This window comes from Bos grunniens, chromosome 14, assembly GCF_055505025.1.
Source record: "Bos grunniens cultivar Pamir isolate PY7600 chromosome 14, Bosgru_T2T1.0, whole genome shotgun sequence".
Taxonomy (NCBI): domain Eukaryota; kingdom Metazoa; phylum Chordata; class Mammalia; order Artiodactyla; family Bovidae; genus Bos; species Bos grunniens.
Genome location: NC_141178.1, coordinates 52,104,825 through 52,393,182, shown reverse-complemented (window position 1 = coordinate 52,393,182; position 288,358 = coordinate 52,104,825). Strand labels below are relative to the sequence as shown.

Genomic DNA, 288,358 nt, shown 5'->3' with positions numbered 1-288,358 from the left:
GAGATCAGTCCTGGGTGTTCTTTGGAAGGAATGATGCTAAAGCTGAAATTCCAGTACTTTGGCCACCTCATGTGAAGAGTTGACTCATTGGAAAAGACTCTGATGCTGGGAGGGATTGGGGACAGGAGGAGAAAGGGACGACAGAGGATGAGATGGCTGGATGGCATCACCGACTCGACGGATGTGAGTTTGAGTGAACTCCGGGAGTTGGTGGTGGACAGGGAGGCCTGGCGTGCTGCAATTCATGGGGTCCCAAAGAGTCAGACACGACTGAGTGACTGAACTGAACTGAGGCAATAATTGGAGCTTCCCTGGTGGCTAGACGATAAAGAATACACCTGCAATTTGGGAGACCCAGGTTCAATCCCTGGGTCTAGAAGATTCCCTGGAGAAGGGAATGGCTACTATTCCTGTATTCTTGCCTGGTTGCAAAGAATCGGACATGACTGAGTGACTAACACTTTCACAGGCAGTAATTACTATAAAAAATACATTATAAATATCCTCTGTTAAGGCAATGATCCCTTTAAAAATGAGTTATTAATATACACTGTTAGCATTATTTCTACCACCTAATACTAAAATTTAGGGGGGGGGAGTAAAATCTACTGTCTAAAAAGATAATATCCATGGCATTTTAGCCTAAGGTCCAGTTCCAGTTCCTCCAAACATACATGCCATTGGGAAATGACTCCAAGACACAGAGCAGGAATTAACCTGAGGGGACCTCCCTGGCGGCCCAGTGGTTAAGACTTTACCTCCAGTGCAGGGGGTGAGGGTTCGATCCCTGGTGAGGGAGCTAAGATCCCACATGCCTCCTGGCCAAGAAACAAAAAAAACCATAAAACAGAGGCAATATTGTAACATATTCAATCCAGATTATTAAAATGGTCCACATAAAAAAAATCTTAAAAAAAAAAAAAAAAAGAATTAACTTGTGGTCTTAGACAGTGGGAATTCAGAGCCTGAGCTCTCTGAGCACCTTCCCCCAACATCTGCAAACACCAGCTATCTCAAAGCCAAGGGCTTGAACCTCCGGGAGGACCTGTGAACTTCCTGGTGGTGTGACAATGCCGTAGAGTTAGGAATACCCACCAGAAGTACCCAAAGCCTGATTTCTACTCTGTGAATGAGGAGTAGGATAACTACAGAACTGTTCCCCCTCCATAAAACCTGGAGGAGGGAAACATGAGTGCAGGAAAGGAGGAAACAGTATTGTGATGTGTCCTTTATAATAACAAATATATATTTGGTCTTCATCTCCTTCCTGGCAAAAGAAAGTCAAAGTGTTAGTCGCTCAGTCATGTCTGACTCTTTGCAACCCCATGGATTGTAATCCTTTCCTTCTCCAGGGTATCTTCCCCACTCAGCAATCAAACCTGAGTCTCCTGCATTGCAGGCAGATTCTTTATCTTCTGAGTTACCAGGAAAGCCCCCTTCCTGGTAAAGAGCTCCTAAAACTCTTGGAATTTCCTGAGTGATCAGTGTGACTTTTGTTACATTAATGAGATGACTTTGGGGCTGCACCTAAGGATGGGGGCTGGTTGCCAAGGGAACCAACCGGGTAAGGGACTGGTGGTTGAATCTGTTGCCAATGGCCAGTGATTTCATCAATGACATATTCAATGACCTATATAGTGAAGCTTCCATAAAAACCCAGAAGGACAGGGTTTGGAGAGCTTCCATGTTGGTGAACATGTGGAGATGCTGGGACAGACACATGAAGGTTGCACCCTCTCCCCACACCTGGAGCTGTGCACCTCTGCCATCTGACTGCTCCTGAGCTGTATATTCTTTTTCACTTATTTATTTATTTGTATTTTTGGCCACACTGGGTCTTTGTTGCTGCACGTGAGCTTTTCTCTGGTTGTAGCCAGTGGAGGCTACTCTAGTTGTGGGTCCTAGGCATCTCACTGCAGTGGCTTGTCTTGTTGTGAAGCAGGGGCTCTAGGGCGTGCAGGCTTCAGTAGCTTCGGCTCTGGAACACAGGCTCAGCAATTGTGGTACACAGGCTTAGTTGCCTCACAGCTTGTGGGATCTTCCCAGACCAGGAATCTGTGTCCCCTGCCTTGGCAGGCAGATTCTTAACCACTGGACCACCTGGGAAGCCCCTGTATATTAATTTATATTAATATTAAGTATTTGTATTTCTACACTCACTGCCAGAAGAGCACCTTTCAGCAGGTTGGGGCTCTGTGCACAATAACGACAGTAAAAAGAGGGGAAGTAGGATAGTAATATCTGCTCTTAGTTGGGTATCTGTTTACCTTTGGTAGATGGTTGTGTGAGAAGAAAAGGGTGTTGACTGACAGATCATAGCTTCTGAGTCAGGCCCTGGCCTCTGAAATGCTATTTCTCCTTTAGGTTTTCTAGAATCTTCTTTTGGGCCTTCAAGATATAAAGTTAGATTGACCAGAAGGAGAGCCTGGGGTTACTAAATTAAGCAGAGAAAAAAAAGACACCCTATTAAATTAAAATTTCAGATTAACAAAACAAGCAATTGGGGATGAAGTAAGTCAGACAAAGAAGGAGAAATATATGACATCCCTTATATGTGGAATCTAAAAAGCAGTGATACAAATGAACTTACTTACAAAACAGAAAGAGATTCACAAACTTAGAAAATGAACTCATGGTTGCCAGGGGGAAGAGGTAGTTAAGGACTCTGGGAAAGTCATGTACACACTGCTGTATTCAAAATGGAGAACCAAGGCCCTATTGCACAACACATGGAACTCTACCCAGTGTTATGTGCCAGCCCAGATGGGAGGGGGCTTTGGGGGAGAATAGACACAGGTATGTGTATGGCTGAGTCCCTTCGCTGTTCACCTGAAACTACCACAACATTGTTAACTGACTATATTCCAATACAAAATAAAAAGTTGGAAGTTGGAAGAAAAAAAAAAAAAAGCAATTGGGACATACCAGTATTACAAATATATCCATTGTTTATCTGAAATTCAAATTTCTAATGGGCATCAGGAATTGTATACAGCAACCCTAATCTTTCCCTTCCCCAAGGCGAAAAAAAATTGACATCTCCACTAGAGAGAAAGGAAACTGGTAATTCCTTTTCAACATAAAGCTAATATTTCTAAATTATTAATATAAAATAGCATAGGAAATACACTGAGTAACAAGCTTTCCAAATATTATGGGGAGAAAAAGTAAGGCAAATTACATTACGGTTGTAATTACAGAGAAAATTGAACGTCAGGGAAAATGATTCAGTTCAGTAGTCTGGATACTTAGTAAGCACCACTGCATACAGGCACCACGCCTGCCACCAGGAAGACAGAGAACAGGCTCATCGTCTAGGCCTGGGGTCTCCAACCTCCAAAACCTAACACCTGATTATCTGAGGTGGAGCTGGTGGAATAATAATAACATGCACAATAAATGTAATGCATTTGAATCATCCTGAAATCATCTCCCTGCAAAGGTCCATGAAAAATTGTCTTCCACGAAGCCAAAAAGATTGGGGACCGCTGGTGTAGAGGGAGGAGGTGGTACACAGGTGGTGTAGGCAGGAATCCAGAGGACACACAGACCTCATGCCTCTCTTCTGCCTCCCACAGAACCTGGTCTCATCCCTCAGCAGGTGTGTGTATCAGGTGAAGAGATTTATTTTAAACAAACAGACCAGAAGTGTCTGCACTAGCTCTTGGTTAACTTTAAAACCTACACAATATCTGTTAAATGTGTTAGTTGCTCAGTCATGTCTGACTCTTTGCAACCCCTCGGACTGTAGCCCGCCAGGCTCCTCTGTCCATGGGATTCTCCAGGCAAGAATACTGGAGTGGATTGCCACACCCTCCTCCAGGGGATCTTCCCGACCCAGGAATTGAACCTGAGACTCTTATGTCTTCTGCATTGGCAGGCAGGTTATTTACCGCTAGAGCCACCTGGGAAGCCACAGATAGAGGGTAGAAATTGACATAAATCACTGAAGCTAGTTATTTACTGCCAAGAATCCTTCTTTCCTTTACTTGTTACTTTAAAAGAATAAGCAGGGAGGGGGAGAGAGAATCAAGCAGAGATTCAGTCTCTGGGAGAAAAGGGTAAAATTACATCAAAGTAATGGAGTACTTGTTCATGCTCCTCTCACTTCCCTTTCTTCAGATCCTCCTTTACTTAGGACATCCTCCTCTCAAGACGTCCTTGATGTCACGTTGGGAAAATCCTGCCTTGTCTCCCCAGTAACCATCCATGTTCCTCTATATACGTAAGTATGGGCTGATCCCATCTAGAAATAGGAAAACTGGACAATTTATGGATTAGGACAGTGGATTAGGACAATTCCACTAAAATGTAAATGATTAATAGTTTTTAATCTTCTGAACCCACCCAGCAACATTTTTCTGTTTTAACAAAATTGATGACATTTTAGGCATCAATACAGAGATACTTTTTGTCATTAAGAACTTCTTTCTCTGCTCCCCGCCATCAGTTCTAATAGCAAATTCTTTATTTTATTTTTTTGACCACAGCATGAGGGATCTTAGATCCCCGACCAGGGATCGCACCCATGCCCCCTGCACTGGGAGCAGGAAGTCTTAGCTACTGGACCAGCAGGGAAGTTCCAGGATGGACAGTTTTTATAATACATACAGGCCAGTCCCTAATTCATTACTCTTTGTTTTTATAAAATACTCATCTGCCTTTTGCCCCTTCGTATTCAAAACTTCCCAACTTTTCTAAACTATATGATTGCAGAAAATATTTATGTTTTATGCCTAAGACTCCTCATCTTTGGCTTAACCTATTTTGTTCTGTTGAGCTGAATCATATAAGCTCCCATATCAAACTAATCTACATCTAAAGTAAGCCTATCACTGAACTTTCTAGTTTTGTGAGCAGTATGTTATTAATACCTCTATCCTTATTCAGTTTAAATCTATCATTTTCAATAAAAGAACGTGATACAATTAGTATACTTAGGAATATCTGAGACAATAACTGAGGCATGATGCTCTGAAAAGGGGACAGAGAACCAGAAGGATTCTTAAAACTCAAAACTATGATTTAAATAAAAATTTTACAGAGACCTAGAAGAGAAAGTTGAAAAAAATTGCAGTGTAAACCAAAAAGGTGAAGCAGTGGAAAATATGAGAAAAAAGTTGGAGAATGCAAACTAAACTAAGTCCGATGGTAGCCAAAGAGGAATTCAGGGAGCAAGGGAGAAAGAGCCAACTAAAGTAAGAAAAATTTTAGAGTTAAAAAGACATAAGTCATGGGAATTCCCTGGGAGTCCAGTGGTTAGGACACTGCATGGCACCCAGGTTCAATTCCCAGTCAGGGAACTAAGACCCCACACATAGCCAAAAAAAAAAAAGAGAGAGAGAGAGAGACATAAGTCTTCAGGCTGAAAGCCATGCTATGATAAATAAAAAGAAATTTATACCAGGATATATCCTTATCGAGTTGCAAAATTCTAAGGAAAAGGTGAAGATCCTAAAGATTCTAGTGGGTAAAAACAGGTTCCCTACAAAAGAATAGAATTCAAAGTAATATTAGATTTCTCAACAGGGTACCTGAATAAGGTAAGACAATATCTTAAAAATTGAAAGGAAAAAATTGGTATGGATCTGTATTATTCAGTAATGGGCATCCAGACCAAGGCAGTAAGATTTTTTAAAGATAAGAAGTGGAAGGAAAAAGATAAGGCTGATTATTCACAGGTGATTTAATCTTCAAATCAGTCAACTCTTAAAAATAATAAGAGAATTGAGCACAGCTCTTAGATAAAAGATAAATTTATCAATAGTGTTATTCTACACTCACCGGGTGACTCAGCGGTAAAGAATCCATCTGCAATACAGGGAAGTCGGGCGAGAGACCCAGGTTTGATCCCTGGGTCAGGAAAATTCCCTGGAGAAAGGAAATAGCAACCAATTCCAGTATTCTTGCCTAGAAAATCCCAATCCATGGGATCAAAAAAGAGTCAGACACGACTGAGGGACTCCAGAACAACAACAACACTCACCAATTAGAAAATATAATTGAAAGTAAGATACCATTCAGAGCAGCAGAATCAAGCATAAGAAAAAATTTAAAGTTTTATATAGAGATGCAATGACTCCTTTGACACACACCCTTATGAAAAAAACAAAAACCAAACCATAGAATCTGAAAACAATGAGACTAGCCCAGAGTACAGTGAAAAGAAATTTCAAACAGGGAGGGAGCTCAGCTCAGTGCTCTGGGACCTAGGGAGGTGGGGTGAGAGGGAGGAGATATAGGTATACTTACTGCTGATTCACACTGTTGTACAGCAAAAGCTAACACAACACTGTACAGCAATTATCTTCCAATTAAAATGTTTAGAAATAGCAGCCATGTGGCTAGACCAAGACATTAAAATGTGTTAAGAAGTTGATCACAAAGAGTCAGACACGAGCGACTGAGCACACCCGCAGATGCAACAGAGAAGCAGAAGCCAAAGCAACAAGACAGAAGCTTTCCCAAGATCAGAGTTGTCTGAAGACCAAAAGGGCAACCTAGGAAGAGCTACACTGATGAACACAGAAGCAACTGGGTGACAGAAGGAACTATATTAAAAGAAAAAAAAAACAACCTTCAACTCTGAGACTGTAATCAATGTAATGTTTCTCTTTTTTTAGTATCTATTTATTTGGCTGTGCCAGGTCTTTAGTTGCAGCACATGGGATCTGAACTCTTGCAGCATGTGGGATCTAGTTCGCTGACCTGGGATGGAACTTGGACCCCCTTCATTGGGAGCTCAGAGTCTTAGGCAGTTGACCACCAAGGAAGTCCCTCAATGAGATGTTACACATTGAGAGGATGTTGCCTCCAAAGTTTATGCTGGGAAAGCAGACACTCAGGGGATGTTTTTGATCCAATATTTGACCCACTGTGGACAGTGGATATGATCCAAGCTGCCACATAGTGTCAGACAAAACAGAAGAGGACTGAGTTAGCCTAGTGAGTCTTTCAGGGCCCTCAGATCAACCTGGTGCCAAGGCCCAAATAGAGTTAACCATCTAGAGAATGATGTTTTTACTCCAGCTTCTTTATGGATTGTAAGCCTGTCACATTTCACTTGTTTCATGAGCACCATCTACAAGCCACACTAAAAATTAATTAGTGAAACAGGACGGTCACTGTGATTACAGGACACAGAATCTAGAATCAGGAATGTAATGTTCACCACAGAACTGTCTGGTGAGGCCACAGAGACAGGAGGAGTGCCTGACCATGAGAGGATGATGAATCAGTTTCCTGAGCCACTCTTCCATGGTGAGCCCACAGGAAGAGAGGACTGTGATGCAAGGCCCCATCACAGTCAGCACAGCTCTAGTCCACGTGATCAAACTGTAGAATCAGGGGTGGAGGCCAAGCTGATACATCAATCAGAAATGAAGCAGCTGCAGCTTCCCTGGCAGTCCAGTGATTAGGACTGTCAATGCCAGGGCCCAGGGTTCAATCCCTGCTCGGGGAACTAAGGGATCATCATTATTAGGTTCTGCTCTAAACTGAATCCCACCACAATAAACTGTACTATATGATGATAACACAAAAGAAAGCTGGTCTCAAATTTAAGGGAAAATTCTCAAGAGAAATTTAGAATACACTCCAACATATTAGACAGAAAAGACACCTTCATCAATTGAAAAACAAATATCTTCTTACTAGAAGTATAAAACTACTTTCTGACTCAACAGAGTACTCACAGTTATTTCAGTGCTCAAATCACTTTACTGTATTGTACAGCAGGGCTACCACCACCAAAAACATCTTCTTGGCATAGTTTTAGGTTTCACCTTAAGGATCTAGATCTTTATATATATATAAAATCTTGCCTGGCCCCATCTCTTTGAGAAAGATAAGCTTCATCTAAATTATTTCATCTGATTGATGATTATCATTTATAACTTTAATGCTACTTCTACCTCGGGTATTCCTTTGGAAAAGGTGTATGGATTCATTACATATTCTAATGTATTATCTACAGATTATAAGATCAAGTCAAGCATTTTATCTGCTGATACTTAAGTTGACCTGTCTTTATACTTAGAAATGTCTCTTAATAGTAGGCTTCCCTGGTGGTTCAGATGGTAAAGAATCTGCCTGTAATGCAGGAGACTCAGGTTCAATCCCTGGACTGGGACGATCCCCCTGGAGAAGGAAAATGGCAACCCACTCCAATATTCTTGCCTGAAGAATTCCATGAACAAAGGAGCCTACCAGGCTACATTCCATGGGGTTGCAGAGTCGAACACAACTGAGGGATTATCACTCACTCACATGTACAATTTTATTTATTTTTGGCTGTGCAGGCTTTCTTAGTTGTGGCGAGCGAGGGCTCCTCTCTAGTTGCCGTGCACAGGCTTCTCATTGCAGTGGCGTCTCTTGTTCTCCATTCTCTAGGTGCACAGGCTTCAGCAGTTGTGGTGCATGGGCTTAGTTGCTTCACAGCACGTGGGAGCTTCCCACACCAGGGATCCAACCTGTGTCCCCCAAGCAGATTGTTAACCACTGGACCACCAGGGAGGTCCCAGGAGTCTAGATCTTTAGAGCTGTGATTCTCAAACTTCAGTGTGCATGTGTCAGACCTCTTGGAGAACTGGTTAAAACCCTCATTGCTGGACCTCAGCCTTAGCTTCTAACTCAGTAGCTATGACTGAGGGAGGAGGGGGTCTAAGAATTTGCACTGCTAACAGTTTGCACTGATGTCAGGGCTGCTGATATGGGAATCACATATGAGAAACACTGCCTTGGGCATCATTTTCTAGCTCAGAGAATCCAGTGCACCCAATCCAGCCTGTCATTTCTTTGTAAAAATAGTCTTATGGTGACGCAGCCTCATTCATTTTCTTGTGGTCTGTAGCTGCTTTCTTGGTACAACTGCAGGATCAAGTAGTTGCAACAGACTTTAAGGCCTTCAAAGCCTTTTTTGGTCTTTTACAAAAAATTTACTATTCGGTGCTTTATAGAAAAAAAAAAAAAAAGCTCTGGTGTAATGTATCATCGTCTAACCCTAGTCAACCACCACATCATGTACTGGACCGGACAGAGGACAATCCTATCAAGATGTTGTCGTGACTCGGACTTATTTCACTAAAGATGCAATTTGATAAAATTGTATAATAATCTCAACTTTGTGTGGGTCATTTACAACTCCATATAAACCAAAGAAAGGGCTTTCCCAGGTGGCTCAGTGGTAAAGAATCCACCTGCCAGTACAAAAGACACAGGGGACCCAGGTTTGAACCCTGGGTTGGGTATATCCCTTAGAGGAGGAAATGGCAACTCACCCCAGTATTCTTGCCTGGGAAATCCCATGGACAGAGGAGCCTGGCAGGCTACAGTCCGTGGGGTTGCAAAAGAGTCAGACACAACTGAGCATGCGTGCACACATAAACTAAAGATATTTGCTCAAAACCCTGCTTTATATTCAGGTCATTATTTTAATTCCTTGAATGAAAAGACTTTTTAAAAAGGTCTCCATATACGTTGGAAGATAAAGAACTGTTGCAAATATGTTATCCAGTAACAGGAAAATTGGAAAGGTAACAGCATTTATGATGGAGTTGTATCTCGTGCACAGATATATACACAAGAAAAAAACCTCATGGAGTCAGAATTATGCTTGGAAATCAAAGTCACCTTTAAAAGATACAGTACACAACATTTACAGACCATGTTGGAGGCAGACTCAATGTGTCCAACACAGCCAATTTTCCCTTCAGTGTTCAAACAGATGGCTCATTCTTTGGGTGAGCACCAGATGAAGTAGTTGGCTTGCATATGAGGCCATCTTGTGTAAAAAATACTTATCTTTAAACACTAGAATCACACTCTGCACCGTGAGAAGCTCACACTATAAGACACAAAGAATCTATGACCAATTTAGGGAGTTGTGGATTACTGTCTCCCGTTGAACCCTTAGTCTCGGGAGTATGAAGAGAAATGGTAGGCACAAGCGACTGCATGACTTCAGTTCTCAACCTGTCTCTCTCTCTGGCCCAGTACATACAGTTGGATGTATAAAACTTGAATGTGCCTCTGATGGGACTCCCCTGTGTTCGTGAAGACACTGATGCTATAATAAAGGGCTCACAGTGGTGCTTCATATCCCATTCTTGGGACCAGATTCTGGTATTGCTCTGCTCAGATTACAAGTAAGAAATATGCCCAGGTAAACCTAAAGGAAAATGGATTATTTTTAAGCTCTATCAGCATTACTAATGGTACTAGTATGCTGACACCTTGTCACCTGTTATGTCAGGGCTTTTTAGCTTTGAATAACCCAAGCTGAAAGCTGACTGGGTCATTTCATCACCATCAACCACCTCTGATCCCTGAAGTTATTGTTGTTGTTCAGTCACTAAGTCGTGTCTGACTCTTCACGACCCCATGGACTGCAATACGCCAGGCTTCCCTTCCTTTACCATCTTCTGGAGTTTGCTCTAACTCACGTCCATTGAGTTGGTGATACTATCTAACCATCTCATCTTCTGTCACCCTCTCCTCTTCTTGCCCTCAATCTTTCCCAGCATCAGGGTCTTTTCCAATGAGTTGGCTCTTCACATCAGGTGGCCAAAGTTTTGGAGCTGCAGCTTCAGCATCAGTCCTTCCAGTGAATACTCAGGGTTGCATTAATGGTTCTCACCTCGGGACTTTGCTGAGCAGTGGAAGATGTTTAGCATCCCTGGCTCCAGCACACTAAGTGCCAGCGTGTGCATGCTTAGTCGTGTCTGACTCTGCAAACCCATGGACTGTAGCCCACCAGTCTCCTCTGTCCATAGGATTCTCCAGGCAAGAATACTGGAGTGGGTTGCCAGGTTCTCCCCCAGGGGATCGTCCCAACCTATGGATCAAACGCCCGTCTCCTATGTCTCCTTGCATCGGCAAGCAGATTCTTTACCACTGAGCCACCTGGGAAGCCCCTAAGTGGCAACAGTTCATTCCATTACTAAGACCACAACAAAGTGTGGGCATTAATCACGAACATGCCCCCAAGTATTCTGAAAACCCTAAACCACTCTGCTCTTTCCCTCCCAAGAACCACTATGATGGATGTTACAGCAGCCCTGGACCAAGCTGGCAAAGTAGCCAGTTCTTTGGAAGAGGTTTTTAGAAGACTAGATGTATTCAAGGTAAGATATAGCTAAGAAATTTTTCTATAACTCATAATTTGACTTGCTGACTTCTTCACTATTGAGCTGGCTTAATTTTGGAGTAATACATCCCTGTGATACTGAATAGGCATAACGAGTATTTTTTATTCCTGTAGATAATTGTGTTCATTTAAGTTAAAGAAGGGTTCTGAGTCAGAACTCAAAATTCAAGAATTATACCTTTCTCTCTTCCTCTGCCCCCCATACCACCCCCAATCACCACACAAGACTTGGACTTCTTCTTAACTTGAAAGAATAAAAATATAATGGAAAATCAGGGTACCTCTATTTATAAACTTCATGTATCATATGAATTTTTTTTTTAAAAAGAAAATCAGATTTACTAAACCGTTAAATTAATTCCTCATAGCTCAGGTGGTAAAGAAACTGCCTGCAATACAGGAAACCCAGGTTCAATTCCTGGGTTGGGAAGATCCCCTAGAGAAGGAAATGGCCACTCACTCCAGTATTCTTGCCTGGAGAGCCTCATGGACAGAGGAGCCTGGCAGGCTACATTCCATGGGGTCACAAGAGTCGGACACGGTTTAGCGACTAAACCACCACCATTGATTTTATAGAGCACATTTATATGTTAGTTTTAGATGCACTTTTGGAAAATTGTTATGCATGCACATCTCACAAATATATTACACTGCAGAGCCCTGGTACAATTATTAAGAACTACAAACCAGAAAATCTTAACTGAATAAGACTGCATGGAGGCAACTATTAAAACACAGGTGAATCTGAAACCTAAAAAGTAGGTGGAGAATCAATCTGCTTTCATCCTTTCTCTTGAATAGTTCATCTGCCAAAAAAGAGGGAGGTAAAAGTTTATAAGAAAACTTTCAAATCTTCAGTTGAAACTGAAACCACCCCTTAGCACACAGGCATAGAATCTTTGTTTTATACAAAACTGTATTGAAAATAATCCAGAATATCCATTACATTTGTGTACTTGATAGTTACAAGTTATAATGTACATTATAGACCCCTGAATCTACAATATGCACATAAACTGGCAATATTTACTTTAATAATGAGATTGCTTCTGTAGAGCAAATGACACAATAAATGTTCAACTATTTTGAATGGGGGCTATTTCTATTTTATAGTCTTCATATGTCTTCATTGTTTTGAAAATGTAGACAACTGAAATTAAACAGTCAATACCATTCCTCTGCAGTAAGTACTAATAGATGTTACACATGAACCCACTTATAAAAACACACTATGCTTTCCTTAGAAACAGGTAAAGAAAAATAACAGCCATAGCTTGCTAAAAAGTCATGTAAAATAGCTGCCTTTATATTGATGACATTTTTGCTTCTAGAGTTGTGAATTAATATTTTTAATTTGCAGAATTTATAAATATACAGGAAGTGTGTGACACCCATTAACCAAGACTCACAAACCAACATAATAGAAGTTTATATAATTATAGAAGCTCTGATTTATAACATGTGCCAAATAACAATTCAAGCTTATTACAACTATCAAAAGCTTTTTTCATCCTAAAACATTTATGCTTTTGAATAGGTGCTAGCTCTAAAATGTTTATGTCCATTTTAAATATTCAACTGATTAATTATAAACCTTCTCCCCAGCAGAACCTTGAGAAAATTTTGAATTATATTCTTACCCTTTTAATATCTTTTTACTTGGATCATGCCCTAGATTCTAGCTATCTGGAGAATCCAAACATTTGAGGGTATATGTGTTGTCGAAATACTTCAAAAGAGGTAATGTTATTGGGGGCTCAAATAAAAAAGAATTTTAAGGTTAAAAAACTTGAAGTCTATAAAGAATATTAAAAAAACATTAAAAATAAGCCCAAGGGCAAAATGAGTACACTAAAACCATACAAAACTAATTAATAAAACTGCAAAGATACTCAACAATCAAGTTTTGTATTGGGCTGGCCAAAAAGTTCATTCAGGCTTTTCCATTGCATCTTCCGGAGAAACCCAAACAAAGTTTTTGGCCAAGCCTATATATAAGCTTTTGCTCAGAACTTCAATTTAAGCAGTTTCTAAACCAGTTGGTTGGAGGAAAGGGGTTTTCCTGAACTGAGAAATAAGTAACAGTTCTCACAAGACCTTTAGATCTTGAAAGTACAAGAATTAAGTCATGGTCTTCAATCTTGGCTGTATATTATTAGCATCAGCCTAAAGTTGTTAAAAAACACCCACGCCCTTACCCCATCCCCAGAGACTGGTTCAAGTGTCTCAGGTGGGGACAGACAGGGTTGAGACTCACTAAACTGGATGCAAGGATCAAATGAAAGGATCAGAGAAAGCAGATGGTAATCTGGGAGTCTGATGATCTTCCATGGAAATAAACTCATCCATGCTAACATAAGAAACATGAGTGACTAGAAGATTGAGACTGAGCACAGTCTCATTCTGGTTAATTTTTTACTATTGTATTTTTTATTGGTATATGTGTGTGTGCGTGCGCTCAGTTGTGTCTGACTCTTTGCAACCCCGTGGACTGTAGTCTGCCAGGCTCTTCTGTCCATGGGATAACTGGCGTGTAACTGCCTTCATTCTGGTTAATCTTAAATATCTTAAATATCCTTAAGATAAAACTAATTCAACTTGCCACCTTAGTCCACTAGGAATTTAAGCATAGGAATGTAAGAAATTTCCTAACAGGCCAACCTAGCAAGTCTCTGTTCAGCCTTAGAGACTTTAGTTCATCTATCAGAGGCCAGTCCTTCCACTCCACTCTGGATTACTACTCACTTCTCATTCTACATGAAATGTCTCTTTTCTATATCTTCTCTCTCAAATCCATCCCACTAACATTTAAACATCTCAGTTTCTCCTATCCTAAAACACATATCCCTAGATCCTTCATCAACATCTTCACCCACAACCCTATTCTTCCAGCATCTCCTTGCTCAGTGTCCGACAAGCCCATCAGTGCAGCTACTAAGGGTGCTGGAAGTCTCCCCTCAAAAGGAATCACCAAGTCCTTCTGTGATAATGCATTAAAGAACCTCTCTGTGTCACCTCTCTCCATGCCCACTGCTACTTACCCGAGTGCAAGCCACCATCTTCCCTCACTGCAACTGTAATAATACCCTTAAAATCTGGTCTCCTTGGAGCCATTCTTCTCCCAGGCCCATTCTCCACATTGTGGCCTAGGTAACCTCACCTTAGGCAAATTATCAAACTTGTGCTTCAGTTCTTTTCACATGTAAAGTCCACTTTTAACAGACCTCATAGAATTGTTAAGATTGAATGAATACCAAACAAAAGCAATTATTAATACCAACGGTGAAGCTTAATAAATGGTAGCTATCTTAAATTTGTGTGTTTAGTCAGTCATGACTCTTTGCGACCCCATGGACTGTAACCCACCAGGCTCCTCTGTCCATGGGATTTCCCAGGCAAGAAGACTGGAGTAGGTTGCAATTTCCGGCTCCAGGGGATCTTCCCGACCCAAGTATCAAACCCGAGACTCTTGTGTCTCCTGCATTGGCAGGTGGATTCTTTACCACTGTACCATGTGGGAAGCCATTTTTAGTTTATTAATGTACAAATACTTAAAAGCAACTAAACTACTTGCATTATGAGAGGAAAGAATACTCAGAAACTAAATCAAAGGGCCTGCAAAGTCTTGTTTTATCTGGCCTCCACCAATAACATTTCGGTCTCAATTTAAGATTCAACATCTCCACTGAGTTTCACCAACCAGAAACACTACACATAAAGAGGAAAGTATCTTTTTGTCCCCCCTAATATTAAGGTTATATTTCTAACATAACTTATGGAGGTGACAAACCATCTGTTTTGCTCTGACAACACTAAGGAATGGTATGTATGCTTAGTCACTCAGTCGTGTCCAACTCTTTGCAACCCCCTGGACTGTAGCCTGCCAGGCTCCTCTGTCCATAGGGATTCTCCAGGCAAGAATACTGGAGTGGGTTGCCATGCCCTCCTCCAGGGGATCTTGCCCAATCCAGGGATCAAAGCCAGGTCTCCTGCATTTCAAGCAGACTCTTTACTGAGTGAGGGAACAGTATACTGAAGGGAAAAAGCTGGTCTATCTCTTCCTGTATCATAACTTGGTGATCAGGATCTTATTTCGTGAATTAAGGTGAAAACACTAATTTCAAGTACACTTGCTACTTACTACCCAATCACAGAGCAAGAAAAAATTCCTGTGTGTGTGTGTGTGTGTACATGCGCGTGCTTAGTTGCCCAGTCATGTCTGACTCTCTGCAACCCCATGGACTGTAGCCCTCCAGGCTCCTCTGCCAGTGGGGATTTTCCAGGCAAGAATATTGATTGGAGTGGGTTGCCATGCCCTCCTCCAAGGGATCTTCCCAACCCATGGATCAAACCCAGGTCTCCCACATTGCAGGCAGATTATTTACCATCTGAGCCACCAGGGAAGACCCCTTCTAAGTACGTCTTGCTTTAATTCCATGTGTTAAGAGAATCTAATTTGAAAAATAAACAAACCAACCTATGACTAGAGGAACTTGATACGTTAAAAAATAGGAAACTTTGTTTTACAAAGCTTTATTTTTACATACAAATTTCCTTAAAGCAGTACACTTTTCCTCTGAGTTTCTGTACTGCTGCTGCTTCTGTAGTGAGAGGTAATAATTCTTTTTCCCATAAAATGTATCTCCTAAAAATGAATCCTGCCTTCTAGATCAACTCTTTCAGTCTGCCGTAGGGGTTTCACTCTATTTTTTATTCATTGGTGATGTTAGGATGACTGAGTTTCCATGTATCACCTCTTCTTCCATCTTCTTTCATTTCCTACTGTCATTTTAAATTCATTATATGCCACTTTCTTACCTACCAGTCTTCTATTGTCTTTATCTTAAGCTAAAATTTTCCTTTTTCCACCAATTACAAGATTCCTTTTTCTACTGAAAGTATAACTGGAATATTAGTTTGCAGACTACACATTGAGAATTATTTTTAATGTGCCCTAATAAACTATCGTCCCACCCGGAATATTGAAACATGAGAAAATGGGTACTTATACCACTTACATTTTCACATTGGAAGTCCTTGTCAGAAGAGAATCAATTAGAAAAGAACCTCAGGAAACAGGCTGGCACAGAAGCCAGTGGTAATGAGGAGGCACAGAGCTAAGCGTCAGTGTGGGCTTGGTTTAAGAAGGAGGCAGAGCAAGAGGAAGCATGAGCTTTGACAGTGATCTGTGCTAAGAGACACTCAAGTCACTGGGCTCGAGGCTGGAGGAGGGTATGGATTGGAACAGCGGGAGAAGAGAGGGCTCAGCAGGGGCCCCAATATACAGACTGCCCATGAGAGGCGGAGCCCGGGAGCCAGGCCACCCGGTCTAGTCCCAGCTTCACTGATTACAAGTTCTGTGACCCGGGACTAATGAGTTATTAGTTTACAACTAAAACTAAGACTCAGTTTCTGTCTCATTTTCACCCATCTATAACATGGAGACATAACTACCTGCCTCATACATGTTAAGGATTAAATGAGCAAATATCTGTAAAGCACTGAGTGCAGTGTCTGGCACAGGACTAGTTTCTGTGAAACTGACTGCATGCCTACCGTGAGCTCAGTTCTAAGAGGGATAAAAATTCTCAGACTGTACATTAGATAGAGACAGCAAAGGAGAGGGGAGTCTCAGGTGATGATAAAGGGAGACTGAGAAGGTATCCACACAAAGGGACATGGAGACAAGAGGTGAGTTCTTCAAGGGACAACATTTAGACAAAAACAGCTGAGGATTTAGCCTCAAAAAAAAAAAAAAAAAGTCACATAAAGTGTGATCAGAAAGGTATAGTGTTGAGAGGAGAATCAAAAGGAAGGGAATATATGTATACTTATAGCTGATTCACTTTGTTGAAACACAACATTGAAAAGCAATTATCCTCCAATTTTTAAAAAGCTAGAAATGTTTAAAAAATTTTTTAAATGTATGATGTTTCACTTGAGAATCAAGGACAAGAAAAGAATCATGTTAACCTGGTGCCTCAGCAATAAAGAATCTGCCTGCAATGCAGGAGACACAGGTTCAATCCCTGGGTTGGGAAGATCCGCTAGGGAAGGAAATAGCTACCCACTCCAGTTTTTTTGTCTGGGAAATCCCACAGACAGAGGAGCCTGGTGGGCTATAGTCCATGGGGTAGCAAAGAGTTGGACATGACTTACTGACTAAACAACAAGAATTTCATCTTATACTTGTATCACTATTATATTTAACATTCTTCTAGAATAATTCTGTAAGAATACAAAAATCAAGATACGTTAATTTTAACTTCATTCAACAAAGCATTACACTCCTCTCCCGATTAAAAATTAAAAACCAAATAACAAAATAAAATGAAGAAATGTGCCTAACATTAATCTGTCAGAAGCAACAGCCAGAAAAGAAAAAAATACAGCCTGACATTTTTCCTGTTTGCCCAATGAGTTAAACAGTACCTTCCATTTAGTTTTACTGATTTGAAAAGTTCTTTGTTCATTCTTAAATAAATATTTGAGCACTAAATACTAGCCAGGTACCGCTATGGACATTCTTGGTTCTCAAAGGGGAGAGACACTGGTACATACCATTTTAATCTAATGTGACACACGCTACAATGCATATATGACAGGAGCACTGATCCAAATGCAGGGAAAGGCAGGTGTGCTGCTGAAAAGGAGATGAATGGAAGATGCCCGGGAATTAGTCAGGTAACACACCTGCAGAGTGCTAGGAGAAGGTGCCAGGCATTGTGAATACAAACAGGCTTTGGAGTAATCAGTAATGCTTATACCACACGAATGCAACATCCATTCAATTTTATCACCTTTTATTATTTTACAATATATTTCCAAAAAATGCCATTACAGTTGCCTTAACTGCTCTATAAGACCTGGAATCAAAGAACACTGGGAATTAGAACACACACATCAAGCTGTAATACCTACTTGTGCTGAACCATTACTACCGAAGGGATGTTGTTTCTTAAATAAGCAGATGTGTGGCAATGCAAAATAAAATACAAACTGGTTAGAACAGTAAACTTTGTTTCAATGGCTATAGAAAGGAGGTGGTTTTGTTGTTTTGTTTTGTTTTGTTTTGAACACATCTGGTCTGGCAGCAAGATGTAATATGCATTTAGAGCAACACATGCCCTGAAAGCTTATATGTTCAGTTGTGTGCATCACCTGAACTCAGAGCCCAGATGAAAAGAGTAATCACTCTCCACACCCTCAGCACCGCTCCCTCCATAAGGTCACAATATCCCTAAACTCAAGATTCTTGGTGGTGAACTATTTTACAATTTTTTCTCCAGTGACACTGGACGCTTTTAGTTTTTTCTCTGAAAGAGAAGCAATGAAAATGCAAGGACACCCTCCAGGGTCCAATTTTCACACCACATTCTCCAAGTAATAAAATAGCAGCTCTATAACGTGGACGAAAAAAAGTTTCAGTTTCCTCCTATTCCTCCTTCAGTTTTTAATCATTTAGCATTAAAATTTATCTGGAGTCAGTGGGTTTTCCCAAAGAAAATTTTTAGTTGCCAAGTATTTTCAGAAATTTATTAAAGCGTTACATATATGTAATTAGCTCTTATCTACCAAAAATATATATATGTATATATATTTGTATTTATTTATCTTATCTTCACTGAAGTGCTGTTTTTTTTTTTTTTTCCTGGCTGAACATAAGAACCTAGTGGACAGACAAATGCTGGCTTTATTTCTTTATAAGCAGTAACTGGAGTCTTTTCATTCAATAGAAACTACGTGTTCATAATAAGCTCACAAAAGGCAATATAAGGACACACCTACTGAACAGGCATCTGCCAAACAAGTTTTAAGTTGGACTCTACCAAGTAGCACTATGGCATTATAGGCATTCCATTTTTCTTTTTTCAAGTCTGTCAGTTCTTCGCTAATTTTTTCCCCCTAGGAGGGGATAGTGTGTAATCACAAAGTAAGGCCTAGAAACCATTCATAGTCACTCCCAATATTAGGGTGGACATCATTCTCAAGAGCTGATATAAACCAGACTGAACAGGAAGTACTCAACTAGAACCACATTTGGTCCCAAATAGTCTCCACTAACACTTTGCTGATACACATGTTCCCTTGACTGATTTTGTGTTAACCTTTAAAAACTTCTAACAAGTAAGACTGCAAAGTTTTCAGAGTTGTAGTCTTAGGGGGACTGCTACGTTCCAAAGAATACGTTTTGATTCACAAAATGTCATTGGTAACGTCTTGTCCATAAACATGGTTGGCAAAATTAAAAAAAGGCACAAAAGGGGAGTAACGAGAAATGCTTTCCACTTTCAGTGAAGAGTACCAAAGCAAGTATCTTTCAAGAGAAAAGGCAGAGAAAAGTGTTCAGTACTTCATGCACAACTTGAGCTAAAAAGAAAAAAAAATTCTCTTCTAGGTCCTGAAGCTTGAGAAAACGAGTTTTCCTAATCACGTGCTTCGTGTCAAATAAAATGTAAAGCTGCACAAATACATGTTTGGTTTAACAGTGGACCCTTTTTTTTTTTAAAGAAGTGAGGCAATTAAACAAAGGACAATAAAACCAAAATACCTTCATCAACAAAGCAATTCCACCTGTCGCCTCTGTCCCTTTTACCACTTAGCGGGGTAAAATGTCCAGTAGAATGTAAAATGCAGCATTCTCAATCATGGGATCTAGAAACTTTTCATGATAACTTATTGCAAATTGCACTTGACAGTTCACCACGACGATGGAAAACTGGCCCCTTGTTCGCTTATACAGTCCTTAAGCCCCAAAGGGAAGTCACCAGTAGAATGACCTGGATAAAAAGTTTGCAGCTGTGCTCAGCCAGCTAGCTCCACCCTCCGGGTGGGAGCCCACCCGGGACACCGCCTTGTCCTGCTCCTTCGTGGGACTCTCATCCTCAGGCAGGTAGTCAGGCAGCTCCGTGTTCTGTTCTACCTCCACAGGCGTGTCCTGGAATGGGACCAGCATCTGATACAGAGAACACATGAAGAGTTATTACAAAATCGACCTAACTGATGGAAGTGCATGTCACACACTGTAAGTCAACTTTACTTCTCACTCTCATCACCATATTCTCAGAGGATACATTCCTTTAAAAAGTATCTTCTTCTTGTCTGAAGGTAAGTCCAATTAAAGAGCACTATGTAGGCACAGAAGGAAGAACTGCAAATGAAAATCCTCACGCTTTTCTCCTGAGGCTCCAGGAATAAATATTCAACTTCTGTGGTGTCTGAGATGGTAAAGAATCTGCCTGCAGTGCAGGAGATGCAGGAGACTCGGGTTCGATCCCTGGGTTGGGAAAATCCCCTGGAAAAGGGAATGCCTACCCACTCCAGTATTCCTTCCTGGAGAATCCCATGGACAGAGGAGCCTGGGGGGCTATACAGTTCATGGGGTTGCAAAGAGTCAGACACGACTGAGTGATTAACACTTCTGTCAATTTCAAGATGACAAAAACAAGTATCTGGCTGCAGTGGGCCCCTAAAGGGTCAATGAACCTCCTTTTTTTGGGAACTCAAGTGAACTAAAGAATCTTTTCCCTTATCACAAAGCTAGTGAAAAGTAGCAAGAGGCAAAGATTTTCACTGTATATACTTGCCCAATGATGGGACTGGATCTTAATGTTCTTAGATTGGCAAAATCAATTAAGTTTAGAAAGTATTTAAAAACCAATGCAAAAAAATAAATAAAAAATAAAAACCAATGCAAAGAAACCACACATCCTTTCCTTCCACATACAATCATCAAGACACCTCCACTGACATCAAGAATAGTCTGAAATCTACAAAATATCTCTCCATATTTCTAGAAGTATTAACTGTGAACCAAGAAACACCAAGATAATCTGACTCTGCCACATTCCTACATGCTCAGCAGCCATTTGTCTAGAAATACTAGCCATCTGCCAGCCCCAAGGAATAGTCGAGAAAGAGTCAAGCAGAAAGCAAACTAAACAGAGCTTTTACCTCTTCTCCACTTTCACTCTTCACAACTTGCTGAGCCTTCATAACCTTGGTTGATGCTATTGCTGATGCCAAAGCCTAGGCCAGAATAAAAAGACAACACTTTTGAACATGGATGTGTTTACCCATAACCTCAAGCGTATTTAGCCATTTGAGATACCAACCTCTGCTTTAAGATCTGAACGGATTCGCACCACACATCTCTGAACAGCCATTTGAAAAGTAAAGCTAATAACGCCTTTAATTTTTAACAAGGCCTCTTCACACAGGTTTCTCCGGGACTGAAAAAGTAAAGGCAAACTGTTATTAAAATGTGCAAAATAATGAATGGCAATAAACCAAACAATAAACTATTAACTCTGGGGGGAAAGGAAGGAACAGGGAAAGTAAACATCCCTATTTCAATTCTACAGTCGCATATTTGAAGGCACATATAGGGTGGTATTTTAGTTAAGTTTAGGAAAACTTGAGGGTCTTTGCAGAAGGGGTAGACATGGGCCTTAACAGAAGGAAATTTGAAAAATTCAGAAATATATGGAAATTAAACTCCTAAATAACCAATGGGTCAAACAAGTAATCACCAAATAAATTAGGAAATACTTTCAGATCAGTAATATGAAACACCACATACCAAATCTGACGGGATGCAGAGACAGTAGTAGTGCCTAGAGGGAAATTTATAGCTATAATAATGACATTAAAATAAAACAAAATCGCAAACCAATTACTTAATATTCCATTCTAGGAAACAAGAGAAGAGCAAATTAAACCCAAAGCAAACAGAGGAAAGAAATATAAAGATTAGAGTAGGGGAAAAAAGAGAGAATGGGAGGGGAGAGAGAGAAAAATCAATGAAATCACAAGTTGGTTCTTCAGAAAGAGCAACAAAGCTTGATAAAACTTTAGCTAGACTGACCAAGAAAAGAAAGAAGACTCAAATTACTAAAAACAGGAATAAAAGAGGATAAATTATGACCAACTTTACCAAAAAAAGGATATGTAAACACTATGAACAACTGTATGCCTAACACATTAGATAACCTCAACAAAACGATAGATTCCTTAAAAATCTAAAAAAAAAACCTGTAAAGTGACAAGAAAATATGAATGGACTACAGAACAATTAAAGAGACTGAATTTATAATCAGAACATTTTCCACAAAGAAAAGCCCAGAACCACATGGCTTTACTGGTGAATTCTACCAAATGTTTAAAGATCAACACCAACCCTTCACAACCAGACATTTCCCAACTCATTTTATGAAGCCAGGATAACACTGATACCAAAACCAGACAAAGACAGCACATAGGAAAAAAAAAAGACTACAAACCAATATCCTCTATGAAATCAGATGCAAAATACCTCAACAAAACACCAGCAACCTGATTCTAGAACCATATTAAAGATTTTGCACCATGACCAAATAGGAACTTCATTCAATTAGGAATGAAGAGTGTTGGTTCAATATACAAAAATAAACCTGATATAATAATACATGATATTAACAGAACTCAAAAATAGAAAGACAAATTTTTTTTAAAAATTGGGCAGAGAATGAACATTTTTCCAAAAGAGAAAATCTATGATAAAGATGCACACAATAAACACTAAACACTACTTAGTGGTATAGTCAACCACTAAAAACAGCGAATAGGCACACGAAAAGATAGCACCATTGTTATTAGGGAAATGCAAATCAAAAGCACAATAAAATACCACTTCACACCCTTTGGAATAGCTTTTTTTTAACAATGGAAAATAAATGTTGGCAAGGATGTGGAGAAACTGGATTGCTCATACATTGCTGATGAGAGAGTGTAAAATGGAGCAGCCATCGTGGAAAACAGTCTGGCAGTTGCTCAAAAAGCTAAACATAAAGCTCCCATATTATCCAGCAATTCTACCCTTAGGAACATACCCAAGAGAATTGAAAACATTTATTGACACAAAAACTCGTACATGAACGTTCACAGCAGAATTATTCACAAAGACAAAAGGTGGAAATAAGCCAAATTTCCATCAATTGATGAATTAATAAACAAAATGCCATATACCCTTACAATGCAATATTATAAAGAGGAATGATGCACTGACACGATACAACAGGGATGAACCCTGACGACATCACGCTAACAGAAAGCGTGACATGAAAGGCCACATCCTGTATCATTCCACTTACATGAAATGTCCAGGAGAGGAAAATCCATAGACACAGAAGTAGATCAGTGGTTACCAGGGGCCAGGAGGAGTGAGTGCTAACGGCAATAATCAGGCTTCCTAGGTGGCACTAGTGGTAAAGAACCTGCCTGCCAATGTAGGAGACCGAAGAGACATCGGTTCAATCCCTGGGTCGGGAAGATCCCCTGGAGGAGGGCATGGCAACTCACTCCAGTATTCTTGTCTGGAGAATCCCACGGACAGAGGAGCTGGCAGGCTACAGTCCAAAGGGGTGCAAACAGTTGGATACGACTGAGGTGACTGAAGCGATTAACACACACACAAACACACATCAATAATCATATGAATGGTGAATGACCCCAGCACTCCTGATCAAAGGTAGAAATTTTTAGAATTAAAATTTAAAAAGCAAGGTCCAACTACAGAGTGCCTGTCCATGTGAAAAATAGACACAAATAGAAGATACACACTACAATTCAACCTTGAGCACCTAATATTAAAAGCCGACAAGGTAGAAAGAGTTGAGAAAAATCAACAGTGTACAACTACTATACAGTACTTTAAAAAACTGTATAACTAGTATTACTTTTTCCTTAAACGTCTGGTATTAATAGAATTCACCAATGAAGACATTGAGACCAGAATGTCTTTATAGGAAGGTTTTTAACTGCAAAGTCAATTTCTTTGATAGACACAGAGCTATTCATTTAGGTTATCCATCTCTTTTTAAGTGAGCTTTGGCAATCCGTCTTTCAAGAAATCTTCCTGTTTCATCTGTATTATCAAATTTATTGACAAAGTTATTCAAAATATTCACTTATTTTCCTTTCAATGTCTATATTAAAGGATCTATAGCAATGTTCCTTCACTTCTGACATTGATAAATTTGTGACCTCTCTTATTCATGATAAGAAATGAGGTTTATCAATTTAATTGATCATGTCTAAGATCAGCTTTTGGTTTCACCAATTTTTCTCTGTGGTTTTCCACTTCACTGATTTCTGCTTTTTTTGTTTCTTCTGCTTACTGTGGATTTACTTTGCTCTTTTTCTAGCTTCTTAAGGTAGAAGCTTCAGTCACTGAGGCCTTTTCCTTTTTGTATATAATATTCATCTGGTGCTAATGATTTCCTTTCTAAACTCTGCTTTAGCTGCTTCCCTCAAATTCTGACACTGCATTTGCATTTTTATTTAGTTCAAAATACTTCCAAGTTTCTCCTTTCATTTATTCATTGATCCATGGATTATTTTAGAAACATGTTAAATTTCTAAAATATTTGGGGGATTTTCCAGATATCTTCCTGTGATTGATTTCTAACTTGCTTTTCGTTGTGAGCAAGGAATATACTTTGCTTGGTTCTAATTCTTTTAAGACTTGTTTTAGGGGACACAATATGAACTGTTTTCATCACTGTTTCATGTGCACATGAAAAGAAGAAATACTATCTTGCTGCTGAGTAGGGTTTTCTATAAATATCAATTAGGTTAAGTTGGTTGTTAGAGCTGAGTCTTCTATGTTCCTAAATGCATTCATCTCACACACTAGTAAAGTAATGCTCAAAATTCTCCAAGCCAGGCTCCAGCAATACGTGAACTGTGAACTTCCAGATGTTCAAGCTGGTTTTAGAAAAGGCAGAGGAACCAGAGATAAAATTGCCAACATCCACTGGATCATGGAAAAACCAAGAGTTCCAGAAAAACATCTATTTCTGCTTTATTGACTATGCCAAAGACTTTCACTGTGTGGATCACAATAAACTGTAGAAAATTCTGAAAGAGATGGGAATACCAGACCACCTGACCTGCCTCTTGAGAAACCTATATGCAGGTCAGGAAGCAACAGTTAGAACTGGACATGGAACAGACTGGTTCCAAATAGGAAAAGGAGAACATCAAGGCTGTATACTGTCACCCTGCTTATTTAACTTATATGCAGAGTACATCATGAGAAACACTGGGCTGGATGAAGCACAAGCTGGAATCAAGGTTGCCGGGAGAAGTATCAATAACCTCAGATATGCAGATGACACCACCCTTATGGCAGAAAGTGAAGAGGAACTCAAAAGCCTCTTGATGAAAGTGAAAGAGGAGACTGAAAAAGTTGGCTTAAAGCTCAACATTCAGAAAACTAAGATCACGGCATCTGGTCCCATCACTTCATGGCAAATAGATGGGGAAACAGAGGAAACAGTGGAAACAGTGTCAGACTTTATTTTTTTGGGCTCCAAAATCACTGCAGATGGTGACTGCAGTCATGAAATTAAAAGACGTTTACTCCTTGGAAGGAAGGTTATGTCCAACCTAGATAGCATATTGAAAAACAGAAACATTACTTTGCCAACAAAGGTCCGTCTAGTCAAGGCTATGGTTTTTCCTGTGGTCATGTATGGATATGAGAGTTGGACTGTGAAGAAAGCTGAGCGCCGAAGAATTGATGCTTTTGAACTGTGGTGTTGGAGAAGACTCTTGAGAGTCCCTTGGACTGCAAGGAGATCCAACCAGTCCATTCTAAAGGAGATCAGCCCTAGGTGTTATTTGGAAGGAAATGATGCTACAGCTGAAACGCCAGCACTTTGGCCACCTCATGAGAAGAGTTGACTCACTGGAAAAGACTCTGATGCTGGGAGGGATTGGGGGCAGGAGGAGAAGGGGACGACAGAGGATGAGATGGCTGGATGGCATCACTGACTCGATGGACATGAGTCTGAGTGAACTCTGGGAGTTGGTGATGGACAGGGAGGCCTGGCGTGCTGTCACCGGGTCACAAAGAGTCAGACACGACTGAGCAACTGAACTGAATGTTCCTAATGATTCTCTGTATACTTGTTTTATTCATTGGGGGAGTAGTATTCAAATCTCCAGCTCTAGTTGGAGCTTGGTTATTTCTCCTTGCATTTTTGTCAGTTTTTGCTTCACGTATTTTGAAGTCATATTCTTAGGGTATACATATTTGATTAATTGACCCCTTAAGCATAAAATGCCCCTCATTTTCAGAATAAAATACTGGTATTGGGACTTATTCTTGAAGATTGTTAGCAGGTGATACTGAGGTAACCAGTTAACATGAGTTCTCTCTCCCATGTTATGAATCATGTGTTTATACAATTCTTACCGTATCATCAAGACCATCTATATGCAAAACCACTGTTTTGGCACGTTTGTTTGTAGTTCCCAGAAAAAACTGAGCTTTCCTTCGACGTGAATTCATTTCATTGAAACTATCCCCATCTGCCATATTGGAAGATTGAAGAATGTCATAGATTTCAGAGGCTAGCAGTTTTGTTTCCCCTGGAGTTGTAGACCTTGAAAAGAAACATGTAAATTGGCAAAGTAGTCTTGTCACTTCTACTGATTCTGTAATTTTATTCCTTAACTTTGCAAAACCCTGTTTTCTTCATTCTGATGCTTTGTTCAATCTGAAAGAAATACTGGTGAATCCCAGAATAATCAGTAATGCAGAAAAAGCATCTAGTCTATAATAGTCTTCTAGTTTCAATTTAAACCCATGGTTCATCAATATTTAAAACTCATCACTACAGTGGTATAAAAGCACATTTAAAGAAATCATTAATTAAATAGGAAATCAACTAAAAAAAATCAGGATATAACATGTCCCTGGATTAACACTAACATTCAACACTCAGTTTAACTTCCAAAAAAATATAACACATAAAAATTCAAAAGGAAAAAGCAAAATAGGAGAGGATCATTTATATTAGTTATTTCAATACAGGGATTGTGAGTAAAAACAAACACCATTTCTCAATTTACGTTTTTATGTACCTTTTACAAAGCAAGTACGTATCGTTAAACCACAACTCAGGCAATAGTTTTCATAAAATTTTCAATCCTACTATGGTTCCTCACATAAATGCCTAGTGCCGTTCTGTCCAACAAAACTTTTGACATTGATAGAAATGTCCACTCACCACTTGTGGTTACTGAGGACTTGAAATGTGGCAAGCAAAACTAAACAATTTTATTTACTTTTAATTAAATAGCCACACATTGCAAGTGGTTACCGTAACTGGAAGCACAGGTTTAATGGTTCTTATTAGTTTAATTGAATAAACAATAAGTACACATAACTAAGAAAATAATCCTCATTTCACCTATACCTGGGCAATTACGGGGTCTTCCCTTGTGGCTCAGCTGGTGAAGAATCCACCTGTAATGCAGGAGACCTGGGTTCGATCCCTGGGTTGGGAAGATCCCCTGGAGAAGGGAAAGGCTACCCACTTCAGTATTATGGCTTGGAGAATTCCATGGACTATATATAGACCATGGGGTCACAAAGACTCGGACACAACTGAGCAACTTTCATTTCACTTGACTTCAAACCCTGTAACATGCATCCCAAGGATTTTACAATCTGTCCCCTTTCAGCTTTACCAACATCAGCCAGAAAAGCTTCACCTTGACTGTATCCTTGAAGGCTCAGCTCAACCACAGTCTTCTTTGTGAAGCCTCTTCACCCGAACACCCATATTCATTCCTCTGCATTCAAAGTACTATGCTTGTATTTAACACTACTGATCAAAATTTTCCATTTCTCTTCAAGAATAGGGATATATTCTCTCCATCCCTTCCACAGAGCCTAACAAAATTCTGCATAATCTATTTGTTTACTGGATGAGCGGGAATACTTCATCCCTGATATTCAGACTGTACACACTCCAGCTACACAGACCATCAACTCCTGGGGTGCTTCTCTGGCAGTTTTCTGGGCCCCCAACTTACCATACCAAGGGTTTTTCTGGGCTACTGTTGACCACAGAGATCAATTACCTTGAATGATTTTGGCTTTGTATTCCAGGAAACTATCAAAAGGACTATTTTTTTAGGACATGTCTCAGGACTTTTTTTAGGAGATGTCTCAGCACTTTTCTGATAGCTGTTTCACAGGTCACTGCAGTTGTGAGGTATTCTGAATACCAGCCAACCAGAAGTTGTAAAAAGTACAAGGACATGGGTAAGAAGCACCATGAATTAAAAAAATTTTTTAAAAAGTCTTTCCTCTGTACTATGAATACTGTTTTTAACACATTTACATCAAATAAAAGAATCATCATGACATGTAATAGATTATCTAATGATGTTTCTCATAAAACTTTTTAAACACACACTATTCTAGAACTTTTTTATGTGCTTCCTAACCAACCAGTAGTGACCAAACCTTTAAAAGACTAATATCAAATTATTATCTTTCTGTTCTGCAGAATAGGAACTAGAACTAGATAGCACTAGTTCTTAAACAAATGGGTCTACTAACCCCTTTGAGAAGCTGATATAAAATAAATACTCCCACCACCACTATTTTTAACTTCCTTTATTTCACAGTTCCAAGTTTCATCATTTTCATACAGTAATAAATTCCTTTCTGGAAGATTTTTCAATTCCTATCTACTTAAAAGCAAAAGATTTTAAAAGAATAATATGGTAAAATCCACATGATGGTCTCACTTTGTTTTAAAGCATGTTAAAAGTATACCTCATAGGACTAATTTTATTGCTGCGCTTCCTATAAAACAGTTATATAGACTGTTTCTTCAGACACAGTCTCAAGAGACACAGTTTAAGAGACACTCTTAAAACAGAGTAAAATTTTGTCTTAGGCAAAATGAACTCTGCAAAAGTACATAAGCAAAAATGAAGTAAAAATTAAGTTACTTCTTGATCTGGGCAGTATATAAAGTATCACAAATATCTATATGTATGTTGCTGTTCAATAAATTATAAATAATTTCCTTTTTTCCCCTTATTTTTAAAAAATGCTTTTAAAACCAGAAAGAAGTCAAGATCATCTACAGATTTGGAAGTAAGTAATTTAGTCTTTAAAAAAAAATTACTATTCAAATACTATGATTTAAAACATTCAAGTACAAGAAGTCTAGATTTATGTGGTACATTTGGCCATAAATGTAAGAAAGACTGTATAATTAAACAAGTATTAATTGCCATAATCTTTTAGACAAGTGAAAACTGAAAGAGCTGATTAATGCCCTGGGTTTAGTTCTTCAGTCTTTAAAATCTGACATCCAAGAAAAAGACCATCTTGAAAAACTCTTCAAATAATTGGAATTCTGCTCTCAGTAATCTACTATTCCATAATGAAATATACTGATCCTTCACCACTTTTTCTAAACAGTTATCTATATTGAAAACACTCAAAATGTTACTCATAAAACACTGAAAGGTGAACTCTGATCTCTATTATATATCAAAAATAATGTTCATTTTGGATATATTTCCTTATTGATCATAAACAGCAATTCAGATGATTTGATGCTGCAAATAACATTTTATATTACCTATAAAAGCCAGATAAGACTTTCATACACTTCATGAAAGCAATGAAAATACTATTTCAGTATTAGAAGGCTTGCTATCATCTTTGGAAAAACTTCACAACTTTTCCTTTAGGAGTTGGTTTTACTGTTTTTTTCCTGGGTTGCTCACTAAGAAAAAGTGTTCTTGTAATATTCATGCAACTCAGAAAACCATCCTCTATCTTATTTCGATGCAGAAACAATCCTAAATTAAGGCTTCTAAGAAGAAAGTCAACAGCTCTGTTTATTAACAATGAAGTCCAAAGGCAGGAAAACTACGACCCTAAGGCAACAGCCCATCATTTATGTATCATCTCTGGCTGTTTTGACTCACAAGGGCAGAGGTGAGTACCTCAACACAGACTGTGAGCCCAACGAAGCCTAAAATAACCACTATCTGGTTTGTTTTTCTTTTTTTAGGAAAAATTTGCCAACCTCTGTTCTATACAAGTAACATAAAAATCAAGGCAAAATGCAATAGCATTTTCAAAAATCACAAGAAAACAAAAAGTGAACCATGAATCTCGTTCAACTGTCCTGTTCAATTTTTTTTAATTGATTTTTTTTTTTAATTTTTTATTCCTTTATTTCTCATGTGTTCCCCATTCTGAACCCTTCTCCCTCCTCCCTCCCCATTTAATTGATTTTTTAAATCATATTAAAAAAAGAAAGAAAACAAAAGAAAAAGCATAAAGAAATGAAGCATATATATTTTTCATCCAAGATTTTAGCAAAATTTTAGCTAAAATTTTAGCAAAAAAAAACAAAAAAATATGATTTTTTTAATCATATTAAAAAAAGAAAGAAAACAAAAGAAAAAGCATAAAGAAATGAAGCATATATTTTTCATCCAAGATTTTAGCAAGGACAGTCCACCATTACTATGGCACTGTTTCAAAATCTAGAATTTTAGGAAGTTCTCCAGATGAAATGAGATACTATGAAGTTGAAATGCCACATTTTATTAAAGTGACTTACTTATAGCATATTTCATGTGAGATATTCACACATGCTTTTATAAAATGCATCTTCTATCAGAAGAAGTATTACTCCTGAAATACTAATTAACAAATGTTTTAAACGGAATTTAGATGTTCCCCTAAACTGATATTCTGAAAATTTTCTTCACAGAGATTCAGGGTTAAAAATAAAATGTAAAAATGATTTTTTAATTAAAAAAATAAAAATAAAATGTAAACAAGTTCTAACCACTAACAATTGAGCTTTCATTTATGGAGAATTAAAATTAGAACACAATACCAGATTCATTTTGAGTGACAGAGAACTTAAAATTCTCTTCACAACTGAAGAACTGAACACAACAATGACTGAAGTCAATCCAACTGCTGATCTCTAAGCACCAAAGTGACCTAAACACAAGTCAAACCTGCTTTTGAGTAACATGTTAAAATCTCCACAAAATTCTGTAGCAAAATATAATTTGGTGATTAAAGGACAGAAATTATAAGATGCATAATTTTCTCTATTTTATAAAACATTCCTCCCTGATTCTCATGGTAAGAACAACCTCTACTCTCCCCACCTTCTTCTGATTTCTGGTTTTTACTTTGATCACTTAAGAGAGGATTCCTCTTCAGTCAATTATGAAGTAGCAGCTTGCCACAAAAGATCTCTATTCTGCAGGGTCTTACTGGGATATGAGGAGATCCTTCTGCAGCTTCCTGAGTTGCACAGATTCACAGAATCACAGCTCAATCTCCTCCTAACTCAGTATTGCTCAACAGAGAGAAACTGATCTGAATTCCACCCTGACTGCCTGGATGTCACAGAGCAGCCACATCACTGAAAACAATTAGGATATCTATATTATATGTGTTCCTGTGCTATGGCTCACCAAGATGATCTAGGTAAGAATGGGAGAGTGAGCTTCCCTGGTGGTCCAGTGGTTAAGAATCCACCTGCCAATGTAAGGGACACAGTTTCAATCCCTGCTCTGAATAGATTCCACATGCCTCGGAGCAACCAGCCCCACAAGCCCATGACTGCAACTACTGAGGCTCCGATGCCTAGAGCTGGTGCTCCACAGTGAGAAGCCTGCACACACCACAACTAGGGAAAGCCTGGGACAGAAATAATTATGTATATATAAAACTTACCCTGCTCTATATGATAAAACCTTTTCATTTTGATTTCTTAAGAATATTTAACACAAGTACCCAAAAGAAAAAAGTAAATGAGAAAATAAAAAGCCAGAGCAATTCAATTTCTTTAAAAAAAGAGAAAATCATGTCCAAGCCATGAGATAGTTTACAACACAGTGAAACATGCTGAACCAAAACCTGATTCTAATACTTCACAGCCTTACATGCTGACAGGCCAAAACACACAGTTTTATCAGCCTTCTGATAACATTCACTGATAAACTTCTAAAATGATTATTTCAGTAAACAGAGGTGACTTTTAAAAAGCTTTAAAGTGAAGTGAAGTCGCTCAGTCGTGTCCGACTCTTTGCGACTCCATGGACTGTAGCCCACCAGGCTCCTCCATCCATGGAATTTTCTAGGCAAGAGTACTAGAGTGGGTTGCCATTTCCTTCTCCAAAAGGCAACCTTCAAATCTGTGATCTCCACTGGCCAAAGGAGCTGAAAAACATATATAAAAATTATTACATTGTATTTCCACTTTTGAGGGGAAGAGGACCAAATTATAATGGAGTATGCAATGAATGTGCCTTCATTTTACTACTGAAGGAGCCAGCAAGGATCACCACCCTGTCCAAAAAAGTATACTTTATTTGTATTAAAAATAGAAGCTTTTTGAAAGCTTGTAGCAACCATGAAGACACACCTTGGATCTCCCTTTAAGGAACCTGCCCTTCGGCTGTACGAAGCAGAGTGGTAGAGCCGCCAGTAACAGTGGCCCTGAGATCTGGCACACCACACAATCCAAGGCCTGATCCCTCCCGGGGAGACCCAAGCAATGGGCGCACTAGGGCCTGGCCAGTTCTGCCCAGTGCAAGACTCATCTACAGGGTGACCCTGGCTTTGCACCTCCCTCCAGAGTTTTCTGTCAGATCTGCACTGCAGTCTGACACTCTCCTTGTCCCATTCAGTTTCCTCTTCACTTCCCTTTAACAGAGGTCAGGTCTGTGTTGTAGTCTAAAGAAAGCAGTCCGATCCTTCTTCATTCCCTTCTATCTTTACAGACCCTATCTCATAGTAAGCTCTTCCAGTTCTAACTCCATCTCAAGATCTCCCTCCCAGATGATTTGTTGTTGTTTAGTCGCTCAATCATATCTGACTCTGCCACTCCATGGACTGCAGCACACTTCCCTGTCCTTCATCAGCTCCCGAAGTTTGCGCAAACTCACATCCACTCAGTTGATGATGCCATCCAACCATCTCATTCTCTGTCGCCCGCTTCTCCTCCCAGAAGATACTGCAAGGTAACGACCTGAGCTGACACAACTCTTCTCCTATAAAGACACTAGTAGGGACTTCCCTGGTGGTCCAGCGGCTAAGACTCAGCACTCCCAGATACTGATCCCCGGCCAGGGAACTAGATCCCATTTTTCTGCAAGTAAGAGTTCATTAAAGATCCTGCAGGCCACAAACTAAGTCTCGATGAAGCCAAATAAATGTTTATAAAAAATATATACACTAATAGTCTCCCTACTATGTTACAGATGGATCTCTCATTTACATATACACACATACATATATATGTATCACAACCTTAGCCAACCAAGCTAAGAAACTGTTATAGGTTAAATCTATGGTGCCTCTAAAATTTGCTCTAAAATTCAAATTTGAAGTATATTTTAATAAACAGAAATTTTCATTTCTTACATTTTTAAAATTTGTACCATGTATTTTCAGCTTCAATAAACAAACCTGTTAAAAGAATACACAATCTTAAGTTCATTATGTGAATAAAATAATCGTACAGAAGCATTCGTATTACACTTAATCCTTTCACTGTTTCACAAAGAGTATGCCAGTTAAAAATAATTAATTATATGGCATTAAAGCCCACTAGGAACAAGAATAATGCAACCTCGTATTTTATATAACACTTTAGAATTTACAGAGCATTTCTACACAGATATCCCACTGAATCCTCAAGCACTCTGACCTCAAATCAAGGGCAATGATTAATAAAATTAATCCCAGTCAATATTTTCTAATATTTATTTCTAACTGATCACCTGGATTAAAAAAAAAAAACCCTTCAGGTTCTAACTTGTCATTATCAAAGATCAAGGGGCCTATCAGTGTAGCTCGATTAAAAACAAAACTATTAATAAAATAAAATTTATCTAGAAGCCAAGAACACTAAGAAAAAAAATAGTTTCTTGGAAGTCAGTTTGGAAGATTCGCCACAGATATAATTTAATAGTCTTTGGGAATTATAGATATTTTGTGAGCATTACAGAAATTTTGTGAACGCTCAAGCCAAAGAAATTGCAAATTTTCAAAGCCAGTAAATTAAATGGTTACCTACTATATCTTAAAGACGATCATGTCTTAGGTAAGATCAAGATACAAAGTAAACTAAGATAAAGCCTCAGAAAACATAGTTTTTTTGCTTTCAGACACAGTAGAAGTATCAGAACACTTCAATTTCTATCCTTTTACAAGGAAATCGGTGAGGCCTGAGAACCGGACATCCCCAGAGGCAACACAGCTGAAGGCCTACAGATAGAAAACTTGACCTCTCTGTAATTTTCTTACCCATAAAATTTATCTAACACACTTCAAATAGCAAAATAAGATGATGAATATGAAAATCTTTGTAAGATGAAAGGTATACTTAAAAAAACACCCATTTGCTAAAATTCAAATTAAATGGCTCTGAGAATTCTCTGGAGGTCCAGTGGCTAAGACTCCACACCCCAGTGCAGGGGGCTGGGGTTCAATCCCTAGTCAGGAAACTAGATCTCATATGCTGCAAACAAGAGCATTCACATTATCACAACTGAAGAGTTTACATGCTACAACTAAGACCTGGTACAGCTAATTAAGTTAAAAAAAAGATTTAATGGTTCTCAATCTCTAAGAGACCTCTCAATGATGCTAAGGAAAATCTCACCTAAAGCCCCTTCAGTCATGATACAGATCAAGGTTCTTTTGAGTAAGACTTAGATGGAGTAACAGAAGAATTATGTACTATAACACTGCATATTTTCAAATATTTTCAAATGTCACTGTGTTGCTCTACTAGCAAATCAATAAATATTTCACAAAACCTCATACAAGGTAGGATTTTCTCTTCTTAGAAGAAACAATATTCATAAGCACAATGTGTTATCAACATTTTAAATAAAATCTAAGCATTTTCATAAGGACTACTGTTAATATCCATGTTTAAGAATAAACAGAACACTGCCCATCAGAACAGTTTTTGACATATAACCCACATAACCTACAAAGCTATGCCTTCATTTTAGAATACCAATTTCAGTAAAATAACACGATCCACTTCTCTACCCCCCTAGGAGACACTACCTACTGTACTTACTTCTGTATAACATTTTGCAAGCTTAACATCATTCCCAGCTCTCCTTTCATCTTTTCTCGGTTGGCACGGCACTCTGCCAAGTATCGAAGAGCCTACAGCAAAAACAGGAATAAGTTAATTCACATGTCCGGACAATTTAAAGTGAAACCCTGTGCTCACTGACTGCAAGAGGAAAGAAAGTGAAAAATAGGTTTTTGTTTTTAGAAGCAATTGGTTTTGAAGTGTTTGGAAACTCTTCTTTAAATGTGATCATCAGAGCAGTCCTCTAGGGGAAAAAAAATAATTCTGAGCTGACAGAGCTGAATCTGCTCTTAGAAACAAAAGTTCCCAACTTATCTTTAAGGTCAAAATCAGGATGTTCCGGTTTTATTTTCACTTCATCCTAACAAAGATACAAGGAACTAAATTCCATTAATTAATTTCAGAAAGCAGTCCCAGTAGCCATCATTTCTCTAGGTGCTTTTTACATATTAATTAAAAGAAACTACCAAGAGGGACAAAACATACAACCCCCTTTATGGAATGGGTGGTTTCTAGCTTTATAATTCACTTTTAAAATGTCTTTTTTTTTTTTTTTCTGCTTTTAACTGAAAAGCCAAACATGAACTCACTCTCACAGATTTCTATTTTGTGAATTTCACTTTTCTAGGATGCTTCTCTCTTAAGATTTGAAGTACATTTTTGCACATTTCCTTCAAGTGCTGATTCTTGGGGGACTGGGCTGTTCTACAGACCTCCTCCTCTCTCATCATGTGCTGCAGAGTTCAGTACCTGAGTCGCAGGGGAATACCTCTGTGGACTACACCATCCAAAAGGGCCCTGTCACTCCACTGACCTTCACATTTCCTACCGGTCCTCTCCACAACATCTCCAAAGTGCCTGGTCATCACCAGGAATGGTACCATCCGTGAAATCACAAGCCCAGCAACCTGGCTCTGACTGCAATCTCCCATCTTTCCTATAACTCCTTTTACCTGGATTTTTACTTGCACTAGGGGAGGGGAGCCCAGTGAAAGCCGGTGGTCTTGCCCAGTTAGGCAGGCAGAGAGCAGAGTTGGGGAGGTTAGGGTAGAACAATATAATTTAAAAATATACCTTTGGTCTTTATCTAGTTCCTGGCACAGAGCTCCTAAAAGCCTTGGAATTTTCCAACAGGAGTTTGAGGAGATCCTTAGACCACACTTGGTTGAGTTTATGTGGAAGAAGTAAGGGAAGCTGGGGCCCCTTGATGGCCTCAGGCTGGGACTAGTCACTAGAAAGACCAAATGACTAGAGGGTGGCAGTTTTCAGCCCCACCCACCAACCTGGGCTTCCCAGGTGGTACTAGTGGTAAAGAACCCGCCTGCCAATGCAGGAGGCATAAGAGACACGGGATTGATCCCTAGATCAGGAAGATCTCCTGGAGAAGGGCATGGCAACCCATTCCAGTATTCTTGCCTGGAGAATCCCATGGACAGAGGAGCCTGGTGGGCTATAGTCTATAGTTGTGTCACACAACTGAGGCGACTTAGCACACACACAATGATCTGGGAGGTAGGGGGAGGATGGAAATTGAGCTCTATAAAAAGTCCTGAAAAAGGAGATTCAGAGTTTCTGATTTGGTAAATACATCCACCTGGCAAGGTGGTGTGCCCGACTCTACAGGGACAGCAGTTCTGGCACTCCCCTCCAGACCCTGCTACTGGAGAGGAGCCCCCACCTGCTGCAACTAGAGAAAGTCCATGCTCAGCAAAGAAAGACCAGTGCAGCCAAAAGCTGATTTTAAAAAATGGGAAAACTTGAAAAAAAAAAAAAAAGAATGAAGTATTGACACATAGTACAATGTGGATGAACCCTGAAAACATTATGCTCAGTGAAAGAAACAAGTCACAAAGACCACATATTATATGATTCTATTTATATAGAAAATATATACGCACTTTTGCCAGAGACATCTGCAAATAGAAAACAACAGAAAGTCGTGGCTGTTTAGGGAAAGGGCGTAGGGGCTGAGGAACAATAGAGAAAGAGTAGAGCTTCTTTCCAACAAGATGAAAACATTCTAGAATTAATTGTGGTGATGGCTGCAACTACGAATACACTAAAACCCACCACACTGTACACTCTAAGTAGGTAAATTGCAAGGTCTGTGATTTAATCTTAAAGTTGTTACAAAACAAAAACAAAACATAAGTGCCTCTTTGAGTATCTTTCTGTATTGATATAATCCTTAAGATTTCTTCCTCTTCCTTGAAAAAAGGAAGTTGCAGAACATTCCATGCAGGTACTATGCTACCATTTGTGCCCAGAGTAAAACCAATATTGTATCTTACCATTTGTATAAGAGGACTATACACATTCATGTTTGCACATACAGAAATATAGTCACACTAGTATCTGCTCTACACTTTTAACTTCTTACCATGTCATCTGCTATTTTTCCAAATTTTCTTTAACTGCAAAATTATATACTGAGAGTAAAATTACTGTAGGCAACTTACGAGCAAAGCTGAGTGGACAACAGGGGGGTTGGGATGGTCCATAAATAAAATAAGGCCGGGCAGACATCCCTGATCCTGGACAATGGCTCGTCGGTTTAAAGGATCTGCGGCTAGGTCTCGGAGCTGGTTAACTACAGAGAGAGCATCAGGTTCCTCATTCATGGTGGAGGACGACGAATTCATCTTCTATGCCATACACGTGGACAAAAATCTTCTGAAGTTCTGTAGAAATGGTTGGAAAAATCATTTCCAGGCTACTGAGCTGTTTTACATCATTTATTAAACCATGAGAATCACAACACCTTCAGAAAGAAATAGATGTATCTAAACCATACAAAAAACTTAAGAACTAGAAATTCCACAGTCTGGGAACCGTCAAATGAACATAAGACAGGCTAACTTTAAAAAAGTTATTTATATGTGCACAATGTTTAAAGAACATATATCATCTTCATGATTCCAATAAATTCTTTTTTAGCAATATATATTTTAACATCAAAGTCACAATAAAATCTTTACAGTTCAAGTTTATAACCCTTGCTAACTTCTCAAGGAGCACCGAAGAACTGATGCTTTCAAACTCTGGTGCTGGAGAAGACTCTTGAGAGTCCCTTGGACTGCAAGGAGATCAAACCAGTCAACCCTAAAGAAAATCAACCTGAATATTCACTGCAAGGACAGCTGCTGATGCTAAAGCTCCAATACTTTGGCCACCTGATGTGAAGAGCCGATTCATTGGAAAAGACCCTGATGCTGGCAAAGACTGGGAGCAAGAGAAGAAGGCGACAGCAGATGACCCAGTTGGATGGCATCACCAACTCAATGGACATGAATTTCAGCTAACTCAGAGAGATAGTTGCAGACAGAGGAGCCTGCTGCTGCTGCTGCTAAGTCACTTCAGTCGTGTCCGACTCTGTGCAACCCCATAGACGGCAGCCCACCAGGCTCCCCCGTCCCTGGGATTCTCCAGGCAAGAACACTGGAGTGGGTTGCCATTTCCTTCTCCAATGCATGAAAGTGAAAAGTGAAAGTCAAGTCGCTTAGTCATGTCCAACTATTCGGGACCCCACGGACTGCAGCCTACAAGGCTCCTCCGCCCATGGGATTTTCCAGGCCCTGGCATGCTGCAGTCCATGGGGTCACAAAGAGTCAGACAAAACAGCAACTGAAAACACTTCGCAAAGTGTAACACTGCCAGTGTTTTCTTCCTCTAGGATACTACTGGAGCCTAAGTGTCTCAGGGAAAAGCTGCTAGCTGACAGCTTGTTTTCTAATTCATCTGTGAACAAAACCAAGCTTACTAAGATTACAGCAGATAAAATCCTCTAAGGAAAGAAGAGAGTCAAAGAAGGTCATAAACACAGAAACCAAGAAGGGTACCTTGCCCTGTGCCTCACAACAGTGCCATTTGGGAGATCAGAGTCAAAGTGAAAGTCGCTCAGTCGTGTCCAACTCTTTTCGACCCCATAGACTGTAGCCTGCCAGGCTCCTCCATCCATGGGATTCTCCAGGCAAGAATACTGGAATGGGTTGCCATTTCCTTCTCCAGGGGATCTTCCCAGCCCAAGTTTTGAACCCTGGGCTCCTGCATTGCAGGCAGATTCTTTACCAGCTGAGCCCCAAGGGAAGCCCTGGGAGATTAGGGTGAATCTGAACCAAATCCAAGCACAACTGTCCATCCCTGGGTGGACCATTCTAAGAAAAATGAAACAGAATCTGAGGTGAGGTCATTCATTTGATAGATAAGGAAATAGTCTCCGAGAATTTAAATAATTTGCCCCAGGTGACAAAAGCTACTTATAGAACTGAGCTAAAATCTTATCTCGGCTTGATGAAAACCAAGCTGGAATCAGGACTGCCTGGAGAAATATCAATAACCTCAGATATGCAGATGGTACCATATTAATGGCAGAGAGCAAAGAGGAACTAAAAGAGCTTCTTGATGAAGGTGAAAGAAGAGAGTGAAAAAGCTGGCTTAAAACATTCAAAAACTAAGATCATGCCATCCAGTCCCAACATTTCATGGCAAACAGATAGGGAAACAATGGAAACAGAGACACACTTTATTTTCTTGGGCTCCAAATTCACTGTGGACAGTGACTGCAGCCATGAAATTAAGACTCTTGCTCCTTGGGAGAAAATCTATAACAAATCAAGACAGTGTATTAAAAAACAGAGACATCACTTGGTCAACAAAGGCACATCTAGTCAAAGCTATCGTTTTTCCAGTAGTCATGTAGGGATGTGAAAACTGAACCATAAAGTAGGCTAAGCGCCAAAGAATTGATGCTTTCGAACTATGGCACTAGAGAAGACTCTCAAGAGTCCCTTGGACAACATGGAGATCAAACCAGTCAATCCTAAGGAAAATCAATCCTGAATGTTCAATGGAAGCACTGTTGCTGAAGCTGAAACTCCTATAGTTTGGCCACCAAGAGCCAAATCACTGCAAAAGTCCCTGATGCTGGGAAAGACTGAAGGCAGGAAGAGAAGGGGGTGACAGAGGATGAGATGGTTGGATAGTATCACTGACTCAAAGGACACGAGTTTGAGCAAACTCTGGGAGATAGTGAAGGACAGGCAAGCCTGGTGTGCTGCAGTCCATGGGGTCAGAGTCGGACATGACTGAGCAACTGAACAATAACTATCTCCTAAACTGGTCAGGTCTTTCCACTTCCCATACATTCCTTTGAAACCCAGCATACCTTTTTTTTCCCCACAAAAGTAAACAAGATTTCTAGGTAACGTAACATGATAAACATACAAGCCAAAATACAATATATCAAGGAATAATCTTCACAGATCCAGAAAGTTAAAAATAGGAATTTCCATTAACCAAATTACACAGTATATTTCTTATTAGGAGGAATATAAAGGTGTAAATACTTACCACAAATTAATGAGTTAGTTTAATGCTAATTCCAAAAACAATGCCAGTGGAGGAGGTGGGCTGGGAACAAAATTATTCTATAACTCCAGAAAGCCTACTAAAGTTATTTGGGGACCGGGGAGGGTGGGAAGAGGGAAAGTAATAAACAGCCATAGCCTTCGAAAGTATTGAAATACACAAAGATATAGAGTAAAGCCATAGCAGGGGCTGGAGGGGCGGTGGTCAAGAGATATTGCTCCCAAGAAAGCTGTTTATACACCCAATTGAAGGTTCTATGTGAGTCAATACCCAGGCTCCACCCATTGTTAAATGTGATTTTAGGCTGATCACTTAAACTCTTTGTCTCAGTTTCTTCATATGTAAAATGAAAATTAATCACAACAGCTCTTAAATGCTATATTGTCCAAGTGAAATAACAGTACACACTAAAAGGCTCAGAGTACTCAAGCACACTCTAAATGCTCAACAAAAATAATGGTTTTAAGTTACAATGAGTCAAAAATCAATTTTAAAAAATACAGTTATTCAAAAAATAGTACTGGCATAACTTCTAAGCAACTTTAAACCAGTGCTAAGGATCTTTAACTCTTAACATATTTTAAAATATCATACCCCAGAAAAAAATTTGAGAAGGTAAATTTCTGAAGCTTGCAAGCAGATGCAAAATATAAGACTCGGAGAAAACAAGGCCTTAACAGGATAGTACTTGGCAGATAGTTTTCTCAAAATGAAAATACAGTTACTTCAACAATTTAAAAAATAATTTCTTTTTTTTTTAAAGCTATAGACTGAATACACATAAGATTAAAGAGTTTGCCTCTTAGGTGCTTCTATTATCAACAGCATGAACATCCCTGTTTACAAATCAGCTTAGGAATGAGCTTTATGTGCTGTCACCAGCACAAACCGCATCCAAAAACCAAAACTGCAGAACCAACCATTGGACCAAAGGTCCAGGAATCACATTTAAGAACCAAATATGCTGGGTGATGGCCTTTGGTGTACAACACTGGCCTTGGAACCTGAACCCTCCATTCTCATCTAAAGAGTACTTAGAGAACCACTCGGTGGGAATGATTCAGTTTCAGTGAGCCTCCCCTGTTCCTTTGAGATGAACAAAAAAATCAGAAGAGTTAAGACTTTCAACCATATCAGTCCACTGATAAAGAGATGGCAAAAATTAGGATCTGCCCAGGAAAAGGTAGGAAATGGCACAAGGCATACCTTTTCCTTTCCCTCATTTTGTTCAATTAGGACAAACAAATCATCATAAGACAATGAATGCACCCCAAACTTTAACAAGCACTCTGATCCCCATGTTTAAAAAAGCCAATTCAGTAGGTGGGGTGAGGCCTGAGATCCGTATTTCTCCCAGGTCAGTTCTATCCTTCTAGTCAGGGAACCACACACACACACACACACAAAAACAGGAATTAGGTGATAATGTGAAGCACCTGTAGCTAGGCAGCTGCCTGAAAGACTGTCTTTTCTTTCAGCCAAGGTGTACCACTCAACTCGACGATGTATTTGACTCTCATATGCAAAGTTAAATATAAATACACAGAACTGTGGAAGAAACACACCCACACCCTAAATCCACATTCAGCTAAGTTTGTTTGTTTTTTAATAACCTAGACATTGACATCAGATCTGGCTTTGCCTGTTACCACCTAACTAACTATTCGAGAGGCTGGGTTACTACCTTTGAGCCTCAGCTTCCTCTCATAATAATCCTGAGTGGTCGTCAGGTTCAAAGAGAATAAGAACTTCGCATGGTGATGAGTACCAGCAATTACCAAACAAGAATAATATTTGATTCTGTGGGGATTCTATAAGGTCAAGTGTTAGGGTACACACACGAAAGGAGCTGCTTGTATGCACAAGTGCCCCCAAGAACAGCTTTTTAAATACAGAGAAATGAACACTGGGCTTGCCTGAATGAAGCCGAACACAACCACTTCCTTCTTTCTGCCCCTAATAGACGAGCGTGGGCACAAAACTAATGCAAAGTTCCCAAAGAATTACCTGGAGAGATGAAGTGACGAAGACACCCATTAATGCTGCTACGGTCAAATAGTCATAATAATTAAACTAGGGTTTGTAAAAATTGGCATGCAAACGGAGAGGAAGTGAACAAAGCTATCATTTTCACTGGGAAAGTGTCGTGGGAGCACGACACTTTACAGAACCTGAAGGGACGCACTGCTGGGTCCTGACTGATGTGAAGGTGGGCAGAGCACCCCCGCCCCGGAAGATTCGCCGCCTGGGTGCAGGGGCCCGCATTCTGCGGCCTTCCCGGCCCCACCGCTTTGTCTGCCTTCCCCAGACACTACATACCACTCCAGCGCTCTAGGAATCCACGGCCTGCCGCACCATTAGGGCCACATCGACGATGAGGTAGGGGAACCCAGAGGCGCGTGACAGGGTCAGCGACGACAAACGACCAAGCTGACTTCTGAAGCCTAGAAGCGAGGACGCTGGCGGGGAAAGGCTCTACGGGCTCTCCCTCATGACCCAACCACCTCCGCCAGTTCTGCCTTCCCATTGGCTGAGGCCATTCCAAAGCGAGGATAAAATATCCAATCAGAAACTGTCTTCTTAGACTAAAGCGTTCATTGGTGACCAAGGGAAATATCCAAAGTGTTAAACCGGAGGATCCAATGAGAACCCGGAAAGAGTGAATTGGCCCAAACGACTCTCCGTCTATTAAGCGCTAAGCCAAGAAACATTCCCCAGGAGAAACCCTCGCAGTTTCCTGACTACAATCCCCAGAGTTCCGGCGCTTGAGGAACCTCTCCGCCCCTTCCTTCAGCAATTCAAATTGAGCTTTACTTCTCAAACTATTCATTCATCTCCAATAAAGCAGTTTTGTAATACTTCATTCGCTTCTGTGGGTCTTAATTCGAATCTTTTCAAATGTTTTTGTTTTTGCCTAAGAACATTTGCACTATCTTCTTAGCGCGAGGGTTGCAAAGGACAGGGTTTTTTTGTTTTAAATGGAAGCTTCTTTTTGGAACGATTTTTTTGGGGGGTGGGCGGTGGCGGTGGTAAGGAAAAAGAGACAAATGATGAGATAATTTTCTCCAATTCTTGAGGAATTATTTTTCTAAACTTTTTCCTATTTAGTTTATCAAAGTAACGATTTAAATACTTGTTTAATTCATGGCGATCACTGACATTTTTGTCTAGATATAGATTTTATATTTTTAAATATTTCTCTAAGCATAATTTAAATTCCACAGGCCAGTCTGAATATAATGATTGCATTGCACTCAATAACTTCATTGAATAAATTCTGAATTCTCATTCACAGTTTCATTCTGCCACGTACTAAATATATTAAAGTTCAAAGGAATTTGACAGGCTGCTAATGGAGAAAGGATGAGTGAAAATAAATATCCCAAGCTGTAGTCTCTGCTAACGCCTCCAAAATTTAATTCGTGTATACGTAAATTTAAAAGCAAAATAGAGACTTCTGCTCAAATTTTTTTGCCTTCTCTTATCTTTGGTTAGGGCCTCCCAGATGGCACTAGTGGTAAAGAACCTGCCTGCCAATGCAGGAGACATAAAAGATGCAAGTTCGATCCCTGGGTGGGAAAGATCTCCTGGAGGAGGGCATGGCAATCCACCCCAGTAGTCCTGCCTGGAGAATCCAATAGACAAAGGAGCCCGGTGGGCTACAGTCCATAGGATTCCAAAGAGTCAGATACAACTGAAGCAACTAACACGCATGCACGTGTCCTTGGTTATACTTTTCTTCCTCCTAATTAATTTGAGCAAAAGGAGCAAGGTTGAGTAGAAAAGGTCTCTTTCACACCATTTTACCTATATCAAAAATACAAAAACATGTTTGGCTGGTTTCTGCTTCCCAAAGTCACAAGAGGGAGTGGTTGCTGCTGCTGCTGCTGCTGCTGCTAAGTCGCTTCAGTCGTGTCCGACTCTGTGCGACCCCATAGACGGCAGCCCACCAGGCTCCCCCGTCCCTGGGATTCTCCAGGCAAGAACACTGGAGTGGCTTGCCATTTCCTTCTGCAATGCATGAAAGTGAAAAGTGAAAGTGAAGTCGCTCAGTCGTGTCCGACTCTTAGCGACCCCATGGACTGCAGCCTACCAGGCTCCTCCGTCCGTGGGATTTTCCAGGCAAGAGTACTGGAGTGGGGTGGTAGTAAGTAAATGTTATGTTGTTGTGCTCAGTGGTGTCTGACTCTTTGCGGCCCCATGGACCGTAATCTGCCAGGCATCTCTACCCACAGAATTTTCCAGGCAAGAATATTGGAATGGGTTGCCATTTCCTAGTCCAGGGGATCTTCCCAACCAGGGATTGAACCCAAGTATCTTATGTCTCCTGCACTGGCAGCAGGCTCTTTACCACTAGCGCCACCTGGGAAGCCCCAGTAAGTGAATACTGAGTCTAAAATAAAAAGGAAACAAAAAATGATGTATAATGTCAGGTGGTGGAAGCACCAGCCTCATTTGTAACAATCAGCCAGACCAATTAACAGCTAGAACGGAAAAAGAAATAGGGGGGAAAGGAATTGTAAATGTAGAAAGATGTGAGAAACATATGTCCAAACAGCAGTCAGATTAAACATAGCCCACTGATTGAGTAGATGAAATTTCATTCGGTATTGTTATTAAAAACAATAACCCATGAAAATAAACTTGCTATTTTTGCTAGATTAATTGGCATATTTGAAAGGGAAAAGACATCTGGGGTATTCCCAATTAGTAATTGATAACAGGTTTTTAGCACCGTCCAGAATAAAATGTTTAATAGAGTCTTTAACTGAATTTAAATCATACTTCTGATTTCATAGTATCGAAAAGACCAATTCTTCCTAGCAAACTGCCATTACGGAGAGTAGGTGACTGACGTTAAAAGGCAGGGAATGTATTCACAAAAAACGATTACTAGTTTCATAAGCACCTATAATCCTATAAGCCACAGGAATGTCTTTTGAGATTTTAAGAATTTATGTCCCCATGCTAAAAATGAACTCAACACCAGTGAAGTTATAATACCTGCCATTGTGAGTCATAGCTTGTGTTTAACTTCAGATGTCTTGCCACAGGACACAGCCGGAATGTCAGGTTTCTCAATGGCTGTGTTGCCTAAGACATGAATCACACAATGGCAGTTTTATTCATTCGATTCATTAACAACCATTTTGGAACACATACAACATGCCGGAGACAATCTAAGCAATGGATTCAAAGATGAGGACAATCACTCCTCTCAAAGAGCTCAAGGTCGAATGCAGTGGTTTCCAAAACGTTTTGATCAAGCACTATTTTTTTTTTAGCACATAGCTCTGATATATGTATATGATTTATTTATAAATTCTATATACACACTATCAAACTACTATATAAGACTTAAAAACATGTCAAAATAGAAAAGTTTAAAGGATGATAAATAAATAGAAGCACTGAAATATAAATTGTATGAACATAAAAGAGTTAGCCATATATTATTTACCAAAGAATTAAATTCCAGATGGATTTAAAACTCAAATGTAAAAAATGAAATATTAAAAATCCTTTAGGAAAATCTTGGAGACTACAATGAACAAGTAGGGGGAGACCTTAAACAAGAATGGAAATCAAGAAGTTTACAAGAAGAATAAAAAATGGACATATTTGACTTGTTTTTAAAAACTTTTTTGTATGGAAAAAAGATATATAAGCAAGGTCAATAGGTAAGAGATTTGGGAGTAACTTGGTGAGCAAATAGAGAGTAATATTCAAAAACTGATTACCAATTGTCAAGAAGGGCATTAACAACCCTATTGAAATTGGGTGTCAGGGAAGGATAAATTGGAAGATTGGGACTGACACATAAACACTACTATATATAAAATAGATAACTAATAATGACATAATGTACAGCACAGGAAACCACTCAATACTCTGTAACGACCTACATGGGCAAAGAATCTGAAAAAGAAGGAATTATGTATAACTGATTTGTTCTGCTGCACACCTAAAACCAACACAACATTGTAAATCAACTATCCTCCAATAAAAAAATGTTTTAAAGAAACTGGGTAAAGAATGTAAATTAGTATTTAATCAGAAAATCCATGTGGCCAATAAACATAAAAAGTCATTGAAATCCACTTTTAATAAGGGAAAGGAAATTAATTTAACAATGATAATAATCACTTGATGCTGATCAGACTAGCAAAAATCAAAATGACACAAAGTTGCTGATGGAGATAATGGATAAGAGGACTCTCCGATATTGTTGTGAAAATGTAAGTTATCACAGCCTTTTAGAACTCAATCTAGAAAAATCTGTTATAAAAAATAATACATATTTTCAGAATTCCCTGGCAGTCCAGGGGTAAGGACTCTGCACTTACACTGCAGCGGGGCCTGGTCAGGAAACTTGCGTCCTACAAACCGAATGGTACAGCCAAAAATAATAATACAGTTGGCTTAAAGCTCAACATTCAGAAAACGAAGATCATGGCATCCGGTCCCATCACTTCATGGGAAATAGATGGGGAAACAGTGGAAACAGTGTCAGACTTTATTTTTGGGGGCTCCAAAATCACGGCAGATGGTGACTGCAGCCATGAAATTAAAAGACACTTACTCCTTGGAAGGAAAGTTATGACCAACCTAGATAGCATATTGAAAAGCAGAGACATTACTTTGCCAACAAAGGTCCATCTAGTCAAGGCTATGGTTTTTCCTGTGGTCATGTATGGATGTGAGAGTTGGACTGTGAAGAAGGCTGAGCGCCGAAGAATTGATGCTTTTGAACTGTGGTGTTGGAGATGACTCCTGAGAGTCCCTTGGACTGCAAGGAGATCCAACCAATCCATTCTGAAGGAGATCAGCCCTGGGATTTCTTTGGAGGGAATGATGCTGAAGCTGAAACTCCAGTACTTTGGCCACCTCACGGGAAGAGTTGACTCATTGGAAAAGACTCTGATGCTGGGAGGGATTGGGGGCAGGAGGAGAAGGGGACAACAGCGGATGAGATGGCTGGATGGCATCACTGACTTGATGGACGTGAATCTGAGTGAACTCCAGGAGTTGGTGATGGACAGGGAGGCCTGGCGTGCTGCAATTCATGGGGTCGCAAAGAGTCGGACACGACTGAGTGACTGAACTGAACTGAAATGAACTTTACTGGGGGCAGGTGTTAAGTATAGTTTTATATATAACGTGACAAATTTGCAGTAAGTAAAATCATATTGTAATAAAGTGGAGGAGAAGGGAGCAACAGAGCATGAGATGGTTGAATGGCATCACCAACTCAATGGACATGAGTTTGAGCAAACTTCAGGAGATGGTGAAGGACAGGGAAGCCTGGCATGCTGCAGTCCTTGGGGTCGTAAAGAGTCAAACACGACCGAGCAACTGAACAACCACAAAGAAAAATCTATGTGTTGGACTGCACATGTGAACATAATACAACATTGTAAATCAACTATACTCCAATAAAAATTTTTAAAAACTAAAAATCAGTTTAAGTTCCTGGAAAAAAAATATATATGTTTTAGGTTAAAAGGCACAGGGGTATTTAGCAGTTCCAAGGAACTACTTTTTTAAGTATGAGAGCAACAAACTGGAGGTCACCAAACTCTCTGAGGACATATAAGAGGCTGGAGGCTGGTGGGGCAACCAGTGAGCCCCACTGAGTGGCTCAGTGTCTGTACAACCTCATTCAAAAAAGCTACAAGATGCCAAGTGGTTCAGACAAATCTGAGTTTGACCACGTGCTGGCTGTATGATTTTGTACTCCTCACCTTGCTGCTGAGAGCCTCAGTCTCTTCTAAAAAACAGAGGTCATGGCACCTGCTTTCCAAAATTGCTATTGTAATCAGATAAAATAGTATAAGTGAATGCATCAGTGCATCTAGACCAGTATCTAGAAGACATTCCATAAACGTACATTTAGTCCCATGTCTCTCTTTAAAAATATACTATATAGAAAAGATCTAATAAAAGCTAATTTATGGTCAAAAAATTCAGGAGTGCTTGTTTTGAGGGGGAGGTTGGTTTGTTGTTTTTGTTTTGTTTTGGCTACGGCCTGTGGCATGCAGATTCCCCATTGGATCAAGGATCAAATCCACGTCCCCAGCACTGGAAGCACAGAGTAAGCCACTGAACCACCTGAGAAGTCCCAGGAGTACTTGAATACTGGGGAGAAAAAACAAAAAGAAACATCATCAGTCACTTTTGGAGAATTTGAAAAAACCAAATCATTTTTCTGAAAACTACATTATATAGATAATTAAAACAAGCATTAAATCAAGCCAAGCATTAAACCTGCCTTTCTGAAACGTGCTACACTTCAGGGTAACAAAATAGCTGAAGCGCGATAATTAGTCTGAAAACTGGTAGATATTAAGAAACAAGCATCAATCTGCCTTTCTTTACAAACATGCCTTAAGGTAACCAATTAGTTAATAAATGAAATGGGATAATAACACATCATCATTGTTGTTTAGTTGCTAAGTTGTGTCCAACTCTTTTACAACCCCGTAGACTCTCACCTCGGAGAAGGCAATGGCACCCCACTCCAGTACTCTTGCCTGGAAAATCCCATGGATGGAGGAGCCTGGTAGGCTGCAGTCCAGGGGGTCCCTAAGAGTCGGACACAACTGAGCGACTTCACTTTCACTTTTCACTTTCATGCATTGCAGAAGGAAATGGCAAGCCACTCCAGTGTTCTTGCCTGGAGAATCCCAGGGACAGGGGAGCCTGGTGGGCTGCCGTCTATGGGGTCCCACAGAGTCGGACACAACTGAAGTGACTTAGCAGTAGCAGTAGCAGCAGACTCTCACCTGTCAGGCTTTTCTGTCCACCGGATTTCCCCGGCAAGAATACTGCAGTGAGTTGACATTTTCTTCTCCAGGTGATCTTCACGACCCGGGAATCAAACCCATGGCTCCTAGGCTCCTATATTACAGGTGGATTCTTTACCACTGAGCCATGTGGGAAGCAGTCATCACCCTTTTGCAAACTATAATGACATCATGGATCCAGGCAGTGGTAATCAATAGCTGTTAATGTTTCAAAAAAGAAGCACATGAACATTATGTAGCTTCTGATGCAAGTGTACATGGCCACAAATGAAGTATTCTGGCCAAAAAAAAAATGAACCTGAATCAAATCAAGCCTTTGTATCTAATCAGCAGTTTACAGAAAATAAAAGGAGATAGATGTGTGTGTTAGTCGCCTAGTCATGTCCAACTCTTTTTGACTGCATGGACTGTAGCTCTCCAGACTCCTCTGCCCACAGGATTTTCCAGGCAAGAATACTAGAGTGGATTGCCATTTCCTTCTCCAGGGCTTCTTCCTGATCCAGTCATTGAACCGATGTCTTCTCCATTGCAGGCAGATTCTTTACCATTGAGCCACTTGGGAAGCCTCGATAATAGTATAGATATGTTTTTAAAAAGACACTTGCTCAGTGCTTTCAATGCCAGGGGCCTGGCTCTATCCCTTTTCGGGGTACTAAGATTCCATAAGCCACATGGTGTGACCAAAAATATAAATAAATAACAAAAATAAATAAAAATAAAATAAAGACTCCTTATCATTTAGTGATATTCACAGAAATATTTATGGTTAAAATGACATGGCTGAGATTAGCTTCAAAAGAATCAAAGAGTTTGCTTGTATCAGGCCTTGTGATTCATTCTCTGGCATCACCTCCAAAAAAGAAAAAAGAATCAAAGAGGCCAGGAAAGAGTATAAATGAAACCAATAGGAGTGGGAAGCTGTGTGGTAAATATTTGAGGATTCATTGTACTATGCTTTTTACTTTTGTGCACGTTCAACATTTTCCATAATTACAATTTTTAAAACAAAGCATGATTTAAATACATAAAAAAAGAGCTCTGTGGGTCAGTGTCTATCCCAAATCTGGTTTAGAGAAAGGAATATCACAATTACAGTCTCTGGAAGGCAGTGACTTTTTGATCTATTTGGATACACATCTTTTAGGACATACCATACATCAGATGGGTTTGTACACTGATCTGAGAAAAATAAAATAGTTTCAAGGCTCAGAACAACCAAATATATCCAAAAATATATGATTAAATCAGAATAGCTCAGTAATTCTTCCTTGGGCACCATGGTAAAATACATTCGTTTGTACTGAGATTTACACGATGGAAGCTGTTTTAAACATTATTCTCCATTAACAATATCTGCCTTTTATGGTAACCAGAGCCTTGAAGCTAAGAGTACTGAACTATCTGGCATTAATCTGCAACTTTTAACTCTTCCCTCTTGTGAGATAATGCTATCCCATCAATTATCCTTAGGCAGCTGTCCTGTAGCTGCACTTCTCCTAAGCACATCCAGCTGCCCTTTATAAGTGTTCCTATCATGGGTACTTCACTGCCTTACCCAGTAGTCTTTTACCAGCTAGGTTTTCTTCGATTCTAAAGTCAGGAACTCTTGAGGCCCATTTCAGTGTGATATATTTTTTATAGACAGGCAATCAGAGCTGTCAAAAAAGGAAAACTAGAGAAAGGGTCTTGTTTATTTATGTATGTATTTTTGGCTGCACAGGGTCTTCATTGCTGCATGAAGGCTTGCTCTAATTGCAGTAAGTGAGGGCTACTCTTTAGCTGCAGCACGTGGGCTTCTCATGTCGGTGGCTTATTTAGTCGCAGAGTGAGGGCTCCAGGCATGCAGGCTCTGTAGTTGTGACACATGGGTTTAGTTGCTCCACGGCAAGTGAGATCTTCCCAGATCAGTGATCCAACTGGTGTTTCTGGCATTGCAAGGTGGATTCTTCATCCCTAGACCACCAGAGAAGCCCTGCCCTTAGTATTTTACAAACGTTACACAATTAGTCCTCAGGACTACCCTTTGAAGGTGACTCTTTTCCCCACTGTCAAGAAATTGAGACCCACTGAGGCTGGCTGGCTTGTCCAACGCTGCATAGCTGGTAGTGGCAGGAGCATATTTGAATATAGGTCTGTCTGACTTAGAAGCCCATAGTCTTTCTATCAATACAACAGAATTCTGCCTTACCATCAACCAATATGAATGCATAGGAACCTAACTTGTTGTTAAATCTCTACATGGAAACTGGCCCACAACTGGCCTTGGTCATCTTTTTATTCCCTAACATACACTTAATAAGGATAAATCTCCTTGCCTTAATAATGGCATTATAATCCTTTAATTTCCTGTTAAGAATCTGGAGGCATGTAAAGGTCAAGGTATTTTTTCAAGGCTGCACATTGGGTAAGAATGAACTCTTTTTTTTTTTCTCCTCTATTCAATAAATATTTCAACTAGCAGATGAAATTTCAGTTATTCTGGATTCTGCCAAGAAAGCAAAGCCATTTGTTTGAGTCAAGAATTCCAGGATTAGATAGACTAAAAAGAGAAGTCTATTTTCTTCTAAAATCCCCAAATGGATTGCCCTGTAACCTTCTACAGTTTTAAACTTAGTTATACAGAGCAATCACATAAGAATCTGGAAAGGAGCTTGGGTATATGCATTTTTAAACAAATTCCTGGGAATTCCCTGGCAGTCCGGTATTACTAACTGTCCAAACTTCCACAGCGGGTGGCATGGGTTTGATCTCTGGTCTGAGAACTAAAATCCCATGCGCCAAAAAAAAAAAAAAAAAAAAAAAATTCCACAGTGAAATTTAAGAACCACTGATCTTATGGACTGGAAGAAACACAAGCTGGAATCAAGATTGGCGGGAGAAATATCAATAACCTCAGATATGCAGATGATACCACCCTTATGGCAGAAAGTGAAGAGGAACTAAAAAGCCTCTTGATGAAAGTGAAAGTGGAGAGTGAAAAAGTTGGCTTAAAGCTCAACATTCAGAAAACGAAGATCATGGCATCTGGTCCCATCACTTCATGGGAAATAGATGGGGAAACAGTGGAAACAGTGTCAGACTTTATTTTTCTGGGCTCCAAAATCACTGCAGATGGTGACTGCAGCCATGAAATTAAAAGACGCCTACTCCTTGGAAGGAAAGTTATGACCAACCTAGATAGCATATTGAAAAGCAGAGACATTACTTTGCCAACAAAGGTCCATCTAGTCAAGGCTATGGTTTTTCCTGTGGTCATGTATGGATGTGAGAGTTGGACTGTGAAGAAGGCTGAGCGCCGAAGAATTGATGCTTTTGAACTGTGGTGTTGGAGATGACTCCTGAGAGTCCCTTGGACTGCAAGGAGATCCAACCAATCCATTCTGAAGGAGATCAGCCCTGGGATTTCTTTGGAGGGAATGATGCTGAAGCTGAAACTCCAGTACTTTGGCCACCTCATGGGAAGAGTTGACTCATTGGAAAAGACTCTGATGCTGGGAGGGATTGGGTACAAGAGGTGAAGGGGCCGACAGAGGATGAGATGGCTGGATGGCAACACCGACTTGATGGATGTGAGTTTAAGTGAACTCCGGGATATGGTGATGGACAGGGAGGCCTGGCGTGCTGCGATTCATGGGGTCGCAAAGAGTCAGACACGACTGAGCGACTGAACTGAACTGAACTGATCTTATGAAGAGTCAGAAATTATATTAGTTATCTATTGCTTTCTAACAAATTACTCAAAACATAGCAACTTAACACAATAATCATTTATCTTGTAGTTTCTATGCATGAAGAACCCATGTGTGGCTGAGCTGGATGTTTCTGGCTCAGGGTTTCTCATGAAGCTGCAATCAAGGTGTCAGTGGGGCTGCAGTCATATCAAGGCTCAAGGTGGAGAGGATCTTTTTCCAAGATCTCTCATGTGGCTGTTAGAGGATTCAGTTTCCTACAGGCTGATGTACAGGTGGTCAGAGGCCTTCCTCAGTTTCTTGCCACGTGGACCTCTTCATAGAGCAGCTCACATTATGGCAGCTGGTTTCTCAGAGTGACCAAAGGAGAGATCAAGAGAGAGCAAGCAAGTCACAGTCCTTTTGTAACCTAATCTTGGAAGGGATATCATATCACTCTTGCTGTAGTCTATTCATTAGAAGGAAGTCACTAGGTCCAACCCCACACTCAAGGAGAGGAAATGACACAACAGCATGAATACCAGACAGGAATCTATGGGGGCCAACTTAGAGGTTGCCTATCACAGAGAGGTAAACAAAGAATTAAAAAATAAGGCAGTAATATATGTCCACTAAGAGAAGCCAGTATCAGTGATACCTCGGGGCAACAAGTACATCCAGTATCTAGATTTTGGTTCCTAAATACCATTCCAGGACTCCTTGAAGAAAGGGAGAAATGGCAACTCTAATGCTGGGGTGGGAAAAATACAAGATCAGCCTGGAGCTTCTTGTAGTTCAAGAAAAAAGATGATGAAAAAAAAAAAAAGATGATGATCAAAAAACAAAAAGGACACATGAGCCAACCCCAAAGGTTCCAATGGTCAAGATGGAAAAATTTGAACAACAAAATTTGCCGAGGTCCAGCCCTGGCTGATCCAGGGTATTCGAAGCGGGGACGGCGTCAGCGAGGATCAGAATACAATAGCTTCAATTAGATATTAATTAGAGATGTAAAGAGTAATAGAATGAGGATAGCTCAGTAGGAAAATTCAGTGGAGAAAAGAGGCTGAGTAGCCTGGTTTACGCGGGAGACCAATAAAACTTCAAGACAAGAAGCTTGCACCACTTACGTAGGCTGCAGGCGTCCTTCCGTTCTCCCGAAGGAGAGGAGACACTGAGGCCTCCCCGGTCGGATCTTAGAAGCCCAGGCATAATTAGTAAGCATGGTGGGTTCCGCGCTCCAGATGGAGACTCAGCCAGAGTGAGAGAGCGAGCGACATGGGGAGACCAAGTTTCGGTGAACAAGGCCCGCACTTTATTTTCCAAAGTAGTTTTTATACCTTAAGTTGTGCATAGAGGATAATGGGGGAAGGGGTAGAGTCATGCAAGGACAGCAGTTCCTGATCCTAATCGAAGCCAGACTTTCAAACTTATCATATGCAAAAGTTCAGGTGATTTACATCATCTTCTGGCCAGGAGGCCTGTTAACATTTTAAGAAACTTATTTTTCTCTAAAGGTGATTATTCCAAAGTCAGGAGCCACCCTCCAAAAGCATTAGATAAAGTTGCATTCCTATAGGGCAAAGGTGTGGTGGGCTCAATCAAGAAAAGAATTAACTCAAGGGTCCAAGGTTACAAACATTAAAGCTACTACTTACACCAATTATATTAATCAATACACTGCAAGGGACACAGCAGGTAAGGGATATGGAGACTTAGCAGCAAACATTGGCCCAACAAGTGAAAAACCCTTCACCAATACAATTTCTAATCAATCTTTTAACTGCTCAAAGGAATCTGTATTTAGACAGTTTAGAACATCTCATGCCTCTCACATTTGGGAGGCTCTGAGCAATCACATGTGGCCGGAAGAACCTATTCAGGCAGGCTAGAGGACTTCCAAAGGAGTTTGTAGGTTGAAACACTATCACACCCAGGAACTTTATTAACTGGAGCTATAAGTTAACTCTTTTTTCAGAGAGAGGTAGTGGGGGACAGGCCCCCCCGCCCCGTAAAGTCAGAGGTGTAGGTGAGAGCACAAAGCAGAAAGTAGGCAGACTCTGGTTTTGGGGGTAGATGCTCGAGGATTTCCAGGGGGACTCCTGAGGCTCGATCCCGCCTTTGCGTACGTCAAGCCTCCTTCCTCATGACCTTTGCCACGGGCGGAGTACCTCACTCTGGCCCCCAACAAAAATTAAAATCATAATATAAAATATAAACTGAAGTATAAAATAAATATATACATGCATATTTATAATAAATGATTGGATGTAAATAAGTGGGGGAAGGAGGAAGAGATGAATCTTCTTTACAGAAAAATTTCCAATAACATAATTCCCGATAATATTCTACTCCAGGAGGTGGAGCTTAATCTCCTACTCTCCTTCAGTGTGGGTTGGATTTTGTGACTTACTTCCAGACAATACGGGAAGGTGGCGGGGGGTGGGGGTGGGGGGGGTGGAATGCTACTTTACAGTGTTGACACTAGCAAATACTACTTCGGTCTAGGTGGTCAGGGTTAATTTAACATCAGCATAATTAAGTCATCATGGACCCCTCATATGATATGATGTGAAGAGCATCTAATCCATATGATATTTTTCCCAAAGCTTATAATCCCAGTCTAATCACGAGGTTAAAAAAAAAAGAAAGAAACAATCAACAAATTCAAATTGAGGAACATTTTAAAAAATATCTGACCAGATTCCTCAAAACTGTCATGGTCATAGCAAGGTTATGAAAAACAAGGAAAGATTGAGAAACAGACCGGGGAGCCTAAAAAGACATGACGACTAAATGTAATGTGGCACTTTGGATTGAATTCTGGGACAGAAAAAGAGTTAGTAAAATCTGAAATAAGTCTGGAATTTGTACCAGTGTTGGCTCCTCAGTTTTATAAATATTTTATGATAATGTAAGATGTTAGCCTTAGGAAAAACTGGGTGAGGAGCACACAGAAACTTTTTGTACTATCTTTGTAACCTTTCTGTAAATCTAAAGTTATTCCAAAATAAAGTTGATTAAAAACAAAAAATAAAGCACTCTGCTTATAATTTTGAAAATGTGATGACTGCAGCATTTCCCCCTAGAATTAGCTTCTGGCTGAGCACACTTCAAACCCTCTTTGTCTTCCATCAGCTACATACTTCTAATGGCAGGTCCCACTGGACACATCCATTTATGAGACGGAATAAAGAATGGTTAGGAGCTTTCCTGGAAGCCATTCCAGCAAAGTGACTCAAATTCATCTTTTCCCCTCACCCAGATTCCCTAAATGCCCAGAGCCACTGCACTGCATCCAGGATGAAGCCAACTGTGAATGAAAGGAAATTGGAATGGAAAAAAGTCTTAACCAATTCCCGCTGAGGAGGTCTTTAAGACATCTTCCTTTGAAAGAGTTGAAAGTACATATGATCATGTGAACTCAGTGCTAGATGCCCTCCTTGGGCCTTGGAAAGAGCCAAGTCACGGGGTTTCGGCAGAAGCTTCATTTGTCGTCGTTGTTTAGTCGCTAAGTCATGTCCAACTCTTTTGCAACCCCGTGGACTGTATGTAGCCCGTCAGGCTCCTCTGTCCTTAGGATTTTCCAGGTAAGAATACTGGAGTGGGTTCCCATTCCGATCTCCAGGGGAACTTCCCCACTCAGGAATCAAACCCGCATTTCCTGCATTGGCAGGTGGACGCTTTACAACTAGGCCACCAAGGAAACCCTCAAAATTTATTAGCTTAGCACTAAATTCACCCTGGAAAGATCTTAGAGGAAACAGGTGAACGCTGTCTGAAATGGTGCAAAGCTTGCCCCCTGCCCCTTTAGCTCAGGTGCTCCTGCTCTTTCAAGCATTCAGTCCTCTCTGTTGGTCTCCCCGAGAACCCAGGGCAGGTTTAGGTAGGTCTTCCAGGCCCCCTCCATGCCTCCATTATAACATCTGGTTACATAAGTTAAGTGTGTAGTTAGCCTGTAGGTTCACTGAGGGTGTGGTTCAAAGCTTTTAAAAATCTTTGTACTGTCACAGTGGGCCCCCAACAATCCCTTGTTGAGTAAGTGAATTGATGCTCTTGTTGAAGGAGGGAAGCCCTCGCCAGGGAGAGACTCCGGCACCCGTGATAAGAACATCAAAGCTCTGATGACTGACCTCTGGGGTCAATTACAATGGGAGGGTAAGAGAAACAGCTAATCACCAACAGCCTCTTGAAAGCTCACACAGAAATAGACAGCTTTCTCATTCTACAAATGAATCTTTTATCAGTCCTACACAGGTTACCAAGCTTAATATATTGTTAGCTATAAACATAATGCTATTTTCATAACAATGATTTGAAATCCAGTGTCCTAGGATATTCAACTATTGAAAACACACCTGTCCCAATGAATCAGACTAAGATGCTGGAACTGAAGACAGTAAAATCCTCATCCATCAGGCACTTTGTATAACCCCACACCCTCACTTCCCCTAAAGACAAACACACCCAAGATACGAAGGCACAACATAGGCTGGGTGAGGACACGTCCCCACAGCGCGATAAGAAAGAGCTCAACATCTGTTAGCTTAATATGGGCTTAAGATTCACAGCTTCTTTCAAGGTCATCCACATTTGTGGCCACAATCAGAATGTGGGTCTTCCTACACACCTAGAGCTTGAAGTTTACAAAGCACTTCGCAGCGCAAGAAGTGAAGACAAAAAGCCAGGTTCACGAGAAAGCGCACTCGCTGGTCGAGCCCCGCGCGTGCGCACACTGAGAAAGGCCGTCCCAGGCGCGTCCCGCCGTCACCTCGCCTTCCGCTCCGGGCTCTCAGTGCCCGCCTTCGGGTTAGGCGCTGATTGGTCAGGCTGGCCGGTGCTCGGGGCGGAGACTGGGTGATTGTCAGCAACGCCCCGGGACAGCCTAGCTTCAAGCCTGAGTTGCCGGAGCAGGCTCCTGGCTTCCGCGCGGCCGAGGTAAAGTGGGGCTGGCGGCTCTGGAGAGCGGTTGGCTTGGGGGTCGAGGAGGTGCCCCCGGGCCCGATGGTGGTGGGGAGCCCTGGTGACAGTCAGCGTGGGAGCTGAAGGAGCGCGGTTCGGAGTTGCCGGGATGAGGGCGGGTTCCGCCGGCCTGTTGGGTGCCTGCGCCGCGGCTGATGGGAGAGGTTCTGGGGCCGCCGGGTGGCTGAGGGCTTGGGTGGGGCTGGCGCTTCGGCGGAGCGGAGGGACTTCGGCCGACTAGCCCCGAGGGCTGGGGCTCCCCCACCCGCCCAGTCACCCCCACGGCTGCCCCCTGCCTTCATCCGTCTTCGGTCCGGTGTCCGGAAGGCCCTTGGCGGCGGTTCCCGTGGGTGTTGCGCGTCCCCCGGGATCGGCGGGCGCACCTCCCCACCAGGCCTCGGGCGTCCGGAGAGGGCAGCACACCTCCCGAGCGGCTCGGTGGCTTAACCAACTCAGCTGACCGGCTTTTTACTGTTTTCACTTTTCGCCTCCTTGGACTTTCCCACTGTGTGTTCTTGACCAGGACTTACATTAGTCCCAAAGGTAGGGGTGGAAGGGAAAGAATCGACCTTTTAACATTTAAAAGCACGTTATATTATGGAAACCTGGTCGAGAGACTAGCGTAAAGAACTCGGTGTACCCATCACCCAGTTTCAACAAGTATCAATAAATGGCTAGGCTTGTCCCTCTCCACAGATTATTTTGACGTGTATCTGAGACATATCACTGTATCTCTCTTCCTTATTTCTTAGGATCAATAGTCATCCTTTTCCAATCATGTGCTTCCCAGAGAGATTGAGTAAAATAAGGCACGCTTTAAGGCGTAGACGGCGCTAATGCATTTTGCGTTAGGAGAATGTGGGCAATTTTCCAACGGTGCTGTCTCATTACCTGGTGCTCAGGCTTTCGAAATCACTGAAAACAAAGGGGCCAAATAATCTAGTTTTGTCTGTAGCTTTACTGCATTTGAGTGGTAGTAATATTTGATTTTTATTCAATAAATTTTGTTTTAGTATTGATAATTTTATATTTACCGAGTCCTTGATGTGTATGAAGCATTGTGAAAGTGTTTTCAGCTGTTAGTTCATTAACTTTTACAACAGCTGTATGAAGTATTGATGGGTATTATCCCATTTTACAGGTGAGCAGGAAAAGAGGTTTAGAGAGGTTAAGCAGTTTGCCTGAGGTCAGGCTGATGTAAGAAGCTTGTCGTTGATGTTTAGTCCCTAAGTTGTGTCCAACTCTTTTGCGACCCTATGGACTGTATGTAGCCCGCCAGACTCCTCTGTAAGTTTTCACAGGTAAGGATACTGGAGTGGGTTGCCATTTCCTTCTCCAGGGATGGAACCCAGGAGGATTCTTTATTGCTGAGCCATCTGGGAAGCTCTATGTATGAAGCAGGGGGCTGTAATTTAGCTTGCTGATCCAGGTCACTGCAAAATTCTTGCTCTTTTAGCCATAATTGAATGTCCCAAGAAATTGTGGAGTAAACCTAACTGCTGTGGAAATTTCTGTTGGGCTACAAATCCATAATGGGAAAAAAACCACACCTGGATATTTTGAATACAATAGTAAGATAGGTATTTTTTGTCCCTTTGAAACAATAAAAGGTTAACACAATTGGTTTTGAGAGTCCCTTGGACTGCAAGGAGATCCAACCAGTCCATTCTAAAGGAGATCAGTCCTGGGTGTTCATTGGAAGGACTGATGCTGAAGCTGAAACTCCAATACTTTGGCCACCTCATGCGAAGAGTTGACTCATTGGAAAAGACTCTGATGCTGGGAGGGATTGGGGGCAGGAGGAGAAAGGGACGACAGAGGATGAGATGGCTGGATGGCATCACCGACCCGATGGACATGAGTTTGAGTGAACTCCGGGAGTTGGTGATGTACAGGGAGGCCTGGCGTGCTGCAGTTCATGGGGTCGCAAAGAGTCGGACATGACTGAGCGACTGAACTGAACAGTTGGTTTTAAAGTTATGAGCAAAGTATGCAAGTGTAGTTCAATAAATAAAATTAAAAATTTTTTCTATAGATATGGCCAGTTAAAGGGGAAATGAAAAGGGAAAAAAATATATCAAGGAATAGTCTCTATCTCTTTTGGCAGTTAGCATATACTTGCTATATATACTGGATAGTTTAATATGTATCCCTCATCTTCTCAGTTTTACACTGTTTCTTATCCTCATCCAAGTATTGAGTTGGCTGAAAACTTTGTTCTGGGTTTTTCTGTAACAGCCTTTGGAAAAACCCAAATGAACTTTTTGGCCAACCCGATAGTTGTAGAGTAAGGACTAGAGACAGAGAGAGACAGCTGGGCTTATTCAGAGGACAGTAGAGAAGACCTGCTGAGTTGGAGTTTAGGATTCCTACTATAGGGGAGTAATTCAAAAGTCTAAAAGTAAGGTTAAATTCACACATGAAGGAACTTGAGTGCCAAATTTAAGAAACTTGAATTTTGAGCAAAGAAGTGACATGATCACAGTCTCCTAGGAATATAATGAGCTGGCTCTGTCAAAAATGGCTTCACCTGAGACGTGGAAACAATTAGTGATTTGACCTGGTGAATATAAAAGAAATGGGCTTTCCAGGTCTCTTTAGCGGCAAAGAATCCACCTGACAATGAAAAAGATGTGGGTTCAATGTCTGGGTTGGGAGGATCCCCTGGAGTAGGAAGTGGTAACCCGCTTCAGTATTCTTGCCTGGAAAACTGAAGGACAAAGGAGATTGGTGGGCTACAGATCCTGGGGCTGCAAAGAGTTGGACACGACTTAAAGCAACTCAATAACAAGAAATATCCATGAGCCCTGTTCAATTTGAGGAAGAAGGAACTCAAGGCAATACAAAATGGCACAGGGAAGGCTGATACACATTCTGTCTAGTGCTGTGCAGGGAGGGGGAGTTCATGCTCTAAGTGAGTCTGGCAATGAAGCAAGACTCACAGTGTATTAATTTTCCAGGGCTGCCGTAATATGCTGAGTGACTAAGCACACGCATATAAAGGAAATAGATATTGGTTTAACTGGTGAATTTATGGACATAAGGAAAGAAATGGAGGAAAAAAATAGTCTGTAAAATAGTAAGAGACAGTGTGGTGCAGTAGGTTCCAAAGTCCAGGTAAACTTCAGTTTCTACTCCTTTGTTTTCTTGGGTAATCTTGGTGATGAGTATTATTAGTGTATGGCTACTTTTTGAATTGTTGACAACTCAACTGTTCATCTTTTCTTTTATATGTTTATTGTATACTGTTGATACAAATTTCACCACTTAGTTTAAGCAACAAAATGTGGCACTATAATCTCACTATGTAATGATACAGAAGAAAGATGGAGAACTCCATCACCTCACCTCAGACACAGACAATATTAAGCTTTGGTATCTTTTCAGATCTTTTCTTCTGTATATGCATGTGCATAAAATATTTCACCACCATTTCTATGCTTTATTTTTTAAAACAGAATCACATATATGTTAGTCATTTAGATGTTTATCAGATATCCTTTCTTTTGTTTTAATGGTCATAAACTTAGAATGGGTATGTTGAATTTAACTATTTCCTTATTGATGGACATTTAGTTTGCTTCTAGAGTTTCTCTTCTACAACTAGTACTTCAGTAACTAGGCTTCCCTCATGGCACAGTGGTAAAGAACCTGTCTGCAAGGCAGGAGACTTGGGTTTAATCCCTAGATTGGGAAGATCCCCTGGAGAAGGGAATGGCAACCCACTCCAATATTCTTGCCTAGAGATTTCCATAGACAGAGGAGCCTGGTGAGCTACAGTCTATGGGGTCGCAAGTACCCTTACTAGCTTTTAAAAATGCAGCGTCTTTTTTGAAACTGACACAACATTGTAAATTAACTATATTTCAATAAAAAGTAAAAAATACTGTTAATTTAAAAAAAACAACTAAACACCTTTAATTTAAAAAGTATGATTTGTTGACTTTTTCCATAAGGCAGTTTTATATATACATAATATGTAGAGGACAGTAATTATTACACAGCTTATCAAAATCACCTTTATAATGAATTCTCATGAATTTGCTTGGCCCAAGGAAGCAATTTTAATTAGTGAAAAATATTATTGACTTCCAAGTAATGTGAGTGTTTGTTTCTACTGGTGTCCAGGACCACTTAAGATACTTGGGCAGTCTTTCAAAAGATTGTTTTAAAACTGATGCCAGAATACTTAATTCGTTTGCATGGGAATGCTTAAAATAACACTTTAAGGAAATTCCTGTGTCATTCACAATAGGGTTATATCTCAGAGTTACATGAAAATGACACATCTTTAATTCAAATGGAAACATACAATTACCTCTAACCTCTTTTATAACATAAGGAGAGAAAGTCATCCTCTAAAAATGTAGTGAAAATGTCCCTCAAAAGTTCAGTTTCTTATCTAAAGCTCTTTTAATTTGAAAGAACTTTCATCGAGTTTTAATTAGGTAATGTTCTTAGGCTTCTTATCTAAATAGATTGTTGTTGAGAGATGTAGTACAGGTCATGAGATTTATTGTGGACTGAAAAAAGTTACACTTATGTCAGATTCTGTGTTGGGTACTGGGAATGTAGCAGTATATTTAATGTTGTATGACTAGTATAGAATATTAGTTCTAAAATACTGCCAGTAAATTACATACGCATAGGTCGAATACTATGTCATTACTTAATAGTGTGGTAAAGTGTTCTGATTTAAAGTCTCAGCCCAGACTGATGGGAAATCTATAGCTGTGGTCACTAGACTTGAATTTCAAGTTTAATTTCTAGAAAGTAGGGTAGGTTGTTGACATATGGTAGACAACTTTTTATTATGGTAAATAAACATTTTTTGGGGGGGAGGGTGGGGGCTTCCCAGGTGGCTCTAGTGGTAAAGAACCCTCCTGCAAATGCAGGAGACAAAAGATACAGGTTTGATCCCGAGTTGGAAATATCCCCTGGAAGAGGGCATGGTAACCTACTCCAGTGTTCTTGCCTGGAGAATTCGTGGACAGAGGAGCCTGGTGGGCTGCAGTCCATAGGATTGCAAAGAGTCAGACATGACTGAAGTGAATTAACATGCACACACAAGCATTTTATATATTTTTTAATTTAACAATATTTAGTTATTTAATTTTGGCTGTGCTGGGTTACTGGGCATGCTTTTCTCTCATTGCAGCAAGTGGAAGAGGGCTCCTCTTCAGTGTGGTACTCGGGCTTCTCATTGCAGTGGCTTCTGTCCTTGTGGAGCGCAGGCTCTAGGGCACAGAGGCTTCAGTTGTGGCAAGTGGGCTCAGTAGCTGTGGCTCCTGGGTGCCCAAGTGCTGGCTTAGTAGTTGTGGTGCACAGGCTTAGTTGCTCTGCGGTATGTGGGATCTTCCCAAACCAGGGATCGAACCTTTGTCTCCTGCACTGGCAGGCGATTCTTTACCTCTGAGCCACCAGGGAAGCTCAATACGCATTAAAAAAAAAAAAAAAAGCAAATAACATTCATCTACTGTCCCCGTGTCCTAAAAGAAAAAACATTTTCACACTAGAAACATAAGAAGGATATGTTCTCAAAGGACAGTAACTTTTTTTGGGGGGGTGGTGCCCTGCATAACTTGCGGGATCCTAGTTCCCCAACCAGGGATTGAACTGAGGGCACGACAGTGAAAACAGAGTTCTAACCTTTGGACTGCAAGGAATTCCCATCAAAATAAAGTACAGTAATTTTAAGTTGATTAAGTTTTTGTTTTTTACTTCATGGCCCTTGTTTTTCTTTTGCATCATTGTTTGTACCCAGAATGTAGATTGCCCTTTGGGGTACACTGATTTGGTTTACCTGACTTCTTAGTAAGTTTTCTGAAAAAAAGGAAACATTATTCCAGTAATTTGGCCAATCCAGTAACTAAGAATGTTCTGTTAATCTTTTTAGACTCCCAGTATAAAGTGGTCACACTCTTCTGTTACATTGTAAAGATAATTAAGTGGCCATTTCTGTGAATAGTTCACAAAGATCTTATAAAAATAAACTCCATGTACTCTTGTAATTTTTAAAGTTTTTAGCATTTTAAATTTACTGACAACTTTGTTATCCCTGCTAGCAGGTTTCTTGTGAAGCTATTGCTAATAACTTTTTTAAAAGTCATAACTATCTCAAAAACATACACTGCATTAGTTGAAACAATTTTATTTGATTTGATTGTGGGCTTCCCTAATAGCTTAGTTGGTAAAGAATTCCCCTGTATTGCAGGAGACCCTGGTTCCATTCCTGGGTCGGGAAGATCCGCTAGAGAAGAGATAGGTTACCCACTCCAGTATTCTTGGGCTTCCCTTGTGGCTCAGCTGGTAAAGAATCTGCCTGCAATGTGGGAGACCTGGTTTGATCCCTGGGTTGGGAAGATCCCCTGGATAAGGGAAAGGCTACCCACTCCAGTATTCTGGCCTGGAGAATTCCATCACTTCATGGGAAATAGATGGGGAAACAGTGGCTGACTTTATTTTTCCGGGCTCCAAAATCACTGCAGATGGTGATTGCAGCCATGAAATTAAAAGATGCTTACTCCTTGGAAGGAAAGTTATGACCAACCTAGGCAGCATATTAAAAAGAAGAGACATTACTTTGACAACAAAGGTCCGTCTAGTCAAGCCTATGGTTTTTCCAGTGGTCATGTATGGATGTGAGAGTTGGACTATAAAGAAAGCTGAGTGCCGAAGAATTGATGTTTTTAAACTGTGGTGTTGGAGAAGACTTGAGAGTCCCTTGGACTGCGAGGAGATCCAACCCATCCTAAAGGAGATCAGTCCTGGGTGTTCATTGGAAGGACTGATGTTGAAGCTGAAACTCCAATACTTTGGCCACCTGATGTGAAGAGCTGACTCTTTTGAAAAGACCCTGATGCTGGGAAAGATTGAGGGCAGGAGGAGAAGGGGATGACAGAGGATGAGATGGTTGGATGGCATCACCGACTCAATGGACATGGGTTTGGGTGAACTCCAGGAGTTGGTGATGGACAGAGAGGCCAGGCATGCTGCGGTTCATGGGGTCGCAAATAGTTGGACACGACTGAGCAACTAAACTGTACAGTCCATGGGAGTTGCAAAGAGTCGGACAAGACTGAGTGATTTTTCACTTTCACTTCACTTTTAATTGGTCTACCTGTGTGCTACTATATATTTTTGTAGTATTTGTGGAGGGAAAAGAAAGCCTGTTTTCAGTGTTTATCTATTTCTCATTCAGTTTTGATTTTCTCTTCTACCAGCTCTCATCCTCCCCCCAACCCCGCTGTAGTACTGCATTGTATTTCTATGTCTAGTCTAGCCAGAGTAGATTCTAAGCCTATACTATCATCATATAATTCTAGAAGTCAAATTTTACCCACACACACAGAACCAAACGAAACAAACCAATCAAAACAAAGTGCAGCCTGATTCTTAGCCATCTTTTTTAAACCTTTTTTATTGTGAAGTGTAACACACAGTGTAACACAGGAAGATGGATAAACATAAATAATACAGCTCAATATATGATCACAAAGCAAACATCCATGCAGTGACCACCCAGCTTAAGAACTAGAAAGTTGCCCACCCTCTGGAAAACTCCTTTTGCTGCCTTGCTCCTGTTACCCATCCCGTGCAAAGGTAACCACCATGGTAACACCCTACACTACGGGTTTGTTTTGCCTTTTATGATTTTCTGCATGCCTTTAAGAGCTATAGTGATGTCCCCTTTTTCATTCCTGTTACTAGTAACGTGTGCCTTTTCTCTCCTCAGTAAATCTCATTTAGAGGTCAGTTCTTTTTACTACTTTTATCAAAGCACCAACTGTTGGCTTGGTGATATTTCTCTGCCTTGATAGTTCTCTAATGCTTTCAAATAGTTAATTAAAAAAAATTTTTTTTTTTTTTTTTGTTCCACTAGTTTACTTGTTCTCAGCAGGAGGAGAATTTGTCTGAAATTAGCCTAGTTCACATATAAATAGAAGTAAAATTCCTCTTAAGATATCTGTTTACAATTGAGACAGTATAGAAAAGGCACCGGCTTGGGGCTTAGATGCCTTTCGTTTAATATTCAAGTATTAACTGAGCAACTGTTGTATTCTATATAGTTTGCTGAGTGCTGGGGTCTTATGATGAGTAAGCTAGTCTTTGCACTTGAGGTGATTAAAGTGCTGTGGAGGAGATAGGCAGTTTAGATACATTGTTTTAATGTGCTGTGTAGGAGAATACACACAGGAGGGCCCTAATACTGGTTGATCAGGAAAACCCTTTTGGAGGAGGTGAGAGCTAAACTGAAACAAAAGATTGGTAGAAGCTAGCAGTAGTCCAGGAAGCATGTTGAATTTCTAAGATTATCTATGGGACTGGATCAAAGATTAGATTATGAAAAATGCAGAGGATAGGGAAACAGCTCAAGTCCTAAGTACTTTGTATTGAGAATGGATAGAAAGGGATAGCAGAATCAGGGGAAAGGGTGGTGCACGTAATCTTGTTAGATTTTTTACAGTATACAGACTCAGAAGAGCAGGAGGAGCAGCAGAAATGGAATTTGATATATTTAGAAGGGAAATAGAACTGCTTGTAGGAAATGAAACAGAAAGAACAACTGGGGTGCCATTGTCTGAGGCAGGGGACACATTTAGGAGGAAAATTAACATGTTCAGTTTTTGCTTTCTTTGGTTTGAAAGAAAATGGGAGAAACAGGAAGGTAGCATGTGATTGCCGTTAACAGGAAAAAGAATCCACGTAATACAGGGTATAGCTGATGTCATGAGACCTGTGAGTGGAGGGGTGGGTATGATCTTGAGCACTTGGTTGGAAGGAGGTACAGGAGAGAGTGGGCGAACAGGTTTAGGGGGACAGAACAGGTGTGGATACAGAGATGCTGCGCTTGCGGCATGTGGAGTGTGAGGTCATTGAGGGATTTCCTGTCAGATGACTTTTCTTATTTGAATAGTAAGTTTGGTCATCTGAGAAATGACGGAGCTAGAATTAGAGAGATTTGGGGAGCGTGGAGAATGCTAGAAATAGCTGCCCTGGAGAATGGAGGAGGGGAAGAGCAGGAAAGTAAGACTGCCCTGACTGCGTCCCTGAGTCATGTCCGACTCTTTGTGACCCCGTGAACTGTAGCCCGCCAGGCTCCTCTGTTCATGGAATTCTCCAGGCAAGATTACTGGCATGTGTAGCCATGCCCTCCTCCAGGGGATCTTCCCTACCCAGGGATGGAACCCAGGTCTCCCACATTGCTGGCGAATTCTTTACTGTCTGAGCCACCAGGGAAGCCTGTGAATACTGGAGTGGATAGCCTATCCCTTCTCCAGGGCATCTTCCTCAACCAGGAATTGAACCAGAGTCTCCTGCATTGCAGGCGGATTCTTTACCAGCCAAGCTACCAGGGAAGGCCTAGTTGAAACTAGAGGTAGTACATTTGTAGCAACTTCAAGATGTGAGATTTAGTCATTTTCCTACAGCCCAATTTCGTAAGTGTAGGCTGGTGTGCTTACCAAGTTCTGGCTTGCTGAAGAAACAAAACGGTAGAAAAAGGGACTGAAAATACTAGAAAGCAATGGTTCAGATGTGGGGCTGCATGAGGCGGAAGAAAGTGAAGGTGGGAAGGGATTGACTAGGATGACCGCAAGTTCAGGGGAGGGAGACTGAAGGTCTCCATATGGTGCAAGGAGTGTCTGAGTGAAAGCTGTGATATTTGGATTTTGTAACTTCTAGATTTTGTTTTTAAATGAAAAGTAAAACATGCTTTGTAGCATTGTTCTAAGCAGCACAAACCATACAAAGAAAAAATTCTCCCTGCTCTGGCCAATTTTAATAGCCTGATGTAAAGCTGGTTGGGTGGTGCTGAATTCTCTTAACATTTGCTTGTGTGTGAAGCTTTTGATTTCGTCATCAAATCTGAATGAGTCTTGCTGGATAGAGTATTCTTGGTTGTAGTTTCTTCCCTTTCATCATTTTGAATATACTGTGCCATTCCCTTCTGGCTTGTAGAGTTTTTGTTGACAAATCAGCTGATAACCTTAAGGGAGTTCCCTTGTATTAATATGTTATTTGTCATTTTTTCCTTGTTCCTTCTATCTTTGTCTTTAGTTTTTGTCAGTTTAATTACTGTGTCTTGATGTGTTCCTCCTTGGTGATTATCCTGCCTGGGACTCTCAATAAAACTTGAATCCAATTGTCTGCTGAGAGGTGGGGCTGCACTCCCTCCCTGTTAGTTTGGCCTGAAGCAACCCAGCCCTAGAGTCTATAGGCTCTGTGATAGGGCCAATGGGCACGTCCCAGAACTGCTCCTGCCAGTGCCTCTGTCCCTGCTGTGGGCCGCTGCCACCTCACATTTCTGCAGGAGACCCTTTAGCACAGTAGGTGGGTCTGGTTCGGTCTCCTGTGGGTCACTGCTCCTTTCCCCTGGGTCCTGGTACACACAAGATTTTGTGTGTGCCCTCCAAGAGTGGAGTCTGTTTCCCCCAGTCTTGTAGAAGTCCCACAGTCAAATCCTGCTGGCCTTCAAGGTCAGGTACCCCGGGGATTTCCAATCCCTTTGTCAGATCTCCTGGCGGGGAAGCCTGATGGGAGGCTCAGAACCTTCACGTCAGGGGGAGAACTTCTTTGGTGTTATGGTTCCCTCGTTTTGTGAGTCACTCACCTGGTGGGTATGGGATTTGATTTTATCATGATTGTGCCCCTGCTCCTGTCTTGTTGCAGCTTCTCCTTTGTCTTTGAACGCGGGGTATCCTTTTTTTGGTTGGTTCCAGCTCCTCTGTCGATAGTTGTTCAACAGCTATATCCGTGCTCTTGCAGGAGATGAGGGCACGTCCTTCTACTCTGCCATCTCGAATCAATCTCTCTCAATAGTTTGATGTACATCTTTCTATAAATGAAAAGGTTGAAGATTTTTGTCTTTTACAGAAATGAAATCATAGTATATTACTCTCCTGTATCATACTATCAAGTCATTACATAGACTGTAACTCACTTTTTATAGATGCATAAAGCTTTGTAATATGCATATACTGTAATTAACAGGTGTTTTATTGATGAACATTTAAAATTGATCCTAGTTTTGTGAATAGAAGAAGCACTGCAGAAAATACTTTTATGTTCTCTATGTGTAATGCTTTTATTTCTGCAAAAAATTCCTGAAAGTTAAGTAATTTAATCAAAAGCTATATGTGTTTTTAAAACTTTTATTTGAGGCGTAACTTACATTATGAAAAGTATGTAAGTGTGCAGCATCTTGATAAGCATTCCCAGAGTAAGCACATCCAACTGTCTGTCTGTTGAGAAACACAGCTTGGCCAGCATCCACTGAAATCCTGCAGTCAGGCCTACTATCAGTCACTACCTCTGTCTCCACAACAGTTAGGAAAAAAACTTTGAAAAAGAATTCACAATGTGTGATTAGCTTGCTTTTAGTTTTACCTGTCTTAGATCTTTATGTAAATAGACTCAAACAGTGGTGTATTGGATGCATTATTGTAAATATTATAACCACTCAGCAGTGGCAAGAATATGTGTTTATGATGTACTAGTGCTGATGAGTCCAGAGTGCAGAGTTCCATTTAGGGAAGGGCTTGGAGAAGAGAGGACTCAGGACTCATAGTTGAGTGATGGGGAATGCTCGAGCGCCCTTAAGTCAGTCCTCATGAGGAACAGAGGGTGGTCAAGCAGTGCTTCCTAAGGAGAGCTGCTTTTGCTTGTTTCTTAAATGAAGGCACTATTTGCACACAGCAAAATTCACTCCTTTTGGTAGATTTCTTTGAACACAGTCATGTAACCACCACCACAATCAAGATATAGACTATGTGCATTTTTCCAAAGCTTGCCTTGTGCCCTATTGTAGTTGTTACAGTGGAGTTGTTCCTCCACTGACAGTCCCTGGTGACCCCTGATCTGTTCTGTTGTCTCTTTAGTTTTGCCTTTGAGGGAGAGTTTTGAAAAGAACTTAACAGCAGTAATTCAGAGATGGTTGGATAGCATCACCGACTCAATGGACATAAGTTTGAACAAACTCTGGGAGATGGTGAAGGACAGGGAAGCCTGGCGTGCTGCAGTCCTTGGGGTCGCAAAGAGTTGGACATGACTGAGCAACTAAACCACTACCACCACCACCACAAAGAGCAGTGACTGATTGGAAACAGCCTGGATGTAAAGTGAGCGAGAATAAGCAAGTACTGGACCCTTTGACACAGCATTCTACAAGGAGAGCCGAGTTTCAGTTCGGTGAGGGAGGAAACACTTACCTTCATTCAAACAGGCTTCCAGAGAGCACAGTGGAGGGGTCTGGAGTAAACGGTAGCTGGAGGAGGCCCCCACCTATGTGACCTCTTTTCCATGTTTTCTGATTAACATCCTTGTTGAACATTCCCCTTATTGAAAATTCCTTTTATTTTTTTGGTGACAGTATCTCTCACATTTTTCGTTACCTCTTTTGCATATTTTTTCGCACTGACCTTTGCTTGATCTTCAGGTATTTCCTGAGATGTCTATCCTGGCTTCATTTCTTACTCTGTATGAGTTAGCCCATTCACTCTTAGGTTACATTTTCTAAGCCATGCTTCCTAATCTTCATCTGTAGTGCAGACTCTCTTCCTCACAAGAATAATTTTTTAAAAACTTTTCACTTAAAAAATGAGCAAAAAAACTTCTCAATGGAAGGTATCAAAATATGCCCCCCAAACCTGTGAAGAACCCCCTACTAAAATTAAAAAGACTGACAGTACCAAGTATTGACCATTGACAATACGAGGGATTGTTGAACAGCTAGAGCTCGTTTATTTATCTGCTTTGGAGAGTGTAATTGGTATAACAACCTCAGAAAACTTAGTTTCTATTAAAGATTTAGCTATGTATCTGTATATATTATGATCTAGCAATCTTACTCCTGGGTATAAACTCAAGAGAAATTAGTTCTTATGTGTACCTTGCTATGTTATGTGCATGAATTGTTTCAGCAACTTTATTTGTAACAGCTAAAAATGGAAACAACCCAAATGTTCACAAACAGTAAATCATGTAACACAACATTGTAAATTAACTATATACTTCAAAAAAATAAAACAAAAACCCCTAGTAAATTGGGTAAGTAAATTGTGGTAGAGTATCATAGCAAAATACTGCACATCAGTGAAAAAGAGCTGTGATTCCCAAATCATGGGAATGAATCTCACAGGCAACGTTGAGTGAAAGAAGTCAGACCCAAAAAAGTACGTACAGCCTGCAGATGTGATAGACTGCAAAAGTTAGAGTACTATTTAGATGGATGAAGCGTGGATATTGACTGGGTGGAGGCTCACAGGAGCTCTTGGCATTCTTTAAGTGTTTTATATTTTAGTTTGGATGGAGGTTCTACAGGTTTATACCTGGACACACTGAAAATTTGTGCACTTTTCTGTGTAAGTTATAGCTCAGTTTCTAAAAAAAGCGGTAAGGGGAATTCCCTGGCCATCCAGTGGTTAGGACTTGGCGCTTTACTGCTGAGGACTCAAGTTCAATCCCTGGTTAGGGAACTAAGATCCCACAAGCCTTGAGGCATGGCCAAAAAAAAAAAAAACCAGAAAACGGTGATAGGTTTTCAAATCCTACATAAAACCATCCTTTTTCTCTGATCAGTTTTTTTTTTTGGCCAGTCATCTCCATTGTTTTTGGCCCTCTGTACTTTTTATTCCCATTACCTCTCAGAGTATTCATTCTTATAAGCAATTATAGATGCTGGTAATATTAAAATATATTAATATCTCACCACTGTTGTAGTTGTGACCGCTCCTTAGTTACCAGTAAATTGTATGTTCCTGTTAGTGCTTTCTCTTTCATTACATACTTTGATCTGTCATTAGAGCTGGTCTCCTTCTAGTTCATGTTTCACCCAGCGTCTGGCATATTTATGGCATCTTTATTCTACCCCACCCCCCTCCATTCTTTATAATTGTTCATCAAGTTCTTTTCAAAGTGTAGGCCACAAATTTTATTTCTGGTCCACAAGAGGATAAACTTATATCAGAATGTGAATCAAATATATCACAAAGTACAGTTTTTTTTAAAGGCTTCCTTGAGAAGAAAGCAGCACATTGCTTTATAGTCTGGTGTATAGTCCTTGTCACTTTGGAGACCAGCCCTTCCAGTAAACTGGTTTATGCCACATAAGTTCATAATTGTGTCAGATACACAGTATATTGATGAGGAAGGGAGGAGGATGAGTAGCAGGGTCATAGCGCCAGTGAGTGTGGAAGAACTTTGTCTTTTTTTTTTTTTGACCTTCTGGCATCTGAAGTCCTGCCTTATATTTATGGAATTCTTTATGATTTTGGTGGAAGGTAGAATCTGCTTCTCACTATAGCCAGGTGCGTGCTCAGTCTCTCAGTCATGTCCGACTCTGTGACCTCATGGATTCTAGCCTGCCAGGCTCCTCTGTCCATGGAATTTCCCAGGCAAGAAAGAATACTGGAGCAGGTTGCCATTTCTGACTCCAGGGGATCTTCCTGACCCAGGGATCAAACCCACGTCTCCTGCCAGGCAGATTCTTTACCACTGCACCACCTGGGAAACCCTGTAGCCAGGTAGATTTGACCAAACAAATGCCACTAGTAGGAGAGCAACTCAGGAGCCAGTGAGACAGAGAAGGGGGACCTGGGAGCTTCTGTTCCGTCAGTAGTCACAGTAGCAACTGCAGAGGTGTCTCCCAAGACACTTTTGCTGTGATTTTGGATGTCTTTGCTGGTTATGTAGCCTCTCAGTTTCTTCTAAGGTTGTTATCTACTGGGTGTCTTTCCATAAATATATTTTCTGCTTAAGTCAGCCACAATAGGTTTTCATCACTTTCAACATAGAACCCTGAATGGAAAAGTTAAAAAACAGAAAAACAATTGTAATACTAGTTTATATAAAGCTGATCTCAAGCAAAAAATTTTTTTAATTACACACACAAAGATTTAAGATGTTGTAGACTAGACTGACTTTGTGAGACATGTTGTAGACAGTAAAGATTCTAAATAATAATAATTTCACTTTAGTATTTGCATTTTCAAATTTCAGCATGCTTTATGGACCATGTGCTGCTATGTATGCCTGAAGTACTTGAAATGCAAATTTGGAGAGATTTTGCCATCTAAATGCTTGGCTGGATTAAACGCCTAATTAGGATGATTTTTCAACAGGTTGGAAGCATGCAATCGGTGAGTGCTCAAAATTCATTTTTAAAATCCGGATGTTGATAATTTTTTTCTGGGAAAAATGAATCTATGTATGGCCAACATATGTACTGTTTAATTTGCTTGCTATATAGATCATGGAAGTGAATCTTTATCCAGCATCCTATGGGATGGGTTACATCGAAAATTTACCCAATATTCATGTAACTGTTAAAAGCAATGAATTTGTTATTAGTGAGGAAAAGGCTTTAATACATATATATATATAAATCACTGAATAAAATGTTTGACTAATGCTTGACAACTCAGTGTTGTAGAACTGTTAACATTGAAATATTGAATGCTTTTATAATGTGGTTTATCACACAACTGTTTACAATAAAAGTCATGTCTGCTACAGATACAAAGAAAAAATTAGTGTAATATGGTTATTCTATGCCAAAGATGCTCTAATCTTAACATTTAAAAAATATATTCTACTGATACATAATTTTTTTTCAGACCCAGTGTAAAATTATTAGAACAATAGTTGTACCAAGCATATTTTGTGGAATACATATCATTTTCAAATGTGGTGTTATTGGTGACATGGAATTAAGCTGTTTTCTTAAAAGATAGAGGCAAGTTACATAATTTGAGTATACTTTTAATTGCATTGCTTTTATGTTTTGGTTTTATTTTGTGTCTCTTTATGTTGAGAAGGTTGAACTTTTATTCCCCCAAGCTCCCAAAGTTAAATGTTTTCTATGGAGATAAAAAGCAAAGAACCAAATAAAATTACCCTTTTTTATAGTTGCATAATTTTGAGATTATCATCTTGAGGATAAGCAATGGGAAAATGGTTTGTAAAGTTAATACTTTCATCTTTTTCAGTTACATCTTCTCACAATTCCTATTTCACTTAGGGCCGCTATACCACCTTTCTTGTTTGCTGCTTACCACTATTTGGCTACCTGGGGCAGATGAACATTTCAGTACTGACAGCAAGAGAATTTCTTTTCCATTCGAAAAGTCAGGAAGCTTTTGTTGCTAATGAGTCCCCCAACATGAAGCTTTACAGTTTGTGATTCCTTTTCCTTTGCAGTTTTAGTAAGAAGTGTAGTTTAGTGGAAAGATCATGTAGGTCTTGGACGCACACACACCTCAGTCTGAAATGTATTTCTGCCAGTTACTTTCTTCATCTGCAGAGTACAGATGGGAAGAACTGCTGCTGCACAGTGAGCCTGTGGGTTAAATGGCAGGGTATGTACAATGCCTGCCAGTGGCTTGTATGGAGCGTAGGTATAGTCAGTGATAGTGAACTTCCTACCATTTTGCTCTGTCATCCTCCTGCCCCCGCCCGAAGTCGGGCAATGTGACCAGGGCTGATTGAGGCCAAAGTGCAGAATTTTGTTTCAGGAACAGATAACATGCTTTACTTGGTTTAATTTGCTTATTTAGCTTTATTCATTTTGAACTCTAAAACGGGTGCCTTTCATCAAAGAATGGACCAGGTAAGAGAGCATTCATTTGCTCCCAATATTGTAATAAAAACTGACAGCCCTTTTTACTAATGGCAGATGGAAATACCATTTTTTTTTTAATGTAACATATGATCATCACTTTTAACCAGTTAACTGAGTCTATATAAAAATAAATTTTCTCCTAACATGAAGCAGTGTGAACCTTTGGAGTTATTTTCTATCTTTGTTTCCTAAATCTCTCAGCCTGCTACCTAGGAGTAGTCTGAAAAGCAAAAAAAAAAAAAAAAAAATATCAACCACTTTTTAGTTCCATTTTTCAGTGATAAAATATGTATTTCTCACTGGTTAGATATACAAATGAACTCAGTACTGTGTTTGAATGTATTCAAGAACAAAAACTGCTTTCATCCTTTACGTATTTTTATCTGCCTAAAAAAAAGTGCAAGTGAGATCAGGATTTTATTTTTGGTGATGATAACCTATTTGTATTTTATCACACAAATCAGCGCCATCATAATAGCTATCATTCATTGGCTTAGTATACCCAGTTCTTTTAGGCATATTATCTGTGTTCACTAGGACAATGATTTGTTTTTTAAACAGATGAGGAACCTGAAATTCAAGAGTGTTTAACTGAGTTGTCTAAAGTTACCTGACTAATAAGTGGCCGAGCTATAAAATGAATCCAATTCTGATTCCAAAATCCTTTTTTTAGTGTACTTTACTACCTCTTATAGTAGGGGAAATGACAGTATTTATTAAATAATACAAACTTAAATCTTTTATCTCATTTAATGCTCATAGGCATGAGGTCCCCATTTTATAGATGAGGAAAGGGAAATATAGAGGGATCAATGACTTGCCAGCTTTAAACAGACAATAAGTGGTAGTGCCTACTTTTATTTTTTTATTTATTTTAATCTTGGCTTTTAAAGCCAGTCCTACATGTTGCTGAGGCCTCTCTGTTTTCTCTTCATTGCCTTCCATTTGGCCTCAACATTTGTTTGACTTTAAAACTATATACAGCTGACCCTTGAACAATGTGTATTTAAACTGCTCACATCCATTGATATGCAGATGTTTTTCAGTAGTCAGTACTACAGTACTCCAGGATCCATGGTTGGTTGAATCCGGGGATGTGAAACTGTGGATATGGGGGCAACTGTAAAGTTACTTGTGGATTTTGTCGGGAAAGTGGGGCAGTGCTTGGTGCCCCCAACCTCAGTGTTGTTCAGGGGTCTGCTGTACTCACATTTGTCCACACTTTCTTCTCAGTGTATTATTACTATATTTTTGCCCTTAAGTAAAAGTGTTTTTAAACTAGAGAAAGCAAGCTATGAATCTAATGTGATTCTGGTTAATCTCAGTATTTTACGTTGAAAAGTTATAGCAAATATCTAATTTGAATTAGTAATGTATTTCCAGTAATACTTGAGAATTGTACCCTTGTTTTCCTCTTGTGCTTTGGAGGAAGCGTGTGAATGTGGCTAGGAGTTTAGATAAGGAGGAAGAGAACTGAGGCAAAGGTTATCTTCAGTTGGGGAGTTCAAAATTGTTACCGAATTTCATCTTCATATCTTTACTTCTTTCTCCCCAACACACACTCTGGTTCCTGTGGAATTAAGAATTTATACCTTGTTGGGTCCTAGACTCCCTAAAAATTTGATTAATAGTATGACCCTTCTTCCCAGAAAAATGTTGTGTATGCACACAATTTTGCATATAATTTCAGAGATATGGGAACCTCAGAATAAGAACCTTGGGTTAGTATTACATAGTTTTTCTAGAGAAAAAAAAATTTATTTAGAATTAGGTTTATACTTTCTCTTGCTAAGTGGTGACTCTCAAATAGAAATACAGATTAAACTAGTCTATAACAAACGAATTAACATATAAAGCTTGAGAGCAGTTGTCATAATGAGATAGATGACAGCTTCGGATTCCAGCCTCACACTTCAGCACTGTGACAATAGCATGGCACACTGAAAAAAGAACAGATAGCTTTCCTGTTGTCATCCTCCTGCCTTGCTGTCATCACTTTCAAACTCTGTTGCTACATGTTATGGACTGTCATTACTAGACTCAGATACGCAAGCACCCCCCTCCCGATTCATTATTACATTATTTATCAGTAGTTCTTATGAATAAAGCAAAACATTTTATTTAATAATTCCATTCATTTAATTATTCCTTAATGGAATTGAATTCTTGTTTCTTAATGAAATGGAATTGTCTAGTAATGACAGTTTTCTCCCTGACCTCTCTCTAACATCTGAAAATATTAACGACAGTTTATCTTTAGAGGAAGCCTTTCCTTCTCCAAACAAGTATCCTGACAAGCCAGTTCAGCAACCGGTTAGGACAGGAGATGCGCTTGGGCCGTGCAGCCTCCCATCATGCACAGATGGTGACTTTCCATACCATCTGTTCATTATTTCTTCACAGCCGTTTACGACTTTGCCCCCTCCATGAGGACTGAATAGAAAAAAATAGTCAGACCTAGTTTTAGAGTTCCTGGAAGTTAGCTGCTCCTTCGTCTAACTTTTTCTTCAATCCAGTAAAGTTTACGGCTCCTCCTCTTTCTGAATATCCCAGTCACTAGCTCATTTAGACCCTTGCTTCGTATTTTTTGGTGCTAAATGCTATGCAGTTCACAAGTAACAGAAGAACCACATTATGTTAGTCCACTATGTATACTTAAAGAAATAATCACGTAAAGCAGTCTGTTCTTTTACTTTCCTTAACTTTGTACAAAAATCCTAAATAGTCTACTCATTCCTTACAAGTAAAAACTGAGTCTTTGGCCACCTTCTTTTGTGGAAGGCACCTGCTAAGTCTTTCCTTCTGATATTAAGCAAATGGGAAGATAGTAGTTGAAACGTAGTCCTGAAGCATGCATACCAAGGAAAGCTAAAAGCTGGCAGAAATCTTAGTTCCTGACCTTGGCAAGTCCTTTCTGAACTTTTCTTTGTGAGCTTTTTTGTCCTCTCCATCTGCAGGTAAGATCTTTGCTTACTGGAGGGACGAAAGGTTTCACATTAGGCTGTGTAACTGTCACATTATGATGCATAAATAGTGTTCTACTTGTACATCATAGAGTTTTCACTTGTGGCTAAATAGAAGACATCAGAAATGGTTGACTGGTGTAGTTACTATTGCCCTATGGATTTTTTTTTTCTTTAAAGATCTATGTCTATTAACGTGTATAAGGTAAAGAGTTTGCTTGAATACTGTCCATTTTAGAATTACTTGTCCTTATTTTTTCTTGGCCTCTTATTCTTCCCTTTTTCCTCTGGTCAGGTGATCTTCCTGCTGTTAGTTCTCATGTGTTATTAATACTATTCATGTGATGATCCTCTGTATGATCATTGGTGTGGATAATTTCCTTTCCTCAACTCCACGTAATTCCCTTCTAAGCTTCACATAGCTTCCTCTCTTGTATCCTTTGTTTAATGTTCTTATTTCAGTATTGATGTCTTTCCACTGACCAGTTTTCCAATCTATATCATCCTTTTCTATTTCTTAAAAAATATTTGTGTCTCTAAAGCAGGAGTTAATATAATTTTTGTTGGTTGAAGTGTTAGGCTATTAGTACTTTCCAGAACTCTCCCAGGTAAAATCATCAGTGTAACGTTGAACATTGTTTTTAATGCATTAAAAAAAACAATTGAAGTATAGTTAATCTGCAGTGTTGTGTGAGCTTCACATGTACAGCAGGGTGATTCAGTTAAACATATATAGGAAAATATCTGTTCTTTTTCAGATTCTTTTTCATTATAGGTTATTGCAAGATGTTGAATATAGTTCCCTGTGCTGCACACAGGGTCCTTGTTATTTTTCTGAAACTTTGAACATATTGATGATGACAATTACATGGGCTGGGGCAGATGCCAGAGGTATATATACCCCATGATCCTCACATTGACTCATACTGTTAACCTTAAATTGGATTTGATTGCTAAAATATGAGATCAGACTGCCTCTCTGTTTGTTTTACAAGTTATACGTGCTTTTAAAATGGTCTAGAGGTCTGGTTAGGATTATGGGCGGAAGCCATAGCTCTTTACACGAACACTGCTTGATCAAACTGTAATTCCATTCTTCAGATTAGAATGGGCATGGAGTAACTTTAAAAAGGGGTCAATGTTCATGGCCCAGAATACATTATTTATGCTAGGATATAATTGAATATTTAAGTTGAATGAATTAAGTAAATAGTCACGTCATTCTCCCTCTTGTCTTTTAAAATTGCTTTTTAATAGCATACTACCTCTCTTTACCTCTTCTGTCCAGGCTTTCAGGTATAGCACTGAAAACAGATGGATAGTTTTTCTCTTTAAGGAAAGAGCATATACTTGGGGCGAAGTTTCAAGGTACATGTTGTAATGATTTAACATTTAACATGCATTTTTTGTTTGCTTTTTGCTTTGGAGGTTTATGTTTGTTTTTGCTTTAAGCGTAGCATAATGTCCTCTGTATTATGATTTCATCTGAAAAGTTCTGCTCATTAGGGTTATCACAACCCATTTAGTACCTTTGTATAAATTAGGAAAAGGTACCTTTCCCCCTAGACAGGGCCTCATGAGAAAATGTAGTACAACTGGATTTTGGCCCCCACTCACCCTTGGCCAGGCCTTCTTGTATAAGCGAACAAAATGAAGCATCATGCATGGTACAAATTCAGATTCTGAACTTTGTACTGATTTGCATTTGTTTTGAAAGCCTATTGTAACAAAAGCAGCTTGTAGTTTTGAGAGACTTATACATATATAAAATTCTAAAAATAAAGCAGAGGAGATAAAATAGCTTCCTTTGCAGAATAGTATGGAAGCGTAATGAAAATAGATGAGTTTTTATTCCAAATATGATATTTTACAATTACTCGTAGTTCTTTTTTTGGGGTGGGGGCATGCCAGCTTGTGGGATCAGATCTCTGACCAGGGGTTGAACCTCTAAGCAACTCCCACTAATTGTTCTTTACATTTTTATATGATGCCTCACATTAAGCTTTACTGCATTAATAATAGCCTGCTATATATATTATTACATTTTTAATTGAAAAATATCAGCTCATTTCCTGTAACATAGAGCATTCTGATTCCATAATTAATGTGTCAGCTTGTCATGCAATTAATTGTCTGATGCTTTTGTATGAACAGTTCTGTAAGTCTTGTCATTGAACTTTTGGTCTTTCCTTCTTCCTCAGGTTCTTTGGTCTGGGAAGCCATATGGGTCATCTCGGAGTATTGTAAGGAAAATTGGTACCAATTTATCTCTGATCCAGTGTCCAAGAGTTCAGTTTCAGGTACTGTATTTTATATATTTCAGATTTTATATTAATATGTTCCTTGGTAATATAAATAGGCAAGGCAGCTTTAAAAGTACTTTTTGAACCTCTCCTCCCATTGATGCCACTATCAATAAAATAAGAGGATAAAAACCATAGTAAAGTCTTTCTAATTTTAGTTCCTCTGTGAAGTGATTATTTAAGCTCTTTAAGACATTTATCCTTAAGAATACATATTTGAAGACTTAGAAGCATATAGTAAGCCAAGCAGTTAATTCCCAGGTGACCTTGAACATTGTCTTCTAGCACCAAATCAGGAACCACTCACCTCGTTGCCTGGATATAAAGGTTATATTTTTTTGATCTGGGCTTTTGTTCCTTACTGTTGTTTTAGTGTTAGACATGTATCACATAGCTTTGTTCTTGTTTTTCAGTAATTCTCTACAACAGTAATAAGACAAAACCTTTCAGTTCAACATTTAAGTATAATATAAAGTTCAGCAGATATTTATACCAATTTTAAATAATAGATTAGCATGTGAAATGTGGAAGATATATATTTAATTAATAATTCAGAAGCGCTCTTGTGAGCTTACTAGATATGATGTCTTACTTAAAAATTATTTCTCCTTGTAGAGACAGTTAACAGTCTGTTCCTCAGTAAGTGGTAGAAATTATCATTTGTTCAGATTGACTAGCAAGGTTGGTCATTATTGTGCCCACTAGCAGATTGACTGGCAAAACCTTTGTGCATCAGTCTAGACATTGACAAGTTGGAACTTCCAGAAGTAATTTTTATCAAATGATACAAAATGATAAATTTTATCAAGTTAAAAAAAATTAAAATGGAGAAACCTATGGTAGTAATTCTGTCAAGCACAATATCTGAGAATTCAGTTCAGTTAGACACCAATTGCTGATTGCTTTATTTGCCAGTTTCCTTCAAATAACTATTGTGTTAACCAAGACTTACTTTCTTCTGATTGCACTATTCATTTAATTCTATTTATCAATCTGCTTAACCTAGTTGCAGGAGAATTTGATTCAGCATTTGTGTTCGCTGCCGTCTATGGGGTCGCATAGAGTCGGACACAACTGAAGCGACTCAGCAGTAGCAGCAGCAGCTAGATGTGAATGAAAGCAATGAAGATAATATAGCATTTTCTGGTAGCAGCCCAAATCTGCCTTGACAGTCAGTGGACTGAGTTACTAGGGCCAAGTTCATTTTCTTGGAAGGAGCCTCTTTCTCAATGTTATTAGTTAGCTTAGAAGGGTCTGAGCAGAAAAAGAATTTTAGGTTTAGTACAGGAGCTACATTTGAAAAGAGATTAACATAAGGAGAGAGGAATAAGGTATGAGAAATACTGGTGACCTACTTGAGAGTGTAGTAGAAAACAAGACATTTGTTTAAAGTGAGATTTTTGCTTCTAGGCAGCTTTGTAGCGCTGCTGCTTTTCAGATTCAAAGTCAATCTTAAAGTGTTTTATCTGCTAGTTAGATAATTTGTCTGGTATTTTTCCTCTGTATCCTCTGGTATTTTTGTTTTGTTTTAACTAAGTCTATCAGAAATTTTAAAAAATGGAGAATCTTTGAAAAATATAAGGGATGCAGTTCAGAGTAATAACATTGACAACATTTTTGCTATTCTTCTGGCTAAGTGGGGGTTTGATTGATATGGAATATGTTTGGACTGTCTAGGACTCCAACATGACTATAGGAAGTCTGAAACTGGGAAGCCACCATTAGACCCAAGGAGAGCAGACCCCATTATGGGGCCCTGTTTAGGAGACAAAAGTTGAAATAGATTAAACATGAGAATGAAGCATTCATGGGTCAATTCAGAAGGAGTAGTCAAAGCCAGTTCTTTGTTGTCCTGGGTGATTTCAGTGTCCTTGGAAACACAGTTTCATATTTTCTTTACTTCCTCTGCTCTTGTTGGCTTTCACTTCTATTCCTTCCCTTGTACGCACACTCACAGGCGGCACCTCAACCGTGTCACCCTCACAGCAGTTTTCACCTCTGAACTCTTAGGCCTCAGTATGTTCCTTCTAGATCATACCATCTCTTCACTGTTGTCAGATGACCCATTATCTGGACAAGTAAGACTCTCACATAAACGAGGGGCAAGCCAGGAATGTTACTTTGTGATGTGAGGGTTAGGATATCTAACTCTGAGTATCATAACTGGTACATAATTAGTGCACAGTAAAAGTATGCCAGTGGTGGGATTTTATCGTTATTGCCACCTTACAGCAGAATAGCAAATTAAACTTATTTGGCTCACTAAATGAACTCTGTGATTTTACAAATTTGATTTCTGTATATTTATAGGGTCACAGTTCAGAACATAGATCAACATGTTTATTTACACCTGAATCCAGTTAATGGTCACAGGGAATATTGTGCTGGTAATAAAAATGAGATAATGAATGTAAAAAAGCATGTAAAAGCACTCAATATATTTTTGCTATATTGTTTGTTGGAATGGGGTTCAGAGGTTTTGATTTACAGTGGTTCTCAATACTAGGTGCATATTTAAATCACCAGGAGCTTTAAAAAATAAGCATGCTTGGGCTCCACCCTCAAGGCTCCACCCCCACCCCCAACAAAAACACTTAACAGGGCTTATAAAGAATATAGATGTCATCCAAAGCTTACTAAATCTGAATTTCATATATTTGACTTTCTTTCATACATTTGTTTTTTAAAAACCTCTTCAGGAGCTTTTGCAGTGGGGTTGAGGACTTCATTTACAGGTTGTGTTTTCATATTTTGCTGAAGAAAGTTTAAAGCAGTAACATGCCTATCTGTTGGCAAATATGAAAGTAATCACTAAAGCACCTTTAGGGTCATTTTTATAAATTTAAAATTTTCTGAGTTTAACACATGGAATTTAAGTGTGGCTTATTGGGGGTAATAAATAAATACTACACTTAAAAAACCTAAGGCAACAAAAAAGTGATCTTGCATGCTATCAGATAAAGGGATGGGTGGGAACTTGGCCCTGTGCTATAGGAGTTTGAATCCCTGCTCTGCAACCTGCAGACCTCTGGGTAATTTTACCTGGACTACCTCTTTTTTTTCCTGTGGAAACCCTGCCCCAGGCTAGTTTCTGGGATGGCTAAGAGTGATTGTTGGAATTGGTGGAGAAGGGAATGTTCTGTAACTAAACAAGTGTAAGATTCTCACTACAATTCTCACACTAAGTCTGGAAGGAAAACAACCACCTGCCACATGGCATTTAGCAGATAAACGTGAGATCCATGTATTATGTTAGGTATTGTTGGTCAGTGATGAACCAAACAGTCATGATCTTCACCCTTACTGGGATATAGTTCAGGGGAGAGATATTAAACAAGGAAGTAAGCTGATAAATGTTCCAAGGAATATAATCAATCTGATTTCAGTATTGACTATCTGGTGATGTCCATGTATAGAGTCATCTCCTGTGTTATTGGAAGAGGGTGTTCGTTATGACCATTGGATTCTCTTGGCAAAACTCTGTTAGCCTATGCCCTGCTTAATTTTGTATCTAAGGCCAAACTTTCCTGTTACTCCAGGTATCTCTTGATTTCCTACTTTTGCATTCCAATCTCCTGTGATGAAAAGGACATCTTTTTTTGGTGTTTGCTCTAGGAAGCTTTGTAGATCTTCATAGAATCATTCAACTTCAATTTCCTCGTCTTTATTGGTTGGGGCATAGACTTGGATTATTGTGATGTTGAATAGTTTGCCTTGGGAAATGAACCAAGATCATTCTGTCATTTTCAGATTGCACCCAAGTACTGCATTTTGGACTCTTGTTGACTTTGAGGGCTATTCCATTGCCTCTAAGGGATTCTTGCCCACAGTAGTACATATAATGGTCATCTGTATTAAATTTGCTGATTTCTGTCCATTTTACCTTGATTCATGAACCTAACAGTCCAGGTTCCTATGCAATGTTGTTCTTTACAGCACTGGACTTTACTTTCAGCACCAGACACATCCACAACTGGGCATCATTCTGCTTTGGCTCAGCCTCTTCATTCTTTCTGGAGCTATTTCTCTGTTCTTCCCCAGTAGCATATTGGATACCTGCCGACCTGGGGGGCTCATCTTTCAGTGTCCTATCTTTTTGCCTTTTCATACTGTTGATGGGGTTCTCAAGGCAAGAATACTAAAGTGGTTTGCCATTCCCTTCTCCAGTGGACCACTTTTTATCAGGCCATGACTAGCAGGGACCTGCCCTTCAGCATTATCCATAACTTTCTGATAATCCGCGGTATGCTAGCATGAAATGTCATACTGTGTGCGATGTCCATTTCTTGATATTAATATTTTTGCTATAAGATGGCCGTTAAGGATAACGAAATCAAGATTACACGTGTTATGTGTATAAATTTGGTAGCCTGGCATAGTAATTTGGAGCCCAGCTCTGTAAATAACATTTATGATATTTTATTCTTTCTCAGTAATTGACTTCTTAGAGACTTGTTTCTCCACTGGGGATACTGTTACTTACCTTCTTGGGTTATTTTGAGAGATACACATTTCTCTCGCTCTTGACTCTCAGGTCTTTTTTCCTTCTCCCTATTTTCCCTCACCTTCCTCCCTCCCCCATTCTAGGTGTGTCATGAATAGAAAGTGTTAATAAATGCTCAGTTTTGTTTTTTTTTTTAAGTGACCACATCATTCAGCAGTGTTAGTGCCTACATTTCAGCTAGAGTATTTGTTGTTCTTTACACAGGCATGCCCTGTGACCTATTGGTGTCACTATATTAAAATGTAGAAATTCTGCTTTTAATATTTTAACTATGACAGGAATTGGTAGAAAAAGAGAAATAATTAAATCTACAAATAAAAAAGCTAGATGTTGTTATCAATATTTTACAGTATTGCTTTGAAGAATACATGTTTTGCATTTAGCTATAAACAACTGGTGGTAAAATAGACTGAGTATATTTACTGTTACACCGTTTTTGGCAAGAAACAGAGAATCCTGGTTCCTGGGACCAGTGTGTTTATTTTATGAAAAGTCCCATGAGGACATGCTGAGTTCTTCTAATATTTTAAGCATTTCAATACTTTATATTTTTCTTTTATGTATTTTATTTAATAAATCAGTTTCTTTAGTATAGTTTTACATTATCAGGATGTTTTAAATCACCTAAAGTTACTTTGGTAAAATTCTTGAAATATAATTGAATCTTGGATAATTTAAATTGTATCAAATGTTGATTTGAATTTCTTAAGATTAGTAAAAAATACAGTGCTACTAAATCTTGCTCTGAATGAAATGCTTTTCATACTTTCTGAAAAGACTTTGGATACTGATAACACTAATTTTAAATTGTATAATCCCCTTGATTTTGAAAAAGAACAGTTTTCTATCTCTTCACTGTTGTTGTTTTGTTTTTCCCCCTACTAACAATAGCTGTGATAGGACAGGACCTTGCTGGAACCGTCAGTAAGTTGACCTTTACTTTTCAAACTTCCCATCAGTCATCCATGCATGTCAGTAGTGGCGTCTACATCACACTTGCTAGAAGTCCGTGCCCTCAGACCCCGTGCCTATGCAGACCTCACCTGCACTAGCACTTTACTGAGTGAATTGCCCTCGTCATTTCACGCTTATGCTACTGAATGCACATTTCAGCAACAGCGGAAGAGGCCTTTTAAAAAAAGATTAGTATTACTGTTTTTTCAGTTTTATTTTTTAGTATGAGTTTGGTTTCCCCAGGGACTTTGTTAGGCTTTTTTGGTGGCATAAATCACTGTTATAATCTAGATATGTAACTTAAATACTTAAACTGCTTTATTTTGTGGGGCAGGATGTCAACTAGAAATGATACAGATATTATTAATTCTGGAGTTGGTGCTTGACAGTGTCATTAACATTTTCATTTCATTGAGTACATGTTGCAGACATATTAATTCAGTCATTACATTTAATCAGTGTTTAATAAGATTACAAACTAAGTCCATGGAATAATCTTTTTTTAAAAAGTTTGTGCAAAAAGCATCATTTCATGTTTAATATATGAAGTATTACAGATGTAAAATTGAGAAGTATTGTATAATCTTTACATTATAAAATGACAAGCTGTCACAAAACTTATATTTTTGAGTATTCTTAGAAAAGTATCATTTTGCTTCCTTTTATGAACAAAACTATCTGAGACGAAAACAGCAATTTTTTTAACCTTTATGGGGAGAGAAGAAGTCTTCAGGTCAAAACTCGATTTATCATAAATATACCTTTCTTCCTACCAACTAGTAACTGTATTAGAACAAAATTTATTTTCTAAACAAAGAATTACGTAACCAAACTGATCTTCATAAACTAGCACCTAAAGGTATTTAAAATTTTTAACCATATTAGTATTATGTGTGTGTATGGTATATTTTACAGTTGAGGAAGAAGTATTAATTCAGTGTAGCTTCCAAAAGCTTCATCTGCAATGATAGTAAGAAGGTTCAAACTAAGAATGGGTTACAGTAGAGACTTTCTGATAAACATGTAAATGTGTAAATCTCTCTCTGGCTTTTTAAGCTTTTTTACTTCAATTAAGTCCGCATATTCTTTTTTATTTAAACCCTATAGGAAGTATCATATTAATCTGATAACTATTTTTAAATTATTCATTGGCCTTTTGGCTTTGAGGCATTATTCCATAAAAAAATTAAATTTAATTCTTTTTCCAGTTTTTTCAAGGTAAATTAAAAAGTCTGCATTTTCTTTATTTAAAGCCTAGAGGAAATACTATGTTAATCTGATAACTATTTAAAATTATTATTCATTGGCCTTCTGGCTTTGAGGCTATTCATATTACAAAACTTTAAGTTCTTTTTCCATGTTTTGAAGGTAAATTTCAGAACTTGCATGCTTTTTCTTTGTTATATTTATTTCAGAATATTCTGTTCCTTCATCTCTGTGTTTAAGGTTTGGTAGGGAAGTCTACTGCTATTTGTATTTTCAGTTCTTTAGTTAATACTTTTATTTAAAAATCAAGAGATTTAATGACATTTAAAAATGTATTTTCATTGTTATAACAGCAATATCAATTAAAAAATATTGCCAGATTTAGCACAAAGCAAGGTCGCTTGTTTATTCTTGTTGCTATACTTTTTACTACATCTCTTCAGAAAAGAATTGATTCTAAAAATTTTCTTAAGTGTTTGAAGATGAACAGAGGTATTTTTTTTTTAGTTTCATTTGACCTATAAAATAAAAATTGAATAAGTTAAATTCTAATTCAGAGATTGCATATATTATTAAACAATAGTATGACATAAATAAAGGTCCCTTTTGTGGAGACCTTCAGTGGAAATGTGAGAAACTGCCTGTGTGTTTGTAATGCTAGAGCTGAAGCTTTTCCTTTAGGAAATTAAATGTTTCATGCTACCATTTTGGTGCCAGATGAAGAATTTTCCATATTTGTAACTTACAGCTGACCAGCCCTACAACAGAATGGAGCTCTAGCCCCTCGGGAGAGGATGCAGTGGTGTCTTTTGCTGATGTGGGATGGGTAGCTGAAGAAGAAGGAGAGTGTTCAACAAGACAAAGGTTAGTTTGGGTGGCTAATAAGCCTGAGATGCAGTATTCATTATTTTAAGATGATACGTTTGCAGTATTTCCTTATTTTTAAACTTAAAACTTTTTTAAAACTTGTTTTAGTTGCAGCACACGGATCTTTTATTTGTGGTATTTGAACACTTATTTGCAGCATGTGGAGTCTATTCATAGTTCCCTCTTGTTGTTGTTCAGTCCCTAACTCATGTCCAGCTCTTTGTGACAGAGCACGCCAGGCTCCTCTGTCCTTCACTGTCTCCCAGAGTTTGCTCAGATTCATGTCCGCTGAGTCAGTGATGCTGTCTAACCATCTCATTCTCTGCTGCCCCCTTCTCCTTTTGCCTTTAATCTTTCCCAGCATCAGGGTCTTTTCCAGTGAGTCCGCTCTTCGCATCGGGGCAAAGTATTGGAGCTTCAACCTCAGCACCAGTCTTCCCAATGAATATTCAGGGTTGATTTCCTTTAGGATTGACTGGTTTAATCTCCTTGATCTCCAAGGGACTTTCATGAGTCTTCTCCAGCACCACAGTTTGAAAGTATCAGTTCTTCAGTGCTCAGCCATCTTCATGGTCCAATTCTCGCATCCATACATGACTACTGGAAAAACCATAGCTTTGACTAAGACAGACCATTGTCCGCAAAGTGATGTCTCTGCTTTTTAGTATGCTGTCTAGGTTTGTCATAACTGTCCTCCCAAGGAGCAAAAGTCTTCTAATTTCATGGCTGCAGTCACCATCCATAGTGATTTTGGAGCCCAAGAGGATAAAATCTATGACTTCTTCCATTTTTCCCCTTTTATTTGCCATGAAGTGATAGAACTGGATCCCATGATCTTAGGTTTTTTAATGTTGAATTTCAAGCCAGCTTTTTCACTCTCCTCTTTCACCCTCAAGAGGTTCTTTAGTTCCTCTTTACTTTCTGCCATTAAGAGTGGTATTATCTGCATTCCTTGCCCAGCGATCAAACCCAGGTCCCCTACAGTGGAAGCACAGAGTCCCAGCCACTGGACCACCGGGGAAGTCCCTGCAGTATTTCCTTTTATTAGCCTAATATGATCTCTAGTAATTCAGTTCTCTTTTTGGTCCTTTTTTTTCGGGGGGTGGAGGGGGCGGTGGGTTGTCATCTTTTCTGTTCATTTTAAGGACTCAGCTAGTATTTGTAAAGTTCTTAGAGACATATAACTGTTCTAGGTCCTTAAGAATTAGAGAATTCCTTGCCCTTCAGAAGTTTACATTCTAAAATGAAACCAGAGAGACCTTATCATAAATGTGTTTAGATAAGTAGAGTAAATATAATGGTCTTATTAGAGCAAAGGCATCACTGTGGATCATATTCGGAGAAGGCAATGGTACCCCACTCCAGTACTCTTGCCTGGAAAATCCCATGGGCGGAGGAGCCTGGTAGGCTGCAGTCCATGGGGTCGCGAAGAGTCGGACACGACTGAGCGACTTCATTTTCACTTTTCACATTCATGCATTGGAGAAGGAAATGGCAACCCACTCCAGTGTTCTTGCCTGGAGAATCCCAGGGACAGGGGAGCCTGGTGGGCTGCCGTCTATGGGGTCGCACAGAGTCAGACACGCTGAAGTGACTTAGCAGGTAGCAGGTAGATCATATTAGAAGATTTGTATGTATAGTCAGGATGAGTTTTGATTCAAAGGAGATAGTGTAAGAGAAATGCTTTCATTGATTTCATAGAGCCTGAATCAATTATTGACTTCTGTTCAATCTAATAAACACTTATTCAACTCTTCATTCTTATTAGATATCAAGGATACAGAGATAAAGTAAGACACAGTCGTGGCTTTCCAGGAATACTTGGAAATATTTGCTAGAGGAGATTACAAAAAGAAATCAATAATGGCAATACTGGAAAGACTACTAAATAAATACAGTAGGCCACTGGGGATGGGAGGTTCAGCAGGACTTCTCAGGGAGGGGATGCCAGAGCTGAGTGCTGAGGTGCAATAGGAGCCATCCAACTGGGAAGGCTGTATTACAGGGAAAGGAAACATGAATAAAGGTACTCATCAGGAGCCCACGTGGCATGTTCAGGAAACTCCAAATGGCTCTGTGAGGCTAGAGAGTAGCAGAGAAGGGTAAGCTGTAGGAGATGAATATGGAAAGTAGGTTGAGGTTTAAAGGTCATACATATTAGGGTAAGAAATTTATACTTTTTCTTGAAAGCAGTGTGGAGGCTTGGAAGAAGTTGAAGCACCATTGTAATATTACCAAATTTGTATTTTAGTTAAAATTTCCTGTAAACAGTATAAACAGTGGAGGGGAGCCAGGCCAGGAAATAGGCTAAATAAGAGATGATAAGTTTGACTAAATAAGAAACTGACAGAACACATGAGAGAAAGGACCAAAAGGATGCTCAGAAGAATTTAAAAGACTCAAACTTTTTAGGTATTGGGGTTGAGAAAGGAAGAGTCTAGGAAAAGTCCTAGGTTTCTGAGTAGGATATTATGAGAATGGGGTAACAGTTAATAAGAATATAAGAAAACAGATTTCTTTTTGGTGGACAGGAATAGGAGGTAGTCCAGTGTAGACTACACTGTGCTTGAGTGTCCTGTGGGACACTTGCTCTGGAGGTTGTTGATATAGTTAGATATTGATAAGGACATGTGGATGGAATGGCTGATACCCAGAATACTCAAGGAGCATATATAAGACAAGAAATGCTTGGAAGTAAATAAGGGAAAAAGAAAGAGGGGACTTCCCTACCCTCTAGAGGCAGCTCAAAAGGCAGGAGGAAAACCAACAGAGAGTGTTGTCTTGGAAGGAGAGGTAGGAGAGCTTCAGAGAAGTGGAGTAAGCTGCCATCAGTGTCAAATACTTAGAGGTGAGTAAACCAAAACACTAGCAGGTTTCCATTTTGTTTTGTAGTTGAAAGATGACTTTAGCAAGAGTAATTTTATTTGAATGATATTTGCTGAGTAAAATAAGGACCAAATAATCCAATAGCAAAGAAGGAATTTGATTTGAATGATAGGTAGGGGAGGGGCCACAACATTACATGAACAGACCAGGTTATTACAGGATTAGCAGGTAAAGAGGCTTTCTTTTTTAAGATGTTTGTTTTTTGACTAAACTTTTAATTTTGAGATAATTATAGATTCTTCTGGAGAAGGAAATGGCAACCAACTCCAGTATTCTTGCCTAGAGAATCCCATGGACAGAGGGGCCTGGTGGGCTGCTGTCCATAGGGTCGTACAGAGTTGGACACGACTGAAGCGACTTCGCATCCGTGCATGCATTGGAGAAGGAAATGGCAACCCACTCCGGTATTCTTGCCTGGAGAATCCCATGGACAGAAGAGCCTGGTGGGATGCTGTCTATGGGGTCGCACAGAGTCGGGCACGACTGAAGCAACTTAGCAGCAGCAGCAGCACAGATTCTTCACATGCAGTTATAAGAAGTACAGAAGCACAGACGTTATAAGGGTACAGAAGCATTCTCCATACCCGTTAATCTCCAGTGGTAACGTCCTACAAAACATGGTGCATTATCATAGCCAGGATACTGACACTGCTATAGTCAAGATGCAGAATATTTCTGTAATACAAGAATCCCTCATGTTGGCTCCCTGTTATAGCCACAGTCACTTCCCTCACATCTCCAACCCCTCCTTAATTAATGGCAACCATGTACCTATTTTCCATTTTCACAGTTTTGTCATGTCAAGATAATTGTATAAATCAAGTCATACAATATGCAGTCTTTTGGGACTGGCTTTTCTCACTAAGCATAATCTCTAGTGATGCATCCAGATTGCTGTGTGTAACAGCAGTTCTTTTTTTTTTTTTTTTAAGTGCTTAATAGCATTCCTTGGTATGGAGGGACCACAGTTTGTTTAACCATGCACTGGCTGATGGACATCTGGATTGATTCCAGTTCTTGGCTTCTCTAAGTAAAGTTAATATAAATGTACAGGATTTTGAACCAGCATGATTTTTCCTTTTTTCTGGGATAAATGCCCGTGAGTGGAGTTGTTGCTTCATGTGAGTCACAAGGTGGTTGCGTGTTTATTTTTTTAAGAAACTGGCTGAATCATTACATTCTCACCAGCCAGTTTCTGTGCTTTCTCACCATTTGATGTTTTCACTTTTTTCCTTTTTTATTTTTTGCCATTCTAATAGGTGTATATTGTGCATCTCAGGATTTTAATTTATATTTCCTTAATGGCTAATGATAAACATTTTTCATGTGTTTGCTCTCTTCATATTCTTTTGAATAGAATGTCTCTTCATGTCTTTTTCCCAGTTTCTAATTGGGTTTTCTTTTGAGAGTTCTTTGTATATGCTAGATATGAGTCATTTTTCAGGTATGTGGTTTATAAACATTTTCTCCCAAATGTAGGGCAAGTAGCACAAGTAAAGTGGGACAGGTTAAAGCTTGTCTTTTCCTCTGTTAACAGTCTTTAACAGAGCAAAACTTTAAAATTTTAATTTGTTCCTTTTTCCTTTTATGGATCATACTTTTGGTGTCAGTATAAGAAATCTGTACCTAGTGTTAAGATCCTTCAGATTTTTCTCCTGTTTTTTGTTTTTTCAAGCTTATAGTTTTATGTTTTACAGTTAAGTCTCTGATCCTTTGGTTTTGGTATCAGGATAATAACAAGCTTCAAAAAATGAAGCTTATCTATTTTCTGAAGAGATTGTGTAGAACTGGCATTAATTCTTTAAGCATTTAGAAGAGTTATCCTGTGAGCCATCTGGATCTGGAGATTTCTTTTTGGTGACATTGATTGATTGATTTTTTTCATGGAAAGGCATTTTAGATTGTGCACATAAGCGATATCTGTGATATATGTCTTTCTCTGACTGACTGAGTCTGATAATCTCCAGGTCCATCTGTGTTGCTGCAGATGGCATTATTTCATTCTTTCTGAGTAATATTCCATTTTATATATTTACCATATCTTCTTTATCCATTCATCTGTGGATGGACATTTAGGTTTTCCATGTCTTGGCTTATTGTAAACAGTGGTGCAGTGAACACTGGGTGGATGTATCCTTTCAAACCATGTTTTTTTCCAGATCAAAAGGGGGACTGCTGGATTATATGGTAGTTCCAGTTTTAGGTTTTAAGGAACCTCCATACTGTTCTCTATAGTGACTGTGCCAGTTTACATTCCCACCAACAGTGTAGGAGGGACCCCTTTTCTCCACACTTTCTCTAGCATTTTATGTTTTGTGTATTTTTTGATGAGGACCATTTTGACTGGTGTGAGGTCTTTATTGTAGTTTGATTTGCATTTCTCTAATAATTAGTGGTGTTGATCATCTTTCATATGCTCCTTGGCTATCTGTATGTCTTCTTTGGAGAAATGTCTTCTGTGCATTTTTAAATTTTTTAATATTGAGCTGTATGAGTTGTATGTAAATTTTGGTGACTAATCCCATGTTGGTTGCATCATTTGCAAATATTTTATACCGTTCTGTGGTTTGTTTTTCTCATTTTGTTTATGGTGTACTTTGTTGTGCAAATGCTTTTGAGTTTAATTTGTTTAGGTCCCATTTGTTTATTTTTGTTTTTATTTCCATTACTCTGGGAGACAAATTGAAAAAGATACTGCTGTGATTTATGTCAAACGGTCTTCTGCCTATCTGGTCTTAAAGTTAGGTTTTTAATCCATTTTGAGTTTATTTCTGTGTGTATGATGTTAAAGAATGTTTGATTTCATTCTTCTACATGTGGCTGTCCACTTTCCCAGCAGCATTTACTGAAGAGACTTGTCTTTCCTCCATTTTATAGTCTTGCCTCTTTTGACATCGATTAATTGGCCATAGGTGTAGTTAAGTTTTGGTGAGTTTTAAAATTATGAGTTCAAGTTCCTTAATAAAGTTATGTGACTATTTTATGAATTTCATATTGGAAGAGATATAGTAGATTGTATTTTTACCTCTGAGGTCTCTAGAAATCTGTCCCCTGTTTCATTCCTGATATTAGTAATTTATGTCTTCTCTTTTTAAAATATTTGTCCATGTATTAATCTTTTCAAAGAACAAGACTTCACTTTTATTGATTTTTCTTTTTTTTTTCAATTTTACTGATTTCTGCTCCAATCTATTATTTTCTTCCTTCTGCTTGCTTTAAGTTTATTTTGCCTTTTTTCCCTAGGTTTTTTAGGTGAGAGTTGATGTTATTGAAACTTTCTTTTTTCTAATTAAGCATTTAGTGCTGTAAACTTCTCAACACTGCTTTTATCTGCATCCCACAAGTTTTGGTATGTTGTAATTATATTGTAATCCAGTTCATTGTATTTTTTGATTTCCCTTGAGACAACCTCTTTTAACTGTTGAAGTTAGAAGTTTGTTGTTCAGTTTCCAAATGTTGGAAATTTTGCTATTTTTCAGTTACTAAGTTCTGGTTTGATTCTGTTGTGATCAGAGGACACAACTGTATTCAGTTGTCCCTTGAATAACACAGGTTTGGACTGTGGGGGGCTATTTGTGTACAGATATTTTCCATTGTAAGTAGTATAGTCCTGTACAATCCAAGGGTGGTTGTCTACAGAATCTGAGGCACTGTGTATGCGACTTTGGTGAGGGTTGGAGCCCCTAAATCCTGTGTTGTTCAAGGGTCATTTGTATTTTCATCCCTTTAAAAATTTGTTGAGATTTTTTTAATGGTCCAAGATATAGGTCATTTTGGTTTATGTTGCATGAGTAATAGAAAAGAATGTGTACTGTTGTTAATGGAATGTGCTATAAATGTCAAATAGATCCTGTTGGTTGATAGTGTTGCTAAATTCTTCTGTATGCTTCTTGATTCCCTGTTTATTCTAACAGTTATTGTGGAGGAGGTGTTGAAGTCTCTAACGGTATTTGTGGATTTCTCCTTTCTGTTCTATCAGCTTTTGGTTTCCATATTTTGGAATTTTATTGTTTGGTGCATACATATTTAGGATTGCTGTGTCTTTTATCTTCTTACTCTTATGTAATGTTACTCTCTGCCCCTGGTAATTTTCTTTGCTCTTAAGTCCATGTAATGAAATATAATTGTCACAACTGGCTTTTTTTGGTTGATGTTTGCATAATCTTTTTCTTTTGACTTTCATCCTGCCTATATAATTACCTTTGAAGTGAGTTTCTTATAGACTATTGTTGGATCATATTTTTAAATTTATTCTGCCAATCTGTCTTTTAATTTTTGTATATAAACTATTTACATTTATGTAATTATTATTTTGGCGCAGTGGCAAAGAATCCACCTGCAATGCAGGAAACTCAAGAAACACAGGGTCAATCCCTGGGTGAGGAAGATACCATAGAGTGGGAAATGGCAACCTGCTCCAGAATTCTTGCCTGGAAAACTCCATGGACAAAGAAGCCGGGAGGGCTACAGTTCATGGGGTAGCATGACAGAGCGACTGAGCACACATAAAATTATTATGTTAGGTCTTATAATTTCTTAAAAAACTTCTCTGCAGACACATTGAATGACATAGGACAATATAATATAATATTTGAAATTAATAGTTTATTTTCTCAAGAGGAGAATTTAAATTATCATTGTGTTTTTCTTTCTGTCTGATGCAGAGTTCTTTTTTTATTGCTTTGTTTCTGTTTAGAGAATTTCTTTGAGCCATTCTTTTTGGATAGATTCTGCTTGCAATAAATTCTTTGAGTTTTTATTAATTTGAGAATTATTGATTGTCCCAGTCTTGAAGTATATGCTTTTGCTGGATATAAGGTTAGAATTTCATAGAATTTTCTTTTAGTACTTGAAAAATGTGCCATTTTCTTCAAGCCTCCATGGTTTCAGTTGAGAAAACCTCTGTCCTTCAAATAGGACCTCTTTCCTATTAGGGAAAAACTTTCTCTAGTTGCTTTATAATTTTCTTTTATTTATCTTGGTTTAAAAAGTTAACACAAATTAAATTAAAAAAAATTTTGTCTTACACTTTTGAGAATACTTTCTGACAAAGGCCTTAAACAATGTCTGAGGGCATGTTCATGAAACAACCTCCTCTAAAATGGACAGTTTTATTTAACTGATAAACTGATTTTTTTCAAGAGCTCCTAATAGCATTTGGGGAGCTGGCAAACCAAACTGTATCCTAATTTAAATAAAGCATGTAAGTTATCAAGACTGAGAAATAGTTCTAATTTATCTGTGTTTAGTGGTGGGGAAATACTATGTAAAGATATCCTTATTCTTTTTACTAAAGTTGCACAATTCAAATTCACGTATAAAATAGTGAGATGTGCCTTACTATAAGGCATGTCACCTCTCTTCCCCTTCTCCAGAAAAGGAATATTAGGTCATTTACAATTCTTTTGCCATTATTACTTTTAATGGGGCTTCCCTGGTAGCTCAGCTGGTAAAGAATCCGCCTGTAACGCAGGAGACCCTGGTTTTATTCCTGGGTCAGGAAGATCCACTGGAGAAGGGACAGGCTACCCACTCCAGTATTCTTGGGCTTCCCTGGTGTTTCAGTTAGTAAAGAATCCCCCTGCAATGTGGGAAACCTGGATTCGATCCCTGGGTTAGGCAGATCCCTTGAAAAAGGGAATGGTTACCCATTGTAGTATTCTGGCTTGGAGAATTCCACGGACTCTACAGTCCATGGGGTCACAAAGAGTCAGACACAACTAAGAAACTTTCACTTTCAGTATATACTTTTTGCTGTGCTTTGTGTTCATTGCTTTGTGTGGTCTTTCTCTAGTTGTGGCCGTGGGGGCTACTCTTCATTGTGGTGCACGGGCTCCTCTCATCGCGGTGGTTTCTCTTGTTGCGGCTCTAGAGCACAGGCTCTGTCGCTGTGGTGTGTGGGCTGTAAACATGCAGGCGTCCGTAGCTGCAGCATACAGGCTCGGTGGTTGCGGCTCACGGGCTCGAGTGAGGGCTCAGTGGTTGTGGTGCACAGGCTTTAGTTGCCCTGCAGCATGTGGAGTCTTCCCAGACCAGGGATCAACCCTGTGTCCCCCGCGTTGGCAGGCAGATTCTTTCCCACTGCACCACCAAGGAAGTCCTGCCATTATTTTTTTGAGTACTTTTTCAGCCTTGCCTTTTTATTCCTCTCCTCTTAGGACCCAGATGACACAAATGTTAGATCTTCTGTTGTTGCAGGTCACTGAGACTGCTCCATGTTTTTTTCCTAGTTGGTTCATTTTTTGTTTTCCTGATTAGATAATTTCTATTGTTCTGTCTCTAAATTCACTGTCAATTCCCTCTGTCGTCGTCATTCTGCTTTTGATCCTATGCATTGTGGTTTTTAGCTTTAAAATTTTTATTTGCCCCCCCCCCTTTTTTTGCTGAGACTTTTTTTTTTTTTTCCATTTGTTTCAAGAGTGGTGGTGAACGCTCACTGAAGCATTTTTATTGTAGCTGCTTTAAAATCAGTCAGATAGTTCTCACATCTCCTGTCATCTCAGAGTTGGCATCTGTCATTTGTCTTTTTTCATTCAATTTGTGTTCTTTCTGGTTATTGTCATGAGAAGTGATTTTATTGAAATCCAGGTATTTTGAGTATCTGAGACCTTGGATCATTTAAACTTTTTCTTTTACTAATAGCTTTCACTAATAGCAAGGGAAGCATGGGTGCCACTTTGTTACTCCCAAGTGGGAGCAGAATCCAGGTTTCCCACTCAGCCTCTATTCACCCCGAGGGCAGTGGTCCTTATTTTCACCCGGCAAGCAGTGGGTGCTCCAGCTCTTCAGGAAGCCATCTGGAACACAATCCTCGCAGATGGGAGGATGCCTCATTACTGCTGGATGAGGTGTAATTCTGGGCTCCCCAAATTGTCTCCACTACCCTACAGGGCTTCCCAGGTGGCGCTCGCAGTGAAGAATCTGCCTGCCAGTGCAGGAGACCTAAGAGACACGGGTTCAGTCCCTGGGTCGGGAAGATCCTCTGGAGAAGGGCATGGCAACCCACTCCAGTGTTCTTGCCTGGAGAATCCCATAGACAGAGAAGCCTGGAAGGTTATAGCTCATAGGGCTGCACAGAGTTGGACGTAACTGAAGCAACTTAGCACACACCCACACATTGCTTGTTCACCCTTGGAGGTAAATGGAAATGGCCCTCTGGATAATGTGTACACAGAAGGATTGTCTGATAGAGGAAATGCCTTTCACTATACAAAAAGGCTTCCCAGGTGGCACTAGTGGTAAAGAACCTGCCTGCTAGTGCAGGAGACATAAGAGACAAGGGTTTGATCCCTGGTCGGGAAGATCCCCTGGAGAAGGGCATGGCAACCCACTCCAGTGTTCTTGCCTGGAGAATCCCATGGACAGAGGAGCCTGGAGGGCTACAGTCCATGGGGTTGCAAAGAGACTGAAGCGACTTAGTACACATGCACCCACAGGGAGGTGGGGTAAGTCCTGGCTTTCTCCAACACTCCCTTGTAGGGATTCAGGCACCTCATTGCAGCCTGAAAAGGAGGGAAGTTAAGTCTTTGTAGCATGGTGGAGGTAGAGCTACAGTGTTTCCTGTGATGTTTGCCTTGAGCAGAGCCACTGTTTTATTTATAAGTTATCTATCATGGGAGGCTGCCCCTTTCTTGGTGCTTTGGCTAAAGAGTAGGCTTTTGTTGGGGCTTTTTTTTCTTCCCTGCATCTCTTGGCATGTCTGGGTTACTCGAGCACCCAGTCTACCATATATAAGGCAGAAGGAAAACTCAGGGAACTCCTATGATTTTTTTTTTTCTTGATTTCAGGTCCCACCCCATATGCCTTCTCTCCACCTGAGAGTCATCTTACATTTGTTGTATATATGATATCCAGAGATTTTAGTTGTAGTGAGGATGAAGAATAGTGAAAGGTTCATTTGCTCCATCTTCCTCAAGATAAGTCTCTAAAGGGCTTTTAACACAAATGTCATGTTTGTACTTGATGTGACATTATAGGGTAGCTATTATGGGGATTGTGGTTGTAGAGTAATTGAGTTGGTATAATGGATCTGGATAATGGATTCTGTCTGTGATGTTGAGAGTAACTGGCTAAAGGATCTTTGAAAAGGTGCCTGGCAGTATTCTAGGCAAAGATCATCTGATTGTGAACAAAGTGAGAAGGAAACAGAGAAGATCCAGTTGGATCTGCCTGGAGGAGGAAGTAGACACATAGGTGGGAAGTGGTCCCAGACTTCCAAGGTTAGCGACGTGGCCCACATGAGTAGGAAAAGTGGGTGGACTTTCTTTTGCAGTGTGGTGCTGTATCACTTTTTGCATCAGTTGTGATTAACTATCGTTGTTACTGTTTTCAGTCTCTCAGTCGTGTCCGACTCTTTGCAACCCCATGGACTGTAGCACGCCAAGTTTCCCTGTCCTTCACCATCTCCCAGAGCTTCTTCAAACTCATGTCCTTTGAGTTGGTGATGCCATCCAACCATCTCATCCTCTGTTGTCCCCTTTTCCTGCCTTCAATCTTTCCTAGCATCAGGGTCTTTTCTAGAGTCAGCTCTTTGTATCAGGTGGCCAAAGTATTGGCGCTTCATGTGTATAAATCTGGATGTCTGGGGGAAGGTACTGTTATTTTCCCGTGGCTGAAAAGAAACTCACTCAGTTGTGTCCAGATCTTTGCAACCCCATGGACTATAGAGTCCATGGAATTCTCCAGGCCAGAATACTGGAGTGGGTAGCTTATCCCGTCTCCAGGGGCTCTTCCTGACCCAGTAATCGAACCAGGGTTTCCTGCATTGCAGGTGGATTCTTTACCAACTGAGCTATCAGGAAGCTGATATCCTAATAAATAGGCTGACAAAGTCTCACCATCTTCCCACAGAAGGGAGCTTTGAGGAAGCTCTATTTGGTCAGTTTCATATACCAGATCAAGTGTTTTTTACAGATTGATGAAATAGCAAATTTACCATAGAATGTATTTTAATCAGTAGGATAAAATAGAAGGATGAGAGCTGATGGAATTTTACTTTGTCTTGACAATTACTTAATGCTGATCCTTTTACCAGGCCGTTTGAGTTTTTTTTCATCTGTCACTTTGATATTAACTGCATTTCTATGGGAGCTTTATAGCTTAAACTTATAACTTAACTTAAAAACATGAAATAGAGTACCTCTAAGATTCATATATAGCCATTTGAGTGTTTCTCTGCCTCTCACATTTATATGAAAGTCAAAGCTGTTCAGTATATAATTATTTCTCCCTTGAAATTTATGTTGATGGCATTTCTTTAACAGTTGGTTACAGTGTTACGGTATTCTCTCTCTGGGAAAATGGCATAAGCGTGAGTTATTGCATAATTGAATTTTTTTTTCTAAATAATTTGAACTTGAGTCTTTCACCTCTAAATTGAAAGTGCTAATACCTACATTGAGAGAATTTTGAAAGACATGAGAAAACTTATAGCACAGTGACACGTACTATGCAAATCTTTTTTCTCTCTTTACACATTTTCATTTCCCTTTGAATTAAAAGAATAGCCTCATAATTGAAAAGAAATCTTCATTTTTATAAGAAGCATTGAGATTCTTAGAAAGAGTCAATATAACTGATCATCTTTCTCAGATAATTAAGTTGTTCTCTTTGATACTAATACTTTCTGGAGACTGTGTGGTCTTTGGACATAGACACACAGCATAACATTTGTTCTCTGTGTGATAAAATTAAAGACTATAATCTCTGTGGCTTCTCACAGACATCATAGGCATTGTTATCAAGTTTCTGATTGCTTTTGGAGTACAGCAGTTGTAAATTTTATTTTTTAATTGTTGTTCATTCAGAGTCATGTTCAACTCTTTGTAATTGCATTGACTGCAGCACACCAGGCTTCCCTGTCGTGCTCAAACTAAGTCCATTGAGTTGGTGATGCTATCTAACCATCTCATCCTCTGCCACCCTCTTCTCCTTTTGCCTTCAGTGTTTCCTAGCATCAGGGTCTTTTCCAGTGAATCAGCTCTTTCCATCAGGTGGCCAAAGTATTGGAGTTTGAACTTCAGCAGTCAGTCCTTCCAGTGAATATTCAGGGTTGATTTCCTTTAGGATTGACTGGTTTGATCTCTTTGCTGTCCAACTTCTGCTATACAGTGAAGTGATTCCGTTATACATATAAATACATTGTTTTTTATATTCTTTTTCATTATGGTTAGTACCAGGATATTGAATACAGTTCCCTGTGGTATACAGTAGGACCTTGTTGTTTATTCATCCTAGGTATGAAGTGAAGTGAAATCACTGTTGTGTCTGACTCTTAGCGACCCCATGGACTGTAGCCTACCAGGCTCCTCCACCCATGGGATTTTTCCAGGCAAGAGTACTGGAGTGGGTTGCCATCTCCTTCTCCAGGGGATCTTCCCGACCCAGGGATCCAACCCGGGTCTCCCACATTGTAGGCAGACGCTTTTACTGTCTGAGCCACCAGGGAAGTCATCCTATAATGTATAATGGTTGCCATCTGCTAATTCCAAATTCTCACTCCATTCCTTCCTTAATCCCTCTCCCACCTGACAACTGCAGGTCTGTTCTCTGTTTCTGTTTCATAGATAAGTTCATTTGTGTTATCTTTCAGATTCAGTGTTTAAGTGGTATCATGTATTTGTCTTTCTCTTTCTGACTTACCTCACTTAGTATGATAATCTCCAGGTCCATTCACATCGCTGCAAGTGGCATTATATCATTTTTTTTGATGGCTGAGTAGGATTCCATTGTATATATGTACCATATGTTCTTTATCCATTTGTTGGCATTTACATTGTTTTCATGTAGCTATTGTAAATAGTGCTGCTATGAACATTGAGGTGCATGTATCTTTTTGGATTATAGTTTTGTCTGGATATATGCCCGTGAGTAGGATTGCTGGATTATATGGTAACTATTTTTAGTTTTTTAAGGAACCTTCTGTATCGTTTTCCATAGTAGCTGCACCAATTTACATTTCCAACAACAGTGCAGGAGGGTTCCCTTTTCTCCACACCCTTGCCAGCATTTGTTATTTGTACTTTTTTTAATGATGGCCATTTTGACCCAAGTGAGATGGTATCTCATTGTAGTTTTGGTTTGCATTTCTCCGATGATAATAAGCAATGTTGAACACTTTCCATGTGCCTGTTTGCCATCTGTCTGTCCTCTTTGAAGAAATGTCTACGTAGGTCTTCTGCTCCCCACCCCCCCTTTTTAAAATTTTATATAATAGCCAGGGATTAGTTGCAGCACGTGGGATTTAGTTCCTTGACCAGGGATCAAACCCAGGTCCCCTGAGTTGGGAGCATGGGGTCTTAGCCAGGGACCACCAGGAAGTCCCTTCTGCCTGTTTTTTAATTGCCTTGTGTTTTTGTTGTTGAGTTGTATGAGCTGTTTGCACACTTTGGAAATTAAGCCCTTGTTGGTCCCATCGTTTGCATGTTTTCTCCCTGGAGTAGAATGTTATGTAAGGAATATCTAAATGTTTCAAGGTTAATTTCAGTTTGTTCATTCTTTATTAATGTTAATTTCCAGTTGTATCTGATTGCCCACATTTGTATCAAACTAAGTATGTATTAAACAAAAAAATTATAGATTCACATGATTTGAAAGTATTTGAGGTAGCTCTTCTTAATACATTACCAGAATGTTTTTAATCCAATGACTAAGAGGAACATATTTACAAAAACCTGACATAAAAATAGTGAATAAAGTGAGACTGAAGACTTTGGCTAACGATATCAAGTATAAAATGGAATGTGCTGTTCTTTTTAAAGCAGTATTGGGGAAGAATCCTGACCTCAGAGGACGATAGTGGGGTAACAAGACTCCAAAGGCAGGCAAGCAGGCTGGCTTGCTCTGAAGCTCCATAGTGAGAATGTAGGCCAGGGGACATAATGGTTCAGAGCAAGGTAGTTTCCCACTCACAGCACAACGGACAGCAGATGTTATTCATTCCCATCTTAATCTTAATTATTTGGTTGGTGTTCAGTTGCTAAGCGTGTCCAACTCTTTGTGACCCCATGAGCTGAGGCAGGGCCAGTCTTCCCTGTCCTTCACTATTCCCCAGCGTTTGCTCAAACTCAGGTTCATCGAGTTGGTGATGCCATCCAACCATCTTGTCCTCTGTCGTCCCCTTCTCCTCCTGCCTTCAATCTTTCCCAGCATTAGAGTCTTTTCTGATGAATTGGCTCTTTGCATCAGGTGACCAGAGTATTGGAGCTTCAGCATCAGTCTTTCCAGTGAATATTCAAGGTTTATTTTCTTTAGGATTGACTGGTTTGATCTGCTTGCTGTTCAACAGACTCTCTAGAGTGCAGCACCATGATTCGAAAGCATCAATTCTTTGGCGCTCCGCCTTTATGGTCCAACTCTCACATCGGTACATGACTACTGGAAAAACCACAGCTTTGACTAGATGGACCTTTGTTGGCAAAGTGATAGCTCTGCTTTTTTAATATGCTGTCTAGGTTTGTCATAGCTTTTCTTTGAAGGAGCAAGCATCTTTTAATTTTGTGGCTGCAGTCACCATCTGCAGTGATTTTGGAGCCCAAGAAAGTAGTCTGTCACTGTTACCACATTTTCCCCATCTATTTGCCATGAAGTGATGAGATTGGATGCCATGATCTTCATTTTTTGAATGTTGAGTTTTAAGCCAACTTTTTCACTCTCCTCTTTCAACTTCATCAAGAAGCTCTTAGTTACTCTTCACTGAAGCTCTTAGTTTCTCTTCGCTTTCTCCCATTAGAGTGGTGTCATCTGCATATCTGAGGTCGTTATATTTCTCCCGGCAATCTCAATTCCAGCTTGTGCTTCATCCAGCACTGCATTTCACATGATGTACTCTGTATATAAGTTTAAAAAGCAGGGTGACAATATACAGCCTTGACACAGTCCTTTCCTAATTTTGAACCAGTCCGTTGTTTCATGTTGGGTTCTAACTGTTGCTTCTAGACATGCATACAGGTTTCTCAGGAGGCAGGAAAGGTGGTCTCGTATTCCCATCTCTTTAAGAATTTTCCTGTTTGTTGTGGTCTACACAGTCAAAGACTTTAGCATAGTCAATGAAACAGTAGTACGTCTCTTTTTGGAATTCCGTTGCTTTTTCTACGATACAATGGATGTTGGCAATTTGATCTCTGGTTCCTCTGCCTTTTCTAAAACCAGCTTACACATCTGGAAGTTCTAGGTTCACATACTTTTGGAGCCTGACCAGGAAGATTTTGAGCATTACTTTGCTAGCATGTGAAATGAGTACAGTTGTGCAATAGTTTCAACATTCTTTGGCATTGCCTTTCTTTGGGATTAGAATGAAAACTGACCTTTTCCAGTCCTGTGGCCACTGCTGAATTTCCCAAATTTACTGTATTGAGTGCAGCACTTCAACAGCATCGTTTTATAGAATTTTAAATAGCTCAGCTGAAATTCCATCACCTTTACTAGCTTTGTTTTTAGTAATGCTTCCTCAGGCCCACTTGACTTCACATTCCAGGATATCTGGCTCTAGGTGAGTGACCACACCGTTATGGTTATCTGGGTCATTAAGATATTCATTGTATAGTTCTTCTGTGTATTCTTGCCACCTCTTCTTGATATCTTCTGCTTCTGTTCCGTCCATCCCATTTCTGTCCTTTATTGTGCCCATCTTTGCATGAAATGTTCCCTTGGTATCTCTAATTTTCTTGAAGAGATCGCTAGTCTTTCCCATTCTATTGTTTTCCTCTATTTCTTTGCATTGTTAAGAAGAAGGCTTTCTTATCGCCCCTTGCTATTCTCTGGAATTCTGCATTCAGTTGGGTGTATCTTTCCCTTTCTCTTTTGGCTTTTGCTTCTTTTCTCAGCTATTTTTAAGGCCCCCTCAGACAACCACTTGGCCTTTGTGCATTTCTTTCTTGGGAATGGTTTTGGCCACCACCTCCTGTAGAGTGTTACAAACATCCATCCATAGTTCTTCAGGCACTCTATGAGATCTCATTCCTTGAATCTGTTCGTCACCTCCATTGTATAATCATAAGGGATTTGATTTAGGTCACACCTGAATAGCCTCGTAGTTTTACTTACTTACTTCAATATAAGCCTGAATTTTTCAATAAGGAGCTGATGATCTGAGTCACAGTCAGCTCCACGTCTTGTTTTTGCTAACTGGATAGTGCTTCTCCATCTTCCACTGCAAAAAATATGATCAGATTTTGGTGTTGACTATCCAGTGATGTCTGTATGTAGAATCATCTCTTGTGTTGTTGGAAAAGGGTGTTTGCTATGACCAGTGCATATCTCTTGGCAAAACTGTTAACCTTTGCACTGCTTAAATTTATACTTTAAGACTAAACTTGCCTGTTACTCCAGGTATTCCTTGACTTACTACTTTTGCATTCCAATCCCCTGTGATGAAAAGGACATCTTTTTTGATGTTCTAGACGGTCTTGTACCAGGGCTTCCCTGGTGGCTCAGATGGTAAAGAATCTGCCTGCAAAGTGGGAGACCCAGGTTTCCCTGGGTTGAGAAAATCTACTGAAGAAGGGAATGGCAACCCACTCCACTATACTTGCCTCAAGAATCCCATGGACGGGAGCCCGGTGGGCTACAGTCATTGGGTCACAAAGAGTTGAACGTGACTGAGTGACCAACACTTCCATTTTTCTGGAAGGTCTTGTAGATCTTCATAGATCTACATACTTCAACTTCTTCAACATTAGTGGTTGGGGCATAGACTTGGATTACTGTGATGTTGGATGATTTGCCTTGGAAACGAACTGAGATCATTCTGTTGTTTTTGAGATTGTGCCTAAGTACTGCATTTCAGACTCTCTTGTTGACTTTAGGGGTACTGTGTTTCTTCTAAGGGATTCTTGCCCCCACAGTAGTAGATACAATGGTCATCTGAATTAAATTCACTCATTCCTGTCCATTTTTGTTCACTGATTCCTAAAAGGTCGATGTTCACTCTTGCTATCTCCTGCTTGACCACGTCCAATTTACCTTGATTCGTGGACCTAACATTCCAGGTTTCTATGCAGTATTATTCTTTATAGCATAGGACTTGACTTTTATACCACCAGACACATCCACACCTGAGTGTTGTTTCTGCTTTGGGCCTGCCACTTCCTTCTTTCTGGAACTATTTCTCTGCTCTTTCCCAGTAGAATATTGGCCATCTACCTACCTGGAGGGTTCATCTTCTAGTGTCATCTTTTTGTCTTTTCATACTGTTCATGAACAATATGAAATTATTTGGTACTAGTCATTAACAGTTAATTAATATATATCAATAAAGTACTGTGGTCAAGGGTAATTTCTGCTAAATATCACTTATAGGAAGATCTAGCTTTTAAAATACAAAACAAGAGGATTTTGTTGAACAGAATCAAGAATAGGTGTTAAATCCCACTAGTCATCTGTCTAGTGAGAAGTCATCTGTCTAGTAAGAACAGAAGCAAAAAGCAAAAGAGAAAAGGAAAGATATACACATCTGAATGCAGACTTCCAAAGAATAGCAAGGAGAGATAAGAAGGCCTTCCTCAGCAATCAATGCAAAGAAATAGAGGAAAACAATAGAATGGGAAAGACTAGCGATCTCTTCAAGAAAATTAGAGATAGCAAGGGAACTTTTCATGCAAAGATGGGCACAATAAAGGACAGAAATGGTATGGACCGAACAGAAGCAGAAGATATCAAGAAGAGGTGGCAAGAATACACAGAAGAACTGTACAAAAAAGATCTTTATGACCCAGATAATCACGATGGTGTGATCACTCACCTAGAGCCAGATATCCTGGAATGTGAAGTCAAGTGGGCCTTAGGAAGCATCACTATGAACAAAGCTAGTGGAGGTGATGGAATTCCAGTTGAGCTATTTTAGATCCTAAAAGATGATGCTGTGAAAGTGCTGCACTCAGTATGTCAGCAAATTTGGAAAACTCAGCAGTGGCCACAGGACTGGAAAAGGTCAGTTTTCATTCCAATCCCAAAAAAGGCAATGCCAAGGAATGCTCAAACTACCGCACAATTGCATGCATCTCACATGCTAGTAAAGTAATGCTCACAATTCTCCAAGCCAGGCTTCAGCAATATGTGAACCATGAACTTCCAGATGTTTAAGCTGGTTTTAGAAAAGGCAGAGGAACCAGAGATCAAATTGCCAACATCTGCTGGATCATGGAAAAAAGGAAAAGAGTTCCAGAAAAACATCTATTTCTGCTTTATTGACTATGCCAGAGCTTTTGACTGTGTGGATCACCACAAACTATGGAAAATTCTGAATGAGATGGGAATACCAGACCACCTGACCTGCCTTTTGAGAAACCTGTATTCAGGTCAGGAAGCAAGTTAGAACTGGACATGGAACAACAGACTGGTTCCAAATAGGAAAAGGAGTACGTCAGGGCTGTATATTGTCACCCTGCTTATTTAACTTATATGCAGAGTACATCATGAGCAACGCTGGGCTGGAAGAAGCACAAGCGGGAATCAAGATTGCCGGGAGAAACAGTAACCTCAGATATGCAGATGGTACCATCCGTATGGCAGAAAGTGAAGAACTAAAGAGCCTCTTGATGAAAGTGAAAGAGGAAAGTGAAAAAGTTGGCTTAAAGCTCAACATTCAGAAAACCAAGATCATGGTATCTGGTCCCATCACTTCATGGCAAACAGATGGGGAAACAGTGGCTGACTTTATTTTTCTGGGCTCCAAAATCACTGCAGATGGTGATTGCAGTCATGAAATTAAAAGACGCTTACTCCTTGGAAGGAAGGTTGTGACCAACCTAGATAGCATATTGAAAAGCAGAGACATTACTTTGCCAACAAAGGTCCGTCTAGTCAAGGCTATGGTTTTTCCAGTAGTCATGTATGAATGTGAGAGCTGGACTATAAAGCAAGCTGAGTGCTGAAGAATTGATGCTTTTGAACTGTGGTGTTGGAGAAGACTCTTGAGAGTCCCTAGGACTGCAAGGAGATCCAACTAGTCCATCCTAGAGGAGATCAGTCCTGGGTGTTCATAGGAAGGACTGATGTTGAAGCTAAAACTCCAATACTTTGGCCACCTGATGCGAAGAGCTGACTCATTGGAAAAGACCCCAATGCTGGGAAAGATTGAGGGCAGGAGGAGATGGGGACGACAGAGGATGAGATGGTTGGGTGCCATCACCAACTCAATGGACATGGGTTTGGGTGAACTCTGGGAGTTGGTGATGAACAGGGAGGCCTGGAGAGCTGTGGTTCACGGTTTCAAAAAGAGTCAGACACGACTGAGTGACTGAACTAAACTGAGTCATCTGTCTGTAGCCCCACAGTAGTCATGCCTGTCCTCCACTGTAAGTCCTTTCATGGATTACTTCCTTTGAAATAATTTCCCTGGTCCAGTTGCTTTTTTTTTAGATAGATCCAGTTGTCTTCCAACTATATGCTCACTTGGAAAATACTGTTTTCTTTCTACCCAACTGTGTGTTTTCAGTGAACTAAAATGTCAGCTTCCCCACCCTACCCCCTGTATCCTGTTGACAGAAGAGTATGTTTTTGTACTTTTCTATACTGTTCTCTCAAAATAGTGAGGGAGGCTCAGTAAAGTCACCTGGGGAATACCACTGGGTTAATTTGAAAAAATCTCAGATTCTGAGCTTTCACTGCTAGATAAGGGGAAAGGATCCTAGAGGTACATTATATTTAATTGAGAATTTTCTTTGATTAGTAGAGCTTAAAAAACCCTTAGTTTCTTAGTTTGAATTACTTTTTCCTCGGTATTTCTTAATAGCCTTCTCCTCTGAAGGATGGCAAAACAGATTGGTTCTGAGAATGAGTTATTTGTCGACTGTCTTATAAAACATATCTGTAGGAAAAAGGTGTGTGTGTTTATAATTTTAAAGTCAGGGACTTGTCAGAATTTTCATAAAACCTAAGGTTTTTCATACACAAGAATATTACAGAGTAACTTTTTATTTTTTATGTCTTTGGTTTTCAGGCTTCTCTGTATGTCGAATCTTCCTGTGTCTTCAAGAGGATATGATCATTTCAGGATTATTTACTTTTTTTAGCGTCTAAAAATCCACACTTAAACTTCCACATTTCCTAGAATTATTTTGTCTGAATCTATAGCTGTTGACAGTATTTCACAATATAAATGTAGAGAGTATACCAAAGTTATAAAAATAGTATAGACACATAAAATATAGATGATCTGACACTGTTACTTAAATATTCTTCCTAAAGGTCCTAAACTTTTTTTCTTTCAGCCTGCCACACTCGTTTTCAAGATTAATAAGTGCTTACCCTTAGTTCTAGTAGATGGAGAAACAGAAGGATTAAATTCATCTGTAGAAATTTTACTGGGAGAGGTAGATGCTTGTTTTTCTTAAACACTGTCCTTTGCTTTTCAGTATTTAATTCTCTCTGATTGTATCTTGCCCAGAAGACATCGTAAAGGAAACTGTTTTGCCTTGTAGTTGCTCTCTTAATCCAAATTGTCATGTTATCTGGTTCCAGTTCTGGGTATTGAAATGTTCGTGGGATTTGACGATTGGCTTACTTGAATGGTAACATTTTCAAACAAACTGAAAAGCATGTAATACTTTTGGGTCCTGTGATCTAGGAGAGTATATTCACTACTAAAGTGACTACTAGTTCCTGAAAAAAGCTATTACAACATTTTGTTGCTTAATGTAGTACTCAAGATTCTGGCATTCAAAATTTATCTCTGTTTGCTATTATGATACAGACTTTATGAAATCTCTGCACTCATACATAATGTGAAAACAAACCATCATCCTCACTTCCACTCCCAATAAAATGTTCATTCATTTAGGTAAGTTTTAGTAAACAAAGCAGAATACAACTTTCATGGGAGATGGTCAAGGGTAGACGTGAGCCTTCCCCTGCAGGCGCGCTCTCTCCTGTCCACTTTCACCCACTTGCACCCCTTCGGGTACGCCGCCCCGATGCCTGTGGCAGGGCTGGCTGTCCTCTGTTCTGAGAACACTCTGCTTCTGATTTCCTGCTTTAAACTCACAGTCTCTATTCCTACTAGTCTTCCCTATTTCTCCACTGTTGTTTTGAACAAGTATGATACTATTATATTTGAGATTTCTATATTTTACTCACATCTGTTCTGAAGACTAAAATTATATCTTTGCCAATATCCTACCTATCAATGGTTTCCTTAGTTATTTCAAGAAGTATTTTTAAAATAGTATTTTAAAAGTTTTAAAATGTTTTATTAAAAACATTAACGAGTTGTCAAGAATATAGTTGAAGTATATTAGAGTATTTGACATTGTACTGATTAAATGAAATTAAGTATCCTCCCCCTAAAAAACTTCACTCAGTAGACAGAATAATTTGTATCTTCTTGTAATTTACTGTATAGAGATGGTTAACAAAATCTGACCTTTATGAAAGGTAGGTAGAAATCAGAATTTTCCTGTCAACAAAAAGCCACAATGATTTTTTAAAAATTTAATGTCAAATTTTTTTCTTAATGCAGGTTGATTAGAATGCTTGCATCTAATCTCTCTAATCTTTCAAAGAACCTATTAATGTATTTAATCAGAGCATTGGTATTGTTTCTTTTAAATTTTTTATGTTTGTTTATGGCACCCCACTCCAGTACTCTTGCCTGGAAAATCCCATGGACAGAGGAGCCTGGTGGGCTGCGCTCCATGGGGTCGCTAGGAGTTGGACACGACTGAGCGACTTCACTTTCACTTTTTGCTTTCATGCATTGGAGAAGGAAATGGCAACCCACTCCAGTGTTCTTGCCTGGAGAGTCCCGGGGACGGCGGAGCCAGGTGGGCTGCCGTCTCTGGGGTCGCACAGAGTCGGACACGACTGAAGTGACTTAGCAATCATTACTTTTTTAAACATTTTATCACCTGTTTCTTCCCAGTGTAGGGCTTAGAAAGGAAATGGTAATTAAAGCTTTTTGCAAGCCAAATATATTTCCCTACCCCAAAAATATGCCAAATGAAAGTGAACAAGGTTAGTATTATTAAAGTTGATTATCAGGTAAGCTCAAGTAGGGCTAGGTAGTAACTAGGACATTTATTCTCCAAATATTTTTAATAATATTGTAAAAAATACTATAAAAAACAATTTACAACCATCCTGTATATGTGATAGTTTAACAGGGTATAATCAAGATTAGGTATGAAGAAAACCACCTGAATTTAGTGCAAAATACCAAATGCTAAAGGTCCAAGAATTTACTCATTCAAACACAAGGAAGAATGAATTGTTTCATTTCTCAAGCAAAAAATAGCAATATACAGTTAAAGGAACTATTTTAAAATAGGATATAACGTTGGTGAATGTTACAAGAGGGTTTTGACTACATTTAACAGAGAAGTCCAAAATAATGGTGATGGAAGTTTATTTTCCTCTCAAGTCAGAAACCCCCGAGTAGACAGTCTGAAGCTGCCAGTGGCTCCACTGTGTGCCCAGGAACCACCTGCCAGGCTCTTGGGCATCCTCAGCTGTGGCTCTCCCATCAGCATTAGCTTCTGGGCTTGGTGACTCACGGCTCTCAGGAGAGGAGGAATAACGGGTGGGGCTAGAGATGAAAGGCCTTCTTTTCTTGTGGAACCAAGTCATTGCCCTCCAAGCAGCTTTCCCAGGTGGCTTACAGTCCGGTTAGCCAAAACTCACAGTCACATGGCCACATGAGACTGTGAGGGAAATTGGGATGTACTTGGGTGTGGCGATTATTTCAGAGTGTATACACATGATCAGATTATCATGCTGTACAGTATTTATATACATAAAGTATTTGTCAGTGATTCCTCAGTAAAGCCAGAGGAAGAAAAAAAGAGAAAAGGGCTTAGAGGCCAGAAAAACCTAATTGTAGAAAATAGTAGGAAATGGATAAATACACAAATTGACAGTTGAAATCTGAATGTTGTTCTCAACCCCAGAAGACTCCATATGGAGCTTCAGTGCAGTGCATATTAGAATACCTTTAAGTGAAAATCAGACCATCTATATAATTACTGCATGAGTTCAATTATAATTATCCCCCCCCACCCCCTGCCGCTCCTTTTTAGTGTCTAATGCTGTAGTTTGGCTCATATTGTTACAGTATGTCTTATAGTTTGGTATATTTTATCACATATGGAAGACACTGACATGGAAATTTGGAAAAAAAGACCTTGAGGAAGAGTTAATGGACTACTGCTTTGGTTGTCATTTATAACCAATTAGTTTATCATCTTTAAGAGCATTAAAAGTTGCATCATCTTAGTTCAGGACACCAAAACAAGAGTTAGCAAAGACACTGCTGGAACCTGTGATGCCTCCTGATAGTATGGGCTTGAATATAAAATGTAGAGATAAAAATTTAGAATGATGGCAACAAGAAAGCTGGCCTGGTGTGGATCTACTTCAGGTTGACAAGTGCTTTGTTGTTTTGAAACTTAGAGCAGGGGTTTTATGTAAGGTCAGCCTGAAAAGTGGCTCTCAGATGTTCTCTTCTGCTATGTTCTGATTAACTTTGAAGTGACAGTTTTTCATAGCCCCTTTCAAAGCCTGTGACAGCCAACTTCTGTCCTTGCAGGATAGAGGTCCGGTCAAGGCCAACCCTTCAGGATGATCTTCCTTTCTTTGAGAAGCCCCACAGCAGGCAGCCATCCTTACCCACCCTGTCTCCAGAAGAGCCTCCGCTGCAGACCTCGACGCTGGCCAATGAGGAAGCGCTGCAGAAGATCTGTGCCCTTGAAAGTGAGCTTGCTGCCCTCAGAGCTCAGATTGCCAAGATCGTGACCCTCCAGGAACAGCAGAACCTCAGTGCAGGTCTGTGAGTCCTCCAGTTGTCAGCCAGCAAATGCGGGCAGGGGGCGGGGGGAATACCACTCACTTGGGGAAAAAATTATATATATATATAATATATATATTTGTGGGCTCTGTCTCTTTAGTCGTGTCCGACTCTGCAACCCCATGGACTGTAGCCCTCTAGGTTCCTCTCTGTCCATGGGATTCTCCAGGCAGGAATACTGGAGTGGGTTACCATGTCCTCTTCCAGGGGATCTTCTCAACCCAGGAATCGAACCTGTGTCTCCTGCACTGCAGGCGGATTCTTTACCTACTGAGCCACCTGCGAAGCCCCAGTATGCATACATATATATAACTCAATCAGTATGCTACACACGTGAAACTAACACATTATAAATAAACTATAGTACAATTAAAAATTTAAAAAGAAGTTAATAACAGCTGTTGGGCTTGCTAGAAAACTAGGGGCCTGTCCCCTGCATGGTCTGGTACAGGACCCAGGCAAGTTTAAGAGGTTTTCGTTTGTTTTGAACAATCTTAATACTGTCAGAGGATGATGAGTGTATTTTTGGAAACACAAAATATACATCCACTGATAAAGGTGAACACTGCTTATGTGTCTGCTGTGGGAACTTCACTGTCTGTGATAATGGCACCATTCACATCAGACTGGAGGAGGTAACTGCAAAACAGCCCGGACAGAGTTGAGTGTGTTTAGTTACCTGTGTGTCCTGAGGCAAGCATAAAGCTCTGTAACTGGGATAGTAGGTAGTTATGTTGTGGAGTTACTGTGGGAGTAAATGTGGGAACTATATATAGTATCTTTAGTGCAAAGTAGCTGTTTAATATTCATTTCTCTCCCTCTTGCCCAGAGTGGAAACTGAATTCAGGGCCTCTGACTCTGGTCTAATAGTGTTGCTTTTATTTTTGTTGCGTTGTCACTGGAGAAAAAACCATAGCCTTGAAATCCTAGTTTATTAATCTGCTGGCAAGCAGTGGTGGTTTTCCTAGTGTCCCTGAGTCTTGACGAGATTCAGTATAAGCCAGCTCTGAAGGGTAAAGGATAGTTATTCCACCTCTGAGGCACTTAGCTTGTGGTCCTATAGTTTAATGTAACCTACACGGAAACCTCCTCAAACCTGGGTCAGGCCACGATGGGCAGGGTGCATGTACTCCAGGCACCTGGTGTTACTTCAGTGAAATCTACAGGTGACTTTTGAAAACCCAAAGTCCTGCCCTTTTCTGTTTAACCAATAAGTTACTGATAAATTTCTCTTTGGCTTTACCTCCCTCTTCTGGCAGACTAGGAAAGTCTGTTAGATGTTCTATTTACAACCCAACTCCCTTGAATAAACTAATCAATATAGTTCGCGCCCAAACAACTCTCTAATCTCTAGTTACTGCAGAAAGATGGATTTTTAGGTCCTTATTTTAGAACCACTGTAACTCTCAGTTACTTATTCTTTGGGGGAATTAACTATAATTTTTTTTTTCTCTCAATTTTTTTCAATAAATCTAAAACTTCTTTTAACTCATTCTGGTCAGTTTACATTCTCTAGTTCGTGCTTCAGAGAAGGCAATGGCACCCCACTCCAGTACTCTTGCCTGGAAAATCCCATGGACGGAGGAGCCTGTTAGGCTACAGTCCATGGGGTCGCTAAGAGTCGGACATGACTGAGCGACTTCACTTTCATGCATTGGAGAAGGAAATGGCAACCCACTCCAGTGTTCTTGCCTGGAGAATCCCAGGGACGGGGGAGCCTGGTGGGCTGCCGGCTAAGGGGTCGCACAGAGTCGGACACGACTGAAGTGACTTAGCATAGCATAGCATAGTTCATGCTTACCTTCTATGTAAATATACTTAAAATGAACCACAAAGGTATCCGACAGCTATTTACTCTAGTACTAAACTGTCAGACTACCTACTGGAGGCAGTTCTGTGTGCAGTCCAGATGCTGTTTCAGCTAGAAGTAGCTGCACAGCGTGAAGCAGTCAGACCTGAACATTTGATATCACAAAAGCACCCTGTTAAGTTAAATGGAACATTTCCATCTGGAGACGGATTAAATGATACCGTGACTGAAATTCAGGCATTTAGATTCCAAGCAAGTAACTGAAACTTCCTTTTTACTTGTGACTGAGATTCTTTTTAAGGTTACTGCTTTCAGGTATAAAGTCCTTAACATAACTCTACTTTTAAAATATTTTATTTGCCTCTTACCACCAGGATTAAACTGATTGCCCCTCATTTCTGTAGGTGACTTAGAATCCACCAGGCCTGCCGCCACAGTAGCACCCTCCGTCCCGCCAGCGCCCCCACTGCCGCCCCCTCCGCCGCCGCCTCCCCTCCCCTCACCCGGGCTCCAGCAGAACACTTCTGCTATTGATCTGATAAAAGAGCGAAGACGGAGAAACGCCTCTGCTGGGAAGACCCCGGTCAAGAACAGTCCAAAGAAAACAGACCTGCCCAACATGCTGGAGATCCTAAAAGACATGAACAGCGTGAAACTGCGATCAGTAAAAAGGTGAGGAGACATCTGCCTTCTCGCCCACTTCCCTTGGTTTCCTATGCCTTTTATAAGCAACTGCTAAGCTGCTTTGGAGGAGGAAGTGGCAACCCACTGCAGTATTCTTGCCTGGAGAATCCCATGGACAGAGGAGCCTGGCGGGCTACAGACCATAGGGTCACATAGAGTCAGTCGGACACAACTGAGCACACACATACACCAAGCTTCTTGAGAACTTTGTTTTATAGCATGACTACTGGAATAGCTCTTGAGTTTTTAATTTAAAAAAGATAAGCCCCCAGGAGCTCTTGTATGCAGTTAACTGAGAGCAGGACAAACACCCGCAGGCCACTCTCATTTCTCCCCCACTGCCTCTGAAGCCTTGTTACTGTGCAGTCATTCTCCCCTCAGGCTGTGCTGTGTGCCTGCTAGGGTAGGGCCCAGGCTTGTGGAGGAGGGAACCCTGACTGCCCTGAAGGAGCCTGCAGTCTCTGCTCCTTAGAGGAGCTATTCCCTGGGTAACTCTGTGCTGTTTTGTGAGGCCATAAATCTAGGGCTCCCACCTCACTGCGTCAGCGTCTCTATTGGGTGTCTTTGCTGCTAGAGCCATGCTGTCAGCACCGCAACGCCCCCTTGATTTCTCGTCACTTCTCTAAGGTCAGAACAAGACACAAAGCCCAAGCCGGCAGATGCTGCTGACCCTGCTGCCCTCATAGCAGAGGCGCTGAAAAAGAAGTTTGCTTATCGGTATCGAAGCGATAGTCAAGGTGAAGCTGAGAAAGGAATCCAAAAGTCTGAATCAGAGGCCACCTCCGAGAGAGTGTTGGTGAGTACTGGGCAGACCTCTCTCCTTAGTGCAGCCTGTGGTCCAGGCCACTGCTGCGCAAGACACTCAGCTGGTCGTCTGCAAGATGCAAAAGGAATTAGTCCTTAACGCCAGCTAGACTGCTTCCCTCTTGATGCTCTTCTGTAAGTAAAAGCTAACCCTGGGTATCTCCTATGTTAAATTTCCCATGCTGTTTATATTTAAGCACAATGAAGTGAAATTCATGACAATAAAATTTACATCTTAAGGATAGTGTAAATGTTGTGATGTAGAAAGGAAAGGTCATTCTCTTAGGGCACCTATGAAATTCTTATAAAGGGGAAAGAAATCTGACCAGGGCCTTGCAGGCTGTGGGCCCTGCAGCGGTGGAGACTGAGCAGACTTAATGAAAGCTCTTAAATATTAATTTAGACCTTCCCTTTCCTCAGGTAGCTCAGATGGTAAAGCGTCTGACTGACTGCAATGCGGGAGACCCGGGTTCAGTCCCTGGGTTGGGAAGATCCTCTGGAGAAGGAAATGGCAGCCCACTCCAGTATTCTTGCCTGGAAAATTCCATGGACTGAGGAGCCTGGTAGGCTGTACAGTCCATGGGGTCGCAAAGAGTTGGACACGACTGAGCGACTTCACTTTAACTTTCCTCAGGTTACTGTCACTGGGGAGATGAGTTTATCTATGCCAGAGAGATAGATATCCTAGAAATTCTAGCATCTTTTTGAAACCCTAGACATTGAAGAGGAAACTCTGTATCTTCCTCCTTTTATTAAAAGAAGTAAAATTGGACTAAGCTAGGGTCTTGCAATGATGACTACAGTTTGATAGGAATTGACAGGTTGTTATAAACATAATGATTTTAATACTATCGGGCTGCTTGGCTTTTCATGAACATACCTTGTGGTCCATGGTTGGGAGGGGGCTATCATTGCTGTTACATGAACCTGTATCTTTTTTGTTTCTTTTCTAGTTTGGTCCACACATGTTGAAGTCTACTGGAAAAATGAAGGCTTTAATTGAAAATGCTTCAACTTCCTAATAGACAAAGAGCTGAGAAAGACTATCTGAAGTTCAGCTGTTCGTTTATTAGGGCTGTTCAGCTAGTAGATATCAACACTGTTTGTTTGGTAAATACCTGAATTTAGAACTTAGTGGTCTCCTTTTAGGTCTCATTAGAGGATGATGCTGTAACAAAAGCACTCTAGGTTTGTTTGCTTTTAAGAGAAGGTCAGTTCTGAAGTTTCCATAGCGTATGTACATTCCAGCATGTTTTTAATGTGTAGCCAAGATGTTTAGGTTTCCAGTCTGGAAAACAAGTATATAGATTTCAGAACAAAGGAAGGACATTTTATAGACGTGAGTTTTTAATTAACACTAATTTATCTGTACACATATTTTATGTGCATGTATTTGGATATACAACAGGATATTAGATTTAGCGATGGCAGTGACAAGGCTGCTGATAATCATTCCTACCCAGCGATGGAGCAGCTGGTATATCCAAATTGTTGGAGTAAAATGTTTGCGTTTGGAATTTCTTCTTGCCTTGAATAGAACTTTTAGATTCTCTCTCACGTTTTCTTGGAGACGGGGTTTGAGTAGAAACCAGATGATGTTCGCTGCTGAAATTCCGTAGTACTTTCCTTTAAGGGGAAGTCAAGGATCATGAAAACTTTCCACCTCAGTGCTGCCCAGTTCTGAGGAAGAAAATGTAGTTTTCAATAGTGAGCAATCAAACTATTGAATTAAATCTCTTTTAAAGTAAAAGTAGAATGTACCATCTTTTTCTTTCAGTTTAATAAAATGGCATATCATAAAGATGACTTGTTGCTAAGTTAACACTTCTGGAAATGTCAGCATAATGGAGTTAAAAATTTTTTTTTAATACTGGTCTATTAAACACTGAATAGGCGACAGAATTTCCTGTAAGTTGCTTATCATGGGTCAGTCAGACCGCTGTTCTGCTGAGTTCCACCATGTAGCAGCATAACCCGTAGGTGCTGTTATGAAGTGGAGACCCTCCTTTCTCATCTAGGACTTCAAAGGAAGTCATCATTTCTAAATGCTTCATGTATCTTCATGATTTTCTATATTTCTGTTAAACTCAGCTATAGTTATCCAGAATCTCCTACCATGAGTAAATAGTTGGACTTATTATTTAAATCTAGTCGGGGAAAAAGTTCCACCTCCCAGGGCAATTAGGAGATATGAAGAAGATACATTCATTTTTAAGTTATTGAAATGATGTGCAATGTTCTAAACGATAGCAGCTAATACTAGTTGAGGTAATTTTCATGGTTTGGCTGTTTAGCTTAAATTTGAACTGTGGCTTAATTTTACACATGTCGTTGACATACATTGTTTCTAATTGTTTTCTATGGTTTAAAAATTCTGCCTTTAAAATAAATTCAGGAAATTCACCTGATATACTTATTTTGACCTCCTAAGAAATATTTATATTTGTATCAGTAATTGAATTTTTAGCCAGTGCTCCAAAATAAGGAAGTTACTGTTTTGAAATAAAGCAACTTTTCTTTTCCTTGGACCATCATGCCTATATAAATGCTTTTGCTTTTTCTTCCACAGTAGGTAAACAACTTCTGTGTTGTACATGCAACTTTAAAATAATTTGCGTTCTGCATTTTCCAAGTGGAAATACACTGCTTAAAATGTCACCTTTTTCATTCATCTTCAGCATTAAAACAGAAAGAGGTGTGTGAGTTTCTTCGGGGTTCTCGAGCCTAGAACCCACCTCTGGGACTCTCTCTCCACCTACCCTAGACCATACTGCTATCTCTGCCTCAACAGCAAAAGAACTGACAACTCACCCAAGCGTGGGTAGGAACCTGGAACAGCTGGGCAAGACTCAAGGCTCAAACCTTTAGTTTCTGATTCCACACTTTGTGACCTCTGGTCAAATGCAAGCTTCTCTCCGTACTTAAAATCTATAGATGTAAATACAGGTACTGTGTTAATACTGAAAGAAGTCCACGTATATGTGGACCCGTGTTCAGGAGTCACCTGTATATATAATGTGAGTCAAAGAGCCCTGGACTTGGGAGTTAAAACACGATATGTATATGTGATCCTGGCCCAGGCACATCTGTTTTTAAAATGGGAATAATGCTCAGTTCAGGAAATTAGGATTAAAAGCAGCATTCTGAACACATTCTATGCATAGCAGAGTACTAAGTAAGTTCTTACACTATTTTACACAAGGTTCCCAGCAGACAGGTTTCTCCTAGGAGACAAGGTCCCTGTGTGCGGGCCAGGGTGGAGGGGTAGGTCTCAGTCTTCAGTCCTGGTTGTCTGCCCAGTCGCAGGCCCTTCTGCAGAAGCATCCTATCCTCTTGCTGTATGAATTCCTGCGAGTCTGCATCTTGGTGGGGAAGGAAGAAAACACGAGGTAACAACTACCGGAAACACATAGCTGGAAAAACCATCGTCTAGTAACTTCTCTGAAAACATAAGTTCTTTCTGTGGGCTAGATCTGGCAGATAAAAGTTTAAACTTTCAGGCGTGAACCCAGCAGCAACAGCTCTGGGATTGCCAGGCAGGAGGAAGCACTTAGTTTTAGCCAGCATTATTGTTACTGCCTGTTACCGTCAGTCTTCCCCACGATCTTCAGCCTCTCCCGAGTCCTGTCTCCTCTTCTCATCCTGGAGTCAGTATTCTGTGCTACTCCACTGAGCCTGTTTCTTAACATTTCGTTTTAGTTTTTCCTTATCAATCTTGTAAGCAGGCTAGTTCTTCATTGATACCAGAGCAATCACTTGAGAATAAGAAATAAAAACAGCATACCTAAGGAAGGATCCAGAAATCTTAGATATTTCCCTCTGAGACTGCTGTCCTTAGTCTGCTTTGTAAGGACTGAACACCTTACTGTTCCTCTGGCTGGAGCTTCTCAGACTTCTTTTCCCTGGGAGGTTCTCCAGCCTCTATGACAGGTCAGAGAGCTCCTTCCCGCAAAGCTGAGAGAGTAACATGGGTGGAATTTAGACATGATCAAGAAGGTAATTAAGATGATCCATATAGTGCCTCCCATTCCATCCCAAACAGCTGTGGCTGCTACAGGGCGGTCCCGCGCTTCCCAACTGTTCTCTTCCATGCTGGCAAAAGCCTTAATCTGGGGGAGAAAGACACGCTTCACAACAGCGATTTTACTAGGGGTATGAACAGCTTTCCACTCACGTGGCTTAAGAGCCGTCCCTCTTCATTGGCCAGCCACGCCTGCTATCAGAAGACGAGAGACGGTGAGAAGCAGGTGCAGCGGCAAGCTGCTGTGTAACCTGGTGTTCAGTGAGGGTGGACAGCACGCGAGACCGTCGCATCTCTAACCTCGACCTAGAGCAGACGGCCCTCTGCAAGGGGAGCCCCTGCTAAGGCAGAGGCTGGTCGGGGGCCCAGGATCAGCCTTCCTGAGTTGGTCCAGGTTGTCCCTCGGGAATTTAAACAAGAAACCTGGAGAGAGAGGGGTGCATTCAGTATTCAGAGCTCAAGTAAGCAGGTCACAAGGAACAGCTGTACCCATGAGCAGTTATACAAAATACGATGAGGAAATGAATAAGGACAATGACTTGGCCTGAACTATGTGTCAGATGACTCGGCCTGAACTATGTGTCAGTACATTTTTGAGACACATTTTACAGGTTAGAAAGCCACTCAAAAGATGAGGTGACAGAAGACTAAACCTAGTCTGTCTAGCCATAAAGACAATGCTTTAAAAATGTTTACTGCCTTTCCAAGCAGACACTCCAAGGTAGAGAAAAGGCTGCAAGAGAAGCAGGAGTGGCAAGAAGCAGGTGCAGCAAAAAGCTACACTTAAGTGATTAGTGACTGTCTCATGAACACGAATCCTCAATATAAAGCTCCAGTTAACTCGCAGTGACCTGAGACCATTCCCTACTGTGGAAAAAGTTAACCCCTGTACTGTGAGGATTCTTAGATGGAAATTTTAAAACTCTGCAAATGTTCAGCTAGTTATTTTATCATATTCCTTTATGATACTTTCTTCAAAAGATAAAAAGCACCTTGGGATATCATGCACCCTCCTGATTCTTTACAGTAGGGGTCCCCAACCTCCGGGGTCTAATACCTGATGATCTGAGGTGGAGCTGATGTAGTAATAATAAAGTGCATGGTAAATGTTATGCACTTGAATCATCCTGAAACCCCACCACCACCAACCTCAGTCCGTGGAAAAACTGTCTTCCATGAAACAGGTCCCTGGTGCCAAAAAGGTTGGGGACCACTGCTTTATGGCTCAACAATAAAGAAACACTTCAAATTTACGCTAAAAAATCTCAAATAATACACAGCTTAAACGTAATAGAAGATGCACTTTCTTCACAAGACTATTGATGGGACTGGTAAAACTTGCAATAGCCTAGTAAGTTTGCTGTGCTTCACTTTTAAATTAGAACTAAAAAAGAATCTAATATTAAAAATGGCTGTTCTCTTTCCCGTACAACCTACCAGACTTTAAAATAGGTTCAGGACAATTTAACACCGCTATGAAAGTTAAAAAAAAAAAAAAAAAAGATACTGTGATAAAAGCTAGAATTCTACTAAAAGTATCATACTGAACATCTAAAACATATTTTAGAATCAAATTTGAAAACTAATTTTACCAGTCATGGATGTTAATAACATTCAGTAATTACTAGAAATGGTATCATTTTCATTATTACCCAATGAAACCATTCATTTTGTACAAGAAGAAACCCGCCATGTCATACAACAGATGCTTTCCACACACTGCCACCCAAACATTCTGAGGTCGGGGGCCATGCTCTGTCACTTTGAACGCTGTACCACATCCAGTGCAGCGCCCAGCACACAGCAGGAGCTCGAGTGCTGTAGGCACAGAATGCAGCATAGACTAGTATCAACAAAACTGCATAGTGATAGACTGACAGCTAAAAAGGAAACACGATACCAGGTTATTCATAATAATTTGTTCAACATTCACTGATGGCACAGTTTATGCCAGTCTGTCCTATGCTGAGCACATGACTGACTCATCAGAAAAGGCTGATGCTGGGAAAGACTGAGGGCAGGAGGAGAAGGGGACGATAGAGGATGAGGTGGTTGGATGGCATCACCGATGGACACGAGTTTGAGGAAGCTCTGGGAGCTGGTGAAGGACAGGGAAGCCTGGAGTGCTGCAGTCCATGGGGTTGCAGAGCCAGACACGACTGAGCCACTGCACTAATGCTGAGCACAAGAGACAAGAAGGTGGAGGAGACAGCTGTTTGCACCCATGTCCACTCCCAGTAGTGGCCACCCCCCGCTGGAGACCAGGGACCACCAGGGGCCTTCCAGAAGACACAGGTTGCCTGCAAATCCTCAGCCAACAAGGAATGGCTCAGGCTAAGTCCTGCACGCATCTGGACAACTATGTGTTTCAAATATATGCTGATAGCATGGTGATTAATATCACATTTATTTAAAAACAGTACTGAATGCGTATTAGCCATCGGTCACTGGCCCAAGAAGGAGATATTAACTGGGAAAAGATTTAAACAAAATATTTACACATTAAAAAAACAGTACACGTGAAAACACTGTGAACCTCCGATGTGAAAATTAAAGTTGAAACCTTTAAGAGTTAAGAATGCTTTTTGGAAAGAGAGGCCATTACAGGAATCTTCAGAGTTACTAGCACCTCTAACCTGTACCTAAAGTACAAATATATTCCCCAGGCAACATATGGCAAAAACCACTACGGTACTGTGATTAGCCTCCAATTAAATAAATTTAAAAACACATTTTTTACTTTTATATTAAGAAGATCATTATAAAGCACCGCATTGACAGAATACAAGTACTGACCAGGAACCAGCTTGTTTGGTTTTGTTAAGCTAAGGCTTACCAAAATGTTCTGAGGACCCTGAGCCTATAGCAGAGGTGCCGCCCCCAGCACTAAAGGTTGCCCCAGGGCCCGGCAATCTGCTACAGTGCTCGACAATTCCTTTGAAGTCTCCCATTTTATCTTAAAAATTCATAGGAACTTTGCATTCCCTTCCATAATACTTATTTAAAAATGTGATCTTCTAAATTCCTATTTCCTCAAGTTTTCTGAATTATTGTACTGTTTCCTCAAATTTTTCTAGAAAAATCAATGTTCAAGAATACACAGGTGCTATGAAGCAGGGCTGTCGACGCTCGTCCCACATATATGTAACAACACACATCTTTGCCGTGGGTTTACTTACCCGTAGGCAGGGAACGGGAGCACACTCAGGTGTCTCTCCCTCGAGAATGGAAATAGGATATTCCTCTGAACATCAAACACAAGTCAGAGAAGCAGCAGCAAGCATAGCCTGGCAGGCGGAGCCCAGGCCGCCTGCGGCTGAGGGTCTGACATACCTACTAGACATGCCAGTCAAGCGGACGTGCAGACGCAGCTCCTGGGACTCAGTCTCTAGCCTCGTCCAGGGAACCACGGTCCACCCGAGCACGAGCATCAGTCGGCGCCTCCTTATAGGATGCGTGAGGGACCTTGCTTCCCTGGCTCGGAATCCATGCGCAAGTAACCAGCTGATTGTAATTTAGCTTCCCAAGGAGATCTGCCTAAAATGAAAGAATGATTGATAGTTACCTTTCTCATTGTAAATTAAACTACTAATGGGAAAAAAGCTGTTAGTTTCTGTGAGTTTGGTTGCAGTTGAGTTTGCTGTGAGACAGTTCTGCTCTCCACATGCTGTCATACTAGGTCTGTGAGTCGCAAGTTTCCTCACCACACAGGGTGTGTCAGATTCGCCTCCATCAGACTTCAGCACCCAGCAGTCCAGCGTGGTGGCCACAAGCCACACGTGGAGACCGGGCACCTGAGACACGGCTGGCCCAAACTGAGATGTGCTGTAAGCGTCAAGGACACGCCAGATTGCAGAGACTTGGTAACAGAGAAAAGAATGTAAAGCATCTCAATAGTCGCTTTTTAATAATGGCTACCTATTTTTTTTTCTCTTGTTTTGTGGCTACATATCTAAATGATAGAATATTCTAGACATGCTGGAATAAATTTCATCTTTTTTTTAAAACATGTGATTACTCCAGAATTGACAATCACCTACTTGGCTCATGCTGTACTTCTACTGGTCCTCACTCTTCTATGCAAATGATGACAGTAGATGACAGTATGTTTGCGTTCAGAGTTTACACTTACCCCTTCCAATGAAACGGGCTTGGGGAGACCGAGGAGAGGCCCAGTGGTGCCTTTCTTACACTGAAACCAGTCAAGCAGAATCAGGTGGCCATTTCCTATTACTTGACTTTAAAAATGCCAACACAAGTGGTGTTCTGGTACCTGCACGAGGGCCTGAGGTTCCCGCCGTGGGAACAAAGGGCTGTGGAGACCAGAGACCGGGCTCGGAGCCGACTTCTCCAGGCTGTGAGGACTCCGCCATCTATGCCCCAGGCCTCGGCATCTCACCTGTGAGGTGCAGGTGACAGGTGAGACCAAAGACTGGGCTCAGAGCTGATTTCTCCGGGCTGTGAGGACTCAGCCATCTATGCCCCGGGCCTCGGCATCTCACCTGTGAGGTGCAGGTGACAGGTGAGCTCACAGGATGATGCCTGCACCCAGCGACACCTGAGCAAGTCCTGTGAGCCAGGGCTAGAATCAAGAAGTGGACGCTTAGTTCTTGGTAACTTTGCCTTATCCTTTCCCACAGACTGACTTATAAGGTAAATATCAAAGATAAAAATGTGAAAAGATAGGTTTTATTCATCAAAAGTGAACAGCAACAGGCACATATTAAAATGAGTCTGGCAAAGCCTTTTACAAATGGCTTTACACTCAAGCTTTCTCCCAAGAAAATGGCTGTTGCGACAAACTGTAAACATAATTAATAAACAGTCTTTTACAGTAACAAGGGAAATACAATTGAACTAAAAGAAAGCACCGGTTTCTCTTAAAACTAGATTACAGTTGTGCTTACTATACATGAAACAATTTAAAACAAATTACAAAAGTGGAATGTTTGTTAAATTTAAAATTAGTCCTTAGATTTTTTTTTTTGTCCTAGAAAACATCTGTTCACATCAAAAGGCCCGTCGAAGGGGAACGTTTCGTCAAAGGGAGGGACGAGAAAACAATGCACTTTTTTTCAAATCAAAACAAGAAGTTTGGTCACTTAGCTTGGTGCATAGTTAAGGCATCTGGCGTCTGGAGCCATCATCTCTCACGGCCGACCTCCCTTCCCCTCCCACGTGTGGCTGCTCACTACGTCACATTCTACAATAATAAATAAAAGCCGACGTCTCCGATCCTTGCCACGTGGATAAATAGAACACATGCACAGTCACACATGCACGAGCGTGCCCCACACACACATCCACACACACACGACATACCTCTCACTCCCTGCAGCGAGAGGGACTTTAGTACCCTTGCTCTGAAGGACACACTGGCCCATCCCACTTTATTTCAGATTGGCAATACCCTGAGCTGATTATGGTGTTTGAAACATTCCACCTTTTTTTGTTTTCTTGCATGTGCAGGTCAAGTGTACAGTAGTGAAGACAACATGCAATGTCTTCACCGCGGAATCATCACACAGCTAGGACACTGGGGTTCTGCCCCGCCCGCCCCAAATTAAAAACCAAAGTTAAAAAAAAATTGCATTGCCAAACAGCACTGGAGTGAAAGCTCGGCGGCACTCTATGATAAATGCTCAGTCTCCAGTGCACGAAATAAACCAGAGCAAATGGGAGGCTTTGGTGGCATCCGAAGGAAAAAAAGGCAAACCGGGGGAGGGGGAGAAAGAGCTGCAGTTCTAGGTTTGATCTTCAGAATTCTTAGTGGTTCCTTCACAATCATGCTCCAAGGCAAATTGAGAACCAATATTTCAAGAGTTGGTTTGTAAACATTGAGTCCTGCCAGAGGTGCAGACACTGGGCACTTCACATTTCCATTTTCTCCGACAGAATCAGTGGAAGGTACAGATACACACTGTTTGCATCATGCTGGTTAAATTCTGAAGATTTCTGCTGAAGGCTTCAGTTCAAGCTTCACGATGATGCTTCGAAGAGCACACGAGCCACTGCAATCCTTCCTGCAAAAACTTCCTCGTTTATTCCCTCCGTTTCGCTCCTGCCAGGCGCTGCGCCTCTTCAAGGTCTCCCACAAAAAGCCAAATGCATATTGCTGTAGGTTCGGGTCTTGTCCTTAACAAGTGGGTTCAAATGATCCAACAGAGGAAATCTTGGAAATAAATAATGCTGGCATCATTCATTTCCCTTGGCAGTCAAGAGTAAGTTCTCTCACCTCAAGACCCCTTTTCACATTTCTAACAACCTCTAGGAGGCATCTGTCCACTGGTTCTGGGGGTTAGGGTAACCGGTTTTCCTGAGGTAATAACTGTGAGCTCAACTCCTCGAATGCAGCATCAGCGTCCTCGCTGCTGGGCTGCTCTCTCTGCAGTCCCTTCCAGCTGGCTTTGTTCAGCCCCACGTGTCCGAGCATCGTCTGGGACAGCCTGGTATTGGAGAACCGGGCCCATTCCGTGAACAGAGGCTCCACGAGATAGGTCATAAAACCTGAGGAAACAAGGAGAAAAGGCCTGTGTGTGTGTTCTGAAACTTTCAAATGTCAATACAGAGTCTACTCTCTTAAGCCCTATTCCAGTACTATCTAGCTCTTATTTTTCTAGACATGTGTGAAAATTTACATACCTTCTCGAAGAATCTATGTAAGCAACGTAATGAAACTTGAAGTGAAGGTGAGCTGACAAACGCAGCACATCTCTGCTGATGATTCCTCTCAGCTGCACCAACCACATCCTTCTATCAATGTTTCAGCAAAACTGCGGTGGCCCTGCAGCAGAGCTCAGTGGGTCCTAGGGCTGGTTCCCGCAAGACTGCTAGAGCTAAGGGGGTCTCCTGGGCTGCGGGTGACGAGACCGGAACCGAGGTGCAGCAACTCTGCCATCAGTCGGGGGTGATCATCACCCCTGATCATGAGCATAGGGCGGCTTCTATGTACTGATACCTCAGAATTTATAAAGCCAAAACTCACAACACCATGGCTTCCCTGGTGATAAACAATCTGCCTGCCAGTGCAGGAGACCTGGGTTGGGAAGATCCCCTGAAGGAAGAAATGGCAACCCGCTCCAGTATCCTTGCCTGGGAAATCCCACGGACAGAGGAGCCTGGCATGTTACAGCCCATGGGGTGACGAAGAGTCAGACACTACTTAGCAACTACACAACAACATGACACCAAGTACAAGTCTAAGAAGAACAAAGATTAAACCATCACTAAAGTGAACATGGAAGTGTACCAGGCCTACTTTATGGACAGCTCATACCACCGATCTCCCTTAATTCAGAGTCAGAAAAGGAAAGGCGATTTCAGGACAGCCTGCATCTCTGGGTTACACAGTACTCGAGCCCACACTGTATCTGACTTAATAATACTACACAGTATCTTACACAGGGTGGAAGAAGCCTCCTAGGAAACACCTTAACAAAAGCAAATATAACATCATCTTCCTAAACTTTTGATCAAGGACACGAAAATATACATTCAAATTCTATCACTGTTAACAGTTTAAAATTTTTTTCATCTCTAAAACTTTCTTCTCAGGGAAAGACTCTATGGACCACAAACTACACACGGTCCACTTAGCCAACAAGAAAGTCTCAGTGGTGGGACTTCCCTGCTGGTCTGTGCTCCCAATGCAGGAGGCCTGGCTTCGAGCCCTGGTCAGGGCAGTAGATCCCACACGCCACAATAAAGAGTTTGCATGGTGCAAGTAAAGATCCCACGTGTTGTAACGAAGACTGAAGATCCTACAATTAAGACCTGTGCAGCCAAATAATATATATATTTTTAAATGTCATGGAAGCAAAGCAGTTAGCGCCCACTACTTTTAATCAGAAAAGTCACATATGGTCTGATGGTTGAATTTTAAGTGTACCAATTCTGGTCTCTGAAGTAGCAGTGCCGATACTGGAAACACAGCTTTCTTCCGTGTCTCTCATCTCCTCCACACGAGTTAACTGAGAACCTACTCTATACCAAGCACTGCTTTGGGTTGGCCAGGGCTCAGCAGTGAATAGTCGAGATGTGCCTGCCACGAGGAATGTTCTGGTGAGGAGAGACAGGACACGAGAAAAACATCACCACTGTGGTGAGAGAGCATTTCAGCCTCTGGCAGCAGCCACCCTCATACCCCAGGTCTGGCCGATCCTGCGCCCGGAGCTCCATCTTTTTCTAGGTGCCGCAGTCAGGTCATGAGCAGCTGGGGTCTTGTACCCAAATGTAGGACTTCATTACCACTGGTTTCACAGGATCCATTTTCTTTTTTAAAAATGGAGTATCATTCAGCCTTTAAAAAAAATTTTTTTTTTAAAACAAATTTGTGGCTGTGCTGGGTCTTCATCGCTGCGCAGGCTTTTCTTTAGTTGTGGTTGGGGCTTCTCATTGCAGTGGCTTCTCCTGTTGCATTGGCAGGCGAATTCTTAACCACTGGAAGGCCTGGATCCCTGTTCTTTGATTCTCCCACCGTTCCAACCGGCTCAGAGCATCTGCATCCTGTTTCTCCCATCCAACAGACTAGCTGTCTCTCCACGCTCTCTGTTCCCTGGGATTCTTTGAGGTCTTAAGCACCCAGTAACAGTACTCAGGCCAGGGCCACAGACAGAGCTGGGAGGCACCCTGGACTTACGAGCAGTCCAACCACTTGTTGAATCCACTTAATTGTCCCTGTCCACGTGCCCCTCTCTATTCTTGTCCCAGACACCACAGGGCGCCGGGTCACGTGCCTCACTCTCACCCAGCACACGACAGACCCAGGGCTCCTATCACAGAAGAAAACCTATCGACTCAACATGACTTCTGCTTACTGACCACACGCTGGCTCCGGGTAACTGCTGCTTAGCACTGAGTTTATTCTAACAGTTCCCTGACTTACCCTAGAAGGAGAATCCTTCCAAGCCCCACTTTCCCTTAGGATTTGAGGTCACAAAGACCAACACCTGCTAACTGTATAAACTGGGCAAATGAAGAAGAGGAGCCCAGCAGCGCTTGTCTTGGGTGGCTGTGAGTCAGGAGCTGCCCAACCATTTGTGAGTCTACTTAACTGTCCCAGGACAGCCCACATGCCTGGGACTCCTGCCTTCACACAGGTGTGGCTGTGCAGAGCCCAGTGGGGTCCCAAGTTGCAGAAGGTAAATGAGAGGGTGGGTGCTGGGGAGACGACTTGAGGCCAGGTTACAGCGGCCTGTGTGCAGTGCTGCAGAGTCAGCTTCAACCAGCAGGTGGAGCAGAAGAGCCTGAGGTTGCAAGTGTTCACTGGCAATCAGGTCTAGTGGTTCCAGAGTGACAGAGTTTCTTTCTTTTTTGGGGTCTGGGGGCTGGGGAGGGGAGTGCCGCACTGGATCTTCATTGCTGTACGTGGGCTTTCCTCTAGTTGCAGAGAGCAGGTGCATGGGCTCTGTTGCCCCACAGCATGTGGGATCTTCCTGGTGAGTGAGTGAGTGAGTGAAGTCGCTCAGTCGTGCCCGACTCATTGCGACCCCATGGACTGTAGCCTACCAGGCTTCTCCGTCCATGGGATTCTCCAGGCAAGAATACTGGAGTGGGTTACCATTTCCTTCTCCAGGGGATCTTCCCGACCCAGGGATCGAACCCGGGTCTCCCGCATCGGAGCCACCAGGGAAGCCTTCCTGGACCTTCCTGGACCAGGGATCAAACCTGTGTCCCCTACATTGGCAGGCAGATTCTTAACCACAGGACCACCAGGGAAGTTCCTATTCTTTCCATCTTAGAACAGAAAGTTACTGTAACCTGCTCTGCTTGCTTTTTAACTATTTAATTTCTGGCTGTGCGGGGTCTTCTTTGCTGTGCACAGGCTTTCTCTAGTCGTGTGCAGGCTTCTTGTTGCAGTGACTGCCTTCTGTTGTTGCAGAGCACGGGCTCTAGGCACATGGGCTTCAGTGGTTGTGGCACACAGGCCTAGCCACCCCAGTGCATGAGATCTTTCCCAACCAGGGATCAAATCTGTGTCCCCTGCAGTGGAAGGCAGATTCTTAACCACTGGACCTGCTCTGCTTTTTACCAACTAAAATCAAGTGAGAGTAAATTATAAGGGTCAAAAAAAAATCCAGGAATAAGATTATTTAAAAATTAGAAATAAGCATTTTAATATTTATATTTCAGATGTACCTCTCTTCCTGACAAAATTAAAGTGAATGGCATTTTAAAAACCAGTTATATCTGAGTATGTATAGTTACCAATCTGGATGTTGGCAATTGATTCAGTCTGACGATCGCAGAGTGGACTCACACCCAAATGATACTTTTTTTCTATATCTCCTAGAAATTTAAAAAAGAGAAAGAGAATTCTTTATGTGGACTATACCTTATTGGTTAAAAATATAATTAAAGTCTTCATCTTACCTGTAAATTCCTTAGGAAAAATGTAACATACTTAATCCTCATGAGAGGACGCCTTCTAAATTAGTTCTTTTTTAAATTTTAAGTTATTCACACATAGAAAAGGTTGCCAAGCTGATAACCTATTTCAAATGGAGAGGGTGGAAAACTTAACTAGATGTTATCCCAGGATTGTAATTCTGTCACAGCATTTTAGTTTAAAACTTAAGATTTCTAAAAGGAAGACGCATGGAATGAAGATCTTTATCTTTCTGGCTTTAATTCACAAAATATGTCCTATGGCCATACCCTTCACACGGGACAAGGATGGAGCAAGGGCGGGACAATCTTTCTGTACAGCAAAACTCCCAACTTGCTCTATGTCTATTCATAAATGCACACACATCAGATCATTTCAAAAGACAACTGCTGATTTTTTCAAAACAGGTCCCCAAATTGTGCATTACTGGTTCTACATCCATCTATTGTGAACCGCCACTAAAACTATCAGGCACCTACTGCTAGACTCTACAGCTGTCTAGCAGTTATTTTGTCTAAGTTACTTTAAATTGTCTAAGTTATTTTATTCATATGATGCCAAAAAATGAAATGGACAGGTGATCACTCAACACTCAACACTGTAACTTGCCTTGATGGAAGAATTCCTCTGTTACTTTTTCACTCCACTGCTTACTTAATTCCCAGGTCCGACATGGGTTACAAATATCGGCACACTTCAAAGCCATCTAGCAAGCAAAATATTGAAACTATCTTAAGAAAAAAAGTAAAATTTCAAATGTACCAAGTTTAAATATACTCTAATAACGGGGAAAAGAACACCTTAAAAAAGAAAATGTTGCAACAGGACATCTGTTATCCTTTACACTGAGTTTGGGGCTTTCCTGGTGGCTCAGATGGTAAAGAACCTGCCTCCAATGCAGCAGATGCGAGTCTGCAGCAGACTCGATCCCTGGGTCAGGAAGATCCCCTGGAGAAGGAAATGGCAACCACTCCAGTGTTCTTGCCTGGAGAATCCCATGGACAGAGGAAGTCTGATGGGCTCCTCTGTCCATGGGGATGAAAAAAGTTGGGGTACGACTGAGCGACTTTCATTTTCACACTGAGTTTATGATACTGTTAGTTACAGCAATTATTTTATAGAGGTGCTGAAAGCCTGCTAACCAAACTGAACATGCTTGATAATTCCAGACAGCTAACACAGAACTATATTAATCAGAAAGCTACAAACCAATCAGTCATTTCTCATTTTTCATGTGTGAGAACTTGTTAAAATAAAATGCTGTTTGGGACTTCCCTGGCCATCCAGTGGTTAAGACTCTGTGCATCCAATGCAGGGGGCACAGGTTCAATTCCTGGTCAGGGAACTAAGATCCTGTGTGCTATGCGGCACAGCCAAAAAATGAAACAACAAAAAAAAGCTGCTACTGTTGACTGGTACCGCATCTTGTAAACACTGTTTTACTGTTAGAAATCTCAAGTGTGAAAAAGACAAAAGTGATGGCCCTTTCCTGTGTAGCCTTGTGTGACACTTTGCAGACCACAGCTTGCTCTCAAGATTTAACCACTCAGAGAACTACATGAGAACATTTCATTTTTATTCTAACGATCTGCCCTAGAAATAGAATTTTTCCAGGCCACATTTTACCTGTAAGACCAAGTGCCTATGCCTGGCATCTTCCAGATGTAGATCGCCCTTGTCCAGATGGGCCCGAAACAAGGACAAGTATTCATTCTGGCGGCTGATGTCTGTGGCCAGTATCAGAGCGCCTATCTGAGCCTCCATCTGTTGTCTGGAAGTAGAGAAACAGACAGAGAAACACAAGGATTTCAGTTGAATAGCTACTTCTTAATTATTTTTCCCTTAATCTTAATACGCAGAAAGCTTTACTGAGCTCTAAGATATTCTGCCATTCAACTTTTAACCTACTGAAAAATATGGGTTTTAAGGAATGCATTTTTAAAAACCTACTACAATGGTTAATCCAAGACCTAGAGAGCTTGTAGGAAAATACCACTTGGCAAACACTCCGAAAGGAAGGTCTTAAGGTGGAATTATATGTCTTAAAAAAAATAAGTGATGTACAATTGACATGTTGCTTGAGAAAATTTTTTGCTGTGATGTAGGGAAAAACTCTGGATTCTTTGTTGGGTGCCTGAGATGCAGGATGAGGGTCAGATGGAGGAGGAACGGACTATTCGACGACTGACTCCTGCAGACATGAGAAAATATGTCTGAGTAAACGCTAATGAAGCTCCACCAAGCGATGTAATAAAGTTTAGATTCAATTATATTTTCAGAGCCAAATTCAAGAATCAATTATCTGTAAGACTGTTCAAATTTTCTGGAAGGGAAAATGTAATATGTTAATACAGATAACAAATATATCATCTAAAAAGCTTTCTCAAGTCAAATAGGAAGAATGTTCAAAAATTCCTTTTGTTTCAATGGGCCATCGCCAATGTTTTCTTTGTATAATGATCAGTAAAGAGCTGATCATTATAGATTAAAAAGCTCACAATATCGAATATTAAATAAAACCCTAAAGAAAGAAGACATAAAAGGACACAATTGTGTAGTATTCCTGATTTTCAGTTTTTATTTGAAATAAATATGAGAATTCAACAGGATTAACATCAAATACAACACATGATAAAAAGGGAATAATAAAGCGAACAATTTAATCCATCTTATTCAAGAAAAAGAGCATTTATATATACTAACACCAGTTAGTACATGGTGGTTTAAATAGTTTTTATATATTTGTACGATGACAAGAAACAATTTTACTTACCAGAAGTATTGTCAAACTCCAAATGGTAGCCATGAATACAGACTTAAAAATTTTTTTTTAAGTACACCTTTTTTCTTATGATCATTACCAAAAACTGTTGTTTTATAAAGTTCTTTTAAATTGAGAAAGGGAAAGAAAAAGGAAAGAGCAGTGACGGTAACTTAAACCTTGTCATCCTAACGCATTTTTATGTTCCCCTTTCTCTAGAATTAGGCAGTTGATACCCACTTACATCGTTTCCCCAGGTCACCTTCTTGGGATGAGACACCATTAAAAGCTTTTGCTGGTGGACCAATGACGAGATTCTGTTGACAATACCACCGTATCCGGCTCCTTTAAGTTAGTGCTCTTTGTTAGCTTTTCAAATGGTGTTGTGTGTGCGCGTGTGCGCGCACGCTTAGTTGTTCAGTCATTCAGTCGTGTCCGACTCTTTGAGAGCCTATGGACTATAGCCCCTGAGGCTCCTCTGTCTGTGGAATTCTTCAGGCAAGAATACTAGAGTGGGTTGCCATTTCCTCCTACAGGGGACCTTCCTGACCCAGGGATCAAACCTGTGTCTCCTGCATTGGCAGGTGGGTTCTTTGCCACTGAGCCACCTGGGAAGTCCCACTCAGATGGTCTGCTTGACATCAAATGACACTGATGTCTTAAAAAAAAATACTAGGTTTTCCATTCTTTCTCTTCATTATTTTTCCTAAAACAGATTTTAATGAATCGATTTATTATACAGATTGTTTACTTTCTATCCAATTTACCTTTACATTAAGGTTTTATTCAAGAGTATAAAATGGAAATATGTAATTCTATTTACATAAATAAGTGGTAAACATGACTGAGCCACTGTGTATCCAGAGTGCATTTTGTAGTATCTGTGGATTGATCCTTCATAAAAATTCACTGAAAAAAAAAAATGCTACTATTTCAGAATAGGTGTAAATGACTAAAATTTTGATACAAATTTGTAAAATAAGATAACCTACCCCCCAACTGGGGCCTCCTTGGTGGCTCAGATAGTAAAGAATCCACCTGCAATGTGGGATACCTGGGTTCAATCCCTGGATCAGGAAGATCCCCTAGAGAAGGGAATGGCTACCCACTCCAGTATTCTTGCCTGGAGAATCCCATGGACAGAGGAGCCTGGTGGGCTACAGTCCATGGGATTGCAAAGAGTTGGACACAGCTAAGCGACTTTCATTTTCACCCCCAAATTGTGGAATACCTGAATATAACAACATAATCTTAAAAACTTTAAATAATTGTTTTTCCAACTTAATATCCACAGTTCATAAATAATTAATTTTGTCTTAACCTACCTGCTTTCTAATGGCATATGTGAGAATAAACCAGATTCTCTCAATAACCCCACTGCAGATCTCCAGTGGTGATTTTCCAGAACTGAGGTATTCTACCAAAAAAACAAAACAAAACAAAACAAAAAGGGCAGATCTGAATCAGCAAAGGGTAAGTCTTTTTCTGAACATAAAGCAATATTTCTAAGTAATATCAAGCTGGTTAAAATTCTAACATTCACTGAGAACCAATTTACTTTTACTCCTTTAAAACGTGACCCATTTTCTAGAATACAAGAATATTAAACTTTGAGGAAGAGCTTGCACTCACCTTGTATAAAGTTGCCAGGTAATGGTTAGTTTTAATGAGGAAAGGTTGATTAACACCTGGATGATCCAGATCATGAGTGGCAGCTGCAATTAAGCTCAGCAAGACGTCCCAAGGAGTTACAGAGTTGGCAAGCTAGACGGTGGCGAGGAATAACTGATTACAGACGTGTCTGCAACGAACTGTACCATGACAACAGCTGTTCTAAATCAGCCTTGAATGAGACTCTCCACGGTCTCCTCCCCTCGTGTTTCTCTGACCGTTCGTCCAGGCCAAGGCGTGCCTGCCACGTGCTGTCCACTCACTCCCCTGGCGGGAGGCGTGGTATGATGCAGTCCCTTGCCCGTGGGGAGGTCATGGACCCGGCTCACCCTTACACGGCTTCATTTGAAACAAGCGTAACTAAGATGACAGCTAAAGTATAAACCATCTTTTGAGTATGTTCATGGTGAAAAGTGTTTAAACTAAGGATGATCAGGGCTACACTGGCAAAAAGTGTTTCACGTCACCACTGCCAGACGTGCACGGGTTAAGACGGCCTCTGCATCCGTATTCGCCCGCACACTCTCCCCTCCAGTGCCCGGCATCGCTCCGCAGCCCTGGCTTCCGGCTGGGCGTGGCCAGTGGGAGGGTGAGGCCCCCAGAGCCTGTGGACCAGGTTTACCCCCGCACCGGCTCAGGTCCCCTGGAATGCAGCACTTAGTTCCATCGGTCCACTTCCCTGGCTGTGTGGTGGTGAAGTACCAATTTCTCCCATAAGAATGTCAAAGAGAAACTTTAGGCTTGGCCCAGAGGTTTGTTTTTTTTTCCCCCTGAGTATTTTTTTACAGTTTAATTTAAAAATTGGGGCAGCTGGGTGTACATGCATAAAACGTATCCATTTTTATCACTGTATATGAATGATGCCACAATAAAATTGGTTTTTTAATTGGGGTATTTTCACATATTCCACGATCTCTTGAAAAACCAGAAGAGTGGCACCCACGTGGCTGTATTCTTGGAGTTGGCATCAACTGGCACAAACTGGCCCTGTCAGCCTGCTTCCCTCCCAACATCTAGCTGGAACTAAGACCCCAGAGGAGAGGAGTCTAGAAGCAGGCCTAAGGGAGGGCGGATGTAATTTCACCAGCTCTAGAACAGGAAACGTCCATGAGCAAACACGGCTTCCATTACATCTATGGCTGATGACCCCCAACTCTGACTTCTCTGTTTTACTGCAGACTCCTATCCACCTCTTCACTAGATCCCTCCACTTGGATATGGCAGGGACACGCATAACCACACACATCCACAATGGAGCTCACCATCTCCCCGGGCCTCTCCCCTCTTCTACCTTCTCTCCCTCTCAGCAATTCCCTCAGCTGCTCAGGGCGGTATCCACCCATCCCTCTTCCTACTTCACCCCCCACAAAGGCATCCAGACACCACATCCTCCTCATTCTGATTTCCAAAGACCTCACCAACTGCCCACCTCTCTCCTGCCCCACGGCTACAGAAACGGCCCCTCACGGGCAGCAGCTGGGTTGCTGGTCTTGTCTGCTTTGTTCTCCCTCCACAGCCAGGACAGTTCTGTAATTTCTCCCACTTCAGTCCCACAGCTCCCTATTCATCACTGGACACGACACCAATGCCATCCCTGTCCTCATGGAGCTCAGTGTAATCGCCAGATGACTCGCATGGAGAAGCTGGATGGCTTGGCCCTCGCTTGGGCTTTTGCAGCCTTGCTCTCAACAATCACCTCGATTCTCTAGCTTAAAGTGTGATTAAAAATACAGCCACATTTGCAAACCTGATCCTGCTACATCTCATTCCTGAGAAGGAAGCTTCTGAGTCTGATTAAATCACCAACTTAGGGTTTCCCAGGTGGCTCAGTGGTTAAAAAAAAAAATCCACCTGCCAATGCAGGAGAGGTGGGTTCAATCCCTGGGTGGGAAGATCCCCTGGAGGAAGAAATGGCAACCCACTCCAGTACTCCTGCCTGGAGAATTCCATGGACAGAGGAGCCTGTGGGCTACAGCTCATGGGGTCACAAAGAGGCAGACATGACTGAGAGACTAAACAACAACAAAATCACTAACTTAAGGAAGTGCTTGAAATTAAATCAAGAGAGTTTGCTCAGGGCTCTGGCTGACTGTAAACGCCCGCACCTTACCTTAGGTTCTTTTAGGTAACAGTGCATGGCCTGAGTAACGTCGGCAGCGTGGACTGCATTGTGGTAAGGGTTCTGACTGTGGTAATCTTCTTGAATCATCACTGCATCAAAGGAAAAAAGACCCCCAATTTAATTGCAAACAGGAGGCACTTACAAGTGCAAAAATTGCAACAATTATGTATTTCCCACTTACCCTACTCACATGGCTATCAGCTAACTGTTCAATTCAGAGAGATGATAACCACTCCAGAACTCATATGACCACCACTGTGACTAACTCGTTTGAAACTTTTAAAACGAGAAGGTATTCATGTCAAATTTGTAAAATTATTTTTTTTCTTCTTCTCTTTTAAAATGTCAATCTCATTGTGCCAAACTACTTTGACTGTCGTTTACTTTAAAAAGAATTTTAGTTAAGTAAAAGGAGTACAATTCATTCAACAAATACGTATTGTGCTAGGGTGCTGTTATAGGAACGAAGAATTTGTTAGAGAACAAACATCTCTGATGCAATACGAGTACAGACATTGGGGAATGTGTGTGGATTCCAGGATGCTTTATCAGTGAGGTGAGTTTTGGATCTGGAATTAGTTTTTTAGGAGTGCGGGAAGGATGACCTGTTAATCTGCCTCCTCTGCTCAGTGTCAGTTACGTTAACCATGAAAAAGCAGACGAGGACGAGGGGTCCAGCCAAACCCGCCACCATCAAACCCGCACCACGGCCCCAGCAGCCCTGCACTCGGCCCAGTGGTGCCCGGTACCGTGAGCCAACCCCAAAGTGGTACACTAGGACACACAGGTGAGGGGCGAAGAGCACTGGAACTTTCCACTGACTCTGATTCCATCCTTTAAAATAGCTTTTTAAATACTCTCGTTAATATCTACGTTTGTATGTGCTTGTATAATTTATGTATTAGTACATATTACAGACATACAATTTATAAATAAATATGCATTAGCAGTCTTTCAAAAAGTCCTAGATATCTTCTCTTAGTTAGCTACTTAAGAGGAAAGAAAATATTCTCTTCTTCCTTAAAAAAATAAGAAAGAATCCTTATGCTAATTTTCTTCTAACACATTTATTTAGTGAATGACCCCAATTTGTTTCCTGGCAGAGTGCTCTTAAATATCACTCTGTACATTAAAACATAGTCAAAATAATCCTTGGAGGTTGCTGTCAAGAGATTTCAGGGATCAGGAAAAGAGAAGATCCAAGTGCCACGTACCTAATCATTTAAGGGTTTAATCTTCAAGAAGTGAGGAAAGGACAGAAGTTGTGTTGTCTTTGTGAGAAAGTTGTGGCTGACATGGGAGACTGTGGGTAAAGGGGCTCCAGCTCACCAGGCCCCTGGTGCCCCCACCCATGGCACTGGGCCCTCACAGCTCCCCACCCAGGGGTGCAGTCCCCCCTGTGACCAGCTCCGGCAATAGGGTTGTGGTGGATGGGAAGGTGCCAGCGTCCAGCCTGAGCTCTGGACACACCAGCGGTCTCCTAAAAACTGGCCACCGCACTTTGAACAAGCTCGGCTCATTGTAAAATAATAATTTTTCAAAAAAAAATTATTTTATTTATCTCGCTGCACTGGATCTTAGCTGCAGCATGCGGGATCTAGTTCCCTGACCAGGGATCGAACCCAGGCTTCCTGCATTGGGCACACTGAGTCTTAGCCACTAGACCCCCAGGGAAGTTCCTGTTTTTTGTTTTTAATGTGACTCTGTGACGGTGCCAAACTCCTCTGCCTCCCTTTAATTTAACAGTAGACCACGTAGAGCTGAGCTGGGTCAGGCCCAGTGCCCCTGGGAAGGGCCCAGCCAAGGCCCGTGAAGCTGCCATGCGGCTCATCCAGTGTCCCGGGCAGGGACACGAACAAGCTCAGCCAGACCAGCAGCAGCCCACAGACTCAGGGCTCCGCACACATGTGTTGCTTCAAAACACTAACTTTGGGGCGGTTAGTTTTAAAGCCATAGCTGATATAACTGAGAGAAAAGGTAACAAGTTCCCGTATAAATATTACTCTTAAATGTAAGGTTAGAATCACTTACCTAAAAATCTACGAAGTTTCATCATATCTAAATGGAAGTACTCAATTAATCCATGGAGACTAAATAAATGAAAGGTTAAACTTACTAGACTATTTCCTAAAAAGAAAGAAGAGGAGACATTAGTAGGAATACAAGATATTAATAACATAACTGCACTGTGCTTCCAAATAAGGGTTTGAATATACAACATAAAGAGTACCAAGTCCTACTTGTTGTCCATCTAAAATTTACATCTTATCTTACCAGTTTTGAATTTTAAATATCACATCTTTTTTTCCATTCTAAGAAAAAACTTTTTTTTGGTTTTATTTTTCAAAAACCAAACAAATCGATGATAAATAATTAGAATTGATAGAAAACTTTGAAAATTATCCACACTGAGTAAGTTTAATTCAATTTCCCAAAGCACTTAAAACCTCCTTGCAACCATCCCCCTAACTGAGCAGGTGTGTCCCAGAGCAAAGCGTCTTGACTACAAATGCTGTATTATTTAACAATTAAATAGACTCTATATTTAAAGGTGTGTAAGCTCATATATTACTGCCAGCGTTCAGACAATAACATAACACATGATTCTGTATTCTCAAAAGAAATCTATGATTCTTACAAACATATAAAGACACAACTAGTTCTAAATGAAAATGTGTAGTAATAATATTTACAAATAATGATAAAGGACTACTGGGCTAACCTAATCCAAACTGCCTGAATAGCTGTTGAGAAGCCCATGGCTGAGGAAAAAAAGCAAATTAACTGGAACAATGTTTGCATGAGCAACACCGGAAAGGCTGTGGCTGCCAAGAGAGCCCTCTTAAACACCACCTCACTTATCGTCTTCAAACAGAAAGAAAAAAAACCCATTTCAAATCTTCTACCTTTAAGAAGTGAAAACTTAAAAAATGTATTCAAATTTTGGTAACACTCTACTGGTGCAAATACGAGCCCATGTGGTCTAGAATCAGGTGAAGAAGTGGGCTATGGTCCTATTTTTACTGCTGTAACAACCAATTTTTCTTGGGACAGATACATTGATGTTTCAGAACATATAATAAAAAAAAAAAAAAATCTGAGTTTTAAAAAACGAGCAAAGGATCTGAATCAATGGTTTTCCAAATAAGACATACAAGTGGCCAATAGGTAAATGAAAAGCTGTTCACTGATCACCAGGGAAACGCAAATTAAAACCACAACGAGGGATTACCTCACACTTGTCAGAATGGCTATGATCAAAAAGATAAGCGATAACAAGTGCTGGCAAGGGTGTGAAGAAAAGGGAACCCTTTGGTGAACTGTTGGTGGGATTCTTAAGCTGGTGTAGTCACTATGGAAAACAATGGAGGTTCCTTAAAAAATTTAAACTAGAACTACCATATGATTGAGCAATTCTACTTTGGGGTACATATCTGAAGGAAATGGAATCACTATCTCAAAAAGATATCTGTACCCCATCTTCACTAGCTTATTTACAATAGCCAAGACATGGCATCAACCTAAGGGCCCACAGATGCATGACTGGATAAAGAAACTGTGATATGTATGCAATGGGCTATTACTCAGGCATAAGAAGCAGGAAATCTTGCCTCATGTGACAAACGGAGGGAGTTTGAGAAACTGTGCTAAGTGAAAGAGAAAGATAAATGCCGTATGATCTCACCTCTACATGGAATCTAAACCCAAACGACAAAGTCCTGAGCTCACAGATACAGAGAACAGATCGGTGGTTGCCAGAGGTGAGGGTGTGGGGAGATGGATAAAGTGTACTGCATACTTGAATGCTGCTAAGATACCAGATCTTAAAAATTCTCATCATAATACAAAGATGTAACTTCTATATGTGGTGACTAGACCCATGTGGTGATTATTTTTCAGTGTATACAAACAGTAAATCACTACGTTGTATACTTCAAGCTAATATGTCAGTTACACTTCAATTAAAAAAAAAGGATGTATATTCATTCTCTATATTCAGGTAATCATAGGTTCTCCCCAAAACTGTTTCCCAAACCTAATGAAATAAATGATTGATCTCTAGGGTCTAGAGTGAGTTTTAAGGAAGCTGCAATCCAATGGTAAAATACCCTCATCTGGAATTCAGGCAAACGGCAGTAAGAAAGGTATGCTAACGTCTTCCCTCCAAGAACCTCAGAGGAATCTGACAAGAACCAATCTGTCAAAGTGTACCACCCATACTACAGTGAAAACCTGCATCCAACATTTTTTTCTTGTTTTCAGTTCACAAGATACCAACTGACTTAATACCAGTGAGTAAGAATACAAGTCAATGAAATTTATTATTTCAAAGCAAGTGATGCTTAGTTGATATGTTACAACAAGAAACAGGCACTGAAGAAATTCTTTTATATGAAAATGGAAACAAACGCTTTCTTGGAAAAGAAAATTTGTAACTTAGAGAAAAGTTACCCTATATAAAGACATACCAAAGGACAGGCCTGCCTACGGCGTTATGGCTCTCAACAGGTTTCCGGATGGGACTCTACATGTAAGGACTGGGCTCCGGCGACAACACGGGTCCAGCAACGAGGGCCCTCGTGTGCCAGGTGACCTTCAGGGGTGACAAGCCCTTTCTTGGCATCTCATGTAACTTAACTCCTTCCTGCAAAAAGCAACATCTAATATCTTCCGTGTGTGTGTCTGTGTGTGTATGTTAGTCGCTCAGTCATGTCAGACTCTTTGCGACCCCATGGACTGTAGCTTGCCAGGCTCCTGTGTCCATGGGACTCTGCAGGCAAGAATAATAGAGTGAGTTGGCATTCCCTTCTCCAGCGGATCTTACTGACACAGGGATCCAACCTGGGTCTCTTGTATTGCTGGCAGATTCTTTATCGTCTGAGCCACCAGAGAAGCCAAATATATCCTACTACCTTGCAGTGGACAAGCCAGGAGTAGTGGGACTCAGAGCTTCTTCCCTGTCCTCCTCACAGTATCACTTGAAAAATCACCACAGAAGAAACACAGGGCACACCAGCCCAATGAGCAAGAAGCGAAAACTTAGATACCAAGTACATGCATCATCCAGGATTCATTCCAGGCTAAGCAGCTTTGAAAGGAAAGCAGATCCAACTAAATAATGCAAGTTAAAAAGGAACTTTCTTCTGCCCACTTGTTTCCCAATAATATCTCTTCCTATATAAAATTCCTTAACTTTTGGGTGACTGTAGTGAACTGAATATGCATTAATAGGTCACCATCTGTAAAACAAGTGGGCAGCTAACCACAGATGGTTTCTACTAACCCCTAACAACTCTAAGAAGAAATCATTTGGCCACCTTTTCCACAAAAAAGGGGTGAGATGATTAAAGAAGAGCTGGTGTTAGTTGCTCAGTCGTGTCTGACTCTTTGCGACCCCATGAACTAGAACCCACCGGGCTCCTCTGTCCATGGGATTCTCCAGGCAAGAATACTGGAGTGGGTAGCCATTCCCTTCTCCAGGGGATCTTCCCAACCCAGGAGTCAAACCTGGGTCTCCTGCACTGCAGGTAGATTCTTTACTATCTGAGCTGCCAGGGAAGCCCACAGGCAAGCCAAGTGCTACCTAAGTTAACTCACGTGGACCAGTGACTAGAATTCTGCGCATCGTACACTGCCACCCTCAATCCACTTCCACCGCCACGCCCCTTGGCTGGCAAGATACATTCTTTTTAAAAATAAAATCTAGAGAAAAACAATCAACTATTTCTGTGAGTGACAAAGTGTCCAGGGGACTAAGAATAGGCTATGAGCTGTTAAGTGTTACGTGAGGTTAGACCTTGAAGGTGTTAAGGGGGGCATTGTATTATCTATATTTATCCTGAGATAAGGACTAAAGGAATATTTGTGTTGTGGTAGGAAAGGGGAGTTTCCCAGATCTGGAAGAAGCTGAGGCACCTATATTTTCAAAGAGGGAAGGAAGGCTGCATGGAGGGACAGCTGTGTAGATGCGATCAGAGTCCTTTCTAGGAGGACAGGCCTGAGTGGGGGCCTGGGAGGGGAAGAGACACTGGTCACCAGAGGGCAGAGAGAAAGAGAACAGGAAGAGAGAAGAAGAAAAACAGAAGGCGGGGAAGTGGGAGGGAGGCTCCGCCACTGAGGTGGCCTTTACTGTCCTCACACTTGTGCCTGGGATGGTCTAGTTTTTCTGTCGACAGATACAGACAGCTAGAACGTGATCACAGCGGTGTCCTCACTATGCCTGGCCCACACAGCTCAGAGGAATGACGATGTGATACTAAAAAGCTTCTTCGTTATTGTTCAGTCACTAAGTCGTGTCTGACTCTTTGTGACCCCGTGGACTGCAGCACACCAGGCTTCCCTGTCCTTCCCCATCTGTCCATTGTGTGGACCCAAGCTATTCTCAAGATGACTATAGTGTGGTTTCCATATTTGGCTTCCTTGTAAAAAGGAACTTTATTCCAAAGTAAAATTAGGGGGAAAAAAAGGTAGTTTCAAAGTATAGCAGGGAGCCACATACTTATTTCAACAGTGAGAACTTCCTCTCAGTGAACTTCCCACTCTGCTTCATTTATTTAAAAGGCAAAAGGGACAAAGTCTAGTTGGAATATATAGGTACCACCAACTTTTTACGTCAAAAATTTTATACAAAATGAAAAATGATTCCCAAAGGGAATTTTGTTCCTGTGCCCAAAGACAATAAAGAAAAATGAACCTTGGCTCAGTTGGTAAAGAATCTGCCTGCAATGCAGGAGACCTGGCTTCAATCCCTGGGTTGGAATGATCCCCTGGAGGAGGGCATAGCTACCCACCATAGTATTCTGGCCTGGAGAATCCCTTGGACAGAGGAGCCTGGCGGGCTATAGTCCATGGGGCCGCAGAGTCGGACACGACTGAGCAGCTAACACTTTTTTCACTTTCAGCCAAAGCAAAACAGAACTCAGAGGTAAACAAATCAGAATCATCTTTATTTTTTTCCAACGTACTCAAACTTTCCATAGATAGTGATTAGCTCCAAGCTCTCCCCTACCCACCCCGCCAGAGAGAAGCAGTGTCAGAAGGGCCCGCTCTGCTGATCATAACACACCATCTCTCTAAAGTGTGCAGAGAAAGAGAGCCTGAGAACCAGAGTGAGAAGAAAAGCCATCTCTCAAAAGGGCGTCAATCTACCACACATCTCGGGCTATCAAAACTGGAATATAAGATTGGAGGATGTCACTGTACATGGCTACAGCACAAAAAAACCCAAAAAGGAAACATCAAGAACCATGAGATAATAATGTGTACGTTGGGTTATTAATAGCAAGAGAAAAGAAGAATAGAAGTGCATGCTCAATCGTGTCTGACTCTGCGACCCCATGGACTTGCAGCCCGCCAGGCTCCTCTGTCCATGGGATTCTCCAGGCAAGAATACTGGAGTGGGTTGCCATGCCCTCCTCCAGGGGATCTTCCTGATTCAGGGATTGAAACCACGTCTCTTGCCATCGGCAAGTGAATTCTTTACCAACTGAACCAGCTGAGAAGCCTCTTATTAACAGAAGTAGGTTTAATTAGAGATACCCAAGTGACTATGACAGGGATTACTTTTGATTACTACTAAGAGTGATAATCAAAAGTAAAATTTTAGATGGATGCTCTAGGCTTACAGATCAGTCACTGAAGAAGGAACAATATGATGCTCCCTCAGCCAGCAGAGGGCGCCCACACTCAATAAATGAAAGCAGCGGCAATCCCATCAATGCAGCAATCCTGAGAATACATGAGAGTAAGTCAAAGTCTTCACTTACCATTTGTTAGTCTATCAAATAGAAAGATATCAAAATTCCAATTTCCAACTTTTTCCAGCATACACTGAAATGAAAACCAAACATTCCTACTGTAATTTAATCTCAGTAACTTTCTCTGTCTTTTGTAGATAGTCCATAAGGAAGCTAACAAAAACAGAAAGTGGTCGACTTAAGAAATGCTAATGATCACTCTCCTTAGTCATGACCTTTCCAAACAACTCCAAAATATGTCCAAAGGGATAAACTCCATTTGAAAAACAATTAATGTTTTCTCAATTGATAAATGCAGAGGTAAGGCTGGTGTTCCTTTTGACTTATTCTTATGCTCTCATGAACTGTCAAGAATTCCAATACCCATCAGAGAAGTGTAGTTCACACATTGCACGGTCTAGAAACTAGATTTTAAAAATCTAATAAAAGTTGCAATAGTTGAATACTTGCTACATTCCAGATACTATTAAAAATGCTTTATTTTTGACACATTCTTACTATTCACACCAACACTATCATGTAGGCATTGTTTTCAACCCTCATTTACAGATGGGAAAAGAGGGAAAAAGTCATTAACTTGCTCAGTGAGAGTCACAGAGCTGGGTCTTAAGTTAGGTGATCAGACTCTGGAATCCAGGTACCAGACACCTGTAGTATATACTACACTTAAATTATTTGTTATTTTCTTCTTAAAACACATTCCCAATTTATTTATTAATATTCCTTAAATATCCTAATAGAATAGTCCATTGCATTTACTACATAATTCTTAGGTTGATGGTTATTTCAGCCAAGCAAATAAGCCCCACAACAACCCTAAAAATCAAACAGATACTTTTACACCATGTCTTTGTAACCTGAAAATTTCATGGACTTTATTTTCAAGAAAAAATCTGTATTTTGAACCCAAAGTTCACTGTCATATATTCATATATGGCTAAATCAGCATAAGCAATACTAGGTATTACCAGAAGAAGTGATAATAGTCCTAACAACCAATGACACACAGACCAATATTCTCATTTGAAAAAGCAGAACTTGTGAACTTTCTTAAATTTAAAGAAAGTATGAGTGCTTTTCCATTGATTTGTTTTATCAAACAGGGAAGTAAATGTTTTCACTTTAATGTAATCATAGAGTGGGTACCCTGGCCCCATCTACACAAACCTACATCTAACCCGTAGGTGTTAAGTCAAAGAATACTTTTACAAATGTTAGAAATGTGAGATTATTAAAAAATCCTCATTTAGTAAAAAACCACCTCAGCCAATTTCCACCTTCATTAAGATATTTCTTTTAAACTATATGAAAAAAACAATGCTCACAATCACCAAATTTAAAAAAACATTTAAATCTTCCAAATATCTCACTTATACAAGAGATCATGAAAAGTGTGACTGAAAGTCATGAGACTTCCTGTGCTGAGTTTACTTTTAAACAACTGGAAGGGAGCAACCGAGTCCCTCCTTAACTATAGTACAGAGAAATTACATCGGGAAAACCATAATACTCTTTCCAGCATTAGGATCCTTGTGACCTTACAGTTTAATGTTCCCCTGATCTACTTGCTATTACAATAAATGTTGTAATGCTGTAATACATGAAAACATTTTCATTATTTTAGTTCCTTGCTCTGTAATAACCTAATCATAAGATGAACAGCTGCTCTAAAGGGAAAACCTATAATAAAAATTGAGTTCAACTGATTTCACATACCAAAAAAAGGCTAGATAAAATCAGTATCATATGGGAGAAACAAGGTTTCATTAACCCTATGTAAGAATCAATGTTTTCTTGAAGAAAGCTATACACACCTTGGCTTGTCCATTATAATCATCATCTAAAATGTTCAGAGAATTTGAAACAGTAGTACCACGAAAAAAGCGTGAAGATCTAAGATACCGCTGGAAACTTAGTAACCGTCTGATATTCCTTGCAGACACAGAAACTTCAATTTCAGATTGAGCTGAAATGAAAGGAGTAAAAAGGTGAGTAGAGTAAGTCAAAACTGCACATAACCTATCAAGAGCACCTTCTAGTTACATACCAATATTTCTTAAAATTCATCAACTGTCATGCCACATTTCTAGGAAAGAAGAGGTACTTTATTTGATTTTCAATTAAACAGCTAAGAATGAAGGGGTAAATGACCAATTTTATCAGCATTTGGAAACATAATCAGGAGTGTGGTTGGATTAATCATCAGTTTTTTCTTTTTTTAAACTTCCAAGAATGATCACCTCTCCCTCTATTGCTTCAATACACTATAGAAACACTACGGAGCAGGGGGACAAAACCTAGTTCCAAATCATCCTTCACACTGAGAAACCAGGGCCCCAGTTACATATGAGACTTAGAACTCAAGTACCTCAAATCCTAACGAGGTGTCATTTCAAATTCCTTTATGTTAACTTTAGAGGAAAAGGAGATAGAATGGAGAATAACGCAGTTTGGATACTGACATGTCTTCTTTCCATAAGTCTAACCATCATGTTTCCCTGCAGTGTGAGACAGAACCAAAGTTTCTGGGGCGCCAGACGAAATAACAGACTTTGGTTAAAAGCTATCTTGTAGGGAATGAAGTCTTCAAAGTCTAGAAACTAACTAAATTCAGCGAAATGTTCACAATATAAAACATGAAAATGAAGGCTAAGGATCAACAAGTCAGCATCTCTCATCTTAACTTCCATTAACTCTCCAAAGGTCGAGTGACAGGCAATCAAAGACTCTCTAGTGTGTGTCCCATCACTAACTCTTCTATCAACCGCTATTACCCAGAGTTATCTCAGCTATAAAATAACGGCAATGATATCTAATTCAAACAGTGTTGGATTAAATGAGATACTATATACACAGGTCAGATATATAACAGGTTTCAAAGAAATGGTGCCAGTGAAGATGGTGATAAAATTGATGTTTGATGCCACTGTTTAAGAGGTAGGTATGCCTCTCGGTAATTATTCCAAGTTCCAAACCTGTTCATGTTGCTCTAAATAAAAGTATTCATTGGTCTATCACCATTTCAAACTAAACTCCATCTCCTTATCCTCGATGAAAAGGCCTCATTTTCCAGGCGCTGGCTCTCTCCAGACTCGACTCCGGTGACCCCTGCCCTGGGAAGCACACCTGGACAGCTACACGCACACCCGCCGTCTAGGAGAGATGGGGGCACCTCCTCTGGGTTCTCAAGGCTGCCTGGGCAGACCCCAGTCAGACCACTTCTGATATTGTACAAAATTACTTATTTCTCTGTCTACTTCAACAAATGATGACCTCCAATACAGGCACAAACTACTTTTTCATCTTTGTATTTCAGAGCCTAATCATAGTGCCATGTAGGGATGCATAACATACACTGAATGAATGAATGAATAACTGCATGTGTGTGCATATGCTAAGTTGCTTCAATCATGTCCAACTCTTTATGACCCTATGGACTGTAGCCCACCAAGCTCCTCTGTCCATGGGCTTCTCCAGGCAGCAATACTGGAGTGGGCTGCTATGCCCTCCTTGAGTAAGTGCATACTGTTTGTGAAATAACTGATGAGTTCTGAGGTTCCCATATACTCACGTAAGCCAGAAACAACACACAATTATGTGGTTTTTTCATCTTCCATCTCAGTGAATCTAAAATAAAGAGTATCTAGAACAATTGTGGCGTTACCTTTTGATCTTTAGCAACATGACTTACATAAAAAGGATTGGAACCAAAGTGGAAACACTATTAAATATCAAGTGATTATGTTTGAACTAGAATTAGTATGTTTGAGGAATGAGGTTAGTTTAAGTTCAGAAAATGTTCCATGTGCTTAAAAAAAAGTATCTCATTTAGCCCTCTACAGTGTCAGAAAATGACTATTATTATCTTCCACTTTATACATGAAAACACTGAATCTACACGAGACTATATATAAGGTCACACAGTCAATACAGGGTGACAACTAGATTTTAAAACACAGATCTGCTTACAAATCCTGTGTCCACAGCATTACTCACAAATCTCTTATTTCAAATCTACCATATGGTTTATTGTTTTACCACATGGTTTAGTGACAGTTTATGATAAAATTCTGCATACACCATCATTCAAAATTGTCCTTATTTAGATGGAAGTATCTACAAAAATAAAGACATAGGGGGAAAAGCTAACATACAGAAATACAAGTATTTAATGTGACCCTTCTAACGTTATTCCTAGAAAAGACTGGGCCTGGAAGGGACAGAGTGGAATGACACGAACACACGGGGACCAGATGAGATCTAGTTAATACTAGTACTGCCATCTCTGTATTTACAAGGCACTTTACAGTTTTACAAGAGTACATTCACATCTGTGATCCCGTTTAGTAATTACAGCAATCCTGTGAAGATGGCAAAGATTATCGTCCCCATTGTACAAATATAACCCCAGAAACCAATGTAGAAATGCTATATAATTAACGCATTAGAGCCAATACATTTAAGAAAGCTTCTAAAAAATGCTGCGAAAGACACATTCTATTGATTATGCAACAGTAATCTAAAAGAGTTCAAGATCATAAGCATGACTTCATGAGCATTCCCTTCTATTCAGTATCTTAAATTACACAGAGAAGGTAACAGTTTCATCACTGGCAATCACTTTGCATCCAGACACTGATAGAAGGATCACTGCTCCCAAATTACATGTCCAAACTAACCCATCCTTGAAGTAAACTTGAGAGTCTCTTTGGGAGGATAATTACATAAGGTCCAAAAACTGAATGAGCCTCCTGTGAAGGGTTCAACCCACACTGTGCTGAGTGCACGCAACAACACGCTAGGATCTGCACCATCAATGTAGACAGCGGCACCATCCAGGAGTCAGGGCTCTGAGACCACGGCTGGGCCTTTCCCTGCCTGTACTCCTATTTCCTAGGTGACTTCTCACAAGTCACAACTTCTTGATGTCTCAGTTCCCTTAACTGGGGGGGAAAAAAAAACCCAGAAAACTATCCATAATTCATGTCCTTTTTTTCCTACAGAGCCCTGAAGTTGGGACTCATTATCAAGAATTCTGTTTTGACCATATTGAGCATGAATATTAGATATTAGCTCAAGGGGAAAAGCTCACTCATCATAGGAGCCCAACGCCTTCCAGCAAGACTAGCCCCAGAAGTAACATTTACAACAGGGTAAGAAATAAGACCTTCACTTAATGACAGAAACAGCTCTAACAATTATGGATTATTTCACATACAATCTAAGAAAGGCCAGAGTAGCTGTCGAAACGAAATGGCAAATCATCCAGTGAAAAGAATTTTCTTTACCTAGTGGGCAAGGAGCCTATACCTAAGATTACATTCTAGAAAGAATAGAAAATTCCAAGAGACTTTGCAGAGATGGCAATGCAAACTACCTCAAAGCTTTGCCTGAGGCTTAATATAGGACCAGATTGGGAGAAGGAGTGGTATCTTTTTTTCATTACGTTTTTTCAAATATACTGCACTCACGTTTTAAAAATAAAAATCAAGGAGGGAAAGAGGGAGGGAGAAAAGAACACAGCGATAAAACCTTACCCCGACCCCATTCCCGATCCAATCAACTGCCAGACTCTCCCCTAAAATGATCATTTTTTACCTGAAAAGTTTTGTGGGTATGCTTCCTGAGTTTTTGGCTCAAACATATGGAAACACTGTTATATACCATGGTTCTACTTCTTTTACATAAATGGTAGCATATCATACTTGTTTTGTACCTTGTCTTTAAATTTTTCTTAAAACTCTTTCCCTATCAGTACACGGAGACCGTCCTCATTTTGAGGCTGTAAAAGTATTCCACCATATGGATGGACCATAATCTATCCAATCTTCTACTGAAGGACGTTGCTACAACTCCACAAATTAAAAAATACCTCTGTTTTACTAAGTATACTTATGTTTCTATGACTTGTGTTGTCTACTACCTTGGATGTCACCTTTTAATGTTATTACATTCTATATCCCCTCTTCTTTCCCTTTTCCTCTTCCAATGTCTGTTAGTTGTCAGTGCTTTCCCCCGCTCCTTTTCAGTCCAACCCCCATTTTCATTTTAGTTCAGCTCTGGAATTAAATATTCAGGTCCTTTTACCATGGCTTCCCCAGTTATCTTTGTCTTTGGGTTTCAACAATTTGGCTTTTTGTTGTGTTTTCTTATTTTTATCAGATTATAGTTGCTTTACAATGTTTAGTTTCTGCTGTACAGCAAAGTGAATCAGTTATATATACACATATATCCCCTCTTTTTCAGATTTCCTTCCCATTTAGGTCACCACAGAATATTGAGTAGAGTTCCCTGACCTATACAATAGGTTTTCATTAGTTACCTATTTTATACACAGTGTGTTAGTCACTCAGTTATGTCCAACTCTTGGCGGCCTCATGGACTGTAGCCCACCAGGCTCCTCTGTCCATGGAATTCTCCAGGCACGAATACTGGAATGGGGTGCCATCCCCTTCTCCAAGGGTTCTTCCCAACCCAGGAAATAAACCCGGGTCTCCCACATTGCAGGCAGATTCTTTAGTGAGCCACCAGGGAAGCCCTTTACACACAGCATCAACAGTGTGTGTGTGTGTATATATATCAATCCCAAACTCCCAATTCATCCCCCCACTTCCACCCTTCCATCCATAACTTTGTTCTCTACATCTGTCTCTATTTCTGCCTTGCAAATAAACTCATCTGTACCATTTTTGTCGATTCCACATCTACGTGATATTATACGGCATTTATTTTTCTCTTTCTGACTTAATTGCATTCCGTACGGCAGTCTCGAGGTCTCTCCATGCATCTGCAGACGGCACCGGTGCGCCACATGTTCACCCTGCTTTGAGTTCACTGAGCTTCTTGGATGTGTATATCCACATCTCCATCAGCTGCAGGAAGTTGCCCACCATTCAAACAGCTTTTTCTGCCCTCTCTCTTCTTTCTCCTGCTGGGCCTGCTATGAGTCACATGTGGTATACATGGGGATTCCTCAATGGGTTTCTTGTGGAAGGAATTTTTCTTCATTCCTTTTCCTTTCTGCTTCTCAGTCTGGATTATTTCAATGTTCTTATCTTCAAGTTTGCTGATCTATTCTTCTGCTCACTCAAATCTGCTGCTGAATCCCTCTAGTGAATTTCTCATTTCAGTTATCATACTTATCAGCTCCAGAACTTGTTGGGTTCTTTTTTTATAATTCCTATTTATTGAGATTCAGATTTTGTTCACACAGCGCCTTCCTGATTTCCTCTTTCTCTCCCTTGGTTTGCTTTAGCTCATTGAGCATTAAAGACAGTTGAGTTAACCTCTTTGATTAGCAGTTCCCATGTGTGGGCATCCTCGGGGTGGCTGTTGTGATGTTCTTTTGTCATATGTATGGGTCATAGTTTCCAATTTCTTTTTATGTTCTATAGTTTTTCACTGAGAACTGGACATTGTGCGAATTATACTTGGGGAACTGGAAATCTAATCTCTCACTCTTCCAGGACTGTTTATTTTTACTTGTTGTGGGCTGAAGCCAACTGTTTTGTGATTTTTCCAAACTGGCCTTTGCATATCTATTTGACTTTGTTTACTCCTTGTAGTGTGTGGTCACTGAAGCTCCTATTACAGTATTGCTGAAGTCAGTTGGTGACCCAACACAGATTTCCCAAATGTCTGGCTCCAAAGGCCAGGGGGTGAGGGCAGTACCGATTCCTTAACTCTTCTGGTAGATGCTGCTGGCCGAAGCCTCTGCAGCTGAAAAGGGATGAAACCCAGGCAAACATCAGTGCCCATGCCTCAGAATCTGCCAGACTGACTTAAAGACGAAACTCCAAATTTCTGGAGGACTAGATCCCCACTGCCCACCCTGGCCTCACCAAGCCATGACTGGACAGCGTTCCCACAGGCTGAGGGCCGAGGGGTGAGTGACGATCACGGGTCTGTGCCCAACACAACGCCCAATCGCCGAAGAGCAGCAGCCCCTCCCTCAGCAAGCAGTCCTCGTCAGTGTCCAGCCAGCGCCCGGAGTCCTGAAATAGTGAATTCTGCCCATCCCCCCTTTAAAGAGGTTGTTTAGATGGAGAGATCAACCCCTGGAGCTTCCTACCCTGTTATTTTGAGGCACACCGTCACTTTCTTTTAAAAGGTATGTTTTTCCTGGTCCTTTCTGGGAGCAGCTGCCCTATGCCTTCTCCTCTCCTCAACATGGGTTTGAGAATGGGGACAAGCTGCACGGGAAGGCTTAGCGGCCCAGGAACAACAGCTATCAATAGTCTGGCCCGCAAAGTAGTTTTCAATCAACTCTTTCCTATATACATGTATACATAAAGTTTCTCTTTCATCCCACACAGTTCACAGTTTTTTTAACTTACAAATTCATGAATATCTCTTCAAGTCAGTAAATGGAATTTACGTGTCCCATCATTTTTATTAGCCAAATATAAAGTATGGAAATCATCATCACTTACTAAATCTTTTTGCTGTTCCTAACTTTCACATTTCTTACCAACAATTCTGCAATAACCATTCCTGTGACGAAATCTTGGCACCCATCCTGAGTCCCTTAGAACAAACCTTCAGAAGCAGAACAAGCACACAGCAGCACAGTTCAATGGAGAACAGGTTTTCTAAAAGAAAATGATACAGAAATTTCCAGAACTGTCCTAGGATAGCTTCCAAAGGATGATGGAAGAAAAGGGAATCAGTAACTGTAAATCAAGGATGAAGCACGATGAGATCATTTTAAGGTGGAAAATTTTAGTTTCTTCAGGTTTGCTTCGTCCACCCTATCCTTCCTCCACACACAGATACACACTGATGCCCTGTAAGAAGTAAGGATAAAGTTTCTATATTGAAACAAGCAGAGGCCACTATGGCGAAGATACCATAGTTGAATGAGTTGGTATGAGCAGCATCATTTAGGAATGGAAAAAAGAGGACACATGGGGAACTGCAGACAAGAAAGAGTGATCAGGGATTCCCCTGGTGGTCCAGTGACTAAGACTGCACACTCCCAAAGCAGGGGTCACGGGGTCAATCCCTGGCCAGGGAGCTAAGATCCCGCTTGCCACATGTGCAGCGTGGGCAAAAACAAATGCAGAAGAAAAAAATATATATATATATATACTATTATATATGTTATATATATTTTTTTAAAAGAAGAATGATCATGAGAACTTAACTAGTACTTCCATTCAGACAATTACTAAAAAAGCTAACCCCAGACCACATTACATAAAATCTGACCCTATTGCCAATATTCTCATGAACTCATTTTGTGACATGAGACATGCCATTATTTATTTCACAGCATAACAGACAACAGATTAAAGGTGTCTTTATTAAAGCCCAGCTTCCACCAGGCTAGGACTATTTAAGTCCTAGGCTTGTTCTAGTTTACATGGTTACCTACATTCCAGTCCAGCTTAGAAAGCCGACAGGGCTCAGTGACTTAATCAAGTTACTATTAAGAACTGTTGGCACTGCTGGTTCTCTTTTAAAATATCACATTACCTCACTGTGTGACCACAAACAAACTAATCAACCTTCACCCAAACTAAATGAGCCTTGTTACTTAATGATCATGGGAGTTACTTCCAGTCACCCACCCTTGGCTTCTCGGAGCCAGCAATGAAATGTGGGATAGCAGTAAATTTAGAAGCCGTGTTTTTCTCTTGCTTTTTTCCTTCAGACTAGAAAGCGGACTGAAAAAAGAAATCTAGGCAATAGGTTAGGGAAACAGACGGGCTGGAAATCGACATACCTTGAGCAGTATCATGCCCAGGGCTCCCACAGACCCTCTTCTCTATCACGGTAGAGACATCACTGGCATTTAGTCATAAGACGAAAGAGATTTTTCACAGAAAAAGCTTTTGGATTTTGAGACTTGATCACTACCTGCTTTAATCGTCCACGAGAGGGCGCCCTGCAGTCACTATTATCTGCTACCTTTACACTATGACAATCATTTACATGCATGTTAGCATGAGTTCCCCTTGGAGATTGTTTAAAAAAAAATTTTTTTTTTTTTAAATCAGTGCTGCAAGGTTATAACTCTAGACTAAAGCAAGGTCATACTGAATGATAATTGAGTAAAAAAATTAAGACATTCTATGTTCTGAAGGAGATCAACCCTGGGATTTCTTTGGAAGGAATGATGCTAAAGCTGAAACTCCAGTACTTTGGCCACCTCATGTGAAGAGTTGACTCATTGGAAAAGACTCTGATGCTGGGAGGGATTGGGGGCAGGAGGAAAAGGGGACGACAGAGGATGAGATGGCTGGATGGCATCACTGACTTGATGGACGTGAGTCTGAGTGAACTCCGGGAGTTGGTGATGGACAGGGAGGCCTGGTGTGCTGCAATTCATGGGGTCTCAAAGAGTTGGACATGACTGAGTGACTGAACTGAACTGATGTTCTAATCTCTCTTTAATTTTCTTTAAAAAAGAATAGGAGCCATATCAGGAAGCCTACTGTTAAATACTGAATAAATACATTTAGTTACATCTAAATTCAAGTTTTCCTGGAAGAATTTTTACATTCAGCATGCATGGATAAAGGGGGAAAAAGCAGCGAGGTGCTGAAAGCGATGGTCTTTAAGGAGTAGCCTGTACTGATACAAAGCGGCAATGCAGCAAGGCAAATAAACACACGAGCTCTGGAGTCATACACCTGGGTTTGAATCCCAGGTCTGCCACTTCTACTAGTAACATCAGGAATGTTTTAAGTTACCGAACTGAACCTCAGTTTAATTACAAATGATGGAACAGTCATCTTTGCAGGTCGAACAAATACTGGTTAAAAGACATAGGAGAAACTATATTTGTAATTTCAAATTTCAAATGTAATTTCAAATTTCCTATTTCCTTGTAAATAGGAAAGTAACGACTAGGCAGTACAGTATGAAAGAGAGTAAGAAAAACAATATAACAACAACAAAGTCCTTGTTTAGTCATTAAGTCGTGTCTCACTCTGGAACTCCATGGACTGCAGCAAAGCCAGGCTTCCTTGTCATAGCTGAGGGAAACGCCATGCAACAACTTCGGTTCTTAAAGGGAAGAAGCGGTAAGAAGGGTATGAGTTTGCGTGGGAGTTACTGTATACTAAAGACTTAGATAATCCAAGACAATAAAATCAGTATGACATAAACTTTTAAGCTCAAAATAAACACAGAAACACATGTTCTTTCTGTTCATATCACTAAGTATCAAAAAAGTACCCAAGTCTAACAGGGCCCTGTTAGGAAGATAAAAAACAACCCAAATGCACATGAGGCTCTAAGGCAAAATTTAAGGAGAGTTTTGTCTGTTGTCACTGTAGATCATCACAATAAAGACCACATGAGACATCTGATTCAACGTAAGGGCACTGGCCCGCCTGAATTCTGTTTACGGCTAATACAGATCATACTTAGAGAAATACAAATGGGACCTTATAAAGTCTAACTGGTAGAAGATATCCAGTTTAGTCAACTTGATGCAACAAGAATATATTCAATCTTTATAATGAACCATAAAGAAGACTGAGCACTGAAGAATTGATGCTTTCAAACTGTGGTGCTGGAGAATACTCTTGAGAGTCCCCTGGACTGCAAGGACATCAAACCAGTCAATCCTAAAGGAAATCAACCCTCAATGTTCATTGGAAGGACTGATGCTGAAGCTGGAGCTCTAATACTTTGGCCACCTGATGCAAACAGCTGATTCATTGGAAAAGACCCTGATGCTGGGAAAGACTGAAGGCAGAAGGAGAAGGGGGTGACAGAGGATGAGACGGTTGGATGGCATCATTGACTCAGTGGACATGAGTTTGAGCAAACTCCGTGAGAAAATGAAGGGAAGTCTGGTATGTTGCGGTCAGTGAGGTCCCAGAGTTGGACACGACTGAGCCAATGAACAACCAAAAAAGAGCCATAGGCTGCAAAAAACCAGAAACAAAAAGATGAGTAAGGCTAAAAGCCTTTGATGTAAATACCTCGAAAGGTTCCCTTGGTATGGGGTGGAATAAAGTGCTAAAGTGAACATAAAGGCTCAAGATAATGGGCAAAACACATTTACATAGAATGGAACATTATCATGCGTTAGGAGTTAAAAGAAAACGGAAAACTGCATTTCTGTGGACATGAAAGAAATATACTGCTTATATTACATCTTGTCCAATGCTGGCAGAGAGACCAGGGCTTCCACTCTGGATGACGTCAATGAGCTTTGGTGAATTCCATGAAAAGAGGGAACTGTCAAGCTGACAGCTTCGGTTACTATTTAATAATCACGTCAGAATCTTTCAAAGGAAGATCTTAGATTTTCTAAGTGTACATGTGGAACAGAATTATAATAATTATTTTATGTTTAAAGAGATTAGAATTTGTTATTATAGAAGCTAAAGAGAATGTATAACTAAAAGAATATTGAATGTAGGGACATTAAATTTAGAACAAACATGAATTTTGAAAAAACTCAATATGGAACCCATTAAGTCCAACAGTTAGACCTGGACATGGAACAACAGACTGGTTCCAAATAGGAAAAGGAGAACATCAAGGCTGTATATTGTCACCCTGCTTATTTAACTCATGAGAAACGCTGGGCTGGAAAAAGCACAAGCTGGAATCAAGATTGCCCGGAGAAATATCAATAACCTCAGATATGCAGATGACACCACCCTTATGGCAGAAAGTGAAGAGGAACTAAAAAGTCTCTTGAAAGTGAAAGAGGAGAGTGAAAAAGTTGGCTTAAAGCTCAACATTCAGAAAACTAAGATCATGGCATCTGGTCCCATCACTTCATGGGAACCAGATGGGGAAACAGTGGAAACAGTGTCAGGCTTTATTTTTGGGGGGCTCCAAAATCACCAAAGATGGTGACTGCAGCCACGAAATTAAAAGACGCTTACTCCTTTATGACCAACCTAGACAGCATATTGAAAAGCAGAGACATTACTTTGCCAACAAAGGTCCGTCTAGTCAAGGCTACGGTTTTCCCAGTAGTCATGTATGGATGTGAGAGTTGGACTGTCAAGAAAGCTGAGCGCCTTAGAATTGATGCTTTTGAACTGTGGTGTTGGAGAAGACTGGACTCCAAGGAGATCCAACCAGTCCATCCTAAAGGAGGTCAGTCCTGGGTGTTCATTGGAAGGACTGATGCTAAAGCTGAAACTCCAATACTTTGGCCACCTCATGCAGAGAGTTGACTCACTGGAAAAGACCCTGATGCTAGGAGGGATTGGGGGCAGGAGGAGAACGGGACAACAGAGGATGAGATGGCTGAACAGCATCACCGACTCGATGGACGTGAGTTTGAGTAGGCTCCGGGAGCTGGTGATGGACAGGAAGGCCTGGCATGCTGTGATTCATGGGGTTGCAAAGAGTTGGACACGACTGAGTGACTGAACTGAAGTCCAACTAATTTAAGAGTCCAAAGTATTATATTTCAAGAGACCAGGTGTATCAATTGGACACAGAAAAATATTTGTAGGAATATTTGGGGCTCTTAATCCAGCCTACAGAAAGCTGGTCACTAAAGCCAACTTACTGAAAAGAAGGAAACTGACAGGAGGGAGGCTCCTTGAAAGCCTGGTGAGGCGCTGTGATGCTCAGGAGCAAAGAAGTTGCATTAGGGAGACCCAGCTCAGGGGCCCTTTTCAGTTCACACCACTCAGCCACCAGCCTAACATCTTTGCCACTCTCTTGCTCTCTCTAATCAATCACTTTCTCTCTCCTCAGCCTTCTTTTCTCCCCCCCATTACTTCTTCCTCCCAATTTTTCTTATTGTACATATTGCTCATTATTATCAGGTGCTTCAAAACCGTCAGTCTTCACAACATAAGGTAAGGAGACTACACAGTTTACAAATTAGTTGCATGAGGGACATCAAGAATCAGTTTATAAATGCCAGACGACCAGAAATCTGGACCTAAGTGGAAGTAATTCCTAGACAGAGCAGGTCTGAAGGTTGGGGATCCTGTAAGAATGGGATGAATGTTGAAGTTTTTCAGTAGCTGTCAAAGAAGTGTCAATGCTAACACCCAAGTTGAAATGTTTGCCAGAAACTAATCAACTGCCTATTGAGAAAGTGCACCAAGCCTTTTAAAAAAAGGTGTATGTTATAAAATGATCACACGATTACAAGAGTCAACTGCTTTATCTGCTAATAATCCTACAGATTTCAACATCATTACAGGATTCCGTGTATAGCTTTGGGGGACAGACAAGGGACAAAGAGGTTAAGTAAGAAGCACCAATGTTAGCTCTTTGCTATCTAAACAAGTAATTAGTGGTTAGCATACTGTGAATACTCATGGGTTGTTATGACACTTTTAAATAGCATCACCAGAAACTGCTCTCAATCAGTAAGCAATCTTACATCTCTTTTTGGGCTGAAAAAAAATTTCTGACTAATGTGAGCATCTGAAAATTTCAGCAGTATCTTTAATAAGTTAAGATCTTCCAAATTTCTTGATAAACACAACCCATCATATAATTCCTACTGATATGTAAGTTCTGTCTAAACTGCAAAAATGGAGGGCTTTCCTTGTAGCTCAGCTGGTAAAGAATCTGCCTGTAATGCAGGAGACCTGGGCTTGATTCCTGGGTCAGGAAGATTCCCTAGAGAAGGAGATGGTAACCCACTCCAGTATTCTTGCCATGGACGGAGGAGCCTGGCGGCTACAGTCCATAGGGTCTCAAGAGTCAGACACGACTTGGTGGCTATATCACCAACATCCAGAGAAGAAAATATTAGTACACAACAGTACCCCAAGGAACATTTCTGAGCATCCTAAAATAATGTCAACAATGACTTCCTTACATGAAAAATTCCTTTCTCAAACTATGCAAATACGTATGATACACATTATCTTTTGCACTGTAAGGTAAGCAATAAGAACACAAACAGAGGTAAAAGAAAGCTTCATAAAATTTCTTTACTGAGCGATGATTCCTGGGAAAATTTTTTGTTTTCTTGTCCCACAGAACCAAGATAATAACCCCTGATAAGTTCACCAAGAAGCTAGCATGAACCGTCTACTTAAAGCATTAGAGACCAAGACACAAACAACCAAACAAAACCCCCTGAACAACAACAAAGCCTAGTTAAGAGTGAAAGCTTCTGTAGGATACATCCATTAGTTGAGGGAAGATTTAACTTTTAAAGCAGAATCTGCAACAAACAGATCTTCAACAGATCAGAATCTGCAACAGACCAACCCTGACTGCAGGTTTACAACACACCAGGTGTTTGGGAAAATACTTCTAGCAAAGAGGATGCATGGTCATAAAAATCCCTCCACCCTCTGTAATCACGATTAGAGGGTAGTTTCAAAATGTCCTCCCAAAGTCTGAACTCTCTCCCTTCTTTACAAACAACCACAGATCTGATCTAATGTTGGTTAATAAATTTGTACTGAGTATAAACCCCTGATTCTTAATAAATGCATAATTTAATTACCATACTTTTAAAGCTTTTTGTTTGGAGATCACAAAAAGTTACAAAGCCAAACAGTACAAGGAATACTTTGTATCACATACCTCTTTATTCAGATTTGCCGTTGTTAACGTTTTATTTCACCTGCTTTACCATTTTGTACTACGTGTGTACGTGTGTGTGTGTGTGTGTGTGTGTGTGCGCGCGCGCACGTGTGCATGTGCATTGTGTGGTATGTGACCTGATTCTATTTTGAATATCTGAGTGTAGGTTTTAAACATTTTGGTGTTTACCCTCAAATACTTCAGTGAGTAACACCACAACCTAATTAATACATGCTCCTATTATAAATAAGACCAACATGAATGTCTTCCCACCTCCATTCACATGTGTATAATATTATTCCCTTTGCACACATTTCTAGTGTTGAAATCAAAGAGGAAAAAACATGTTTAAATTTCCTGATGCATAGTTTGTAATAATGTGAGCTTCTATCACTGGCACCTCAGTGGCTCATTTGCTTAACTTGCTACATCTGATAGGAATTTGTCTTAAGAGTGAGGCTGAAGACTGCTTCTGTATTTGATGTATTTCCATGTTCAGCTAATTTTCTTCTTCTGCCTCCTTATACCCTTTTAGCGGAGAAGGCAATGGCACCCCACTCCAGTACTCTTGCCTGGAAAATCCCACAGATGGAGGAGCCTGTTAGGCTGCAATCCATGGGGTCGCTAAGAGTCGGACATGACTGAGCGACTTCACTTTCACTTTTCACTTTCATGCATTGGAGAAGGAAATGGCAGCCCACTCCAGTGTTCTTGCCTGGAGAATCCCAGGGACGGGGGAGCCTGGTGGGCTGCCGTCTATGGGGTCGCACAGAGTCGGACACGACTGAAGTGACTTAGCATAGCATAGCATACCCTTTTAGAAAGATTCAAAGTCAGAACTCACTGCATGATAATGCTCATGGCAAATCCTATTGTGAAAATCCATTTACAGGCCTCACGAAAGCAAAAATGATGATTTATGACAAAGGATAATCCAAACCACAGAAACTTAAGGCAGATTATGTGATATCTATGTAATAAAATTATTATTGAGGTTCCACTTGTTAACTTGGAGCCTGTAATTGTTCCCTGAAAGGCTAAATAGCTAGAGGAGAATGCACCTTGATATGGTAAACCCAAACACTGTTTCTTATGTACTAAGAAATCTTTTTAAGATCACACTTCACAAAATACGCCAGATTAAAATTTTTTCTTTTCAGAATTCTGAGTGGTGTAATAAATAGAGCCTACTATACCAGCAGGAAAGAATGACTCACTTTTCTCCATCTTAAAAACCCCTCCAAATTAAATGATCATCTTGGCTTAGAGAGACACTCCTGTTTTGCAATAACTACAGGATCAGTTTCACAGTGACAATTTTCAACTGTGGCCCAGAGTCTAGGACATTTGTCACGATGGGGTCGGGAAGAGAATCCGCAATCCTCGGAAGCTGTGTGGACTCCTCTGAGATGCCAAACCACAGAGGTGCACATCAGGAGGTCAGCGTGCATGCCCAGGTCCCCAAACCCGAGGAGCCTCCTCAAGTCTGGGACTGCCTCACATTGCCTCTGACCACTTCTAGTCACTAGGTTTCATGTTTCACCCAATCTGGGCATCTTTATCTTTGAGAAGGAGTATTTATTTCATCCATTTACCTTTATTGCCATCACTGATATCTTTGGTCATATTTTTGTCTTTAGATTTTATATTCTTTGCTCCTGGTTTCATAGTGACTTAGAAGATAAACATCCTATTTTAATTCCATGAAAGATTATTTCCAACAATGTGACCATTTCTAACTTTCCTCTCCCACCAAAAAGCCCCATTATGTCTATTTAAGATTTCCAACATCTTTTAATAATTATAATATTCAAATCCTCCATTTCCCTAAATTTAGTTAAAGACAAGGGGTAGCCTAGGGACTCACAATGCAACTGCATTTTTCTTTAGGTCAATATGTGGACTTCACCATTTTACTGATATTCTTACTCAGAGCCAATTTTTGAAATATTACAATATTTACAAAGAATTTTATCTAAACGTTTCAATGGGTATATGTTCACATGAACCAAAATTCAAAAGGGTGTACAACAAAAATTTTCTTTCTCATATCCTCAAGCCACCCTCCTGGAGGCAACCAATGTTACCAAGTTCTAATGTATTGTTACAAAGAACAAGTACTCTTCCTTTCCCAAAAAAAACAGCTAAGCTTGGAGTATTCTTTTATGCTATTCATATTCTTTTTACTAATATTTGTTTCCAAAGATTTTTTATAGATATTTACACAGAGTATTATATGTGCCTCTTGAATACTGTATTTGCTCTACACAGAAATAAGTCTGAATGATTCCTTTTTTTAATCTGAAAGAATTTAAAGAGCTGTGAAACTAATTGTTGTTTAGTCCCTAAGTTGTGTCCAACTCTTTGTGACCACATGGACTGTAGCCCACCAGGCTCCTCTGTCCATGGAATTCTCCAGGCAAGAATACTGGAGTGGGTTCTCAGTTCCTTCTCCAGGGGATCTTCCTGACCCAGGGATCTAATCTGTGTCTCCTGCACTGGCAGGAGGATTCTTTACCGTCTGAGCCACCAGGGAAGCCAATAATCAGTCTTGATCCTGAATAATTTGCTGTAAAACCTCAGGACGTCATGTTTTTATGAGCATAACAATGTTTAATGGTGGCTTTTTTAGGTGAATGCTTGAAAGTATTCAACATTAAATTCAATTTACATGTTTGCAAACACATTATTAGCAATCCTTAAATATTTCAACTCAACTAATTCAAAGCACAGAAGGCTTGTTCTCAAGTAACTCTTCTGAGGTGACGTGAAGACTGAAAGAAGCCTGTAACTCGAGTCCAGGTCTCCAACCAACAATCACCATATCACCATTGGTGAACTCATATGAGGGAACTTCAAGGTTGAGAGGTGCAGGCCCCTTCCTGATCCCGCCAGACGCATCATAGTGTGATCCATGGCAAGGGCAGTAATAATCACCAAAATCTCCTGTATTTGCAACGGGTACACAACCAAGATGCATGCAAACACCTATCAAGATAACCCACTCAGGTTTCTTTACTCGTTCTAAGTCATGCTGTGGGTCCCTCAACTGGGACACTTCAACAGCAGCTTCCTGGTCAATTTCCTTCTTGGTTCGATGGCGCACGAACAGGGCTTTGCCTCTCCATTTGAAAGCCATGTTCTTCCCCTCTGGAATATCGGATAACTTGATTTCAATTTTCGACATGGCCAACACATCGGCAGAAGCACGCATGCTGGAAACAAACTGAGAGACGACATTCTTGGCAGCATATGCGACACCCACAGTAGCTGTTGCAGTCACCAAATAGGAAAAACCTTTCCGAGCCTCACTGCTCTCTTTTGAAGACTTTGTACTATCTAACACTTCAGGGCGACGATAGTCAGAGAAGTCAGGCACTTTGATGTCTGTATGGGAATAACGAACAGAAGCAGGGACACTGAGGCCCACGGAAGCGACCAAAGGCCAGCCCGCGGCCTGGCCTCTGAGCGACTCCCGGCACAGGACGGAGCGCTTCAAGTCCAGCACAGGCGACTCCGAGGTGGCGGGCACCACGGCCTGTACCAGGGGCCACAGCACACCCGCCACCCCATGGGATGTGGCCAATAGGACGGGCGCAAATGGGCCCGAGCAGGCGGCGACCGATAGGAACTAGAAGAGAAATTCAAAATACTTACTCTATAGTTTCATTAAAAAGTAACATTATAGGATTTCTGGTTTCTAGAACTGCATAGAAGAAGCTGAGAACTTGCCATTCTGTCCTAACAACACACAAGAAGCTGAACAGACTGAAAACTTAACAACTCCTCCAGGATCCGCTGAAGAGGTGGGGACACCAGGCGACTCACTGCCCCAAGGTTGGAGAGACAGGCGAACAGAGACTTACTGGCGCAGAGACTCACAAACAGAAACCTCCTTGAGAGTCAGTGCTGGGGCAGAGGAACCTGAACACAGTTGGTGAGCTTCTGGAGGGTTCCCTGAGAAAGAAAAAGCTTCAGGGAAATCTAGGCATGGGCTGAGTACAGGATGAAGCTTGTGAGATTTACCTCCAGGAGCCTGACCAGGTTAATCCCACAGTAAACTTCTGGCAAAACTCACAGAGGAAGAATTGGCCCATCTGAAAAGGCTTATATCTGTTAATACTAAAGAATCTGAATCATTAATCAGGAACCTTCCAAAACAGAAAACACGAGGCCTAGATGGGTTTCACTGGTGAATTATTTAAGGAAAAATTTATACCAATTCTTTACAATCCCTTTCAGAGTCTAGAAGCAGAGGCAACACTTCCTAACTCACTCTAAAGAGACATCATATATAAAAAAGAAAACTACAGACCATTATCTCTCATGCACATAAATGCAAAGATTCTCAAAACAATCACAGATCACCTTAATCTAATCATTGACTGAGATACTTTAAGGCTGGGATTTATTTCTAACACACAGCTCTTGGAATTTCTAACTTAAGCATAGAGAGTTTACAAGGACAATCCCCCAGCCCCGGTGAGCTATAAACATCTGTTTTTGTTTTTCTAGCTTCGGGTGTCCAACAAAAAGCTCTGCTCAGCTTCTCATTCACTTTCCCAGCATCAGCAGATGCCACTAAGGGGAAAAGTCAGCTGAAATGCCAGGCTCATCCCTGCCTCGATGGTACTCTCACACACTCAAATACATAGTCTTTTATATTTTGTCCAGTTTTCTTAATGTTTTTAATTGGAGTGTTACTACAAATGATCTATCCAATGTTACCAAAAGTGGAACTCCTCCAAAAACAAACTGTTTTGAAAATGCAGCTTTTAAAAAGAAAAGAATGTACCAAAGTAATTTCACATTTAAATTAGAAAGAAGAAAAACTATTATCAGCTTTCATATTTTTATAATTTCCAACTCTACTTGCCTCTAAACATTTATGAACATTATTAGGAATAAAGTGTCATTTATCATGACCTAATGTTTTGAAAACATTTTGAACATGTTTTTTCGTGTATTCCTTTCTCCCCTCTTGGAAAATTACATCATTTTATGAAGACCCGACGTTTACTGGAAGTCTGAGAGAAATAGTGTATCTGCCAACACTTACCGTGAAAAATACGAAAATCAATATATGGATGAGAACCTCGTCTTTCTGATTCAAATCCTGCTCGACTCCTTACACGTACATCTCCTAAACAGAACCAGGGATAAAACGAAAGTTGAGACGGCTGTTATTCAGGAAGAAGCTCCCACACGCAATAGAGGTCTCAGTGGTATCATACTTATAAGGAATGGCCTACTAACAATATAAATGGGGTAGGTAGTTAAGAGCTGATTTATTTGAAGGGGTTTACAAATTTTCAGCACTGAGTTGTAAGGCTAGATGAACAGTTTACTTTTTTTTTTTTTAACCTCCCCTACAGTAATTATAATCTCTATTTTAGAGTCACCTTCTGAAAGATGACTCAAGTATATGATAATCCAAACTCATATCTTATTACTCCCATGGAGTTAAAAAAATCCTGAGCAGGAAACTTAAAAAAGCCACAGTGAGAAGCAAATATTTACCAAGTGTCTACTCTGCCTAGCACTATACTATAGGCTATATGGGATATAAAGAAATAGAAAATATATTACCTATTCTTGAGCAGCTTACATTTTTTGAAAGGTATAGAAAATTAAAACATTAAATATTTCGCCTGAGACGTTTAATTTGATCAACCTCTTTTCTCACTGAGAATGGATATAGTCAAGGTCTTCGGTTGTAAACTTTGTTGCTGATAAGCTCAGTATGTGACTCTTGTATCCATGTGACTCTTGGACCCACAGCAACATAACCACCGCAGTCTTGTGCCAGGTACTCTTTCTGCGCTTTGAAGACATCCTTTTATTTAATTCTCCAACCAACTCTGAGAGACAGGAATCTTTTTCTTTTTAATATTTATTTATTTGGCTGCAATAGGTCTCAGTTGCAGCCTGTGGGATCTATTAATAATTCCCTGACCAGGGATCAAACCCCCTACACTGGGGATACAGAGTCTTAGCCACTGGACCAGCAGGCAAGTCCCAAGAGACAGGAATCTTAACCCCCATTTTCAGATCCAGTAACTGAGATTTCTAGATGTTAAAGAGCACGCACAGGCCACAAAGCTGGTATAAAGCAGAGTCAAGATTTAAACCTAAGTCTGTGGACTCCAAAGGTAGGAACTTTCCTATTACACTTCCACAGCCTCCAAGTTCATAACCTTTAAGTCTTCAGTGCCTACACCTGCTTACAGTTCCACTTGCCTGGAACGCCTTCCTGCTTATGCTTCATTTCAAGGGGCCTGTCAGCCACTGTGAGTCTACCCTATAATGATTAATCACTTCTCTCATGTGGCAATGCCTTCACTCTGGATCAAATGTTTACTGAGGGCTCGCTGCATATCAGGAAATACAGCAGTGAGCAAAATACACAGAGTCCCTGTCTTCATGAAGTGCGTCCTTTCATGCAGTGAGACCAATAATAAAGCACATCAATAATGTCACTCTATGGAAGACGGTAACAGTAAAATGAAGAAAGGAAAGCAAGGAAAAATCAAAAGGGAGGGAGGTGAGGGTGGCTGATTGGGAAGCTAGTCATGATGCGGTCAGAGACCTCAGTGAAAAGAGAGTATCCGAGCAGGGACCTAAAGGCAAGGAAGCAGTGAGCCTCGTGGCCACCTGGGCAGAGAGGGTTCCAGACGTAAGGAAGAGAAAGCATGAATACCCTGAGAGGGGAGCTTGCTTGGCATGTTCAGAATCAAGCAGAGAGGGCAGCATGGCTGGAGTGAGATGAGTGAAGGGAACTGACAGAAGGTGGGGTCAGAGAAGCAGTTGGGCTAGATCACGCTGGACCTTCATGGGCCATTATAATAGCTTTGTCTGTTACTCTAAGGTAGAAAACTACTGGAAGATTCAGAACAGAGGAGCGAGATGGATTTAACTTAGGTCTGAAAAGGTTTACTGGTTGTATAGACTAGAGAGTCAAGTAGAGACACACAGGTAGACGCAGGGAGGCCAGTTAAGGAATGAGTGCATTCATCAAGGCAACAGCTATGCCCTGCGGAGAAGTGATTATGGGAAGATGCTAGTCAAGGATAATGAAGTTTCGATTATGCACAGTAAGTTCTGGAGATCTTACGTACAACAATGGGACGACAGCTAACAATAAAAAACTGAGTAACTGTGGTTTAGGCTGGGATAATAACAGCATTGGTGTGGCGAAATTCTGGATGTACTTTGAAGGCATCAGTCAAGAGGATTTGCTGATGAAGTAGACATAGACTAAGTGAGAAACAAGTCAAGAATGATGCCGATTAACCTAGAATCTGTCATACAGAGTGAACTATGTCAGAAAGAAAAAAACAAATATTGAATGTTAACGCATATATATGGAATCTAGAAAAATGGTACTGAATGACATAGTCACAGGGCAGCAATAGAGATGCAGACATAGAGAATGGACTTGTGGACACAGTGCGGGAGGAGAGAGTGAAACACACAGAGAGGAGCACTGACGTATCTACACTACCCTGCGGGAAGCAGACAGCTGGGGGGAAGCTGCCGCACAGCACAGGGAGCGCGGCTTGGCTCGGTGACGACCTGGAGGGCTGGGGGTGGGGCTGGGAGGAGGCTCGAGAGGGAGGGGTTATATGTACACTTATGGCTGAATCATGGATTGTACAGCAGAATCCAACACAACACCGTAAAGCAATTATTCTCCAATTAAAAATAAATTTAAAATGAAAAAGTGAATGATGCCAAGGTTCCTGATCTGACAATACAAGATTCAAGTTCCTTTTTCCGAGATGGTGAAAGAATATCAAATGCACGGACTTGGGGAACACAAATATTTAAACAGATATGTTAAATGTGAGGTGCCCATGGCACATCCAAGTGGAGATGTTCTACAGAGTGAAGAAGACAGGAGTCTAACCTATGTTTTAAAAAAAGCAGAATGCGGACATCTCTGCAGAGAGATGGAAATGGTAAAGAAGAAAAGGCTTCACATGCCTGGGGGAAATATGTGCTAGAGTAGAATGGAACTAGGCAGATATGATACATGAGGTAAATTAAGGAGGGGAAAAAAGGGAAGATGACACAAACGGGGCATTGGAGAACACGTGGGCTAATGAGGAGCAGGAGGAATGAGTGAAATGGGGGGGGAAAGCCACCCCAGAAGCAGGTGAAGAATAAGGATGACTCAATGTTGTAGAAATTGAGCAAGGAATTCTGAGCATGAGGAGAACAGTCAAGCCAGAAAAGACAGTAAGAAAAGATGAGTAAAGGTGCCCATTGGACTCTTTTTAAAATAGATTATTTACTGAAAAAATTTTGGCCACTCCATGTAGCATGTGGCATTTTAGCTCCTGGACCAGGGATTGAACTTACATCCCCCCTGCACTGGCAATTTTAAGATGCATCCTGATGATTCTTAACGGAATCTTAACCACTATACCGCCAGGGAAGTCCCTGGACTCTTAATAGTACATTTTTAATATTATGAACTAAAGTACAAGGTATCAAGGACTGCGTGGATGAAGGGAAAAAATCTGGCAAAGAGAGGGAGCGAGAAAGAAAACTATACACACACACACACATCAAATTCATTTACCCTCTGGACTTGAGTAATACATTAAAGATTTAAGAACAGAGACTAGGAGAAGACACATGGCCTTCTCACCAGCCAAGTGAGAACAAACACATCCAGTGACAGGACTTGAGATCAGGTATTTTTCGTCCTGATCTCGTCTTTTTTCATGTTACCGTGGACATCTGTTTAATACTCAGCAACTCTGCAAATCTAAGACTTTTCATGAAGAATCATCAGGATGCATCTTAAAAATTGTGTACTGGTAACAGAGTCTCAGTTATAAAGCTAGAGATTTCTTAATTACCCATAACTCTTAAGATGCCCCTCTTTTTCATATCACATTAATTTTGGTTTCTAGATTCAACTTCAAAGTTACAGACATTTATGCTGCAACAGTGATGAAAAGCTTCCTAATGAAAAATATCTCAGTCCTGAATAACAATAGATAACAAAATTAACTTATACTAGTGCAAACTTGATTTTTTGATTTGTGGTGCTAGAGAAGACTCTTGAGAGTCCTTTGGACAGAAAGGACATCAAACCAGTCAATCCTAAAGGAAATCAATCCTGAATTAATATTTACTGGAAGGACTGATGCTGAACCTGAGGCTCCAATACTCTGGCCACCTTATGCAAAGAGCCGACTCACTGGAAAAGACCCTGATGCTGGGAGAGACTGAAGGCAGGAGAAGTGGGTGGGCGACAGAGGATGAGAGGGTTGGATAGCGTCACTGACTCAATGCACATGAATTTGAGAAACTCCAGGAGACAGTGAAGGACAGGGAAGCCTGCCATGCTGCAGTTCATAGGGTCGCAGAGTTGGACACAACTTAGCCACTGGATAACAAAATGCAAAATAAAGAATTCTTACCTAGCATACGAATGTACAGTGCAGTCTGATCCGAGCTGTCATAGGAGATAGCTCCACGCCTCTAGAAGAAAAAACACACATATTTTAATGCAGACAATTTAGTATGTGATATCGAGTTCAACATATATGTATTTGTTATTTTCTGTGATGCACTGTGCAAGAGAAGTTGGGATACACAAAATGAAATTAAATATGGCATTTGCCAGTCCTGCTGACACCTTTGTCTCAGACTTTCAGCGTCCAGAACGTCTCAATAAATTCTGACCTTGCCTCCCCACTCTTGAGTTTCTGTTGTTTAAGCCACCCCTCAGTGGCATATGTTAGAGTAGTCCAAGCAGACTAACAAATGTAGGTAAACCAGGGTAGGTAGTTTCAATCCTCTGTGTTCAGGCCAAAAGTGGACAAAGAGTTTCATTTTTCAAGGTATATATTTTCTTTTTGGTTTGTTCCCAATTTTGGCCCACTGTTTACAGTGTCTATTGCATATCTATTCATTGGATTTCATTCTCATGTTAGTAAGACATGAAAGCCACTCAGTCGTGTCTGACTTTTTGCAATCCCATGGACTATACAGTCCGTGGAATTTTCCAGGCCAGGATACTGGAGTGGGTAGCTTTTCCCTTCTCCAGGGGATTCTCCCAACTCAGGGATGGAAACCAGGTCTCCTGCATTGCAGGTGGATTCTTTTCCAGCTGAGCCAAAAGCGAAGCCCAAGAATACTGGAGTGGGTAGCCTATCCCTTCTCTAGCAGATCTTCCCAATCCAGGAATCAAACTGGGGTCTGCCGCATTGCAGGTGGATTCTTTACCAACTGAGCTATCAGGGAAGCCCATTAGTAAGATATACTCACAAGTAATATGTTTCAAAAATCTCTCAGTGAAGTATTCGCTTATCTTAATGCTTATTTTGTGTAAGTGTATATCTGACTTGCATTTGTTGGGTACCGAATACATGTTCCTGGAATGCGAAGTCAAGTGAGCCTTAGGAAGCATCACTACGAACAAAGCTTGGAGGTGATGGAATTCCAGTTGAGCTATTTCAAATCCTAAAAGATGATGCCGTGAAAGTGCTGCACTCAATATGCCAGCACATTTGGAAAACTCAGCAGTGGCCACAGGACTGGAAAAGGTCAATTTTCATTCCAATCTCAAAGAAAGGCAATGCCAAAGAATGCTCAAACTACCACACAATTGCACTCATCTCACACACTAGTAGAGTAATGCTCAAAATTCTCCAAGCCAGGCTTCAACAGTACGTGAACCATGAACTTCCAGATGTTCCAGCTGGTTTTAGAAAAGGCAGAGGAACCAGAGATCAAATTGCCAACATCCACTGGATCATCAAAAAAGCAAGAGAGTTCCAGAAAAACATCTACTTCTGCTTTACTGACTATGCCAATGCCTTTGACTGTGTGGACCACAACAAACTCTGGAAAATTCTGAAAGAGATGGGAATACCAGAACACCTGACCTGCCTCTTGAGAAATTTGTACGCAGGTCAGAAAGCAACAGTTAGAACTGGACATGGAACAACAGACTGGTCCCAAATAGGGAAAGGAGTATATCAAGGCTGTATACTGTCACCCTGCTTATTTAACTTATATGCAGAGTACATCATGAGAAACGCTGGGCTGGGTGAAGCACAAGCTGGAATCAAGACTGCCGGGAGAAAGATCAATAACCTCAGATATGCAGATGACACCACCCTTATGGCAGAAAGAGAAGAACTAAAGAGCCTCTTGATGAAACTGAAAGAGGAGAGTGAAAAAGCTGGCTTAAAACTCAACATTCAGAAAACTAAGATAATGACATCTGGTCCCATCACTTCTCGGCAAATAGATGGGGAGATAGTGGAAACAGTGGCTGACTTTATTTTGGGGGGCTCCAAAATCACTGCAGATGGTGACTGCAGCCATGAAATTAAAAGACGCTTGCTCCTTGGAAGGAAGTTATGACCAACCTAGACAGCATACTAAAAAGCAGAGACATTACTTTGCCAACAAAGGTCCGTCTAGTCAAAGCTATGGTTTTTCCAGTAGTCATGTATGGGTTTGAGAGTTGGACTATAAGGAAAGGTGAGCACTAAAGAATTGATGCTTTTGAACTGTGGTGTTGGAGAAGACTCTTGAGGGTCCCTTAGACTGCAAGGAGATCCAACCAGTCCATCCTAAAGGAAATCAGTCCTGAATATTCACTGGAAGGATTGATGCTGAAGCTTAAACTCCAATACTCTGGCCACCAGATGCAAAGAACTGACTAATTTCAAAAGACCCTGATGCTGGGAAAGATTGAAGGCGGGAGGAGAAGGGAACAACAGAGGATGAGATGGCTGGATGGCATCACTGACTCAGTGGACGTGAGTTTGGGTGGACTCCAGGAGTTGGCAGTGGATAGGGAGGCCTGGTGAGCTGCAGTCCATGGGGTGGCAAAGAGTCAGTCATGACTGAGTGACTGAACTGAACTGAAATACATGTTCAACTTTATTTTCCATTAAAAAAAATACGGCATTTGCTCTTGAAATCTATAGTTGTGACACAAATACAATGTGATTAAGCATTACCATCAAAGTGGATAGGCAGATGGAAATTTAATGTCAAGAGATCATACAAGCCCACCTGAGGACAGAGCTTCTGCAGAGGTAGCCAGAACTGACAGAGAGACATGGTTCAATGACCTCACTATTCTCTTCAATTAAACAAGAATGAATAAGAAAATGAGAATCATCAGACATCATCCCTTTAGCTAGAGATCAATGAAACAATATGAAAAACCAAATGGCCCAGAAGCTAGCAAGACATAAGAGAATTTAAAAAGTTAATGAGTGTACTCAAAGAAATCTGAGAAGACGCTGCATCTATTACACCAAAAAAATGGAGTGCCATTGAAAGAGCACAGATTTAAAAATACATTTTGAGCTTAAAAATAAACCGATATAAAAAGCAACATTATTCCTAACAGCCCCCGAGTGGAAACAATCCAAATATCCACCAACTGATGAACGTATAAACAAACTGTGGTACAGCCATACAATATATCATTCGGTGTTACTCAGCTACAGAAATGACTAAAGTTCTGATGCATGCTACATCACAGATGAACCTTGAAAACAATGTCGAGTGAAAGGAGCTCGTCATGAGGGACCGCAGAGCCTATGGCTGCATTTACGTGAAATATCCCAAATAGGCAAATCCACAGAATTAGAAATAGACTGGTGGCTGCCAAGAGTTGGGAGCGGTGATGGGAAATGGAAGTGAATGCTAATGGGTACAGAGCTTCAATCTGCAATGATGAGAACGTTCTCAAAGTAACCATGCTATGCTATACTAAGTCACTTCAGTCGTGTCCGACTCTGTGCGACGCCATAGACAGCAGCCCACCAGGCTCCCCCACCCCTGGGATTCTCCAGGCAAGAATACTGGAGTGGGCTGCCATTTCCTTCTCCAATGCATGAAAGTGAAAAGTGAAAGTGAAGTCACTCAGTCGTGTCCAACTCCTAGCGACCCCATGGACTGCAGCCTACCAGGCTCCTCCGTCCATGGGATTTTCCAGGCAAGAGTACTGGAGTGGGGTGCCAACCATGGTAATGACTAAACAACTCTGTGAATACACTGAAAATCATGGAAATGGGAATTGTATACTTTAAATGGGTGAATTGGATGGTATGTGAATTATACATCAATAAAGTTATTATAAAAACAGCCAGTATTGCAAATATTTTAAATATAATTACAAAAAGGAAAAAAAAAAACAAACCTTTGTAAGCGCTAAAACACCCTCAGCAAGTTCTGCCAACTCCACTTCCACGCCGTCTCCCTTCCTCAAGCTCCTTGTTCTGTCTCAGACAACAGCATTTCTCACCTGGGCTCCTTGATGGGCAGCTGCCTGGCTTTCCTGCTACATCCCTCGACCTTCAGACCCTTCACACACAAGAAGCAAGAGTGAACTTGCTTCCAGCTACTGCTCAAAGTCCTCTAATGGCCCCCAAATACTTGGAATGGAGTCCACAGATCAAGCTCTCCATGACCTGCCAACCCCTCAGTTCTACCACAACTCTCTCTTTACCAGAGAGACCCAGCCACCCTGGCCTGCCTGCATCCCCCCAAGCACACCAAACACACAGCTGTGCTACATGCTGTTCTGTACAGGACCACGGCAGCACCATTTCCTTCCTCTCTCTCAGGTTCCAGATGAAACATCATCTCTTCAGAGAGCCATCCCCATCCCCATCTACCAAACCTATGGTCACCTGAGAGAACCTCACTACTCCTGAAGGTAGAGGTCCTCCTAACCTTCACCCGCCGTGCAGCACTTGGAAGTGAATGAACCTATTCTCGTTTACTTGTTCCAAAACAAAAGCACCACAAGAGCTAGAACCCTGTCTGACTTATTCACCGCTGTCTCCTTGGCCTCTAAAACTACTATTATTTAGTAGAGGCTAAATAAATACCTGGTAAATCGATGACTGAGTGCATTTATTGTAAATAAGTTAGTGAATAATTTTTTACAGATTAAGTTGATGAATAAATTTGATGAGCAAATTGATGAATAACAACTGAGATGAAGACAAATTAAACATCTAGAAGATAAAAGTAACCAAGCCTCCTACTAGAATCTAATCTCTGTGGGGGCAGGGACTTGTATCCCCGGATATAGAATAAACCCCAACATTTAGAATAGTGCCTAGCACACTGAAAGTAATCAATAATATTAGCTGAATAAACAGGCAAGCAAATTCTTAATAGAGAATCTAGAATCAAATCCAATAATATCCAGTAATTTTATTTATGCTAAAGGATTTAAAAATCTGTGGGGAAAATATTAATTATCTAATTTGCTATTTGGAAAAACATAAAGCTGTATTATTTCCTTTCTATCTACTCCAAAATAAATTACAGATGGAACAAAAATGTTAATGTAAAAAAAAAAGCATGAAAGTATTAGAGGAAAACATGACTGTATTTTAAAAAATTTGAAATAACAAGGACCTATAATGAATCACTTTGCTGTACATCTGAAATAAACACAACACTGTAAATAACTATACGTCAATAAAATTTTTTTTAGTTTAAATAATGACATTAAAAAATCTTAAATAGGGAAGACCTAGTTGTTCTATAAAGTCCAGAAGTCATGAAAAATAAATCAATTTGGCCACAAAAAGTTAAATTATGCATGGCAAAATATATCATAAATAGGCAAAAGACAAACCCCAAATCACGAAAATTAAGTTGAAGAGTTATGACAAAGGGCTAATTTTTCCCTGCTAATCTAAAAATAAAAGGGGAAAAAAAAAGGCCCACAAATCAGTTAGCAAATAATGAATAACAGTGTATAAACACAGGTAGGACATAAATATACTACTCAAGGAAGAGAAATAATAAACACAAGAAAAGATGCTTGACTTCAATAATGAAAGAAATACATGTTAAGGAAATGAGATGGTATTTTTACATATTAGATTAATGATATTCTGTCCTCACTAAACTGGCATGAAATTTACAGCTCTTTAACATATACCTAAAAATCTCAAGGAAAAATAACCATGCTTTTTACTATTATTATAAAGAAATTTTATTGCATTTAAAACCCTCATGGATTTAGCAAGCAACGTATTTGTCACTCAGCAGTGTCTGACTTCTTGCGACCCCATAGACACACCGGGCTCCTCTGTCCACGGGATACTCCAGGCAAGAATAGTGGAGTGGGATTGTCATCCCTACTCCAGGAGATCTTCTCAACCCAGGTATCGAACCCAGCTCTCCTGCATTGCAGGCAGATTCTTTATCATCTGATCCAAGGAAACAGCTCCCCAAATCATTGTTTTTATCCCCTTAATGCATGCGTGCTCAGTTGCTTCAGCTGTGTCCGACTTTTCTCCACCCCATGGACTGTAGCCTGCCAGGTTCCTCTGTCCACAGAATTCTCCAGGCAATACTGGCATGGGTTGCCATGCCCTTCTCCGGGGGATGTTCCCAACCCAGGGATCAAACCAGCGTCTCTTATGACTCCTGCATTGGCAGGTGGGTTCTTTACCACTAGCGCCACTGGGAAGCCCTACTATTTAAGAGAAAAACATCAATTAAAGTCATGTATGATTTAATGAAGATGTAAACAAACAAGCAAAAACCTCCAACAGTTCATGAAATATAAAAGGAACACAAGTTATAAGCAAAAATAAAATTTTAATTTTCGACACTGGCTGCCTCCAAGGAGGCTGAAGGACACAAAGGTAGGAGGAGAAACTACCAATGAATATCTTTTGAATTTTGTAGCCTGTGGGCTTCTCAGGTGACTCAGTGGTAAAGAATTCACCTGCCAATGCAGGAGATCCGGGTTTGATTCCTGGTTGGGAAGACCTCCGACCTCCTGGAGAAGGAAATGGCAACCCAACTCGTGTTCTTGCCTGGGAAATCCCCTGGACAAAGGAGCCTGGCAGGCTACAGTTCATGGGGTCTCAAAGAGATATGACTGAGCATGTTTGCACATAATTATTATATATTCACAGAATAAATCAAATAAAAAATACAGTAAGAATCTACTACAAAGAAACCTACAAAGAAGTGGAAGATCTCAAATTCTAAGGGACTAAATCATACAGAACACATCCCTGGCAGCATCACGCTTAATAAAGTTAAAGTGTCTTCCACCAACAGAAGACCCTAAGCCTCCTGCAGTGTCTCATCATAAACTACTTATTCGGGAGCAAACAGTCACTGTAGTCACTTGGTATTAAAAGGTACAACTCACAGCTGCTGTTCACATCCCCACCCCAAGATATTTAGCTTATCAGATTTCAAGCCTCCCCTTAATACCACCATAAGAGAGGAAAATCTAGTAGTACGAAGAGCACATAGGTGGAAATAAGTATTCCTACCGGCCAAATCAGATTCATGAAACCACAGGTATGATTGTGTAACAGCCTGTCATGGTCAGTACCTATCAACCCACTTGTATCCAATAAAACTTGAGTAAACAGCTTGTTAAAACAAATTGTAACCTGTTATCTCTAACAGTCCTCTTCAGGAAACCCAGTTGCCTTTTTTTTTTTTTTAAGTGTAGGGAGGGGTATTTACTAAAAGAGCCACTAATTAGAGAGGTAAAATCTCATCACTCTAAGGACTTTGAAAGACTAATACCAGCTGTTAAAACAGTGTAAGCAAAAAACTGACTTGTTTAGTGGCTAAGTCGTGTCCAACTCTTTTGTGTCCCCATGGACTGTAGGCCACCAGGCTCCTCTGTCTAGGGGATTTCCCAGGCAAGCATACTGGAGTGGGTTGCTATTTCCTTCTTCAGAAAAACTGGGTAATGAACATAATCTAGATTATAACTATGACATACTAAACTTATTTTAAGGTATTCACTTTAGACTTATTTATAGAGGCACCAGTTTAGATATTAAAACGGTAGAGTCTTAGTTAATCATTTCTAAAACTTGGCAAAAAGGGTAGAACTTAATTTTAAATATATTTTAACAAATTACTTAAGGATGTCCAAAGTATTCATTTAATTTGATTTATTACTAATTTAAGTAAGTCTGGTCTGTAAATACTTAAAATTCTACCCTAAACCACAAGACATAACTCTTATGAAATAAATCTAAATGAGACAAAAGGAAATTTTTTTAAGAATGGACTTAAAAATGTGAACCATCAATGAATACATTCTGACTGACAATTTACTCATTTACTTGCCTCACAAATGAAGCTTAAAATGAATATCAAATTTGTTTCACTAAGCAATCCAGGAACTCCTTTTGGAAAAATGCACTATAAATTATTAATTATAAAAATGTGATTTCCATGTTAAGTGTTATTTTAAAAAATAATTATAGGAACCTCCCTGGCCATCCAGTGGTTAAGACTCCCAGCTTTCACTGCAGGGGGCATGGCTTTGATCTCTGGGGGGTGGGGGGCGGGGGGTGGGGGGGTGGGAGGGAACTAAGATCCCACCCCACACGCCACGCAACACGGTCAAAATAAATAAATAAAAATAAATAATAAAAAAAAGACCTACATTTACTGAAGGCCCAATTAAAAAAAATTATAATTATGTGTGCTTTATACACCCAGACTGCTGCTCAGGCTTAACATATACCTTTTTAAAAGATTATCATTTTACAAGCCATATAGTTGTAAAATTCTATTTTTAATAAAGATAGTAAAACAAATTGAACCAAAATCCCAAGTCACGCTGTCAGTCATAAAACACTGTGAGCTATCATCCACATTCCCACTCACCTCACCAGTGAATGGAAATAACTGAGACGCTCCTACTCGTGACTTTTCTAATTTAGCCATCCTGGGAACAGCTTGTAAAGCAAACTAGTATAGGTCAAAACACGGGCGCGGCCGAGCTAATCAGAAACTGACAGCAGCAGCACAAACAAGTTAAACAGTAAGGTTCCAAAGAATCTACAGCCACAAAAGCAGGAGTTCTGAGTGCCCGACTAAGACACTTGCCTTGAATCAGGGTGAACTGCTCTTCCATAAAAGATCTGACTTAGAAGGTAGATGATAAAAGGCGTAAAAGTTGTTCCCAATATTAGTTAAGGTGTAACTTTTAAAGACAGACATGTTGTGTTGTGTGCTTTTTTTTGGCGGGGGGGTGGGGAGGAGGGGAATGCTGCGAGCCTTGTGGGACCTTAGTTCCCTGACCAGGGATTGAACCCAGGGCCCCAGCAGTGACAGTGAGAAGTCCTAACCACTGAACTTCCAGCGAATTCCCAAGGACAATGTGTTTTAAAGGGACTTTCCAGGTGGCTCAGTGGTAGAGAATTGGCCTGACAATGCAGGAGACGTGTGTTCGATCCCTGAGTTGGGAAGATCCCCTGGAGAAAGGAATGGCAACCCACCCCAGTATTCTTGCCTGGAGAATCCCATGGACAGAAGAGCCTGGTGGGCTACAGTTCATGAGGTTGCAAAGAGCTGGACACAACTGAGGGGCTGAGCACAAGCACGAAAGATTATTTTAAGTGCTATGGTTTTTATCTTGTTCAACTTTCCCACTCAAGTAACCTATTGTGCAAAAGCGTGTGTATTTCCCTTTCGTGGTAAAGTAATGATACATTAACTCTTTGCTGCGCTCCTACTCTGTGCCAGTAAACGCTCCAGGTGCCTTCAGACAAAATCTCTCTTTACTGAACAAGACCTCTAGAGGTAGGTTTTATACCCTCCGTCATTAGACGCTCTGTCACAGGGCCTAAACAGAGTAGCATTGAATACATTTCTGGGTCACATTACAAAAAATGGTAACACAGTACAAAAGATGAAGAAGCCCAAAGTTCTGAAAGCTTTCTCTGATACAGTAAAGTGAGCTTTTTCAGAGTGTTTTCATCTTACATCTGGATGGGAAGAGCCGACTCATTAGAAAAGACCCTGATGATGGGAAAGACTGAGGAAAGGAGAATCGGGTGACAGACGATGAGACGAGATGGTTGGATGGCATCACTGACTCAATGGACATGAATCTGAGCAAACTCTGGGGGCTGGTGAAGGACAGGGAAGCCTGGCGTGCTGAGTTCCATGGCGTTGCAAAGAGTTGGACACAACTTAGCGACCAAACAATAGCAATTTATCTTACATAAGCCAGAAAAGCGTTCCTATCTGAGTGCCTATCCAAGACTTGCATCCATCCATTGAACACTAGCCTCCAGTTCTTCTTCGCTATATACCTTTAAAAGTCACACATTGAAAATAACAGCAGTCTGTTGCTTAAAAACTTTAAAAAATTTTTGATTGTTATAACAAAGTAAAAAGTGTCTAAAAAAATCTACAATTCAACTAATCCATTAACTTGACCTTCATTCAGTAACTTGGCAAGCTAATCCTCTAAAAACAATGAGTAAATTGGTGTCTGTGTGACAAAATTAATTTACAAAAGACAAAGATTAAAAAAAATCGAGCCTATTGTTTTTCTTTGAGATTTCTTCAATCATGTTCAGTAAGGAAATACGACTGCTTCAAGAAAGACACAACTATGCCTAAAACAGTATGCTTAAACGTGAAAACACTACCTTATCCGGGATCAAAACCTCGCTTGAAAAAGACGTTTAACTTTACAGAAGTTTTTGTGTTGCTTACTAGCAAATGGTATTGGTCTTAAACATTTTAAGTTTATGTTTACACTTTTCAGTTTTCTTAATAAAGGAAGAAAAAAAGCTGCATGGTGGGTTAAAGATATAATCATTTTTACACAAGTACAGACAAAAGAATTTTACATAGTACAATCTTAAGTATTTCCTACTTTACACTCTCAATCAGATACCAAATGAGTAGCAGTCTATCAAGCATTTCTTAAGCCTGGTCTTTGGAATCCAAATTAAAGATCAACAGATACATAATACAATAATCTTACTTTTTTCACTATAATTAAGGCATATATTTCAGTAGCAACAAGACCTTAAGTGAGAACGGGCTAGAAAGTGGTATTTAGTTTTTTTAAAAAGTTTACAATTGCTTAGAAATCCCCAGTAATTATACTTCGTATTTATAAGTTACATAAATTTGGTAACTCCAGAAGAGAATGTTTAAAATATGTACACCAAAAGCCCAAACTGTTCAATAATTTCATAACCTTAGAAGCTGAACTTAAGCATAAAAACTCGATTTTTAATGGCAATGAAGACCTCAGTCTGTTTGTCAGCCCAGTGGCACTCTAGTTTTTGGATAACTTCATCTTGATCACCCTGGCACAGTAAATAGACATGACATTAACTAGTTAAAAAAAAAAAAAAAAAAGACAGACTTCTTTAAAGGCATGATCCTGAGCAAAGTTACTTCGATACCAAGCAATGATCTGTAAAAAGCCCTTCAGGAGGAATAGGTGGGAGAAAAATGAAAATGACAGATAGTAACATGGTAATAACATGACAATGACAGCTGACAGGTAAAACCGCAGAGCTCTTGTAAGCAGAAACAAAAACTGGAGCAAAAGGAGAAGGAACTCCACTAACCAGTCCATTCCTACCAATGTATAAACGAAAGATTCATGTCACCATCCTAAAAATAAAGATGGCCTACCTTAGAGGCGACCCACTTGATGAGAACCAAGGCCAGACACCAGATCAGTGTAATTCCCATTGGGTCTAGCTAAAGTCCTGCTGCATAACCTCCCTCCGCGCCCAGCGAGCAAAGAGCAAGGGAGACTCGTCAGACCTGACAATAACCAGCTGTCCCGAAGCAGAAGAGAGGGGAATGCCCGCCCTGAACCTCACACAGCTGCCTTCAAACAAGGGTCACGTGACTCTGAGAACGCGCTGCCAGCCGGCCTTCCTACCGGCGCGTGGTTACTGCCAGCGCCCAGGGCTGGGGTGGGAGAGTCAGTGACCGGGGAAGAGGAGGGGAAAAACCTTCGTGACGGCAGATCTAACAGTCCCACACAATGTAGGCAAACGAGGTCTCTGGCGGCCCCAAGCTCGTCCACAGCCGACCTAACAGTCCCACACAATATAGGCTAACGAGGTCTCTGGCTGGCCCCAAGCTCGTCCACAACCTTAACATCGGCACTTCTTTCAAATAACTTTCCCCCAAATGTCTGGCAGCACTAAAAAAGTGCTCATTTCTTCCATAAAGACCAGCTCCACAGGTAGAATTGTCCTGGTGTTTAAAAACATTAATGCATTTTATTCTACATTTTCAACTTTTAGTATTGAATGTGTCCAACTTTTTCTTTCCTTTGGAGCTAGGATTACTTTATGAACGTTAGGGGTTTTGATAGACAATGTTGTGCTATATAAACATTACAATTCATGCATTCTGGATTTATTGACAAAGGCCAGCCTATCTAGGTGTTTTCAAGCAATTATAAGTACATTACTTCCAAGCCCTAGCTGTGACCCAGTGTCTATGATAATACCTGTGCTCCACGTCTCACTCTTCCCTCAGCTGTGAGTTGGGGGCTCAGTGACAGCAAAGTGGGCCTCTGTCCATCTCTGTGATCTCTCACAGCAGCCAGCATGACAGGAAAAGCCTTTCATGAAACTTTCATGCAAGTAGTTCTTAAGCAGCAATCAGGGACCAGGCCCTTGGTGAGATGCAGGGGTATTCAAGTGGAAACAGACACTGGCTCCTGCCCTCCTGAGGCTTTCAGTTTAATCAGAATCTACACGAATCAAAGACTGTAAATAAGCACAACGCTGCAACTGAAACAAGTGCAGTGGGGCTGCGGCGGGAATTGCCAACGATGCTTGGGTCTGACATGGTTAGGAAGTGAGGAGCTTCTTCCCAGGGGCCCTGAAATATCCCCGAGCTGAACTGAAGGGGCAAGAACGCGAAGAGGACGGGAAGATGATCTGTGTGGACGTGACAATGCATGACAAAACCAAGCAGAAGATTCGGGAAGAAGAGTAGATGAGGCTGGAAAGCAGGTCATGGGATGGCCAGAGGGGAGATTCTTTTGTCTTCATCCTAAAAGCTAATCCCAACCTGCTGGACACTTCGGAGGTTTTGGTCAAGTGCAACTCGGTGGGATAAGGCTAGGTGGGCACTCAGGAGACCACAGCAGAGGGGATCACAGCTCTGGCTGGGGCCGGGGAAGGGGAGAGAGGTAGACAGGCTGGGAAACACTCAAGACAGGACTGCTTCAGGGACCACGGCTCACAGTGAGACAGAGTCATCTGCCTGGTGATGGGACCCACATGATGGTTCTAAAATATCTGAAAATAGCCCCAGTAGTTCAAATACCAGTGCTGTTTTCATTATCCAATCCTCAATACAAAGAGGGCATTAAAAAAAAAAAAAGTTAATTCTCAACCTGTTAAAACAAGGCATAAATTCAAATTACAGGTCCAAATCAAAATTTTTCTAAATTTAAGCTATACATGAAACACGGCCATGTATTTCTCACTACACCTTATATATATCTCTTCTTTCTTCTGAACAAGCTGTGATGCTAATCCTTGCACACACGGAGACAACTTTTTTAGTCTGTCATGAAACTAGGTGCGACATGAGACTGTCAGGGTCTCAGGTTACTCTTTGGGCAGTAAGGTTCCAGCCAGCAAATTCAAAGGATGCCCAGGACAAGGACAGAGCAGCTGAGTGGAGTCAGCCCTGTTCCCAGGAGAACTGCTGGTAGTCATCATTCATTACCTGCTGGGCTGGCCTGGGCAGCATACACCAAATGAGCCTGCTACCTCCATGCTCAGCCCGGAAACACTTCTTATCCTCACATTGCCCTGCCAATCAGCTGCTCAAAAAGCTGAGTTCTAAGAAGCAAACACGATACTGCTATTTTTGACGCAGTACTTAAACATTTTGATGTATGTCTTATAGGTCAACGGTGAGGTCACCAATCTGCACTTGCGTCTTGTGTACAAGGGAAGGATGGAACAATGGAAGACGAAGATCAGAACTGAGACACAGAGGGGAGAAAAAGGCAGGCAGTTCTAAACTTCTCTCATTGCAAGGAACGTCCGTTAAGATTATTGCACCATCTCCAAACTTACTGGGTCTGGAGTCAAGAGCCTGGGTCTGCTTCCCAGCTGTGCTGGCAAGAATTGAGTGAACCTGGGTAAGTCACCACCTCACTTGCCTCCCTTCACAGGAGTTAAGGGACATCTGTGCAAGACCTTGCTCAGAGCAGGCTTTCAGAAACACTTCAGTTCAGTCGCTCAGTCGTGTCCAACTCTTTGCGACCCCATGAATCGCCGTATGCCAGGCCTCCCTGTCCATCACCAACTCCCAGAGTTCACTCAGACTCACGTCCATCGAGTCAGTGATGCCATCCAGCCATCTCATCCTCTGGCGTCCCCTTCTCCTCCTGCCCCCAATCCCTCCCAGCATCAGAGTCTTTTCCAATGAGTCAACTCTTCACATGAGGTGGCCAAAGGACTGGAGTTTCAGCTTTAGCATCATTCCTTCCAAAGAAATCCCAGGGCTGATCTCCTTCAGAATGGACTGGTTGGATCTCCTTGCAGTCCAAGGGACTTGCAAGAGTCTTCTCCAACACCACAGTTCAAAAGCATCAATTCTTCAGCGCTCAGCCTTCTTCACAGTCCAACTCTCACATCCATACATGACCACTGGAAAAACCATAGCCTTGACCAGACGGATTTTTGTTGGCAAAGTAATGTCTCTGCTTTTCAATATGCTATCTAGGTTGGTCATAACTTTCCTTCCAAGAAGTAAGCGTCTTTTAACTTCATGGCTGCAATCACCATCTGCAGTGATTTTGGAGCCCAGAAAAATAAAGTCTGACACTGTTTCCACTGTTTCCCCACCTATTTCCCATGAAGTGTCAAGTCCAAATTAAATCAGTAAGGCCTAACCATGGTAATGACCTGACCTCTCCAGCTACACCCAATTCTGGGCTTAAAGGAAACCACACGGTCCAGGAGGGAACACGTGTGGTGCCCACCCAGCACTCAGGGACACTTTGCTGAGTCCTGGGAGGGCCAGGGTAATTTTTCACACCAGTCAACAGGCTGGCTCCCTACAATGGTTCCCCAGCATCCCCTTCTTCAATTTCCACTACATATCTGACGCTGAAATACAGAGATAATCAAGACACAATCCTCCCAGGCCAGGAAATTTCCTATTTGAATAGAAATAGCAGGGACTTCCCTGGTGGCCCAGTGTTAAGGTTCTGTGCCTCCTGTGTAGGGGGTGCAGGTTCGATCACCGGTCAGGAAACTAGCATCCCACATGTCTTGCCACATGGTCAAAAAAAATTTCAATAGAAATAGCTACTGTGTTTATGCCTAAAATCATAGCTCCTTCATTGCTGATGACACATGTACATCATTCAAATCTCACAAAAACCTCAGGCAATACAGTTTTTTCTTAGTATACTTACCTTTCTTTAATGGCATGAATCTAATGGCTTTAAAATTTTTTCTTATTTTGAGATATGAAATACTTACTACTAATGTATCTTGACAAATTATAAAGCTTCTCTTAATAAAGAAATTTCAATAAGATGAAATAGAAACAAAAGCTGTTATCAAATTATAATACTCATCTGTGATATATTACTTATTAGAAAATTATCTTAAAAATTAATCTCTCCAAATATAATGTATTATCCCCTAAATAAATAGTTGCCTCTTTTACAATAATAACAAATGTATTCTTTTATATTAACATTTCTCACCTGTCTCAAAGCCTAAGTGAAACATGACAGGGTAACAAAAAAGGGTCACTTGACTATACTAGGAAAATTCATGCACAGGATACAGTTAAGCTCTTGAAAACAGAATTTGATACCATAAGAAAAAAAAAGGTATAAAATTCTTTACCTTTCTGGGGCTTATAAAATATCTGAATAGTCAGGGTATTAAAAGCAAATCTCACTATTTTAGGAGCACAGTCAATGCAAGGAAAAGGTACAACTTCAATCACTGTGTCTTAGAGAAGTAATCCAAGTACAAATTTTACCCCTGGGGCTCTTTGCCACTCACAGGACACCTGTCAATCTTGGCAATAGCCTTTAGCTATCCATACAGAGACTCAGCATGTCCTTCTCTTGACCAAATTAGGCTAACCTCATCTGCATTGACATCAGTGTCTATAATTTTGGAATCATGTTGACAGGAATAGTCTATCCCAGAGTTCTTTATACGAATGTAGTGTCTGTTGAAACCATAACCAAATTTATAGTAGAAAAAATGTGAATGCAATAGTCACAATTTCAAACCTTGCCCTTATCATTTTGAATTCCAGCCAATTTTAATAACAAATAATAAATCAGGGTGAGCTTTTTTTTTTACTGATATTTCTTCTGCTAAAAACCTCGTATTAGAGGTGATTATTTTTTAAACGTTATGAATTTCAAGACCTATGAAACTGATGAAAAATTCAGCCTTGATAAGTAACAAAAACTATTTTAAAACTATGGTGACATGGGACTTTTATCAGTTAAGACCTTTGTTAGTGCTCTGAATTAAGCTATTATATATTTCTGTCGTCTCAGTATTTAATGGCAACAAATACACGATTAGTCCCAGTATGAAGGAAGTAATAAAAACATCCTGACAGTTTACAAACATTCAAGTCTTCCGGTCCAGGAAACTACATCTTATGATAGGAAAAGAACTGAGATTTGCTTATTGAACCATTCTTCAAAATATTTTTAAAATTACGGGAATCCTGCTCCTCACCACATTTTCTCACAAGATTTCCAGGATCAACTGATTCCTGGCCAAAAGACAAAAGTGGAATAGTCCTATTCCCCAATGGATTCGAACGAAAACTGGTACTAAAATCAGGTACAACTCCAAGAGAAGACGCTGCAGGAGAACCAAGTTGGGTCTATAGGAAGCCTCATACAACAGATGGCACATGTATGGAATCTGAGTCAAGGTCAACTGCATCTTACACTGAGAACATTGCTACTACCGTAACAGCTGGATGTGTTTTATTGGGAAAATGTTTTTTCTCTTTGTGTCAGTGTTTCTGCACTAACGCTTTGGCTCAGGAATAAACGTGAGAATTTTTGTTGGAAAAAAAATTATAGAAAAGTAGAAATGGCCACAATTACCAGAAGGAAAAAAAAAAAACCCAATGGTGTGGCTCCTACAACTGTAGAGTTTGGACTTAAGTTGCTAGCATAAAAGACCAGGAGCATGTCACAGACATTGGCCACCTTAATTTCCACAAGGCTGCACAGTCTCTGGATGCATCCGTAAGAAGAAAGCAGAGCACTGTTAGGCTGACTCCTAGCTGACTGAGCAAACTTAACCAGAGTTCAAGTTCTGGATATGAAACGAGTAGAAGAATTCCAGAGGTACCTAACAGAACTCTACATCCGACTCTTTTTTTTTTTTAAGGGTACGGTTTTTCCATACACGCTGTGAGTACATCACTCTCTTTTTAAAATTTCATTTATCTATATATTCATCTGGCTACACTGGGTCTTAGCTGCAGCACGAGGGATCTTCAGTCTTCACTGCAGCATGCGGGATCCAGCTCCCTCAACAGGGATCGAACCTGGGCCCAGTGCATTGGGATCTTGAGGTCTCAGCCACTGAACCCCCAGGGAAGTCCCCTGACGTTTTGTTATTTATTAGGAAGCAGATCAGACTAATGTATATCAAATCTGCATATAAAACAAAGAGTAAACCACATTTAATTACAAAATAACCTGAAGAGAATGGAGTGTGTGTTTTTATGTAAGATAAACTGCATGCATATATAACAGTGGAAACAGTTTAAAACAGTTTCCTTTGAAAAAAAAAGTCAGAATATTTAAACTCTAATAGGAAGCAGTAAGTAAAGGCAACCTTAGGAAGCACTGAGGGTCAGATGTTATGTTCAGTAGCTTTAGTTGTGTCTGACTCTTTGTGATGCTATGGACTGCAGCCCGCCAGGCTCCTCCATCCATGGGATTCTCCAGGAAGAATACTGGAGTGGTATGCCATGCCCTCCTCTAAGAGTCAGATATTAATAATATCCAAATCAAGGATGCTCCTCTCTTCTCAATACAGGCCACATTTATGAGACTGAATTCAGTTCTGAGTATTACACTGGAAGATGCATTTATACATAACATTTTTAAAAGCACATACGGATATGACAAACTTAGTGTATTAAGAAGCAAAGACATCACTTTGCCAAGAAAGGTTCATACAGTAAAAGCTATGGTTTTTCCAGCAGTCATGTACAGATTTGAGAGTTGGACTATAAAGAAAGCTGAGTGCTGAAGAACTGATGCTTTCAAACTGTGGTGCTAGAGAAGACTCTGGAGAGTCCCTTGGACAGCAAGGACATCAAATCAGTCAATCCTAAAGGCAATCAACCCTGAATATTCACTGGAAGAACTGATGCTGAAGCTCTAATACTTTGGCCACTTGATGCAAAGAGCCAACTCACTAGGATAATATATAAGGAATAGTTGCATAAACTGAGATGCTTTAGGGAAAGACATAAAAACAGGGTGTAAACACACCAAGACACATCACAATAAAATTACTAAGAAAAACAACTGATGCCCAAACCAGACAAAAACATTACAAAAGGAAATCATGGACCAAATAGCTCATAAACAAAGACACAAAGATCTGTAAGAAAATAATTGTAAATCAAATCCAATAATATATAGAAAGGAAATGCATTATGATTAAATGGATATTATCATCTCAGGAATCAAACTGGTCTATTGTTAAAAAAAACAATAAATGTAATTCAACATATTAGAATTAAAAAATCATATAATATTTCAATTGGTAACAAAATTCAACACTCATTTATGCTAAACACTCTTTACTAGGAATAGAAGGACACTCTCTCATCTGACAAAGGACATCTATAAAAAACCTACAGCCACCTCATATTTGAAAATAAAAAAACTAAATGCTTTTGCCCTAAGATCATAAACAAGGCAAGGATGTTTGCTCTGTATCTTTAATAGGGTATTTAAAGTCAGAGCCCATGCATTAAGGCAAGAAAAAGAAATATGTGGCATCCAAACTGGAAAGGAAGAAGAAAAACTGTCTTTTATTTGCAGACAACATAATTATCTATACAGAAAATCCTAAAGACTTTACAAAAGAACTACTGAAATTCATAAAATATAGCAACATTACAGGACACAGATTTGATATGCAAAAGTCAATTGCATTCCTATATATTAGAAAAAATTATTGAAAAATGGAATTTTAAAAATAGCATTTCCAATAGCACCCAAAAACATGAAATACCTGAAGACAAACTTTACAGAATATGAGCAAGATCTGTACAATGAAAATTATAAAATCTTTTTGAGAGAAATTAAAGAGAGTTCCAGAAAAACATCTACTTCTGCTTTATTGATTACACCAAAGCCTTTGACTGTGTGGATCTCAATAAACTGTGGAAAATTCTGAAAGAGATGGGAATACCAGACCACCTGACCTGCCTCTTGAGAAATCTGTATGCAGGTCAGGAAGCAACAGTTAGAACTGGACATGGAACAACAGACTGGTTCCAAACAGGAAAAGGAGTCCGTCAAGGCTGTATATTGTCACCCTGCTTATTTAACTTATATGCAGAGTACATCATGAGAAACGCTGGGCTGGATGAAGCACAAGCTGGAATCAAGATTGCCGGGAGAAATATCAATAATCTCAGATATCCAGACGACACCACCCTTACGGAAGAAAGTGAAGAAGAACTCAAAAGCCTCTTGATGAAAGTGAAAGTGGAGAGTGAAAAAGTTGGCTTAAAGCTCAACATTCAGAAAACGAAGATCATGGCATCCGGTCCCATCACTTCATGTGAAATAGATGGGGAAACAGTGGAAACAGTGTCAGACTTTATTTTTTGGGGCTCCAAAATCACTGCAGATGGTGACTGCAGCCATGAAATTAAAAGACGCTTACTCCTTGGAAGGAAAGTTATGACCAACTAGACAGCATATTGAAAAGCAGAGACATTACTTTGCCAACAAAGGTCTGTCTAGTCAAGGCTATGGTTTTTCCAGTGGTCATGTATGGATGTGAGAGTTGGACTGTGAAGAAGGCTGAGCACCGAAGATTTGATGCTTTTGAACTGCGGTGTTGGAGAAGACTCTTGAGAGTCCCTTGGACTGCAAGGAAATCCAACCAGTCCATTCTGAAGGAGATCAGCCCTGAGATTTCTTTGGAAGGAATGATGCTAAAGCTGAAACTCCAGTACTTTGGCCACCTCATGAGAAGAGCTGACTCATTGGAAAAGACTCTGATGCTGGGAGGGATTGGGGGCAGGAGGAGAAGGGGACAACAGAGGATGAGATGGCTGGATGGCATCACTGACTCGATGGAGGTGAGTCTGAGTGAACTCCGGGAGTTGGTGATGGACAGGGAGGCCTTGCGTGCTGCGATTCATGGGGTCGCCAAGAGTCGGACACGACTGAGTGACTGAACTGAACTGAACTGAAAGACCTAAATAAATGGAGAAATGTATCAAGTTGTTATAAGACTAAACTGTGTTTTCCCCAAGAGATCTGCCAAGGTCGTAACCTGGCACGCATAAGCGTGGCTTTACTTGGTTCCTTGCATATGTAATCAAGTTAAAATAACAGTATGTTGGGTTACAGCAGGCTCTATAGCCAATATAACTCACGTTCTCATAAGAAGAGAGAAATGTAGACGGAGATACAAAAGGAGAAGATCATGTGCACAGGAAGGCAGAGATTTTAGAGTACTGGTTCTACAAGCCAAGAAATGCGGAGGATGGCCGGCAACCACCCGAAGCTAGAGGAGACAAGGAAGGATTCCTCTCCCAGAGCCTTCAGAGAGAGCATGCCCCTGCTGACATCTTAATTTCTGACTATGAGAATAAATTTGTTACTTTCAGTCATACAGTTTATAATAGTTGTCTTGGCAGTCCTAGGAAAGTAATAACATATGTTTATGGAAGGCTTGACGTCGTTTCCAATTTTTCTCAAGTTAATCTATAAATCCAATTAAAATTCCAGCATGCTTTCTTTAAAAAAGAAATTCTACAATCTATATGGAAACACAAAAGATCTAGGATGGCCAAAATATCTTTGAAAAGAATAAAAAAGATTGGAGGACTTACACTACCTGATTTCAAGACTTTTATTTTAAAACTATAGTAAACCAGACAATGTGGCTTTTACATAAAGGCAGATGTAGAGCATCAGAACTGAATAGAGAATTCAGAAACAGACTCACACTTGTGTGATTAATCAATACTCAACAAAGGTGTGGAGAAGGCAATGGCACCCCACTCCAGTACTCTTGCCTGGAAAATCCCATGGACGAAGGAGCCTGGTGGGCTGCAGTCCGTGGGGTTGCTAAGAGTCGGAGACGACTGAGCGACTTCACTTTCACTTTTCACTTTCATGCATTGGAGAAGGAAATGGCAACCCACTCCAGTGTTCTTGCCTGGAGAATCCCAGGGACGGGGGAGCCTGGTGGGCTGCCGTCTATGGGGTCGCACAGAGTCGGACACGACTGAAGCGACTTAGCAGCAGCAGCAGCAGCAGCAAAGGTACCAGAGTAATTCAAGGGCAAGTACCTATCTTTTCAACAGCTGGCACTGGAAAAACTATATAAACTTAAGAAAAAAATCCCAACATGCAATCTCTTGCTATACAAAAAAATCAATGCAGATCTTTATGTCTAAACATAAAGACTAAAACAAAATTTCTAAGAAAAAGTATGAGAATATATTCAAGATTTGGGGTTAACTAAAGATTTCCAGATATAAAAATACTAGTTATAAAAATTTTAGTTATGCTTAATTACAATTAAAAACTTCCCTTCAAAGGTAGTGTTAAGATATGAAAAAGCAAACCACTCAAATATTTGTAATAAAAAATCTGACCAAGGATTTGATCCAGATTATATTACACTAAAAACTCATCTTAATGAAAACTAATTCAATTTAAAACACAGGCTAATGACTTGAACAGACAAGTTCACAATGGGAAGATATATATAATGGGAAGATATACATCTTCACAATGGGAAGATATATAAATAGCTGATACACACATGAAAAGATGCTCAACATGTTTAATCACTGGAGAAATGAAAACCAAAATCATAAGATACCATTAAACACCCAAAAAAATGGCTAAAATTAAAAAGGTTGACAATATCTAGTGTTCGGATGTGAAGCAATCAGAACTCTCTGTAAATGAACCATATGCCCCCAAAATGATCTGAACATGAATATTCATAGCTTTATTCATAATATAAGCATCCCAAGGAGACAGTAAATGTTCAGTTATAGATCACTGCAATAAAGCAAATGCCACAATAAACCAAGTCAACCCAAAGTCTTCTGTTTCCCAGTATATAAAAAAGTTATGTTTATTTCCTGTGGTCTAGTAAGTGTGTAATGGGCCTCCCTGGTGGCTCAGTGGTAAAGAATCCACCTGTCGATGCAGGAGACTCGGGTTCAATCCCTGGGTCAGGAAGAACCCCCTGGAGTAGGAAATGGCAACCCACTCTAGCATTTTTGCCTAGAAAAAATGGGGATCTTCCCAATCCAGAGATCGAACCCACGGATCTTTTGTCTCCTGCACTAGCACTACCCGGGAAGCACTATTAAGAGTGTGTGTGTGCTTTAGGAGAGTGATGCATAAAATATATTTGGGAAAAAAAAAAAACTTGGGTGCCAGGGGATGGAACACTGGCATTAATACAGTGGAAGACCAGTCTTCAGGAGCTCTGCAAGAAGGCCGCTGCCTTAATCCAGAATAAGACGATGGCCAAGATTAGGGATGATCCATAGGAACGGAGAAAGGTGACATGATTCAGGGGACCAATTTGCTGTGTTTCAGGAGAAGGCTCGGTGCCCCAGGGACAACTGAGTGGAGGTGTCCATCTAGGAGTCTGGCTTGGCTTGAGCTAGAGAAGGGATCTGGGAGTAATCACTCAAGACCATGTGGTGAGTCAGAGAACAAATTTATGGCTGCCAGGAGTAAGGATGACGGGAAGGAACAGTCAGGGAGCTGGGGACAGACATGTACACACCGCTATTATTTAAAATGGATAAACAACAAGGACCTACGACATAGCACATGGAACACTGCTCGATGTTTTGTGGCAGCCTGGATGGGAGAGGAGAAATCAGTTCAGTTCAGTTCAGTTGCTCAGTCATGTCCAATTCTTTGCGACCCCATGAATCACAGCACGCCAGGCCTCCCTGTCCATCACCAACTCCCGGAGTTCACTCAGACACACGTCCATCAAGTCAGTGATGCCATCCAGCCATCTCATCCTCTGTCGTCCCCTTCTCCTCCTGCCCCCAATCCCTCCCAGCATCAGTCTTTTCCAATGAGTCAACTCTTTGCATGAGGTGGCCAAAGTACTGGAGTTTCAGCCTTAGCATCATTCCTTCCAAAGAAATCCCAGGGCTGATCTCCTTCAGAATGGACTGGTTGGATCTCCTTGCAGTCCAAGGGACTCTCAAGAGTCTTCTCCAACACCACAGTTCAAAAGCATCAATTCTTCAGCGCTCAGCCTTCTTCACAGTCCAACTCTCACATCCATACATGACCACTGGAAAAACCATAGCCTTGACCAGACGGATCTTTGTTGGCAAAGTAATGTCTCTGCTTTTCAATATGCTATCTAGGTTGGTCATAACTTTTCTTCCAAGGAGTAAGCGTAAAAAAAAAAAAAAAAAAAAAAGGAGTAAGCGTCTTTTAATTTCATGGCTGCAGTCACCATCTGCAGTGATTTTGGAGCCCCCAAAATTAAAGTCTGACACTGTTTCCACTGTTTCCCCAGAATGGATACATGTATATGTATGGCTGAATCCCTTTGCTGTTCACCTGAAACTATCACAACTTGTTAACTGGCTATACTCCAACGGAAAAGAAAAAGTTAGAAAAATAATAATAGGTATGATTGCTTCCCCCCAAAAGAAGACCATGTGGTAAGATTGAAAGTCAAAGTCACTCAGTCGTGTCTGACTCTTTGCAACCCCATGGACTATAGGGTCCTTGGAATTCTCCAGGCCAGAAAACTGGAGTGGGTGGCCCTTCCCTTCTCCAGGGATCTTCCCAACCCAAGTCTCCCACATTGCAGGCGGATTCTTTACCATCTGAGCCACAGTGAATCACCAGATTACTCAAGGAGAAAAGATAAGACAGTTAACACCAAAATCTTTAGACTTACAAACAGGAAAGGCCTGGGAGGGCAAAACTCGCAAATAGTTAACTATTCAAAATAACCAGCAACACCCATGTAGTTGTTTTTTTTTTTTTTTTTCCTTTCACACATGAATACAAATCACATTCCCTCTTAAACCTATGTCATATTGAAGCCAGTAATAAACATCTTTAAGTGTAATACGAAAAGCAAATGACAAGAAGGCCATCACTCAACAAATTTCTAACTGCATCCCTGGCAGGGCTTATAGCTTCTTCCTAGGCTAGCGAAGGAACTTCTGGTTCAGACCCTTCCTCCAATCCAGGCTCTCTTAGTTCCTTTATAAAATGAAAGCAAGATACAGTAGATAATATTAAAAATTCTTCCATCCAGTCCTGTAACACACTGATTTGGAACAAGGAGCCAAGAATAAATAAAAGTGAATTAAGACAAAACTTGTGTTCCAATTTCTATTATTATTTACTCAGTGGCAGTAATGAATCGGTTTAAGCCTCTGAGACCACTTCCACCTTCAACAATGGACTGCTTTAGAGAGTGGATCCTATCACTGGACACGATGGAAAATGCTAGAAAATATCTACAGAAATAAATTCATGAGCTGGTAATAAAGAATATCTGGGCAAAAACTAAGTAAAGGCAGGAAGGCACAAAGAGAGGCAGAGTACTGAGTACTGAAGCTGGCTCTAGCATCCAGGCCAAAGTCAAGTGGGTGAGCCTGAACTCTGGGTTTCTCACAACCTCCTGAGTTGTGAACATGGAACAACCACCACAAAAAGCGTTGAAGCCCATGGTCTGCCCAAGTAGAGACAGCACCTCTGAGTAACCACTACTAAGGAATACAATGAGCAGGAGTAAATACATCGTATGTATACCTACGGCTCATTCAGGCTGAGGTTTGACAGAACACAACAAAATTCTGTAAAGCAACTATCCTTCAATAAAAAAAAAAATTAATTAATTAAAAATAAAAAACAAAAAAACCCAGCCTGAGTCAAACCACATCAAATCATGGTGTGATTTGACCAGCATCAGCTTGGAGAACAATACAGACATACACAGGCTAGTGAAAAGACTGTCATCTTTTGCATTTGTTACCATTTTGATGAACTTAATTGCAAAGGCAGTTAAGACTAACTGATGCTACCTTAAGTAGTAGGAACTGTGACAATGTATTTTAAAAAAGCAATTTCGTAATAAGGTTCAGAAAAAAGAACTATTTTCTCTTACCATTTATTTACATTTAATAAAATGAAAAGAACACCAAGGCTTCTGTACTTAGCACATGTAATTACAATGCTTTGGCTAAAAACAATAGACAAAGAATTAAAATGGCAAAATTAACTCAATTTATGGCAAAGTATGTCATACTTCTTGAAGAAATGCATTCATTATCAACAATCTAAAAAGAAACAGAAAACTTAATTTATACTATCTAACATCAAAAAAACTGTCTCACTAAAAAGGAATTTTATCCATAGAGACAAAAAGTAGAATAGAGGTTCCTAGCGGCTGGGAAAGAGGGGACCAGCAATCAGTGTTTAATGGGTACCCAGCTCTGTGTGGCCAATGAGAAAGCTGGGCAGATGGGGAGAGAGGTGATGTTTGCCCCACACTCGTGAATATACTCAACATCACTGAATGGTACATCTAAAAGTGGTTAAAATAATAAGTTTTATCTTAGGTGTATTTTAGCACAATTTCAAAAACACATAGGCAAAAAAAAATTTTTCATCTAATTTCCCTCAAAGTTTGGATTCTCTTAAGTTTGAAATTCGTGCCAACATGTATCTTCTTAAAGCTGGACCAGGAGAGCAGAGACTTTGGATCATGTGATCACAGGTTCAAACCTTAGTGTCCAGTTTTGCTACAAGTCACATTCTAAAAACCTCTGTTTCCATTCTTCCATTTGGTGACGTGCTGTGTCACATTGATTGATTTGAGGATACTGAAAAATCCTTGCATCCCTGGGATAAATCCTATTTGATCACAGTATGTGATCCTTTTAATGTGTCGCTGGATTTGGTTTGCCAGTATTAATACTTTGAGGATTTTTGTGTCTATGTTTACTGATGTAGTCTGCAATTTTCTTTTTTTGTGGTATCTTTGTCTGGCTTTGGTTATCACGGTAATGGTGGCCCCACAGAATGGCGTGGGTATATTCTTTCCTCTGCAACTTCTGGGATGAGTTTCAGAAAGGTAGGCATTAGGGGAAGCTGTGTGGCAGTCGGATGCCCGTTTGTTTCAGAAAGTCTCACCGTTCTTTCCACGCTCTGTTCCTCTCTTTCCTCCAGGAGGAAGTTGATCCTGGTGATTTCAGCCCATGCATTAAACAGGAAACAATAATAAATGTGTAGAATTCATATTTTTCTAAAGGGAACTTAAAAAACTGATGCTACATGTTGTGTACAAAACTGGTTTATGCCACATGGACAGAGAATCACAAGTTTGGTTTTGGTACTTCTCGTCCCTCTTTGTATTCAGTCGTATAGTACTTCCAGATTCAAAATGAGAAGAAGCGCTGTTCTGTATCAAACCATCTACAAGCAATAAATGTTATATTTAAAAAAAAAAAAGAAAGGTAGGCATTAACTCTTCTCTAAAGGCTTGACAGAATTCGCCTGTGAAGCCATCTGATCCTGGACTTTTGTTTGTTGGAAGATTTTTAATCATGATTTCAATCTCACTACTTGTGATTGGTCTATTTATATCTTCTATCTGTTCCTGGTTCAGTCTTGGAAGGCTGTACCTAAGAATTTGCCCATTTCTCCTAGACTGTCCTATTTTATTGTCATAGAGTTACTTGTAGTCATCTCTTACGATCCTTTGTATTTCTGTGTTGTCCACTGTAATTTCTCTTTTTTCATTTATAATTTTACTGATTGGAGTCCTGTCCTGTTTTTTCTTGATGAGTTTGGCTAAGGGTTTATCAGTTTGTCTTCTCAAAGAACCAGCTTTTAGTTTCATTATCTTTGCTATTATTTTGTCTCTCTCTTTTTTAAAGCCATGCCATGCAGCATATAGGACATCAGATTCCTGACCAGGGATCAAACTCACACCCTCTGCATAGGAAACACAGACTGTTAGCTTCTAGACTGCCAGGAAAATCCTTTATCATTTCTTTCCTTCTAACTGTGGCTAAAAGGCACATGGAAAGATACTCAACATCACACTAACTATTACAGAATGCAAATCAAAGCTACAGTAAGGTATCACCTCACACCAGTGAGAATGGCTATCATCAAAGAATCTGCAAACAATAAATGCTGGAGAGGGTGCAGGGAAAAGGAACTCCTACCTGTTGGTGGGCATGTAAAATGGTACAGCCACTAAGAAGAACAGTATGGAGGACATAGAAAAAACTAAAAATAGGGCCCCCATACATAGATCCAGCAATCCCCACCTGGGCATATACCTGAAGAAAACAATAATCCAAAAAGACATATGCACCCCAATGTTCACTGCAGCTGTTTAAATGAATTTAATCACAGGTGTATCTACTTGTATTGGCAAAACAATTTATAGCTACGTCGTGACGCTTTTGTGACCCCATGGACTGTATAGCCCACTCCTCTGTGGAGTGGGTTGCCATTTCCTCTTTCAGGGGATCTTCCTGATCCAGAGATGGAACACGTGTCTCCTGCAGGTGGATTCTTTACCACTGAGCCACTGGGGAAGCCCATATCCCTCTCCAGTATTCTTGCTTGGGAAATCCCATGAACAGAGTCAGACACGACTTACAGAGTAAACAAAAACAGCAAATATATGAGCTTTTAAATTTACTATTTCAAACACATGTGGGTTCAAGAACCCCTTGCCAAAACCCCACCTTCTCCTGGGATCTGCCACAATCATTTGGGAACTATCTGTCAGAGGACCATGAGGTCAGGTGTGTGTGTACGCATGCCCCTCCCCTCCCCCTACCCCAAAGACACCCACTTCTAAAAGAGGTATGTCCCATTCAATATACCACAGCACTTTAAAAAAAAAAAAAAAAACCTGATAAAACTGAGGAGGTAAAGGTGATATGAGAAAAACTGATAAGAAAAACACACAGGATCAAGGTTAAAAGGGGGACACTCCAACGAACACCAAGTATTTAACCCTCTCACCAAGCTGCATATATAGTACCTTATCATCCTTCCCTACCCTATAGGAGGATATTTTTTATTACCAAGAAGACATAGAAAACCAGTTAATATTTGTCTTTTATGGCACAAATTTAACCTCATTATCTCATTTTCACCCTATACTTGCTCCAAATAATCTGCTCACATTTTCCTGATCAGAGCCTGGACATGGCCACGGCCACACCTGTACCAGCTCACTTCCTTCATCTAGAATACACTCCCTCCCACTCGGGAAAGTCACGTCAGTTTTAACACCTCCAGTGTGTGGTTGTGTAAAGAGAAAAGTAAAAGTCAGAAATTTTTGTCAGCCAAATTTCAAGATTTAATGAGGAAGCTTAAAAAAATTTAAAAAGAACTGCAATAGCTAATACAGCTTAAAGATTTATTGTATGAACAATTAAGAGCCAGTTGTATAAAGTTCAGGCAATCTGCAACTGATTAATAAGATGTATTTAGAGAATTTCTTGTTTTGAACTTGGAATAGTAGATTGTACTATATAGTTGCACTGCTAATTTAAGACAATGTTTCAAGTACAACTGATATACAAAATTATGACTCCTGTTCACTGAAAAGTTTCTAAAGTGTTGAGCAGAAAACAATTTTCAAAATTTGACAAATAAACGGTTAATTGAAAGGCATTAGTATACTTCACAACTTACGTGATTCTTACATTACTTTATGAGTGTAAATTAATACACACTTTCTGGAGGGTAGTTTGGCAATGTTTATTAGAAGGCTTTAAACCACACCTAACATTTTAACGAGTCATACCACTTCTAGGAAATAATCTTTAAGGAAGCTACCATAATGGACTGATTGGTTAACTATTAAAGTGAAATATGGAATAGCCACAGTCATTTACAGTGAGTGGTATACAATGTAAGTGTTCTATTTTCAAAAAGAATTAATTCCTGGATACTTTTAACTACTTGAAATCTGCAGTAAAAACAATGCATATATTCCATATGTAAATACACACAGACAGAAAGTAGATGACTAGTTGCAGGGGCTGGGGAGGGGAGTAAGAAGTGACTCTGGTTTCTTTTTTAGGTGATAAAAAGTGTTCAGAAATTAGTAGTGGAGGTGTGCAATATTCCACAACTTTGTGGATATATGAAAAAACATGCTGCATATTTCAGAAGAGTGAATTTCATGGTATGTGAGTCATTTCTCAAAAAATACCCATATTCAAACATTCAATATTTTTAACTCTTTGAGCACTCCCACCTCTGGCATCTCTATGTATCTGACTGTTTCATGTATGTACTATTGATTAACAAAGTCTGAGTTAACCTTCTTTTTTCTCATTTGCTCCCATGTGTGGTTCCTCATGTAAAACTGTGCTAGATCTACAGAAGCAACTAAGCTCTAAAAACAAATGCAAGGCAAAGTTCAGATGCATCTGCTCAGTATATACTGTCATTAAAATGAAGCAGGTTTATACTAATAGATGAGCATGCAAGAACACACTGGGGTTGTGTATTGTAATTTTTAATGCTTGGTGTGACTGCGGCATACTTTACTGACTTTATGACCAACAAGACGGACGGGACTTTAGATATCATGACTGACATCTACACTGAAGCAAACATTTCCGAATATTTTTCCTTCAAAATTCCAGATTATTAATTTTAAAATATTCTGAAACTGCAAGGGAAGCTTTAAATAAAACAGTTAACATTTTTTTTAACAGCTTTCTTGAGCTACAGCTCACAAATCATGTAATTCCCCCATTTGAATAAACAATGCAATGGCTTTTACAACAGTATAGTGACAAATTCATGCACCCATCACCAGTGTTAATAGTATTTTCATCACCCCAAAGGAATTCCCAGATCTGTAAGAAGTTACTCCCCATTCTCCCTCCCCAAGCCCACTGCAACCACCTATCTTTTTATCCTGATTGAAATACATTTCCTGAATAGTTTATATAAATGGAATCATGCCCAATGAGTCTGGCTTATTTTCTGTCTCAGCATGTTTTCAAGATTCACCCAAGATGCACCACAGAGCACAAATTTATCTTTTTTATTATTGAATAATATTTGTCCATTATGGAACTCAGTCCTGAATATTCATTGGAAGGACTGACGCTGAAGCTGAAACTCCAATACTTTGGCCACCTGATGCAAAGAACTGACTCATGGAATAGACCCTGATGCTGGAAAAGATTGAAGGTGGGAGGAGAAGGGAATGGCAGAGGGATGAGATGGTTGGATGGCATCACCAACTCAATGGATATGAGTTTGAGTAAGCTCCGGAAGTTGGTGATGAACAGCCTGGCATGCTGCAGTCCATGGGGTCACAAAGAGTCGGACACGACTGGATATAACACTTCAGTCTATCAGCTAATGAACATTTGGGCTATTATGGCTATCAATTTAATAATGCTGTTATAAACATTCATGTACAGATTTTTGTGTGGCCCTGTTTTCCCTTCTCTTAGGTATATACCTAGAAGTGAAACTGCCAGGTTGTAGCATAACTCTACACTTAGGGTTTGAGGAACTGCCAAACTGCTTTCCAAGTGACTGCACCATTTCACATTCCCACCAGTACTGTATGAGGATTCTGATTTCTCCACATCCTTGCTAAGACTTACCATCTTGACTTTTTAAGTCATGTCCCATTGTGGTCTTGACTTCTATTCCCTGGTGGAAAAGATGTTGGACTATCTTCCATATCCTTATTGGCCATTTGTAAATCTTCTTGGGAGAAATGACTATTCAGACCTTTGATCCATTTTTTAATTGGGCTTTCTTTTTATTATTGAGTTATATGAGGTTCTTTTACATCCTCGATATGACTTCCTTATTAGGTATGTGATTTGCAATTATTTTCTTCCATTATGTGGGTAGTCTTCACTTTCCTGAGAGTGTACTTGAAGTACAAAAGTTCTCAACTTTGATGAAATCCAAGCTATCTATTTTTTTCTTTTCTTGCTCATGTTTTTCACACCAAAGAATCCTCTTCGAATCCAAGGTCATAAAGATTCACCCTATGTTTTCTTTTAATTTGGAAAGTTTCAGTTTCTAGATTAGGTCTCTGATTGTAAGTTATTAGGATCAACTGTCTTTGTGGGGTTCTGGTATCAGGGTAATACTGGCCTCATAGAATGAGCCAAGAAGAATACTATTAATATTCACAATTTTTCTTGATGAATGAAAACTTTTACTACACAATCAAAATAAAATAGAAAAATATATACTGAAGCTGATAATATGATTGGAAGTGTCATCCACAACCCTCTGTAGACAACACTGTTGGCTGTATATTCAACAGCCACCCCTCCTCCTTTCCTTCCTAAAGCAACATTTTGTTCACCTGTGTAGACAGCCATGAGCATCAGAGGAGTGTGGGCAGCCTCAGACCTGGAGAGTGGGCTCTGACTGGTCCACACCAAATCAGGATGGGCCCATCTCTCTTGCCAGGGACCAAGTCAGAAATGGCCATGTGAAGTTGTCAGGTGTGATGCAAAGTTTGCAGTGGGAGGCTTCACGCGATGGGCTTCTTTGCACTTAACATGATACAAAACGGAAGACAGCCCTTTCTTCCTCTGAAAGTTGTCCTGTCTGGATACAGAGAACTGTACAGCCGCAGCAGGGATACAGCATCATACCAAAGACAGTAAAACAGAAACACAGAAAAAGCACCTGGGTCAGTAATGGCGATACCGAGCTGGTCCATCAACTAAACCTGGAGCCACTCTTGAGTCTTCCTGCTGAGGCTTTTGTTTGCAGAAACTGGAAATTAGTTTTCGGCTACCTGCAACTAAGAACTAGCTGTATAATGAGTGGTGAGAGGGAGCCTGTGCGCATCAGCTCCAGGCACCAAATTGTGCACTTGTCCCAACAATTTGTTCACTGGCCTTATGTCGACAGCATCGTATCAGCCATGGTAAGGGTAAGTACACTGGCAGAAACTGGCAAACGACACAACTCAGGGTTACTTTTTTCCTCAGGGATCTCGTCATTTTAAGCCCTTCCCAACACACCTCTGGATACAACTCGATTTAAGATTTTTCTGTTCATCAAATCAACCTTTTTATTCCCATAATAAAGCTATAAATGAGTATTTACCAAGTTTACCAACAGAATACTGTACATATTTGAGTTTCTAATAAGACTATTCAGAAAAAAATCTCAAGTATCTGAAATATTACCATAAAATATTCCAAATGAAAAATTATTGATAATATAAATTTTAAAAGATTATAAAACATTATGTACAGTAAAAGCCAGAAAGAAAGAATATATTTGGATAGATAATAGGATTGTTGAGTGAAGCGAAAGTCCCTCAATTGTATCTGATCCTTTGCAATCCCATGGACTACAGTCCATGGAATTCTCCAGGCCAGAATACTGGAGTGGACAGCCTTTCCCTTCTCCAGGGGATCTTCCCAACCCAGGGACTGAACCCAGGTCTCTCGCATTGCAGACAGATTCTTTACCAGGTGAGCCACAAGGGAAGCCCAAGAATACTGGAGTGGGTAGCCTATCCCTTCTCCAGCAAATCTTTCCAACCCAGGAATCAGACCAGGATCTCCTGCATTGCAGGTATATTCTTTACCAACTGAGCTATCAGGAAAGCTCGATACCAATATGTTCATGCTGTCATCTCTGGGTGGTAGAATTACAGATCATTCTTTTATTTTTGCCTGATTATTTTTCCCCTAAAATTTCCATCACGAACATGTATTACCTTAGTAATGACGAAAAATACAACTCATCCTTTTAAAAGGAAGAAATTTGGTGTTTTTTGTTCATGAACACGAGAAGACACTATTTTTTTATTTCATTTGTATCCAGGTAGAGCCTATATAATCCTCTGCAGGCAGGAAGAGAGTTCCAGTTTTTAAACTGGGTGATTCTGTGCTACTATCTATAGCACAAAGTCATAACCCTGTTCTCTGACACTACCTCAAGAAGATGTTGTAGGCAGAAACTGAATTATAATATGCATTATAAGAAGAGTGGCTGAATTCACATAATCCTTTGAAAATAAAATCTGAATCAAAATCTCTATTTTGAAATATGCATGTGATACGATCCATGAAATTGCATTAATTCTATTCTTAAAGATAATGAAGTAAAAAGCACAGGTCGAGTGTCAAAAGATTTGGTTGCTAGAGGTCAACCTTATTGTCCCTAGGATCTCTGGCAACCAGCAAAACTCTCTGAACCTAAACCTTTGCATTTGTCAAGTGGGGCTAATACCTTCCCATCTCTCTTCACAGGTTGAGACAAAGGAGAAAGATGGTATTGTATGTCACCACTTCATTACAGACACGTTTTAAGTCTTGTAACAACTGCATTATGTCCCACTCTGATACAAAAGACAGCAGTTACAACTAACAATGTATGATGCTAGTTTCCCTGGTAACAAGCTAACTGCCTCACTGCTTTAAAAAGCTTTGTATTAAAAAATCTCTTTTCTTTGCTGCCTTGCTGTGTTTTACTTGCCTCAAAAAATATAAGAATGCTATCAATAAGGTACTGTTGCTGCTGCTGCTAAGTCGCTTCAGTCGTGTCCGACTCTGTGCGACCCCATAGACGGCAGCCCACCAGGCTCCCCCGTCCCTGGGATCCCGAAGGAAATGGCAACCCACTCCAGTGTTCTTGCCTGGAGGGTACTGTTACCACAACACAATATTGGATGGGAGAGAAAGCTATAGATCATGTCCTGTACAGCGCTGCAAAAGTCCTAAACAAAATACCAGCAAGTAGGACCATTAGAGGAATAATATACCTTAACCAAGTAAGAATCATTCTAGGAATGTAACAGCTAATTTCAGAACACTTACTAGGATAATTTGCCAAATCAGTGGTTCAAAGGTGAAAAACCGTAAGCATCTCAAATAGATGCCCCAAAATGCTTACAAATAAAAGAAACAACCATTCCCAAATAAATACTCCCAATGAAGTAAAGGTAAAAGGGCAAAATTATCATTATTTGCAAACACTGCATTACTTGCAGGTGATTAGGAAATAAACAAGGTACTGAAAAACCATTAGAAAAAGAAAGAAAATTCAGTATGCAGCTGATGACAAAATTAATACAAAAATCAATAGTTTGTCTACTCAGACAGCAAGATCAAACCAGTCAATCCCAAAGGAAATCAACTCTGAATGCTCACTGGATGGACTGGTGCTGAAGCTCCAATACTTTGGCCACCTGATGTGAAGAGCCGACTCACTGGAAAAGTCCCTGATGCTGGGAAAGATTGAGGGCAGGAGGAGAAGCAGGTGACAGAGGATAAGATGGTTGGATGACATCACCAACTCAATGGACATGAGTTTGCGCAAACTCTGGGAGACGGTGAAGGACCGGGAAGCCTGGCATGCTGCAGTCCATGGGGTCACAAAGAGTCGGACACAACTAAGCGACTGAACAACTTACGAACAGAAAACATAACGAGAGAAAAGATTCCAATGACAACTGCAACTGAAGTAAACCTGGGTATAAACAACAAAAATGATAAAGGACTCTACAAAGAAAATTTTCATCTCTATTTAGGCATCTCAGAAAAGACTGGAATAGAAAGACTCAGTACTGGAACGAAGCTCAGTATTGGAATGAGGGCAGTTTCATCAGTCAGGCTCCAGGCAGGAAACTGATGATACAATTCAAGGAGTAACTGAGAAGAAATTCAGGAAAGAAATATTTACTAAGGTCTGGGTGTGGTGAAGCTCTCAGAAGCCAGCAGTAGCAGGAAGCTGTTACTTCTAGATCCTAGTGAGGACTCTCACCATAGGTGAGGAAATACCAGGTAGAAGGTGAACCTTCAGGAGACAAACAGTGCTAAGAGGGTGAGAGGCTGGGAAATACACCCTGAACCTCTCCTTCCTCCACCGCCCATCTGCTGCCAACCCTCCCACGTCCAGCAAGAAGCCAGGGGCAAGAGACAGCCGGCCAAAGAAATCCACAAAGGTCAGCCTCCTGAGTTGGTGCAAAAAGAAGACCCAGCAGCTTGTCTCTTCTGACTTCTTACTCTCTGTTAGGCACTGCTCTAACCATGTTGTTTGGATGAATTCTAAGAAGGGCAGTTTGCCCACACAACAAACTTGAACAATCCCAGCAAAACATACCAATAGGATATTTTATGGGTCTGAGAGGGGAGTTTTTGACTAATGATAAATACTTCTAGAATAATAAACATGCATGCCCAACCAGGTAGGGGAAAAAAGAGGGGACAAGAGTCCTCTCATATATTTTAAAGTATTATTAAGCTATAACACACACAACAGTTTAATCCTGGCACATCAACAGACTGCTCACTCAAAGAGAATAGGGTACAGCAATAAACCAAAGAAATACCAGAATTTCACTCATGATAAAGGTGGCATTTCAAATACATGGGGGTAAAATTGTCTATTTAACAAACGGTTTAGGGGAAACTGGATAGTAAGTAAAGGAAAAAAGCTAGATTTGTGCCTGATTTCTTACACCACAATAAATTTTAGAAGAAGCAGAGATCAAAACATGAAAAACAAACTGTGGAAATAGAATTATCAATGTAAAAGACTGGAAGAATACAAGAAAGCTCTGTTATCTTGAGGCATAGCAGATGAGACTCTAAGTATGACAGAAGCCTTAAAAGGGGTGAAATGATAGACTTCACTAAATTACCACACACAAAGAATTACCATAAAAAGTCAAAAGAGATTAAATACTAGTAACATTATAAGAAGAATTATTTCCCTAATGTTGGGACACTACTTTTATGATACAACAAGACATTTTACATGTTATTTAAAAATATAAATGCCATTAAAATAAAAATGTGCATAGTATCACTTACAACTAGAGAAGCAAAACATACTTAAGTAGATACCTTTTTAACCCAGCACATTGTTGAGGACTAAAAACATTGATGATAACACCTCAGTGCCAGTGAGGGTGTGGCGATGACAGAAGAAAGAAACAGCAGGTATTCTGCGTTATTCAAACTCTCATCATCTAACTCAGGAACCAGCGCCCGCCCAATCAGTTTTCAAATGGCCCCCTCACTGTACAGACTGTCCCTACTCTGGCCATCCAAATCTTAGGAACTAAACAGATTTCAGTAACACCACATCTCTCACTATTTGAACTCACTGCACAAACTCTCACTGTGTTAATTTAAGAAAAGATATGAACAAGGAACACACTGTGAAGTATACAGACAGTTTTACAGTAAGAATGTCAATTGATGCAACCCTTTAGGAGCTAAAGGAATTGTAAATGCATGTAGCTTTTGACCCTACTTCTTCTCCTTCTAGAAATGTACACCATGGATATACTTACGTGGGAATGTGAAAACACATGCACAGGATATTCACTGCAGCACTGTTTATAAAAAGACACACAAACAAAAGTACTATTAGCCTAAATATCTTTTTTTTTTTGGCCACACCATGTGGCTTGCAGGATCTTAGTTCCCCAATCAGGGATTGAACCCAGGCCCTGGTAGTGATGCCACTGGCCTGGCAGAGAATCATACATACGTAAATGCTCAGTTGTGTCAACTCTTTGTGGCCCCTACGGACTGTAGCTTGCCAGACTCCGAAGTCTCTGGGATTTCCCAAGCAAGAATACTGGAGCAGGTTGCCATTTTCCACTCCAGGGGATCTTCCTGACCCAGCAAATTTCCTAGCCTAAATATCTTAATCAACAGGAACATACAAGTTAAAGAATATTCATGCAATGAATTCATGAGTTCCCAGTTTTCCAGAGATGACTGATACTGGGAAAAGACCACTTAGTGAAACTAAGAACCAAAATGTCATTGTAAATATAAAAAATGATAATTGTTTTCTAAGATGGGCTCAATAAAGGACAGAAATGGTATGGACCTAACAGAAGCAGAAGGTCAAGAAGAGGTGGCAAGAATACACAGAAGAACTGTACAAAAAAGATCTTCATGACCCAGATAATCACGATGGTGTGATCACTCACCTAGAGCCAGACATCCTGGAATGTGAAGTCAAGTGGGCCTTAGAAAGCATCACTATGAACAAAGTTAGTGGAGGTGATGGAATTCCAGTTGAGCTATTTCAAATCCTGAGAGATGATGCTGTGAAAGTGCTGCAATCAATATGCCAGCAAATTTGGAAAACTCAGCAGTGGTCACAGGACTGGAAAAGGTCAGTTTTCATTCCGATCCCAAAGAAAGGCAAATGCCAAAGAATGCTCAAACTACCGCACAATTGCACTCATCTCACATGCTAGTAAAATAATGCTCAAAATTCTCCAAGCCAGGCTTCAGCAATATGTGAATTGTGAACTTCCTGATGTTCAAGCTGGTTTTAGAAAAGGCAGAGGAACCAGAGATCAAATTGCCAACATCCACTGGATCATCGAAAAAGCAAGAGAGTTCCAGAAAAACATCTACTTCTGCTTTATTGACTATGCCAAAGCCTTTGACTGTGTGGATCACAATAAACTGTGGGAAATTCTGAAAGAGATGGGAATACCAGACCACCTGACCTGCCTCTTGAGAAATCTGTATGCAGGTCAGGAAGCAACAGTTAGAATTGGACATGGAACAACAGACTGGTTCCAAATAGGAAAAGGAGTACGTCAAGGCTGTATATTGTCATCCTGCTTATTTAACTTATATGCAGAGTACATCATGAGAAACACTGGACTGGAAGAAGCACAAGCTGGAATCAAGACTGCCGGGAGAAATATCAATAACCTCAGATATGCAGATGACACCACCCTTATGGCAGAAAGTGAAGAGGAACTCAAAAGCCTCTTGATGAAAGTGAAGGTGGAGAGTGAAAAAGTTGGCTTAAAGCTCAACATTCAGAAAACAAAGATCATGGCATCCGGTCCCATCACTTCATGGGAAATAGATGGGGAAACAGTGGAAACAGTGTCAGACTTTATTTTTTTGGGCTCCAAAATCACTGCAGATGGTGACTGCAGCCATGAAATTAAAAGACGCTTACTCCTTGGAAGGAAAGTTATGTCCAACCTAGACAGCATATCCAAAAGCAAAGACATTACTTTGCCAACAAAGGTCTGTCTAGTCAAGGCTATGGTTTTTCCTGTGGTCATGTATGGATGTGAGAGTTGGACTGTGAAGAAGGCTGAGCGCCGAAGAATTGATGCTTTTGAACTGTGGTGTTGGAGAAGACTCCCGAGAGTCCCTTGGACTGCAAGGAGATCCAACCAGTCCATTCTGAAGGAGATCAGCCCTGGGATTTCTTTGGAAGGAATGATGCTAAAGCTGAAACTCCAGTACTCTGGCCACCTCATGCGAAGAGCTGACTCATTGGAAAAGACTCTGATGCTGGGAGGGATTGGGGGCAGGAGGAGAAGGGGACGACAGAGGATGAGATGGCTGGATGGCATCACTGACTCGATGGACGTGAGTCTGTGTCACTGACACAGTTCACTGACTCCTGGACATGAACTCTAGGAGTTGGTGATGGACAGGGAGGCCTGGCGTGCTGCGATTCATGGGGTCGCAAAGAGTCAGACACGATCGAGCAACTGAACTGAAATGAAGATTTTGACTTCCCAAATAAAAAATATAAAAACAAGTTAGGCTATATCTAACAAAATTTAGGTTATAATTCTAACTATGCACAAATTCTAAGAATAAAAAAAGAATCAAGTATTGACTATTGTTGAGTGCAACCTTTTCAACAAAAATGTGTAATATATCCTTCATGTTTTCTTCCTCTTTTTTTTTTTTTAAATTTTATTTTTAAACTTTACATAATTGTATTAGTTTTGCCAAATATCAAAATGAATCCACCACAGGTATACATGTGTTCCCCATCCTGAACCCTCCTCCCTCCTCCCTCCCCATACCATCCCTCTGGGTCGTCCCAGTGCACTAGCCCCAAGCATCCAGAATCGTGCATCGAACCTGGACTGGCATCTCGTTTCATACATGATATTTTACACGTTTCAATGCTATTCTCCCAAATCTTCCCACCCTCTCCCTCTCCCTCAGAGTCCATAAGACTGTTCTATACATCACTGTCTCTTTTGCTGTCTCGTACACAGGGTTATTGTTACCATCTTTCTAAATTCCATATATATGCGTTAGTATACTGTATTGGTGTTTTTCCTTCTGGCTTACTTCACTCTGTATAACAGGCTCCAGTTTCATCCACCTCATTAGAACTGATTCAAATGTATTCTTTTTTTTGTGTGTGTGTTACAACAAAGCAGTTTATTTGTGATCAGTGTTTGAGACTCTATACATCCTTCACAAATTTAATTTTACATAATCTGATATTCCTCTTAAAACTTAAACTTTGAACTGCTAGACTTATTTCCCTAGAACAGAAGGGCTGGTATAAGTTATTTTCCGGAAATGAGGTACCGTTTCACAGAACTAGTTTCTTTTTTGTTTGTTTTCAAGTTTTAGAGAACTAAATTTGCATTTGTTAAAATCAAAAAGTAGGAAAAGATGTTCTTTACAAATAATTTTGATCAAGTATGTGTTCAAAGAAAGCAGGATAAAAAGGCTTTTTCGCTAACATTCTGTATGTACTGGGTTGTTGTTGGAATAGGAATTAGCTTCTGTCATTTGCTAAAAGAATGAGTAGTGGGGAACAGGATATGTTGGGAATTTCATAACGGGTAACAGAACCATTCTCTTGGGTAAACCATAGGCAGGGGCAGCTGTTTTAATGGCTGAGTAATACTCCATTGTGTATATGTACCACAGCTTTCTTATCCATCATGTTTTCTTCCTCAAATCCTGATGATCATCTTTTCCAAAACTACTCAATGGCTTCATCCATTTTTCCTAAGATTCTCTCTTTAATTATTTGCATCAAAAGTCACTGTAATTGGGTTTCCTTAAAAACATCTATAATAGTATGTTATCATCTTTCACCTTCAGTTGACTGTCAATAGTTTTGAATTCTTTAATGTAACACACATGAATTTCATGAAAACCTGCATACTTTTTGTAAGATTTGCAATTTCAGTTTGCAACTGATTGTACTGTATTTGACCAATAAAAATATTAATAATGGACCAGGAGCAATATTTAAGTGGGAATAAATTTTTAAAGTGGTAAATTTTTTTTTCCAATAATCAATCTAGTAACAGATACTAGATATCTATGCATAGAAAACAGTGATCAAATTGCCAACATCTGTTGGATCATAGAAAAAGCAAGAGAGTTCAAGAAAAATATCTGCTCTATTGACTACGCCAAGCCTTTGACAATGTGGACCACAAGAAACTGGGGAAAATTCTTCAAGAGATGGGAATACCAGACCACCTGACCTGCCTCCTGAGAAATTTGTATGCAGGTCAAGAAGCAAGAGTTAGAACTGGACATTAAATAACAGATTGGTTCCAAGTTGGGAAAGGAGTATGTCAAGGCCGTATATTGTCACCCTGTTTATTTAACTTAAATGCAGAATACATCATGTAAAATGCTAGGCTGGATGAAGCACAAGCTAGAATCAAACCTCAGATATGCAGATGACAACACCCTTATGGCAGACAGTGAATAAGAACTAAAGAGCATCTTGATGAAAGGGAAAGAGGAGAGTGAAAAAGTTGGCTCAACACCCAAAACACTAAGATCATGGCATCCAGACCCATCACTTCATGGCAAATAGATGGGGAAACAATGGAAACAGTGACAGACTTTATTTTTGGGGGCTCCAAAATCACTGCAGATGGTAACTGCAGCCATGAAATTAAAAGATGCTTGCTCCTTGGAAGAAAAGTTATGACCAACCTAGACAGCTTATTAAGAAGCAGAGACAACACTTTGCTGACAAAGGTTCATCTAGTCAAAGCTACGGTTTTTCCAGTAGTCATGTATGGATGTGAGAGTTGGACCATAAAGCTGAGCACCGAAGAACTGATGTTTTTGAACTATGGTGTTGGAGAAGACTCTTGAGAGTCCCTTGGACTGCAAGGAAATCAAACCACTGAATCCTAAAGGAAATCAGTCCTGAATATCCACTGGAAGGACTGATGCTGAAGCTGAAACTCCAATACTTTGGCCACCTGATGCAAATAACTGATTCACTGGAAAAGACCCTGATGCTGGGAAAGACTGAAGTCACGAGGAGAAGGGGACAATGAGGATGAGATGATTGGACGGCATCACTGGCTCGATGGACAGGAGTTTGAGTAAGCTCCGGAGCTGGTGGTGGACAGGGAAGCCTGGCAGGCTGCAGTCCATGAGGTCACAAAGAGTCGAACACAACTGAGCAACTGAACTGAACACAGACACTAAGGAATCACTAAGAGAATGACATACCGACTATATTCATACAAAGATACTCAAGATTTATGTATTTATAGAATAATGCTTATTATGATTTCATGTGCTTAAAAAAGATTTCCATATATATACCTATAAAATGTACTCAGATATGTGAACAAAGTTGCAATAAAAAAACCTTTAAGAAACTACAAACACTATTTATCTCTGGGGAACTGGGAAGGAGAGGTTTCCTTAACTGCATTCAATACCCTACTGAATTTTTAAATTTCACCACAAAGTATTACTTTTACAATAATGATGGTGATGAGGACGCTATGGGAATGCTGTGTGGGGGTGCTGAGTCGCTCAGTTGTGTTCGACTCTCTGCGACCCCACGGACTGTAGCCAGCCAGGCTCCTCTGTCCATGGGATTCTCCAGGCAAGAATACAGGAGTGGGTTGCCATGCCCTCCTCCAGGGGATCTTTCAGACCCAGGGATCAAACCCAAGTCTCTTACGTCTCATGCACTGGCAAGAGGGTTCTTTACCACTAGCACCACATGGATGATGCTGTGACTAAGCTATAAATTAAGTACCTAGTAATAATACAGAAAAATCTGTGATTCCAGCTTCCAGGAGTTTAAACTAAGTCCCAACTTACTGAAGCCATTAAATGTAGAAATCTCAAAAGCTAGTTAATGAAAAGCCTTTCAAAAGATATTCTTACACAACACTTGATTACCCTAATAGTTGTTTTTTTTTCCCCCCTAAATATATTACTTCAGACAGCAAACTTTTTATTCCATTATCCTTTAAACAGGAGCAATGAGCTTTGAAGTTTAACAATGAATCAAAAAATTCACCAATATGTTTTACATTCTACATTGCAACTAACTTCTCAGAAACTACCACTTCTTGAGTTCTGGCATCACATCAAAGAAAAATATCCACCATTATAAGGACAGGCAACTATAATACATCTCTTTTCCAACTAGCGGGGCTGGATTTTCTTCATATACTTCAGCCAAAGCAACACACTGAAACAAGTTCCAAGCAGACTGTCTTCCATTAAGCAAAAACTAATGAAATCTGAAAAGTGTAAGTCAATGATACTCATTAATTATTGTGCTTTGGAAGATACAGAATTTTTTTTCATTAAAAAACATTTTGTTAACACACAATTGGTATAGTTATTTTTTAAATGAATAGTATTTGAATTTTTCTACTTTGTAATGCAAAAAATATCAATAGATAAAAATCCATATTTAAAAAAAGCTCTTTAGCATCTTCACCAATTTTGTTAGCATGGTCCTAAAGCCAAAAATTTTGAGACCAGTTCATTTCAGTCACTCAGTCGTCTCCGACTCTTTGCGACTCTATGGACTATAGTCCATGGAATTCTCCAGGCCAGAATACTGGAATGGGTAGCCTTTACCTCCTCCAGGGGATCTTCCCAACCCAGGGATCGAACACAGGTCTCCCACACTGCAGGCCTATTCTTTACCAGCTGAGCCACACAGGAAGCCCAAGAGCACTGGAGTGGGTAGCCTATCCCTTCCCCAAAGGATCTTCCTGACCCAGGAATCGAACTGGGATCTCCTGCATTGCAGGCAGATTCTTTACCAACTGAGCTATGAGGGAAGCCCCCCCCCCAAAAAAAATTATGTTAACACACAATTGGTTATTACTGTTATTGTTAAATGAATAGTATTTGAATTTTTCTACTTTGTAATACAAAAAAAAAAAAATCAAGAGATAAAACCCATAGTTTAAAAAAAATCTCTTTAGCCTCTTTACCAATTTTGTTAAGAGAGGAAAGTGGTCCTGAAACCAAAAATTTTGAGATCAGTCCAGTTCAGTTGCTCAGTCGTTGTCCGACTCTTTGTGACTCCATGGACTACAGCACGCCAGGCTTCCCTGTCCACACCAACTCCTAGAGCTTGCTCAAACTCATATCCATCGAGTCAGTGATGCCATCCAACCATCTTATCCTCTGTTGTCCCCTTCTCTTCCTGCCTTCAATCTTTCCCAGGATCAGGGTCTTTTTCCAATGAGTCAGTTCTTCACATCAGGTGGCCAAAGAAATGGAGTTTCAGCTTCAGCATCAGTCTTTTCAATGCATATTCAGGACTGACTTCCTTTAGGATGGACTGGTTGGATCTCCTTGCAGTCCAAAGGACCCTCAAGAGTCTTCTCCAACACCACAGTTCAAAAGCATCAATTCTTGGGTGGTCAGCTTTCTTTATAGTCCAACTCTTACACCCATACATGACCACGGGAAAAACCATAGCTTTGACCAGATGGACCTTTGTCAGCAAAGTTGAGATGGTAAGGACCAAAAGGCAAACAGCTTGGAACAATCTGTGTACAGCTGGAACCAAGAATGCCAGTAAAAATATCAATAACCTCAGATATGCAGATGACACCACCCTTACGGCAGAAAGTGAAGAGGAACTCAAAAGCGTCTTGATGAAAGTGAAAGAGGAGAGTGAAAAAGTTGGCTTAAAGCTCAACATTCAGAAAACTAAGATCATGGCATCTGGTCCCATCACCTCATGGGAAATAGATGGGGAAACGGTGTCAGACTTTATTTTGGGGGGCTCCAAAGTCACCGAAGATGGTGACTGCAGCCATGAAATTAAAAGATGCTTATTCCTTGGAAGGAAAGTTATGTCCAACCTAGATAGCATATTCAAAAGCAGAGACATTACTTTGCCAACAAAGGTCTGTCTAGTCAAGGCTATGGTTTTTCCAGTGGTCATGTATGGATGTGAGAGTTGGACTGTGAAGAAAGCTGAGAGCCAAAGAATTGATGCTTTTGAACTGTGGTGTTGGAGAAGACTCTTGCAAGTCCCTTGGACTGCAAGGAGATCCAACCAGTCCATCCTAAAGGAGACCAGTCCTGGGTATTCATTGGAAGGACTGATGCTGAGGCTGAAACTCCAATACTTTGGCCACCTCATGCGAAGAGTTGACTCATTGGAAAAGACCCTGATGCTGGGAGGGATTGGGGGCAGGAGGAGAAGGGGAACAGCAGAGGGATGAGATGGTTTGATGGCATCACTGACTCGATGGACATGAGTTTGAGTAAACTCCGGGAGTTGGTGATGGACAGGGAGGCCTGCTGTGCTGCAGTCCATGTGGTCACAGAGTCAGACATGACTGACTGAACTGAACTGAAGATGAATTATAACGTGATGGAGCTAGGGTTGGGGGGTGAAATGTTACAGATACTAAGCTTGTTTTTAGATCTCATCTAATGCCTTCTTTACAAGTCAAGAAATGGGAAAAATGTATTTAAAGTTTTTATATTAACCTTCATATTTAGATTTCCAGTGTCTTCATCTTATCCTGTGGATCTGATTTACCATCTGGTGTCACTTCCTGACAACCTTAGAGCTTCTCATATTTCTTTTAAGGCCAGTCTGCTTGCTACAAATTTCTCTCAGTCTCTGCATAGGAACATATTTATTTCACCCTCATTTCTGAATGATAGCTTTGCCAAATGTAGAATTGTTCACAGGCAGCTTTTCTTCTTCCAGCCCTTCAGGCATGTCACCCCACTGCCGCCAGAGTTTCTGAGGAGAAGGCAGCCACTGATGGTAACTGAATTCTTTGTCTTGCTGTTCTCACGGTTTCCTTGTTGTCTTTCAACAGATTGTCTATGCTGCATCTAGGCACAGGTCTCTTTGTATTATCTTACCAAGATTCACTGAGCTCCTGGATGTGTAAAGCTCTTCATCAAATTTGGGAAGTTTCCCAAAATGCTGTTTTCTGAATCTTTCTCTCTCTTTCTGAGATTCCCATTACACATATGTTTTATGCTTGAGTCTGAGGCTCTGTACATTTTTCTCTTTTTCAGACTGAATCCTATCTGTTGGTCTGTCTTCGGATACATTGACTGTTTTTACTAGCATCCTAAAACTGCTGCTGAGCCCCTCTGGTGAATTTTCCATTTTGGGTATTGTAGTCTTCAAGTCTAGAATTTCCATTTCAACGTTTCACTTTGGAATACATCTAGATTTATTCGCAAAGAAGCTGCAAAGACAGTACAGAGAGTTCCTGTATATGCTTCACCTTGCTTCTCCTAAAGTTAATACCTTACATAATCATGATACACTTATCAAAAGAAAGTAACATGGATTCAAAACTGTAGACTTTACTCAGATTTCACCAGTTTTCCCTCAAACGTCTTTTTTCTGTTACAGGATCTAATGCAGAATACCATATTGCATTTAGCCATTATGTCTCCTTCAGTTCAGTTCAGTCGCTCAGTTGTGTCCGACTCTTTGTGACCCCATGAATCACAGCATGCCAGACCTCCCTGTCCATCATCAACTCCCGGAGTTCACTCAGACTCACGTCCATCGAGTCAGTGATGCCATCCAGCCATCTCAACCTCTGTCGTTCCCTTCTCCTCCTGCCCCCAATCCCTCCCAGCATCAGAGTCTTTTCCAATGAATCAACTCTTCACATGAGGTGGCCAGAGTACTGGAGTTTCAGCTTTAGCATCATTCCTTCCAAAGAAATTTCAGAATGGACTGGTTGGATCTCCTTAGTCTCCTCTAATCTGTAATAACTTCTTTGTTTCTCATGACCTTGACAGCTTTCAAGAGTACCGGTCGGGTGCTCATGTAGCATGATCCCAAGTTTCACTCTATTTTCTCATGACTGGACTCAGGTTATAGGTCTTGACATTCTATCAAGGAGAGGCTTCTTTTTGGGTTGTTTGTTTGTTTTTTAAATAATTTTTACACTCCATTTGTTGGAGAATCTCCATTTGTTGATTAACTATTGTCATATTTTCCTTTAATTATTTAAATACAGTTTCCTTTGGTTCTTTTAACATAGTTACAGTAGTTGAAGTCTACTAAATCTAGCATTTGGGAACATTCAGACACAATTTTTGGGGCTGCTATTTTTTCCCCCCTATGCACTAGTTACACTTTCTTTCTGTTTTCTTCCATGGCTTGTAATTTTGCTACTGCTAAGCCTTGGGATTTTATATAATGTAGCAACTCTGGACTCTGATTCTTTCAACCTTATAGGTATTGTTGCTGTGTTTGACTTTTCTGTCTGGTATCATGCCTAGGCTAAATATGTGAACTCTGCCTCCCCGAGGTATGTCATCACTCATGTCTCTGCTCAGTCTTGTTTTAAATAGATCTTTTTATTTTCAAGCCTGACTTCCCAGGGCCTGCAGCTTTGCATAACTTCGTGGTCAGCCTGTGACAGGACAGAGGTTATGCTCAACTCCTCAAGCCAGTGAGGTTCCCTTCCCTGCTGGCGGGTACGTGCGTGGGTAGGGGCTTCTGTGATGTTCAGCCTCTGTTCCAGTTTGCCCCAGGTTTCCTTTCCTCAGGGCCCTTTCACATCTCCCAGGCGCATGCATGTAACTTCAGGATCTTCAGGTCTTTCCTGGGTTTATGCTCCACCTGATCGAGCAACATGTTTACCCCAAACAGCACTGCAGTTCCAGGCTCTTTGAGCTCACCACCGGCCCTTCCCCTACGCTTCTGATAATCCCCATCCACAGAAGACATCACTGCACATCACCCATCACTCCAAAGAGCTGACCCTCTTCAAGCTGAAGTCTGGATGCCCTGCTTCCTACTGGCAGAACCACATGCCAAGCAAGCCAGGACACAGTGGAGTGAAATGGGAGGAGCTCCAATGAAGAATGCCACAGATTTTCATTTTTCTCACTCCAACAAGTTTAACAGCATTACACTTTCCAAAGTTTCATGCAATTGGCCTTTGGTCAGTCTCCAGAGTACTGAAATTGTTGCTTTAGAAAAGCAATGTAGAAGTAAAAATTGTATTCAAGTGTTCACACTCTTTGAACCAGTAATCCCAGTTCTCTAAAAACCAACCTAAGGAAACCCCAAATGTGGAGAAAGCTGTGTATAGCACATTCTTTTACTTCTGCACAGAAAAACATGAGATAAAAATGTCTAAAATGTTAACAGCAGTTATCTCTGGATGGGAGACTATGGACAATGCTTATTTTCTTTATAACAAGTGTGTATTAACTTTGGTCCAAAAAAAAATTCAAGTGACTTTTTAGAATTCCTCTTAACAAATATCACCCAACTCTCTCTTTTAATGTGTTTGCTATTCCCAGTCCAAATGGACAGGGCTCCTGTTTTAATTCTGGGTTTTTCCTTCCCACTCACTGAAAAAAACTCAGAGAAGCACAATCAGAAAGGCACTCTCAGAAGGAGATCTAAATCCAAATCCTAGAAACACTGTTTACAGCTTTGCTACTCTGGGTAATTTTTCTAAATCTCAACGCATCCTTAAAAAAGATTACGTAATCTTAGAGATTAAGATAGCTCCAACACCACAGAGGGCAGCTCAGAAAGGGTATAAAAATGAAGTTGGAACTTTGGGGGGCGGGGGAGGGAAAAGTCTCGGACTATAAAATGAAATCGTCAATATAAGAATATGGTTTGGGATTCATCCCAAAGAGAGTTGTGGTGACGTATGACATGACATGATGAGCATGACTCTGACGGAGGAAGTTTGTCTCCCTTCTTCTGTAGTGAACACTTCTATGTGTTGTATAGGAAGGACACAGCAGGGAATAGTGTGAACAAGGTTTGTGCTTCCTGACCACACCTTCTGTGGTGGCAGGGATGGAGAATAAGGTCCGGGTGGAAGTCAGACAGAAATAGACAAATCCAATTAGTGGGTCTGTGCCATAAATAAAACAAGGTAATAAAACAGATGAGGGAGGGGTGCTTTTTAAATAGGGTGGTCAGGGAAGGCTCCTCTGCTAAGGGTGAGCTGAGACTTGAAGGAAGAAGAGGCACAGAAGACCTTGGGTCTGGGGGCAAAGCAGGTGCAAGGTCAAAGATGGGAAGAAACCTGACAATGTTCACAGACAGCAAGAAGACCACTGCATAAGGAAACAAGACTGAGCTTAGGAGGGATTAGATCCCATGGGGCTGTATGATGAAAAGGAGTTTGGATTTTATTTTCATTATGACAAGAACCATGAAACAGGGATTTTTCAGCAGAGTAGCATGATCTGGTTGCATTTTTAAAATTACTTCGAGACGTCCCCTGGTGGTCTAGTGGTTAGGATTCGACGCTTTCACTGTGGAGACCTGTGTTTAATCCCTGGTCAGGGAATGGAGATCCTGCAAGCCATATGGAGCAGCCAAAAATAAAAAATTTTTTTTTGACAGATCTGGCCAGAGAGAACTCTAGCAACAGGATACTACATACCTTGAACTAGTAGGAGTGACAGCACTCTCAGAGGCAGAATCGAGCAGAACTCCCACACAGGTGGAGTTTCAGCTCTTTCTTTCTAAGCAAGCATAAAGGTCTCTTGTCAAACCTTCCTTGGTTCTCCCAGCTTCACTGTGCCACCACTGAACTTCACACACAATCCTAATCAAGTACTGCAATCATGTCCTTACACAGATGTCTTTCCTGATGGACGAACTCTAAGAATGGAGGCAGGAAGCATGTCTTATTTATTTTTGATAAACCAAGCCAAATGCCTGGCAGAGTAAAAGTGCTCCATAAACTCCTGACAATTCCAAGAAGGAACAAACCCATTTTAAAACGTTCAAAGCCGTGTGTATTAGTAAAGGACCACCAACACGGGGGCTTACAACAACAGATATTTACTCTCCGTCTGCAGGCTAGCAGTCCAAAATCAAGGTGTGGGCAGGGCTGTGCTGCTCTGAGTAAACGAAGGCTTGAGGGAGGAGTCCTCCCAGCAGTGTAGTAGTTTCCCACGTGGCTCGGCCAGCACTGGAGTTCCTGGCCGGCAGCTGCCATGAGTCCAGTCTCTGCTCGCTCTTCATGGCTTGCTTTCTTGTGTGTCAGAGGCTCTCTGGGTCCCTGCCTCTTCTTAGCCTCCAGTCTGCCCTAACCCATATGACCTCATCTTGACTGCATTTACAGAGATCTTCATTCCAAATAAGGTCACGTTCTGAGTTTCCACATAGACATGAATTTCTGGTGGACTCTATTCAACCCATCACACCTTTCAACACTGCAATGGACTGCCTTAAAAAGCAGTAGTCTTCTCATTCCAAACGTGTTCAAGCAAAAATGGAATAGCCAAAATCAGGGTGTTCAGCTGAAGAGACTTCACATTGCCCAGCATGTGCTTAACCCCCTTGGTTCCAGTTACTCAGCTAGATGCTGGGGGGCTGACTCGCCCAGACTCCTCTCACTTTGATGTTCTATGATTCCAGGTCATAAATATTATAGCAGAAAGCTTACCTTCTCAGCTCTGAAATGGGCAAAATGTTTTTTGTAGACTATCTGCCTCCAAACTCAGTTCATTTTTCCATTAACAATGTAGTGCATTCCTCCATACATCAAACCAGGACTATAATTCCATTTTAGTAAACCATTTTGAATACCTACTATATGCCAGTAACTCGTTTCTGACTAACTTATCGATATAGTAAATTATTAGCTTGTGCATCCATATGGAGAACAATAAAATACAGCAACAAGGTAACATGAAATACAGTAAACAGTGGCTAACACACTGGGTCAGGCACACGCATCCTGAGGAGCACCTAGGCATGGAGAGTTTCAAGGCCATCGATTTCTAGGTTCTCAGCTTCCAAATGTACAATGTTCTAGAACCAGTCTACTGACACTTTCCATTTACCTCCTCTCCCCTTTCATCTCTCCTCTTCTACCAGGGGTAACTCAACACTTCCTAAAACTTCCTGTGTAGCTGGGGCCTGACAACAGCTGAGGAGCCCAAAGGAGAGTTTAAAGCATTCATGTTGAAAAAGTTAATTGCTTTCCGGACTGTGTATCAATGTTTTTTTTTTTTTCAAGTCAAGGAGTCACCAGCTCCTACTATCATGAAAATGGAAAGAGGATCAAGTCCATTTGCTAAATCTATAAATGAGACTTCTCAATACTTCCACTATTAAAGTAAGAAAGAAGAAAATCAATGGAGAACTTCATCTTTTCTAATAATATTTATAAATAGATAAAAACTATTAATGATTAAAATAAAATTCACTTCCCATTAAATTTTTACTATTTAATACTTATAAATTTTATAACTCACATGTTATTTTGAATGTCTACTGGCTATCACTGTATCAACAACTCAAGCCAAAATAAATTTGACATAGCCTTACAGACACAGAAAATTTCAAATGTTTTAAATTATAATTGTTTTTGCATAGAACTCAGAAGAAATGGTGACACTGCTAAAATATTTTCTATTTCCATCTATTAAATTAATGAATGGATTTGCTTTTGTTGTACAAAAGTATACTGTGACTGATAATTATTCTTTTATACTTGAAAGCATTTTAAGGATAAGCAGAAACAATCAAATAGAAATGAGGTCAAAGAGAAAAGAAATATACAAATTCTGACTTGAAATTAAGAGCTTGCTCATACCACGGTTTAAGTAATACACCAAAATCTACATCATTTACAAATACTGACACTTGGAAGAAAAGTTCTAGATGAGTAAAAAGGGAGCCAGTCTTTTTTCAAGTTTTTCAAAGGGATGTGAGCAAAAAAATGTTTGAAAACCCTTGTGGTAAAAGTCAAAATATGTTGTTAGTCTTAACCTTCATCCTAAGATACTGCCTATTGGACATCCTCACCTGGATGGCTCCCCAAACACTTGAACTCGACATATTTAATGTGAACATAAAATGCACTCTACCACCCTTGCCCAGGCCTCCACACACATACACAAAAGAGGAAAAGAAGAAAAACAAAATCTGCCTCTTCTTTTGTATTTTTGTTAACTAGCCTCATGATCTAACTACTTGGTCTCCCAAATTTAAAAGGTGCAAAATTTTTGTTGGTTTGTTTTTAACCTCTCAAATCAAATCAGTTCCTAGGATCTAACTCCTCCTTTCTATTCCTTCCACCACTACCACTGCTCAAAATCTCTTCACAGGCTGTCATCAAATAGCTCTTCTTTAAAACAATAACTATACTTAAATGTACTTCCCAACACCTCCCATGGACAGTGAAACCACTTTATCATTACCAGAAAGCTATATGCCTGCCAATCACACAAATGAGTTACCAAAGAATCACAGAATCATGAAGTCGGCGGGAATCAGAAGAGTGAAACCCCTACACAAGAACTTCATCCAAGTATCTTTTGGGAATTTATAATCTCACGAGGCAGTGTTCATGAGGTGTTCTTCTCTGGACATCTCGATCATAGATCCAGCCCAAATACAACTTATTTAACTTTTTCTAGGATTACTGTAGTTAAAAGAGAGATTTTTGTGACGCAGGGACTTCAAACCTGTGCTCTGTGATGACCTAGATGGGGTGGGACCGGGTAGGAGGTAGAAAGGAGGTTCAAGAGGGAGGGGACATAAACACACCCATGGCTGATACATGTTGATGTATGGCAGAAACCAACACAACATTGTAAAGCAACTATCCTTCAATTAAAAATAAATTTTTAAAAAGGAGATTCATGCTAAAAGAACATGTAAAATTACATAAACTTCTAAACAAGAAGTTAAGTTACTTATAATTTCACCATCCAAAGATAGCCTCAATTAGCATTTTGGGATATATACTGGCTCCACACCCCCTGCCCCCAGCCCTCTTTTGCAAGCATTCAATGTGTGTGAATGTTTATGCTTTGTGATTTATTTTTAAACAAAAAATTTTTTTAAAACGCCAAGGTTTTGTTTGCTAGCTTAATGTTGCTATAAGCAATTTTTCATGCAATTAAATAATCTTCAAATTCTTCCAAGTTATTTAAGTAGGTACGTAATACAGAAATAACAGGAAATACTAAAACTTATGTAGCCATTTGTAAACCATACTATATATACTTTAAATTCAATGCATTTTAGTAGTCACACAATGTAAAGAATATCATATACTCAGAAGAATACTATAATTTAACCAATTCTTGGAAAAGACTCTGATGCTGGGAGGGATTGGGGGCAGGAGGAGAAGGGGACGACAGAGGATGAGATGGCTGGATGGCATCACTGACTCAATGGACGTGAGTCTGAGTGAACTCCGGGAGTTGGTGATGGACAGGGAGGCCTGGCGTGCTGCGATTCATGGGGTCGCAAAGAGTCGGACACAACTGAGCGACTGATCTGATCTGAAATTAGGTTTTTAATTTTTCAGTGATAAATACATGATGAATATCCCTGAAGATTATTAATCTTTATCTAAATTTCTAGTTATTTGCTCAGTACAGATTCCCAAAAGGAAATTATCAGGCAAAAGTATTAATTTTATTCAATTGTCAAATTAATTTTCAGAAAACTTAAAATGACTTAGACTCCTACTAGCAGCTTGCATGAGTACAATCTTCAAGCTATACACTTACTTTTTAAAAAGTTGTCAATGTGAAAACAAAAGTCAATATCATTCTTTTAACAAGCATTTCTTTTATTACTAGTATGGTTAAATATAAGAGCTCCCTTTCTATTTCTATTGTTTCTATCTATTGGTCCTTATCTACCCTCAGGTAACATCTTTTTTTCCCCAGATAGTAAGAGGAAGTAGAAGAGAATGCATGGGCTTTAAGGGTCAGAATGACCCAGAGGTGAATTTATTTTCAATACCTGGCTGTGTTGCCTTGGACAAGAGACAACTTTAAGCTTGGGTCTCCTCCTGTATATTAGCAACTGACCTCACAAAGAAAAAGGCACTGCAATTGAGAACATACAACCAAAGCAAAATCTAAATTAATCCTTTTCTTCTCATTCACATGGCAATCATTCAAATACTAGAAGACAGCAATGCTCCATCACATCTCAACAGCCACTACCCACCTCCATTACCACCCCTTCCTGAGTCTTTTCTTCTCCAGACTAAATGCCTTCCATTTCCTCCGTCACATATCAAACAATACAGTTTCAAATCACCTCACCACCCTAGTCACTGTCTTCACAGTATGACTTGGCTAAATCTTGTCCCCCTAGAACATGGCGTCTAGGACAAAATATTCCAGATATGAAATGAGAAGACCATAGTGAAGGTTATCATTTCAAATAATTGTCTCAAATCATCAAATGTTTTCTTTATCCAGTTCTGTGAGTCAACAAAATCTATAACCCATAAACCCAGAAGTCTAACTATATTTCACTCGCCTTCACCAATGAGGCAGACCAGTTTGAAAGTAAGACTCTGGAACGTCAAAGGCTCTTCTCCAACATCTTGCCTGATGCTTCAGGCAAGGCAACTGCAAGTACTAAACTCAGTTTATGTACTCCTTAGTAAAAATGGGATCTAACGTCTCTAAGCTCAGTTTTTACTCATTCAGTAAAAATGGGAGTACTGCCTATTATCTCATAAAGTAATCTTTTATAAAGATTGAAAACATCAATTATAGTATCTGGCACATAGGAGGTACTCAATAAGTGAAAACAAATAATTATAATTAATATTAAAGAGAGATTACTGCCTCTTCATTAAGTGCTGTTTGCTGAGTACTTTACATGGTCTTGAGCCCAAGTTTGGTCTACTCAAAACTCTGAGAAATAGAGTAAGTTTGGCCAAAATTTAGTCATCTGATTAACAATTTTTCTTTCCCAAACTATGCCCTCCCTGCCTTTGTCCCTGCCTTCTCCCTCTAGCCATCTTCTGAAAACGAAGCGCCAATCCCTACCAGCAGGTGGAGGCATGGAGCAAGAAGCCTAAATTCCCATTCAAAATTAGAAGCAGGAGAGATTCGTGTCCATCACAAGATCAGTGGCACTGGTCCCTTAAGAAGGCTTTCTGCCAGCAGCCAAAATGAAGCCCTGCATGCTTAGAAGGCTCATCTACAAATATAATTTTTATCCCTTTCCCCATACCCTGATCACATGAACATTTATACCCGAATGCAACCATACAAAAGTATCATTCACTCATGAATAATCTTTTGAACGGTGTATTTGTCAACAACGTAAAAATTTACCTTAATTTCAGGCAAGAACAGACCATTTAAATGTGGAAGAGAATAAACACTCAATTTCTCTCAATTCAAATGATAAAATATGAACAATGTGTAGTGATAATAAAATAGGTTTTGACTTTTTTTAATTAGAAGAATAAAAATCAATTGTTGAAGTTTTCTGGAGTGGTCAAAGGGAATGTAAGAAGGTCCAGAAAACTTTGACTAAAGATACTGAGTGAAAAAAAGATAATGAGTCAAGAGATTTCTAAAAAAATTAGAAAGATTTTACAAAAACACAGCAAATGTGATACACAGTCTATAGTACAGACAAAAAAAAATTAAATTCATTAAGAGTATCTGCATGCAGTGAGGGATCTTTATCATGTAAAATTTCCTAAGGTCTCTATAACTATTAATGATTCTAGACAAAAATTGAGTCAAGCTAAACTTTGTCTATTTCCCTTTCTTTAGGTCTCCTCTTCCGAGCTTGTCTCTGTATCCATTCTCAGAAAAGAATTCAATTCTCTAAAACTGCTCTAACCCTTTTTGAAAAGAATGAAGGGAAGGAGGGAAGGAAGAGTTAGCAGAAGTCTTATCAAACTGCTTCAAAAAGAATGGATGGCACACATCCCTCCCTGTTTTCCCCTAAAGTGAGCCCCCTGATCTTCCTAACTCCTGTAAAGGGCTTAATATTTTACCTCTAGCAGGGCTTCCATGTTTAAAAAAGAACTTTTGAGTATCCAGTATATACAGCTGACAGAACTCTAGGCAATGCAACAAAGCCACAAAATCTGGACAAAGGGCTAAAACCTCTCAACCTTTCACATCCCACAGACGACACATGCTCCTGATGACAACGTATAAACCAACAATTTCAACACCCTAATCTTCAGTCAAAACTACAGTCCAAATACACTATAAATTTACATTAATATTATGTGGGAGCAGGTATTTGCAGTATAAATACACACACACACGTTTATTTTGAAGTAAAAGCCCAAACATGGGAGCACTGAATTTAAATCAAATTATGAACCCTTTCTGCAAACAGAACAATGAAACCAAGGTTCCTACCAAAGGAGTGCCTAGTGGGCAGGAAGAAAGTCTCAGAAACAGAATCACTCCCTGGTTCACCACTGGCTACACGACCCTCCCCGCCCCCTCCATCATCCTCCCCACTGGCTTCTGAACACAGGCTAGTGAAAAGCCTTGCAGCTATGCTATCATTTGAAACAGTGCACCTTTACCATCTATTAGGTAGATAACAGCAGCCATAAATAAGCACAGGATATGCAAAGGAGGGACTTTATATTTGGGGGCTCCAAAATCACTGCAGATGGTGACTGCAGCCATGAAATTAAAAGATGCTTCCTCCTTGGAAGAAAAGCTATGACCAACCTAGACAGCATATTCAAAAGCAGAGACATTACTTTGCCAACAAAGGTCCATCTAATTAAAGCTACGGTTTTCCCAGTAGTCATGTATGAATGTGAGAGTTGGACTGTGAAGAAAGCTGAGCACCGAAGAATTGATGCTTTTGAACTGTGGTGTTGGAGAAGACTCTTGAGAGTCCCTTGGACTGCAAGAAGATCCAACCAGTCCATCCTAAAGGAGATCAATCCTGGGTGTTCATTGGAAGGACTGATGCTGAAGCTGAAACTCCTATACTTTGGCCACCTGATGTGAAGAGCTGACTTACTTGAAAAGACCCTGATGCTGGGAAAGATTGAAGGTGGGAGGAGAAGCGGACGACAGAGGATGAGATGGTTGGATGGCATCACTGACTCGATGAACATGAGTTTGAGCAAGCTCCAGGAGTTGGTGATGGACAGGGAAGCCTGGTGTGCTGCAGTCTACGGGGTCACAAAGAGTTGGACACTACTGAGTGACTGAACTGAACTGAAGCAGAGGAAATGTCACAAAAGAGGAAATGCAAATGTACAAAAACGTATCAGAAAGTGTACTCTTGTTTACTGCAAGTGAAAACAGTGTACCACAGCACATCTACAGAAGCAATAAAGCATTTACTTAAGTGTTTATAAAATATTTTAAATGTTTATCTAACATATAGTATCACGACTGCATACTATACAATTGGAAAGAGATATGCTCATTCATCTTTGAACCATAAAAGTGAAGATTCGAGAAAGTCAAAAAGCTTTCCTACCTCCTGACCCAATCAAGTGATTTCACTCTAAAGACCTGATCAAACTTGCATGAAGGTATTAAATGAAGTTTTGCAGATAACAGCAACAGCCGGAAAGGAACTCTTACATTTAGCATCCAGAGAATGAGCTACTGACAGATCAACATCGCATCACCACTAACCACCATCAACTACAACTACGCACCACATCTGCCAATACCTGAGCCAATAGCCACATGCAGCTATTTAAACAGAACTCAACTGAAAATTCAAACCCACAGTCAAAACTAGCCACACTTCAAGTGCTCATCCAGCTATATACATGGCTGTGTGTGTGTGCTCAGCTGCTCAGTCATGTCCAACTCTTTGTGATCCCATGGACTGTAGTCCACCAGGCTCCTCTGTCCATGGCATTTTCCAGGCAAGAATACTGGAGTGGGTTGCCATTTCCTTCTCCAGGGGATATTCCTGACATAGGGATCAAACCCACAACTCCTGCATTGGCAGGTGGATTCTTTACCATTTGCACCAGCTGGGAGGCCCTGATATATGACTGTTGACTATTAGATAATACAGGAAACATTGCCATCATCAGAAAAACTTCTTCTGATAGTCTATTCATCTACTTAGCTGTGTCATGTCTCTCCTCCTCCCTTACATGCACCCATTTACCCAGAAATATCTTCTTAACCTTAGCCTAAAGAACTACCAAGTGAAGCTTACCTTCATGTAGTCTCATGACACCTTGATAATGCCACTAGACAAGTATATCACATATAACCATACCATTTTCCTCACCAAAATTCTGTAAGCTTCTTCAAGGAGGAATCAACTGTTTTCCAAGGGGCTCTGAACTGTTCCAGCACACACAGGACTCTGATCATCTTTCCTATACTAAGAACACTGCTAAGGATGACAGATGTACACTATGACTACAAGTTAAAAATGTTTACGAATAAGGACGGCAAGGCTTCAAAAAGAAAAACCTGGTTAGGCTGGCAGGCTCACAAATGATTTTTTTTTTTAACTAATTCTTTGCATTTTCTCAGTACCTAACACATTCACAGAAGGTGTTCAGTAAATATTTGTGGAATGGTTTCTGTATTAAAAAAAAAAAAAGATACCAATAATGAACCCTATGGCAAAGGATGCACCTCTGGGTGATAATGATGTGCAGAGGTAGGTTCAGCAGTTGTAACAAATGTTACAACTGTAACAAATGATAAAATATCTCACAGGTAGGAGATGTTGATAACAGGGGAGGGGTACATCTCTCCATGTTCTACTCAATTGCGCCATGAACATAGAACTGCTCTAAAAAAATTAAGTCTATAAAAAAGATACAGATGCTAAATCAGAAATCAAATTTAGCTTATTACAGTACTAAAAACATGTTTGCACATTAGATCCCCAAATTTTGTTCAATAATAATACATACCATAGACTTATGATCATTTTAAAAAAACTGAACACCTCAGATTTCTCACCCAAATTAGATTCGTTTCCTTCCAGTGCATACAAAATCTGATTGAAATAATCCCACGTGAATGGCACCCCACTCCAGTATTCTTGCCTGGAGAATCCCATGGACAGAGGAGCCTGGTAGGCTGCAGTCCATGGGGTCGCAGAGTCGGACACGACTGAATCGACTTAGCAGCAGCAGCAGCAGCAGTGCTGTTTTGGCATGCTACCAATATACTAACTCAACTTCCACACTTAATAAGCACCTACCTATGAAAAGCACTGTGGCCACAGTGGTGAACAAGATAATTTCTGGTCTCACATTTTTGTTTTCCAAATAACAAAGGTATTCTGCGAGAGAAATGTTTAAATTCAGCTAACAAAAATCCCCAAAATGGCCACACACACACAAAAATCTATTATCCTTATTTTTCAAATAATTCAAAAATCTCATTATCAACCATTCAAGAAAGTGGTACATGACCTGTTTTAAAACAAAAAGTTAATGCCTCATTTACTTGGCATCCTTGGGAGAACTGGTGCTCCACATAAATGAACTTTCCAGATAACTCATGCTTTCCCATTTAAGCACCAACACAAACTGGAGGTTTTGTTTGTTTTAAACAGTATCAATCTTTAAACTTTTAAAAACAGATTCTATTAAATACTATTTTGACTAATGTCAAAAACATGATTGTGCTGTAGACACTTAAGATGCCAAACTTTTTAAAAGATGCTGGTTTTGAAGAGTGTTTCTTGCAGTCTTGAGCTTATGGTGCATCAGTTGTCAACCTTTGCCGCTCTCAGTGTACACCTGACTCCAGAAGCCTCCAAGCCCCCTGCAAATGTGCCGTTACTTGGAAAAGGAGTTTGTCAGAACTCAGAGGATCTCCAAATCTCCTTTGGCTGCTCAGAGTCTTCTGATTTCCTGAATCTGTTAAAAAGTCTACAGTTACAAACTCCAAAGCAAGTTTTGGATAAATGAGTTACTGCTAGACCTGGATGAAAGTCTTTATGTTGATTTCCTATTTTCAACTGAGGCTCAGTCAGTGACAACTTCATTAGCTATTCACTCATTCAGCCAGTATTTACTAAATCCCTACTATGAACTGGGCTCCAATATGAAAGTAAAAATGGAAAAATGAAAAGATTGCTAGTTGTGAACATATTTTAAAATAGAAGTACTCTAAAAAAAAAAAAAATAGAAGTACTCTAAAATGACTTCTACTTAGTACCTAAGGAGGAAAAAAACAAGAACAGGTTTCCTCAAGTCTTTTCAATGAAACTACAAAACCACCTAAACTTTTTATAATTCCTGTAGCTCTAGACTTAGAAACTCAAGATTCAAGGGTAAACGAAGCTTTTGATTTAACCAAATATTTACTTTAGAAGCTCTGATTAAGGTTCCAAGATTTGTCTCTTTTTCAGTCTATTACAAATTCCCATTGGCCCAAAACAAATCACTATGATGTATGTTTTAGTATTAAATGATTATTAAAAAATTTGAAAATGATAAACATACCCACTCAGCACCATGGTAAGTTTAATGTCATTTTAATGTTGGCCATCACTAAGTTGAAAATTCAGGAGAACCAGAAGTTTCTGTACACGTCACTTTGGGGTACAAACAATTTTTTTTTTTTAAGTTTTAAGAGTAAGTATAGTCATCTTCCCAAATGATTCAGAAGGTAAAACAATCTGCGTGCAATGCAAGAGACGAAGGTTGGATCCTGGGTTGGGAAGATCCCCTGGAGAAGGAAAATGGCAACCCACTCCAGTACTGTTGCCTGGAGAATCCTACGAACAGAGGAGCCTGGCCAAAGGATGCCAAAGAGTCAGAGACGACTAAGCGACTAAGTATGGCATGGCATTACAGTGTGACTATCCAATATTTGCTTTATCTGCCACAATCAATTTTAAAATTCCATTACCCATTTATATCTAAAGGTAGGAAATGAATTAAGAAGGAATGGGGCTTAAAATTGGTCTCTGAGGATTAATTAAGGCATCAGGTAAAACCCCTGGCATCAGCCTTACTTGTATTAATTCCCTTGGAATCTCCGATATCATTCATTTTCTCCTTGGGGAGCACAACTAACCTTATTCACCTTTTATAATTTTACAAGTGATAACTGATTGCCTTCATTATAACATTTAGACTGAACCGGAAATGAGTATTAGTCATGCGCTACTGATATGAGAAAGGAAAAAGAGTTACTACCATTAAAAACCTTTTTAATCCATTAGTATCAATTTTTTAAAATTTGGAACCTGAAAATGCTTTAAGCAGTACTGTAAGGGCAGATCATGGACCTAACTTTCAAAATAACTACATAACATTATTTTTAAGTGTCACTTACAGTAATCTTTACAAGTTGACTCTGACCTCATTAGCATACCACTTTGTCCTGTGAAAGAAGTCTGATTTTAAATAAAAACAATTCAGATAAACCCAAATATAGGCTTCTGCTCTCTCTCGCCAAACTATTTAGGCAAAGAAGCAAATGACAAATATTTACTGGACACATCTACTCTAAGAAATCTCTATCGGGTGCCAGTAAAAAAAAAAGAAATACAGACCGGGTTCAAGTTACTTACAATATACTTGTGTGTGTGGGGGGGGAGATATGTTCCCATAAAAGAAGCTAATATTAATCAACAGGAAAAACAAACATATGTGACTTAAAATGTGATCATGAACATGTAACGTTCTGGCAGCAGAAATGGAGGGCAATCAGTTCAAATGTAAACAAAATTCTTTTGTCCTCCCTATTTTAAATCTGGCAATCAAAATCAGCCAGAAATAAGAGGCTGGGCCAACAGCATCACTACGGGGAAAAAAACCAAAAAACCGAAATTCTCAGGAGCAACTGGTACTGGACCATTCAAAACAAAGTCTTCCTGTGAGTGCTCCATCAGTAGTTTTTCTCTTAAAAATCTTATCAAATTAAAAATAAAACTGATTCCTGGCTATCAACCTTCCGGAAACCGAAGCTTTGAGGAGGCACTGTGAATACTTGTTTCTCCGACCTCACTTAGGGTCCATCCACAGAATCGAGTAAGTAGGGAGACGAGCAACCGAGAATCGGCCTATTGTTCGGAGAACTGCAGGACTATCCCAGCACCGCGGGGCGCGCGGGAGGCGCAAACCCAGCACAGGTGTGTAGGGGTGCGGGGTGGCCAGGTGTGCCCAGGACCACAAGTAAGAAAGAAAGAGGCCCAACTTCCAGACTGAGAAGTCGAGAAAAGGAAGACGACTTAAGTCATTCCGGACCCTTAAGCCGCTGAGCACAGAGCGGGGCGAGCCTGGGGAGGGTACGAAGAGGTTCCCAGAGCCCACCCGGGTCCAGCATCGAGCAGGCCGGGGTGGGGGGTGGGGTGAGGTTTGAGTCCCGAGGATCAAAGAAAAGCCTCTCGAATCGAGGGGGGTCAGCCTAGACATCCCCAAACAACGGGTAGTGCTGGTCGGGGGGGGTGAACGGCGAGGACTGGGGAGTAGGGGTCGCGGAGGTGAAGCCAGGTGGAAGGAGGTAAACAAAAGAGCAGCCCCCAAGTGTGGGGGCCCCGGCGGCGGCGTTTACCTGGGAGAGCTGCCGGGGATTGGGGCAGCCGAAGAGCGCGGAGCTGGAGCTGAAGCTGATGGCTCCTCGGCGGCTGAGGACGTGCTGGGGGACCGGCCTGTCCAGAGGCAGCACCGGCAGCTGGTAACATACTTCCATTGAATACGCCCGCCCTGCCCCCGCGCGGCGCCCGCCCTGCCGCGGCCGCCGGCCCCTGCGCTGGGAAGGGGCCGCGGCTCGGGGGCGCCGGGCCGAGGCGGGGGCAGGGCGGGCGGGCGCCGACCCCGGGCCGGGAAGCCGCGCTCACGCCTCCCCCACCCCAACACTCCGCCGTGGACACCGGCGGGAAGGCGCTGCGGCGGCCGCGGCGACAGTTAACGAAGACCAGCTCGCGCCCGGCTCCCGGGGTGCAAGCGAAGGCAGCACCCGCCAAATCGGAGGGGGAACCCCGGCGTCCCCAGGCTGTTCGGCCCAGAGGAGAGGGTCCGGGGCGGGGGGTGGGAGGGCAGCGGAGCAGGAACGGAGCAAAAATAGAGCAAAGCGGTGCAAGAACACACAGCTGGAGCCAGCAGCGAGACCCTACGCGCGCGGGGCTCGGATGCAGGCACCAGCTCCGGCCGCGGTCCTGCCCCCTCCCCTCCCCTCCCCTCCCCCGGAGCCTGACTTCACTCCGCCGCCGGCGCGAGCCCGGCGTAATTCACACTTTGCAGCCGCGGACCCTGCGCCAACCACGGCCGCCGCCACCGTGACGTCACGACGCCGCGCCGCAGGCCCCGCGCCGCCGCAGCGCCTAGGGAGCCGGGCTAGCGGTGGTGGGGTTGAGCCGCCCTCCCCCGGGGCCGCACCTCAGGGCTCACTCACCATCCCCTCCCGCTGCCCTCCTCCCCGACCCACCCTCGTCCTGCAGCACTCCACCACCCTGGCCAAGGCGCGTGCGCACGAGGCCCCACCGTATGGGGATATTCCCCCTTATCGCTAAACTCTAGCGTTGGGGCGCGCGCTGAGGGTGTGGGGTGGGCTCCGCCTACGCGAGAGGCGCGATTCCGGCCTTTTCGCTTCGGAAACCCCAAGCACGCGGCCCAGTCGCAGCGCTCAGCCCTGACTGCGGGGTCACCGCCGTGTTTCCCTCCTTGAATTCCCATTCTTGGGGCTCGTTGGGGACCGCTGCGGCAGTGACGTCGGCGGGCCGCGCGGTCACCGGACTCCCCTCTACGTCACTGCCAGTACCCCGGGAGGGTCGGGGTCGAGCGCTCCCCTGGCAGGTGCGGGCCCCGGGGCCGTCCCGGGTGGAGGGGCGGAGAGCAGAGCCCAGATAAGCGGGCATGAGGAGGGGGCGATGGGTTGGAGGGAAAACACCCGAGACTGAGAAAGAAGAAGTGAGAGTATGCACTGGAAAAAATGAGAAGAGAAGAATGAAAATGAGAAGACAAAGGGGGAAAAGAGACTGCACGCCCTTTTACCAAACTTGTTTTTGTTTCTTGGCTTCGATTTTTAGAAGGCAGGAGGAAAACTCTTGACCCGAGTTGTAGACTGCAGGTTTATTTTGTCACGTTTTTCCTCAAACCGTGAAAGCTTTTCAGCTGCAACTCTTTGTTTCAAGTGCATTCCAGCCTCTGGGACATCAGCCTAAACCAGCTCTCCCCGGATGGCAAAATTGCTTGGGCTCTGCTCTCAGGGGACCCACCCTTCCACTTACGTGCTATGACCAGCCACTGGCAAGGTGGCAGGTCTTTGAATGTACTGCATAACCCGTTCGGATGAGATCAGATATCATACGCTCGTGATTCCATAAATCAACAGAAGTCTGCAAAACCTTTTATCTTTCCACGGCATCTGTTTCTTGTGTATCACTTAATACTTTCTACGTCTTTGCGGCTATTTTTCAATTTGTCCGCTTTCTACTATTCAAAAAGACATCACTTCCACTATGGTTTCATGGATTTTTTTTGTCTTCACTAAGTGGAAGCTTCCCTTGAGCGCAACTTTTACCAACCCATGTCCTTGGACTCTTGGATAGGAGCCAGATGGAAAGTTCAAGTAAGGCTTTATTGGGCCTCATGCTACTGCAGGAGGGAGTGAAAACTAGCAACAGATCCCCTTGCTAGCTCCCTGGGGGAGAGGGGGGAGGGGCATGAGCCTGTCCCTTAAATGGAGTGAGGGTAGGGGTCCTGAGGTCATGCTGGAGAGGTGGCCTAGGTGGTCTACCCAGCCCTTTGATGATGTTGTGTGCAGAAATAATACACAGTACCCTGCTTTTGCTCCCCACATCTCAGAAGTGGCAGTTGGGTTTTTGGTCTTTTTGTAGCTTATTGTTCATAATTTGCCCCAGCTGTGCATGCATACCTGTATTATTTCTAGCCCCTTATTGTTTCTTTGTATTTATTGCTGGAGGAGCCCTCTGTTCAGGTGTAAGGACTGCATCAAAGGGTCCCAGGTCTTTGAAACCCTAATTACTCCCACAACATCTCACACATGTATTGAGCACCCTCTGTATGCTTGTGATTAAGCTGAGTACTCTCTTGGTTACTTCTGATGAAAACCCCATGAGGCAATAGTTTCTAAATTGAAACGAGGCTGAGGGAAACATAACTTGCCTAAGATCTTCCACAGACAAATGGCAGAACTTACCTCCAATAACATCTTAATTCTGTGTTCATCTAAACACCCAGAAGGCAATATTGGTGTGATATCAGACAGTATATGCCAAAATAACTGTCATATTTAGTAACATCTAAGAGACTCAAGTTTGATTAAGTCATTTGAAAAGACTCAAATGATTCAGAGAGGGGAGCTGACATTTCCTATTCACCCACTGCGAACCATGATAGATAGTCTACATACAATGTTTAACTTAACCCTATGCAACAGCCACATAAGTAAAAACTTGATCCCAGTTCTATAGATGGGGAATCAAGTTTGAGACCATAAACAATTTGTGCCACTTAACTCGGTACTGTACTATTTCAGAGCCATGCATTGCCACCACACCATGTGCTTTTTAGAGACCAGAACTTCAGCTGTTTTCAGTGTTCTTGACTATTGGAGAGTGTATTCTTCAGAAAAACAGAACCAATAGGGAAGGGAGAGAGAGAGTGAGTGATTGGCCACACCTGTGTCTGGTCCAGGAGGCACAGAAGCCGGAGGAGCTGCAGGCTCTGCTGCCAGGGAGAAGAGTTAGCAGGTCATGTGCCAAATCACAGTGGTGTCTGGGACCCTGTGCAGATCTTTCAAGTGTAATGGCTGCTGCTTCACTTCCACTTTGTAATTCTCTCGCAAATTTCTACTGTGGCCAACTATAACCAAAACTATAAAAGGAAGAGAATTCTGGGAAATCCAGTTCCAGCTTAGCTAATTCCTGAGTACAAAACCATTCCACTCCAAATACTCACCAACTTGACATCCATACACACTCTTTTAATCATATTTAATTTTCAAATAAAAATGATAGCAAAATCATGCCTCTGTCCATATAATGTAACTTTCATATAACCCAAAACAACTCCCTACTTCCCTCAAAGAGGACAGAACCTTAGAGTGATTTTAATTCCTCTTCTTGACAAGTTACAGTATACCTTGGCTATTCTGTAACTTATATACTAAGATACAAGTTTACCTACTGTTAACACACTGTAAGGCACTCACCTCACACACTAGTAAAGTAATGCTCAAAATTCTCCAACCCAGGCTTCAGCAATACATGAACAATGAACTTCCAGATGTTCAAGTTGGTTTTAGAAAAGGCAGAGGAACCAGATATCAAATTGCCAACATCCACTGGATCATCAAAAAAGCAAGAGAGTTCCAGAAAAACATCTATTTCTGCTTTGTTGACTATGCCAAAGCCTTTGACTGTGGATTACAATAAACTGTGGAAAATTCTGAAAGAGATGGGAATACCAGACCACCTGTCTTGCCTCTTGGGAAATCTGTATGCAGGTCAGGAAGCAACAGTTAGAACTGGACATGGAACAACAGACTGGTTCCAAATAGGAAAAGGAGTATGTCAAGGCTGTATATGGTCACCCTGCTTATTTTTATGCAGAGTACATTATGAGAAACGCTGGGCTGGATGAAGCACAAGCTGGAACCAAGACTGCCGGGAGAAATATCAATAACCTCAGATATGCAGATGACACCACCCTTATGACAGAAAGTGAAGAAGAACTAAAGAGCCTCTTGATGAAAGTGAAAGAGGAGAGTGAGAAAGTTGGCTTAAAGCTCAACATTCAGAAAACTAAGATCATGGCATCCAGTCCATCACTTCATGGCAAATAAATGGGGAAACAGTGTCAGACTTTATTTTTTTGGGCTCCAAAATCACTGCAGATGGTGACTGCAGCCATGAAATAGACGCTTACTCCTTGGAAGAAAAGTTATGACCAACCTAGACAGCATATTAAAAAGCAGAGACATTACTTTACCAACAAAGGTCCGTCTAGTCAAGGCTATGGTTTTTCCAGTAGTCATGTATGGATGTGAGAGTTGGACTATAAAGAAAGCTGAGCACAGAATTGATGCTTTTAAACTGTGGTGTTGGAGAAGACTCTTGAGAGTCCCTTGGACTGCAAGGAGATCCAACCAGTCCATCCTAAGGGAAATCAGTCCTGAGTGTTCATTGGAAGGACTGATGTTGAAGCTGAAACCAATATTTCAGCCACCTGATGCAAAAAGCTGACTCATTTGAAAAGACCCTGATGCTGGGAAAGATTGAAGGCAGGAGGAGAAAGGGACGACAGAGGATGAGATGGTTGAATGGCATCACCGACTCAATGGATATTAGTTTGGGTAAACTCCGGGAGTTGGTGATGGACAGGGAGGCCTGGCATGCTGTGGTCCATGGGGTTGCAAAGAGTCGGACATGACTAAGCAACTGAACTGAACTGAAGGGAATGAGAGAAGAGTAAAAGAAAATAATTGGTTAATAAATACACAAATTCATATCAAAATTAGGAAAAAAGCTCAGAACTTTTAAAGTCCTTGTATCTGCAATTGACAACATGATCATAATTACTATGTATAACTATTTTCTCCCATTACTTGTTTCATATCCCCTTTGCCTTCAGCAAGAATCTCAGCTGAAAATGATTCCTGGCCTTCATTCCTCGGAGAAGGCAATGGCACCCCACTCCAGTACTCTTGCCTGGAAAATCCCATGGGCGGAGGAGCCTGGTAGGCTGCAGTCCATGGGGTCGCTAGGAGTCCGACACGACTGAGCGACTTCACTTTCCCTTTTCCCTTTCGTGCATTGGAAGGAAATGGCAACCCACTCCATTGTTCTTGCCTGGAGAATCCCAAGGACGGGGGAGCCTGGTGGGCTGCCATCTATGGGGTCACACAGAGTCGGACACGACTGAAGTGACTTAGCAGCAGTAGCAGCAGACCTTCATTCCTAAAGGATCTGGCCACCAGAGGTTCTAATTCTATCTAAAAGTATTCTTGGGTTGTAGTTTTCCCTTGCCATAACACATAGCATTGGAGTACTAAATACTAAGAGACACCCCAAAGAATCTCCTGCATTCCAGCCATATTCCTCCTGTTTTCCATTGTGTAGCAACAACTCAAAATCTGCTTAGTAGTCAGGGTCAGTCACCCCAGGCAGTAGTATGAGGTTTCTTCGCCTGTTGGTTAACTAGCACCAGGATCCTCAAATGGCCAAGAGGCAATCTCAACTTCCAGTTTAATTGAACTCTTGTGGTGTATCCTGATGCAAACATTCTTCCTTGAGAATGAAGACCTCTGGACCAGGAGACCCCAAAGTTGCAGGAATGGAAAGCAAAATTTTGCACTAGGGGTAAACGTAACTTCTTAAAAATAACTTCCCACTCCCAGTCCCACTCTTTGATTCCTGGACCATGGATATACATTTTGATTTAGAACATATGCCAAGACCTGGAGAATATTATCCTAGCCACAGGAAGTGCTGCCACCCAGTCGGAACCATTTTTGAGTCTTCAAAAGGCCATTCCAGCGAACCTTAAAACATGCTAAGTGAAGGAAACCAGATACGAAATGCTAAATACTGTACGACTTCATTTATATGAGATATCCAGAACAGGCAAACCATGGAGACAGAAAGCTAATTTGTACTTGCCAGGGGCTGGAGAGAGGGAGGAACGGGGAGACTGACTAATGGGTATAGGGTTTCCTTTCCGGATAATGAAAAAGTTCTGGAGCTAGACAATGGTGACAGTTGCACAGCATTGTAACTGTACTTAATGCCACTGCATTGTACATTTTAAAATGGCTAAAATTGTAAATTTTTATCACAATAAAGAGAAAGGCCATTTGATCATCCTATTAAGTCAGCTACTTCAGGGTAACATATTAAGACCAGTAAATTCTATGAGCATGAACCCATTGCTTTATTTGCTGTAAAGTGAGTTATCTTGGTTAGAAGTAATACTGTGTGGAATAGCATAATTGTGTTAAGTCCATATGTGGTAGTATTGATAGAAGCATTGCCATCAGGGGAGGAAATTCACTTCCAGAATAAGTATCTATTCAGGGAGGAAAAAAAAAAAAAAAAAGACTGCTTCGTCCATAATGGAAATGGCTCAGTGCAATGTACTTGATGGCTAAGTGATACCTCCAGGAAATGAAAGCTTAGTCTTACACTCTGCTGTTGGCAACTGGAGCACTTAGCAGTTGCTGTAGCCAGATTGGCCTTGTTGAGTAGGAATCGATCCTGCTAAACCCCCATCGAACCCTCATCCTGCCACCAAGGTCACGTTGTTCATGAGTCTGTTGGGCAGGAACAGGGTTGGATGAAGCAAAAGGCTGACTGACACACAGAATGTACCATCTCATCCACCTGATTATTATGCTTATCCTCTGATGAGATTCCTCTTTGGAAGCCCATGAGACACAAATATATTCACACCCTGCTCATCCAGTCCATCCACATATGCATACCCCCTTTCCCAGGCCTCCTTGTAATCAATTGTCTAATTATATTCCTAAATTTCAGACCATACAGCCTATTGGTCAGACATTGCCCATCAGCATGATCTGTATATCTAGCTCTCTCTCTTCAGGGGGAAAAAAAAAGAACAACCAGGTACACTGCCCCAAGTTCTCCCACTGGGAGTATTTCTCTTCACCACCTTCAGGACCACCCCCAAAGAGTGATCATAGTGCTGTAGCTATCCACGTTTCTGCACCATAGAATATAGAACTACTTGTAAGTCAATCCCAAGTCAAATACTTTTCTTCTATCACTCAGTAGGAGATAGGGGGCTCCCCATGATGCCTTATATGAAAGTTGAGAAACAGGAGGCAAAGTATTAATAGTAGTAACGGGACTGATGGCCATCAGCCCACAAGCTTATATTTATGTGCACCTTCCTTGTTTTATGTCCCTGGATATGTCCCAGTGTCTCCTAGTTTACAGTCTATGGAAACTTGAATAGAAATTATATCCTACTGTTGTGTGAAAATTGTATAAATCTTAATTATGTCGAATTGGTTCACAGTGCTTTTCAGGTCTACTATATCCTTCTGTTTCTCTGTATATTCATTCTATTAATTTTTGAGAGCCTGATTTTGAGACTCCAACTAAAAATCTTAATTTATCTACTTATAAAATAATTTCAATATATAGTGGAACTATATGCAACCTGCATTTTGCAAGTCTCCTGTAAATGTGTTATCATACTTTTATAATTTAAAAAAATAAAGTCCTATGTCAAGGGGCAACTAAGCCCACACACTGCAACTACTGAAGCCTGTGAGCCCTAGAGCCCATGCTCTGCAACAAGAGAAGTCACTGCACTGAAAAGCCCGTGCACTGCAACTAGAGAGTAGCCCTCACTAGCTGTAGTAGAGAAAGCCCATGTGCAGCCAATAAATGAACAAAAATAAAATCTATGACCCAAATTTTTCTAAAAAAATCCTATAGGAAATGGAAAGTGTAGTTATAAACCATCAGCATGATCTGTATATCATGATCTGTATACAATAATAATAACAGCCAACTATCTCAGCCTTTGTAGATAAATTGAACCAAACAGTCTCTGGACTTGGGTTCATAGGCAGAGCTGAGAGTGGGGTTAGAGTGACACATGAAAAGTGGTGGGATAAATGAGACTCTGCCTACTTGTTGACAGCTGAGTTTATATCTTTGAGGCAAGGGGTTGGGAGATTCCTCTTTTAGAAAATTGGACCTATCTGGGACTTCCCTGGTGGTCTAGTGATTCAGAATATGTGTTCCAATGCAGGGGGACTGGGTTTGACTCCTGGTCGGGGAACTAGATCCCACATGCTGCAACTAAGAGTTCGCATGCCACAGCTAAAGATCCCAAGTGCTGCAACTAAGATCCACTGCAGCCAAAATAAATAAATAAACAAAATTTTTTTTTTTAAAGAAAAAGAAAAGTGAACCTATCGAAGGCAAAAGTTTTACAGGTCAGTTTGGAGTCTTCCAGTCAAATAAGTAGGTCAGCACATAAATCTAAGATAAATCGTCCTTCCTGTGTACGTAGAGTTAGAAATATCATATCAGTGTCTCATTCTTAAATATGAAAGAACAATCAAGCACAATCAGAATTTAAATAAATCCCATAAAATGAGAGACAATGAAATGAAAAATGCAAAAACAAACAAGAGGAAACAAACAATAGAGAGACTCCTTTTTCCAAAAAAAAACCCCAATAATATCACTGGATATCATATACAAAAATATGATATAAAAGAAAAATGAATAATTTTTAAAATTAAAAACTACGATAGGAAAAATTAAATATTTAATGGATGTTTTAGAAACTAAATTTGAAGATATCTTCCCAAAAGTAGCTTCCCTGGTGGCTCAGACGGTAAAGCGTCTGCCTGTAAATCGGGAGACCTGGATTTGATCCCTGAGTCAGGAAGATCCCCTGGAGAAGGAAATGGCAACCCACTCCAGTACTCTTGCCTGGAAAATTCCATGGATGGAGGAGCCTGGTAGACTACAGTCCATGGGGTGGCAAAGAGTTGGACATGACTGAGCAACTTCACAGTTTCACTGGTTCCCAAAAGTAAAACAAAAAATTAAAGATTCAGATAATGGGGCCTTCCTGGTGGTCCAGTGATTAAGAATCTGCCTTGCAATGCAAGGGACACTGATTTGATCCCTGGTCCAGGAGGATCCCACGTGCCATAGGGCAACTGAGCCTGTGTGTCACAACTAATGAACCCGGATTCTAGAGCCCACAAGCCAAAACTACTAAAGCCCGTGTGCCCCTGGAGCCTGTACTCCACAACAAGGGAAGCCACAGCAAGGACAAGCCCTCAGCAGCACAACTGGAGAGCAGTCCCCACTCACCATAACTAGAGAAAGCCTGAGTGCAGCAACAAAGACCCAGCACAGCCCAAATAAATGCCATTTTTAAAAAAGACCTAGACAGTGTAAGAAAAGATATTAATATGGAAGTCCCAGTCCAGGATATTTAGCATCCAAAATAAAAATGGTCAGGAAGAAATGATTGAGGAAATTACAGGGAAGAAAAAATTCAGGAAAATCTACCTGAACTGAATTTCCAGATGGAAGCAGCCAAATTTGTGCCTAGAAGAACAGATAAAGACCTACACCAAGGTATATCGTGTCATTTCGTATAATGGGGACAAAAATAAAATTTTAAAATCTTCCAGGGAATGAAAATAAAAGCAGGTCACATACAAAGGACCATCTCAACAAAGAGAAAGTGTTGAAAGTGAAGTGTTAGTAGCTCAGTCGTGTCCAACTCTTTGTGACCCCATGGACTGTAGACCGCCAGGCTCCTCTGTCCACAGGATTCTCCAGGCAAGAATACTGGAGTGGGTAGTCAAGCCCTTCTCCAGGGTATCTCCCTGACCAAGGGATCAAACCTGGGTCTCCCCACATTGCAGGCAGATTCTTTGCCATCTGAGCCACCAGGGAAGCCCAAAGAGAAAGCTGAGAGAGAAACCAGGCCATGTAGGAGCGGGAGTATGGGGGCTCTGAGATAAAAGTGAAACTAAGAGATGACCTGAAGAGGCTGAACACAATGAGAGAAGCTCTGGCAGAGTTCTGGAATAAATTTTTTAATACTACATAGAACACTAAGCAAAAGAAAAATACAATTATTAACACCAAGGGAAAAAATGTATGAGAATATAGATTTAATCATCATATACTATATGGCTCCTCTATAAATAATAGTTACATATTCACAATAATATAGGCCCTGAATACTGACAACAAAAATATGGTGTTATAACTATACTGATGGATAGGAGGGGATGAATTGTGTTTATTTGGGTGGTATTAGAAAGATAAATTTTCATCTTTCATAGTAGAATATTAATAGACAATATCTATATTGTCTAGAGATGTGAGCTAATAACAGGGAGCTAAATATTGTAAGTGCTTGTCAGTCACTCAGTCATGTCTGGCTCTTTGTGACCCCATGAACCCTGCCAGGTTTCTCTGTCCATCGGATTCTCCAGTCAAGAATACTGGAGTGGGTAATCATTTCCTTCTCCAGGGGATCTTCCTGACCCAGAGATGGAACACGGGTCTCCTACATTGCAGGTAGATTCTTTATAGTCTGAGCCACCAGGGAAGCCTATAAGGAGCAATTTAAAATATTAAAATATTTCAATTTTTTTACAATATTTTAATATTTAAGGAGCAATTTAAAACAGTAAACATTCTTGCCTCAGCAGAACAGAAACTGGTAGAATACTGAGATGGAACAATATGCTCCTAGGTTTATTCTAATATAGTAGAACCACTGAACTCTAAAACTATGTGTTATTTTTCTCATTAAAAATTAAAATAATTATAGTGAGTCAACTATGTTCCCCTAAAGAGATGTTGAAGCCCTAACTCAAGCCAGGGCCTTCTGGGGCTACCCAGGTGGCACTAGTGGTAAAGAACGTGCTGGCCAATGTGGGAGATGTAAGAGACACAGGTTTGATCCCTGGGTCGGGAAGATCCCCTGGAGGAGGAAATGGCAGCCCACTCTGTATTCTTGCCTGAGAAAGCTTGTGGAAAGAGGAGCCTGGCAGGCTACAGTCCATGGGGTAGCAAAGTGTTAGACACAACTGAAGTAACTTACTGAATACCAGACCACCTGACCTGCCTCTTGAGAAATCTATATGCAGGTCAAGAAGCAACAGTTAGAACTGGACATAGAACAACAGCTGCTGCTGCTGCTAAGTTGCTTCAGTTGTGTCCAACTCTTTGTGACCTCATAGATGGCAACCTACCAGGCTCCACTGTCCCTGGGATTCTCCAGGCAAGAACACTGGAGTGGGTTGCCATTTCCTTCTCCAATGCATGAAAGTGAAAAGTGAAAGTAAAGTCATTCAGTCGTGTCTGACTCTTCACGACCCGATGGACTGCAGCCTACCAGGCTCCTCCGTCCATGGGATTTTCCAGGCAAGAATACTCAAGTGGTTGCCATTGCCTTCTCCGATAAAACAACAGACTGGTTCCAAATAGGAAAAGGAGTACGTCAAGGCTGTATACTGTCACCCTGCTTATTTAACTTATATGCAGAGTACATCATGAGAAATGCTGGGCTGGATGAAGCACAAGCTGGAATCAAGATTGCTGGGAGAAATATCAATAACCTCAGGTATGCAGATGACAACACCCTTATGGCAGAAAGCAAAGAAGAACTAAAGAGCCTTTTGATGAAAGTGAAAGAGAAGAGTGAAAAAGTTGACTTAAAACTCAACATTCAGAAAACTAAGATCATGGCATCTGGTCCCATCACTTCATGGCAAATAGATGGGGAAACAATGGAAACAGTGACAAATTTTATTTTGGGGGCTCCAAAATCACTGCAGATGGTGACTGTAGCCATGAAATGAAAAAGATGCTTGCTCCTTGGCTGAAAAGTTATGATCAACCTAGACAGCATATTAAAAAGCCGAGACATTACTTTGCCAACAAAGGTCTGTCTAGTCAAAGCTGTGGTGTTTTCCAGTAGTCCTGTATGGATGTGAGAGTTGGATTGTAAAGAAAGCTGTGCGATGAAGAATTGCTTTTGAACTGTGGTGTTGGAGAAGACTCTTGAGAGTCCCTTGGACTGCAAGGAGAACCAACCAGTCCATCCTAAAGGAAATCAGTCCTGAATATTCACTGGAAGGACAGTTGCAGAAGCTGAAACTCTAATTCTTTGGCCACCCGATGCAAAGAAATGACTCATTGGAAAAGACCCCGATGCTGGGAAAGATTGAAGGTGGGAGGAGAAGGGGACAACAGAGGATGAGATGGTTGAATGGCATCACCAACTCAATGGACACGAGTTTGAGTTGGTGACGGACAGGGAAGCCTGGCGTGCTGCAGTCCCTCGGTTCACAAAGAGTCGGACATGACTGAGCAACTGAACTGAACTGAACTGAAGCAACTTAGCATGCATGACCTTATTTGGAAATAGAGTCTTTGCATATGTAATCAAGTTAAGGTCATACAGAATTAGAGTGGGCCTGATTCCTGACACGGAGAAGGCAATGGCAGCCCACTCCAGTACTCTTGCCTGGAAAATCCCATGGGCAGAGGAGCCTGGTAGGCTGCAGTCCATGGGGTCGCTAAGAGTCGGATACGACTGAGCGACTTCACTTTCACTTTTCACTTTCATGCATTGGAGAAGGAAATGGCAACCCACTCCAGTGTTCTTGCCTGGAGAATCCCAGGGACCGGGGAGCTTGGTGGGCTGCTGTCTATGGGGTCGAACAGAGTCGGACACGACTGAAGTGACTTAGATTCCTGACAACCGGTGTCCTTATAAGAAGAGGAGGATTTGGAGGCCCACGTAAACACAGACAAAAATGACATGTGAAAACAGAGATGGAGATTGGAGTGTTACGTCTACAAGCCAAGAAACATGGAGGACTGCCAACAACCACCAAAAGCTAAGAGAGAGGAATTAGACAAATTTTCTTCCAGAGACTTCAGAGGGAGCACGGCTTCGCCAATATCTTGATTTTGAACTTCAAGCTCCCAAAACTACGAAAGAATATGTTTCTGTTTTTCTAAGTCACCCAGTTTACGGTAATTTGTCACACAGTTTATTGCAACCTAAGGAAACTAATACAATTGTGTTCTTCAACTTCTGTGTACCTGAATTGGAGCAGGAGATGTTTCACAGAAGGCCTATTCTTCTAAGTTCATGTCCACATTTGAGATTAAAAAAAAAAACTAATCAAGTTAGCTGGGGGTTTTTGTATTTTTTGTTTTTTTTTAAGGGCACAGTATAAAACCCATCTGTTCAATTAAGGGACGTGGGAGCACTGGCAAATGTGAAGCACAAATTTTGGTCTCTAGTTACAATATAAATATTTAAGAGTATGCCTCCCTGAGATTAACTTTCTGTTTTTTAAAATATTACCATTCTCTCTTGCTATCTCTGAAGGAGAATAGTTATAAAGAATAGGTCCCTTTCCTTCACACCCCATACAATAATAATGTAAAATGTTGAATGGAGTGACTATTATTCAGAACAGCAAACTCTTTGGGGGCTTCCCAGGTGACTCAAGTGGTAAAGAATCCGCTTGCCAGTAGAGGAGACACAATCCCTGGGTTGGGAAGATCTCCTGGAATAGGAAATGGCAACCCGCTCCTGTATTCTTGCCTGGAGAATCCCAGCAAGCCTCTTCCTGCAGGCTGGCAGGCTGCAGTCCATGGGGTCACAAAAGAGGTGGACACGACTGAGTGACTGGGCACACAAACTTTTAAAGTGGAATTGAAAATTAATTACTAAATGTTTCTCCAACTAAAATGTTTCTCCAGCTCCTCCCTCCTCCTTGCCCCCTCCCTCAAAAAATACATTGAATCGTGACCTCCAATAACTCAAAAATGTGATCTTATTGGGAAATGAGGTCAATACGTGCTCAGTCGTGTCCATCTCTGTGTGGCCCCAGGGACTGTAGCCCACCAGGCTTCTCTGTCCATGAAATGTTCCAGGCAAGAATACTGGAATGGCTTGCCATTTCTTCCTCCAAGGGATCTTCCCGACCCTGGGATCAAACCTGTGTTTCCTGTGTCTCCTGCACTTGCAGACAGATTTTTACCACTGCACCACCCAGGACGCCCCAAGGTCATCACAGATACTGTTAAATTTAAAAGTAAAATGAGGTCATAATGAATTAGGATGGGCCCTTAATCCATTTGTTTTTATAAGAAAACGGCCGTGTGTTGGGACTTCCCTGGTGGTCCGGTGGCTCAAACTCTGCACTCCTAATGCAGGGGCCGGGATTCCACCTCTGGCTGGGGAGCTGAATCCCACGTGCCACAAACTGAAGATCTCATATACTGGATCTAAGACTTGGTACAGACAAATATATAAAAATTAAGAAGAAGAAGAAGAAGATAGTCATGTAAAGACACAGGTACAGGGAGAAGGCTGTGTGAAGATGGAGGCAGAGGCTGAACAGATGCCTCTACAAGTCAAGGATGCCGAGGGTCACTGGCTGTCACCATGAGTTCCTAGGTAGATGACATGGAACATCCTAGGACAGAGACATGAAACAGATTCTTCCTCAGAGCACTAGATGGAACCAGCTCTGCAGACACCTTGACTCTGGACTTCTGGTCTCCAGAACTGTGAGAGAATAAATTTCTCCTGTTTTAAGCCACCCAGTGTATACAGCATAACTTAAAATTTACTGTTAGCCACCCAGTCTGTGAGACTTTGAGTGGCAGTTTTAGGAAATAAATATTCAGGGCTTTTATCAAAATTATAATATTTGGGGTGGGATAAAGGGTCCTTGAAAATGTTTTCAGTTCTAGTTTTTTCATTCATTTGTTTATTCACTAAATGGTGGTTGGGTGACTACTTTGTGTTAAGCCCTCCTCTGGTCAATAGAGATAAAATAAGATAGAGAAAGGTCCTGTCTGAATGAAGTGAAAACTCTAATGGAGAAGAGTAACAAATAAATACATAACGCAACATAACAAGCTAATTTTAAGTGTGTGAATAAAAATAAAACAGGGAATGTATTAGAAACTGGTATAAAGAGACTTATGAAAGGCATCTTTGAAAAGATGATATTTGAACTGAGCCTTGAATGAAGTCAGGAAGTAAGCTAGGCAAGGATTAGTGAGTACAGAGAGCTTTCTTGATAGAGGGAACCAGGATAAACACCTAGCATATGAATAAGGCCAATCAATGTAGAGGGAACACAGTGATTGGGAAGCAGGGAAGGGAGATGAGACCAAATCAGTGTAGGCCTGGTTAAGGATTTGGGTATTATTCTAAGTGTGATGGGAAGCCATTGGAATGTTCTATTGTTTTGTTTAATCAGAGAGGTGATATTCTCTGATTTATGTGTTTTAAAGATCTCTCTGGCTGCTCTGTAGATGATGGTTTCTAAATGAAAAGTGGAAGCAAGGAGATGCATTAAACAGCTTTTTAAAAAGCCCAAAAGAAAGGTGGTGGTGCCTTTGAGCATCTTTGGAGGTGTTGCTATGCAAATTTATGTAAAGCAAATTTATAGATAACCATCTAAGCCTAAAAAATGCCATCCCCTTTTCAAGTTAAATATCATACAATCATGGGGTTCTTTCACATCCCCTGAACTTTTTTTTTTGGCCATGCCATGCAGCTTGTGGGGTCTTAGTTCCTTGACCAGGGATCAAACCTGGGCCCATGGCAGCAAACTTCTAACAACTGGACCACCAGGGAATCCCTCCTCCCCTGAACTTCTTGAGAGCAGATACCAGCCGGAGTTTCTGAATCAACTAGTTAACATCCATTTAGAACATCTTATTCATAGCTCAAATCCTAAAATAGCTCTAAAGTTGAGGAATGAAATTGCTATTGAAAAATCTCAGGATTAATTTTTTTAGGTAAGCAACTTATATAATTAAGTTGTTATAAGGTATAGCAAAATGTTATGTATGTTAGCAGTATCAGTTTTTAAAATGTGACAAAAATAATTATCCTACTTATAGTATTTAGAAATCTCATATTATCTAAGAATTAGTAAAACTTCACAATTCTTAGAGTAAAAGGAGTCAGTATTCAAAATTCAGCTAATTTTAAAGAGACATCTGTTCATTTGGGAATAAGTGAATATAATTAGAAATAATGGTCATTGACTCTAGAAAATGAAATGTATTTGCCAGCAGGCAAAATACTATAATTGCAATGTCCCAACTGGGCTTCTCTGGTAGCTCAATGGTAAAGAATCCACCTACAATACAGGAGATGCAGGTTCAACCCCTGGGTTGGGAAGATCCTCTGGAGAAGGAAATGGCAAGCCACTCCAGTATCCTTGCCTGGGAAATCCTTTGGACAGAAGGAGCCTGGCAGGCTATAGTTGCAAGAGTTGGATGCTACTGAGCCGCTGAACGACAACAAAATGTCCCTACTGGCAATTATGATGAAACACACAGTCCACAAGTCAGCACAAGTAGACTGCAGTCGCATACACGTGGGAAGACAAAGGAACCAATTATTTGTAAAGCCAAGCAAAATATTAATAAAAGTTTTAAACCAAAGGAGCACTTTACCAAAAAAAAAAAAAAAAAAACCCAAAAAACAAAAAAACACCTTCCAAAACAAAAACAAAAGTAAAAACAACAAAAGGTCAAAAAAAAAAAAAAAAAAAACAACCCTGGAGCAAAGCCACAAGAAACAGGTTGCTCTTAAGTTAAACAAAGTTCAGTCTCATGAAAGTCTTCCCCATGAAGAAAGACTTCCTCTGAGAAAGTCTTCCTCAGTTGGAAGGAATGTTTTCCTTAATCTGTGGAGAGTTTCACTTGCCAAATAAAACTAAGATGCCCCTCCTCATCCATCACGTTTAAATGAAATCACACTCTTCAGGCTTATAATAAATGCAGCAACGATGAAAATTCTCAAAGAAGTAGAAATAAAAAATGTTTTGCACAGGCATGAATAAAAGCTATCAGAAAAGAAAATACCAATTGTTCTGGAAAGTAAGTGACTAGAAATGTCAGTGAGAGGAGAGAATGCTCCAGCTCCTGTGAAACTCACAGGACACAGGACTTTGGAGTGACTGGTACCCTCAGAGACCTCATTCTAGTATTCTAGACTGCTCTTCCCACAAGCACCTTGCCCTTTCTTCTCCACGTCTTCACTCACAATATTCCCTCTGAACTGAGCACCCATTCCCTCCCACCCAGTGGCTGGAAGTTTGAAGGCTCCCCAAGTACGAATCCTACATATCAGATGATACAGTTTACATGTCCATCTTCAACGAAGCCTTTCCTGAACTTCTCAGCTGGAAGCAATCTCTCTCTTACAAGGTCCTGTACGACCATCCGTGCTTCTCTTACTGCTACTGCTAAGTCACTTCAGTCGTGTCTGACTCTGCGACCCCATAGACGGCAGCCCACCAGGCTCCCCCGTCCCTGGGATTCTCCAGGCAAGAACACTGGAGTGGGTTACCGTTTCCTTCTCCAATGCATGAAAGTGAAGTCGCTCAGTCGTGTCTGACTCTTAGCGATCCCATGGACTGCAGCCCACCTGGCTCCTCCATCCATGGGATTTTCCAGGCAAGAGTACTGGAGTGGGGTGCCTTTGCCTTCTCTGGTGCTTCTCTTAAGGCACTCCCATTTGTGCATGATGCGATGTTTATTTATGTACATAAGTAATCTCTCTGGATTCCTAAACACAGATGTTCTGCAAAGATCTCTGCTGGACCCTTTTCTCTTGTCAGTCTATACGGTATCCTCACACACTCAGACAACAAGTATCCCTCCACCATGGCCATTTCTCCACTGCTTTGCTGTCTCTTACCTCTATGAACATGACTCCAAAATCTCTACTCCCATCTTCCGTCCTATGGGTCTCTCAAGTTTCAGCCCCTTGTTTCTGACTGCCTCAGATTTCTGCATCAAGTTGCCCCTTTTAACCTTAAACTCACTAAATCTACAGTGGAAATGGTCATCTTCCCCACCCAACTTTCTTCCTCTGTTCTCCTTATGGTAAAGACACCACTGTCTTCCTGGTCATTTGGGTGCAAAACCCTCCGCTATCCTCACTGTCTAGATCCAGTCGGTAACAAAGCCTTGCCAATTTCATTTCTGTAATATGATTGTCATTTCAACCCTTTTTTCTCACCCCCTTTCCCTTTCCCTAACCAACTATTAATGTCGCATGTCGTCCACTACTGTATCCACAGTATCTCGAATGATGTCTTACCTAAAGTGGAAAATCAGCAAATACACACTGAAAGATTAAACGAGTGAATTTCCCACCCCAACACCTTTGCTCATGCAATTCTCTTCTCTTGAAGTGTCCTTGTACCCCATAGTCAGTATCTTCACTGTACAAGGCAATTGCTATATCAGAGGGCAAAGGTCAGATTTCAGACTTCTGAATCAGTCATGATTCTTTTCAAACAAATTTGACTATTTTAAAGAGGACAACAAAAACAATTTTTCAAATGATGAGATGGAGACGTACAAAATGGAGCGGAGCCTGGAAATGGGCAGGGTAACCTACAGGCTAGACAGAAGCATTTGGCATGGATGCCACCACCTTTATTATCACTATACTCCACTGCCGCTGAACTAACAAGCCAATACAACCTCTTCATCTTAAGTTACTTGCTCCAGGTCTAAAGTCTCAGGTTGGCATGTACATTTGGCTATTCCCAGATTATATGCAGGGTTCAAGGTCACGGGGTACTTGTTCCTTGACTTTCATAGGAGGTGGCAAGATTGCCTCTCCAAAAGACTCATAAAATGAAAGAATACCTATATTTATAAGAGGATTCGGAAGCTGGGCAACAAAATAGAGCAACAAATGTCTACTACCCTGTGTGGTGGCCATGCCCAGTGTCCATCTTTCTTCAAGGAAAACAACAGACAGTGTTTGTTGTCAATGATAAATTTCAAACTTTCAAGTGAGTATTAGAATTTTGAAAAATTTTGTCCACCATCATGAGCTAATCCTGAAAGATTTTTTTTTTTCTTTTTCTTTTTGGCCACATTGCACAACTTGTGGGATCTCAGTTCCTTGACCAGGGAGTGAACCCAGGGTCGCAGTAATGAGACCACCAAGTCCTAACCATTGAATCGTCAGGGAATTCCTCTGTAAAAATTTTAAAAATGAGATCCATGGTGATATTAATGGATGTATTTTTATTTTTCAGCAATAAGTATATATATTAAAGTGTAGTTGATGTGCAATATTATATAAGTTGGGGTTTCCCTAGTAGCTCACAGTAAAGAATCTGCCTGCAGTGCAGGAGATGTGAGTTTGACCTCTGGGCAGGAAGATCCCCTGGAGAAAGAAATGGCAACCCACTCCAGCATTCTTGCCTAGGAAATCCCAGGGACAGAGGAGCCTGGCAGGCTACATACAGTCCATGAGGTCGCAAAAGAGTTGAACACGACTGAGCGACTAAACAACACCAACAATTATATGTTACAGGTGAGCAATATTTAAAGGTGCAATTTTTAAAAGTTATAGTTGTTATAAAATATTGGCTGTATTCTCTGCATTATGCAATATATCCTTGCGCAATAAAGTGTTTCTAATTAGGGTATGTACTTTGTTTTTTTAGACATAATGCTATTGCACACTTCACACACTACATTACAGTTTAAACATAACTTTTATGTGTGCTGGGAAGCCAAAAATTTGTGTGACTTGCTTTGCTGTGATATTCACTCTATTTCTAAGGTGGTCTGAAACCCTAACCCACGATATCTCTGATATATGTCTATATGTGGGCTTCCCTCTGCCTGCTAATGGAGGAGATGCCAAAGACTTGCTTGGATTCCATCCCCGAATGGGGAAGACCCCCTGGAGTAGGATATGGCAACCCACTCCAGTATCCTTGCCCAGGAAATACCATGGACAGAGGAGCCTGGTGGGCTACAGTCCATGGAGTTGCAAAGAGTGGGACACAGCTGAGCACACACACACATGCCTGCATTTACATGAATATTTGTCATAAGCTGTTTATTTTTATTTAAGATGTTTACGTTTCCACATAGCAGTAAAACCTTTACGTTTCCTAACTCAAGCTTTTAAAATTTCTCAATACCATATAAACTAATCCTGTTCTGTAGTGTAAATCAAGGGTGATTGTCAGCTTGTTTCATTATGAGACATGAAAGAAAATAACATTTAATCCTAAAGAGATCCACATAAGCATAATGGATGTATTTTTTAAATATTACGTAATGAAATATTCCACCATTTGGAAAATTTTTTTCCTTTTTTTTCCCCCTTCAATAATTTTAAAAAATTGAGATATAATTGACATGTTACATCATATTAGTTTCACATGTACAACATCCCTTTATCTGCCCCTCACATCTGGTGATCTTGGACTCCAACCAGGTCACATCTCTGAGTAGCATTTATTTCCTAAGGCAAGGCAGGGGTCATGTCCAGCCATGTTTGATCTCCAAGCTTGTATACACAAGCCCACACCACCTACCCACAGTACCTTTGGGTATAGTCTCAAGGTATTCAACTTGGTCAGGGAATTTGGGTTCATTGCAAAACAATCACCACAATTAGTCAAGTTAACTTGAGTAACAATACTCAAGATTTTTTAAGATTGTAGAAAGGGGTCAACATTTGAGAACTGCTAAGTGTTTTGGAATAAGCATGGTCTTTGGAGCCATGTGGAACTGGTTCAATTCTGGCTCTATTTTTTCTATTTTTTCACTTGTTTTCTCTATTACCATGGGTAAGTCACTCAAGTTTTTTCAGTCCAGTCTGCCTGTAGGTAAAATATAATAAAAATAATAACTATCTAATAGGGTCATCTTTAGGGTAAATCTGGTAATATCCGAAATACCTAAAACAGTGTCCAGCACACAGAGAAAACACAACTTACAATACCTATCATTGCTCATATTTTTTTGACCTGATAATTCTATACTGGAGAATAAGCATATTTTTTTGACTTGATAATTCTATACTGGAGAATAAGCTACAAGGAAATAACTTCAAAGGTTGGGGCAATATTTAAACAAAAGTGTTTATATTAGCACTTTCAACTATAGTGGAAAACTGAAAACAATAAGAAACAAGATAAACACATGATGTTCTTACAATACAATAGATTATATAATCACTAAAGTGGAAAAGTATACAGATTAGGTTGATTCATGCAATTCAACACATGAAAAAAATTTAGGGGAAAGATAATATTGTAAACAGTGTGTAAATGCATTATAACCATAACAAATGCATTTTATAAATTGACAAATATTAGGACTTAACTTGAATAAAAAGTGAATTTAAGATTTACTAGCTTTTTTCCCTGTAAACTTGCTTACATTCATATTTTTTTAATTCTAGCAAATTCCTTACTGTTTAGTATTTTGGGGGAGCATCTGATAATTACCCTTAAGTGTTTTGTGTATTTAGTCCTTAAGTCATGTCCAACTCTTTTGCGACCTTATGGAGTGTAGCCCGCCAGACTCCTCTGTCCACGGGATTTCCCAGGCAAGAATACTGGAGAGGGTTGCCATTTCCTTCACCAGGGAATCTTTCTGCCCCAGGGATGGAACCTGTGTCTCCTACTTGGCAGGTGGATGGATTCTTTACCACCAGGGAAGCCATTCAGAAATTTACATAAGTTTATGCACATCATTTACACTGAAGCTATACAGAGTTATCCCTAGAAGTTAATCATATATACCAGGTGTCCATCTTCTCTTGTAAATCTACCAAGTCTCACAAAATCCTTAAGTTTGCAGATGACTCTCTAAAATTTGGAATTAAGGCCCATGTGGCCTCTATCATGAGACACCGGAGTCACAGTTTCGCTCCTTGGGTCTGGACAATCCCCTGGAGGAAAAAATGGCAACCCACTCCAGTATTCTTGCCTGGAGAATCCCATGGACAGAGGAGCCTGGCAGGCTACAGTCCAAAAGGGTCACAAAGAGTTGGACACAACTGAGTGACTAAGCGCAGCACACAGCACAGCCTCTGCCACAGAAAACTGTCACTAGGAGGGGAGAGTGTTCAGAGCTAACAAGTGAAGAGAAACCTCTGGAGCAGGCAGAAGGAGAGGACTCAGCTGCTTATGTCTAGCTCTTCATCTTGAGAGATGTTATGCTAATACAATGATTTCTGTTACTGCTTCCTTCACACTGAAGTATGGAAATAAATTCTCAGATTTAGTCTTTCTTTTGATAGCACTTACTGTCTTTTTGGCCTCCAGCACTGAGAAGTTCCAGCCAGCAGAGCCAGACTATAGACTCTTTTTTACTAACCAACTGATGTGTCCATTATTCTAGTCATTGTTATGGAGATGCTGAGTGAACAATGAAATTTAAAACTTTTTTGAAAAAAAATTACTCTCTCGCACCAGGGATGGTAACTCCTTTCACGATTCGCTGTCTTCATACCATAGAGTTTTCTCCCTATCCTTCCAGTTACCCGACTGACTACTTTGTACCCAGTTAATTATTCACTGGGGCTGCCCAGGTGCCACTAGTGGTAAAGAACTCACTTGCCAAGGCAGGAAAGGTTAAGAAACATGGGTTCGATCCTTGGGTCAGGAAGGTCTCCAGAAGAAGGGCATGGCAACCCACTCCAGTATTCATTATATTAAATTTCCTCTCTTCAAAAAAAAAAAATTACACTCTCGCCCCTGAAGCATTCCAATTCTTTCCATTTTTACATTACTCTCCAGTCTTGTTGATAGGTAAATATATATTTACCTATACATATACCTATACATACCTATACATATAAATATATATGTAGCTGCAATTTCCGATCCCCTTTATTAAGATAATGGCATTATTTAAAAGCTCATTTCCAAAAGCCACTGTTGCTGTTTGCATCTGTGGCTGACATTTAACCAAGCCGGTGTTCATAAACATCAAGTATGAAGGGCCGGAGAAGAGAGCATTGTCATTACATAATCTTAGCGCTGATTACTGAAATCTCTAGCATGTTATCTGACCTTCCCAGTTTGGCCTCAATTTTGTCTTCTGCTCACATTTTAAGGTATCCTGCCCCCAATATTTCATTCAATTTTGTGGGAGAATAAATAGATATCATATCTGACATTTTAAGGAAGCATATTAAATTTTTTTAAAGGCAGACAAGAATTTTGTAGCTTATTTACAACAGACTGACAAAGCGTTGCCATGGAAGATGTGACATCATCAGGACAATGAACGTGAGAAAATTGTCAAGAGTGTTACAGTTACAAAGGAGAAATAAAAAGGAAAAAAGCTTGAACTTGCCAGGAGGTCAAATCTCCTAGGAAATGAAAGTATTAGGTACAGTTGAAGTTCCATGATTTTTCTAATTTAGTGTTCTAAGGATCGTTAAAGACGTAATTTTAATTTAGAGAGACTGCTGTGAAAGAAGTGTTGGTTTTCCTAGCTTAATTGTCTCTTATGAATTCAAATGTTATATATTACTAAGCATACTTGGAAAAAATCTGTTAGATTCCTATTCAAATAGAAATGGAAAAATTAATTGAGAAGAACCTAAAGAAAATACATTAGAAGATAAAGTTTTGGTGATTTTTCTATGGTATTTTTAAGGCACATTTAAAACCATCTCACTGCTTCTTTTCTGTTTTCTCAAGTGGGAAAGTTATACTGAAAGGTTAATAATAGCCTATACGATTTATAGAGAACATTAAAAGGATAGTTTTCAAATCTACATGTCTGTCATTCATCTTTCTCTGAGAATAAATTTTCATCCTTCTTTCATATGATGTCATAGATTGATGATGAATGCCCTAAGAAGTCATCTCATCACTCCTGCCTTCGGGTACAAATAAGTCTTGATCTAATCCGGAGGGGAAAATTTTATTGTAGGGAGCTAAAACACTTTTCTAAACGTTGCCTGTTTTCCTTCTGGTGGTGTCAACCTGCTGGGATGGCCTCAGAGTCTGCCTCTGGATTTCTTTTCGGGCGCCAGGTAAACCTGCCCCAGGTATTAACTCCAGAGATATCACAGTTCATCTTTCATATTTCCCATTTTCCCTGTTGGGGCCTCTTTTCTTCCAGGCCCCACCTGGCGCCTTGCCTGTCACACACCTGTAATAACAGCCCTGGGCCAGCGCTGCAGGCAGGATGACTGAGCTGGCACTCAGAAGATTCTCCCTGATTGCACATGGGCTTCGTTTCCATTAATATTTGTTCTTTCTTCTCTCAAGTAGGTAATTTCCCTTTACTGTCCCCAGAAAATTCTGTTGAAAATCCCTGAAGTCTCAGAGGAATATGGCTTCAGTTAGTTGTAAAGTTTATTTACTATGATATAGAAAGGAAATTTTTTTCCTCCAGAGAAGCAGACTGCTGCTGCTGCTGCTGCTAAGTCGCTTCAGTTGTGTCCGACTCTGTGCGACCCCATAGACGGCAGCCCACCAGGCTCCCCCGTCCCTGGGATTCTCCAGGCAAGAACACTGGAGTGGGTTGCCATTTCCTTCTCCAATGTATGAAAGTGAAAGTGAAGTCCCTCAGTCGTGTCCGACTCCTAACGACCCCATGGACTGCAGCCCACTAGGCCCTTCGGTCCATGGGATTTTCCAGGCAAGAGTACTGCAGTGGGTTGCCATTGCCTTCTCCAAGAGAAGCAGACTAACTTCCTTTAAATCATGATTTACTTCTGAGTGGTGATGTGCCTTTCCATGTGTGGCTCACAGGGTGAGCATTCCATACGTGAGATAAAGTGGACTCAGGAGTAGATGGACTAAAGTAGGGGACGCTGAAGTTTCAGGTCTTCTCTTCGCGTAGCTCTTTCCAAGGCTTTGGGAAAGGATTAAGCAATGTATTCATGTGCCACATGTTTTTGCAAAATTTGTGAAATGAGAGATATTTAAGCTACTCTCAGTTAACAGGACTCTCTTGCTCCTTTGACTTACCCCATGAAGGTTTGTCCCTGTGTGGTGTGTTAGAGTAGCTACGGATAGTATAGGATCCTGGTAAGCGGAAGTCAAGTTAGTGATAGTTAAAGTCTCAGAGGGTATCTTTACGTAGTTTGCAGTCATTTTTGTGACAAGTTAAGTTATAGCCAGGTGTCCTGGTGAAGGAACAGCTTCCAGGAAAGCTTGTAACTCCCACTATGTTGACCCACCTGGTGCCATGGCGTAAAGCTGCAAAGCCAAGGTTTATACAACACGAATGGGTCCTATCACACCTCTGACCAAGATTGTGTAAGTAAGTGGTGGAGAAACATGTTTGAAATGTCCTAAGCTAGCGTATGGGAAATTCTTCCAGTCATCAGGTGTACAAATCCGCAAGTGGAAGATTCAGTTTGTCTCCAAGTCTAGGCAAAACCATGGCTTTCCAGTTGGAACATATATGATGAGGTAGCACATACAATTATCAACACATCATACAGGTCTTTCTGTTGCGATGGGAATTGTGTGAAACAGAATTGATCAAGATTCTTTAGATTTTAAGGCACAAACTTGTAGCAGTATCAAAACCAGCAAGTATGTCTGTGTATGAGGTTGTGAAGATTCCCTAGTCTCTAGTTCCTAGCCATTAGTCTCTAGACTAGACATTCCCTAGTCTCAAAATGTGAAACAAATTTTGATCAACTACTGCAAGAAAGACTGAATTACTTTTATATTTTCTTTACAGAAGATGCTATTACAAAATAGCTGTTGCATAAAGAAGATACTGAAGAGCATTAAGCCAAAACAAGTAGAAGAAAAGTACAATAATAGTATGTTATGCAGTTAATTATTAAAAATATCATGTAATTTTTCTGAGTTTTTATTATTTATAGTATTCATCAGCATTAGAATGTTTTTAACTTATTGTAATTTCTATTATCATTCTAACTTTTAACCTACTTTTACAGTCATAATTTTGTATCCTTTTCTTTAAAGAAGGGCCCCCAATTAAGTAAGCTTTCATCTGTACAAAACTTGTACCTGCGTCTAAATAAAATGAGATGATCTGAGTCAAGTTGATCCCTGGCATCTGACACAATAGGCTAATCAAATAAAAATGAACTTAGTAAGAAAAGGTAAAAATAGCCAAGGTGCTATAAGCTAGGCAAGGAATAAGATATATCTTTTATAAAAAATAAAAACATATTTTCTGTCAGTGAATATGATGGTTTAGATGAGATTACACATGGGAAGGGGTTTCCCTGGTGGCTTAGATGGTTAAGAATCTTCTTGCAATGCAGGAGACGTGGGTTTGATCCCTGGGTCAGGAAGACCCCCTGGAGAAGGAAACGGCAACCTACTCCAGTACTCTAGCCTGGAGAATTTCAAGGACAGAGGAGCCTGGTGGGCTATAGTTCATGGAGTTGCAGAGTCGGACACGACTGAACACAGCACATTGGAGGGATATTAATGTTAAACATTTTTTAAAACTTACTTTTGAGGGTTTTTTGCCACCAGAATTTTTTTTTAATTCTTCCATTTATATTAGAGGAATTTTCTCTAAATTGACACAAATCCAAAACATATACCTGAGGTATTCAATGGATTATTGAATTGAATTGTCTTTCCTACCCTCATAAGCAGGCTTCTGTCCAGGGGAGCCTACTCTTCATCTCCAATTTATGTACAAATTCAGCTCCTTGGAAAGTGAAACTAGAGTTAGTGACATGTCAAGCCGTAGATTATTACAGTGTCCTGGAACCAGTTTTCTTGGTGCTGCCTCTATAAATTCTTGTTAGGATGATTAGTTAATCCTTACTCTTCGTTCCAAAGGTCTGAATTTCCGGGGCAAGCAAAGGCACATTGTTGGCGGTAGATTCTTGCCTCTGGAATTTACATTCCTTGTTATCCTTCTGAGATCTGGGAGTTTCTGATCCTATCTCCCAAATACCTGCCCAGAGCCCTCAACAGTGCTCTTCACTCTGGGTTTCTGATTGACTGACCTTCATAATGAAGGGTAAAGGTGTTGCGGGAAAGGCTTGAAGAAACTCTCTTCTACTTCCACCGCTGCTTCAATTTTTATCTTTTCATTCCGGAATTAAATCCATTTTTTTTCTGGAGTATTTACTATCAGGTTTTCATTCTCCAGTATAAATCTTACAGGTAGGATGTAGTTGATTAATGATAATAACTGGGTTGAGACACTGCTAGAATCCTGCTCTGGCTGCTTCTCTCTCTTTTGCTTGAACTCTGCTTAAAAAACAAAACACAGCTAGACAGTTTTGCTCAAACTGTGAAGGAGCACAACGAAGCACTTAGAAAATCCAATGATGGGAATCAGATTGCATCTGTCATGTTTTCTTCATACCCTAATACAACATGGATATATAAAAAATATCAAAAAAGTTTCCAGAGGATATACAGAAGTTGCATTAGACTTCATTTAAATTTTTTTTTCACAAATTTTATCCACTTGAGGAGCTATATTTAATCCACATGTTGTTTTTATTGCCATTAAGTATTTGAAATTAATTAAAACTGCTGTGTGCTTCCCTGGTTGCTCAGTGGTAAAGAATCTGCCTGCCAATACAGGAGATGTGTCTTTAATCCCTGCATCAGGAAGGTCCCTTGGAGAGGAAATGGCAATCAGTATTCTTGCCTGGGAAATCCCATGGACAGAGCAGCCTGCAGGGCTACAGAATTGGACATGACCTAGTGAGTGAACACACATATCGTGTTCTTTGTGTTGGAAGAATGACTCAACAGAAGTTTGTGAACTGCTAAGCCAGTACGAGTGATTTTCTGGAGATTGTTGTACTGAGTCAGAAAGATCAGCCTCCAGAAGGATGGCGGCAACCCGCCAAACAGCACAACCTGGCACTTACTCGAGCTGATCAAGTCATGAGTCTTTTCTGTTTATTAGACTGTGTTCAAGAATTGAGAGGAGAATATGACCCATTGTCTCTCTACTGCATTTTAATCACCCACAAAATACAAATTTCTTTCAGGCAAATGCTCCATAATCTGAAAATACTAACAGTGTAACACTTTTATTCAAATATTCCAGCAAACCATTAGCCACTGTGTTAACACTTGCCACAGAATACTCAGGTTCTACTTGGCCAAGTGTGACCTTGACAGCATTTTAGGTAGGTTTTTATATTAAATGTATTATCTGATATCAATATCATATGATTTATATATGTATATTGTGCACAAAAAGACTTTAACTCAAACCTCCAGAGAATTAAAAGAAGAACTGGAAATCAGAAGTCATGGGTTATCTCATTTTGTTTTCTTATGTTGGTGCTGTTTAGACACTAAGTCGTGTCCAATTCTGAGACCTCATGGACTGCAAGGAAAGCATGCCAGGCTTCCCTGTCCTTCACTATCTCCCAGAGTTTGCTCAAACTCATATCCATTGAGTTGGTGATGCCACCCAACCATCCCATCCTCTGTCACTCCCTTCTCCTTTGCCTTCAATCTTTCCCAGCATGAGGGTCTTTTCCAGTGAGTCAGTTCTTTGCATCAGGTGGCCAAAGTATTGGAGTTTCAGCTTCAGCATCAGTCCTTCCAATGAATATTCAGGGTTGATTTTCTTTAGGATCTCCTTGCAGGTTGATCTCCTTGCAGTCCAAGGGACTCTCAAGATTCTTCTCCAGTGCCACAATTCAAAAGCATCAATTCTTCAGCACTCAGCCTTCTTTACATTCCAACTTTCACATCTGTTCATGACTATGGATGTACAGAAAAACCATAGCTTTGACTATGTTTGTTTTCTTATAGTTTTAATTATTAAAGTAATACTTATACCTAAAATGCTCATTTTAACAATAGATGAACATAAAAACGTTAATAGTCTTTCCATACTTCTTTTCCTAAGTCGCTGCCTTCTAGTAACTAAGACTAACAATTAGCTAGGTGTTTTCTCATACCTTTCTCCAAGACAACACAGCTCTGTAGATCCAATTTTGCCCATGACTAGCTGGGAAACAAAGTATGAGATTCAAGACTTCAGTTTCCTCTTGTAAAAATAAGGATGATTCAAAACTACAATGAGATACTACATTAAACTCACTAGGATTGTTAAAAAAGACAGGCAATAACAAGTGTTGGCAAGAATGTAGAGAAATTGGAAACCTAGTATACTGCTGATGGGAATGTAAAATAGTGCAGCCATTTTGAAAAACAGCAGTTCCTAAAAATATTAAACATAGAGTTAATATATTTAATATATCTTAGGTATAGTTTTTTAATATATCCTTTATATATATTTATGTATATCATACAGCATTTAATATATGTTAGTTTATGACCTGGTAATTCTCCAAGGGTATACATATAAGAGAAATGAAAACCTATGTCTACACCAAAATGAGTGTTCTCAGCCGCATTGTTAATCATTGCCAAGTAGAAGCAACCTAAATGTCCATCAACTGGATAAATAGAATGTAGCATGTCCACACAATGGAGCATTATTCAACCATAAAAAGAAATAAGATACTGACATGAGTTATAACATGGATAAAACTTTAAAAACATATGATTCCATGTATAAGAAATGTCTAGAAGAGGCATATCAGAGACAGAAAGTAGATTAATGGTGTCAGGGGCTAGAGTATCAGGCTTCTGCCAGCCCACAGAAATGTTTTATAATTACATTCTGGCAATGGTTGCACACCTATGTGACTACACTAAAAACCACTGAGCTATAAACTTTAAATGGGTAAATTTTATGGTACTGATATACAAAGTATATCTCAATAAAGTCATAAAAAAGAAAAGTGTGGAAGTTTAACTTTGTTGCTCTACAACATCTTTAGATAACAGAATTTCTCTCTTGCACAACACGAAGACACATCCATGTTCTTTCTTATTTGTTGACAAATCAATTTCAATATTAAGTTCTTTACCTGTTTATTGGATTCACTCCATTTCTCCCATTCTCTTAAAATAGTTTTTCATATAGACTTAATGAGCTTTTACTTAGGACAACATAGAATACAAAATATCTCAGTCAACAGGAAAGTAAAAGTGAGTTGTTGTAACTAGTGTTCTTTTGGCTTTGTATACACAGTAGGGTCCTTTATTCATCTTAATAATTGATCAGAGAGTCAAAATATTGGACTGGTCCTATTGGTAAAGGATATCAATTTTTAGTTTCTAGTATTATATAATTATTTCTAATATAATATAATTATTATATTTTTAAGCCTGAAAATAAACTTAATTTAGTTGTCATTTGGCCAAGGCAAATGTCCAGCACAGGAACCATCTCTATACAGACCTTCAGCGATTGCTCCAGGATATCTCAGAAGGCAGGGGCTTCTGATCTGCACCCTATGGAGGTGAGGGAGGAGACGAGAGACTATGTTTGCAAAAGATTGAGGAGGCTTCAAGTGACCATTTAGGTCCATATACATTACAGAAAGATGTATGAAAATTAGGGCAGATTGGGGAAGGGGGTAAAGCCGTTCCCCCATCCTTTTCTTGGAATAGGCACTGGCTTAGCAATCTTCTTAGTATCAGAAATAACTTTCTCCTTGCCTGTACTTCCAGTGGAGAAAACTCCTCTATTCACACTCAGAGAAGGCAAACCTGAGCATGACCCTGACTCCTATGCAGTAGCCAAATACACCAGTTAGGCTTTTTAAATTTAAAATGAACTTATAGCACTTTCTCTTCTTAGAATTCTGTGAGGTTATACATTTTACTAAAGTAAGTTACAACTTAAGGGAGACAGAGAATAAGTTTGGAAAAGTAAGTTGAGGTCAGATTATAGAAGGCACACAGTCAGATTAAGGAGCGTGGACTATATTTTAGAGGTGAAAGGAGAAATGAAAGGTTTGGAAAAGGAGATCAACAAAAGTAGAGAAATGGTGCATGGGAGAAGCTGATGGAAGACAGACACTGAAGGTAAGTCTTCGAGGACCTCTTCGAGGAGTAAACTTTTAGGCTAGAATGTTAGTGGACAGAGTGAAGAAGGAGGAAGACGTTTCTAAGGCACTGAGGTATAAGAGTCAATGGAAGTTTGTGGCTGATCAGATATGGGAGAACAGAGATGAGGACAAGGAATTATCAAGCATGAGAGGGGTGTTAGGGGCTTCCCCAGCGGCCCAGAGGTAGAGAATTCACTTACAATGAAGGAGACATGGGTTCAATCCCTGGGTTGGGAAGGTCCCCTTGAGGAGGGCAAGACAACCCACTCTAGTATTCTTGCCTGGGAAATCCCATGGACAGAGGAGCCTGGCAGGCTATAGTTCCATAGCGTCTCAAAAGAGTTGGACACAACTGAAGTGACTCAGCATGCATGCACACATGAGGGGGATGTTAAATCTCAGAGCAGTGAGACTGCTGATGCCATAAGATAAATAGGAAGTCTGGAGGGGGAGGCACTTGAGGACCAGGTTCATGATTCAATTAATATCACTGGTGGCCAGACATGTGACATGAAATGTCCAACAGGTCGCTGAAGCCAGGGAACTGGAGCGAGGAGTGGTCCTCGTTACACACTGGGTCATCATAGCGTGACGGCTGAAGCCATGAAGATGGACAAGATTTCAGAGGGACGGTTGGGGCGGGGGATGGAGCAGGTGGCCGACAGCTGCTCCTTGGGGACGCGCCACTGTCTTGGGACTGGAGATGTCCAGGAAGCAGCTGCCAGAGAAGAAGGGGGTACGCCAGAATTTCATTGTTTCTCTTAACACCAGGAAGAAAGGGGTTTCGAGGAAGAAAGTGAGGAGTAAACTATTTCAAAAGCTGCTAAGAGAATGGGAATGGAATTTAGTGAGAGGCTGAGTTTAAGTACGTAGTTGCAGTGGAGTCCTCGGGCCAGAATTCATATAATAAGGGACTAAAAGGAGATCAGTGGAGAAAAATAGGAGCAGAAAGTAGGATTAGTATCTATGAGAATTTGGCAATGAAAGAAAATAGAAAAACAACAAATTATCTGGGGGAAGCAGGAGGGGTTAAATGAAGAGTTGCCTTGTTCCACTTTCTTTCCATGAGAGAGGAGAGCATGTATGAAGATGTCAGGAGAAAGCAAAAACAGTTAAAAGTACTTAACAAGAAAAAAATGAGAGAGAAAGCAAGGTCCACATATTTTGATGGTTTTCAATTTCTGTTAGAGCTAATTCCTCCAGCCAGTCTCACAGGGAAACCTAATATGTAAAACAAATAGAAGGGGAGTTGCTCTACTGAAGGTTACTCTGTGGTGTGTGAGTTGGGAGGTGTTGCCTTCGGGTTCAGTTTCTTCTATGAAAATCAAAGATATGCCTGATCTCATTTGGCCTCCTTATCAGTGTTGTTGTTTAGTTGTTGTGTCTGACTCTTTTGTGATCCCATGGACTTCAGCCCACCAGGCTCCTCTGTCCATGGGATTTCCCATGCAAGAATACTGGAGTGGATTGCCATTTCCTCCTCCAGAGCATCTTCCCTATCTAGGGGTGGAATCTGTGTCTCCTGCATTGGCAGGCAGATTCTTTACCACTGAGCCACCAGGGAAGCCGTCTACTTCCTGGGGGAGGCATTTTTATTGTTCTAGTTTACATTTGAGGAAACTGGTGTAGAGTGGCTGTGTGACATTAAAAAATCACACACGCAGGATGGGGCAGAGTCAGGGCAGAGTCAGGATTAGAACCCACAGTATACAGCCCCAAATCTCTGTTCTTTCTGATACAGCACTGAAAATGCCTTTTTCTTTCTGCTACAGTACACTCTCTTCCTTGTCAAAAGGATATCCTTTGAAGAATTAGGAGCAACAAAAAGAAAATAAAGTTTTGGGGAAAATATGCAGCAAATAATAGCTCAGTAAAATCAGCTCCAATTTTATCAGACACTCTAAAAGGTGGTACATTTTAGGAGGGAGTTATGGTCCCATGGCACCTTTTAAAAAATGATTTCTTATTGAAAAACACGATTTTTCTTCTTTTCAGATATGACAGGCATTCCTGATGGAAAATGGTGCAGCCAATGTGGAAAACAGTATGGTGGTTCCTCAGAAAATTAGACATAGAATTACTATATGACCCAGAAATTCCATTCTGAGTATATACCCATCAGAATTGAAAACTGGACTCAAAAAGATACCTGTACATCAGTGCTCATAGCAACATTATACACAATAGCCAAAAGGTAGAAATAACCCCAAAGTTCATTAGTAGGTGAAAGGAATACACAAAAATGTGGCAAATACATACAGGCAAATGGGATGCTATTCAGCTTTAAAGAGAAATAAAATTCTGATACGTGCTACAACATGATGAACCTTAAAGACTTTATGATAAATGAAATAAAGTGAGTCACTCAGTTGTGTCCGATTCTTTGCAACCCCATGGACTGTAGTCCATGTTATTCTCCAGGCCAGAGAATTCAGCTAGCCACTGGAGTGGGTAGCTGTTCCCTTCTCCAGGGGATCTTCCCAACCCAGGTCTCCCGTATTGCTGCTGAACTGCTGCTGCTAAGTCGCTTCAGTCGTGTCCGACTCTGTGCGACCCCATAGACGGCAGCCCACCAGGCTCCGCCTTCCTTGGGATTCTCCAGGCAAGAACACTGGAGTAGGTTGCCATTTCCTTCTCCAATGCATGAAAGTGAAAAGTGAAAGTGAAGTCACTCAGTTGTGTCTGACTCTTCTCGACTCCATGAACTGCAGCCTACCAGGCTCCTCTGCCCATGGGATTTTCCAGGCAGGAGTACTGGAGTGGGTTGCCATTGCCTTCTCCGACCAGCTGAGCTACCAGACACAAAAAGATAAATATAGTATGATTCCACCTGTATGAGGAACCCCAAATAGTCAAATTTATGGAGTCAGAAAGTAGAACTGTGGTTGTCCAGGCTGACAGAGGGAGTGTGGGGAGTTATTATTTCATGAGTGCAGTTTCTGTTTGGGATGATGAAAAACTTCTGGAGATAAAGAGTGATGATGGCTGCACGGCAAAGTGAATATACTGAATGCCAGGGAAATTCTACTTTAAAATTATTAAAATGGTAAATTTTAGGTTACATATATTTTACCAAAATACAAAAGAAGAGGAATTTTGTCCTTTGTTGCCTTCTCTGCCATATTTAATTTCTTGGCTTCCATAATAGCTGCTAAGTTGTGCCTGACTCTTTTGGGACCTCTTGGGCTGTAGCCCACCAGTCTCCTCTGTCCATGGAATTCTGCAGGCAAGAATACTGGCATGAGTTGCCATTTCCTTCTCCAGGGGATCTTTCTATCCCAGGGATCAAATCTGCATATGCTGCATTGGTAGGTGGGTTCTTTACTATTGGGAAACCACCTGGGAAGCATTCCTGAGAGACTTTCCAAATGAGTGACCAGGAAACTGTATATTAAGAATGATTCTGGGACTCCCTGGTGGACTTGGCCTTCCAACGCAGAGGGTGTGGGTTCAATACCTGGTAGGGGAGCTAAGATCCCACATGCCTCACAACCAGAAAACCAGAACCTAAAACAGCAGCAATATTGTAACAGATTCGATAAAGAGGCTTAATGGTCCACATAAAAAACATTTTTTAAAAAAATAAAAGGGTGATTCTTGCTCGATATTTTTATCTTAGATTTTGTAGGCGTAAGTTTCTTACTTCTGGAGCAAGACATGTAAATGAAATCAAACAATCATCAATTCAGTCGCTCAGTCGAGTCCGATTCTTTGAGACCCCATGGACTGCAGCACGCCAGGCTTCCCTGTCCATCACAATCAAACAATAGGAAGTCCTAAAATGTTACTTTCTTTTTTAGGAAGCATGGAGACCTACCAGGACACATCCCAGTATTAGCTAACGTATTCTGATGGGGATAGCAGTTTGATGATGTTAGTAAACTAGGACAATCATCTAGACTCTTGACATTTACACTGTGGGCTATGCACGAGCTGGGACGGCATCATCTGGGAGCTTGTTATCAATAGAAATGCTTATTCTTGGGTATCACCCTAGATCTACCAAATAAAAGTCTGCATCTTAGAAATTCCCCAAGTGTTTCCTGTGCATGCATGATGTCTGTGAAGCACTAGTCTATCCTGCCTTCTTAAATGCAGCGCAGAAATTGTTTTTCTCCTTGGAGCTAGAAGAAGGGCACAATCATTAACTGCAGATGTGCTATGTAATAGGCACTACACAGAGTCACCAGTGTTACATCATTTAACACATAAAATAACAATAGAGGTATAAAGTACTGCCCCCAATTAGCAGATGAAAAAACTGAGGCTCAGTCTTCACATTGTCACCCAGCTAGAAAGCACCAGGACTGGCATTTGACTTCAGGTGTTCTATTACACCAAGCTGCCTTTGAAGCATTCTAAAACCTTTCAGAATAAAATATTACTTAAGACTTTCACTAAGGAAAACATGGCATAAGTCAGAATCGTAAAGCTATAAACATTGAGCATTTATTTTATCATTGTGAAGTGCTCTCCTTTATTAATCCTCACAATAATGAGGTGAGGGAAACATGATCTTCATTCTGTAAACAAAAGAGCAGAAGCTCAGAGTAACTAGAGGTTTGTCCACAGTCGTAAAGCTGTGAGTCAGAATTGGAATTAAGGTGAGAAAGCTTGACTGTTAACCATCAATACCCTGTCTCCTCTCTGAAGTCATTTAGATACTCAGAGAGCCAAGGTAACTCTTCTACAGCTGTTAGCTGCTGTGGTCTGTAGCCAGCTGGGGTGACATGGGACATTCAGCTTTCCTTAATGTGACTAAATGAAACCACATGGAACCCACCTGTCATTAGAGCCTGGCTTTGCTCTGCACTATCCGCCAGTTTGTATTAATTTACGAGGTCCTGTGATCAAATTCTCAGGATCTGGTAGTCTTCCAAACTCAGCATGTTGTTAGCACTAGTCTCCGGGTCTGTTCTTGCCTTACGTGACTTGTCTCTGGGGCCTGGATGCCCGGCCACCCTACTGTCCTCTCATCACTTCCTAAGACAGACGGCACCCCTTCCAAACTCGCATGCTTACCCAGCTATTTCCCTGGCTTCTAGAGCTCATGCTCCTCTTTGCTAACACCAACTCATTCATTCTTCAGGTCTCAACCTTCCTGTTACTTCCTCGGGGAAACTTTCTCCAACCTCCTAGTACAGGTCAGGTTTCCCTGCTGGAGACTCCACCATGGCACTTGCAAGTGTGAAAGTGTTAGTCACTCAGTTGTGTCCAACTCCTTGCAACCCCATGGACTGCAGCTTGCCAGGCTCCTCTATCCATGGAATTCTCCAAGCAAGAATACTGGTGTGGGCAGCCATTCCCTTCTCCAGGGGATCTTCCTGACCCAGGGATCGGAGCTGGGTGCTCCTGCAGGCAAATTCTTTACTAGGGAAGCCCCATCGTGGCACTTATCACAAGTGGAATTTATTAATTATTTCTTAATAAATTCTCTAATGTATTAACTTCGTCCACTAAATGGTGAATTCTGAGAATATAAGAACCATGTTGTATTTTATACTGTCCTCTCCAGGCACAAATACCTAAAATATAATTTTCAATAAATATTTGTTGATTTAATTAATGGATGTTAATAATGTCTGTGAAAATATTTTTGTACACTGTAAAGTTTTATAAACATGGTGTTATTACAGTCATTATTTGTACTCTACTTAAAATTTATATTCTAGTGTGATTATGATAAATAATAAATTTGTATATGTTAAATTAACTAATATATTTTCTCTTATTTTAATACTTGAGTCTAACTTTGGTCAATCTTATGGTTTTAAATGGGGGCTTCCCAGGTGATTCTGTGGTAAAGAAGGAGCACTGTCAGGAGCCGCAGGAGACTCAGGTTCCATCCCTTGGTTGGGACGATACCCTGGAGGAGGAAACAGCAACCTGGTCCAGTGTTCTTTTTTTTTTTTAATATTTATTTATTTATTTGCAGAGTCTTAATCACCGGACCACCAGGGAGGTCCCTGCTCCAGTATTTTTGCCTGGGAAATCCCATGGACAGAGGAGCCTGGTGGGCTGCAGGAAGTGTTTGCAGACAAATGTGTTTGGGTTTTTTTGGTCAGAAAATGTAGATCATGTTACACAAGATGCTTCCAACTTCTGTCATAGTTGCCAAGATAGTAAAATGAATCCAGTGCCCAAATTTAACTCTTCAAAGTCTGGCATTCTTTACTTTTTTGCTCTTTTTAAATGACTTCTGTTCTGTATTTATTTCTCATTGTCCTATTTTACATTGTATTAAGAAGCCCAGAGTCCTTTGGGGCTATAGGCATGATAGAAAACCTCTTTAGCATGAGTTATCAGCAGTTCAAAAAGTAAGGGCATTTTAAAGGAGGAGCTGGCAAAAATAAAGCTATTATCTTTACTACAGTAATGGGATATAGACACTGTGCCATTTGCACTGGAGAAATACACTGTGCATTAAGCCTTCTTTAAGCTGAGTGCCAAAGAATTGACGATTTTGAACTGTGGTGTGGAAGAAGACTCTTGAGAGTCTCTTGGACTGCAAGGAGATCCAACCAGTCCATCCTAAAGGAGATCAATCCTGGGTGTTCATTGGAAGGACTGATGCTGAAGCTGAAACTCCAGTACTTTGGCCACCTGATGCGAAGAGTTGACTCATTGGAAAAGACTGTGATGCTGGGAGGGATTGGGGGCAGGAGAAGAAGGGGACGACAGAGGATGAGATGGCTGGATGGCATCACCGACTCGTGGACATGAGTTTGGGTAAACTCCGGGACTTGGTGATAGATAGGAGGCCTGGCGTGCTGCAGTCCATGGGGTCACAAAAAGTCGGACACGACTGAAGGACTGCACTGAACTGATGTGTGTGTGTGTTTACTTCAGTCATATCTGACCCTTGGTGACCCCATGGACTATAGCCTACCTGGCTCCTCTGTCCGTGGAATTCTCAAGGCAAGAATACTGGAGCGGGTTGCCATTTCCTCCTCCAGGGATCTTCCCGACTCAGGGATTGAACCCGGGTCTCCGCATTATAGGCAGATTCTTTATCGTTTGAGCCACCAGGGAAGCCCCTCTATAAAACCTAAGATTGACCAGTTAGACTCAGCTATTAAAATAAAAGAAAATGTATTACAGTTAACTTAACATATATAAATTTATTATTTATTATCAATCTCACTAAAGCTTTCTTTAGTGTTCCTCAAATTAAAATCATATATAACTCCTCTTCTAAGAGAAGATAATCTTTAACACAGGATATCTAAGTCTAGCCACTATTTTTTAGTTCATGGTATTAATTTAATAATGTGTAAGAAAGCACTTTGTAAACATTATTTAGTAAAGGTTTTGCGCTCTGTCCCTCAGTCATGTCTGACTTTTTGCAACACCATGGACTGTAGCCCTCCAGGCTCTTCTGTCCATGGGATTCTCCAAGCAAACGTACTGGAGTAGTTTGCCATTTCTTCTCTGCTGCTGCTGCTGCTAAGTCACTTCAGTCATATTCGACTCTGTGCAACCCCATAGACAGCAGCCTACCAGGCTCCCCCGTCCCTGGGATTCTCCAGGCAAGAACACTGGAGTGGGTTGCTATTTCCTTCTCCAATGCATGAAAGTGAAAAGTAAAAGTGAAATCGCTCAGTCGTGTCTGACCCTCAGCAACCCCATGGACTGCAGCCTACCAGGCTCCTCCATCCATGGGATTTTCCAGGCAAGAGTACTGGAGTCGGGTGCCATTGCCTTCTCCGATTTCTTCTCTACCCAAGAGTAATTGTACAGTTATAATTATTCTTACTCTTATTATATAAAAAAATCATTTAACATGTTAAATGTTTTGAATCTTGAATATTGAATCTGGGCATTTTGAGCATCCTAAATAGCTGTGCACTGGCTTCTGTCATTTAAATAAAATAATTTTTTGCTAACAAAATATTAATAGTTAACATTTTTAAGAGTTTATTGTATGCCAAGCACTGTGTAAGTACCTTATGCAAATAATCTCATATAATCATCACAATCCTAAGAATAGAACCATTATTATTTTCACTCTCCTTTTAAGATGAGAGAAATTAGTAACTTATTAACATAAACCAGGGTGATTTTCATAGCCTCTAACAGTAGTTATGGCAAGGAGACCTAACAATCAGAATGGACATTGTCTATAGCCCTGCAGGGTCTAGAAGTCCAGTAAATTCCATTTAGCTCTTGCATTACTGGCTGGACCTGGGGTTGTGGATGTAGGATCGGATAGCCTGGGAATTCAGCTGAACACCAGCTCTGCACATAAAATAAGACACTTGCGTGGTGAGTATTAGACTGAGAATTCATTTCAACAGATAACTAACTCCGTGCCAGACACTGAGTAAGTCCCACAGTCAACAGGACTGAGGAAGATGTGATATAAAACCAAGGAACTTGGAATTGGAAGACCTGAGGGTTGGTCTTGGACCTGATTTGGGGAGCTGAGTGGCTAGCTTCTTGGAGCTAGTTAGAAGATGGATTAATTTTCTAATTAGTACAACTCAGGGTAGGCAGAGGGTGATTGATTTTTCAGGAGCCTAGATCATGAGCGACCATTTCTTAAAGATTTGCAACTTCCTTCACATACATGTCAAGTAACATTTAGCTGATGTTTTCTTATTTGGTGGTACTGTGATAATCTGCATTTGAAACTCTACAAGCCAGCAAAATTGATTGAAATTGTTAAATAATTTAGACCAACTAAACCTTGTACACAGATATGTAATTATGTAAATTGCTGTGACTGATGTTGGAATGTAAGTGTTTACCCAACGAAAGCTAAAGGTGTTCTCTAATTAAAGTCTTTTAAATTCATGCTGATATTTGTACAGTTGAAATGCCATAATTGGGTTCAAATTAATTCTTCAGGGAACATGTGGCTGTAGAAAATAATAATCTTGCCATAATTATTTTCAGTGTATATTTAATGATGTCATGGCTTATGCAATGGTAAATTCAAACGCAACAGATTGTTAATGATGTGATTAATGAAAAGTTAAATATGTCATCATTTAGAAAATCTGTGACTACCTAATTTTTGTTATGTTATGCTAACGTGATTTTTTTTTCACATGTTGGATGATAAATATCACACATTACTTTCTTACCTAGTATATTTATATAAATATGCTGGGATAGGACTTTACATACACTTACTGTGTACTTAGAACACACAGACTCTGGTATTCATCCATCCTCATGCATGTGTGCTAAGCCATTTCAGTTGTGTCCGACTCTTTGGGACTCTACGAACTATAGCCTGCCAGGCTCCTCTGTCCACGGGGATTCTTCAGGCATGAATACTGGAGTGGGTTGCCATGCCCCACTCCAGAGGATCTTCCTGACCCAGGGATGAAACCTGAGTCTCTTCTGTCTCCTGCATTGGTGGGCAGGTTCTTTATCATTAATGCCCCCTGGGAAGCCCATCTATCCTCATAGAAACACATTTCTGAATGTTGTCAGCAACTGACATTCTGGTAAGGGAGGAGATGGGTAAAAAGAAGCAAAAGGTTGACGTGATATTTCATCTTACAGGACCAATTCCTTTCCTGCCTCTAGCACTGAGAAAGCATGTTGTGCCTCATATTGGTTTTATTACTCTAAGACCTGAGTGGATTACATTCAGTGAATGTTTCCATAGAACAACTACACTGCTTCAACTAACCATCAAGACTGCATTGTCCAGTTCACCAAGGCACTGGTCACTTTGAGCTGGACATTTGTGTGTTCAGAGTTATGAGGTTAAAGAGGGACTTCCCTTCTGGTCCAGTGGCTAAGACTTGGAGCTCCCAGTGCAGGGGGCTGGGGTTCAGTCTCTGGTCGAACTGGATCCCACATGCTGCAACTAAGAGTACAAATGCCTCAACTGAAGATCCCTCATGCCACAGCTAAGTCCAGGCACAGCCAATAAATAAATATCGAAAAAGAGAGAAAGACTAAAGAAGTCCTCTTATCATTGTGTATGAATACATCCATGAAGGGGCCATTCAGCTTTGCTTGTCACAGGACAACTGACAGTATAGTGCTGCACGTGGCAAAGGGGGAAAGTGTCTGAGATTCAAAGTCAGGGGTGGTGCTAGTTGTTCAGTTGCTCAGTGGTGTCTGACTCTGTGATCCCATGGACTGCAGCATGCCAGGTTCCTCTATCCTTCACTATCTCCCAGAGTTTGCTCAAATTCATGTCTGTTGTGTCAGTGATGCTATCTAACCATCTCAGTGGACCTGGATTTAGATCATGGCCCTGAATCTTAGCTGTGCTGGCGTGCTGGGATTCATGGGGTCGCAAAGAGTCGGACACGACTGAGCGACTGAACTGAACTGAACTGAAGAATCTTATGCTCTCCAAGTCCAGTTTCTTTCGACCAGGGTTTCTCAACAGTGGTGGCCATTGACATTTTGATAACTCTTTATTGTGGGGGAATATTCCAGGCATTGTAAGATGATTGGCATATCTACCCACTGGAGACCAGTAGAAGTTCCCCCTAATCGTGACAATCAAAAATGTCTCCAGACATTGCACATCACCCCTGCTTGGAAATCATTGCTTCAGATGTTAAATTGTGAATTATAGAACCCACCTCATAGGTATGGTAGGCAGAATAATAGCCTCTGAAGATGTCCATATCCTAAGGCTTGGAGCCTATGATGATGTTACCTTACACGGTAAAGGGGAGTTACAGTTGCAGATGGAACTATAGTTGCTAATTAGGTGATCTTAAAATTGGGAAATTATTCTGGATTATCCAGGGGAACGCAATATAATCACAAGTGTCCTTGTAAGTGAAAGGATGAAGCAGAAGAGGTCTGAGTGATATGATGTGAGAAGGACTGTGAGTTGGCCTTTGACAGCTTGGAAGACAGGTGGAGGTCTACAAACCGAGGAATATGGGTGGCCTCTAGACGCTCGGCAAGGCAAAGAAAATGGACCCTACCAAGAGTGTACAGGAAGGAACACAGCCTGGCCTTAAATTTATTCTAGTGTTGCACTTTTGACCTACAAAACTGGAAGATAATAAAGTTGTGTTCTTGTAAGCAATTGAGGTTGTGGTAACTTGTTGCAGCAGCAAAAACTAATACAGGAGACTTCCCTAGTGGCCCAGTAGATAAGAATCCACCTTGCAATGCAGGGACTCAGGTTTGATTCCTGGTCAGGGAACTAAGATCCCACATGACACGGGGCAACTAAGCCCATGTGCTACAAATACTGAGCCCACACACCACAGTGAATGAAGATCCTGTGTGCTGCTACTAAGACCCAGTGGATCCAAATAAATATTTTTTAAAAACCTAATACAATAGGGCCACTGGGAAAATTATGAGAATGCAAGTATGTTACTACTGCCTGACCAACAGTAAGGGCTCAACCAATGTTAATTACTTTTTTATTATTTCAGGGAAAGTTTAGGTCATAATTCAATAATATGCAAGCTTTAATGGTGTCCTAGCCTCTTTAAAAGTATCCATGGATTTCATGCAACATGCAATCTGAGCATGGCACTTGCTCGGCTATAGCAAGAAATCTCTCATGCAACTGCTTGTATCTGTCAGCCTACAGGTCTATGCTCTATGTTCCCAGCTCTCTGAGTCTTTGACTTCCTTCTCTAAAGCCTTTCTTCCTGTGGCCACTACTCTAGACATGTACCTTTGGCTCTGGTCCTTGGAGCTCTCTCGAGCGTGGTATCTTTACTTGTCTTCTGGTCCCTGCATGGCAGCTGTGATAAGGCACATAAGACTTTGGCCTAAAGTCACTGTAATTACACAAGTTATTCTAGACCACCATCCAGCCCCTTTCCTGGGGTGGGAACAGGACAACTGGGATAACTTTGTTTTATGTATTTTGATGCCCTGCTTTTGGTGCTGTTACATTTGGAATGATTATGTCTTCCTGGAAGATTGATCCTTTTATCATTATAAAATGTCTCTCTTTGTCTTCAAGCATTTTTTATTCTCCAAAATCTACCTGATATTGAAGTAGCCACTACTGCTTTTTTTTTTTTTTTAAATAATGCTTATGTGGTATAAGCATCTTCCCCCTCCTTTTACCTCCAACCTATTTATGTACTTGTATTTGAGGTTTTGAGGTGAGTTTCTTGTAGACAGTCTATTGTTAGACCACTTTTTTTTTGAGGATGACCTTTATTTTTTACTATTACTATTTTTAATCAATTTTATTGGAGTATAGTTGCTTTACAATGTTGTGTTCGTTTCTGCTGTACAGCAAAGTGAATCAGCCATAAGCAAAGAAATTCTAGGTAAAAGGACAAATCTGAAAACCAGAACTGATCAATTTTTCAATTTCAATGTATTAATAATCTCTTCTCTACAAAAGAGCTGCATGTTTCAGGTAGTAACTTCCCAAAAGGAATGATAAGGTTTGAAGTTAAAAGGTGTATTGAATTTCATTCTGGACCCGGAGACAGCAGACTCCACTGAGAACCTTTTCTGTGAGCTGTATGCCTGTACAAGAGAAAAGGTTTCAGGATGCAGACTCAGAGAAATAAAGAATCCTGCTTCACTGAAGGTCAGAACATGCCTTAAAAATGCTCACAGAGAGACGCGGCTGGCATTGTTGGGTTCCTGTGTCGTCTTGGAGGTGACTCGGCGTGATTGAATTTGCGGCATCTTCAAATTCACTCACAGGTCTTAAAAAAAAAAAAAAAATGCTCACAGCGTGGACTTCCCTTTTGGTTCAGAGGCAAGGACTCTGCGCTCCCAGTACAGGGGGCCCATTTCTATCCCTAGAGACCTGACTTGGCTTGCAAAGGTCTGCATAGTCAAAGCTATGGTTTTTCCAGTAGTCATATACAAATGTGAGAGTTGGACCCTAAAGAAGACTGAGCACTAAAAATTGATGCTAATGAACTGTGGTATTGGAGAAGGCTCTTGAGAGTCTGTTGGACTTCAAGGAGATCAAAACAGTCAATCCTAAAGGAAATCAACCCTGAATATTCGTTGAAAGGACTGATGCTGAAGCTGAAGCACCAATATTTTGGCCACCTGATACAAAGAGCCAGCTCATTGGAAAGACCCTGATGCTGGGAAAGATTGAAGGCAGGAGGAGAAGGGGACAACAGAAGACAAGATGGTTGGGTGACATCACCGACTCAAAGGACAATGAGTTTGAGCAAACTCCGGGAGCTGGTGATGGACGGGGAAGCCTGGCGTGCTGCATGCAGTCCATGAGGTCGCAAAGAGTCAAACATAACTTAGTGACTGAACAACAGGGAATTAGATCCCACATGTCAGAACAACAAAAACAAAGATCCTGCATACTGCAACAAAGGTCCCATGTGCCGCACCTAAGATCCGATGCAGCCAAATAAATGAATTTTTTTTTTTAAACGCTCAGCGTGGAAGTCTCAGGACTGTACAGAGAAAAACGTGTAGGGCATCAGAAGGTGACAAGAAAGTGAGACACTGCCTGCCCCTTCCTGTGGGGGCTCTGACTGGCTGTGTTCTCTGGCAACCCTCTTCAAGTACTGTTTTCTCTGGATTCTGGCAACGCTGCCCTCTGTGACTACAGGTTGCTAGCACCAGGGCTCTTCCCCATCTTTTGTTAGTTTCCCTAAACCCTGCTCACACCTCTAGAAATAGACTAATTATTAATTCTCATTAATTACTTAGTTGAGGGGCCCTGTTTCCCACCCAAATCTGAGGGATATATGCCCATTCTCCTGTGAGATTCCCCTCGCAGTCTGTGGGGGAAGGAGAGTGAAGATTTATTTACTGCTTACCCGTGCTCTGGGGGATGTAGACTTTTGAAGTCTCAACTTGGCCTGAGAATTCTTTTATCAGCTCATTTGCGTGTATGTTAAGTCACTTTAAGTCACGTCTGACTCTTTGCAACTCTATAGACTGTAGCCCACCAGGCTCCCCTGTCCATGGGGTTCTCCAGGCAAGAATACTGGCATGGGTTGACATGACTTTCTCCAGGGGATCTTCCCAACCCAGGGATCAAATCCACATCTCTTGTATCTAATGTTTTGGCAGGCAGGTTCTTTACCTCTAGTGCCACCTGGGATTAAGTCTTTTAAAAAGATGTTTTACCTTTTATCCAGGTAAACTTTTCAGCATACAACCACCGTATCACCACAGACGGAAGTTCTCTGTTACTTCTGTGTGTGTATGTGTGTGGCAGGTGAGAATTTCTATCTTTCTTATACCCTTTTCCTTTCTACCCTCTATCCTCTTGGTTTTGTATAACACAGGAGTTTTGTACAACACGGGTTTTCAGTTTAGTTTCGCATTGTTTTGCTTATATATTCAATGTCTTCCTGCTTTGACTGTAAAATCATTCAATGCTGAATTAGAAAAAGAGACTAAGACTACCTTTCCTTATCTATTTTTCCAGTTGATAATCAACTCAATTTTTTAAAATTCTATGACTAATCTTTTTGTGCCATACCTATCCTAAATATCTTGACTGATAACTTAATTGGATATAAAATTCAGGGATACAAATCATTTACTAAAAGATTTTTAAATGCATTGATCCATTGTCTTCTTATTTTAATGCTGCTATAGAAAAGTTGATGTCATTTTGATTCCAAATCTTTTGTATGTCTCTGTTTTTCCTTTCTCTGGAAGGTTTTAGGATTTTCTTTTTTTCCCTTACAATTCAATATAGTGAAGTTCATATGAGTGTTTTCTTAAAATCTACTTTACTAGGCATTTAGCCACCAATATCTGGAAATTCTTGTCCTTCAGGTTTAGACAATTGTCTTAAATTATTTGATAACCTTCCCCCCTTAGTTTTCCTTTTTCTCCTGGAAAGCTTATTAGTTAGATGTGGTACCAGTTTTCTATGACTGGTTCACTAATATTCTTATGTTTTATGCTCAATCTTTGTCTTCTTTTATTTTTAGTGAGATTTGTTTAGCTTTTCCTTCTAACATTTCTAATCAATTAAATACATTCTTTAATGATATTTGTATTTTCAAGAGTTCTTTCTGAGAATTCCTTGGCAGTCCAGTGGTTGGGACTTTATGTTTTCACTGCTTAGGACTTGGAGTTCAGTCCCTGGTCAGGGAACTAGGATCCTGCTGGCCACACAGAGCAGCCAAAAAAAAAAAAACTAACTAACCAAACAAAAGGAATTCTTTCTTATTTGCTGTTCATTCATATAACATATCATTCTTGTTTAAATATGAAACATCTCTTATCTCTCTGGGGATATTAATTACAGTTTATGATTTGTTTTGGGTTTTCCTGGCCAAATGGCTTGGTGGTGAAGAAACCGTCTGCCAAGCAGAAGATGTGAGTTTGATCCCTGGGTTGGGAAGATCCCCTGGAGAAGGACATAGCAGCCTGCTCCAGTACTCTTGCCTGGGTAATCCCATGGACAGAGGAACTTGGTGGGCTACAGTCCGTGGGCTCACAAAGAATTGGACGTTACTGAGTGACTAAACATCAACAAGATGATTTGTTTTGGTCTCTATCTTTTGTGTCAGAGGCTATGCTCAAAGAACTGGAGATACCCTAGCAAGTAGCTTTGGATCTCTGTGTAGGGAGTGGCTTGCAGACTGATAAACCTCACTGTTGGTCAGTAGTTTCTCCACCAGCCTTTCTCCTTGCCCACCAGCCTGACTACCCAGGGACATTTGACAGCAGCCTCCCCTGTTACCTGCCCATACCGCCAACAAAGACTTATCTGGTCTAAAATGTCAACGGTGCTTAAGAAATCCTGGCGTAGGGGCAAGGCCAGCATGCTTTCTCATTGTGGACTCCCTATGTCAACAGCTGAAGGATTTTCCTCTGGTGTGTGTGGTCAGTTTTTACAGGGAAGAATCTTCTAGTCCCCTTTGGTGTTGTTCAGTCACTAAGTTGGGTCTGACTCGTTGTGACCCCATGGGCTGCAGCACTCCAGGCTCCTGTCCTTTACTAGTTCCCTAGGGGAAAGTGAAAGCCTGGATGCTCAGGTTTAGAATGGGCAAATGGTGGGGGCAGGAGGAAGGTGCTGGTAGGGTTCTTAAGCTTTGATATGCAGACTTTTGCTTATAATCCAGGTTTTACTCTTGTTCACCTGACCATTCTCTTTGTTAGTCTCCTTTCTAGTTCAAATTTCTCCAGAGGGATGATCCCCAGGCTGAGACAGGTGGGAATGAAGATGTGAGCATCCAATTTTTCCTTTTACAAACTTCTCAATGACCTTCTTCTTCTTAATGCTTCTTATTAATATCCTTGTCTTTCAGGCGGCTGGTGTCTCCGCTTTCTGAGCCATACTGGCATATCCTGTGAGTCAAACTGGCTTGCTTCTAACCAGTATCAGCTCTGCAGGCACTTAGATTTTCGCTCCCTGGGTTCTGCTAAGTTATTTATCATTCCTCCATCTGATTTCCTTCCTAGTATAATGTGGTTTGGGGTTACAGATGTTTCCTAGATCAAAGATGAAATTTGAGTTTCTGCTTCTTGTTCTCTGTGTGAGAATGTGGCATTGGAAATGTCTTTAAGAAGGAAGTAATTAGGACTTTATACCAAATTGCAGAAAATTCATTCTCCCCATCTGACTTATTAAAATTTCTTTTTGTTTATATACTTGCTTTTTTATATATTTGTTTGGCTGTGTTGGGGCTTAGTTGCAGCATGTGAACTCTTAGTTGTGGCACGTGGGATCTAGTTCCCTGTCCAGGGATCAAACTGGGGCTTCCTGCATTGGGAGCTTGGAGTCTTAGCCACTGGACTTCCAGAGAAGTTCCTCTCTCCATCTTTAGCTGTTTTCAGTTTACTATTTAAGCATAGTGTCTTCCTTTACACTGTGCTGAAAGAAGATCTTTGAGCCTCTCTCTTCTGAGTCCTCATGCCTCCTTCACAGTTGTGCTTGCTAAGTCACTTCAGTCATGTCCGACTCTACGGCCCCATGGACTGCAGCCTGCCAGGCTTCTCTGTTTGTGGGATTCTCCAGGCAAGAATACTGGAATAGGTTGCCATGCCCTCCTCCAGGGAATCTTTCCATTATAGTTGTACTATAGCTATTTTTTTTTTTTATGAAAAGTGGACAAAAGTAATAAATAAATGCTTTGGAGGCCCAGAAGAGAAATGAATACTTTGGTAGAATGCAGGAGGATTTGAGAGAGGGGAGTCTTCGGTCAAAATTTAAAGATTGTTGAGCTGGCTGTCAAAGAAGGGAAACAAAGAAGAGGGAGCAAAGTGGAGAGAATTCTAGACACAGCAAAGTACGAGTGAAAGAAGAGTGGCAACATGAAAGAATTGTTAGGGAGAGTAACAACCTGCTGACTGTCCATCTCAATCAGAAGATGGAACAAAAATCTAGAGACATTTATAGAAGCAGTGTTTATACACTGGTATTCCTTGGAATGTGGAGCCATTTCTCATTTCATTACCAGAGACTGACATGCAATGGGATCATTAAATAATTAATGGTCATGGATATATTTATATAAGTATGTTACAGTTACAATGAATTATGATATTAAAGTCTCTTTTCATCACAGTGCATTACAATCTTTATGCTGGTAGAAGACTTTGAGCCTCTGTGCTATTAAACACTTGATAAAACATCAATAAACATGATTGAGCACCTCCTAAGTGCTATGGGAGATACAAAGAAGTATCAGGTATTGTTCAAGACCTCAAGCAATATGTAATCTAACCAGGTGCCATCTGAGATGGTTTTGTATACATTTTTATTTGTTTCTTATTTTTTCTTTCTATATTTCAACTATAAATTGCTGAAGTAAAAAGCTCCTGCTAGATGTTGGTCCTTTTATCAGACATTCATATGTTTTGTGACACTCAGCACAGAGCCTGGGCTATCTGGTGGCTCAGAGGTTAAAGCGTCTGCCTGCAATGTGGGAGACCTGGGTTCGATTCCTGGTCAGGAAGATCCCCTGGAGAAGAAAATGGCAACCCACTCCAGTATTCTTACCTGGAGAATCCCATGGACAGAGGAACCCGGTGGGCTGCAGTACACGGGGTTGCAAAGAGTCGGACACGACTGAGCGACTTCACTTTCACTTTCTTTTTCAGCACAGAGCCTGGGGCATAGCAGGAACTTAATCATCATGGCTTCCTTTTTCATTTGCTGCTTTGGTATCTTTCAGTGTTCTCTGCATTAATGTAGATTCTTAATTCACATCAATAGTGGAAGACTTTAACATTTCTTATTAGTATCATTTATTCTGGGATATAGACTGTATTCAACTAGCTAATTCTTTCCAAGTCCATGTAAATGTAAATAATATAAAGGCTATACTTTCAATTTTCTTCTTTTTTAAATAAAATACTTATTTATTTGGCTGCGCTGCGTCTTAGTTGTAGCACGCAGGACCTTTCAGTTGTGGCATGTGGGATCTAGGTCACTGACCGGGGCCCCCTGCACTGGGAGCTCAGAGTCTTAGCCAGGGGACCACCAGGGAAATCCTTTAGTTTTCTTCTGATTATAAAAATAATACAGTATAGAAAGTAGAGAAAAGTAGAAAAAATAAAAATTACCCATAATTTCCCTACTCAGAGATAAGATTGTTAATATTATAAAATATTTCCTCAGCAGATTTTTATCCTGAGAAAAGCATCAGAAATGATAAGGATCTTTTCATCCTTTAAGCATAAGGGTGCTTATTATAACGTTATTTATCACATTTAAAGTGAAAAAAATATAATTGTTCAAAAGAGGTAATTAATTTTGGGGAAGAGTTCATGAAGAACTGGTATCAGTTTTTCACTGATAGAATTCAGCAGTGAAGTCAGGGTCTGGATCCTTTCTGGGCAATTTTGATTTAATCTTTTACTTGTTAAAGGCCTATTCAGGTTGTCTATTACTTCATGAGTTAGTCTTAGTAGTTTGTGTTTTTCTAGAAAATTTTCCATTTCATCTTATTTGATGTTCAATCATTCATAATATTTTTTTTATAATCCATTTTATCTCTCTATGGTTAGTAGTATTGTCCTGCCTTTCTTTTCTGATTCTAGTATTAATCATTTGAGTCTTTACTTTTTTCTTGGTCTATCTTGCTAAAGATTTGTCAATTTTGTAGATATTTTCAAAGAACCAGCCTTTTGCTTCTATTGCTTTTCTATTCCCTATTTCATCATTTTTTTGCTCTAATTTTTATTCTTTAATTAGTTTGTTTTGCATTTAGTTTGTTCTTTTTCCAGAGTCTTAATGTAGAAGTTTAGATAATGACTTGAGATTTTTCTTCATTTTGAATCTAGGAATTTATAGCTGTAAATTTCCCTCTAAGCACTCTTTAGCAGCATCCCTTGAGTTATGCTTCACAACTCAAGATACCAAAGAGTACCGTTGCTAGATCATATAAGAACAGTTTAGTTTTATAAGAAACCTGATGTTAACTATAAAGAAAGCTGAGCACTGAAGAATTGATGCTTTTGAACTGTGATGTTGGAGAAGACTCTTGAGAGTCCCTTGGACTGCAAGGAGATCCAACCAGTCAGTCCTAAAGGAAGTCAGTCCTGAATATTCATTGGAAAGACTGATGCTGAAGCTGGAACACCAATACTTTGGCCACCTGATGCAAAGAACTGACTCATTGGAAAAGGCCCTGATGCTGGGAAAGATTGAAGGCAGGAGGAGAAGGGGACGACAGAGGATAAGATGGTTGGATGGCATCACTGACTCAATGGACATAAGTTGGAGCAAGCTCCAGAAGTTGGTGATGGACAGGGAAGCCTGGTGTGCTGCAGTCCATGGGGTTGCAAAGAGTCAGATACGACTGAACAACTGAACTGAATTGACCAAACTATCTTCCAAAATGGCCATACCATTTTGTATTCCCATGAGTGATATACAAGAATTCCTGTTACTCTACAGGAATTTTCATTCCATAGTTATTCCATAGTTCTTTTTCATTCATCTCATTGAATTTTGTTATTTCCCTGATGAATTTTCTTTGACCCATTGATATATCTTTTTCCAGTCTTTCACTTTCAACACATTTGAATCTAAGGTGTGCTATAGGCAGCAAAAAGTTGGATCTGGTTTTGTAAACCTAGTTTCATAATCTCTGCCTTTAGGTTGGATTATATTTAATCCAGTCACATTTAATGTTATCACTGATATGGATGAATTTATGTGTGCCATTTCACTTTTTGTTTTCTTTATGTCTTAAGCCTTTTTTGCCCCTCTATTTTTCCTTTCCTGCTTTCTTTTGCATTAAGTGAATATTTTCTACTGTAAGATTTTAATTTATTTAATTTTTTCACAATTTTTTGAGTTATTTTCTTAGTAGTTGCTCTAGGACTTATCATATGCATCTTATCATAATCTATTACAGATTTACACTAACTATTCCACTGAGATATAGCAATGTTACTCCTATTTAACTGTAGCCCTTCTTTCCCACCCTTTGTGCTATTATTTTATATCTATATATATTACAAATTCAATAATACAGCTATTATTATTTTATATAATTTAATACCTTTTTAAAAGGTGGAAGTAGACACCCACAAGAAAAAAAGAATCTAAACACAAATTTTATATTTTTTGCAAAAACTAACTCAAAATGGATCATAGACCTAAATGTAAAATGCAAAACTAGAAAACTCCTAGATGATAATATGGAAGAGAAAACCCAGATAATTTGGAGGTACGTGATGTCTTTTTAAGAAAGAATACCAAAGGCACAATCCATGAAAGAAATAATTGATAAGCTAGACTTCATTAACATTAAAAAATGTTAGGAGAATGAGAAGATAAGACACAGACTGGGAGAAAATACTTACAAAGGACACATCTGATAAAGGACTGCTGCTGCTGCTGCTAAGTCACTTCAGTCATGTCCGCCTCTGTGTGACCCCATAGACGGCAGCCCACCAAGCTCCCCCGTCCCTGGGATTCTCCAGGCAAGAACACTGGAGTGGGTTGCAATTTCCTTCTCCAATGCATGAAAGTGAAAAGTGAAAGGGAAGTCTCTAAGTCGTGTCCAACTCTTAGCAACCCCATGGACTGCAGCCTACCAGGCTCCTCCATCCATGAGATTTTCCAGGCAAGAGTACTGGAGTGGGGTGCCATTGCCTTCTCCGGATAAAAGACTATTATCCAGAATACACTAACTCTTTAAACTCAACAATAAGAAAACAAATAACCCAATTGAAAAAAAATGGGCCAAAGACCATAACAGACACCTTATCAAAGAAGGTATAAAAATGGCTAACAGACATATGAAAAGATGCCTCACAATGAATTATCATCAGGGAAGTGCAAATCAAAACAACAATGATATGTAATTATGCAACTATTACAACGGCCAAAATCTAGAACACTGACAACATCAAATGCTGGTGAGGATGTGAAGTAATAGGAATTCTCATATATCACTCATGGGAATACAAAATGGTATAGCCACTTTGGAAGACAGTTTGGTGATTTCTTATAAAACTAAAATGCTCTTACCATATGATCTAGCAATGGTGCTCTTTGGTATGTAACCAAAGGAGCTGAAAACTTATATCACACAAAAACCTGCACATGGATATTTTTCATAGCTTTACTCATAGCTTGGAACCAAGAGATCCTTCAGCAGGTGGATGGATAAACTTTTGTACATCCAGAGAATGGAATATTACTTAGAGCGAAAAAGAAATGAGCTATCAAGCCATGAGAAGACAGGGAGAAGGAATCTTAAGTGCATATCACTAGTGAAATAAACCAATCTGAGAAGGCTGCATACTGTATGACTGCAACTATGAGACATTCTAGAGAATGCAAAGCTATGAAGACAGCAAAAAGATCAGTGGTTTCCAGGGTTGGGTGGGTAAGGATGGGGAGGTAAATAGGCAGAGCATACAGGATTTTTGGAGCAGTGAAACTGCTCTGTATGGTATCATAATGATGGATATAAGTCATTGTACATTTGTCCAAACTAGTAGAATGTATAACACCAAGAATAAATGTTAAAATAAACTATGATTTTTGAGTGATTATGATGTGTCAATATGGGTTCATCTTTGGCAAAAAAAAAAAAAAAAAAAGTACCATTCTGGCTAGTAATAGCAGCAACAACAAAAAACTTCCCCCAGAATATCTTCCTTGTAAATTCCACTTTCTCTTCATTGACAAAAACTGTTTTCATGACCACAGTTATCTTCAAAAGAGTCTGAAAGCAATATCTTAGCCTCTGTAGTTGAAAAAGACAAGGGGAAAGAATACGAATGGCTTTTGGGTCATTAATCTGTTACTGTCCATTATTGTTATTGGACATTCCATGGGGTTGCTAAGGGTCGGACACGACTGAGCGACTTCACTTTCACTTTTCATTTTCAAGTATTGGAGAAGGAAATGGCAACCCACTCCAGTGTTCTTGCCTGGAGAATCCCAGGGACGGGGGAGCCTGGTGGGCTGCCATCTATGGGGTCGCACAGAGTCGGACACGACTGAAGTGACGCAGCAGCAGCAGCAACATTGTTATTAATTATTATTATTATTAATAACATAATAATATTGTTATTGGTCATTAATCTGTTATTGTCCATTAACCCGTGACACATCCCAAGTTCATTTAGCTAGTAAATGGTGTAGATCAACTCTCTTAGCCTAATAGCCTGCCTACAGGTTTTCAGAGATTCTGTTTGGAGTATACAAATGATTTGTGTCACATTTTACCATTTTATGACTTTCAGATTTGTAGCCACAGAGCTAGACAGAGGATTGAGAGAATTCCTGATCCATGAGACGGCATTAAGAGGGCTGGAAATCTGTTGTCTGAGAAAGATCTAAAAGAATGCAGATTCAATCATGCGATAAAGGGGTCAGTTTAATTCAATTAGGTTTAACAAAAGGAGGGTGGAAAATGGTTTGTAGAATTCCATCTACCAAAATCAAGGTATAACAAATAAAAATAGAGGTCTTCCCTGGTGGTTGGGTGACCAAGACTCCATGCTTCCAATGCAAGGGGCCTGGGTTTGATCTAGTCAGGGAACTAGATCGCACATGCTGCAACTAAGAGTGCTGACACTAAAAACAATCCTGCTTGCCATAACGAAAATCAAAGATCCTCCATGCCTCAACTAAGGCCTGGTGCAGCCAAATAAATTAAAAAAAATTTTTTTAACAATGCAAATTAAAAATAATTGTAAAATAATAAAGCTGAAAAAACAAAAAGGTAAAATAAGCCCAGGGAACAAGCTGCTCTCTGCAAGTAAGTATCCTCAAAGTAGTGTCCTGCCTGGAATTCATAAGATAAGCAGCCATCTCAGGTCTAACGATCAGCAGTCACCTCAATTTGCCTGGATATTCCAACTTCACTTCTGTGCAGTCAAGTGTCCTTCCAACCATGTTGAGTTTTAGTATTAAATTTAAATATAATAAATTTATCCAGCCCACAAATAATACTTTGGTGTAAAGTACAGGAGTAAGTAATCATTGGGATAATCTACTATATTTGTTATTTTAAGTGTAATGCTTAAAGAATCTGACATATCATCCATGTGCTTTCAGATTTACTCAGGTTATTGATTTCAGACTTATAATTTTAAATTGATACACATAATAATTTGGCTAATTTTATGAATCGTTCTTAAATTTTTAGGATAACTTGAGATTCACTAAATTAGTATTAAATTATCTCATGAATTGTTTTGTTTGTAAAGATTATTTAGTTTACCTTGTCAGGCATTTGAAGTCTTAGAAGAGAACAGTCAATATGTGATATTTGAAAATGTAGTTAAAATACTTAAGGAAATGACTAAAGAACTTGGGGAACTGGTAAATGGGAGTGATTATTAAAAGGAATTTAGCTTGTTTAGTTTGAGTTAATCAAATAATAAAAGAATGAATAAAAATATTCTTATCAGAACTATAAATCAAAGAACATGACTCATAAGTTGCACTTAAAATGTAAGGGGATTAGGCTTTAAATTTTGTAATGTTAATAAGTAAATCTTAATTTAAAACTAAAGGAACTGTGAAGAGTCCTTTCTCTGAACAAAGGCCCCTCTTGGACTTTAGAGGCTACATGTTGACACATTTTCACTCTGGATGAATAGAGGCTTTATGTAGCAATTCAGTGTTTACGCAGCCCATAGCACTTGTCTAGACAAGGACAATGAGTTGGTTAATGCCAAATATGAAGGGAGCAGCAGGTTCCAAGAACTCGTGGTGCACTCTGGTTGTTGCAAAGGATCTTGCTCTAAGATCCCAGCCATTCTAGCTCTTGCATAACATTCTATAATACGCAAAAGCCACTTTTTCTAACTATGAAGAGAGACCTGACCTTGGATGAAGGCAAACCAAAGATGCCCCATTCCACAGGTTTGATGATTCTGGCAATGGAGCTGAAGTTACACTGCTCAGAGAATTCCTGAATACATGGCTTTGAGCTTGTGTTCTCTTGGTGAGAGGCTCCAAGATTCTTCAGAAAAGGGAGAATTTGATATTTTCTGTAGAACAAATGAGTTTAGACTATATCAACATCCTTCCCTGTTTAATAGAACTTCAGTTTATTTATCTTGGTGGATGTCAGAAATGCTGGATTGAGAATGATCCCCTGGAGGAGGGCATGGCAACCCATTCCAGTGTTCTTGCCTGGAGAATCCCATGGACAGAAGAGCCTGGTGGGCTACAGTCCATGGAGTCGCAAAGAGTTGGACACAGCTGAGCAACTAAGCACACACCTGTTTTGTCAGGAGGAAGGGAAGGCTTATTGATTGTTCTTCACGGTGTCTCCCTGTCATGGAGCTGTGGGAGAAGGCATTCACTAATGGCTTTCATGAGTTTGAGGTGTTTTGGTAGATGCGCCCCTTGAAGTAGGCAGTACGTATCTGTCCTTGATAATGAGTCACCTGTTCCTTGATGACAGTCTGCTTCCCAAGTAGTCTAGAACCCTCTAAGGCACTCCTTCCTAAAATCTCTATTACTTCAGCAAAGCTCCCTTTGTCAACTGGCTTTATTTTCATTTCTAAAAGTTCACCTGACACTTTCAAGAGTAACTTCACAAAACCCTATCGTGTGAGTTTGTTTCTGCTTGTGCTCTGTCTCTAAGTCATGTCCAACTCTTTGTGACCCCATGGACTGTAGCCCACCAGGTTCTTCTGTCCACGGGATTTCCCAGGTAAGAATACTAGAGTGGGTTGCCATTTCCTTCTCCAGGGGATCTTCCTGACCCAGGGATCGAACCCATGTCTTCTGCATTGCAGGCGGATTCTTTACCACTGACCTACCTGGGGCTTCCAGAGGTGATTTGTAGCGACACAGAGTCCTCAGGGTGGCAAGGATTTGATTGGTTTCTAGCCACATCCTTGGACACAAGCCACAGGCCCAGGGCCTGTGCCTCTGGGCAGGCCTTCCACATGGCCACAGCGCCTAGTCTGGGCCCTAAGCCTGTGTCATCTCTGAGCTCTGTTGACATCCTTGCCTCCTGAGCCTGACGTCTGGACGGGGCTGTCTCCTCTTCTTCCAGCTGGGGCACCAGGTCCGATTGTGGAGGACAGTGTGGCTGAGACCCTGCCAGACCCCGGAACTCAGCGCTGCTCACACTTTACTGTGCTACAGACCACCTGGAGAAACTGATGAAAATGCACATTCTCACCTACCTTCCTTCTCTCTTCTTCCTTCCTTCCTTCTTCCTTCCTCCTGTCTTCCGTCCCTCCCTTCTCCTCTTTCTCTCTCTTTCCCCCTTTCTTCCTTCCTCCCTCCCCATTCCCCCCTCTCTTTTTGTCTCTTCCTTTCTTTCTTTCCCTTTTTACTAAGAATCTTGTACCTAATTAAGGTTATGTGGTTTTTGTCTCTTATAAACTTGAGTTACACTTCAAAACATCTCTTTCTACACCTATACCAGTATTCAGGGGAAAAGATGTGTGGTGGTGGTGGTGGTGGTGGAGTGCTGAAAACTCATTTTGTCAGTCAAACGATAGCCTTTTAAAAATGCCCTTCAATTCAAAACTGACTGCCTAGATTCACTGTGGATACTTGTTAATGGTGTGCCAAATAAGGCTCTGAAGATAATTTTCTTTCTATCACTTGTCTTTACCTCCTTTTGAAAAATAAGGTTAGTTATTTTTAATTCACTCTTTAGGAAAAAAAATTATATTCCTATTATATTCTGGTAATGTTACTGCCATGGAATCTCAGAATCCCCATCAGTAGTTGTCACTGATTAAAAAAACTTATATTTTGAAGTGGCTTGTCCATTATGTAAAAATGGGGAAAACTGTCTTCCATAGTTCATTTAAAAATCCCAAATCAAGAGGTTATTAAGTTTTGTTAAAAAAACAGAACTGAACTGAGTAAGTTTGAAGATCCAATTGGTCTTATTCAGGGATTCATGAATCAGGCAGGCATCATTCCATCTAGTAAATACAGACATACCTTGGAAAGTATTTAGTGGTGGTTCCAGACCACCACAGCAAAGCAAATAAAGTAAATCATGAATGTTTGTTTCCCAGCGCATATAAAATTTTTGTTTCCCAGTGTTCACACTTTACTGTGGTCTATTTTTTTATGTAAATATTTACAATTTTTATTTATTTATTTGGCTGCACTTGGTCTTCGTTGTGGCACATGGAACCTTTGGTGTTCAAACTCTTACTTGTAGCTGTGAACCTTTACCTGTGCCACACGGTCTAGTTCCCTGACCAGGGATCGAACTTGGGCCCCCTGCATTGGGAGCATGGAGTCTTAGCCAGTGGACCACCAGGGAAGTCCTACTGTGGTCTACTAAGTGTGCAATAACATTATATCCAAAAAAAAACAATGCCCGTACCTAAATTAGGGCTTCCCAGGTGGCTCAGTGCTAAAGAATCCCCCTGCCAACACAGGAGACATGGATTTGATCCCTGGGTCGGGGAGATCCCCTGAAGAAGGAAATGGCAACCCATTCTGGTATTCTTGCCTGGGAAATCCCATGGACAGAGGAGCCTGGCAGGCTACAGTCCATGGGGTTGCAAAGAGTAGGACACTACTTAGTGACTAAACAACAACAAATACCTTAATTAAAAAATACTTTATTGCTAAAAATGCTAACCACTATCTTAGCCTTCAGTGAGTCATAAATTTTTTGCAGTACTGACATATAACATCCCTATTCAGTTCAGTTGTGTCTGACTCTTTGCGACCCCATGAACCGCAGCACACCAAGCCCCCCTGTCCATTACCAACTCCTGGAGTTTACCCAAACTCATGTTCATCTAGTCGGTGATGCCATCCAACCATCTCATCCTCTGCCTTCTCCCGCCTTCAATCTTTCGCAGCATCAGGGTTTTTTCAAATAAGTCAGCTCTTCACATCAGGTAGCCAAAGTATTGGAGTTTCAGCTTCAAAATCAGTCCTCCCAATGAACACCCAGGACTGATCTCCTTCAGAATGGACTGGTTGGATCTCCTTGCAGTCCAAGGGACTCTCAAGAGTCTTCTCCAACACCACAGTTCAAAAGCATCAATTCTTCAGTGCTCAGCTTTCTTTATAGTCGAACTCTCATATCCATACATGACCACTGGAAAAACCATAGCCTTGACTAGATGGACCTTTGTTGGCAAAGTAATGTCTCTGCTTTTGAATATACTGTCTAGGTTGGTCATAATTTTCCTTCCAAGGAGTAAGTGTCTTTTAATTTCATGGCTGCAATCACCATCTGCGGTGATTTTGGAGCCCCCAAAAATAAAGTCAGCCACTGTTTCCCCATCTATTTGCCATGAAGTGATGGGACCAGATGCCATGATCTTCGTTTTCTGAATGTTGAGCTTTAAGCCAACTTTTTCACTCTCCTTTTTCACTTTCATCAAGAGGCTCTTTAGTTCTTCACTTTCTGCCATAAGGGTGGTGTCATCTGCATATCTGAGGTTATTGACATTTCTCCCAGCAATCTTGATTCCAGCTTGTGCTTCATCCAGCCCAGTATTTCTCATGATGTACTTTGCATATAAGTTAAATAAGCAGG

General features: G+C 40.6%; 3 protein-coding genes, 2 long non-coding RNA genes and 2 pseudogenes across 28 annotated transcripts; 2 read left to right on the top strand and 5 right to left on the bottom strand.

Moving 5' to 3' along the window:
* Window positions 1–17,932: 17,932 nt before the first annotated feature.
* ARMC1 (armadillo repeat containing 1) lies at window positions 17,933–42,975 on the bottom strand. Its single transcript, XM_086336808.1, has 7 exons — window positions 42,793–42,975; window positions 37,566–37,787; window positions 35,086–35,177; window positions 26,388–26,577; window positions 21,262–21,378; window positions 21,101–21,175; window positions 17,933–20,102 (listed from the first exon to the last, which is right to left on the bottom strand). The coding sequence occupies exons 2-7, from the start codon at window positions 37,746–37,748 to the stop codon at window positions 19,911–19,913; spliced, it is 849 nt and encodes a 282-aa protein (XP_086192934.1). The 5' UTR covers window positions 37,749–37,787; window positions 42,793–42,975; the 3' UTR covers window positions 17,933–19,910.
* A 5,396-nt stretch (window positions 42,976–48,371) lies between these two features.
* Window positions 48,372–57,784, bottom strand: LOC147359431 (uncharacterized). Its single transcript, XR_015140807.1, has 3 exons — window positions 57,579–57,784; window positions 49,260–49,478; window positions 48,372–48,612 (listed from the first exon to the last, which is right to left on the bottom strand). It is a non-coding gene; the product is annotated as an uncharacterized LOC147359431 (long non-coding RNA).
* A 30-nt stretch (window positions 57,785–57,814) lies between these two features.
* Window positions 57,815–117,815, top strand: MTFR1 (mitochondrial fission regulator 1). Of its 8 annotated transcripts, none has more exons than XR_015140804.1 (9): window positions 57,815–57,886; window positions 69,790–70,099; window positions 72,908–73,047; window positions 79,693–79,791; window positions 87,207–87,322; window positions 111,732–111,967; window positions 114,204–114,471; window positions 115,116–115,279; window positions 116,241–117,815. XR_015140804.1 is itself a non-coding variant. In XM_086336805.1 (9 exons), exons 3-9 carry the CDS (start codon window positions 72,985–72,987, stop codon window positions 116,307–116,309), a joined length of 1,020 nt encoding a protein of 339 aa, XP_086192931.1. In that variant the 5' UTR covers window positions 57,815–57,886; window positions 69,790–70,029; window positions 72,908–72,984; the 3' UTR covers window positions 116,310–117,815. The 8 variants fall into 8 exon arrangements, 6 of the variants coding, with proteins under 6 accessions (XP_086192931.1, XP_086192928.1, XP_086192927.1 ...); XM_086336805.1 differs by having other exon boundaries at window positions 69,790–70,029; window positions 115,111–115,279; XM_086336802.1 differs by having other exon boundaries at window positions 115,111–115,279.
* Window positions 116,613–123,060, bottom strand: LOC147359429 (uncharacterized). 2 transcript variants are annotated; one of them, XR_015140805.1, is made up of 6 exons: window positions 122,642–123,060; window positions 119,462–119,731; window positions 119,072–119,241; window positions 118,475–118,649; window positions 118,099–118,215; window positions 116,613–116,967 (listed from the first exon to the last, which is right to left on the bottom strand). It is a non-coding gene; the product is annotated as an uncharacterized LOC147359429 (long non-coding RNA). The 2 variants fall into 2 exon arrangements; XR_015140806.1 differs by lacking the exons at window positions 118,099–118,215; window positions 122,642–123,060 and having other exon boundaries at window positions 119,462–120,272.
* A 921-nt stretch (window positions 123,061–123,981) lies between these two features.
* On the bottom strand, window positions 123,982–230,583 carry PDE7A (phosphodiesterase 7A). Of its 15 annotated transcripts, XM_086336791.1 has the most exons (15): window positions 230,120–230,216; window positions 229,858–230,009; window positions 168,933–168,993; window positions 164,555–164,638; window positions 154,943–155,019; window positions 145,821–145,972; window positions 144,016–144,079; window positions 138,281–138,376; window positions 136,238–136,338; window positions 134,089–134,220; window positions 133,782–133,873; window positions 131,322–131,466; window positions 130,305–130,401; window positions 129,515–129,595; window positions 123,982–125,815 (listed from the first exon to the last, which is right to left on the bottom strand). In XM_086336791.1, exons 5-15 carry the CDS (start codon window positions 154,953–154,955, stop codon window positions 125,607–125,609), a joined length of 1,182 nt encoding a protein of 393 aa, XP_086192917.1. In that variant the 5' UTR covers window positions 154,956–155,019; window positions 164,555–164,638; window positions 168,933–168,993; window positions 229,858–230,009; window positions 230,120–230,216; the 3' UTR covers window positions 123,982–125,606. The 15 variants fall into 15 exon arrangements, 14 of the variants coding, with proteins under 14 accessions (XP_086192917.1, XP_086192912.1, XP_086192925.1 ...); XR_015140802.1 differs by lacking the exon at window positions 154,943–155,019 and adding an exon at window positions 129,680–129,798 and having other exon boundaries at window positions 229,858–230,133; XM_086336786.1 differs by lacking the exon at window positions 154,943–155,019 and having other exon boundaries at window positions 230,120–230,583.
* Window positions 159,479–163,592, bottom strand: LOC147359428 (cytochrome b-c1 complex subunit Rieske, mitochondrial pseudogene; annotated as a pseudogene). The gene is made up of 2 exons (XR_015141352.1): window positions 163,551–163,592; window positions 159,479–163,126 (listed from the first exon to the last, which is right to left on the bottom strand). The product of XR_015141352.1 is annotated as a cytochrome b-c1 complex subunit Rieske, mitochondrial pseudogene (transcript).
* Window positions 185,005–185,184, top strand: LOC147359427 (large ribosomal subunit protein eL39 pseudogene; annotated as a pseudogene).
* Window positions 230,584–288,358: the final 57,775 nt, after the last annotated feature.

What these genes read in the sequence shown, in the direction of transcription:
- PDE7A (XM_086336786.1), bottom strand. Translation starts at nt 229,995, where the DNA reads ATGGAAGTATGTTACCAGCTGCCGGTGCTGCCTCTGGACAGGCCGGTC. An exon ending in ATCCCCGGCAGCTCTCCCAG is followed by an intron (nt 168,994 to 229,857) that starts GTAAACGCCGCC and finishes TTTTTCTTCTAG; the next exon opens with AGGCGTGGAGCTATCTCCTA. An exon ending in ACCTGGCAACTTTATACAAG is followed by an intron (nt 133,874 to 134,088) that starts GTGAGTGCAAGC and finishes TTTTTTTGGTAG; the next exon opens with AATACCTCAGTTCTGGAAAA.
- ARMC1 (XM_086336808.1), bottom strand. Translation starts at nt 37,748, where the DNA reads ATGAATTCGTCGTCCTCCACCATGAATGAGGAACCTGATGCTCTCTCT. An exon ending in TTGCAAAATGTTATACAGAA is followed by an intron (nt 26,578 to 35,085) that starts GTAAGTACAGTA and finishes TTTCTTTTCAAG; the next exon opens with GTCTACAACTCCAGGGGAAA. An exon ending in TAGATGGTCTTGATGATACG is followed by an intron (nt 21,379 to 26,387) that starts GTAAGAATTGTA and finishes TTACTTTTTCAG; the next exon opens with TCCCGGAGAAACCTGTGTGA.
- MTFR1 (XM_086336801.1), top strand. Translation starts at nt 72,985, where the DNA reads ATGCTTGGCTGGATTAAACGCCTAATTAGGATGATTTTTCAACAGGTT. An exon ending in AAACTGCGATCAGTAAAAAG is followed by an intron (nt 114,472 to 115,110) that starts GTGAGGAGACAT and finishes CACTTCTCTAAG; the next exon opens with GTCAGAACAAGACACAAAGC. An exon ending in CCACCTCCGAGAGAGTGTTG is followed by an intron (nt 115,280 to 116,240) that starts GTGAGTACTGGG and finishes TTTCTTTTCTAG; the next exon opens with TTTGGTCCACACATGTTGAA.